The 288,358-nt window shown below is 39.2% G+C and overlaps 13 protein-coding genes and 1 pseudogene across 18 annotated transcripts in view; 8 read left to right on the forward strand and 6 right to left on the reverse strand.

Moving 5' to 3' along the window:
- Window positions 1-830: 830 nt before the first annotated feature.
- LOC110167352 (potassium voltage-gated channel subfamily KQT member 4) lies at window positions 831-31,235 on the forward strand. 2 transcript variants are annotated; one of them, XM_055156972.1, is made up of 14 exons: window positions 831-2,195; window positions 18,745-18,835; window positions 19,900-20,026; window positions 20,093-20,268; window positions 20,717-20,842; window positions 21,057-21,167; window positions 21,249-21,344; window positions 21,423-21,511; window positions 21,915-22,040; window positions 24,041-24,270; window positions 24,334-24,433; window positions 28,011-28,142; window positions 28,213-28,351; window positions 28,431-31,235. In XM_055156972.1, exons 1-14 carry the CDS (start codon window positions 1,894-1,896, stop codon window positions 28,632-28,634), a joined length of 2,049 nt encoding a protein of 682 aa, XP_055012947.1. In that variant the 5' UTR covers window positions 831-1,893; the 3' UTR covers window positions 28,635-31,235. The 2 variants fall into 2 exon arrangements, with proteins under 2 accessions (XP_055012947.1, XP_055012948.1); XM_055156973.1 differs by lacking the exon at window positions 831-2,195 and adding an exon at window positions 15,579-15,630.
- A 44-nt stretch (window positions 31,236-31,279) lies between these two features.
- Window positions 31,280-32,787, reverse strand: cfap300 (cilia and flagella associated protein 300). Its single transcript, XM_055156979.1, has 7 exons — window positions 32,678-32,787; window positions 32,502-32,583; window positions 32,367-32,436; window positions 32,104-32,261; window positions 31,860-32,032; window positions 31,681-31,747; window positions 31,280-31,490 (listed from the first exon to the last, which is right to left on the reverse strand). Exons 1-7 carry the CDS (start codon window positions 32,785-32,787, stop codon window positions 31,356-31,358), a joined length of 795 nt encoding a protein of 264 aa, XP_055012954.1. The 3' UTR covers window positions 31,280-31,355.
- Window positions 32,788-42,435: 9,648 nt separating this feature from the next.
- On the forward strand, window positions 42,436-61,336 carry tinagl1 (tubulointerstitial nephritis antigen-like 1). The gene is made up of 12 exons (XM_020932785.2): window positions 42,436-42,595; window positions 45,261-45,570; window positions 47,557-47,623; window positions 50,205-50,297; window positions 50,378-50,492; window positions 52,452-52,578; window positions 52,696-52,846; window positions 52,923-53,109; window positions 53,847-53,892; window positions 54,491-54,614; window positions 58,519-58,564; window positions 59,069-61,336. The coding sequence occupies exons 2-12, from the start codon at window positions 45,267-45,269 to the stop codon at window positions 59,231-59,233; spliced, it is 1,425 nt and encodes a 474-aa protein (XP_020788444.1). The 5' UTR covers window positions 42,436-42,595; window positions 45,261-45,266; the 3' UTR covers window positions 59,234-61,336.
- A 3,680-nt stretch (window positions 61,337-65,016) lies between these two features.
- On the reverse strand, window positions 65,017-67,443 carry LOC110167503 (lens fiber membrane intrinsic protein-like; annotated as a pseudogene).
- Window positions 67,444-67,566: 123 nt separating this feature from the next.
- On the forward strand, window positions 67,567-72,589 carry ubqln4 (ubiquilin 4). Its single transcript, XM_020932850.2, has 11 exons — window positions 67,567-67,748; window positions 68,766-68,917; window positions 68,991-69,136; window positions 69,221-69,483; window positions 69,561-69,719; window positions 69,808-70,024; window positions 70,100-70,239; window positions 70,489-70,572; window positions 70,741-70,856; window positions 70,929-71,136; window positions 71,220-72,589. The coding sequence occupies exons 1-11, from the start codon at window positions 67,605-67,607 to the stop codon at window positions 71,370-71,372; spliced, it is 1,782 nt and encodes a 593-aa protein (XP_020788509.1). The 5' UTR covers window positions 67,567-67,604; the 3' UTR covers window positions 71,373-72,589.
- A 138-nt stretch (window positions 72,590-72,727) lies between these two features.
- On the forward strand, window positions 72,728-75,927 carry LOC110167493 (ras-related protein Rab-25-like). Its single transcript, XM_020932852.2, has 5 exons — window positions 72,728-73,589; window positions 73,990-74,185; window positions 74,389-74,582; window positions 74,673-74,753; window positions 75,309-75,927. Exons 1-5 carry the CDS (start codon window positions 73,553-73,555, stop codon window positions 75,434-75,436), a joined length of 636 nt encoding a protein of 211 aa, XP_020788511.1. The 5' UTR covers window positions 72,728-73,552; the 3' UTR covers window positions 75,437-75,927.
- A 6,901-nt stretch (window positions 75,928-82,828) lies between these two features.
- Window positions 82,829-103,344, forward strand: LOC110167539 (zinc finger protein 385D-like). The gene is made up of 8 exons (XM_055157444.1): window positions 82,829-83,161; window positions 85,016-85,131; window positions 93,559-93,666; window positions 94,994-95,150; window positions 97,719-97,964; window positions 98,041-98,225; window positions 100,289-100,393; window positions 101,721-103,344. Exons 1-8 carry the CDS (start codon window positions 83,152-83,154, stop codon window positions 101,967-101,969), a joined length of 1,176 nt encoding a protein of 391 aa, XP_055013419.1. The 5' UTR covers window positions 82,829-83,151; the 3' UTR covers window positions 101,970-103,344.
- Window positions 103,345-107,623: 4,279 nt separating this feature from the next.
- sgo1 (shugoshin 1) lies at window positions 107,624-110,848 on the forward strand. 3 transcript variants are annotated; one of them, XM_020932793.2, is made up of 10 exons: window positions 107,624-107,760; window positions 107,921-108,085; window positions 108,210-108,418; window positions 108,507-108,550; window positions 108,644-108,708; window positions 108,797-109,582; window positions 109,660-109,767; window positions 109,898-110,068; window positions 110,202-110,394; window positions 110,466-110,848. In XM_020932793.2, exons 2-10 carry the CDS (start codon window positions 107,941-107,943, stop codon window positions 110,623-110,625), a joined length of 1,881 nt encoding a protein of 626 aa, XP_020788452.1. In that variant the 5' UTR covers window positions 107,624-107,760; window positions 107,921-107,940; the 3' UTR covers window positions 110,626-110,848. The 3 variants fall into 3 exon arrangements, with proteins under 3 accessions (XP_020788452.1, XP_055013313.1, XP_055013314.1); XM_055157338.1 differs by having other exon boundaries at window positions 107,630-107,760; window positions 107,931-108,085; XM_055157339.1 differs by having other exon boundaries at window positions 107,630-107,760; window positions 107,931-108,085; window positions 108,800-109,582.
- Window positions 110,849-111,493: 645 nt separating this feature from the next.
- Window positions 111,494-118,178, reverse strand: kat2b (K(lysine) acetyltransferase 2B). The gene is made up of 18 exons (XM_020932767.2): window positions 117,865-118,178; window positions 117,036-117,162; window positions 116,809-116,954; window positions 116,620-116,706; window positions 116,358-116,539; window positions 116,091-116,282; window positions 115,587-115,690; window positions 115,346-115,471; window positions 114,572-114,705; window positions 114,258-114,466; window positions 114,058-114,184; window positions 113,860-113,970; window positions 113,331-113,474; window positions 113,149-113,263; window positions 113,001-113,031; window positions 112,859-112,922; window positions 112,696-112,780; window positions 111,494-112,025 (listed from the first exon to the last, which is right to left on the reverse strand). Exons 1-18 carry the CDS (start codon window positions 118,072-118,074, stop codon window positions 111,832-111,834), a joined length of 2,388 nt encoding a protein of 795 aa, XP_020788426.1. The 5' UTR covers window positions 118,075-118,178; the 3' UTR covers window positions 111,494-111,831.
- A 320-nt stretch (window positions 118,179-118,498) lies between these two features.
- Window positions 118,499-122,612, reverse strand: rab5aa (RAB5A, member RAS oncogene family, a). 2 transcript variants are annotated; one of them, XM_055157286.1, is made up of 7 exons: window positions 122,422-122,612; window positions 122,186-122,263; window positions 121,301-121,510; window positions 121,059-121,210; window positions 120,594-120,716; window positions 120,426-120,519; window positions 118,499-120,336 (listed from the first exon to the last, which is right to left on the reverse strand). In XM_055157286.1, the coding sequence occupies exons 3-7, from the start codon at window positions 121,464-121,466 to the stop codon at window positions 120,221-120,223; spliced, it is 651 nt and encodes a 216-aa protein (XP_055013261.1). In that variant the 5' UTR covers window positions 121,467-121,510; window positions 122,186-122,263; window positions 122,422-122,612; the 3' UTR covers window positions 118,499-120,220. The 2 variants fall into 2 exon arrangements, with proteins under 2 accessions (XP_055013261.1, XP_020788120.1); XM_020932461.2 differs by lacking the exon at window positions 122,186-122,263.
- Window positions 122,613-123,047: 435 nt separating this feature from the next.
- Window positions 123,048-127,294, forward strand: otud6b (OTU deubiquitinase 6B). The gene is made up of 8 exons (XM_020932460.2): window positions 123,048-123,306; window positions 123,511-123,656; window positions 123,727-123,822; window positions 123,917-124,117; window positions 124,188-124,308; window positions 124,743-124,804; window positions 124,891-124,997; window positions 126,831-127,294. The coding sequence occupies exons 1-8, from the start codon at window positions 123,231-123,233 to the stop codon at window positions 126,907-126,909; spliced, it is 888 nt and encodes a 295-aa protein (XP_020788119.1). The 5' UTR covers window positions 123,048-123,230; the 3' UTR covers window positions 126,910-127,294.
- Window positions 127,295-127,857: 563 nt separating this feature from the next.
- lrrc69 (leucine rich repeat containing 69) lies at window positions 127,858-129,472 on the forward strand. The gene is made up of 8 exons (XM_055157620.1): window positions 127,858-128,031; window positions 128,143-128,269; window positions 128,354-128,426; window positions 128,503-128,698; window positions 128,774-128,845; window positions 128,911-129,012; window positions 129,079-129,258; window positions 129,365-129,472. The coding sequence occupies exons 1-8, from the start codon at window positions 127,858-127,860 to the stop codon at window positions 129,470-129,472; spliced, it is 1,032 nt and encodes a 343-aa protein (XP_055013595.1).
- Window positions 129,473-148,300: 18,828 nt separating this feature from the next.
- Window positions 148,301-203,742, reverse strand: runx1t1 (RUNX1 partner transcriptional co-repressor 1). Its single transcript, XM_055157293.1, is given in 12 exon segments — window positions 148,301-148,647; window positions 149,594-149,826; window positions 152,805-152,867; window positions 153,366-153,561; window positions 154,463-154,551; window positions 155,411-155,673; window positions 159,326-159,368; window positions 159,371-159,506; window positions 163,884-163,973; window positions 167,021-167,262; window positions 169,510-169,647; window positions 203,686-203,742. Coding segments are annotated over 12 exon segments (1,842 nt in total). The 5' UTR covers window positions 203,714-203,742; the 3' UTR covers window positions 148,301-148,326.
- A 79,493-nt stretch (window positions 203,743-283,235) lies between these two features.
- The window catches only part of triqk (triple QxxK/R motif containing), an 11,702-nt gene continuing 6,579 nt past the window's right edge, over window positions 283,236-288,358 (reverse strand). The window contains exon 5 of one of the 2 annotated variants that reach the window (XM_055157512.1): window positions 283,236-284,112. In XM_055157512.1, the coding sequence (XP_055013487.1) occupies window positions 284,005-284,112 (108 nt within the window). In that variant the 3' untranslated portion in view covers window positions 283,236-284,004. The other variant, XR_008632739.1, reaches the window with a different exon arrangement.

Raw genomic sequence — 288,358 nt, forward strand, 5'->3', positions numbered from 1 at the left:
TAAGAATATAGAAAATATCTTAAATTATTATACAGAGATTATTACTCTTGGACTAGTAGTGGAATTATAATAATTTCAAAATCTTAGAAAAACTAACTCACTTCCCAGCAGTATTTTGAGTATTTGTGTATTCACTTAAATTGTACCTATTATCTTCAGTAGGCACTTCTTCCACCTCATTGTATTCTCAAAAGCGTCGTGTGACCTTATCCTTTTGTTACCCTTTGGATAGCACAAGCACCTAAATAGGTCTGATTAGCCATGCTCGCCAACCACCCTGTGCATTAACACTTTGCTATAAAATGTTCAGCTGTCAACAGTCAATCTTGTCTCACTATCCACTGTGAAGTCCTTAAGCTGTTGGTGTGTGACCTGATCTGAACATGTGAAGATTGGCCAAGTGGAACAGTTTAATGGAGGAATAATGTTCAGATCTGAGAGTGTGAAAAGTCAATACTCCTGCATACCATTCCATACATTTCATTGTACCAGACCTCAACTGACACACAGTTATGAGCTTTGGACAGGTCCAGTGAGACAAAGGGAGCTCAGAGCCTAGTTGTCTTCAACAATTTTCAAAGAGGATTTCTTTTACCTGATTTGTCATCTCAACGTATTTCTATATGAATAATAGATTGCCTATACAAAAAATGTCTATTTGCATACTAATGACACATAGCGTACCAATTAAATACACTGTTAAGTCAGTTTTTTTGGTTCTGGGAGGCCTACATTATTTCCCACGCTGCAGATTGAGCTTTTGGTAAAATGACTTTGTGGCAACAGCAGAATTCGGAAAGGGGACCACGTCACTTTTCCAACACTAGTTGGATAGGCTACATTTGACGGAGGTCCCCTGCATTTGTGCTGTGACCACAACCCTGTGGTGTGTCACAGTCATTGATTTTACAAAGCGACGCCACGGTAGACTCTAAAAAGGGAAATGTGTGGATAGCGTCCCAGCACCTGCCCCGCGTGGATTTAATGACCAACTAAGTCCCTTTTCCATACTAAACAAGAATGGCATTTGTATCTGAGAACAGGGAAAGAGACGAGCATTTGAGTAACTGATTAATATAACAATGAAAAACTTTATTGTAGAAGTATTCTGCCTTTTGTGGTCCTCCTGGAAAAGCTGGACAAATTCGGAGACCGATTTCCCTCCGATCCGTCACTGTGTGCTCGTGCGCCGTTCCTCCTCCTGCGCGCGCTCCATCACAGGCGCACCTCGTCCCTCTCCATCACGCACACCGCCGGTGTAGTGGAACGCACTTGTGTGTGGTTTCTGACTACTCTTCTGAAGTCTTGGGAGTTTGGGCATCACAGTCATGTTGTTTAGTTACGGTGCGCGCGCACAGCACTCCTCTGGATCGCAGATTGGGCGCGAGGAGGAGGACGCTGTGGATGGGGCAAGTCTCAGGCTGATCTCTTTACAGTAAATTAACTAATTGTCACTGTACAAGCGATGGACCGCTAATATTCCGCGTGCGTAACTTTACCGCCATGACTTGTAGCAAACTCGCAGTTTTTACAGTGGTCTTGTCGTTTACTTGAGGTCACTTTGAACTGTCATTTCGGGAAGTGATGCCAGTTCAGTAGCGGCTCTCTTTCAGAGCTCCGCTGTGCTTTTGGATTCAGTGCATGAGATTTTTGTCGCTAATTTGGAATCAAGTTTAGTTCATAACAATGTCAGGTAAAATGCGCGTTTTAATGCAGCATAGAAAGTGTCCGAGTGTTTCAAATTTTTACTTTGGCGACTTGATTTACAGATAACTGTTAAATTGTGCTTAAGAATCAGGCCAGCTGCAGAGCACAGTGATGGTAGACTTGTAATCCTGAGCCGGCTATGACTACTTCCAAACTTCTTACGTAGTTTGAGGTGCACATTGAAAGATGTTAGGAAGCCCGTCCAACAACGGCGGCATCAGGATGCTAGCTCCTCCGGCTCCAAACGATGACAGGCGTGTGGAGTTCGTCGCTCTGACCGCTGTCCACACTGAGAGAAGCGAGCCGTCCACGCCGGAGCGAGGCCACCCGTCTCACCGCACCGGTCTGCTTGGGACTCCGTTGCCCGGACCCCCAGGACCTCGGGCCAGCACCTCCGCCTCCAGCAAGAGATACAGAAAGTTACAGAACTGCCTGTACAACGTGCTGGAAAGACCACGAGGATGGGCATTTATCTACCACGCATTCATGTGAGTACAGTTTTTAAAGTTTTTAAAATCTCCAGTTTGATTTTTTACCATTTTTTTTGGATCATATGCCATACATACATACATACATACATACATACATACATACACACCTTATTACAGCATAGGCCTGTCTGCTGTTCATTACAATAGCCTCTCTCCGATTCAGTTCAGTTTATCCAATTGACTGGGACATTTCTCAACCGAAACATCTGCTGACATTTAATAAATAGATTGATTCACTTGTGTTATTCCTGACACATCATTTGGATTTTTAAGTTGATTGTATAGGCCTATAATTTATAATAAGTAAAGTGTAAACAAAAAAGAAGCTGCAGAGACCAAAGCACGCCAACTGACTCCCACTCAAGAGTGCATTCTGTCAGGGCTTTTAAAGCTTAGTGCCATATAAGCTGTAATGTATACAACATGTAAACACTGGAAAAGTATGAGGTCATACTTGGAGGTGCTTGACCCATCAGTTAAATAGCACAGTGCAGCACTGAAACAAACCAGAGCCCAACTTTAGGCCTGTCACTAAACTTTAAGAAGTGTCTTGTAAAGTGCACAAGTGGTACATAGGAGTGTCTGTCTCCAAAAGGATTAATTCTTGTTTTACGTGAGGGATTTCTCCTTATTCTTTGCTTTTTTTGTTTAGACAAGTCCAGCTGTCCCTCTGCCAATGCCAACGTGTGTTTATTTTAGAGGGAAACCCCATGCATGGTCTCATATGTATCCTCATCGTATAGCAGCAGCAACATTATCACTATACAGTATCTAATACTTGTTTTGTTGCTTCGTTTTTCCTAGTCTCGTGAGACTTGCGTTTGTCATGTACCACATGTCATATATTTATTGTTACTCATTAGGTGTGTTTGACCTTTGCCTGTGACATTCTGGGTGACATTATAGATTGTTGTTATTTTCTTATTATAGCAGCTGGGTGCACTTGAGTTGTATGTAACAAACATTGTATATTGCATATCTGCACATTTCTATTCCTACCTGGATTCCCATGATGTAGCATTACCTGCATCTGTGTTTCCTTTTGATTAATTGTGCATGAGTTGCTTACCACACCGAGATTTGTACCATGTGACCAGGAAATTAATTATATGGCAACACTCAATTATGATGCGTTTGATCTATCGTAATTGATTTGAGCCCCAGGACTGCTTTGTAGCGACGCAGTGCAAACTCCCCCTGATCCTTTAATTGGAGCAGTGGTGTAACTGTGTTGAACAGATGCGATTGTCGTTTGCAGGTGTGTGTGTTTGCGTGTTGTGCCAAAGAGGTGAAGCTGCTCTCCACTGTAATCTCTCTCCATAGACACCTACTTTAGTCCCAGCTCTCACCTTAGAGGCACCGTGCTCCTTCTGCCCAACACAGCTGCAGATACAGTAAGATGCAAACTTGCACTAGCAGATGTACTCCCAAGATAAACATTACGTCACTCTTTAATTCAGGTTAATGCAAAACTAGATATTTTGAACCCAAAAAATAGAGCCTGAAACGTATTTTATTTTGCACAGCAGCAGTTTTTACAAGCAAGTTATTATAATGAACTGCAGAAAAAACATTTGTCAATACATAATTTTAATAGTGTCACATTTTAAATTTCAAAAGAATCTTGATTTAAATAACTTATAATTCATTTGATGCCCGCCCATACATGTACAGGACATACAAAATTTTGCCCATTGTTGGTTTGTTTTTATAGCAATAGCATAACGGTCGGCCTCCCTCTCCAAACAGCAGACCTGAGTTGAGTGTATTTTACTGGGTCCCTAACTTAAACTGAGCATTTGAAATGTTAAGTGCCACTTGTCCTCCAATGCCCCCCTCATTCATTCACTGTAAAGGTCCTCTTTGTCACTGTTAAGTCTCCTCCCTGCGTTGCCAGTCTGAGCAGCACAAAGTACACATGTTAATTTTGAGGTTTGCTTCTTAGAGACTCTAGTTTTCTGTTCATTAATTTTGATTGCACATTTATTATAATATACATAAGAGTAAAGTAGTGGAGTTAATGCAATTTTAATCAAATTTTTATTGATATTCAGTAATTTCTTATTGTCAAGGATCATCTTAGATCATTTGACTTGATATGATTAAACCCAATCATGTCTCAAAATTTTGGAGCAAAATTCAGAGTCTGGAGGAATAGTAATATTTTTGAGTCAAAAGGCAATGATTAAACACAAAGGCATTTGTATTTGCTTTTAATTAGGCAAAATAAAAACCTAATTGAAAAGAAGGGAAAAAAGTTGTGATCTTTTTTTTTTTTTCTCATATTCCTTCTCTGTGATGACATAGAGGTTAGGTTGACGCACATATGCAGGACAACACATCCTTCTCACAGGGTTCAGAATATACACAAAATAGATACATTAAACCATAAGAAAATCCTTTAAAACTACATTATTTGTTGTTTTACAATCCTTTGTTGAAGTGACAGCCAAAATGCCTCTTTTGTTTTTTGTTTGTTCATCTGTTAACGATGTGTATCCCTGTAAGTATCTTGGCATACTCTTTGAGCTTTGCACATCACCAGCAGCATTCAGACAGATGGAAGTTGTAGTGTCTTTTCCTGACCTTTGCCCTATGGCTCATTTGCACCATAGGTTGGGCCACATTTAGCCCCTCACATGCGACCGTCTGTTTAGTAGCCTCTGTAATTTATACCAATGAGGGGCTTGCCAACAGCACACACAGTAGCATATCTCTCTTCTGTAACAAGGAGTGGTATGTGTCACATCTTGAGTATTGTGGCGCAGCTGAATGTGGAATCATGGGGCTCTGGCATGGACAGGAAAAGTCTGAGTACAGTGATTGATTGGTTCTTAGGAGAGAGAAAATATACTAGCCATTTATTATTGATGTCCTGCAAAGGAAGAGCCTAAATGACCAGCAGAATTACAGACATGATATGTGGCCGAGTCATCAGCCCTAAAGTGTCTATCACAAATAATTAAATATTTTTATATTTATTATACAGACATTTGAAAGTTTTGTATTGTTTATTTTTGGGAATTAAAACATGAGCTTCTGGTCTAATTGTTAGTTGTTTAGTAACCCAAAATGGTAAATGCTTTAGCTTAGCATAGGGCTGTGTAATTAATGAATTTTAAATGCAATTTAGAACCAGGAATTTCTAATTTTTAATGATATACTTGAGCAGTGCACACCAAATCCTTAGTCACTGGAGCAATGTTTAGTCTTTGGAGGGAGAAATATGACTTTTTTCACTGAAGGTTTATTAGTTTATTATTAGGGAAAATCAAGGAATCAAGGAAAATTACAGAAATCAATGTACAATGCCATTATTAATTTGTTTTAAACAGACCAAATCAAATTTAACTGAAACTCATGATCAATCAATATGAGGAAAAAACTTTTTTTTTTTTTTTTGGCATAATGCCCAGCCCTACCTTAACATGTGTTGAAGATGTATGTGGTGTGGGAATCCCTTACGTTAACCTTTTATGGCACAAGCCGCAGCTGTGACGACGTGTGTTTATAAAAGCCTGGGCTTAGGAGCACATTATTTATAGATGTGATGGGAGATACCCCTTACAGGAGTCCCAACTCTCCATAAGCTCTGTGTTGATGGTTCAGTCCAAGCGCCTCTGAAATATGTCTGGCTGCCCACACTTAATTCTTCACACATCTTCTGCACTCACATTTGTGTACATAGTCTGTGCCTGCTAGGCGTTTCATTAAGGGTGAATTGCCTTTTTGACATTATTAAACTAATTTAGCCTAGTCATCTTGTTGATTGAGTACCTTTGTCTATCCCAGCGTTTTTAGTTTCTCCTTAGTTTAGAATTTACCTTTCCCCTTTTCCAGTCTGGCCAACTCATGTGCACATATTCAACCATGCGGCACAAAATCCACTGAAATTAGCGCCTTTGGCTGACTCCAAAACACAACTGAACTGTTAGTGGTGAGCACTTTTTATTTTGAATGATCTCAATAATTTCAGAAAATAGCGTTTTGTTTTAACGTGTGTGTGAGCTTATATAGAAGCATGTTTATTGATGATTCGGTTTGATGGAGTGAGAACTGGGTAAAACTGTGGATGTGCTACAGTGTGAGGGATTTGCCTGTTGTTCATTTACCACAAGCAGGTTTTATCTGCCCACTTCAGCGGCTTCAGTAAATTCTGCCCCATTAAGAATCCTTCACGGCTCAAATGCCTTTGCTCATTTGATCATCCACACATCCTTCTTCACTGTATTCTGAGTGAAGACTCAGACTCTTCTTTGGGTTATGACAATAACAATAAATTGTGACCTGATCCCCGTGATGATATGCTATTTTTGATATTGTCACCAAGCGCATCTGTCACTCTGGGCTCAAACACACACACTTTAATTTATTTATTAAATTAATTTAATTAATGATTTAATCAATCATAGTAAGACAATCATTGATATTTTTATTCTCATCATGAAACATAAACATAGGTTATTCCTTCTTATGATATCAGGAATATGTGTGTATCATGTTCTGGCTCTACCTTTGGCTTCTAAGGCTTTGAAGTTTGTTATCCTGCAACCTGTTAGCATCAGTGATGTGACTACATGAAGGGAAAGGGTACACTCCTGCTCCACCAAATGAAAAATAGTAATGATAATATGATCTACTATTGATCTCAGAAGGAAGTTCTCAGCTTGTCCTCATAGACAGCGGCAGTTGCCATGAGCAAAGTGAGATCCAGTGTCTCGAAAGATGCTTAAAGGTGACTCTCATAGAAAGGTAGTGTGACTTGATCCTTGACTATAAAGATAAATGAGACCTCACAGATGTAATGTAATGGAGGTGGTGTCCTTCAGTGAATACAGAGCTGTGGACAGGCCTTCTGATTTGTGTGTACATAAAGCAGAAGTATAGAGAAAAAGAACAAAGGTGAACAGGAGAGAGCCGAGGTTAGCCGCTGTATTAATTTCTCCTTTCGGAGCAAAATGCGTCTCCCCGGGGATCGGGGACTGTCTGTGCCGGGATGGACGACAGAGAATCAGGTTTCCCCTGTAATATCCAGGTTCCGCTCGTGCTCACGTTCACCCAGCACCAGGACACTACGCACATTGTGTTTCCACGTGTTTTGGGACAACCTTCAGGCAACACTTGCATACACTACCACAACCTTAAAACAACTTTAACAGCTAAATTTACATTATGAAGATGTGTGATTTGTCCTCATATAAAAGTCATCTGCATTTGACTTTGTGTACATATCCACGTCTCTTCAATTCCATAAAACCAGGCCACCCACATACACATAACATGCTATTTATTCAACTGGCTGAGCAGAACCTCTATGCTGAAATACCCTAATGCTAAACTGTATGCTCTGAACACTGGTCCAAGGTCTTCTGTGGTCTCACACAGTTCATGAATCTACATCTAATCTGTGTTGATGTTATAATCCCACTGAAGATGGACAGAAATACCACGGCCTTTAACTCAGAACGTTGGACAAAACACCAGGACTTTATTTTGACTGGTTGTGAATGCTCCAGATCTACTGTTCACAGCCAGGAAAATCCACCCGTGATGAAGGTGTTAGAGCTTTATATTTCATCTCTATCTGAGGCTCCCTCCCTGTGTCACTTTGTGCAGAGATGGCAAGTCCTCCACAGTCGACACTGTACAGAAGCTGCAAATAATGACAGATTGTCGTGTCACGTTGTTGTAGCAGTCGTTTATTTAAACCAAAAGCTGCCGTTGAGGGATGTTGTTGATTTTACAGATTTTTTTCTCGTTGCTCCTGAAGGAATACAATGTTGTTGCTGTCCAATTACACATCCATTGTTAAAACTATTTTAAAGGTGAACTGCATAACATTTCTAGTGGAAGGTCCTCTACCTGCTTGTCTCCATGTGAATGTTATTGCTTTTTCTAGAATGTTCCACTGTATGGATTAAACACTTATAGCACAATGGAGAAGAGCAGGTTGCAGCACTACACTACTTTACAATTCAGATTTGAGAGTCACCCCTATTCACATCTTTAAGCATTAGGAACACCCGTAATGAATAAATGCTAGATGTACAGTATATGTTTAAAGTCATACTGGGGAACATTCCAAGCAAAGCAATAACATCCCCATGGAGACAGGTAGAGGAACCACCACCAGAAAAGTTGCACAGTTCATCTTTAAACTGAACTACATGGGGACAAAGTAGTAAACTTTGACCTGTGGCTATACAGTGTGAAATATTATCTCCAAGTACCTCTGTCTGAGCTGCATTATAATCCTTCTTAGATTTTAATGTGCTTCTTGTGTTTTAGTTTTGATGCATGATCCTGGTTTAAATCAAAGCTGCACTCATCTCCTGACATTACTGTGGGCGGAGAAGATGGTTAACATCCTTTTACTTTTCCTAAATATTCTGGTCAGTGTAGCTCTTAAATACGTAAATGCGCTTCCTTTTGTATGCTAACACTCGCTGACAGCACATGTGTAGGAGTCCGGGTATTTCCTGCATAGACTGGCAGTTATTTACTTTGCTTTTATGACCCATATCCACAACACTTTTAGAGCAGCCTGCTTTGTGTTCATCAAGGAGTGGAGTGTCAGGGAGAGCTTTAAGAGCAGGCTCCATGCGTGGATGCTCAAGACCATAAGGCAAAGTAAATCAATATTGTTAGCCATGCCATTATCCCATAGCAGCACACTTGAGGTTTGGGCCTAATGGCTGGGTGCTCCTGCATGCCACCCATATTGGAGCACACTGAATAATGTGGAAAATAACTCCACAGCGAAAGTGCTAAAGAATTAACAAGATGCTTTATGCAATTACATGATTTAGATAAGGCACTTAGGGCTAAATTGAAATGTTAAGTTGTCTGGATTGGAAAGCCTTTGTATGGGATGTAAAGGTAAACATGTTAACTTCTAGATCTACCAGAACAAATTCAAACAAGTAGGGCTTTTACACAATGATTTTTTTTTTAATTTCAATTATAATTGTTTCATTAGTCTGCTGGCAAGATTCTTTGATTCTTATTGGCAGTATAAATAGTGTTGTGAGGTAGGACCAATGTCATTCATCTTCTATTGCATGCATCCATGTGTTGTAACTTCACTCCCTGGGCACGTATGCAGTGCTACCAGGGAGAGCCTTCTATTGGATTGATATTTCACCCGGAGCAGCCTGCATGACGTTGCAGCTCTTCATATGTGAACACACATTATTGAACCATTGACATAAGACTGGTGTTTTGGCTACATACGAGGGATCCCCCTACAGCCTTGTGTCCCTGCCTGTGCTCTCACACAGCCTACTCTAACTGTAAGATTGTTTTAATTTATCACAGAAGCCACTGTAAACATGTGAGGAAGCTGCACCATGGAGACACAACTCAAACACAATCACAATCTGGGAGAGTATATTTATAAGGCCTTCAGAAAGCGCTTATGCTGTGTATATGGCGCATGCATGGGTGTGTGGCTGACTGTGCACGCTCGCAGGAAAAGGTCCTGATTGCCCTGTGCACATTTGCTGATGTGGGTGCATCAGAGCATGTGTGGTTTATAGAGATCCTGTAATATGTGGAGGCCCAGCCAACCAGTGGCAACGTGGGCGCAACATAAACAACAATCAAATGTTAACGACTCACTCATGATTGCACTGGCTGTCAGTCCCTTGTGGTCAGAATGTCTCTTGTGTCCTGCCTCAACTCCAAACGGTCATTTCCTGTATGTGTACCACTAGTCAACTTTTTTCACTCATATTTTTTCTCCTCCAGTCTAAATGTTTGGTTTTGTTGCACTTGCTACACTAACACATTTTATTTTTCCCTCCACCCCCCAAACATTTCCCGACTATAACAGCGCATACCACATGCCAAATCTAAGACAAAATTCACCATTCATTCACTGGAATAATTCACCAATAAATAAAAAAATGAAACCACAAGGGTGTCAACATGTGTCTCTGTAAACACCTTACCAAAAAGGGCTTGCTTCCCTCTTTCTGTTCTTGTTTTCTATTTTGGGCTGGAAATATTCAGAAATGCAAATGTTCTGCTAGCTTCTCTTGAAGCCACTTTTCAGCACTCACATTTTGCACATTCTCATAATGTAAGCACTATGTAAATTTGATGATGAGGGGTCCACCACCTACTTATTGAGATGTTATTGCTTTCCCTGCAGTAGTAGTTCCACAGTGTACAGAAAACTATATCTTTCTATGTCTTTGTATATAACATTTATGTAACTTGGCCTAGTGCTGTCACCTGATTGTTTTCATGAAAATAAACAACTTTAATGCCATATTGTGAAATTCCAGAATAAGCAATAGCATCTCAATAAAGGCAAGCAGGGTGTGCACCCTCCCACCAGGAATGTTTTATAGTGCACCTTTAATTACCATAACCATGTAAAAATGTCCCAAATGTTTTAAAATTTTATCACAGACGGCTTCATTTATCAGTTTTTATCAGTTCTTGATGGCTTTTTCTAAGCCAAACCAGCAGCTTGCAGCTATCTCCCACATGAAACACAGTAAACCTGATATAACATGTAGTCAGCGTATGTCTGCGTATGAGTGTGGCCTTCTCTTTGGCCCCAGATTAAAGCTCTGTCAGCACGTGTGTGATGAGCTCTCGCAGACAACAGCCCTGTGTGCCTCACTGTCCCTCCTCTCCATCCAATTCATTATTCAAACACCTTCTCCCGTCCACTTTTTCCTCATCCTCTATCTTTCTGTCTGCCTGATATGCGCGCTGTGTGGTCACTGCTGCCTCTGCTATCGCCTGTCCCCCTCATTCTATCTTTGCACATAATGACCTGGTTTAATCCGTCATTAAGGCACCTGTTCTCCAGACAGTGGGCTCCTGCGTGTTGTCCAGTCTGTGACATCACCACACTAATAATACTGTAGACGTAGAACATTGTAAGTGTACCACAGTGGTAATAAATTATATACAAAAATATTGTGTGGCTGTATAGTATTTGTGTTTGGTCACATATGCATATCTTATTTGTTTCTGAATCAATATAAACTTTTTCAAAGGTGTTTTATTTATTTATTATTTTAATAATTAATTTATATTTTTATCAATATTGCACATTATCTCTATATATCCTGTGTACGCATGAATTCTGTGGTTCAGAAAGTTTTACTTTTACACCTAAAATAGACCAAATTTTATGTGAAGCTTTCATTAAGGTAAGGCAAGGCAAGGCAAGTTTATTTGTATAGCACAATTCGTACACAAAGTAATTCAAAGTGCTTTACAGAATAAGAAATACATTAAAATCATAATAAAAACAAATCAAAACATAAATAATCATGAAGATTAAAATTAATTAAAAAGAGAGACATAAATTGGAGAGAAGAGTGCGGAATGAAAACCTTTCAGTTATATGCACAGTTAAACAGAAATGTTTTGAGTCTGGATTTAAACAGCGTCACAGAAGAGGCCAAGCTGATGCCACACTAACTGACTAAAAGCTCTTTGTTGGACACATTTCTTCTAGTAGTTTAAAGCATGCTGTAAATATATCAATAGGGTGAAGATTAGGGGTGTGTGGGCCACCACGGTAACGGGAGGCAGGACCAGAGTCAATGAATGAATTATTCAGAGCTCGCCTCACCCGCTCCTCCCGCTCTGTCATATAATTGGTTGTAATGAGTTAAAGAGGGGAGAGTCTGCTGAAGAAGCCTTGAGGGGGCTTTGTAACACATACTCACTGGCAATATTCTGGAGGGGATACACAGAGCTCAGTGTAACAGAACAAATTCTATAAATGTACTTAAAAACATTGGTTTTGTCACATTTGCCTGGATCTTAAAGGGAAGGATGTGTGGTTAGTCTCATTATTTCCTCTGATATCCCTAAACTTGAACATCCTTGCTGCCTAATGTTTTGGCTAGGCCACATGGGAAAGAAGAAAAACAACATTCACGTGGAAAAGATATTTTGATACATTGAATGTTTTGTGTCCAAAGCAGCAACCAAAAGAGTTTTCATCATTTGTATGTGCATAATTTTTAAATAATTGAAAATGTGCCCTTTAACCCAATAAGCACTTCTTCCTCTTAGCTGTGCACCCTCTGTATTTCCGTGTTCAGGGTAGCAGAAGAAAACATTGACACGTTGAGAATCGTGTGGATGTTTCTGGACTGTGTATCTAAAAAACCCCATCAGAGAGGCAGACTAACAGCTGCTCCTGACAATGTTTGACCTTACAGTGGGATAACATGGCTCTGCTTTGTCCTTGGAGTGGGATTCACCCACCACACTGTCCCAGGACCAACTCAGATGATCAACAAACAACAGCTTCACTGAGGCTAGAGGTAGCTGTCATGGTAACTGTGTTTTCACAAGGTGCCTATGTGGACCTCTGTTGGACACATTATGAATGTAATTACATGTGGTTCTTATTTTGAACTGAGATTTAACAATAAGTTAACAGTTTTGATAACTCTGCTCACTGTTTGTTGTCCAGCAAAAATGCTGCAAATTTGCAGCTTGAATTGCACAAAATGTGTTAGGCACATTTATATATTGTATTTTCCCATTACCTCCAGTTCAAATGTTTTTGCTGGTGAGCTGCCTCTGACCCCTATGTAATCCATCATCTGAGATCCCTGCTGCCATTGTAACTGGATTATAACTGCCACAGACTAATGATGATCGGCCTTAAATTCATTGGGAGACCTGGTCAAGGGAGTATGAACATCTGCAGCTCAGCAAAACCACATGACTGGTACTAACACCAGTTTTGAAGCATTGTAGAAATATTTGAGGATTTCGTTCGTATGTGAAACCCTATAGTTCCCACGATTGTGTTGTGTAAGAGTCAAAATGTCAGCATATAGCGGGTGACAGGCTGTGCTCTTAGTACTATGAAGACCCTCTGCTAATTGGGCTAACACTACTGGAGCTAAATGTCACTGTACTCTAACTGACAAGTCAATAGGCAGCAAAGAGCACACAACATGCTGGATTCTGATTGGCTGCAGCGCTCTGTGAAGAGACGAAAATGCAAGTATGGGTCAGTGTTACTTAAGATTATAAGCTCATTCATGGTTTTTACAACCCTGAACATTTCCTCCAGTTTATTTGGCATAAGTATAAATCATATTTATACACTTCCTGCCTTATGCTAATTTTCTTTCTAACATTATTACAGTTATCCAAACCCCACATGTATTTGCATTAGTTCTTGTGAGCTCAGTTTATGTTAGTCAGCAAGAATTGTAAGTGTTATGTCAGCTCAACTTAGATATTAAGAATTACCAGTGGTTAGTAATGTGCTTAATGAATACCATTTAAAAAGAACTAATGAATGTGAATTATGACATTAATGTAGCTGTATTCTACTGCTGGCAGCCATGTTTTGTGTGAATAGATGATGAGAGTGTGAGTCGAAGTTTGTGCAACTAACCTGTCCCTATGGGTTCAAACACTCAAAGCTGGCAGTGAACTAATTGAGTAGGCAGGGTGGTTGTTCTTTTTTATTTTACATTTCCAAAAAGTTTCAGAAGGTGATAGGCTCTGCCAATATTTTTGCCTATATGTTGGACGAATTCATATTCCCTTGTAAATTTTTAAAATTGACCCAATTATATGGCCTGACCTCTAATGTAAACCCTTTAGGTGAACAGACTATGCATACTTGTTATTGGTATATGACAGTTAAGTAAATTATGACATTATTTAAGTAGAATTGTATGTTATATTATATTTAAGTTATGGTGCACTTATGCCACATTCAAAGATTATACTAACATTTTTAGTAGATTCCCTTAAGCTGTAACTGTCCTCGAGCGCCCAGATGACCTGTGTGCGGGCCGCTGGGGGATTTCACAAAGTCACATGATGTTAGAAGGAGAAAGTTACCTTTATTTAAGGGATTTTTGCTGAAAAAGCAAACAAAGCCATGTTGTGTGTCATAAGTCTATACAGCGTTAGAACACCTTTTGGAGGCTAAGTGGGCTAATGCAGCAAAAGATGACTTGATATGCAGTTTATGTTCTTTTCTTTTCAATCTAATGGCCTGATCCTCACGGTAATCCAGACTCCCTCCTCAGGTCAGAATGAACTAGTTTGGTCAAAGTCAGGCAATGGATTACTCTGTGTATAAATATAGACTTAGTGTTGTTGGTCTTTGTCTTGTCAGAATAAAGGAGAAATTTTAAGAAAACAATTGATTACAATACATTTTAGTCAGGAAAAAAGAAATTTAAATGAAACACATGTAAAAGGCTGTCTCAATTGCAGTACTTTTAAGGCTGTGGTGATTGTTCAGACACTCGCCAGCGGGGAAAATGTCAGTGTGTTTGAAATGCGTCATGTTCAGTCTGACAGTGGATGAGTTGTCTCCAGCATACTCTTTAAAGTGCTTATATTTGAACTACTCTTATAAACCACTGCACCTATTGTGACCTTTGTGACTAACACTCATTACCTAACATTCTTTCTTCATAGTGTAAATAATTGATCTGTTTGCATACATTTCTTAAGGTTGTGGCATCAGTACAAAACACACACGCACGTCACACACACTCTTTCTGGGCCCTATACTGGAGCCACTAAATGGCCCAGTCAGCTTCTTTTGCTGTGAAAAGCACTTTTCATCTGCTATTTGTTTGTGTGTTGGCTTTGAAAAGTTTGCCGTCCCGCAGCAGGAGCAGGAGGGGCGAGCAAGTGAGGGGTGTGTGTGTGTTAGCTCACGGGACAGAGGACCGGCCTGCTCTGTGCTAGCTTGCAGCCTACCTGTGCACATTTTTCCCCTGCACAGTCGCTATTTAAAGTCAAGGGAAATGCTATTAATATCTTTCACTGTTACCACCTTTTTCCCCTCTGTGCTGACGACAATTCACTCCTCCTTACTTCTACATCACCTCCAATCTTCTCCCTTATGTCTCTTCATGGGCCACATAATGAAGGTGACCCACGACATAAGTTCAAGGCAGATGTGTTTGTCAATGTGATAAATAAATACATGTCATTTTCTGATTGCTACTTGGACATGAGACCGTTTGTTTAAGGGCACAGTTATGTTTACCTGTCCTTGTGGGTGGCAGCTAGGCAGTGGTCAATAATCTTTTTGTTTGCCTGTGCAACACCGGTGAGTCAATCGCTGAGAGCTTTTGTCAGAAGACCAATGATCAATCCCATTTGTATGTGGTGTGCATCCAAACCTATCTTAACCGTGACCCCTTTCACTTTATGTTCATGCTCACCCTGACTTTTCAGACTTGCTCTCTGCTCCTTAATAACCATAAATCTTTTATCAGTCCATCATTCACCTGTACTGTACTATTTTACACTGACCCAAACAGAATTAATGATTACTGCCTAATTCTTCCAAACTTTAATACTGTGTGTACTTCACAGAACCACCAAGAAGATTCATCCAAAGAAGATAGAATAGGATTATCTTGTCAAAGCAGCTCTCAATTCACAAAAAGTGCAGGTACTAAGATAAGTGGACATGCAATCACTATAAAATAAAAAATAGCTATATTTATTTTATTGAATAATGAATTTCCAAAAAGTAAAAAAGAATATGAAAGGTTAAATTATTGACATATACATATCAAAACGATATAGATACAGCATTAGTAACAGAGGCTATGCACTTAATTTAGATCCTTGCATCAAGAAAGACTAAAAGCTTATAAAATGTCTTTCACTGTTTATTTCCTAAATATATACAAAAAACATTTAAAACAATTCCTATTCAGATCCTGCAAAAAGTCAAATTTATTCCTCCTACTGTCAAATGATTTGCTATACCTCTGAATTGAAAAGACCCTGATTTAATCTCAATCACTATTAACATTTGATTAATTGCACAGCCCTAACAACATCCAAAAATTTGAATTGATGACGGGGTGAAGAATTTGAGGAAATGCTGTGTGATGTACATTTCACAAAGCAGTGGTGATGGTGCCATCTAGATCAGTGTATATCTTCATTATCCACCATTTTATCTCATAATATTTTCACAGCTGTGTCAAAGTAATGCGAGATGTTTTCACTTATACTATCTGCTTACAGGAACAGAGCCATAAAAGCAGCCTCCATTAAAAGCAATCTGGTTCCCTGTATCCTGCCGAACATTTCTCTGCATCTGCCCTAGGAGCTCCCCCATTGGGCCTCAGGAGTTTTATCAGCCCACAACCAAATGCATGCACTTTCCCTGGACCTGATCAGTTAGAGTTTCACTGGGAGATAAACCGTATAAAACAAGGGACTTAAATGAATGAGGATAGTTTAGCAGAACACACAATGAGATCTTTCCTCTGCTCCTCTCTTTCTTCTTCTTCTTTCGTTCCTTTTATGTCTTGTACTGCGCTTGCATTTTTCTCGATTCTCCACAGTGTCCACGAGACAAATTACACTCAGTTGGCTTTTGTGGAAAAGTCAGATATTCTGTGTATACAGCAAAGCGTGCACTTCTCTTCCAAAAAGTTCTGAAGCAATTAGTAAAGGAGACAAGCTAATGTTAAGTCCACCTTTGCAGCTGATTTTTATCACTTCAGCACTCAATTGATACAAATAGGAAGTTACTTAAATTGCGTAGTTGTGAGAGATGCTGTTTAAATTCTCAAATATTTGGCCTGATTAGGATTTCTTAACCCTGATTAGTGTTGACCAAACCTAAAGACTAAATTGTTAAATACATGTTTTCTCCCATGATTGGAACTAATTTACATGTGATTACTTTGCACATTCACTAGAGGTCATTATTGAAAACAAGACTCATTCCTCATCATTGAGTTAAATATGTTTGAAACTTCTTATTTCCTATTCTCTTCCATTCTCTTCTCCATGTCTTTAAATTGTGATAAGTCCCAATGATGTCTTCATAATAGTCCAATAATATTCGAGGCAGGACATTACGTGAAGCACTCAGAGCAGTTTTCTGCCTGTGCCCCATGAGAGCGGCTCTGCTGATTTGGTGGATTTGGACGGATGCTTTGCTCTTAATTGACATTTCCCTGTGAAGGAGCAAAGCCAGAGGATAGTGGTACTCCACTAAAGTGTGCCCTCAGCAGAAATGTGACTCCTTCACTGTACATCCATGGCCTCAATGTCTCCTGACTTTTTAATGTATTTACTTATTGACAGCATTGTTAATATACCATAAACAGTGTGTCTATGTGGGGCAGACATGACAGCAGGCCTGGTTGTTATGTTGGGTTACTGCCAATCATGAGCACAATGTTGAATACAGTGGTGGTCCAAATAATAACTAGTTATACCACATAAATTATTAATGTGCTTAAACAATTATAGTCAGTTATACAGACAATCAAGTTATAGATGTTTTGTGATGTAATTAGTTTTCTACTCAGCACTAATCATCCCTTGATTTAAATACACACTACACCCTGAGTTAATTAGGAAGGAGGGTTTAATCAGCACTGTTAATAACTTGTTTTTGCACACACAGTGATTGTGTGAGTGTGTGGCAACAACATAGTGGGTTAGGAATTCATCTATGAACTGGAAGGTGGCTGGTTCAGTCCCCCAGAGCACATACTTTATTGATTGTTTATGCAATGACCTACCTAGTGCTACTGTTGAAATGTATTCCCAATTTGTTGTCTCAAATTAGGCCGACTGAGAATGGCTGATCGCATTACTAATCGCTGTGAAAGGGCACCATTGTGTGAGTCCATGAGAATTGGTTTAGTGTCAACAAGTGTTCTCTGACTTTGGTGTGTGGCATGTGGGGCAGCTGGACCGGCAGCTGCCTCCTGGATAATCCTGCCCTAGCCTCACTGTTCACATGGCAGCCACCAACCAGAGGGTCCCCGGCACATTGATACAGTCATACACCAGATATCAAGGGTGTAAAAATAACTTGGCTATGTGAGGCTACTGGTACACGGTGCACCGGTGGCGGAGTCATTTTAAATGCATGAATTTTTAACAGCTCATCTGTCATTAGTCAAACGAAGTGACTGTCACATCATCTTCTTCTGCATTTTCTGAGTACTCCTTCCTTCCACTGTACGATACTGATAAAATTTCAAAATTGATTTCAATACTCAGGAAAGTCTTGATGGACAAATAGCTTTTCTAATATTATGCTAATTCTGATATAGATTTAGACCAATCCAAAACTGTTCAGAAAATGTTCTGTCTTGAGTATATTATTTCTAGTTTCAGTACTAGTTTTCACATTGATTTAGTATCTGGGTGTCAAGCACTTTAAGTTACCGTGTCATTTTCATCCTGTGTAGTGCTACCAGTTATTCTCATCCTTTTTCACACTGTCTCCAAAACAACCAATCAAACCATCAAGTTTTCTTTCCTGCTGAGCAAAACGATAGATTTACTTGAGATTAGATTTACTTGAATGAATTGTATTATGTTTCTTTGCTTGTGTAGTGTTATGGATCAACAATTCTTTCTGTGTTTTTTGTAGCTGTGCCTCTGTTAGCTAATCACTCGTAGTGTGCACAAAGCGTATTAAAATATTTCTCTAAGTCCTTTTGTTTTGAGCTAAATGTAACCCATCAACAGTTTCCTTCAGCCTGACGTGTTTATTGACCTGTGATGTTTTTCTTTACAGTTTCTTGCTGGTGTTCAGCTGCCTGGTACTGTCTGTCTTCTCCACCATCCCAGACCATCAGAAAATGGCCAACCAGGGTCTCTTCATCCTCGTAAGACCTCCTCCTCTGCATCCATGTATTCCTCTTAAACAAGGCCAACACTTAGATACACTGAATGGTGTGTATGGGTTGTTTTGTTAGAGGTTGGAGACAGCAATGTAAGCAGGTCGAAGGATTCAGGTGTTGTTGACAGTGCAAGAAATCACAGACACGATCCTCTAAAAGCCATCCCATAATACTACCCCCCCTCCTCTTCCTGTGTGGACTCTGGATACTCCATTTTAACCTGGACATCGTCAATCCTCAACCGTTAGTGGATGATCAGCTGTTAGGGGATGTTACTTAAACTTACGTCTCCCCTAATGACTCGTGTGCCCAGACCACCTTAAACTAAACAGTGAGAGGAAATGATGTCTGTCATTGTTTCAGAAATTTACATTTGACTTAAAATGTATTATTGAATGTAACATTTAACATATTCATGCACATTTTAAAGACCTTTTTAGAAATTACAGCAGCTCTGATGGTTTAACTTAAACAGGGGATATTTCATTTCAGTTGTGCATTAACTGCTAACACATAACGTATTTAGACCAACAAGTTACCATTTATTGTTTTGAAAATGTTATATTAGCAGAAACAATGTATGTTTTATAACTTTCACTTTCAGTTTTGGTGCTGAGTCTCCTCTCCCTTTACTCCCTGCTTTAAATCACTCCTCCTTCAGTGAGCTATCACAACACAATCAACGTGCATCACGCTAATGAAACTACTGCATTAAAAATTGTTAAGCTGCTGTGCACAGTTTTGTATCATGTTTTTATATATTATGGAGTCGTGTCAGAATCTTACATTTAAATGTAAGGACGTTGAAAGCCTAAAATACTCAAATGTGCATGGATATGTAAAACCTCTTGGCATGTTTTTGAGTAACATTATAATGCTTAATAATTCAATGCAGGCTGTACACGATGGGCTGATTTTATCACAATGTGCTACTTTTATAATGTACTCTATGGGTGAAAATAACTTACATTTAGCCTAATTTGTAACAATAAACACATTTTTCCTTTCTGTAAGTGGAGCTGACTTGTATTGGGTTTCTTGTGTTACAGGAGTTTGTGATGATCGTGGTATTTGGTCTGGAGTACTTTATCAGAATCTGGGCGGCCGGCTGCTGCTGCAGATACAGAGGATGGCAGGGTCGTCTAAGATTTGCCAGGAAACCCTTCTGTGTTATAGGTCAGTTCAAAGGGTCTGACTTCACATAAGTGTGTGCTTTATATCAAACTCTTTCTTCTTTTCCAGATTTCATTGTATTTGTGGCATCATTGGCAGTGATAGCAGCTGGGACACAGGGTAACATTTTTGCCACCTCAGCACTGCGAAGTATGCGTTTCCTGCAGATCTTGCGTATGGTTCGTATGGACAGACGAGGAGGCACCTGGAAACTACTGGGCTCAGTGGTGTATGCTCACAGCAAGGTGGGAACAAACTGTCATGTGCGGCTCTCAACTTTGATAAGCTCTGCCTGAAGAGTTAGATGTTTGAAATGTGCCTCACACATGGAGCTATGGTTATGCTGTATTGTAACTGGCCTTCCTTATGAGCCTAATGTTGGCTTAATGTACTGAGGACTTTGCTGGTAATTGATTGTAGCTCATAGCTTCATTAGTTTTCCTGATATGCTGACCTCAACAGCTGACACCCGTTGCTTTGAGAACATACTTGGACAGACACAATGATGATGAATTGAGGCCCATCTAAGTCTGCTGCCAAGGCAGTGCAAGTTAAAAGTGATGATAAGGAGACTTTATCCAGTAATGATGATAGCAAAGTGGTAACCAAAGCAGGGATTATGATGGCAAAGATGCTGCCGCTGTTGACACCTGTGATTGATGGCTCCCTTGTATTGTGTTTCCCTCCTCTCAGGAGTTAATAACGGCCTGGTACATAGGATTCCTGGTCCTGATCTTTGCCTCGTTCCTGGTCTACTTGGCAGAGAAAGACAATAACTCAGACTTCAACACCTATGCAGACTCCCTCTGGTGGGGGACTGTGAGTACTGTAGCTTTCACATGACAGGCTCAGTATTATCCTACATTTCCCTTTAAAATGTTAGATCAGCAACAAACAAAAAAAAAAAAAAAGTATATATATACATATATATATATATATATATATATATATATATATATATATAATTATTATTATTATGATCAAAAATTGAAAATTTCACAGTAATTATCATGCACTGAATGCATGTTTGTAGATTACTCTGACCACTATTGGCTACGGTGACAAGACCCCTCGGACGTGGCAGGGACGTCTCCTGGCAGCGGGCTTTGCTCTTCTCGGGGTCTCCTTCTTCGCCCTGCCTGCTGTAATGCTCTCTTCATCCCAAAGATATTTAATAATACATTGTTTCTTTGTCAGTTTAAAACTCATGACCTTTGACCTTCAGGGGATTCTAGGGTCAGGATTTGCTCTGAAAGTCCAAGAGCAGCACCGACAGAAGCACTTTGAGAAAAGGAGGATGCCTGCTGCTAACCTTATACAGGTAGTTTACCATTAGAGTAATCATTATTAATCAGTAATTATTATGAAACAGTCCATATCATTCTACTTTCTACTGTAGGCGGCATGGCGACTCTACTCTACAGATGCCAAGCACTCATATCTAACAGCCACATGGTACTTCTATGACAGCATGTTACCCTCATTCAGGTAAGTATAATGTTTCTCTGATAGATAATTGGCTGAACTCAAGTTCATTAAGAAAACATGCAGTTGTTTTAGGAAGGTTTGGTTAATTGTAAATTGATGCAGAGTATCCGGAGGATCCGGCTTCCTCTGCCAAATTCAGTACATTTTTAGTTTTTTAGTTTTTGTTTGTTTTTTTATATTTTTCCCATACACATTGCAGATACTTTATTAATTTTACAAATTTTCTTTTCTCAAAAGGAGAGTAACATGAGAGCCAAAACTGTTACTTGGATGAGGTTCCTCTCTCATGTTCCTCTTCTTCTGAGCATATAGATGATTTTTGTGGCCATTTTGGTTTTTCATATTTTTCTTTTTGATCATGTGTTGTTTTTTGTTCTGACTTATTTATGCATGTTGGTGTCAGAGAACTGACGCTACTGTTCAGTCATCTTCAGCGGCAGCGTAACAACAAGAAGGTTCTTCACAACTCCTACCACACGCTGCTGTCTGGGCTCCGGCCCTACAGCTCCCCCTACCTGTCGGGGGACAGGTATGAGCTGCTGCCTCTGACATTCATCACAAAGTGTTTGTGAAGAGAGCTCTAAACAGTAGAGTTCACCTGATGCTGTCTGTGTGGATGTGTCTAACCGACCGGGCTGCGTGTTTCTGCCCTCCTACTCACTTCATCTTTACCTGCATCAGCCACTCACCATCCTGTCTTTATAATGTCCTCTTCTGTCTTTTCCTTTGCTGTCATTACACCATGGTATCCATCCTTCACCTTCCATGTGTTCTCAGGAAGGCAGATGATCCGTGCAGGTTTGTGCTTCCTGTCATAAAATCTTGCTTATTTTTTACTGTTAAGATGTACTATTGTACTTTGCTGAAAGTCAAAAGTGAGACATATGTATGGAGTCCATGGAAGTGTTTATGCAAAATGTACAGCTATGAGACAGGCTTCTCTTGATGAATATACTCAGGTGGAGCGATCACCTTTGCATGACCAGTCCTCACTCCACACTGTCTCCATAATCCAAAGCAGCAGCTTTCTGTTGTTTCTGTGACGTACAAAGACCAGGGCTATTTGGACTATAGAGATGCCCCCTCCCTGTACCTCAGTACAGTGTTCATCCTTGATGTAACGGATCACCTCTCACTCAGTGTCCCTGGACTCATCCTCCCCGCCTCCCCATAGTTTCCCCCTCACCCTTTCTCCCTCTGCCTTGTGTGTTTCCCCAGTCAACTTCTTTCTAAAAAGCGAGGTCTCTTCCGGATACACGCTGGCCGCAAGCAGAGGTATCCACGGCAACCAGCCTGTGCACGGGGCACGCTCAAACTGATATCTGCCCTTGCAACATGCATTTTCCTTACCCTGCCTGATTCAAACAACATGTAGTGGACCAGAGAGCAGCTCTCTGTATGCCCATATTTGAACCAGTACCTCAAAGAAACGTTTATAAGATTATTACAAGTTCATCACAAATACTTACACTACATGTGGAAGTTAGATGCTAAACTCTGGTCCACAACTGCTCATGTGACCATCAGGACATGCTGTTCTTCAGGAAGCATTGGATCCCTAAATGCTAAAAGTTTAGAGTGATCCTAAACCTACCTTTCATTCTAGCCAAAATAAACCATGTGTAAAAAACACAAATCTGATATGGTTTACAGAGACTGTATATGAAAAAAAAGCTGACATGAAATTTAATTGGCTTGCTTGTTTTTACAAAATTATTATTTTGTGTATTAAGCATTGTACATGTTTATTTTGTCCCTTTTTGAAATAACATGGGTCTTAAGTGCATGATGTTCTGTCCAGGACAGGAACATGTGAATGTGCTGCATGCACCTCTTTCATTCTGAATTCCTCCAGCCTGTACCTAAAGCATTTCAGCTCACCTATGTGAAATGCACCTTTTTGCTTAAAACTGAACTATTTAAAATTTAATTTAAATGGCTTGCTACAACACACGCACAACGAGTATATCATCATAAACATGTGAAGTATACGGCCTGGGCTAGAATTGCTCTGTGGTGCATGACGTTTGCATTGCCTATGGATCCGTGACTGAGTGTTACATGTGAGTGGCTCCACAGAGGGAGCAGTCTCAGGACTGTGAACTGCTACATTAGGGTTCTGTTGGTTGTTGTGGCATAGTTCTATAAATGAGAACAAAAGGTGTTTCTTTATGATGTTTGACGTTACATATTCTGCTGCTCCTCTTGAATCAGGTTTCATTTGACTGTGCTGTATCAGTGACAGTGATATATTACATTAAAACAGTGCTGAGGGACCCTGTGGTCAAGCTTCTTCCCAAAACAGTTGTCTGTTGTTATTGTCCTTTTCTTGTTTGTTGGTGAGTCCTCAAACTTTACTTTTACTAACAAATGATTTTATCAGTACTTTCATCTACTGCTTTCCTGTTCCCAAAAGTTAACACAGCTTATTTCAATGTACTCTGAGTGGCTGTACATTTGTAAAATCATTTATACCTGACAAATGTTAAAATAAAACCTGTTGTTTGGCTGTTATGTTGTTCTCATTAGTGGGAAAATGGGTTTCCGGGATCGTATCAGGATGAACAATTCGCGATCCTCTCAGGCTCTTCGGAATAAAGCCTCACCGCTGCCTCCGAGCTCTGGGGTGCGGCGCTCGCCCAGTCAGGAGAACGTTCCAGAGGCCACCAGCCCAGGGAAGGTCCAGAAAAGCTGGAGCTTCAATGATCGCACACGGTTTCGTACTTCACTACGACTCAAGCCACGCCCACCTGCTGATGGTAATCTAATATATCTCATCTGTGTTTGTAGTGTCTGATAACTGTGTCCTCTTTATGTGGCAGTGGAGGGGGTTGGTGAGGACAATGTGGAAGACAAGTCGTATTGTGATGTGGCCATGGATGAGGTCATTCCTGCAGTGAAGACTCTCATACGAGCAGTCAGGTGAGGTCCACAGTCTGAATCACATACCTGTAATTATGTGTTTAAACAACCTGTATGCTTGTTTTCCATAGTGTTTTTCTACAGAAGATAAGGCAGCATTTTCCAGCTTTTAACTTTGTTTGTTTCTCCTCATAGATCATGTCACTATCATGTACAGCCTACATTTTTCACAGTCTCCTGTGTGCTCATGTTTTAATGTAAAGTACATCTACAGTCTCAGCAGCAGCTTGTACTTAGTCCACCTGCAACTACCTCACACAAACAGATGTGAGCTCCAGCTGCTGCCGGTAGCCACTGATAGAATAGGGCCACACTGGTCCAGTTTACATGGACTGGTCCTGTCATCTTCATTAACAGAATTTATCCCTCTAATTCCCATAGAGTGTATTTGCCACTGACTGTAACCGAGCCTGGCTGCTCAAAGGTGATTTTACTGTGACCTTGTGGGAGAGACAGCACAGAGCATCAAGGCTGCCTCTGTGTGGAGTGGAGTACACACCTCATATGGATCATAGTATCATTGCACAGCATCAGCCTCTGCTCTGTGTTGGACTGGAAAACTGAAATGTTAAACCATCTGTATTTGCAAAATATTACTGGCATCTTATACATGCTGAGACAGACAGGTTATTGTTCGATGTAATGCACTACTTTATAACTTTTAGTATCCCATAGACTACTCCACATAGCATACTGTGGAGTGTATGGAGCTGCTGTTAGGGTTTCATCTGTAAAGGCTACTTAACTTAGAAACCACATCATTTTTTTCCATAACCATTTAAGCAGTACCACTAACCCTTACCCGCATAATGTTAGGAGTTTTATGCAAATGGAAACAAAGCACATCTCGGTTTGTGCAAACTACATGTCTTTTCTTCATAAAAAAATAGACACCACATACTATTAATCATGTAATGAATTCATATATTGTTAAATACTTTATATTCCTAGGGGTGTCTTAGATTTTTATGCACATGTTCAAATATTACACATTTTGACCTACAGAGAGGTTTTCACTGATGAAGGCAAAAAAACTACAATTCCCTCTAAACATCTGGTATTGGGGCCATGGTGGTCTCCAGAGCCCTTTATCCGACTGAGCAGCATGTTTCCTGCTGCAGTGGCGCTGTAGGTGCTTTGTGAGGCTCATATGTGCGGATAATTGATATCATTACATTAGGGAAGCAGAAAATAATGTGATGATGCTAAACAGGTCCAACTAAGCATTATTTTAGTTTATTAATATAATACTTAGAATACATATTGCCTTTAGATTTAGTTTCCATCTATTTTGATTTACTATAGCTGGAATATAAGCAGAAAAATGTATGACACAAATGCTTTATAAGCAAAGGGCATTGTCATTTGCCAAAACATTTTAGCAAGAGAGCCACAGTATTATTATTTGATCCCTGGATGCATGAGATAGGGCGTATTTGATACCACCTCGTGGCTGCACTTGACTCAGCAGATCGCGGTGACCTAGGCTGCTCTGTGCTGCAGACAATGGAGGGAGGGAGTTCCTATAGATAGTGCAGGTGTGTAAACAGCAGGTGCTCCGTGGACTTGCTCACGCACACACATACGCATGCACAGCATCATGATTGATGTTTGTTAAAGTGAGATTTTGCACCAAGCCTTAGTGCTGAGGTTTCACTTTACACAGATACATTTGGATTGTTGAAGTGCTTTGTTTTGAAAATAAAGACAGAAGGCCAGATATATTTATGAGCCCTCCTCTATGTTTTTGTGTGCAAATCCAATACTGCATAAACTACAGTTTTAGAAGTGTTTGCTGAAGCGCACACTTTGTTAAAGAGTATTTGTGGTATTTATACAGATTTGATCCTCAATCATCATCCTGTGTTGTTTTGGCTTCTCAGCCGTAGTGTTAACGCAGTGCTTTTCCTGACTGGTTGAATGCTTCTAGCTTCTGTGCTATATTTCGTTCATGAAGCAGCACAATTAATTTGGGGTATACTCTGACTTGTCCCTGAAGTGGCTCACCCTCTTGGCCCACCTAGGAAAAGTGTCAGCATAACAGTCATTTTTAAAGTTGCACATGCACATGAAACTTGCGCTATTGAAAAGTATGAGGATTGTACATTTGCTGGGTTGCAGGATTTTCGGACTCAGTTTTGCGAGTATTTGGGGCACAGATGACAGTTCCTGTCCCTCCCATCTTTCTTTTGCATCTCATCTTCCATACAATTGGGAAACATTATGTCTTTTAGAGAGGTGCACCAACCTCTGGCAGTGCCTGTTTAAGTTTTAAGGCAGCATACTCACATCTGACTACAGTTTATGAAAAACGTTTTATCAACTAAAAAAGAGAGTCAGCATTTTAAACTAAACCCTCAGAGGATCTAAATCAAAAGTCCCAGCTCTCCTGTTTCCCCAACCTTTTCTTTTGCCCGCACCTGAGACCCACCCTGGCAAAAAAATCTGCATCTACCTGCAAAATAAGAAAAGAGTGGCTGCAAAAATAGCCGGCGAGTCATCAAGAAACAGTGCTGCATGAGGAGGGAGCGCGCTGACTGCTTCTCCGGCTGCACCAGCTGTGGACCACCACCCCTCCTCCACGTTGTGCTCCTCTTCCTCCTGTCCTCTGAGCACCCACCTCTTTGTTACCAACTGCCTCTAATGCAAACGCTGCTGACCTCATCAAAGGTTACGCTGGTTATTTCAGAGACTGACCCCATGTCACTGCCCGGTCCACGTATGCACTTATGTCACTGTTACATTTCACTTCAGGGCTCCTTGTAAATGTTTGCAGTCATCCACTTTTAGACCTTTGATGTGATTTATTTCCTTCGTACCGTTTCCTCTCTTAAAGGCATCTCAGAGTATTATAGTGGAGTTAAGCATCTGGGTGTGAAAGATAGGATTTCCTGGTGAACAAAGCCTCCCTCTGCTGTCCACCCTCTCAGCGTTCCCTACCTCACTCGCGGTGCAATCCATCACAGGGGCCAGATGACGGCTTGAGTGAGGGTGTTATGTCTCACTTATATTTGGGAGATCCAACCTTTCCGCAAAGCCAGCATCTATGTGCTGTCTATGCTCCCAGTGATAAAAAGGCAATTGAACGACCATCTTATACAAAAAGTCTGGCCACAAAGCACACAGTGATATCTGGTTAATACTTTGTTACCTGTGCAACAAGAGTGGCCAACGGGTCCTGATTTCATCCTGGGATGTGGTAGTGTGTTGCATATGTTATCTGCTTGGGCCCTTTGGCAGTAAGAGGATGAATGTTCCTACAGCTGTGACTATGGACTAATTGCTGAAACAGCAAGTTGCGATAAGCAGATGTCTTCTGAAGATGTTGTCATCATTACAATATATCCGCTTGGTTTACTGTGTGGGTGAAGGCGGCCTCATTATGGAGCTGTTTGTCACTGATAAGGTCAAGCCGACTGTAATTAATCTAGTTATATTTGGTGTGGCCTATACAGCATTTGATAGCTGTCTTTAGCTGCGTTGCATTTTTCAAAAGGTTTACAGTACATTTGGATAGGTACAGCATATGGACAATGATAACGGAGGTCAACTTCAGTGTATGCCTGTTTATGTACAGGATTTTAAAGTTTCTGGTGGCCAAGAGGAAGTTCAAGGAGACTCTACGTCCGTACGATGTAAAGGACGTTATAGAGCAATATTCAGCTGGACACCTGGACATGCTTGGACGCATCAAGAGCCTGCAAACACGGTAACGTCACACTATATGACCTGTATTGCTATTACAAATGTACACTATAATAATGTTTTGTTTTAAAAAGGGTGGATCAAATAATAGGACGAGGGGCTGTGCCAACAGACAAGAAGGCTCGCTCTGAAAAGGGAGAAAAGACACCTCCAGAGCTGGACCCCCTAGATGAACTAAGCATGATGGGACGTGTAGTGAAAGTAGAGAAACAGGTAAATGCTTCTATCAAAACAATCACTGTGAAATATGCTGGATATGATTAACACTATTATATTTCTGTTTGTTGTTCAGGTGCAGTCCATAGAGAACAAACTAGATGCTCTGCTGAATTTTTACTCACAGTGCCTGAAGAAAGGCTCCTCCCACTTCACTCTGTCCTCATTGCTCGATCCGGACCTCACCTCGGACTACCACAGCCCCACAGACCAAAAGGACCTGTTCCCCTCCGCCAATACCCTCAACATATCCCAGTCCCAGAGTGGCAACCTGGAATGACAGCGGCCTGCACAGAGTCTGTCGGGGCTCAACAAACAGACAGGACACAAACTGGGCACTGTCTGCTCCTCATTTACAACACTCTGCAGTGAATGGTGCTTCTGGTCTCCTCTATATCTTTACCTGATCATTTTCAGATGAGATGTGTTTCCATCAGAGGCCACTAGATGGAGCCTCAGCCAAAGCTCACTGCATATCCCTCTCTAAGAGACAAACGTGCACTAGGAGACATATAACTACTGACTCCCCACATACTCCTCATCACACTGCGCTCATGTCCAGCTTCGACTGTAGATAGGTAGACTGTATCTTTTTTGTAAATGTTTAGAGAATATATGTCTTTTATCACTGCTTTCTTGGCTGCTTAAATCTATGGACTCCTGAGAGTTTGCAAGTGCCATGACAGTGTTATTTTTTCTTCAGTATTTTTGCCACTTACTTGAATGGCATTAAAACTTTAATACTGTGATGAATGTAGTCATATCTTGAACAAAATCACCCATTATATAATATAATGAAGCCGCAGGAGTTCTGTGGGACCTTGCCAAAGCGCTCCACCTCTGCGGCTCACTGCTCTACAGCCACACGAGGGCAGCAATTTAATATTTTACATAAAAAGAATGAAAGGAATGTCTTGTGGCTGCCTGTATAATTTACTTTTGTACGAACAAATTTCAGCAAGCCCTAGTGCAAAAAAACAAAAACAAAAAACAAAACAAAACGTTATTATAATCTTTGTCAACACTTAATTAATCCTCTGTACCTTTAAAAACATTCTTGACAATGTCTTTACATCTGTCAGTGTTTTAAAGATGTCTTCTAAACCTCTGTGTCTTGCAGCCCACCTCTGACATGCATGTTCCCCACTTACAATCTGCTTTCATTTCAGTTTGTTCTTCTGTGCTCTTCTCGAACGCAGCCTCAGGTCTACTTCACCAGCTGGTTCAGTCGACAATAATAACCTCTCCATGACCTTTTCATGACCTTGGAAATGACTTTGAAACTTGTCTGACCTGAGCTGTACAGTTTTCAAAAATAATGAAAAACTTGAGGCATTCAGGTAGCGCATGAAGTCCTTGTAAATGCACGTGTCTTAGGAAGTGGTCCACTCTGAAGCTGTTACTGATGTCAGGCCTGTTTAATCTGTTGCTGCTATTGCTCTGTTACTTTCTGTTTGTGGGCAAAACTGGAGATTACAAACAGCCATACAACAAGACTCCTTTTCTTGAACAGCTTTGTTACTCAAAAAGTACAATGGTTTGTTATATATTTTAATGTCATTACTGTAACAGTGTTAGACTTAATGAAATATACATACATTTATATGTTTTTCATGATTACTGTAGGATTTAGGACAATATTCAGATTTGTTCAATATAAATGTAGCATAATGTCAAGTTAGCCCAATGAACCTTTATTTAACCAGGAATGGCCAACTGAGATCTCATTTGCAAGCATTACCTGACCAAGAGGTCAGTGGTCACTGATACCAGGTTTCCATTGTTACAATGAACATCATTTTTTTAAATCAAATGCTGCCAGCTTTAATAAAAGAAAAAAATAGGTTACTACACAGTATTTGGCCATCTGGTCCTGTCAAGAAACTTGACTCAGGTACTGCATTTCCATTCAAGCCAAGCCTGAACCTTTTGAACAGTGAATGTACTTTATTTCTCCACCTGTATGCTTTGTGGCAGTTTCTTTCACTTCTGTCCCATTGAAAAACATTATTGAACAAAATTAGAGGTATCTACCTTAACTAGAGGCATTATTATGATAGATTGCTAAAATGTCAAAGAATGTCACATTTTGTAAAGATGTAAGTGAGAGTTCAGTATTGCATGTGATGAGGAAAAAGAAAAAGACTGATGTCCAATTCCCAACATGAAACGAGATAACCTGTGCCTTTATTTACTCTTTACTTTTATAAAATCAGTGCTTCCTTAATATAACTTCCTATACACTGTCCCACACATTTGACTGGTTTGTAAGGTTGCAGCCTTTGAAATCTTCTGAAATATTGTATATTTGTATATCATATGCGCAATAATGGGACACCCTAATGCGTATGTTGGATTCAAAATTGGAGGCATGGACAAGTCTGCAGGCATGTGTGTCCTTTCATAAGCATGCCACCTTGAATTAGAACGGCTTCCACACAACTACCTCTGAGGCCACTAGTGGGCGCTAGTTTAGGGATTTGAGAAACAGTGATTGTCTAACTGACTGAATGCTATCTATGCATGACTCAATCTGCACGTGCTCTTTGTCACTCTGTTGTCCAGAAGTCCACCATCAAAACAATGATCAATGACTTGCTGCCATTCGACATTCCAGCTCGTTGCCCTTTAACTGTCCAAGTGAAAGTCATTTAAAAGCAATAAACAAAACGCTAAATGGAAGTCTTCCAATTCCTGTTTATGTAGCTACAGGTTGATAATAATAGTGATGATGGCGCTTACTGAAGTTCTTATGTTTTTGATTTATTGCACACGTCAATTTGATCTTCGAGACAAACAAAGAATTGTATCTGCTGAGAGAAAATTAGCTCACTTGTCTAACTTATTAATTTATTTGTTCAATAAAGCTCTTTGGACTGTATGCTTACTTGCATTTGTCCTGTGTTACCAATTAAATTTAATTATAATAGCCTATATTACAGAATATGTACATCAAATGTAAGCAAACATGTCATCATATATTGACACATAAAGATACAAATTAAAATGAAAAATCTCCAATTCCATAAATATGGTACATCAATATCACATGCCTTTTAAACGGGTCCACAATCAAGTAGGCAAAGGTTTGCTCCTCCTCTTCAGGTCGTCCAGGGAAATATGGTTCTGACTCATCCTAGACAAAATAAACATTAGTTTTGATTTAATTCACATTTAATCATGTTCCATGTAGTGACAACAGTTAACGTCCACATGAATTAATAAAGTTAATTAAATGTTCTTTATGTGTTTTCACACCATTGAAAAATGACCAGGAAATAATGAATAGTTGAAGAATATTACATAATCATACATATAGCACTTACAAAAGCAGAAACTTTGAGAACTGTTGTCACAACACTGATCTTTTTTGTTTCTCGATCTTTCTGGACACTGGAACAAAAAATAAAGGAATGTAAAACAAAACATAAATTTTATGTTAATCACTATAAATTAAATTTCTAGTTCATAGTTCATTTTATAATCTTATAATGAAACTATCCACCTGATTAGATCTTTGTAGATTTGCTTTGTGGTATGGATGTAAGGTTCAATAGTTTCCTCATACTGACACAGCTCTCCCCCAAGACACAGGTGCTTAAAAAGTCGGAACAGAAATTCCTGCCGTTCTTCTGGAGTGATCACAGGGTAATGCTCCGACTCCTCATCAAGCAACATCTGAAGAAACACAAGGTTAGGTCATGCACTGGCGAATGGACAGGTGCACGAGTTTAAAGCCAGACACTGACTTGTCTTAGTTCATCATAGTCGGGATAGACTTCATGGAAACATTTGACAATTTGTCCACTGGGCCTCAAAATGCCACAAGAGTAAATTGGGTCAAACAAATCCACTGAGACCTTTGAGCAAGACACCACTTCCACTTTAACAGACTTTACAGTTTTCCCTGCACAAACACACAATACACACATCAAAAACATTCCACAACTACGACAGGGTACTACAATTTCCTACTATCAATACTGAAGGATTTCGAGAGTATGTAGCATACCAAAAGGCACCCAGGCTTTGGTCTCTACCTTCTTCAGAATGGACACCACATTGGAGTCAGTGAAAAAACACTAAAAGTACAGTAAAAGATTAGGTGTGATGAACTGTTAATACAAATGTGTTATTATAGACTCACATGGGCAAAGTTTTCACTGTTGTAGGGAAAGAAGCTCTGGTCAAAGCTAAATGCCTGAGCTGACAATCTTCCCAGCATAGACCTGAACGTTACATATTTCACAAGTTACAAGGCGACATTCATGCACATGGTTAGCTTAGCCAACATCACGATCATGGCAAATAATAAAACTTTACCATTTCATCAAAAATGATAACGTCTCTCGGTCTTGAAGAAATGTAAACTTCCTAGATGGAAGAGAGGTGAAAGTGAAAGTTTTCTCAAACCCGCATCCTTCTGCTGCCATTCTGAGTCTACCTTCGTTACCGGCAATTAACAGATAACTTACACTAGCTACCTTTTTAAGTTAATTATTCTGGCATTGAATGACTATTACTACTGGCAGAGGAAACTGTAAATAATTTGTACATAGATTTTTAGAAAGGTAATCTAAAAGAGCAGACCCATGTGTAAATGCAGGACCTTTGGCTTGAATGTACTTTTCTGTGTATACCAGTTGCTATGACAACACCAAAGTCTCGCGTTTTTCTGGACTTTGTCACGATATATGCGCGTTACCCCGTAGATATAGAATGGTAGATCTCGGATGGACTGCCGCTGTCTATTGGAACTAATGCGTCAACAAAGCTGCCATCTTAGTACAGGGGTAACCGTTCTATATCTATACGTGTTACCCTACCAGTTAAGTTAGCGTTAGCTAGTTAGTACTCTATGTGCACAATACATTAGGATTCGACATTATAATTAATTTACAGTATTTTTAATAGTAAGTAGGTGTATATGAATGTGTTAACAATTTATTTATTGACTTATTTATGTATTTTTTTTGCCACTTGAGGGCGACCACATACTTCAAGGAGAATACCTTCTGACTGAAAGAAACCTAAAGCAAGGTGGGTAAGTAGTTGTGCAAATAATAAAGCCTTATTTCGGTGTTTATTTGCAACTGTATAAAGACTGAATATGTCTACAAAGATCAAACTATTGCTACACCTAGATTTCTGTCCATTATCCATCCCTGAATTTATTGAATCAAGTTATCCTTTGAAACACTGCAGCTCATGTCATCAACACTCCCTGAAGTGTGATGCTAACTAGAGGCTCTGCTCTGTCTGAAGCTCTATTACTCAAGTTAGACTTTAATCTGAACATAAAGTTGCATTGTGTAACTTTCTGATGGAGGGTCCTTTAAATGCTATTCACCATTTTGCTTCATCTGGAATATTTCACAGTATGGTATTAAAACTCTATCTTCATGGAGACCAAACCAGTCCAAGTTACAGGTGAGATATGTGAAGAGGCAACTCTGCTGACAGTCAGAATACCTGTTCCTGAGGAATAAAATATCCTGTAATTGAATAAATATAAGTTAGAGCTGTTTATTGTCATATTGTGAAACATTTCAGACGAGGCAATATCTCCATGAGCACAAGGGAAAGCATTTGACGGACCCTCTTCCAGAAAAGTTACACAATGCACACTTAAATTTGACAATAAAGGAGTAGTCACACAAATCAGCTAACACCTACACATGTTAGCTGATTTGTACAGTTAAACAAGTCCCTTATAAATTACAGTCAATTAAAAGTAATTAAAAACAATTCAAAGTCATTTAAAAGCAATGAACAAAACACTAAATGGAAGTCTTCTGATTCTTGTTTTCTCGCTTACTGAAGTTCTTATGTTTTTGATTTATTCCACACCTCAGTTTGATCTTTGAGACTAACAAAGAATTGTGTCTTCTGAGAGAAAATTAGCTCACATGACTAACTTATTAGATTAATGTATTTGTTCAGTAAAGCTCTTTGGGCTGTATGTTGCTAGCGTTAGACCTTGAACAATCATTTTTTTGATCAGAGACTCTTGAAAATGCGTTCTTTCAGATGACCTTAAAACATTTTTGGCTTTATATACCAATGTTTGCACTGTGTCACCGTTGTAACAGCTGAACATTCCACCACAGATTTGTATACAGAACCACCCCAGCATGATGTCATATAATATCAAAATATAATAAGCAAATTATCAGTACCTTCATTCTTCCAAGTGAGTTAATTATTTTTCAGCTTTTACATCAGATTTGATTATTTTGCCCCTCCTCTTGTCTGTTTTTCATTTATATTTTTCTGTAATGGATCAAATAGTCTGAGAAACCACTTATCTTTCTTTAAAATAATTATTTTTTTCATTTAGTAGGGACTATGAGCAAACACATTATTCTCATAAAAGATTAAAAGTTTCCATCTGGAAACGACAAAGATGGAGTCTAGATGGTGACCATGGGCAGCGATATACAATAAAAATACCACATTTTCTACAACTTCCACCTGTGGTGCACAGAATCTCAACTCAGCTCCCATGAGACATTATGGAACTTAATTTTTTGTTTTGATTAACATGACATAATAGGTTCAGATCATTAAAGTGAGGTGTTTGCATTGTGTGTTGATTGGCGCCTGGTAAATTGCTCTAAATTCCGCCCTATTACACTGCTTTCAAAACTGAAACCTGGTGAGCTCAGAGGTGTGGCAGGTGAGAAGATGTAAGAGGGGAGGAATTTCTGGGCGTAGATGGTTTGATTTTAATATCTTTCCATGACACATTTATTACCAAACACTATAGATTTTCCAAACAATTTCTCGTACATACACCTTTTATGACCTCCAAAGATCCATATTTTCTTTGTAGAAAGTGGAAACTGAATAATAACATATGAAATTCCTTTTCATTAGTATGCTGTCCCAAGTAAAACATGGCACATTGAATGAAAAACAATGACAACTTACTTCAACAAACATGTTTCTTTCTTAGCTCTACACTGAAGCACCATAAGCCTGAGCGTCTTGTAAGATCAACAGTTATGCAGCTGGTATGTATTATTTCCTGTTTAATGCTGCTATGCCAATATATATTTGTTCAACTATACATTTAATTTTAAAGTGAAATATGTGAAATGTTCCACAGCATAGCATTAAACTTAATCCATTTTACATTAAATTAATTACAGGCATTTCTGTAGCTAAAAATACCTTGGAAAGCATACCTTATGCATTCATAATGAGAGCGGGGCCTACAGATATGACCTGCAACTTCACCTACTTGCCTCCACTGAGGTAAATTTAATGTCATACTGTGGAACTTTTCAAAGGAAGACGATGGAGTCTAGATGGTGACCAGAAAAGTACCTTTAAGAAGTAAAAGAACAATACCCAATGTAAACCTGGAAAACTTGGAAAAAATGTAGTATTTTAGATAGTGAATGAATCAATTCCTGAGCAGTTGCCCAATGATGTAATGACTTCCTGTACAAGTCTGCTCAGGTTTGACCCAGTATGAACTTACTGTGCTTAAAAAGGGCTTAAAACATACTTATTTTGAGCTGTCTAATTCAAATCTGCATGGATTAGCCAAAGGCAAACATTATTTCAATACCATAAATTTATTGTACTTTTTGTATTTTTCATTTACATGATTTGACAACAAGCAAAACACCACCTCTCTGATAACATTAATCTACCGTTTTGTCTCCATCAACTCATCCAGCCTTCCTGCTCTCCTTGTTTTGCTGCTCTTGTTTAATTTAATCCTTGCACACTGTGATAGTGTATCTGAAACATTCTGGGAATCCAGGTGGAACCTTGGAGTCACACAGCAAAGGAGGCGGAAGGTTAGTAGGATGAGGTGGACCAGGATTATGTACATGCGAATGACCTCTGCCTCTCAGATGTGACCAACACTGTTAACTGTCAGACGTAATCAGTATTGATGATGGTAATGTCATCATAATGTATTTTGAGAGGTTAAAGGTCATGACCATAATTGAACATTTATTGAAAATATTAATGGCTATTTGTGTTGTTAACTAGGTTCCATTGACGAGTCAGGTGTCATGAAAGCTAAAGACTTCAAAATTGCAGACCTTTATTTATAATATGAGGACAGTGATTGCCAGATGCAGCAATGTTGCAAGGACTTTTATTCTCCTCATACCTCAACGAGAAGGAATTTGTCCTTCAGTAAGAAAGAATCCCCATAATTAAATCTTTAACAGTGCCTTTATTGAAATAGCATGTTTGTAGCAGGTAGAATGTGCACATTTATTTAAACTTCCTCATAAAATCCTAGTTCCACAGAGCGAAATGGCCTGACAACAAATCAAAAGTAAACTCCTTTTTCAAAGTCCATATGGTTTATCAGATTCTGTCTAACGTTTGCCTACCTCCCACCCACGACCTTTTTAGACTATAATAATCTCTTCGTCTTCAATGCCTCATCCTCACTCTGAGACTCCTCTGTTTGGCGTGGTTTGGTCTCGTCTCTGTGGTAACGCTGTGTACACTACAGTGACATGGCGCTGGATGTTCCACAGGGGAAAGGAGAATGTGACTGTCACCCTCTGCCAACCTCCTGCAACACTGATAGACAAAACAGTGCTCTGATAGTGAAGGAAGCTCCACCATGCACATTAAAAGGAGGGTATGAGGCCTGTGCTCTTACTGTTTTAAAACAGGAAGTACAATCACAACAGGTGCCTTAATTTGCAGAGACAGCGCAAATACAAAATTTGTTTTGCTCATTCTCTGAATATGGAAAGGCCATGACAATTGAGCTGATTGATGATATAGTTCAGTTCTAAGAAATATTTAAGAACAATCCTCTTTCTTTAAAATACAGACCCCTCCATACTCTTTTAAAAAAGATAAAGACATAACTTCCCAACTTCTCTGTGTAAAACTGAGATATTGCAGAGCACTAGTACATTTGAACCCAAACCACAAGGATCACACGTTCAGCAGTTAACTTCTTAAAAGCTCACACTACATCAGATTTCATCTTAGCAAAATACACAGCCTGCCCATTAAAGATGTAATCTTGTAGTTTAAACAAATAGATTTTTTTGGTCCTCAGCCCTTGTGGAGATCTGCATGGAAGTGTGTCTAACCAATGATAAACAAAGCGTAGGTGAGGAGAGTGCTGATGCTGCCGCCCCCCTAGTTTCAATGGAGGGTCTCAAAGCTGCTCTGTGCTCCAAAGGAAACAAACCTTTTCCTTCAGGATAAACTTCCAATATATTTATGAAAAGGATGTACAAAGGAAATAATTCAGCTTTTTTAAAACACTACTGAGAAAAATAAATAACTTGTCTTTTTTAAATGTTTTTATATGTAATTTCAAGTTCAGATCAGTGTAAAAGTACTCTGTTGCATTATCATGTGGTAAATGGATATGGAAGTGTGCAGAGTGGGTTGACAGGTATTGAGTAATGACTGGATCCTTTGGGAATAGATTTAGAGTGCAGAGGATGAGACCACCTGAGACCGTTCATATGTTGTTAAGTAAACAGTGGGGGTCGGTCTGGAGGAATATTACAGAAAACGCCTAACCCTGTCCCACAAGACTAGCTCTTTAATATTTCTGTCAGATACAAAGCATACAAGGAGGAGAGTTGTTGTTTTCTTTAAAAAATAGAAAAATTCAAATGTGAGGTTTACATTGGTGTTGCATAAAAACTTTGGTTGTTGCTACACATATTTCAACAGAGCAGTGTAGCATGGGACATGCATCACAAAAACCCTAAACAGCTACAAGCCTCTACACGCCACACCCTCCACCCGTAGTGCTATGCAACCAGATCTGCGTCCTAATTACAGCTGAGTACTGCAATAATACAGTGTTCCATGTTGAGTTGAACAATATTGTATCCGTTAGATAAATCGGTTATTTCCGTATATTGATAACATTTACTTACTGACTAGAGGTAATTGCAGTGGTATATACATTTTGAGTTTTTCTGTATTTTATAAAGATTAGCTGGTCTCGCTAGTCAGTTGTTATCAATCAGTGCACTTCTCTGTAAGATATCCATGTTAAACGCCACTGACCGAAAGTTGTCTGGAAATAAAACAAGAATGACTAACCTTATATTCCAATGTAGTCTGATACAAAATTTAACTGCTGAGTTTGAGTTTCCACAACAACTTTGCGCAAATTCCGTGCTGACCTCAACGATCATTTTGAACATTTCTCATTTTTGTCTGACAAATTAGTGATTCAGAATTTTTCACTGACTCAGCAATCATTCCTCTGGTGTCAGTGGTTTCACACACATTATATCTGTGTTGGCAAGAAAATTGGCATTAAGATTGAACTTTGACATTTTATATGAATGGACCCATATTACGGTATTTTCTGATCAATATTATAATGTTGTTTCCTCATCAAAAACGTACATGGAGTTGTGTTTTGTTTCATTCACACATGTTTAACACACAAATCCTACATATCTATATTGATTTCGGAAGACACTCAGTTCCACCTTGTGATGTCATATGGTAATACAGGAAGTGCTCCACTGTGTTTTTAAAGTCCATACAATTTCACTAGAATTATTTGGATAATTTAAGATCTGGAATTGCCAATCTCTACTGAACAAAAGGGAAAAGGAGCTGGTTGAAAATTACCGCTTCATGACATCATGAGGTGCAACAGAGCATTTTGAGCTTTGGAGATGTAGACAGACTAATAATAAAGGATTACTCACATGGGAATGAAGCAAAATACAATTCCAAGTATGTTTCTGAGGAGGTAATAAGACTATAACATGGCTTAAAACTCATAAGAGCCAATATAGGACCAATATATAGGAACAATATAGGAATTTTAATGAATTTTTAGATTGAAAATTTTTGAATTTCTAATATGGTGTGCAATAAAAAAGAAAGATTAAAAGATCTGCATCTTGTTAATATAATGAGGACAGAACAGACATCTTATCATAACGTAGCTGATGTTTAATGTGAAACAGCATGTGTTGTTTTTCTGCAATATATTATCATTACTGGTCATTTTGCATTAGTGCGTTTGCATACTACTTGTTTTACAATCAAACTAGCAGACAGATATATTTTCTGTAAACTAGTAATTTTTCCTCAATGTGAGTTTATGAGATATCTGTATAGGAGGTTTGCATATAGATCCATAAAGTGGCTTAGGAAAGGGTCCCATTAAAGAAATTTGAGCTTGACACTGATCCAAGGAGGATTACTCAGAGAAAGACTGTTGTATAGATGCATCTCACATTCCTCCTGGCTGTCTCTGTGGAGATTATGGGTGTCCTGGACAGAAACAAAATTGTGTTCTCAAAAACAAGAGCAGAGTGCCATTTTTCCAGCTGCAAAAGGAGAAAACAAGTAGAACATTGACGGGAATGTGTCCCAATTGCCTCAAATCTTGAACCAAAAACATGTGGGTGATTTTCCACACACTGTAATGATACTGCACTGTGCAACATGTCAGCACACTTGCTCTTATTTACTATTGAGCGTGTTTTCCAGGAAATGGCAGTGTCACAAAGGAGAGTGGATCTGTGCTGTCCACTCCTTCAGAGGGTCACTCCAAAAGACCATTCCCTCCCGCCTGACTGCTACATCTGAAGAGCATCATGGGAGTGTGTGATATCATGGACTGAAGACAGAGCTAGATTGTGTATGTACAGCCCACACAGTGACACTGCCAATCTATTAAACATTTCCGGATTAATCCCACTGTTAATACGTGCAGGCAATGTTATGTTATTTTCTCAATACAGCAACAGTGTCTTAGGCAAGGAACATTCAGATTACTTTTTTGTGTCAATAATAATCTCTTTTCATACTAAACACACATGCCTGCATCAAAAATTTACATTAGAGTTCAGGGTAAAATAATTAAAAGTATATATAAGTAAAGTAATTTTAATGTAAAAAAAATATTTAACAAAAAATAAATAAATGTTGACCCTATGCAGCTGGAGCATCTCTGACCACTTTGTCACATACTCACCAAAAACAATTATAACATACAGTATTTCACTAAGCACATAGGGTGTTGTTATACATGGCTAGGCTTTATTATAGACATTTAAATATATTTACATGTACGTAGAGAAATATTTGGTGCTCCCTTTGGTTTGACAGATCTGCTCTTGATCTAATTTGTCTATATGGTTTCTATTGTTTCCATGTGTGCTGTTGGCCCCCAGCCCTGGGTCTATTTTCGGGAAGTGATCCCCCAAAACAGAAGCAGCACTGCGTATCTGGTTCCTTTTTCTGTTCTTCGTCACCATCGTCACTCTTAAACATCTGGGGGGCTTGTTAAGGCCTGAGTCACTGGGTAGGACCTATGTAATGTACAACCAAAGTCTGTGGATTACAAAACATTACTTTGAAATTTAACATAAGTGACTCACTTTTTGGATTACTCATAAATTGCAGTAATCATATGACTTCTTCTGAGTCAAGGGGTCTTTAACAAAGAGGTCCTCAGATATAAACACCTACATACATGTGGCTACAATCAGTTATGCATTTACTGTCAGCAAACTCTGTTTATGGCTTAGTCAAGCCAGTGATCGTAATTGGGTAAAAACTGCAATACTGTATCTTGTATTGATAAATATTATTTTAGAAATTTCTCACTTCTGTGTACAGTGACAGTGCAAATAATACCCCTGGTCATACATGACCATGTATGACCAGGGGTCATACATGAATGAATGTATGAATGTATTGGATTCAGGATGTTTGTTTTGAAGAAGTGATCCCCCTTTACCACTATTCAAAATAGCATTCTTTACATGTCAGTACAACAGAGTGGGTCTTTGCTGGTAAGTAAACAACACATATATAGTAATGACTGAGAAGGTGGTGACAATAAAACAGTAAACACAGCTTGGAGTGCTGGTGTTCAGGTGGTTGTGCAAGACAAGGGAAGGCCATAATTATACCTTCATTGCAAAAAAGTGAACAAGTTACTCAAAAAACACCTTAACTTTACTCACTGAAAGAATCATGTCAGATGTTGAAACATAGTTAATGGTTCAAAAATGCCAACCAAAAAATAAGATAATTTGTATAATGTGCTGCCACAAACTAAACTGTCACAAAGCTAAAGTTTTTACCTCAGATAGAAGGATTTCGGTTTGCTGTTTGTTAGTGTGTTTACAGACTCAAATGTAATGGTTCAATTTCCCAATATCTCACAACTGATGTTAGGCAATTCCATCTTTTTCCCTTATCAACAGCTACCCACTATGTTGACAGAAGTTTCACTTATCTTTTCTTTTTCACTTATTGTACATTCCATGCATACTTAGCTGCTTTAAAATATTTCCAGGGTCTAAAGTTGTCAGTATAATGAGTCACTTAGACTTTAAAATTATGCTAATTTTAAACTGGTAAATCATCAGCTATTTAGCACTAAAATGGTAAATTATTAAACAAGGCCTATTGTCAAAATGTCTGCTTCTATTCATATATTTATTATCCAAATAATGGGAACAGGCATTGGACTTATTATTAATTGTTCTGACAGGTTTTTGGGCGCCCAGCCTGTCCAGCTCCCACTGTGTTAGAATTATAGATTCAGCCATCATCTTATTGATCGTCTCAGCGGGGTGTCTTTTATAAAAGCAGCTGTTATATTACCGGAATACCATGCCTGACAAAAAAAAAAAAAAAAGTAAAATTTAAAAAAAATTATAATTGTACAAGCAAATAAGGTCCCTGTCTGTTAGATAGGAAAACTGAGACTGCAAAAACAATCTCTCAACATATCCAAACAAGTGGCTGGGGATTGAAGCAGTCATAAAATGTCAAATATTTGCCCCACGTGCTTGCCAAAACCTTATCTCTAGAACCTTCTTCAGGATTCTAGTGATTGGAAACCTCTCCTTATTGCAGTCCCTCTCTTTCTCAAGGTGAAGTTATGCAATCAGTGGCCACTAGAGGGTAGGTCAGGAACGGAGGTACTTATTACCTAGGAAAGAAAAGTTAAAGTTTGTGAAGAGGGAATTGTTGTGTTACTGCTCTGAGAATAACAGTAGATTGAATAGTTAAAGAAAGTCTGAATGTATTTGTGTAACAGGCTGGCATTGTAGCAGCCAGGGACCGGACAGCAGGGGTGTGAGTGGGAGTGGTTTGTGTGCACTATATAGAGAGAGTGACAGAGCAGATTGGAGGACACTCTGAGAAAGACCTTTTACCCAAAGATTCACCTGACTGTGGCTTCTGAAGCAACACACAAGGATTATAAAAGATAGTTTACTTCAATTCAAGGTAAGCATTCACTTATTCCTGCTTTCTTTTTTCAGCTAGTTTTTCGGCAGGTGCATTCACTATTCTCATGTTACCTCAATTATATTTCTTTAGCCTCGTGCATTCTTGTCCTACTTAGATTATTCTTTGTTCTAATCTCTGTAAAGCTTTCACATTTGCAACATATTTACTTTGTGGGTGTAAAATTGTAAAATGTATAAAATGTTTGGTCTACACTCAATGGCAGACAGATTTGAAGGTTACTGAGTTCAGACAGTTCAGCTTGTGTAGTTAGAAGAGCCGACTGATAATGCCCACCCTTCACTTACCTGTCATTGGACTGGTCCTGTTGTTGGTCACACCTGCATTGGTATTATTATACATGGGTTAAAGGTACACTGTTCAATGGTGGTTCTACCATCTACTTGTTTCCATTGAGGTGTTATTTCTAGAATGTTGTACACTATGGCATTAAACAGAGTTTTTTCCATGGAGACAAGCAGGTGACACTACCAGGACAATTTACAGGTGTGTTTAGAAGTGACCCCAGTCACAATAAGAATGTTTTTAAAGGTATTTTTTAGCAACAACAAAACCGGTTGTTGAATAAATTAAACATGAATGAATTTCATGCAATATTATGGAACATTCCAGGCAAAGCAATAATAACCATGCAAACAGGTGGCATAAACCCCTCCTAGAAAAGCTACATAGTGATTAAGATCGAAACTGTAGCTGAAATTAAATGATAAATGCGAAAACAAAATGAACAGCCTTTCCATGAATATGTTTTGAAATAATCTTGCACCTTACACACCTTAAAGGTGTTCTACTTGGGCACTTTTGTTTGCACTGAGATCACTTGCTATGCTTGGACTTGCTAAGACTTAAATCAAAACATTGCGATATTAAATTGTACTGGAAAGAGCCTAAGAAATGTTTTGTTGATTCTTGCCATTCTAAGGAACCATTTAGTTTTACATGTTGTCACTTGTTTGAGCTGGACTTTTCTTTTTCTCTCTCTCTCTCTCTCTCTTGCTGTTTCATAACACTTGTCCCTCTGAATGGGACCACTAATATGACTACAGCTGCCCCTGCATTGATGGGCCATATGGTGGTCTGGCTTTGGAACACAGGAGGAGAAACTGAGATAAATGATTAAAGTATCATCTTCAAAAAAGGCTCTCTTGTGCAGCTTTAAGATGATGTGCTTTTACTATTATGTTGTTGATTGGTCAGTTTGTAAAATGCTCAGTAGAGATTTTTTGTACTATTAGCCACATGATTACTGCATTAATTTTGCATTTATTTATCAGTTTTATTTTGTACCAGTTGTTTTTAAAAGTGTTCAGGATTTGACTTTATTAACATTGCCAGATAGACTGATCGCACAAGAGACACAACAGCAGCAAGATAGGGCTAATGCCACCATGGTGAGGGTCTGTGGGTTGTATATCTAGTTTTTATTATTTAAACCTTGTCTGTAATACAGTGAGCATGTACTAACTTAACCTTTAGGCAACAGTGTTTTGAGCAACACGTGGGTACATTTTGACCCAAAGGCCACAGCATCTCATTTAGTAACAGACTGGTGGGTGTTTTATTGCACGGCTGCTACAACAAAACACTTGTTGTAAAAGGAAGAGACTTGCTCATCCCAATGGCCATATGCCTGCTTGTGCATCACTGTGAACCCATGTGTGTGTGTGTTTCTTTGGACTAAAGGCACAGTCATGCAGAAAACAGTCCAGCAAAGATCCTTTTTGAGGAGCACTGCTTTATGTGCACGGTACCTATTACGCTCTGGAATCTGATTGGATAATTAATGATTTGATTTATGTAAGCAGAGGCCAACCCCTTTTCATCATTTGACCCTGTCCATAGGATCTGTACTTAGTGGCAGTCCAGCACACACACAAACACACGTGACCTTTGTTGAGGCTAAGTGGACAGAAATGGGTCCTGGCATGTGCATTGGACAAACACAAAACAGACATACAGGAAAACATGCTATGCTCAAACAGACAAAATAGGTGACGCCAGTGGCAATCCCAAACACACTAAGAATGCATGTTATTCAATGTATTTTTGAACATGTATGCAAGTTAGATAAATTAATGCCATACAGGGGGACATTCACCTTTGATATATTGATAAATAAATATAACTGTTTATTATTAATGACTCATTTCCCCCAATAGGACAGCTTCTTGCCATTGTCTATTATTTCTCTGACTTCCTGCTACAAAGAAGCACAACGTCTTTACTGTTCAAATCTTTAATAATATCTTGTTAGTTATTTTGGACATCCTTTGACTGGCTATGAACAGCATGAGGCAGAATGATTTATGGGGACAGAGTAATGGTCAAGTCGACATTTTCTTCTTACAAAGCTACTGTTTGTTTTGGCTTGTTTTAAGGAAAGTTGGGGGGGAGAAATCCCAGTCGATTATTTAGTCTCAGTGCTGCAAGCTTATTTTAGCCTTATCTTTAGTTTCTGTATGTGTGCAACCAGTCTACCATTTGAGTTGATGTTTATGAAAACCACACAGAGTAAACTTGATGGTTTGCTGGCAAAAGTCACATGTGAATGCACCTACACGATGCACCTTCCATGGGAAAAACATTTCTGCAGCCATACAGACAGCCATTTAAAAATATAAAAAAATTTTTGTGTGTTTTACAGCTCACAATGAAAGTCATCCTGTTGACTGTGGTTGCCCTGCTGATAGTGGCTGGTGAAGGTACTGCAGATAGGATTTTGTCGAGAAGGACCAAGAGGGAGCTGGCCAGCCCACTGCACATGGGAGGCATCAGGGACCCTCATGGCTCTTACTGCCAGAGGAGAGGAGGCTGCTGTCCGGGCAGAGACGACACGTGCACTGTCCCATATCTGGACACCATCTGCTACTGTGACCTCTTCTGTAACCGCACAGTGTCTGACTGCTGTCCTGACTTCTGGGGGCATTGTCTGGGGGTGCAGGCTCCTTTTATCGGTAAGAAGTGGCAATAATAAATCAAATATTTTTGGTGCTGGAAGAAATACTACTTTTAAGATATAATACTCAAAGATGCATTTGAATTTGCTACCACTCATATAAAGACGTAAATGATGGAATAGACTGGCCTAAGCCTAGAAGAGGTCTGTCTCACAAAGGCAAACACTGTGAAGACCTGGATCCTTTGTTCAGTGGCAAATACTTAATTAAAATGACTGATCTCACAAAATACAGCAGTTACTGACACTGACCCTAAAACTTCAGTGCCAGCCAATGCTAATGAATATAAAGGATCTGTGTCCTTTGGCAGATGTAATAAAAGCAGCTTTGAAACAATGTCCAGGTGCATGTCTCAAAGTTGATTTATGAAACACCTCCACACTTTGTGTCGATTAAACCTGCTGCAAAGTAGTAACTGTGACAAGCACATCACTGCTGTTTTAGAAACATATATTTGGCGTAAAGGCATAAAAACTGACATCAACAGGAAAAACATGAATTTGAAATTAGATGAAATTTTACATTTTATTACATTGTACAAGCTTTCACTGTCACTGGTTAACATGCAAAGGTGCAAAATGTGCCAGTGAGCACTACCTGAGGAGGGAAGAAGGAACAGTGAGCTTCTTATTAACCCAGGAGGAGGGGAGGGGTATACAGAGGGATGAATGGAGGTCAGGCCAAAGAATGTGGGCTATGTGGAGGCAGAGACACCAAGCCTGGGATGGGTGACACTGAGGTCTCAGCAGGTATGTGCTCCTATATGCGACAAAGCGGTTCAAAAGGTGACACTTTCAATTTAAAGGACCCATACTATGCTACTTTCTGATTCATGAACCATCCATTTTTAATTCTTCTCAAACTGAAAGCACTGTTCTACCTTGTGATGTCATGTGGTAATAGAGGAAGTGGTCCTCTGTGTTTTTAAACCCCTTACACCTTCACTACAATAATTTGGATAATTTCAGCCCTGGGATTGCCAATCTACTGAACAAAAAGTAATAAGATAGCTGTTAACTTGAAAACTACATGACCCAAGGCGGAGATGGAGATGTAGACAGACTAATAATAAAGGGTTACTCAAACATGTGTTGATGAAACAAAACACAGCTTCAGGTGTGTTTTTGTAGAAGTAACAACATTATAACATGACTTAAAACTTATAAGCAGAAAAAAACTGATGGATGGAAGAGTCACCTACACAACAGGTTGTTCTTTTAAAGACTGACCACATATTATTCCTCACCAATGTTATTCATAGTCTGATTCAACTGCTTATTACCATTGTGAGAAATTAAATAGTTATCATATCAAATCACCTGTTGAGTACTGGAGAATTATATGTCTACAGGCTGTATCTGGCACTCTAGTATTTTACAGTGAGTTGTGATTGCCCATGACAGCTGTATACCATAAATCCCACTTTGCTAGACCTCACGTTAATCATTTACTTTGTCAGTAAATTCACACTGTAACATCATGCCATGAATTCTTTAATAAATCTACACAGGCTGCTGCCTGGGCTATAAGTGATTTTATAGATAAAAGTCTGTCACCAAGTCTCTGCTGTTTACACAACTTCTCTGTGAATCAGATGGTGAGTGTTTCGGGTCAAATTCCCTCCAAAGGAATGTCTAAAGCTGAGTCACTGTCGCCACGTCATGTTTTGAATAAAAAATGAACTTTATCAACAGGAACTGAACATTTCCCAGTTTAATTATTGATGCATTGAGTGGGCTACATTCTTGCTCTTCTCATTAGATAAAGGTGAACATAAGCTGTTTAAAGCATGGAGGAAGCCTGGGAAGGCAGGAAAGACTCAACGCCACATTCCTACTGTGGATTATGGAGCTCAGAGCTTCTTAGAGCTCACATATTTTGTGTGTACACTTGCACCCAGACCAACACATTCACACACACACGAAGAGCCATTAGTAATGCCACACATCAAATAAATTAAGCTGCTATTTTCTGTCTCCTCAGGCACCTGTGAACGAAATGGAAACAAGTTCTTAACGGGGCAAACCTACAAAGAGAACTGCAATTTATGGTAGGTAAACACACCTTTCTCCTGCATGTCTCCTAATGCACATAAAATCTAAATGTTCCCACAGGTGAATAAAGAGTCAGACAAACTCAAAGCAACCTACATCTGCATTTTGCATTTTCTTGCAGGCATCTATAATGTGACTATTGCTTTTCTCTGAAAAAGTCATTATCTCCTCCCCTATGTTAGTAACTACACAACACAAAAATGAATGAATGAATCTGCTGCTAAATAAAGGTGCTATTCATATAAACATACATTCATAAAACATGTAGTCTAAAAATGTGCAGTTCATAAATGTGTTATCTAAAGTGCATGTTAAGGTATAAAATATTTGAACTATTGAGGCAATTCTGCTATTGAAAAATGTAAAGCATTCTACGGTTACCATATAATTGATACCTATGGAAAGCCTTAACAACATACCATAATTGTCTGATAGGTTGTCTAAGCAAGTTAGGAGAAGCTTGTAAAACATTCCTTATGTCTGTAAGATATACATGTCCTAAAGGAGGGCTAAATCTGTTCCTGTAGTGGGCGTTCAAACGGAGGAGAGGAAGTTAAGAGTTAAGACAGATGAATTACATTCCTCACCTGTTCTCGACTGTGGTTTTCTCACTACAGTGTCACAAAGTCTCTGTCTTATGTTTAAATAGTAATTTGTTGTTGGTTTAGTATATATTTGTACACTATATTCAAACTGAAGAACACTGACACTGTTTGCCAGGGCATGTCATGTCCAAACTTAACATTGTTGACCCTTAGCTCTTCAGCTCCTGGCATGGAACAGCTGTTTAACTGCAGTAACTGCCCTCTGTCAAAAGGAAGTCCTAAGTCGTATTGAGACAGCTCTATTACATTTGACTGAAAGGTCCTGATGGTTATGCAGATAAGAGACAGTCTGGAAATGGCTCTCATTGAGATTTGATGGACTGCAGGCCACAGGCTGAAGTGCACAAGGACTGACTTGTCAAGATATTTTCAGATTAGAATTGATTTGCTGACAAAGAAGTCCCATACCCACCCACGTTCAAACAGACTTACTAAAGCACTACACATAGATACTTGAAAATTTGCCCCCTGTTACTGGTACGAAAGAAGATAGCTACACTTATAATTTACCAAAAGGCCATCCTCCCAGTCTGACATGGCTTCCGCTTCAGTACACACACCACTCTCCCTTTTTCTCTCATTAACGGCACAGAAACCCCCACACTTCTATCTGCACTTCCGACACAAACCGCCTGGCCAACAGATAGTGCTGCGAAATAGTGATATCTTGTCAGCAAAATATTGCTGATAGAGGTAAAGTGCTTAAATAGCAGGATGGCTGTTGATTGCTTTATGAGCTAGGAACATTTCACCATTCCATAGTTATTGAGCGTGACCTATTTGGGTTTATAACACATATTTGGGAAAATATTGCAATCACAGATGGATTTGTGATATCAATCACCTTGAACAAAAATGTGATGGGACATGACCAGATCATATTCCCAGAGATGACATAAACAGTGGATTCATTATAAAACAAGATTATTTTTTCCCGTCTACTAGAACATTCCTACTGCTGTTTCCCTCATAATATTGATAGTATGTGTTCTTAAACTCAAACATCTGTTGCCATGTGAGCTGATACACCTTGCGTGGGTTCTGTGTGTTATATAAGTGACATCCCCATGTTATCCCCATGTTATCCCCATGTCCCAGAGGTGAAGTCATTGGGATTATCAAGTGTGACCTGGAATGTAAAATATGGTCTCTCGTTGTCCACATAGGCCTCATTACTCAAAAGTGCAACCACGCTCTGTCCGTGTGCCTCTGTGGCTCTGTCATTATACCTGCGCTTGTGTTAATTTATTATGCTTCATGACCCAGTGGCGCTTTGCTGTGTGCATTCCTGCGATCTTCTGATGGGAGGGAGGGGTCAAGAGTCACTATCTGTACTCCTGCACTTGTGTCCCACTGTGGGATGATGTTGCGGGAGTCACAGGGAGGTATTGTGTGCGAAGTGTGAACATAGAGGAGGTACACATAATGGTATCCAGTGTGTCTGAAAAGGACATTAGATCTGAGTGTGTGAGATGATAAAATATGTCTGGGCTCAGTTCAATAATTTAACAGGTGTAACAACAGTGTACTCTAATTGTCAGCAAACGTGCACAAATGTCGAACTTTTCAACTGAAGTTATGCATTCAAAATAAATGTCAGCTGTTGAGGCGCAGGTCACTTTTTGCTATTTTTAAACATACCCAAAAAACAAGTAAATGTCATTGTTAATATCCTGCTCTCTTATCCACTTTGTCATCGCCCCGTCCTCTGTATTCAGGGATCTTTCTCTTGGCTAAAAATGGAGCTGTGTGCTGCTGCCTTAAAAGGCTCCACGTGGCCTTTATCCTCCTCATCTCCATCTCATTCTGTCTCCATCTGTCCATTATTTTCAGAGGCTAACTTGGCTCATATAACCCTAACCCTAACTTTATATATGAATATCCCCTGGGTGTCTGTAATGCTGCATAAACTTTACAATTATTATTGTCAAACCAGTCTCTTAACTGTGTTATTTTTGTGTATCTTTTCTAGTACATGCGGTTCTACTGGGCGCTGGGAGTGTGAGCAGAACTCCTGTTTGATGGAGGCGGACATGATTCAAGCAGTAAACAGAGGAAACTATGGGTATGGGCTATACAGGACTAACCCTGATGATAAGATCCATAGTACATGTAGTTCGTGACTTCAGTGTCCTGCTCTTTCAGGTGGAGGGCTGCTAACTACAGTCAGTTTTATGGCATGACCCTGGATGAGGGCATTCGCTACAGACTGGGCACACACAGACCCTCCAGGACAATCCTTAACATGAATGAGATACAGGTATTTCTCATTTCATTTTATATATTTTAATAAATCCCAGATATTTGCTATTTTGAACCCCCTAAGAACAGCATCACCGTCCAACCTTAAGTATCAAGAAACACCTAGGGAATTTGTCTCAACAAAATGAAGTGCATTCCATAAAGATAGAAAATGACATTCACTTTGGGGGTTGGTTGGAACATAAAATAATATTGGTACAGCCAGGAGGCTTTGCTTGCTTGAGACAAGGAAGACAATATCCTTCCCTCCTTAGGAAATCTCAGTTAAAGAATTTCCCCTGACTACATTTCTCCATTGGAAACACCCTGTACATCCCAAACACACCCATTTCTTCAATACACTTCTCTCAGGATTATTTATAGCAATTTGTAACATGTGAACCTCTGGAATATGAACATTATAGATACATTGGTCAGAAATAAAAATGTATAGATTATTAGCACCATATGTCATATGGTGCCAGCATATGTCAGCATATTAGTATTAACGGCAATAATGTAGGTTAGACACTGAACAGTCAGACCTGTAACTTGTCTTCATATATTAGTAACTTGAGCACTGTTGTTGTTGTCCTAATTCTGTAGTAAATGGTAAATTGTCATATTTTTATATAGCACACCTTCAAAGCACTCAAAGCGCTGTACATCAAAGAACCACTCATCCATTCACACACACCAATGTACAGACACTGGAGGCGAGATGGGTTAAATGTCTTGCCCAAGGACACAATGGCATTATTATTCTATGAGAGCTGGGATTGCTATGCCAACTTGTGGATCAGTGAATCTGACCGCTCAACCAGTTATGTTTTTTTTTTTAATATCAAAAGCAGGATATGAACCGCCAACCATCAGATCACAAGACAAAAGCTCTACCAACTTATCTACTGTCGCCCCATACTGAGCTACTGTTGCCCCATTCTATAAGACAGAAACATTTTCCCTTAATTATGGTGGCTCTTGAGCAGGTGACTCCCTCTGCGTCTGGGCCCTCAGTCCACTGTGATCCATGGCGTCTCTGTTTACATTGCGCCCAGACAGATTACATAAGACAGACCCAGAGCAGCAGACAGAAGATAGAGGGGATGGTGGCAGGCATAAAGAGCAGCCTCCTCCTCTGTCTGCACCTCCATCTCTCCATCACACGTACTCCCGACTCTCATGATACGCCGTGTCCCAAAACTACCCCTTTTCAGTTTCCGATGGCTACAAGTTCCTGCTTGCGCCACTACATCTCATCTCATCATAAACCCTCATTTCTGCACACTTTGTTTGAAATGGCCCCAAATTAGACAATTTCATTACAAATCTTCCATAAACTTCATGCTATATCATCGTTAGCTTTTCAATGCCTTGAGGATGTGTCGTAAGCCAGAGTCCTCGACCTTTCACCTTTGGGATAGTGGCACATTCCTCTGTCATGTATCAGCTGTCCGTCTGGCTCTGCATACTTCAAGAGGGGGGCGTCCGTTTAACAGAAGCGTGCGCTCTGTTATCACACATAACTGAGAGATTAGGAGTTCACCCAACCTTAAACAGAGATTAATGAGCAGAGTATGTTTGGCATTTCCAGAGTCATGTGAGCCATAACATAATGAGGATTTATCTTCACTGCAGTATTTCTTATTGAAAACATATAACACACACATTCTTCCCATCTTCCAAGAGAGTGTCCAAAAATGGTAGTGACTATGGGAATCAAAGGTTGCTGTCAATTCCACTGTCTTACAGATTGACAGGAGGCTGAGTGCTCCTAATTGCATGTGAATAAGTCCTTTCTGCACAATGCTTGATTAACACGCTTATGCAATCAGCCCATGATCCAACCACTGTGGTGCAAAGACAAGAGCTGAATAGTTTGTTGTAATCCCAAATTTCCACTGCAATCTTTCAAAACATAATTTATCTTCAATTCTAACAGAAAAAATAACAAAAGATGCTGTGGTGTTTCTGTTAGATGAACATGGATCCTCAGAGCGAGCAGCTTCCTCTTTATTTCAACTCAGTTGAGAAGTGGCCTGGGAAGATCCATGAGCCTCTGGACCAAGGGAACTGTGCAGCATCCTGGGCCTTCTCCACAGCAGGTTGGTTATAAAACAGTGTCTTTAAAATAAAATAAACTGAACTTAAGTACTTCCTACATGAATTGTCTGTAAACCTCAAGAAATAGTTAATTAAAAAACTTTGTTGCTCTTCCTTAGCTGTGGCTTCAGACCGAATCTCCATCCAGTCCATGGGTCACATGACACCACAACTGTCCCCCCAGAACCTGATTTCCTGTGACACTCGTAATCAGGGGGGCTGTGCAGGAGGGCGCATCGATGGGGCCTGGTGGTACCTCCGGCGCAGAGGGTACACTCCACTATTAGGCCTCTTAATCTGTGCTTATTTCACAGACAGTTTTCTGACTTTTGCTCATGTTTTACAGAGTTGTCACTGAGGACTGCTACCCCTATAGACCCCCCCAGCAGACCCCTGCTGAGGTAGCCCGCTGCATGATGCAGAGCCGCTCAGTGGGACGGGGGAAGAGGCAGGCCACACAACGCTGTCCCAACACACACAACTACCACAATGATATCTACCAGTCTACTCCTCCGTACAGGCTCTCCTCTAATGTAAGTAATGCATCCACCACCTGCTCTGCCACTTCCTGTAAACACTGTGGTGTAACAGCATTCATACAACATTGTGCTCAGATATAATGTAATTCCCCTCACATGTTTCTCCAGTGTGGACATTAGTCATGCATTTTTGTTCTCTATAAATGAATATGGGAAAATTTTAAGCTATGACACAGCTCCAAAGGGCTCTGAAAGGCAGAAAATTTATTATACAGCATATTGAGCTCCTACAACAGGATACTCTGTAAATGTTACAATTCTTGCCAGTTGTTTTCTAAATTTGTTTATTGCTGAGTGCATTTAGCCTGTTTACCGGTCACAATTTTAGGCCATATGTTTATTCCTGTATCAAATGACTTGTAAAATTGAATTTTGCTGTTTGTTGTTATTGATAGACTCTATTACTGACAGTGAAATAATTATATCAAGCACTAAATTGAGAAAAACATTATTTCAGTCATACTTTACCAAAAATATCTATCTCGAATACATCAATATTCTATTACTGCTCTTTTATCAGGCTGAATCGATCAAAGTTAACTGATGCTAATGCTAATGCTTCTTACAATCATTACTGCATAATATCTGTGTCTCCCACAGGTCTGTGGAGTCAATATGCTAGATATTAAAAGAGGAGGCCCAATCTATTTCACTTTTAACATTTACAGAGGCTGTTTCACTCCTCCACATCTAACTGACATATAATGAGTTTTATCTGTCTCATCTCATAGGAGAAGGAGATCATGAAGGAGATTATGGATAATGGCCCCGTGCAAGGTAACATGATCTGTTCAAGTTTTTGCCTCCTTAAATATAACATTATCTTAGCGTAAACAGTGCTCCCTCGTGTGTTAGTGTCCACACAGTGGACTCACAACTCAACAACTTGAAATGCTTGCAACTTTGAGGGCTGGGTGGCACGTCTGACCCTTAACCTTTGACTTTCTAATAGTTCAGAACACATTTTAAACTTTAACTCTTAACACCTGGTCAGAAACTGTAGGCCATCGTGTGTGCAGGGTCAATCTGACTTCGCTTCATGGCCCGCCTCATTGTCTGCTGCCCATCTGGACTATGGTCAAGTCCACTTAAGACACAGCGTGTGTATGTGAAAACGTGGGTGTGTGTGTGCTCCGTGGGCCCATGCCAGGTCTTTGGGTTATTGTTAAGCCTTCCAAAAAGACTTTTGGCTTCAAGTCAAGTTCCTTTTTTACAAAGCTAAAGACGTGTGTGTAAGACTATTGTGTTGCATTGTTTCGTCCTGGTTTAGTGGAAAGTTCAAATGAGGTTAGGTACATAGTGTTTCAGTGTGTTCTGCAATCAGTCAGAATTTGTACAGAATTTTCACATTAACATTACCATTTTGCTTTTGTAGCCATTATGGAGGTGCATGAGGACTTCTTTGTTTACAAGAGTGGAATCTACAAGCACACAGACGTCAGCTTCACAAAGCCTCCTCACTATCGCAAACATGGGACACACTCAGTCAGAATCATTGGGTAAGTTTGTTAAATTTAAATTTACATCCATTTGATTGGATTACTGAGCTGAGCAATATAACAAAAAATATAAACATTTATTCCCCCTCCTATTAAGTGATCACAAATTAGAAAATGTCTTTCAATATTTGTTTATATTATTTATTTGTTTATAAACATTTTTAAATGCTGAGTTTAAATGATATCAGCGATAAAATGATATATGAGTTTAAATAAGAAGCTTATGTTTGAGCATTGAGGTCCACTGTGAGATAGAGCTCCAATGGCATCATCATGATTAATCAAACACTTACCTCTGAAATGGCGCATGTTTAACTTGTTTTAGCGCAGCATTGTTGTGGTCTTTCAAAGTATTTATTATTACTGGAGCAATTTCTGTGTTTCTTCTTTGCAACTATGTTTATTATGAATCAGGCGGTAATTGTGTTAACTTAACTTCTTACACTGTCATGACCAAGTAGATAAATATGCATCCCTCCCCTCCAATTGTTTTTGGAGACACACCTTGTCTCTGCTCCTCTATGGGTCCAGACAAACCCCTCTTCCTCCTGTTCTCCTCCTACAAAAACCACAACAACCACAAATATGCAGGCAAGCAGACGGCTGACACACCTGGAGACCCTGGCCCCTCCTATTCACTCCTTTTCATCTCACCTGTAGCTGTTTGGGCAGGCTTCCACTTTTTGAAGCAAAAATAATGTAACAAAATTGATGACTTATTTATCTATAAATCTAAGAAGAAATAACATCAGAATAGTGCAGCTTCTTGTGTCAGAAAGAAAACCAATTAGCCCTCTGTTTGCATACTCTCTAACTGCTTGTCTTCTTGTGATCTTCAGTAGAAAATTGAACAGTAATAATAATAATATTACAATGCTTTTGCTTGTCCTGACAAAATGTGAGTTACTTAGAAATTCCCCATTGCTATGACTAAGGGCTTTTATCTGATTTATCATTTATCAAGACAAAACACTGCTGCTGCTGTCTGTGTGATGTATATGTTTGATGGCATTCATTTGATGATAACAACTCATGTACAGGCTTGTTCAACATAAACACCCAACTTTTATCCACAGACCTGTACTTACCTTGTTCAAATAACATGCCTCACAGCTCACAGTGGTCTGAAAAATGTTTTCATGTAAAACTGTTTGTACCGACGTCTCTTGTGTTCCCATAAAAATTTTACGTAAGGTTTCAAATAGAGATGATCACAACAAAGCAATATCTAGCAATATACATTTAGTATTTATTATTGTGTTTAGTCATCTTGATTTGACAGACAACTAGTCTTTAGTCTTCCAAAATAACTGTAAAATCTTCAAAGCTGTTAGAGTTTTAGGTAAAATCAGTTTTAAAAGAAAAACAACTTCTATACAATTCTCACATGCATTTCAGAACGCAATGTATTTCATAGGGTCTAATCTGCAAGATTAGCATTATTAGTTTTGACCACATGAAGATATTTTGTTGAATGGACTTCCACAACGTAAATAACAACAACCTGTGCCAACCAACCAAATTTTGGTTTTGATTGTGACAGACAGAACATTGAGCTCTCCTCTCTCCTGTTTATGTGCAGGCAGGTGCTACTATTTGGGACACTACTAATGCCACCTCAACCACTACTGCAACCAACATAGAACATGCGCAACACAACATAATTTATTCACCACTTAATTTGATACATTCCAACATTTATTATTGTATTCATTTATTAAGTATGTAATTTTTGGTCCTCTATGCTATGCCTCTTCTCCTTTGGGGCAGTTGGATGGAGGACAGCTTTTTGAGCCTCGACCTGCCTGCACGAGCATGAGTGTGTTTGCTCAATGTAAAGCCCACAGCGGTGCATTGGCTTAAGCCTGGACCCTGGGAAAGTTTGTTAAAACTGTATTGAAGCGCAGTGTTCTGGAAAGAGTATTGTCTGCTGTGTTGATCCTGAACGCACCGGACAGAGATGGGATCAGTGCCCCCGGAGGAGAGGTCAGGGGCACACAGGCTCGCAGAGGGCATGTGCCGTGATTAGAGTCTGATTCTGTCTGACCCTACCCACTGCAGGTATCTCTGAAACTAAAAGTGGCATTGGATGGAAACAAAAAGCTCCTGATTGGTTGACATCAGTTGTTTACACAACTGTGTATCTGTTTTATGATGTCAGACCCTAATAAAGTCACTTGCTGATAGAAGCATGGCTCATGTGGTGTGGCTGCGGCCTTTGGACTTGGCACGGACCAAAACCAGGATCACAATTTTCCCAGCATTCCTTGCTCTTATAAAAGATAACAAATGATTGGGCACCACAAGCCTCTTGGGAAAGTGAAGACTCCAAGTGAAAAACAGGATGACTTTGGGAGTCTGTTTTGACAAAATTAGGCGTCTAAAGGTCAACAACAGTTGACAAGAGCTGGAACTTGAGAGCAAGGTATGATGGGAAATTGACTTTTTTAAGCTGACTTGAGGAGACACAGATAGTGCGTCTGCTTTTACACAGTCCATGTTTGGTGGCTGGACGTTGACAAGATTGAATTAACTTCCCTGAGACCTCCTCTTTGCTTCCTGTTTCATGCCGGAGTGAGGAAACGGCACAGGAAAAGGGGAATTCCATGTTCTTTGGAGTGGAATGATGTACAAGTGCAGCTAGGTGTTGTCCAGCCATAAATACCATGTTTTCAGGATGTTGATGAAGCATTTTTCCAATCTTGAGCATATCTGACACGCCTTCCTGCTTTTATCTGTCAGTAATGCCAGTGTCCAAGGTGAACACATTCCTAGAGTGTCAACTCTCCCTGAAGTTTAAAATAGAGGCCTAACTATGTGGTCCTAGTTAATTTTATTGAGTTTGTTTATTGATTGCTTTTTAATTGTTTATCTTGTTTGATTTGACTGGTTTTATTATTTTAGAACGAGTTAGATTAAGCATTTGAGCATTTAATAATTTTTGTTTCTTAAGGATTCATTCGATTTTTAAACATACTATAAAAAGCACACCATAGACACAAGGCGAATTGTATGAGATTTTAAATCTCATACAATCTCAAATCACGAATACTGCAGCGGGACATGTCTGCGGACCACAAGCTGCAAAGTTGTGAGCGCACGTCGTGTCAGCTGTTTCCTGTCTACTGTAAAACCACTCGCTTTGAGCCTCTTAAGTGTTCAAGAGGTCAGAGCACTGCACTTCTAGTTTAGAGGCAAGTCAAAATTGTGTCATTATTATTTGTGAAGTGTGGTGCAATACTTCAGATATATGATATTAATGCACAGAAGGCTGACAATAAAGTACACAGGAAGTAGAGCCACTATCGCTAATCTGCAGCTTTACCCCGATCCGTGCGCTGTGTGGATGTGGACAGACACAGACACACAGACTGGGTGTCATTATTTGCAGAGTACAGATTGTATAGATAATATGGATGCGATTTACATTTACAACTTTACAAGAGGTGAGTAATAATTATTTTAGCTATTTCCTGAGTTTGTATCTTGCGCCTCAGTTTCCGTCACTCTGTCTGAAGCTTTATCGGCTGTTGCCATAGCACTGTTGATGTTTGGAGGTTACGATCTGACAGAGCAGCTCAGAGTCACAGTGACACCATACACTTGAGGAGCACAGTTGCTTCAAAACTGCATACGAAGACACAAAGTCGGGTCATGCCGCCCCGAACTCAGGGAAACAAATCGCCATCTAAATCAGGCAAATTTTATTGTAGTGTGTGGTGGCTTTTATTCATATTGTTTTTACCTGTCTCTCTGCAGCACTTTGGAAACTGCCTGTTTATAAAATGCTAACATATAGAGGATTGGGTTAGGGTTAGTGGATTGGAGACACCTTTTTGATGTAATTTTTAACATTTCTTTACTGTTTGTTCTGTACATTTAATTGAACTTGTTTAATTTTCAGGTGGGGAGAGGAGAGAAAAGTTGACGAAAGAATACAAAAATACTGGGTATGGTTTGAATTATTATTTTTGTTAACATGTTTTTTTTAGCTTTTTTATAGAAAATAAATTGCTATATTGTGTTATTTTTTACATATTGGTTGAGATTCCAGTATTGCTCAAAACTGTAAAATTACACACACATTTGGGTTCATGATGTGACGACCATTGTTGTCACTTTCTAAATAATATTTTTCTACTTTAAAAATTCAACTCAACTGTGTACAAATATGTATTTTATAAATTACATGTAGTTTTTTTTTTTAATTGTCAAATTTTTTGGTATTTCAACAAAAACACTAAAATGCTCACCACCACGCAACAGAAAAGGTGTTACACCCCCAAACAAGTACCCATTTGCAGAAATATTACCTTCCATCTTGTAAATTTTGATAGCTGTCTTGTTATAAACAACATACTTCATATTCCAATTTTTGTTATTTTCAAAAGAACAACTTTGATACTGTAGATAATAATTTGTCACCGCTAATCCTGTATCCATTATCCTTTCAGATTGCCGCCAACTCCTGGGGAAAGAACTGGGGTGAAAATGGCTACTTCCGAATTGCCCGGGGTGAAAATGAGTGTGAAATTGAGGCTTTTGTGATTGGCGTTTGGGGCAGAATTACAATGGAGGACATGCACAACCACCATCACCACCATCGCAAACGCAAATAAAGACATTTTAAATCCTCATGGGACATTTACCTTACACCGCACTGACTGACGTGAACTTTACCAGTGGACCCACCATGTTTCCTGGGATACAAGATCAATCCTCTTCACACCCATTTACAGTGTGGGTCGCTAAAACTCCCCTTAACATGTCAACCTTCACGGCTTCCTCTGTTTTTATTGCTCCACAAACAACTCTTTTTCATCCTCCCCAGGAACAACCATCTTTAAACACCAGAGTTTTAAACCACCAGAGTATTAAAAAGTAAAAAAAAAAAAAAAAAAAAAAAACAGCCTTACCTGACAAAAAAGATTATTTAAAAAGGTCTATTATCGGCCCAAAGCTTTCAGGCTAAATCTATAAACCAGACAGAGGGGGCCAAGGGGACAGCTCAAAGAGGAGGAAATTTGAGAAGCAGATTGTTAGAGGTGAGACATAAAGCTATTAGGCACACCCAGGTCTAGTGAGTAACATGATATAATGTCTGATATGACCTTTGTGGCATGGGGCTGTCATTCAAACACAAGCACAGTTGTCTCTTTCGCTCAATTTAACACTCTCATTGAGTTAACAGTAGCTCCAGGCAGCGGTTTCTCACACTCACTGTCACAGAGAAACCTCAGTGCCTTTGAGGGTGAGATTTTCACTTTGACCAAGAATCAAACAGGAAGTCTTAAATATTTAAACTCAAATCAGTTTAATTTCTATTATATGACCCTGTTTTAACTGTTTGACTGATATTTTGGCAAAGGATTTTAAAATAAAATAATGACAATCCTCACTGTTAACAAAACGACAACAAAACATGTTCAGTCTCGTCCTCAGCCCGGTCTTATTCCAAATCAAACATTCTACTGTATTTAAGACCAATACGAGATATTCATGTTAAGCTTACAGGTGCATTATGTAACTTTTCTAACTGAGGGTCTGCACCTACTTGATGTTACTGAGATGTTATTGCTTTACCTGGATTTTTTTTTTTTTTCACCAGTATGGTATTAAACTTTTTCAGTCTCCACAGAGACAAGCAGGGGACCCCACATGGCCAAGTTACAGGTCAGATCTGTGAAGGTGCAAATCAACTCACAGTGAGCAATACAACTGTAATTGAAGAAATATTAAGTTGCCATATTGTGGAACATTCTAGATAAAGTAATAGCAGTTTCATAGAAATGAGCAGGTGTCAGACCTGGAACAATCAGTTTTCTGTGCAACTTTAAAATAACATTACAATAGTTACTGTTTGCTTGTTTAAAGAATTGTATTTTATTTTTGTATATATTGTTGTAGCTATCACAGAACAGCATTTTGTACCTTGATTGACCACTGCTTCTAAAGCCAGTCTATCTTCACTTGTCACAATATTTCAAGCTAGCAGTTGCCAGGTCACATTAAAGTGTACAGCCGATCTATATGTTGTTTACAAGCACCCACACCCACTGTAATTGTTATGGCTGCAAACATTTTCTTCTCTTCACTTCACTTATGAAGTTTTTATTGGAGGCTAATTGAAGTCTCAACTGGTATATTATTACCACTCACTGTAAATTACATATTTGCTCCAACTTCAAAACACCTTTTCATTTCTGTCAAATTCTGGCTCTGATCAAATTAATTTTGGAGATAATGTGTACAATTGTTATTCACATTTTGTAAAATATGGGTTTGTGTGTGATCATTTCGAATGTTTTAGCTTCAGCTGTCAAAACCATTTCTTGTCACTACTGTTATTGTCATAAAATACAGCTCTTTGGTGCTTATTTATACATAAACGTAACTGTATGGTATGACCTAATGCAGAAGTCGTCACAGACTCAGACCAAAGGTGCATCCTCCATCTTTACATCGTCTTTTCCTTGGACCAAACTTAATGTAACACATTTCCATTATATTTTGTTATATTGTGACAGAAACTGTTCATCCACTGCAGAGCTCTCTCACTTCAACTGTATTTTCCATAAAGTATAATGTGAAAAAAACACTTCATATCCACTGACTTATTTATAAAAGGTGTAAATGATATGCTTTTGTCCTATTTCTGTTGTGCATATTTGTCAATGATTGAGATACACATAAAATAAACTGCCTCAAAAAATACTTGAAAAGTATGTACTTTAGTTATTTTTGTGTCGTGAATGTGAGTGTGAGTTTTGCTAATATTTGGGGTCAGTGAGCCAAAATGAGCGATCTGCTGAGGGGTAAACAAATCTGATGTGGCAGGCCGGACACAGTTTGTGCAAGAGTCTGCGGTGTCAGCGTTTACACTGAGAGCGATAGTGTGGATGTATATCACAGGTTTGGTGCATCAGAGAGGGTTCGGTTAATATACTGTTGGTTTTCTGAGTTTAGAATGTGATACATGCGAGATATTAGTTACTAATAACTACAACTACTAAACTACAAAAAATATAAATTAAAGGTACACTATGTAACTATTTGGTTAGGTGTTCATCATGTACTTGTTTCTATAGAGATGTAATTGCTTTGCCTGGAATGTTCCATGGTATGACATTGAACAGCTCTGCCTTGCATTTATTCAATTACAGATGGTTTTATTGCTAAAAAAATACCTAGAAAAACAAACATTCTGACAGTGAGCTAGGCTGCCTCTCCACAGATCTGACCTGTAACTTGGTCCGGTTTGGTCTCCACGAAGATAGAAAGGTTTAATGCCAAACTGTGAAACATTCCAGACAAAACATTAACATCTCGATGGAGACAAGCGTTTGATGGATCCTCCTCCAGAAAAGTTTCACAATGCACCATTAATTTTCCCTTCTTCCATAAATTAATTATAGTCCAAGAATGTTGTGATGTGAATTAAAATCCAGCAAAAGTGAACAACAGAAAAATTAAGACTAGAATTAACACTATCAGTGCTACATGCTTGGTTACATCCACTGTTGTAAGTTTTAATCCCTAATTTCAAATAATAATATAACAATTCAGATGAACACAGAATAATCATAGTTTGCCATATTCAAATAATGAATAAATAAATAAATAAATAAATACAATAATAAAGAATATACAGTTCAACTTGATATTGACTCTCACTCACAACCATTTAAGAGCTCCAGTTTGAGTTTTTATGGACTAATTGTGTTGTGGGTTTGTTCAGTTCCACACCTGGATGCACATCTGTCCTGAAAGTGAGAGTGAACTGAAGACTCCCTGTGCCTGTTTGAAGCCAGACCAAAAGCAGGTTACTTTAATAGGTCTTATTAAGAGGTGGGTGAAAACTACCAGGTCCGGTGCAGAGCTGCTCCTCCCCAGGGGACTGACCTTCACCTTGCATTCTTGCATCTGGTAAACGTTTAATGAGCACTGGGCATGTACTCTCCAAACAATGGGGCATACTTGTAAAAATATTTTCCACTGTGAATCTGAAAGGCTGTGACGTAGACTCTATAGTTAAAGCAGCTATGAGCACACTTCCCTCCATTCAAAAGGCAGGTAAATCCCAGACTCGGGTGGAAAAAGCTCTTTGGAGTTTGACATCTGACCAAAAAAGGATTTCCTTTTTATTAATTAACAAATGAGTGTGTTAGAGGATTTGTGTGACATGAAGCTGAGATACAATCTGCTTTGCTATCTGTTACTGTAACTACTAGAAAAATAACTGACAAAGCTACTGCACAAATATAGGGTAGCACCTTATAATAACATCAGCTTAATTAAAGTGTGTAGAAAGACAAAACAAATACTTTATTGAGAATGTTTCAGGTTTAATTACTTAATGAATACCCAGAGTCTAACTCCTAACCCCTTAATTAGGCAGGCCTTCAGCTACTAGGCCTGAATCATTATTTATAAACCATTTGTCCATTATGAATAAAAACTATGTTTTATTAAGACTCTATAGTGTAAAGTGTTACTAACAAGGTAGTCTACTAACAGTAAATGCAACAAAAGTAAAAACAGTTATTTCTCTTGCAAACAAACTCTATTGGTTTACATAACTTTGCATGCATTTATGTAGTTTTACCCTGGATATCTGACTTTATGTGATAGAAATATTAGACCTGTCAGGATAATTTTTTATAGCAACTTATTGTTCAATATATGAAAGCTGGAACAATATATTTTAGGGCTCAATATTTATTGTGTAAACAAGCTGTATTCAATAGTGTGGAGATTTTTGCCATTTTTAAGTAATAAGGTCAAATGTGAGCTGTAGAGAGTAAAGCACTTCTATGGCTCATTATCGTTTTCTTCTGCTATATATTTGTTGCAGCTCTTTCAATGATACTGGAATTGTTCTGCTTTGTGTCAGTGGTATAAAGTACTTTCAATATTATAGTCTATTATAACATTCGTTTGTAGCAATATACCATGCTTCAAAATGTATTAATGTGACAGGCTTAAGAAATGTGTAATAATATAGATTCTAGCTCAGTAAAGGTTCAGCTGCTTCACCAAAGAATCCAGAGAACAACGATCACTATGGTGGCTTATCTCACACACAGCAGCAGTCTGTTGGATGTACTTTATTATACACTAGGAGCAGGGAGACAGCCAGTGTTCTGTTCTGTTTACATTTCGCTCATTGTTTTTGCGTCATGCACGAAGCCGCTCATTTATTTCCACCGTCACTGCCTCCTTAGTCCGTTCCTCTCAGCTGATCACCCAAAGGAAGTGCTTATTAAAGTGAAACAATCATTGTCCAAAACTCCACCCAGGAAGTACCCCGGTCCAACAAATGCTTTACCGACACTCTGCTTTTTCTCAGGGGAACTTCAACAAATATGATGTGAAAAAGAGGTGGAAGTTATAGGTTAATAAATATGAGAAGTGAAAGTAAACGTAGAACTGTTTTCTTAGGTTATAGAGAAAATAAGTAAAAATTGTCCTGAATAAGGAAGTGTCGATTTGGTAGACCTATAGTATTAAAGGTGCATTGTCTAACTTTTCTAATACCTGCAGTGTTTCAACATATGTCATTAAACTTTTCAAACTCCATAGAAACAAGCAGGCCAATTTACAGGGGATATCTGTGAAGAGGTGACCCCACTCACAGTACAAATAAAGGTATTTTTAAGCAATAAAAAACACCCTTAGTTGAATAACTGCACCTTATATAAGTTTAACCATATTGTGTAACATTACAGGCAAAGCAGTAGCATTTCCGTGGTAGTGGACCCCCAAGCTGAAAAGTTACGGAGTGCACCTTTAAATAAAGATTTATCACATTATTATTACGTGACCTCAATAACTGGGCTACTTTTACTGCCACTCCTTTTCCTTTGACCCCTACTAAAATAAAAAGCTTTTTCTTATCCAGCAATTTCTTCTATTGGAACATCAAACCAACATACAATACTACAGTCTTTTAAGAATATTTATTTACTCTTTTACTCCTCCATGTTTCTGGAGGTAACGGCCTTTTCAGCATCTTGTATAGCCTAATAAAAATATATAGTGACAGTAACAGCGCATTACCTTTGATCTGTTCTCCCAACTGTGTAAACAATGCTCCAACTCTCACGAGACTTCCTGCATTGTATTTTTCATAACACGATAAAACCCACTCCTCAGGGAAAATTGTGTTTGCAGTGAGTAAAATGACTTTTCCTGTTTATAAAGAAATATATATATATATATATATATATATATATATATATATATATATATATATATATATATATATATATATATATATATATATATAATAAAACTCTGATTATAATTGAAAACAGGTTCCATATCTAATCTCTTTATTCATATACAATCGTGTTATTTAAAGCAAAATATTAAACAACTTTTCAGTGAATGCACGTTTTGTACATTTGCAAGTGCTGCCATCTACTGGTGACCTCTTAAAATAACACACAGGGACCTCTACCTTTATTAAACTGAATTGCCAAATAAATAATAGAAAATAAATAAATAAATAAATAAATGAATAAAAATAAATAGATAAAAACAAAGCAGAAGATTTTAAGGAATTTAAATTCTTCATTGGTCATCAAGAGTAAACACACACGTCATCTCTTATTTTCTGTCGATCAGTGCATGTTTTTGTGGTTGCTCATTCTTTTGGGATTGTCCAGTTTTAAATGTTAATTATGCACTTAATCTTCAATCAGCGTGGGCCATTTCCTCTTCTGCACTCACACATTCTGTAGGCACAAATGTAAAAAATACCTGCAAAGAAAAACAGCAAACTACATTCAAATCTCCTGGCCATAACACAATTACAGTGTGGGTGGTATGGATCTATATCACCATTGAAATCCAATGAGGAGTGTTGAAGAAGCTTACTAGAGGCTTGGCAACAGACTAAACTGACTAAAATACGCACAAGTCATCATTTACCTTTGAATAAGATGATACAAGTCTATGTCAGAATTTAAGCTTATCCCTACCAAAAATTCTCCTAGTTTTTATAATTTCTTCTTTGTTTGATATTTAGTGAAATGAGATTCTGATAGCTGGAATGCTTGTCTATGACTTTTGTATAGTATTGTTGTTCTTACCTGCAAAAAAGGTCATGAGCATGGCCACCCAGCCCAATATGTATGACCAGGAGAAACGCCAGTCACCAAAACGCCTTCCCAGGAAGTTCACTGTCACTCCAGTGTAGATGGCCATACCCAGCAGAACAAAGAAAGCTGAAAACAAAACAGGAAAGAGTGATGTCAGTTTAACTACATGTGTATATTGATGAAAATACTACAAGCTGACTTACATGAGACAAAAAACATGATTCCTGCAGCAAAGGAACGGTTGAATCTCTCAAAGGAAGAGAAGTGTGAGAAGGACATGATGCCAGCAATGATCCCGGCGAAACAGGTCATCCCTGACAGGATCATGAAGGCCCTGGTGGCATTCCAGTAGGCTGCCAGAGCAATAGAAAGGTTTGGTGCAATTATAACAAGAACCGATCCTGATATTTTAACAGTTTTTTATGATTATCTTAACATCATACACTCAAAGGCTTGTTGGAGCTAGTGACCCTAAGTAATTGTCATAATAAGCGCATCTCCATGTGGTGCTGTCTAGACCATAAACAGAGTCTTACCTATGCTGTCCGTTTGCATGTAGCACTTGTTGGCCATGCAGTACCTCCACAGCCCCTGGTGGGCGTAGTTCCCTGAGAGACGATACTGCATCCAGTAGTCGGTGGCGGTGCACACCACCAGCAGAATGTTCCCCACTATGGCACAGAACAGGCCCCCTCCCATAAAGCTGTACATCTTGAGCTGAGACAACGGGCCCACCGCAGAGCAACTGTTCAATGCATAGGTGTAGATAGCAGTTAGTCGTTTTTTTCTATTTCAGTTAATAATATAGAACAACTGACATATACAGTGTATATATGTACCTTTTCCCTGACTGGTGCATTATATAAAGTCAAACAACAAAAGCTTTTTGTTCAGTAGTCCAGTTGCAAAACTATTCTTAAATTTTTCACCAGAGAACCGAAAAACACAGTGATTTGTTGTGCCTTACCTTGAATCTGGAGCGCACCTCTCTGCTGCCCACCTTTCTGAGGCAAACACACACAGTGGAGTGTCAAGAGAGCAGTTTCTCACTTGGACACAGACAATACTATGACCATAAGTTGTCCCCCGAGCGTTTCTGTTGATCACAGCAAAATCCTTTGGGGTGTGAGCTGTGCCTGAATGAAGCGACCCGGGGCCCAGCACATGTGATCTATGGGAACACAGAGCAGGGCTGGTCTATGTGACTTTATGCTCTGTTTTGTTTGTTTGTTAACAGTGTGCTCCAGAATTGGGGATGTGCAGAGGTTTGCAGGACATTGAGTTTCAATGCATCATGCTGAAACAGACAATATGCATTCAGTGCTCACACTCTGCGCAGGGGCTCAATGCTGTCCCCTTCCTTTACTCTTATAATTTAAGCCTTTTTAAATACAAGACACAGTTAATAACAATATCAGGACAGACAAATATCCACTGGAATATATGTGCCCAGAGTAGAATAATAAATAATTAATACAGGAAAAATGTCTCAAGCGTTGTCTTTTAAGTAGGTTAGACTACATAGATTTAGGCCTGTATTGGCTTAATTACCATTTTACAGGAATATTTTAGTCTGGCTTCTTCTGGCTCTTGAGCAATAAAGATGCACAAGTGGGCAAGAAGAACTTATGCAATAACTGGGCTGAGCTGTCTACTTTTTTCAAGATGTTCCAAGTAAGAGCCATGTAAACAGGATTGTAATAGCTACCCCTATTAACCCCTTTTTAATATAACTTTAAGACAGTTGGTTGTCTTTAAAATAAGCTAATGCATGTTTGTCAGTTGTTAGAAAGAATAAACGTTTGACATATGTTCTGGAAAGGCGGGTGACCTTTTCTGACCCGGAAGCTGACGCAGACTGAGCTGTTCCATCGGCGGAGTAAAGATGGCTGACCAAAGCGCCGCAGATCCTGGAAATAACAACAATAATAAACCTGAAGCTTCAGAAGGAACTATTATTAAGGTCACAGTTAAAACCCCGAAAGATAAAGAAGAAATCGCCATCGCCGAAGATGCCTCTGTCACACAGGTTTGTTTGTTTCGCCGCTGCGCCTTCGCAACGTTCTCAACGTCATGCTGCTGCCCACAACTTCAGAGCTTTGCTAGTTAGCCGTGTTAGCATATTTCATCACCATAGCCGGCTTACTAGAACTAGTTGAGGTTACGGGGGTCGCTTCTTGTGAACGTATTATTACGTGTCTTATCAATCTCTGGTACTCTGTAACACTGATTGTATCAAATTCAGAGTTTCAAAGGTGAGTATATTTTAGTAGCTAGCTAAGTGGCTACATTGCTAGCTAGTGCTAACCATGGATACTTCCATGGTGCTAACATTAGCTTTTTACGAGACCGAATGCGAAAGCAGCCAGAGCCAGTAGGCTACAAGCTAACGCGTAGCTAAACAAGTGTCAGCTGATGAGCTGCATATTTGCGGCTTGTGTTTTGAAAGATCGTCAGAACTGAATGGGGAAACAGTGGGCATGGCGGTTCTACTTGATTTGTCTGATCAGTATTGGGCAAAAGCAGCGCAACAGCGTGACCAGTCTAGAACATTCTGTCTGCTGTTACTGAGTCATTCAGTTTTCAGTAGGGAATAAAATCCCCTGGGTCACTGTTAGTATGACAACGAAGTAGTATGAATAAATGTATTGTAGTCTGCCGTGCACTAGATGCTTGCGTGAGGTCTCTAACGCTTTAGTTGGTACAATAGTCGAAGAGTGCAGTTGTAAAATGTTCACATATGTCACACACACGTGCCATAATCCCGATGTTCAGAAACCAGGCCTGTGTTTATTGTCATAAAGGAGGCCTCATGTTAGCCCCCGTAGAGTCCTTCAGGACGTCTTGTTGTGAGTGCTGTAAAAAATACACAAAACTGTTCTGGCCAGGCCCAAGGAGTAAGCATTTCATCAAGAACATAAAATAAGTTCTAGACGAAGAAAACAGTGTGGATAAATGATTTACATACATCTTCGTATTGTGATGCAATATTTGACAACATTTTGAGTATATTCTTTCCTTAATACAAACAAATCTGTTTTTGTAGTTCAAAGAAGAGATCTCAAAGCGGTTCAAAGCTAAACAGGACCAGTTGGTGCTGATTTTTGCCGGGAAGATCTTGAAGGATGGTGACACTCTTAGCCAACATGGTATCAAGGATGGCTTGACAGTTCATCTAGTTATAAAAACAGCCCACAAGTAAGTTTAATACATATTTGCTGGGACCTCCATATTTTAGCAAAATGTTAATTATTAATTTGTTTCTAACCAGGGCTGGAGAAAGTAGTACATCAGCTTCAAGCTCTTCTACCACCGCAGCAGGCAGCACCTCCACCTCCAGTCCAGGAACAAATCCCTCTCCCACAACAGGATCTTCAGGCTCTGCTCCTCCACCAACACAGACTCCCAACATACTGAGTGAGTCCTGCTCAATGTCATAATGGCGCCACTGGACTTTCGTAAGAAGTACATTGAAGTGATTCTCTATTGCCTCTTTTGTAGCTGGCTTTGGAGACCTTTCTAATTTAGCTGGGCTGGGAATGGGTTCAGCTAATTTCATGGAGCTGCAGCAGCAAATGCAGAGGCAGCTGATGTCCAACCCAGAAATGCTGTCCCAGATCATGGAAAACCCCCTGGTCCAAAACATGATGTCCAACCCAGACCTAATGAGACAGATGATTATGGCTAATCCACAGATGCAACAGCTCATGGAGCGAAACCCAGAGATTTCACACATGCTCAACAATCCTGAGCTCATGAGACAGGTACTAAATACCACCCGACTTTGAGACTTTGTGCTATAATCAGTTATGTTTATATATTAATTTTGCTGTCATTTTAGACTATGGAGTTGGCCAGAAATCCAGCTATGATGCAGGAAATGATGCGAAACCAGGATCGAGCTCTTAGTAATTTAGAGAGCATCCCCGGTGGCTACAACGCACTCCGCAGGATGTATACTGACATTCAGGAGCCCATGTTCAGTGCTGCCAGGGAACAGGTACACAAGATATTGTATTTCTGTTAATTGTAAGCAGAATATAAAGAATATTGTCATCAATAATATTTCATCATTATTTCTCTTTTAGTTTGGAAATAACCCATTTTCAGCTCTAAGTGGAGGTTCTGAATCTGGAGCCCAGCCATCAAGAACGGAGAACCGTGAGCCTCTGCCTAACCCTTGGGGACCGCCAAACACATCAACCACCACTGAAAGTGGTACTTCCACAGGAAGTACAAGTTCGACTGGCACCAACCCCTCTGTGTCCAACCCTCTGGGCATCAATGCTTCAAGTCTCGGCAATGGTTCGTCAGAGGGATTAAGAGGCTTGTTGTTTTGATTTTTGTTTGGGTCATTAAATTGTTGTTTGTATTTTACAGGAATGTTTAACAGCCCAGGGATGCAGAGCTTACTGCAGCAGATCTCTGAAAATCCACAACTCATGCAAAACATGATGTCTGCCCCATACATGCGTTCCCTGATGCAGTCACTGTCTCAAAACCCAGAGGTGGCCTCTCAGGTGGGAACAAAATATACAAATGAGTTTAAACAGTATTTTACTAAATGCACTCTCCTAGAGTCCGTGTTGTGTAACGTCACAAGGGGCCACCAAACAAACAGGGCCATTGTGTTTTAAGCTTTTCTATGAATCAAACTCCTCCCCCCAGTATTCAACAATACACATAATAGCTTAAACTGTGTAATGTGCCACACTTGAGCATTTTGTTACAAGCAAAGTAACTTTTTTTTTTTTTTTTTGAACATTCAGGTATTGATGAATAACCCGTTGTTTGCTGGAAACCCACAGCTGCAGGAACAGCTGAGAGCTCAGCTGCCCATCTTTCTTCAGCAGGTACTTCAGAGTCAACTAAAGCATAAACAAAGCTAGGTTAAATTTCTGACATAACCACAATGCTGCTGATGTAGGAAGAATATTTCACTTTCATTATTCACTGTTAGTGGAGTCACAGTTGTTATTGTTGTGACATGTGATTGAGTAAAGGTTGCATATTTATTTCAGATGCAGAATCCTGAGGCCCTGTCAGTGATGACTAACCCTCGGGCCATGCAGGCCTTAATGCAGATCCAGCAGGGCCTACAGACACTGCAGACAGAGGCCCCTGGACTTATGCCCAGGTAAGGGCTGAGGCTCAAATGTTAAACAAGAAGATGGAGTATAAAGTCCCACACATTGTTGTTTTGGTTCAGTTTAATGACAGGTGGGATTCCTGGTGTCCCTTCTGGTGTCCCTTCTGGCGTCCCGCCAGGTGTCCCACCAGCCTCATCAGGAGGTGGCATGGCCACAGAAAACCCCGCCTCTTCTCCCAGCAGTGCAGGAACGAACAGTGCCCAGCAGCAGCTGATGCAACAGATGCTCCAGATGTTTGCTGGAGGTGGTGGAGGCGCAAACTCAATGGTATATGCCCTTACAAATACATCAGTCGTGCACAGAGTGCTTTAATGAGTCACTTTAATCTTGTTTGTAATTTGTCTGTGTAGAGCATGACCCCGGAGGTTCGGTTTCAGTCCCAACTGGACCAGTTAAGTGCAATGGGTTTCATCAACCGTGAGGCCAACCTGCAGGCCCTTATTGCTACTGGTGGAGACATCAATGCCGCTATTGAGAGACTGCTGGGCTCACAGCCTTCATAAAGATTCACAGCCCATACTGACATGCACATGCATATACACAACACACTCAGCATCTACAGAGAAATCGAGAGAAAAATCAGTCCATCCCCAAAACACCACAGAAGAATCGGGCAGGATCTTCACCATCCTCATTCTGGTCTCTTTACATCATTCTTCTTTTTTCTTTGGAATCATCCAGAAACTGTCCCAGAGAGGTGTAGAGTCGGACTGAACCACTCTCACACCGAGAGGTGGGAATGGAGCCAACCCATCTCCTATCTTTGGACTACAACCATTTCTTCCTTTACTTTGTTCCCATTTCCAAACAGAGTGGAGTGTTGTATAAGCGCTGAGCTGATAGAGATTAGGCAGAAGATGTGATTGTGACTGTGTTAATTACTGCAGCTAGCCACTGTTAGGCAGTATTTAGCATAGATGCAGATACTGTAGCAAGCTGCAGTGTGGAGATCTGCTTGTTTGAAAGGATAAATAAAACACACAGAGATGTCATTTTGAGACATTTTCAGACTTTACTGATCTAACTCCTTCATTTATGAGATAATTTTCCCTCTTCTCTTGAAATTCTACAAACTGTTCACTATTTATTATACATGCTTCGGAAATGACACCCCACACTTTCTTTGAGTTGTAATCTGTCATTCCATATAATGTGCCCCCAAGAGGGCACCCAGTGTCTTTCTCTTCTGAGGCACTTTGGCTGTGCCTTTTGTTCTCCCTGCCCATAGACAAGCTCCATGATTGGCATTCCCTACTTCACTGTTTTCAAAAACATAACATATTCCTAAAGAGTTCACAACTTATTTAGGACATCCAAAATTATAAATGTTTTGAGAATGACCTCAGAAAAAAAGAAAGAATCTTTCTTTTAATTTTAATCTGATTCTTTATTTTATTTTTGTGAGGTGCAGTTAGTACCTATTACCTAGCAATTATTTACAAATTGTCTCACTTAAAATAAACATTGAAATCAAGTAAGTATAATAATGAAAAATGTAAAGGTTTAAAAACAATTCTGGTTTTCAAAATCAACTTCTAGTTTGGTTTTACTTTTTTTTTTTTTTTCCTCAGCAGTGTAGTTGTGGTAACCTTGGCAACTGCTTCTATAGCTTTGCTTTGTCTGTTGACCTCAGCTGATGAGTCCATCTCCCAATTGAACATGTTGAAACTAACTTTTAACAGTACTGTACTAAAAATAAAACATGCTCAAAAATGGCAAATGTTTCTATTTTTTGGCCAGTGATTGTGGTTAAAATATCTCACCATTAACAATGTCTAAATGCCTACTTTGTGAGATTCACAGCTGCGAAGTTGCATAGGTACATTTCAGTAGTACCTATATGCAAGTAAATTACAATGTGTGCAAATTAGTTTAATTTAACTGCCAGTTATGGTTTATGACATTTACTATTAATTAACTATAACTATGTACAACCATTGATTCTAAGTTTTTGTTTCACCCTTGTGACCTGCGCCCCTACTATGATGCCTGTTTTTTGAACGGATTATCATCAAAGTGCCCAAAGGTAAACAGTATGTTTTTTTATGAGGGTTCGTTAATATTTAACTCATTGTTACTTTTATAAAAAAGCATGGCCAAAGGCATTCACTGGTGCAAATGTGTCACTAAACCAGGAAGCTAAACTATTTATTCAACCGTCACTTCTCATCACTTTCAAATTCTTAAAATCCATTTAACCTTCAAACAGTCATGTTTTTATTCATGTTGTTGTAAGGTCAAAATGGCTGCACAGCACTCCATTGCACCTGCTTGGTGAGCTCTATTGTCATACAAATGAATAGAGCTGTAAGCAGAGTGCAGAGGGTGGAGTCCCAGATCTGGATCACTGTGGTTCTACCTGTTGTACCTGCTCTTTCTCTCTGCCCCCCTTCTTTCTCTCCTGCAGGTATCAGCTGATGAGGGCTCGGCCGGCCACAGCTCCCTGCCTTTACCTGCCCGTACACTTTCCTGCCCTGAATCCACGCATAAGGAAGCGAGGAGCGGCGCTGGTGGTAGATGCAGCTCAACCTGTTTTTACTACTACATTTTCACCTTCTCTCTCTCTCCGTCCAGACCGCAGGGGGACAGAGGGGGCATTTGGAGGAGCCACCTGTGCTATTTTTAGTTTGGGATAACAACTCAAAAGTGGACACATTCTTCGATCTTCTTCTAGGAATACAGCATGAGTTCAGATGAGTCTTACAACTTTGTCTTCAAAGGTAAGATTACTGACACAAAGACCTTCTTAAACATATATGTTGTCTGTAATAGTTAATGCTGTGGTTTGACAAAAGTATAGTGGTGGCCTATATAAGGAAGTAGTCACTGTGTGTTCCTTTAAGTGAAATTCTACCTGTAGCTGCAGGCATTTTTAAATAAAACATCTCTTTTTGAATAGCTAAACCTGTTCTCATGATAACAATTGTCATTCCTATCATACCAAAGTTGTGTCAATGCAGGCGATGTGTGCCACGTGAATCTGATGTCTAGTTTGTTAGAAGCACTCTTAAACCCCACCTCCATTGCAACATCTTCTCATTCATTCCTACATGTTAAGTGTAATGGTGTAATCGTCTGGACACGCCAGCCTAATACTTAAAGCATTGTGTTTTCTGTCAGTGGTGTTGATAGGAGAGTCAGGTGTGGGCAAAAGCAACCTCCTGTCTCGCTTCACCAAGAATGAATTCAATCACGACAGCCGCACAACCATCGGAGTGGAATTCAGCACACGCACTGTTCAACTGGACAACTTCACCATCAAGGCACAGATATGGGACACAGCAGGCCTAGAGCGGTACCGTGCCATCACTTCCGCGTGGGTATTTACCAGAACACACCCATTAACCTTTATACATGGATTTAAGAGAGATGAGAAATAAGGGCGGTTGCCATAATTATTAACGATTCAAAACTAAATGCTATATCTTTGGAATGGGATGGGTGTTGCATACAACATGAAGCTGAAACTGATGAATGAATACAACACAATGTTGTAAATCTTGATGTGTCTCTATCCAGGTATTACCGAGGAGCAGTGGGTGCCCTTTTAGTCTATGATATAAGCAAGCATTTGACCTATGAAAGTGCAGAGAGATGGCTGAAGGAGCTGTACGACCACGCAGACCCACACATTGTGGTGATGTTGGTGGGGAACAAGAGAGATTTGGAAACACTCAGAACCGTCCCGACTGAAGAGGCACGGGACTTTGCAGGTCAGTGGAGCTGCCTTTGAAGAGTTAAGATAGGGATCTCTTAGTGCACTGCAGTATTTGCTCAAACACTCCTTGTTTTAACCACTGCAGAGAAAAAAGGCCTCATGTTTATGGAGACCTCAGCGCTGGACTCCACAAATGTTGAAGATGCATTTCATGAAGTTCTTACAGGTACAAGTCTTCCCTCTAAAACTATAATAAATCTAAAGTGTATATAACAGGTTAGACTACTCACTAAACATAATTAACATAATTATATTTAAGAATTTTTATTATTATTATTTTTTTTTTTTAACTTTTTTATAATTTTACTTCCTGGTTGGATATGGGCAGCAGATAATACATACTAATATGTGGAGGTAATTAACACAAGTATTCCATTACCAAGCAGCCATTATGTAACCAAGGGCCAAAACCTCTAAATTGCACAATAGTTATGATTGACTAATACAAAGAAAGATGACACCTTTATTTTATTAAATTAATGTTTAAATTGCCAGACAAAGGCCTTCCTTGCATGTAAATTTTCCCTAGATCTTGATAACATAGAGCTTTTCATTTTGAGAACTCACCTCTGTTTCCTACATTTCTGTATTTCTCAACTTACTTCTCAAAGTATGATAAACCTTTACCACAGATATTATCCTACCAAACCAAGTGATAATTAGAAGAACATGAAACCCTGTCAGATGTACTTTAAATTAACTGTATTTTTTTAATCTGTAGCCATCCATAAGAAGGTAGCCAGCAGAGAAGTGACCCGTGGTTCCATCAGTGCAGTAACCCTCTCCAATCCGATTGGATCATCAAACCAAGGTCAAGAGGAGAGGAAGCCATGCTGCAAGAGCTCCTGACGGACTGAACAACGGCCAAATGTATCATAGTGATGCTTGAGATTCACCAGTTCAATGTGTCTTCACCTGTAAAGTATCAAACGTGACAGTATGCTTTGTGTAAGGGAGATGACGAGAGGCCAGATGGAGAACATGCATTTGAAAGTACATTAGAATAGTAGTGGGCACAGTTAGTCAGATATTGATTTATATGGTTTTATATTTTTAAGAACAATTTGTGGATTTATAAAAGCATGCACTGGGATTTACTTGCAATAAATTATTTATAATATGTTTTAGTACTTGATTCATTGTAAAGATGCAGCTATTTGTCTTTGTAAAATGGTGCAGCCACAACAAATTGGTGTGGTGTAAAGTTGAAAACACACTGTTTTCATTTTGTATTTGAGAACTAAACCAAAAATGTGTCAAATTGGATTGACATACATGTCATAATCAGCTTTAACTTGTTGTTTTTAAGGAGTTTTCATTAAAATAATATAGTGACTATATTTAGCATCTGATTAAATGTGATTGTGGGTGGTGGGTGTGCTGAGAAACTATTTCAAAAAACAATTTCTTGGACATGTTGATGTGCTTATATGAAGGTTACATTAAAATCTGTTTAATATTATGTACAAGGAACTTAATCGGTCAGTTGGTCCTATTTAATACTTAGGCTATTCACTTGATTAAAAATAGAAAACATCTTAACAATAGTATGTAGTAGTAGTAAAAGTTAATTACACTAGCCTCCTAATCCTGAACCTGTTTGTGAACTCACTGAATTATTTCACTGTTTGCCCTGTAGATGGCAGTGTGGCCTATGCTTGCTTTTAACGTTACCAGTCTACAATTTTGTGCATGTTTTATGCTTTAAAACCTGCTTAGACCGAGTTGTTTTTATTTCTCACATCTTATTTTTTATTCTCATGTTAACATAAAATGCCGTAGTCTTCATTACAGCCCACACAAAGTGCGTTCATGTTACCGTGCTTTCGCGGATCATTGTGTAATTGGACATGAGGCACTGCAGACAGGATAAATCTGAAACACAGAGGTTAATACCAGTCTGAGTGTGAACAGTTACCGCTCCACACCTCTGCTCCACAGATGTGCGCGCAGACATCTGCTGGAGAGCATTGCGCTACATTAAAATAGCCACAGAAGCTTTTATTAAGTTTCCCCACTATGATATTATAGAAACCCAAGAACAGGCTTTGCTCTGGCTAATAAATGTTTAATTATTTCACACCAGTGAGAATGTTATGAGCCTAGCAGCGCATCTGGCTCCATCATCTGCCCAAACTAGCACACGGGTAGACAATACGGTTTCCATGTCCTTCACTTACATCTTAAATTACTATTTAATACAGTAAAGTGTCTCCAAAAATACTTCAAAATCTTATATGACATAAAACAGATTCATGTGAACTTGCATGTTAAAATGCTGTTACCTTTTTAAAAACATAGCTGGAGTTGTTTTGTTTTATTCACACATGTTTGAGTAATCCTGGAAAAATTAGGCCGCATGCTCTGTTTCACCCTGTGATGTCATCAGTTGGTCAATAGAAAGTCTCTAATAGACCTAACTGCTCGTGCACTGAGGAGTGAAGCAGTTTCAATGACTCTAAAACAATAGCTGGAAATTTAAAGTTAGGCAAATCCAGGGCTGAAACATAGTGAAGGTGTATGAAGTTTAAAAACACAGTGAAGCACTTCTAGTATGACCACTTAATGACATCACAAGGAGGAATGGTGTTTTCAGTTTAAGAATAGAACCTGGTTTAAATATGCAGGGATTGTGTGTGTTAAACATGTGTGAATTAAATAAAATACCATGTATGTTTGTGATGAAGAAACAATATTATAATATAGATAAAAAAAAAAAAAAAAAAAAAATAAAAATATAATATATATATATATATATAATATATATATATATATATATATATATATATATATATATATATATACTTTTAGCAATGACAAAATTATGTAATATTGAAATTCAATTTGGCAGGCCAATATTTTGTGTTGATGATCATTGCATAAAACAAGTGACCTCTTCTTCAATTTAATTAGCAATTAATAGCTGATCATTCAAAATTAGCTTACAGACAACCTACAAGATGACAACTACATGGAATGAAGGTAATTTGTTTCCAGAATTCGTAAGAGATACTAACCAACACTGTAGTCCAACATCTTTTACTTTTAAAAGTAAAACTAAGTGGATTTTGTATGTTTTTTGTGAGATATCTTAAACCTCTGTGGGGCTCTGTGTATTTGTCCAGCAAATAAAAGAACAACTTCTTGGGAGCCAGAACCAGATCATCACATTTTTGGGCAGATATATATAATTTTGAGTTGAACAGTGTGTGTTTGTGTGCACAATCTGTCTATAACTTTTCATTTAGGAGAATTCACCAAGTCCTTATGAAATTGTGTAGTTCTTGTTTTGACCCTGGTTTTAGTATCCATGTGGAGACCATTACTTCTTGTGTGCCGACATGTGCAGCCTGTAAAGTGTGTCTAAAACCCTGAATACTCTTAAATGCCATGACACCTTTGCCCCTGCACCGCAAAGGTGTTTATGATTCCTCGTCTTTCTTCTCTTGTGTCTCTGAGGGGTGTCTTGTCTTCTAAAAGTTTACATTTACATAACATCTGTTTGTTTTATCGCTGTTGAGTTTTTGTGACCTTGACCTCCAGAGAACCTAAGTCTATCTCTATAAATTCCTTTTCAACAACACATTTGCATGCTGGGTGATATCTCTGCTGGATTACTGCTCACAGACTTTTTCCAACTTTCCAATTTTCTGATGTGGTTTTGGAGCTTTGGGTGCTTGTTTTTGGTGTTGATCTTCACTTCCTCAGTTTGTTTGTGACGTTGTGTACAGCATATGTGATCATCAAAGACATGCCAGGCCTGCACAAAGCTGTTTCCTGCCAATATCAAGGATGGCACACATCAGTATGTAACACATGCAATGCATTTATAATTATTCAACTCAAAAATTAAGGGTTTCTTCCATGATTCAACAATATGAAAAGCAAAGCATAATTTTTCTCCAGGACAACTTCACATCCTGCCCTCTACCTATAGACTGAAGGCCAGAGGAAATGCATGTGCTTGATAGGGATGTTTGATTTATTTTCTATTTGTATTTTAATATTTGTTATATTTCGGTTTAATTTTGAGTTCATCTTTAAGTTTGATGCATTTATTGTGCCCAAGGGAAGGAGACTGGCAGGTGGGTTTGTCAGACAGAGTACACATGGTGGCCCATCCATTATAATACATTTCTTTAAAATATTTTAAATATACTTGTTGAGAGAATCACTGCATCCCCACTTGCCTACAGTTACAGATTAATTTCAGTGCTGTGGTTTGGTTAAAAATGATAATAATAATAAAAAACATTTAAATTCATAACTGTCTTTACAGACAGCTAACATAGTTCAGCCTTTACTGCCCAGTTAAGCTGGCAACCTTAAGTTTATCTACAAGTAAATCTACAGCTAGCATTTCTAACTCTTTCTTTGATTGAGGGGCTATTGTTCCCAAACACAAATGCACAGATTTACTTGATAAAATGTTCTTCAAAAACATGATTTATGTCACATTTCACATTTGGCATCATATTCATCTCGCACTGAGGAAACCAAATTTGATATTTCCATGTGAACTGGCATCATTACATAAATAGACTGAAGTCAATGCACGCTGATTACCATGGTGATGTTGTTATGGTGACCAATCAAAGAAAAGAGGTGAGCCATCAGTGAATCGACAATCTGGACTCCCTAAAATGTGAAGTGGAGCTGGAAGGTGCTTTTGTCAATCTATTTTAGCTTCAGATCAGGGACTAAATCTGTACTTGTGTCTATGTGCAATCTTGCGTTCAACAATGCATCTCTTAGAAAAAGTCAATTACTCCTCTTCATTTGAGAGGAGGTCCTGTGGTGCTGGCTGTTGGCGCTCTGTTGGGGTCACTAGATTTCCTTCCCGCTGAAGTAATTAAACAGGTAGAGGCCAGAGTCACGTACCCAAGAGTCTCAGCGTAGGCCCACCTAACATAACATTACATATCACAGTTTCCATGGCAGCACTCTGTTTGTCTGTCCATCCGTGCAGCTCCACTCCACAGGTGTAAAGTGACGCAGTCGACCATTGTTTAAGTGCTGCAACTGGAGAACTGAGAAGTGTAATGAAGACCGTCATTAGTACGTTATGGGATCCACACAGTAGGATCAAGTTTGGAAACAATGCATTAGGATGATTTGAAGCACTTTGAATATTAGAATATTAACATGAACCAAGAAACATTTTTGAGAGTTGAGTCAATATTTGAGATGCAATGTGTGGAGTTTCTTTCGAAGTTACTTCTCTATGTTACCTGTCAGATAGTTTTAGTAAGTCGATCTTGGAATGAGGTTTTGAAAGGTGTTTTTGTTGTCAATTAATTAAATAAAAGTGCACTAATGATAATAATAGTGCCTTACAGATGTCAACGGGCTTGTCGAAATTTCTCGAAGTACTACACTGTAATCATTTTTCATTATTAAATTGTAGCCATAACTTCCCTTGGCGAGACTGATGGAAGCAAAGCTGTTCTTTATTTCATTAAAGAAAGATAGAACATATGATCTTGAAGTAGAGATTTGTTTAACCTCTTAAATGTGCCTCCTGCTACTGCACATATAGTGGGTTTTAGAGCTCTTTTTCGATCTCTGCTCGTTGACCCGTTCTTGCAAAATTGACCTTAAATTTCACCTTTGAGACAATTTTCTCCCCTGTGACATTTGCTTTGGCAGAGCGATTAGTCTTTCGGATGTAACGCACCTGAGTGTGTATCTCAGAGCTCAGGAATTCAAACAAAGTCTCCTCTGTGGCACTGGAGACGTGTCAATGCTGATAGAAGAAAAGAGAAGAAAAGCCCAATAATAATACCACCCAGCCCTCCAAAGTGCTCTGCTTATTCTCACTGAGACTCGATGTGTCTGGCAATACAGAAAGTGACAAAAGTGGCATTAAATTGGGTTTATGAGTCGGTCTTTCCATGTGTGCTACAGACATTGGTTCTCCATGATAGAGGATAGAGGATCGGATCGTGTGAAATCTAACTCCACACAAATACAGTAGATGCTCTCCTCATGTTGAATTGCTTCATTGGACCAACTCATCACCCCCTTCCTACCGACTGGACCTCACTCTGCAACCAATTTCCCTCCCAAATTACTCTAAATTACCGGCAGCTCCACTGGCCTTCATTATACCATATTGAACCTCTGCAATGTATATTAACAGAGAATGTTATTACAGCATAAACTGGTTGTCATATTATGTCAGTTGTAGACTATTAAAAGCACATATTTGGAACTGGGAACTGAGATGCTTTTCAAATGGTGAGTGGAATCCCAGTGGTGGGTTTGTGAGAGGTGATCAGCTTGTTTTGGCCTGAATATTGTTTTCACTAGCCTGCATAATGAACTGATTTTATTTTAGATATGTTAGACGAGTACAAAGTGAATGACAGAGATTTTTACACTTCTAAACTGACAATGTTTGGTCTCAAGCTGCTTTATACTGTATATGTTCTGCTGACTTTGTAACTCCCCTAAACCAGAGCAGACCAACATAAAAGACCAATATAACAAGATATGTAAAAAAGGCAACACAGAGTGCATCGTGTATTACTTTATTCCAGTCTGAAGCTTGGAAAACCTACAGGATTCAGTAAAAGTGGTATCCAGTGTTAAGTCAAACCATCATGCAAATCACTGCATGCTTGCTTTGGAAAATGTGACTACAAAATTGTCTATAATAACTTGGACTGGTTGAGGACCACTGCTTCATCTACTTTATTTTGTTGTCATCATGCCACAAGATGTACATAATGTCTCCCTGCCTTACATAAAAACTTCTTCCTACAAGTTTGAGTTAAAATTATTTTTATTTTTACTGCACATCAAAAATATTTAAGAAAGAAGTCACATGTTTGGAGACAGGTGCACAAAGGAGAGGGAGAAAATGAGAGCTGGTGTGAAGCCTCTGCACTTCGTCTTTGGCAAACATAACCTTGGCAGTGTCTGACCACAAGCATGTTTCCACTACGGCGTGGTCTGGAGAATTTGGCTGAATTAGAACTTTGCGTAATGCAGGTTTTAGGTTGCACTGCTGCATACAGTGGCTGACTGTTAAATGACAACAGTTTTACACCCAAGCCAATATGTAGTCATCACAGAGCAGTTTCCCAGGCAATTATGTCACTGGGGTTTTGAAGAATGCACATGATTGGCTGACGCTTTGTACTTTTGCAGCTGTTGCAAAACTGAAGAGCTTTGGTAAAATATGTGCTGTTGTAGTAGTTTGTAAAGAGCATTCAACTTTTTGTAGTAAACTTGAATCTATCATCATTTACTTTACACATCTTTTTTCACATAATATAATTTAATTATAACATGAAAAAGCATCATTACGAACAACTGGCAAAAGAAGCCAGTAGGAAATCTCATGTTACAAGTGTAACTGGAATCTGATCCCTGACACTTGCCTCGTGGATCAGGAACATCATTAAAATACAATGCGACACAAATAAGTTAAGTTATCTTGTCCTTTAGAGGAAATTACACAGCTCTCTGCATTTGACCCACAAACAAACGCTCTGAACCAGTGCAAACAGACCTTTTTCCAAAACATCAGGATTCTGGTCAGAGCTGAAAGATTGGCAGTGGCACTTGGAGATAACACGTGTGCAGGCAAAACAACCCCAGGAATAAAACTATCCACTATTGTGAGTATTTGGTGAATTTCTAGATTTTTCATAAATTATTTTTGTTCCATCTTGGGAGTTAAATCTTGAAATGCTTTTCAGTAGAGTACTGTCCTAACTAGTATAAACTAAAGTAACACTGAACTTACTTTTCAGACAAGATAACTAAGATAACTTAGAATGAAGATGTAGAACAAGACGCTGTTGAATTGATGCATGTCTGTCCTGACTCCCTCAGGAGCTCTGGCTTGTGGGAAAATGTTTGTGTCCAGTTCCTGACACGAAGGTCTGGGACAGCATGCAGAAGTAGAGGCAAGGGCACGCTGCTTAGATATGAACTCCGAGGGTGTGAAAATGGGCTCATGACAAGGGCGCGTGAGAACTACTTTCAAGTGTAAATACGCACACGCCTATTAAATAAAGCTGTGCTCAAGTGTGCCTGACTGTGTTTTTGTAGATGGATTTTGGATCTAAAAATACAGAGGACCCAAGAGGAAAGGAGAGACGATGGTAGAGGCTTTAAGAACACATTTGCTCTCAGGGCATACTGCTCATCTGTGAAGCATTGGCTGCTTGAGGAGTCGCTTTGATACTGAAAAAGCTAACAGCGGTGCACACGGCGTGCGCGCTGATCTATGGCGGTATACGGTACCGTCTTCTCATTAAGACAGTTTCCGTCTATTTAGTGAATTAAAGTCACGTTAAACTTCAGGCGGAATAACGGGAAAGTGAGCAAGAGGAGGCAGTGGTTGGGTTTGGAGAGAGTGTCGGTTGTGGGGTGGGGGGTCCAGATGTGAACGAGCCGCAGCGCACCGCCAGAAGAAGCGGAGAGGAGGAGAGAGACACGAGTCTGACTGTGGGGGCAGCAAGACGCACAGCACCAGCCTCGTCTCCCGCGGCTGAGAACGAGACGCACTTTCATGGCACATCAGTCGGCTTTTTACAGCAGGTGTCGAGATGTATTTTGGTACGTAAGACATTTTAATCGCGTTGATAAGCTTTGGTGTGAATGTTTGCTATGGTAACCTAGTACCGCAGTAGAGTCACTTGTTGATATGTTGGGCTTTTTAAGTCACCTGCTCCTCTCTCCGGGTGATCTCCCACGACTGCATCTTTCCACACAACGCCCACACCGTTTATTTTCATGCTGGGTGAGAAATACTGTTCTTTGTTGTAGTTTATCAACTGCAAAAGGAACGATAAATAAACTATGGTAGTCTGTTTGTTGCTCTCAAGCTTTGTGGAGGGTGTTTCGGGACGTGCTGATTAAATAACCTGCATCAAAATTACCTCTCAAGTTTCAGTTTGAAGTTTGTGCAAGTTTGATTTTCAAGTTTGGCCTCACGTCAATCTGTATAGTTTGTCACGTGATGCATTCACCGATTTTGCGTCCTAACTTCGTTCTTTTGCAGAACTAAACATTGCTCGGTCAAACAATGCAATGGGCAATCAGCGTAATGGCGTTGCGGATGGGTGTGTAGAGTCTGATTAGGCTGATTACACTCGCGCACGGCACACGCACGCGGGCACGCGCACTGGTCCCGAATCAAACTGTAATCAAGTTTTTTTCCGCCGCAAACTAACAAGCCTCTGCAATCACAACATGAGTCATGACCAAGGAAATACAGCGCTAATCGCATGTGTGTTAGTAATGGACTGTCTTTGGCAATTAAGTATTTTGCATTGAGTCTTAATCCTATAGTCCAGTGTAGCAGTCCTCTAACTAACACTCAAATGTTTTGGAGCTTGCATTGATCAATTTGTTTTTCCTAATAAAGATTTTTTTCCCCCTTTTTTTTTTTTTTTAAAAAGAAAGAAAAAAAGAAAAAGAAGAGATAAAGAGTTTAATGTCATGCCCAATAGCACCACCTTTTTATAGACTGTGGAAACTTTAATTGTGTTTAGTAGGTCTATTATAAATTGTTTATCACTGTGGAATAATCAAGAATGAGCTGCAATAATCAACGGGCCTAATAAAAAAGCACAATACTCAACAACTGACAAATGAGGTTTCCTATAGAACAAATAAATGAGGCATTTCCTGCAAGTGTTTTTATGTAATGTAATGGTAACTTGATGAATGTCTCCTGACCTTTAGTTACACTGGGTATGTTTCATGTTTGAACAGCACTGCAGCTCTGAGGCACGATTTAAGTCTTTGAGCCCTTACACACACTCGGCAAATATTAGAGAGGGTTTGTGAATTATGAATCATGTATTAAATCTTACACAATGCTGAAATAATGAAAAACCCATCATGCTTAGGACAAAAGACCTGTGGGAGGTTCAGGCCTATAATGGAAATATTTCACATTTGCTTGAGTAGAGTAGTAGTATTATTGAAGCAAGCCCAGGTGCAGACCAAACTGGAGGGTGCATTTGAGTTTCAAAGGGATGCAAACATAATGCGCTTCCATTATTTTAGGTGGCTGAAATGAGGGTACATTTTTTACTGAGGTTGCAATGCACCTTTTTGCACCCCTGTAGACCCAGGCCTGGACTGAAGAATAAAATATATATATATATATATATATATATATATATATACCAGGCATGATTAGGATTGGACTAGCAAATACACTTAAACCTCAGTTTCAGTATAGACAGTTAATAACATCATACATCTTGTATGTTTGCATTTGAATCTGAAGATGGATGCACTTTTAACCTAAACATACATTTTCTCCTTATACAATCTGCTTCTTAATGAGTCACGTCAACAGACTTGGGTTTATTTCTGTCTTGTGGTTCATTAGCACATTGTGCATCTTCGTTCACCATCTGTTCCTGTCTCTTTACCTGTGCTCTTGTCTCTCTCCAGGTAGCGTGTGCCACAGCGCTCTGCCCCAGCTGCTGCGTCCCACGGCGGGCAGGACCCAGGCTCCCGACCCTCTCAGACACCTCCTCCCCTTCCACCTGCTGCCATCCTTCACCGACGTGAGTCCATGATGTGATGACACAAACTCACACGTTGTTTTCACATCCAAGCATCATCTAATCATTATTTTCAGTGCACAGATGTCTAGGCTCTGCCCACACCTTTTGCTATAATGCAAATGGTTATAGTAATGTGACATTTCAGTGCACAGTGGGGTGGGTCCTTAATATTCTGGGCACAGAGGTTTTTTTGGGAGCTGTCTGCCTCTGTGTTTGTGAAGGGTTGAAGGTGCAGACAACTAAAAGCCCAAAGGAGAGTTAATATGTCAGACATGGCTGAGGGGCTACTGCCTGTTTGAGAAAACTACAGAAATGTAAAGAAGTGGAAAAAAATTGCACTTTTGCTGTCAAATATGGGGTCTCTTAGTGGAATGGGGAACACAAATACTAAACAAAGCTGACCTGTGTTGTTAGTGAGTTGTACATTTATTTATAAATGATGCTAGGAGTTTACCCATTTGTCCACTCCATTGGTTACAACTTTGAAAGCTTAATATGAACAAAACAAATCAAAACCCTCATGCACTTTTGTCTCAAGCCACTTTTGTTGGCACCTATCAGTCACAGGTCTAGGCCACGCCCCTGCTGAATTTTGACCTGTTTTTCCCCCACTCTTCTTTGTCTTTAACTATGTTTTCTGCCAGCGAGGTCTAGGGGACGTTTGACTAGACTTGGGTTAATTTTTATTATTATACAAAAAATGTCATTTGAGTTTTGCAAAAATAACAGCTTTGTGGCAAAGAATGCTCCAGTTCCATTGTACTATATGAATTCACATTTCCATGTTTTGTTTGATGACAGCCTCGTATTAGTGTTCTTACAAAGATGGACTCTGCAGCACTCAGACGCTATTAGATGGACAAAAGTCTTAAAACCTATTGTTCCTTACTTATATTCAATAGGACCTTTCACAGTGGTTTTCCAATTACATGATCCAACAAATGCCTTAAGTGTATAATTTCAACTAGACTACATCTTTGTCTATAATAAAACCTTCTCCTGTCATGATAAAGTAGTCTTTGAGAGTCACTCACTCAAACTCTTAAGAACTGAAACTGAGATTTGTTCTGCCCTTCGCTTTACTTTCTTCTCATCTATAAACCATGACATGCACAATTTTAGAAGAAAAACATCAAGATACAAATTGCTGGTTTCAAAAAAAGGATAAAGATTGAGTGTATATGGGTTAGCATTTTTTTCTTGATGTGAACTTTCGATCCTTGTCAAAAGCCTCTCTCACCTGAAAGCCTGTTGTGGGTCTTGGACTCTGTGCCCCCCCCACCCCATCTCCTCTCCTCTCAGTCCATCCATCTTTTCCACCTTGGTGCTCCACAGTTCGCTCCTCCTTTGCCTTTGTCATCTCCTCCATCTTTTTTCCAACAACATATTTCTTATACTCCCTTTTTCTCCCCTTACCATAAATGGTCCAAACAAGAAAGACTACCATATTTGATCAGAAAAAACATAGCAAAACATAAATTACGACAATAACAAAATAATATTCTGATATGTGCAAGTCTGCCCATGCAATTTTTGTGCTTGTGTTTTATTTATAACCACAGTCTCCCACATATTTCTTGTTTCGTTTCTTTTTTCATTCATGCACTATAGCTGTAATATAGATCTTTGCAGGCATTTGGGTGCGAACATACATTTTAAGCTGTAAGAAAAACTGTTGGGTTTTGATTAATTTTACTATCTTTGGCATTGCGAAAAGACTTTTTAAATAATGCATGTTTCTGAATGTATTTATCCAGTGGTCAGCCAATGTGATGAAATAGAGAGTGTTGAATCAGGAAGGTCATCTTAAAAATCTATGCCAGACCAATAATGTATTATGTGTTAATACTGGAGAAAGTACTGTAGCCTAGCTGTTTTATAGTGGATACATGTTTCAATTCCAGAGTAGTTTCACATCTGAACTCTGGCCCTGTCCTCTCTCTAAGAATACAGTCTCTTCTTGTGTGATTGCTGTTGTGCACGCACCCAACCCCTGTAAAAAAGGACTTTGTTTGGTGCCCACATTTAAGGTTACTATGGTTACAGATTTGAACCAGGGGGCACTGCTGTAATCCGGACTGAACTGTTCATGGTGCGTGTGCTTTGTCAGTTCTTATTCAAGTTCACTATAGAACTTTATATGTCTTTACAATTGTTGACATATTTGGAGGCTCCCCACGTGGAAATCAGCTTTGGTCACTTAATCTCATCAAAGACAACACTTACTCTTGGAAAATACTCAGGTAGGCTGTTTATAGGCTTAATTATGTTCAGTTACTATACACATGTTAATTGATAAGTTGACTCCACTTGATCAGTTCCAAAGCAGCAAAATAATTTTACTTTGTGGAAAAAATTACATATTTTTTCAGGCAATTGACTGGTTAGAAACAATGATAGCATCTGCAGATTAGAAGCAGTAGGAATAGTCATATTTTTATTAATTTTATTAGCTCCCTATAGTATAATTTTTCTGTATTGGGAATTCTAAATATGCAATCAAGCTGTTTCTGTAACAGTGTAGTTTGCAGCAGTGAAAATAGCAGCTGCCAAATGATTTCGTCTAGGAATGCTCATGTTCATTCTTGGTGTTTTCTTTCTGTTTCAAAAACTGTTGAAGAAATCCAGTCTCTTTCTACAGTGTTATTTCAACTGTCACATGTAGAGAGCTGGTAGAGTGGGAATAATTCTGCAGGTTGACTTAAATTGGGTCAGACTTATTTTGCCCCAGTCCGTCCCACAGAAGCAGGGTGCCATGGTCATGGGGTGCTGCGTCTACAGGGGGCGCTGGAGGTGACTTTGATGAGTGAGAGGCAGACTGTGAGTTCAGAGCAGCAGATGGAGAGGTGAGCTGAGCTGTCTCTAAAGGGAGAAGTGTGGGCACTGCTTGGACCAGAGGAATGTTTACAAAAGCCCTTTAGAAGTCTGTATATGGAAATAGTAAAGCATATTTATATTGCCAACATACAGTGCATACAAACACTCACTGTGGCCTCTCCTTTGTAATGCTGTGAATTTTTGACAATTAACCACTACTGTCATTTATGGAAGATAATTTGTTCCATTAGATTTATAATTTTAAATACCACTGAATCGCTCATTTTGAATTTTTAAACTAAAAAAAAAATATATATTTTAAATTGTTGAAATTTTAAGTTTTTTTTTTAGTATGTTTTAAATTCAGAATAAAAATGTCACCTTTTAAATACTGAGAACAAATATTTTCAAACCCTCAAATTCAACAATTCAGAGTGTAAAATTGTCAAGATGCCAAGACAAAAGCAATTGATTATGTGTGAATGAGGAGGACAAAGACTGTTTTCTATTGACTGTTCTCATCTGTGGGCGGGGTTTACACTTAAGAAATAAAATAGATGAGGTTTTGAAGAGGCAAATTCTGACCAATCAGATTGGTTCACTGCACCATTTCCTGCTTGTTGCCAAGTTAGATTGGATCACTTTGGATTGAATCTGTCTTGGCATCTTTGATCTTTGCTATGAATTTCACACAGAATTTTGGCTGATGAACTTGAAAATATTTGTGCTGAATATAAAAGTGTTTTGTTTTTTTTTTTGTTGTTGTTGTTTTTTTTTACACTTATGTACTTATGTACTCTACACAATGTCAGCAAACTAAAATTCAGACTAAAAATAATTCAAACATGTTTTTTCAGAGTTAAAAAAGTGAGATATTCAGTGGTATTTAAAATTCAAAATCTGATTAAACAAACGATTTTCCATAATTATTGTTATTTCTACAACTTAGATCCAATCAGTTGTGTTAATGGATTTCAGCTTCCTAGAAAACATTTTAAAGATATTTAGTTTTAAATTATTAATTGCTAGGGCGATGGTCCAAGATTTTCATCATTCTGAAATGCATGGACAGAATGTCAAAGAGGTGCAATGTTCATAAGTCCAATTAAATGAGCAACAGCAGCATGGAGCATTCTCACTGGAGATAGATGAGTCTTATGCCATTCTGGGAAATGTTCCATGGACACAAAAAGGTTGTATCCCCTTTACCAAAAGAAATTACAAGTTGACTCTGTGGAGTAATAAGCCAGGGTGCATGTTTTTTCATGTTTTTAGTGCAATACGTTTTGTGTGACGCAAACTGCAGTGTAACACCGAGGGTACACAGCGCCCTCTGTAGCTTGAGTTTTTGTTTAATTTTAAGAACAATTTGTTAATAATTTTTCTTTGCGTAAATCACTATTTAGAAATACTTTGTCCATGATTTAGTTCCATTGTTTGCCAATGTTTAGTAATAACTGAGGCCTGATGAAGTCCAGGTGTATCTGGTAGTACTTGGAAAGTCAAATATTATCTTAGGTTCTACTTAGTGTGAAAAATCTGAGAACCAGTTACTCTCTCAAAACTCACAAGGCATCAAAACTCAAAGCTATGTTTTTCTGTAGTAGTTTTCAATACCAATTTCTTGTGGTACCAGTAGTTCCTAAACATTTTGTTGTACTGGTACTTCTAACAGGACCCAACCCTACTTCTGATACTCCACTTCTGAGCTACATTCTCGAGCAAAATCTACAGTTTTCTGGTGCTAGGGTGACATGATGCGACCTTCCATACAACAGCACTGACAATGAGTAAAAATAGAAACGCGTAGGCACGACTCTGATTTGAAAAGTTATAACAATAATGAAAATGTCTTATTCTTCATGAGGTGTTCTATAGTGTTATATATAATTAAGTCATAGTATAGTGTCATTAAAAAGTACTACTTTGTCTTAGAAATAGAAAATGGTAGAATTAACACGTTATTAGCGTTTGTACTTTTCCAGCTGTTTTTTCATCTGCTGCTACTGTAACAAGCCATTAGGAAAAATGGAAATGGCATTAAGTCTGTAGTTACTGTAATATAATGACTTAATGTGAATTACTGATACTGTATGTGTAACTAGGGGTGGGCGATATCATGATAAAAGTATTTGAGAGTTTAAGTTGCACCAGTGTAATTGTAATCATCACAAATATGCATAAATATAACTTTACACATTGTATGCTTATTTTCATTTTTTATTTTTATTTTTTCAAATTTATTCAGAGATTTGTGGCATTTATTTAAATTCTAAACTATGCTCAAATATTCTAATTTTGCCTATTTCCAAAACAACTGTTTCAACCTTATGATGTATTGCCTATCTCTACTTCTAACAAAAATATTTGGACTTGACCTGTGTCTGCTCTGCATTATAAGGCCAGTTTCTCTTCCAAGTCAAATATTGTTCCTTCTAAACTAGTCACAGAAGTACTTTGAAAACATCATAGTGCAATAATTATCATGTACATGGCACTGCTTTGAAGTGTGCTTTGAACAACTGTACCTTGGTAATTGTCTTTCTCTCACTAAGGCCATGCTTAATCGTTTTCTTTCATTTACCTTTGGCTTGTGTGCTCAGCTCCAGAACATGATGCAAGTGTGATGTAGTCTTTCCAAACACTTGGCTCCTCAAGCCACTCTCCATGTTTCTTTAAAGCTCACAAGACTAGTGCAAAGAAAGACATTATTGCCCCACACAATCCTGTCTGATTCAGGCTCCGAGCACTCGCAGACTAACCCATAATTGCACATACATTTATACATCAGCAGCTGCTGCATTTCAGTACAGCCTCAGTGTGAGTCTGATTATATGGAGCCCTACATTTATGCTTATTTTCTTTTACTGAGCCAATCCACTTTTATTGGTTGAGCGTACATACATGCTTATTAGTATTAAAGACTGCAGGCCATGATGTCCGGTTGAACATGAAACAGAGCTGATTAACCGCAATTGACACAACACTTCAATTACTGAAGTTATATAATTTTCTCCAGATAAACAACAATTATCTGGTTTCATAAAACATATAGAAAATGTTTTAAAATGCATTCTTGCATTAGTTTAGCACTTAAAATCTAAACGAGTCTAAATGTCAGTGCTCCTTAAAGGGGGCATATTATGTGAAATTTACTTTTATGATGATATTTCCTCAACATGAGTTAGCTAGGTGTTCTATTTCGATTGATTCATGTTTGAGTAATCTTGTACTGTTCTGCATTCAAGGTGTAAGTGCTCTGAAATGCTCTGTTTGCACCTATCCCCTATCCCCATCCACTACTTGTGATTATAAAAAAATTAAATAAAAATTGACTCCTGGTCATACATATAATGTTAAAAAACTGTCATCAGTCCAGGTCTCTACAGTACTGTGAAGAGATACTATGAGTTCTGCACTTTTGAAGTGCGAAGTCAAAGGTTTCTATTACTGAGCTGTTTTCGATCAGTGTTGTGGTTCACAGTGAACAAAATGTAAATTGATGAACTACGTTTTATTTTAATTTTAAAAACCTGAACAAAGCATACTACAACTTTGTGACTATGTTTAAAGTATGTTTGTGTAGTGGTTGCATGGCTCTCCCTTTACCCTGCCTTTCATTACTGACTGGAAACACCATTAGAAGAATTAGTGTCATGGCGACTTACTGGAACAACTGTAAATGTTAGTTGTGGGTGATAGGTAACAGGGGCTGCAGACACACCCCGGCGGGCTCAGACCACAGGAAACGTTTTGGGCAAAATACCTGCATTCAGTCTCCTCCCGGCACTGTACTTTTCCATTTCTGCTGGTGTAAACTGTACAGTACAAGAAAACAACTTTAGAATAGAAAATATTATGCCCATGGGGTTTTTGAGTCATTCAGCTACACCCACATCAAACTAGCACTATCACAGTAATAATTTGGGTTTTAGTATAACTATATTAACTCCAACTAAAATACTGTCACAATGTACACTTAGGATTATTAAGAAAGACAGTGGTTTTCCTTCATAGACAAACAGGCCTAGGGCAATGCGCTGCAGCTGCTTTGTGGTATGAATTAAATTATTCTTGTGTGAATATTTAAATGAGTTCTTCACGCTTTGTTCACATATTGTTCATGTTCTCACTATTTTTTAACTCAGTTCCCATGGATTTAATGGTTCTTTGTGAAGTTAAGAAACTTCTAATGTGAATACAAAATATATTTATATTGGGGGAAAAAATGCACATAAATGAAAATATTATATAAATATTATAATATTTGTTGTGTTTATGTTAGCCACTGTAGAATTTTTTATTTATTTATTTATTTTTTCATAAATTTAATTGTAAAATTGAGTTTTACAGTCTAGTTACCAGTAGAAATGAGCTGCTCCCTATGTCTGTGCATTTAAGTTCTGGATATTTCACAGGAAAGTACAATGTTATTGAAAAATCTTACTTGCCTCCTATTTGGGAGTATAACATCATCGTAAAAAGAATATGAAAACTAGTGTGTGTTTTGGGTTAGACTTAGACAAACTTTATTGAACCACAAGGGGAAATATTAGGACACAGTAACTCACTCAAATATATTATAATGACAAAAAGAAAAAAAATGGAAATGGTAATAATAAATAAAAAAATAAGTAGCTAAAATAACAAGAGACTGATTTCAAATTGAAATCAGTATTTGAACCAGTGTGTGCCTTGTTTGAGTTTACCTGGGAACTTGCTGTGAGATGTGTGAGCACCTGGTTAGATATCTTCTTGAGAGTCTTCTTTTGGATACTATACCTGAAATTTTGCGTATCTTGGGAATTTCAGGCTTATTACCGATAACTTCTTGCTTCTAAAAGTTCAAATCAGAGAGTGCAGATTCATAGACAGAAGCTTACACTGAAATAGCTGCCTTTGTATGGACTGTGTTATCAGTGGCAGACTCTAGCTGTCAGCAGAAGAGTTTTGGCTGTGAGTGTTCAGTACACAGAGACACTGGAGGGTGGAGGCAACCTCTGGGGTCAGTCCAGGTCGAGCGGCAGTGTTCTCCACACAAGTGTTTGCTGTGACATGTGGGGACTTGATCACAGCGCAGCAAGTCACACCTCTCACCTCCATCTCCATAAATCTGAGCTTTTCAGTTCAGCTTTTAGTTTAGCTCATCACTTAGAATAACTGCTCTCCTCTCTCCTTTGGTATTTACTTGTTCTTTGTTTTGCTTTGTTTGACCTGTTTTTTGATTGAATTTTTTATAGACAAAATTTATTTTTAAAGGAAACCATTTCAGGTACAAACTGTGTAAATAAACTGAGTCCATTATTGGAGTAACAATAACTTGGCATGTTGATTTGTTGTACATTAGAACTTTCCATTTGTATTATTTAGGAGACTACTGTTTAACATAATACATTTGTATGGCATTGTTTTTGTTCATCCACAACATTACATTCTTTTACAATCAAGTTTGTAGCAAAAACAATGCTCATTTAATGTACACAGAAAAAAGTAACATTTAAGGATATGTATATGTTATTAGCTAGTCTACTTAGCGCACTTAACACCATACATAATTTATTCAACTGGTAAAACTGTGACAAGAGTTTTAATTGTTTGTTTTGTATTCAGATGGAGCCCATGCACAAAGCCCTGGTGGGTCCCAGCTTGGCCCTGAGCTCGCCCCTGAAGAGGAGGCACAGCTCGTGCGGAGTGTGCCGACTGAAGTTCAACTCCGAGGTGGGCGGGGCTTCACTTAGACGTAGACTTAAAGGCCTTAGACAAACTTTATTGATCCACAAGGGAAATTATTTGGACACAGTAGCTCACACATCACAATATAATATAAAAATAAACAGAAAAAAAAATTAATGGTAGTAATAAATTCTTAAGAAGTAGCAAAAAAGTAGCAAGAGACAGGTGTCAAATAAGACATAAATATGTAAATATATATGTACAAGTCAAGATAAAAATAGAAAAATAAGTAATAAAATATATAAATAAATATAACATCTCAGCTATATACAAGAGGTCATATGAAGACAACAATGATCTGATTATTGACAGAACATAGGGTTATCCGTTACATAAGGGTGAGTTGTTGTATAATCTCACACTCACACTCTCAAATGCACCCTTAAACATGATTAAAGAGAAATAAGCTTGTGGTGCTTAGTTGTTTTACTGGTCCTGTAAACTTAAAGCAGGCCTATGTAATGATTTGCTAGCACAATGTAATCATCATATTACCTTCTACTACAGCCTCACCCAAATATTGAAAGACATTGCAGCAGCATGTCTGTTGTTTATCTCTCCAGGTGTGTCCCATATTTTATATTAGGTGAATTGTACTTAATTGTGGTAAAGTTCACCTCTAAAGTTACGCAGTTTATCTTGATTTTGATATTAAATTCCTTATATTTACCCAATAAGATCAGAACAGAGGCTTAATGGTTGTCCACTGTAAAGAGGTTTTTCAGTTCTTTTATAAAATGCACAGAAACCTCTATGAATGATATTCCCATGGATATATCTGCCATTATTATTCAGACAGTTTGGTGTTTTGAAGATGGACTTTTGAGCTACTTTGTCCATGTATTTTCCCTTGCAGAACTTTTGCCTATGCTTAAGGCTGCCAATGGTGCTTGGTGTTCCTTTTAACAAAATCCTTTAGGTTATAGGCCTTTTGAATAAGATGCCTCAGTTGTTTAGTCATTACTTAGTCACCAATCACACACCCCAGGCCAGATTTGAAATTCATAACGATGTATAAATCTCTCCATTGTTTTTACCAGTGTCAAGTTGGGACAGTCTTCATTGTTGATAATGTACATACCAAAACTTTTATTTCCAAATATTAACATTTGAATTAAACAATTATACAAAACTGTGGGTTAGTTCAGGGCAATAATTCAGTAACAGAATTGTCTGTGTTTATTCTGATATTATGTAAGAAGCCTTTGGGACAGCACTGCAGTCTTCATATTGTTACAATGCAGTCTTCAAAAGTGTGTCAACTTGTCTTCATCCAATACCTCCGTGTGTATTCCCTGTTGTTTGCTCACAGGCACAGGCGTCTTCTCATTACAGTGGCACCAGACATGCAAAGCGGATAAAAGCACTGGATACCCCTGACTCTAAGATTGGGACCTCTGAACCCGTCGCCAAGGAAACCGCATCCCAAATCTTGCCGTCACCCTCCAGCTCCGACGCAGCATCAGGAGGTATGTGTATGTGACAAGGCATCACGGCGTACATAGCTCAAACCTGCTTTTTCCAAGTCACGACTTTTAACTCTTTGAAGTGGTAAATCACCCGCTGCGCTACGTTTCACCGTGCAGAGATTAAAGGAAAGAGCATTATCTTCTCTCCTGCTCATGTCTTTATTTACTGACCCCATTCATAGCCTTCTCAGGATCAAACACTTAGAATATATTCGGCTCTTGAGCACGCCGATGTTTGAGCGGTATGTTGTATTTAAGTTACTCGAGTACGCGGAAGGCAAATAATAATGTTCCTGGGGTTCACTTATTAAAACATCTGAAACCTGTGCCACTACAATCAACAATTCAAATAAAAAGAAGGAAACTGGAAAAAGGCTAAAGGAAAAAAAAGTCTCATATTATTGGTTTGTCTAGAATGTTGCACAGTATAGCTTAAACCTATCTGTCACGAGAGAGACGAGCGGGTTATAGCATTGCTCTACATTACAGTTCAGAAGTAATGATTGCAGTTTTGAGCAAAAAAACAACAGAAAGACCTGTAATGAATAAACTGTAGATATATATGTTTAATGTCATACCAAAGAACGTTCTAGGCAAAGTTAACATCTCCATTGGGACAAGTAAGTAGCAGACCCTCTGCCAGAAAAGGTGCGCAGTGCTAATGGCTAGAAAAGTGTGATGTCTTCTTTGGGGCTGTCAGTTATTCTGCAGGTTTAGCCTTGTTTTATTTAGAGTCGAAGTTATTCTTCTTCATGGCCACCGTTGATTGTCCTCATTTAGAATTGTTTAGGCCACATCTTACTTTTCATAGTTTGGTCCTGGTTTTAGTCCAGTTTCAGTTTAATCCTGATGTAGATTTGGTTTGGTCCTGTTATAGTCCTGGTTTAGTCCCAGTTTAGTCCCAATTTTGATGTGGTCTGTATACACATGTGATCTCACATTTAGTCTTTTTAAGATGTACTTTTGTCTTATTGTAGACCTGGTTTAAATTCTGGTTGCAAATATTTTGGGTGAAAAGTGTAAAGCCATTGGGCTAGAAGTAGGGATGTCTGTATTGGGTTTTGATTTCATGAAAACTGTTCAGCAGATATCCAGGTTGGGCCTTTAATCAGAAGTAATAAGACTATTTACAGGGTGATTTTGGCCTAGAACATCTCATAATTTTTAAACTCTTCTTCATATGAAGGGGTTCAGTCATGATGTGAAGGATAAAGAACAATTGCATGACATAATTGGACCTCTTGTTTAATAAGATAACTGTGTTTTAAAGAAAAGGTAACACTTTCCGTCTCTACACAGGTATGTGAATATTGGGTAGTCATAGTATTGATATTCGTATAAGAACTGAAAAAATTGGATCAGTGCCTCCCTATAGCTAGAGAACTGGGTAATAATATTTTTTAAAACTGTAGCTCAGTTTTCTGGTATTTAGTTATTCCCAATTCTTCTGATAGAAAAAAGCCAGGATAGATCACAGTTTGTTTTGACTACAAATTGGGATAGTGGCAAAACATTTGACAGGGTTGCCGAATGTTTTGCCTGGTTCAAGTTGAACATTGAGAGCTTTCCAATCTGCTTTTTCTCTGAATGTGTGGGTGTTAGGCAATGCAAGTAATACATATACAGCTTTTATAACAAGAGACTGACAAATTGCAATTGACACGTCTCAATATTCCCACTCTTTCTGAGAAGGAAGAAGTGAGTTATCGTTTTCAGTCCAAAGCTGTAGTTCAATAAGTGAACAAGTCTTAGCGAGTGCTCTCAGAGATAACGTCAGCGAACAGCTCTCATCGTTAGGAGCCGAGGAATCAATGGTAACAAACAGATGCCCACTCACACAGACAGAGATAAGCACTGTTATTAGACACAAGAATCTTTAAATCAGCAGGCGGCTTTCCTAAAAACACTCACAAAAGATAATGCACTAGACTAGAGTATAGAAACTGGCTTTAAGTGCAGAAAAGGCAAAATTATGAAGTGATTCAACCAAGAAAACTGTGTTCCCTTCTGCTTTTTTCATTCTGCTTTACAAATGTTGCACCAGCAATCTGCAACAACAAGCTGCCCAAGGCTCTTTTGTGTGTTGTGCAAGCAAATACAAGAGATATATTTTAGAAAACAATGGTCTCTGTAGCCTAAACTTACTGTTAAGTGTTTTCTCTAAGTATGAAAGCAACAATCAAGGAAAATATGTGGCCTTCTTGACTTTTTTTTAAATCAGTGTATTTTAAATGATCCTAAAATTTAGAAGTTTACAAGAACACAAGAAAATAAAGTGTGCCTGCTCTTGTTAGGTTTTATCACTTTTCCAGGTCATAGTTTGGAGTTCGGAGAATCTTTGCATTCATAACACAATGACGGGTGCTTGTGCATACATGTGACTGTAAATTTGATTGATTAAACTCTTGGTACAAATGTCACATCTCCAACAATGAATTATTAGTAAAGATATTTTATGTACAGTATATTTATGTAACTAAATTATATAAAATGCGATTTTTTAAAATTTATTTTATTTATTTTTTTAATCTATTCACAATTTAGCATCTTTCCTATGTCTCTTCCCAGAACCCACATCCCCAGCCCCCTCCTCAGATGCAGCCCCCTCCAGCTGTGGCTCCTCGGACATTTTAACCTCTGAACCCACACAATCACCTTGTCCTGGAGCAAAAGACAAGGAAGGTCAGAGAAATGAAGAACTGGACGCAGCCCTGGAGGATGAGACAGAGGAGGAGAAGGCCATACGTCTCCTTTACTGCTCGCTGTGTAAAGTGGCTGTCAACTCTGCCTCCCAGCTTCAGGCTCACAACAGTGGTACAAGATTTACAAACATTTATAATTCACAAAGAAATGTTAACTGCGTGTCTTATGACTTGTGGTTTTGCTTAAGGCACAAAGCACAAGACAATGTTGGAGGCCAGGAGTGGTGATGGAGCCATCAAGTCCTTCCCGAGGTCAGGGGTCAAGGCAAAGCTGGCCACTGCATCCACAGAAGCTTCGACGGGACTGCAGAACAAAACTTTTCACTGTGAGATCTGCGACGTGCACGTCAACTCTGAAACTCAGCTCAAACAGGTGAGGAAGTAGGGCCTTTTTAATAATGCAAAAGAGAATTCAGCAAAGACTATTTCTTTGTTCAAATGTCAAGCAAGAATGAAGAGACTCATTTCAGCTATCAATCATATTTCAGGGTTTTTTTTGCCTAAAAAATTGGATGTTGTCGGTAATGTTGTTCTGTGTTTGGTTTGACTATTCATTATCATTAACCCAATGAAAAGGGTAGCGCATAATGATGAAATTATTCGCCATTATGAAATAATTCCAAAAAATTACTCCAGCTGTTTTCATTGTTAGCGTTAAGTATTTAAAAGTGTAAGTAACTGTCTGAGGTGAACTGTACCGTGTGTCTGAAGTGGGTGAGTGGAGGGCACTAGCTCCCAGAGGTCGTACAGCATATTTCCAGTGATGTGACTTATTTGTTGCGCTGATATGATTCACAAAACAAAGCTAGAGTACTGGCAATAGCTATTTCATGTGTATTGATGTAAAGCACTTGTGTAAAGATTGGAAATCTGATATTTCCAGGGCATAATGCATCTAAAGAAAAGCTGACGATCAACCTGAAGTAGTTTTGTGTTGGAACTGGAATTACTTAAGTATTTTTGTGATTCACTGAAATAGGCCTTGTAATTAAAAGTATAATTTAGGTACTATTTAGATTTTATTTATTACTAAATTATATATATATATGATGTCAGTGTCTCATGGAGCAGAGATCTGCCCCTGGATCTGGAGCCAGGCCAGTGGCATAAAAAATGCAGATCTGCTCAGAGGTGGCCCCAAGCAAAATAATCGATATAGAACAGAGGTCTTCAACCTTTTTTCACTGGTAGACTATCTTTACAAAACAAAAATGCCAAAGAGCTACCGGTTTTAGCAATCACAAGAAACTGAGTCAATATAAGAAAGAGGACAAACTTTAAATTTAATTAATCAAATTGCAGTTACTAGCACAATACGTATAATTCAGAAATTCCTTGGTGAGCTTCTTGGAAGGGAATGGAGAGCTACAGGTACCTCCTGAGCTATAGGTTGAATCAGATCGCTGATATAGAAGCTATAGATATGTTTGTGTAATCCCTCAGTCATCCAGGTAGAATCCATAGCAAAGGAGAAATTCATTTCTGTCAACTGGACAAAAGGTTTTTGAGAGCCATACTGTGCAACATTCAAGGCAAATCAATAACATCTCCAAGGAGACCGCTAGGTGACGGACCCTCCACCACAATAGTTACATGCACTTTTTAAGAAAACAGAAAGTCTTCTCAAAGTGCTTTTGATATTTTTATACTTGGCTATACATTGCCACCAGTCACACAGTTATTGACTTACAGAGGATTCCCTGCCTGATGCAACCAACCACATATTATGAAGCAATGTTAGGTAAAGTGTCTTGCTCATTGACACCCACTCCATCATCATTATATAAGTATAACAACATCATCTCAAGGTGATAATCACATTCTCAGGACTGTTGCTATTTCTGATCCTGTTTATGGAACATGTTATATGGCACAGTTTGACACACGACATGAGAGCAACAAAATAAAAATGACATGGGCTGATTCACTCACAGTCTGGGGACTCAAAAGCATTAATATACCCATAGTTTCTTTATCCGCCAGGCATCAGCATTTGCAAATCAGACCCACGATTTTATGCCAAATTACACCGCAAAGATCTCGCACCTGTCGCTGTAACGACAGAGTTCAACCTGCACATCCCTCAAGATAATGAGCTCAAAGCCACTGTAAGCCGGGCCTCTTTCTGAATATGGTGTTCCTGCTCGTGACGGGAATGCATACATCCCTCCATGTTTAAAAGTTAACTTTGACCAGGTGCTCATGAATATTTACAAGTTTGCTATCACCTCATGTGCACGCCACCATCTGCTTGTGCCAGTCAATCAAATCAGAAAACATCTCCTAAACACGCCCACATGCATTTTTGCAACCCTACAGAAAGATGCGTATTACAGCAAATATAAACTGTGATTTAACTTGTCTAATTTTGTCTTGTGATTATGCACATTTGATGTTGTGAATTTCAATGTTTTCGTCTTCTCGCCCACTCACCAGCACATCAGCAGCAGGAGGCATAAAGACAGGGCGGCGGGTAAACCAGGCAAACCCAAATTCACCCCATATCCTCCTAACCACAGGAACCAGCACAACTTTCAGACTGTGAGTAACCTGCGATCGCTCACCAAACACATACTTGGAAAGACAGATTCAGTTCTCAATGGTCCAATCCATGATTTGTTAAGATATACTGTTTGGATTTTCATTTTGGCAGTGGGACAATAAACATGATTATTTTTTGCTAGACTTTGTTTTAGATCAAAACATTTTTAATATTTAATACATATGTGGGGTAACTAAAATCAATATTAAAATGTTAAAATGCAGATTTTTGTTATGATACATTGAGTTCTTAAAAAGCCCATATTATGCAGTCTTCTGATCTATGTTATAATGTCCTCATCACAAACAAACCTGGAGCTGTGTTTTCACACATGTTTAACATGCAAATCCTGCATATTTAGGAGTTCTTCTCTCAAACTGAAAACACTTCACCATGTTCCACCGTGTAATGTCATGTGGTGATACAAGAAATGCTCCACTATGTTTTTTCCATACACCTTCACTAGAATCATTTGAATAATTTCAGACCTGGAATTAACAATCTCTGTGGAACAAAAGATGGCTGTTAATTTGAAAACTACCACTGCATGACATCACAAGGTGGAACAGAGCATTTTGAGCTTTGGAGTTGCAGACAGACTAATAACTCAGGATTACTCAAACGTGTGAATGAAACAAAACACAACTCTGGTATGTTTTTGAGGAGAAATCAGTATTATAAAATGGCTTAAAGCTCAAAAGAATACATTTGTGTAACATGGGATATTTAGTAGAAATTATCAAGTTAAATATTTGTGAATTTACCTTTGGATATTTCATAGAAAAGTACAATGTGTCTATGGGATGTGATTTTTCATCTGGTAAAGTCACACCCCATTCTAGAAACTGAAAAACACAAACAAAAGCCTGTTGTGTGTTTTGTATTCAGCTCTCTATAACTATGTTATGTTCTGGTCATTGCGAGACAAGTCCAGTGCCTACACAGATGTCAGGCTGTTCTGTCTGTTATACACTTTCACACATCATTTTTCAGGGAGCTAGAAACAGAACCAAGATTCCTGTCACATATTTGCTGAGACAGATGCAATCCCCAAAGGTCTATTCCAACAGTGGATTAAAATACTTGGGCCAAATGGTTTTCAGTGCTTTATCTTCACTGTCCTCCACTGAACACTAAACATAAGGCAGACTCTGTTGTAAAACATATTTTGCTGTACTGTGCTAAACAAAAACCCAAGTAGTACCAAATATAGACTTTTGGTGTATTAAATGTGGCTGTAAGACCACTTTCCACTCAGTATAATTAAATATGTTCAAATGATTTATATCCAACACTAATATAATAAATTTGTTATTTTTCCATTAGATTCAATTGGCTCTGAGAAAGAACCAGGACTTGACCAAGCCCCTTACGTCCTGTCTTCTCCAGCGGCAGATCTCTGTCGCGGCTGCCATGGCAACCACGATGCACCCCTTCCCTCTCCGTCCCACTACAAACTCTACCCCTGCATTGTTCCAGACCCCGGCCATGCCCCACCAGGCTGTCCTGCACCCTCCTCCGCCACCTGGGCCCATGTGCTCTACACACGGGCCCGTCCTCTTCACTCCGTTCTGACATAAGCCATAGACCCTTGTATCACTGGACTGGGCTCTCCCCCTGAGTGGACACATGTGGCCCAAGAGAGAACAGGCCACAAGGATGTAACAAGGACATGGTTTGATGAAAAAAAAAAAATACACAGGTCTAGTCATCATATACACTAGATTCTATACATCAATGGTGCAGCTAACTGAGAGTATGCAAGAATAAGAACACTTGAGCTATGAATTCCATAAATCCCTAAAATGAATTGGAAATGTGTGAAGTAGGTAAAGTGCTATAGTACAAACATAGACTATATATAGAAATGGACATAAGCTGCTCGCCTCCACCTTCCAAGTAAGAAGTGAACATGGGGGTGCTTCCGGCTCAAACGACTCCTAAAATGCTTGTATTAACTCGCTCTACATGATCCATTTTTATTATTTTTTTCCCTCAGTTTTGCTTTGTTTGTAAATAATTTGTTTGTAAAATGCAATTTAGCTCCAAACTCACCCCGATAACTGCTAGTCTCATGAGCTTATTCTGACAGGAGCTGAACTACTGGTGATGTCACACTCCCTTCGTCCTCTTCTTTATACAGTCTATGGGTACTACAGACAAAGAGGAGCAAGCAAACTAGAGGAGGTTAAAGTTTTAGTGTCAACATTTCAGTTTCAGTGTTATTTATTTCAATGCTGAATTTTTTTTCAATAAAAATAAATTTACTTGTGAAAGAATTTTAGCGACATGAGTAGTTACAGTACTGATGTTAGGATTTCTGGGTTTGTCTGTTACACAAAAAGAGATGATCCTGTGCTTTAGGTTTCCCATTAACATTTTCTATGGATTCTTAAAAAGTCATAGTCAAATCATTAGACAGGATTGGCTGTTTTCTTTGGTGGAGCTACTAAAGTTTCTTTTGTTGCTTGCGGTGAGTCATTCTGCCACTTAATGAAAATGTAGACCAGAGTTCAGGTGGGTGTCTTAAAAATATTGTAAGTTCAGCATGTGTGATTAGAATTGATTTCTTTATGAATATATTACCTGTTGTTTAGTTGGCCATTTCTGATTTCATAAAAGTGTGTAGGCTCCACTAAACTAAAGCAACTTCTGTTTTCGCTGAAAATGAGCCAAGGTCACTGAAGTGCAGCCCAAAACATATTTGATTGTTTCCTCATATGAAATTCATAAAAGAGCTACAGTTCGGTAAGATGGGTTCCAGGTGTCTATCATTTCATAAGTTAAGTTTAAGTGCTGATGATGTCTTTACCTGTGTATTTTATACACACTTCTCTGCATATGATTATCAACAGAGCATGACTGATTAAAGATGTTTATTTTACAATAAAATGCTGTGTTAAAAGTATATATATTCTATAAACATTTAAATAAATATGCAATACAATGAGGTGGGTCCCATTTTAATCATGGTTCATCTTATTTAGAGTTCATAAGTTTGATTGTTGAACCTTTTCTACGGCTCAGCCAAAAGACATCAGCATCTGTCTGGGTTAATCCTATTTCCATACTCCCTCTGAAAGAGCGCACAGATAATGTAGTGTATTTTCCCTTAGAAACCAAACCATGTCTGGGTATTGCTTGATGCTTTTACTATTTATGACTTTCAGGGATTATTTGTTACCTGCATCTTTTCCTGACAGAAACTAGAACAAGATGTACAACATGTATTTTTCTTATACACCAAAGATAGTTTGTTAAAGGTGCACTATAGCTTTTCTCATCTGCTATATTTTTATTGAAATGTTATCTAATCTATTGTGCATTAAGTAAATTACAGATGTTTTATTGAAAAAAATAAAATAAAAAATCCTTAAAAACATACATTCTTACCAAGGGCGGGATTGCCTCTCCACAGGTCTGACCTGTAACGTACCTTGGCCACTGTGGACCATCCAGGCAAAACGGTAACCTCTCTGTGGAGATAAGCAGGCGGTGTAACGTCAACTAGAGTTACATAGTGAACCTTTAAAGACATACTTTACATGACACCATTCTTTGAGCATGTTTGAATAAAACAAATGTACGCATGTACATATTTGTTGAGAGTTTCTACGCCTACATTGATTGAAGTTTTGATCTTTCCATGACCTCTTCATCTCTACTGCTCCCTCATCAATGCTGTGACACTAAACTGGATTCATTAGTTGGATTTTTTGGTCCTCATGCCACTGCTCCAGAGTAAATATTTCCAGTAACCAATAGACTAACCTATTACTAATCAATCTCTGCACGCTGATTCTCCCCTTGTCACAGCTGTCTTTATTCTTAGTATTATGAATGAGGCGTTGATTGTGAACATCTGTGTGGGACGTCCTGTCTTATACAGTGTGTCAGGGTCCAGGCCTCCCTCTGAGGGGCTTTTTCCACAGTTACATTGACACAGATAAATAGACACTATCTTTCAAAACTCTTTCCACCAAGAATGTAGTGTTCTCTTCTTCTGGACAGGGAGTAAAACCAATGCAGTGTGTTCACAAAGGCAGGACACTGTAATGATAATTATTCTTTATTTATTTCAAAGTCCCACTGATTAAATCGGAACATGAAACAAAAGGTTGGCTTGGAAAAAGCCCAGATCAAACCCATTAGCACCCTTGACTTGTCAGTGTTCAATCAAATGTGAAAATAACCTTGTCACTGAAGTGCAATGTATTCTGTGTTTTCAAAGGCCTTTGAGCAATGCCCACAAGAGGCTTTTACAACTTGACAATGTGGATTCAAAATAACTTTAAATTTAGCAGCCTTAATGGTTTATTAATGTTGATTTTGGATGTAAGGAGTCATTTTATAAAGTACACTCTGTACGATAAACATTGCTTTCATAACTTTTATTATTTATTTTGGATATTTCATAAGATTTTGATTTTGTTTTCACCCTTTAAGGCACTTTGGTGTAATGACCATTAGAGTCCTATTAGTTGTTTTTTTTTTTTTAACTCAAATAAAGGTGCATTGTGTAACTTTTCTGGTAGAGGGTCTGTCAAATGCTTTGTCTGAAATGTTTTATAGTAGCGCATTAAACCTTTGTATCTTCAAAACCAAAAAGGACCAAGTTATAGGTCAGAGCTGTGGATAGGCAACTCCGCTTACAATCACAATGCCTGTTTTTCTAGGTATTTTTGAGTTATAAAACCACCTGTAATAGAATAAATATAAGGTGGATCTGTTTAATGTCATACTGTGGAACATTTCAGGTCACCAAACCCCAAACAAAAAGTTACACAATGCACCTTTAAGTACAGAGTGGGTGTGGACCTGAATTGCTGCCACAGACTATGCAGGTTCTATGGAAAGAGCATTTACCCCTGATCTGGAAGCTGTGTGGCCCTAATTTTGCATCCAAATGGCGTCTATATCCACAGCATGTTTTGGTTTCCCTCCCACAGACAGGGCTTGTTGTTAGAGAGTGCAGTGGTTCAGTGAAGACAAAGATGGGTGGGCACAGCAAGCGGCACAGTGCTATAAACAACAGCTGTGCCGGAAGCCCAAGTTAAAAGTTCAAATTGTGGTCCATCATTTCTAGCTCCCCCCTTGCTCTGCTCAAAAAGCTGTGGAGATTTTGTCTGTTCTGTAAAAGGCTCAATGGGGCGTTCAAGTGCAGCACGTAAAGCACAAAGAAGAACTACAAGCCCCACCGAGAGGCAATTTCAGAGGCAACTGTAGCGCTGCTGTCATCCCTGCTAAAGTGTGAAGCCTGGTGCTTTCTAATGACTTGTATCCGGACTAGCTTTAACTTCAACCCTGCTATATTTACATGCACATCAGAAATCTGATCATTATCTAATTTCTAGAGTTATCAGATTATTGAAGTATTAATGTAAACATTTGCATGGGATGTGAGTAATTCAGATTTATTGGTTGTTCATGTCTGTGCAGCATAAGGATGCCTTCCAAATATGAAACAGATGTTCTAAAAATCCACTGATTATGCTTTTGATGATCATCTTTCTATTGTGCCTATAAACACAGCACAACTCAGATCTAATTATTGGATTATCTGTATTATTCTAGTTATCACATTTTTACCAGTGACCATGTAATGTACCTACTGTATCCTCCTTGAATCAACTCATTCATTTTTATGCTTCTAACATCACTTTTGAGAACCTGTCTTAGGCTCATGCTTATAATATTTTGGTGGATTGGTTCAGACATTTCAATATGTTACTCTGATTGGTCAGAAATCGTTTTCCTGTTTTGCTGCTGCAGTTACACCAATCAAGGGAGTGGAAATTAAGTCTAAATATAGCTTTCTTTAATTAGACGATTTGCATTTGGATAATGAAGGTCAGTGAGGGCACCAGAGACATTTTCTCACACTACTAAATCAGACAAGACATTTCTGATTATAAGAAGAATGTCCCACTGTACGTCTACACAGAATAGGAACTGCTCTCTCATTCTCTTTCAATGAGATTTTGGATGGTTACTCTGCCAGTGTTATGATTTCATTAAGATACATTATGGCACCAAACACATACGATTTTCCAAATTGAAAAGTGGAGCCAAAGACAAATCAGACCTAACACTTTTCATCTGGAAGGGAAGACAAATGATCCGGTGTGGATGTCTGAGATAGAGATGGGTTAGAGAAATTATTAATATTACATTTGATGAAAACTGCAATAGTGAAAAACTTTTTCACTACATATTAAAATATGTATTACATATTACATATTCATCTTTATGTAAGCCCTTCAATACATTTTAACACAACGCGGGAAGTGACAGAGATATTAAAAATTAGTCTATTTAGCAGCACCAGATGGTGAGCTTAATATGAAAGCATTTATTCCCAAAATGTCAGCCCAGCGTGAGGCAAAACACACAATTGCTGTTATGTATCAAATTCAAAAATACTTTCAATTCTGGGCAATACTGGGCACATTTAGACATGGTGAAGACAAAAGAGATGTATCATTTAGACCTCTGCCAAGGCACTGGACCTGTCTCGCAACACGCAGCAGTGGTCAGTTGTGTTGTGCTGTCAGATCTCTCAGCTGATGAATATCAGTATCTTTTAGACACATTATAATGCAACAGTATGTAGAACTGAACTTAAAAGTATTTTGAATTATTATTTTATATACATAACTGCAAACCGAACTCCCAATATAATGCCAGTTGCTTGATTGGCTCTTATTTTGCTATACAGGTGCTCCACATGTGGTACTCCTTACATTTTCTTTGCCATTTGCTTGATTTGGAGATAATCTATGTCCCCTGTTTAATGGCAGTTCACATTACTAGTGTAATACTGGTTAGCACACATCTTCACCTGTGTTTTAAAATGGGTCTTTCCTCTGTAATGCATGACATGACTAATATGTTTCTCCTGACCTATTCTTCGGAGTGCATGTCTGTTGTGTGGACAAAAAAATATATATATATATAAAAATAGAATATTGCTTTGGGTCTAATTTCAGCACTGGCTCTATGCTGGCTATTCCTATTACCAAACTGAGACCGTTTTGTAGTTTTGTATATAATATGTACTGTTGCCGTAGTTAATACTGGTGAGCAATAAACACTTTTATTTTCAATGTAACTCGTATTAGTTCTTCCGTTTAGAAAATAAGTTGTTTACTACTGCCCTCTAGCGAAATTTACGAGTAATGTATGCGGAAATGACGCACTTCTATTTGCACCAATCAGCGGCCGCGTCCCACTATTCGAACGTCAACTGACTGCGGGAGGCGGATGAGTGCCACTAAATACTTTTGTTTTGGTCTTTAAAAAGGCGCAGCGACATATTTCCTCCGACACATTTAATATCTTTACCATCGGACTTGTAACAACGCAAGTGAGTGGCATTAGGAATTCAATAATAAGATCTATAAACTGTTTAATTTCGGGGTCCGTTTTAAATATTGTTCAGCTCTGAGCATGCAGCGGTTAGGTGTACATGATACTTCAGCATGGTGCTATTAAGAGCAGATTGTGGTTATATTTGATGATTTTAGTCTGTCACAGATTCTGAGACATGGCAAAAGAACGGGCGAAGAAAAAGTCGTTCCAGGAAAGTCTGGAAGAAATAAAAGATAAAATGAAGGAGAAGAGGACCAAACGCTTGGCCAGCGTCTCAGCCCCAAACCGAGGACGATCACGGATGATTACCAAATGCAATGGTGAGGCCAAACACCGCATCTTTAGGCTTATACACAAAGATGTCCTTGTATGGTATGAAAGTACTATTGCAGAATTGTGCCTATGCGACAGAAAGGTGGACTCGACATGTCTGCTTTTCCACAGGTACCAGCTCTACAAACACAATTCTGATAGGAGTCCAACAGAACAACAAAGCGCTGGCGGTCGCGCTGCAGGCTGAGAAAGAGAAGGTGAGGCAGGCCACTGCTGTGATTCTGCAGCTGAAGAGGGAACAGCAAGCTCTGTTTCTTCACTTGCTTCTGCTCAAGAAGAAACTCAAGGATCAGGAGGCTCTGGCTGCAAACTCCTTAGGGGTACTGTATAACTCAAAGATTAACTGATTATTACGTAATGATGTCAAATGAATTAATTAGGTCACACAACTTTTTTTATTCTTCATAGAACTCTTTGAACAACATTGTTTCAGCCACAACAGAATCACAAAGGTGACTTCTTTAGATATAATTTTAATAACGAATAATTTTCTTCATAACCTACTTTATTGTGACAATCTGAATTTTGATCCCTTTAACTAACAGGAAGAAACATAATGATAACAGCGTTGTTGAGACTCCTCCACAAAAAAGTTCCCCTCTGTGTGCAGGTACACCTATTTACAAAGTTATACTCTTGCTTTTAAAAAGTGTTTTTTAACACTATACATTATTTTTATCTTCTCTTAAAAAAACAAGAAGGTAAACCAGCCAAGCTGCCCTCGACTGTGGGTGTCAGACGTCGTCAGATGGACAGAAGCAGCAGCAGGAGACGTTCTGACCGCCTGCAGGAACACAACATGAGAGAGGACCCCAGGGCTTGTTTAGAGACTCTAACAGCCAGTCCCATTTGCAGTGATGATACAAACCACAAACAAACGCATCAGTCTGAAGAGCCAGTGATAGAAGAACCTGATGAAGAGTTTCAGCACTCAACACCTGAACCTGCTCCAGCCAAAAGCACCAAGCAACCACAACCTGGCAGGAAACAGCAGACCAGAACCAAAACAGAGTTGAAGAAACTAGATCGGGGGCGTAAAGTGGAGCGAGGTCCTTTGAAGAAGCCGTGGGAAAATCCAAAACCAAGAGCCCGGTCCAAGAGTCGGGACCGTTCTGCCACACGCTCCAAAACTGCACCTGTACCACAAAACAAGCTCAATACTTCGCTGGGATTCAATGACACATTTGACTTTGACTGTGAGGAAGCTGTCCATGTTACCCCCTTTAAAGCGAAAGCAGAAGATGAAGAGCCAGAAACAACTGTTTGTAAAGAACCACCTGAAGAGCCACCTGTTGAGTCCAGAGGGAAGGATTCACTATCATCGCCTTCTTCTGAATCTGAGGACAGTCTGTATGTCCCACAGAAAAGCAGGAAAAAACAGGCATCACCTGAAAACACCAAGGTCATGAACACACGCAGAGGCAGACGATCTAGAAGAGTTGCAGTGTACAATGAAAATGTCCCTCCACATAAAGAGTTTAGTGGTGAGATTTGGTTTTCTCTGAAAAGAGGCTTTGTACAGCAGTTGAGATAACCAATTCTCAATACTTTACTTTTGTAGTTTTCAGAGATGAGGACTCAAGCCCCAAGGTTGAGAGGTCTAATAAAGAGGAAATCCCGGAATGGAAATCTCCTGAACAAGAAACAGTTTATGAAGGAAATCAAATGGGTAAATTGGATTCAATTATTGTATATTATTTAAAAGAAAAACAACATAAAAAAAACATAAATGGCATTTCAACTACGCACAACATTAAATGGACTGTGCTTCACATGGTTCCACTTTTTTTACTCTTTAGATTCCCATGAAGCTGACATTGAGGAGCGGTGCCTGGCCCCAGTCAGCCCATTGGTTGAAGCTGAAATTAAGAGAATTGACGACGTGCTTTCAACTTTTGGAGAATCTTCTAATGACAATTCTCCACTCCTACCTGACCAGACGCCACAGAGAGCAAAGTCATGCAAGAAACGTGAGTCCCTTTTAAATCTTTCACCTTTACAGGCTCTTCTTGTTTTCTCATTCATCCACTAATCTGCATGCTGTTCACTTTCTTATTCACTTTTGTCGTAAATGTACTGCACGTATTCTTCACATCTCCACAGGTGGGCTTGTTGTGAGGCCTGCGGGGCGAGGCTTGAGTCTGTGTGATGTGACCAATCTGTCCCCTGCAGCCTGGAAGTTTCAGCGTGGGGGGTCCCGCCTCTCAGAAGTCCGCTGCTCCACTCCAGCTCAGGGCCCAGCTCGCAAACGCCGCTGCACCATGACTGTGGACTACAAGGAGCCCTCCCTCAGCGCGTGAGTCCAACTTTTGTGCTAATACTGTTTCAACAACCATGAAAAACATCAACTCGTGTCTCTGTTTTCAGGAAACTACGGCGAGGAGACAAGTTCACAGATGTGGAGTTCCTACGTTCACCTATTTTTAAGCAGAAGTCTGGAAGAAGATCCATTCAAAAATCAAGAAGCTCCATTAAAATGCAGCAGCCTTTTGAAAAATATAATGAGTCATTTGTTGGCTGTCGATAAAAGCAGCTGCTACCTCCATGGAGGTTTTAGCATCACCTGTTTTAATATTTTAATTTCAATCTTTAATGTGACAACTCTTTTAAAAAGTGTATCATTACATGTATTTGATGGTGTGCATTTGTCGTTGTTTTTCAATGCAGTTATTATGATCTCCTGTTGGTCTGAGAGGACATGTAAAATAAATGAAGTTTTGATAAACAATAAATAAGTGCTTTTAAGTGTACTGGTGAATCTATCATATATAGTCATTTGAACAATTTCTCATTCATAAAAGCTATTTTCATTTCTATAAAAAGGGCACACATAGCTGCACTTGTGTTTTATTCAGTCTACAAAATAGGCTAACACTATGCCAGTAAAACCAGTTGTACAAAGAGGATGAAATATTTTTCCCCGACAAAAACATTCTAAATGTCTTTCAAAAGTACAAACAGATTTTGTCCTTATTATAAAACAGCAAAACTACATTGTATTGCACAATGTATAAAGTTATCAATCTCCTTCTGCAGAACAAAATACAGAAAAATAAATTAAGACCTTGTCTTAAGCATAGTTAAATTACAGCACATAAATAATAAACTCTAGTTTATTAAATTAGCATTTAGTCAATACTGATTAGTTTGAATAACAAATTTTGCTAAAAAAAAAGATTTACATTAACTAATACTTGAAAAAATAAAAGTGCTTTAATATGCAAACTGCATGCTGTTTACTGAGAAGAGTAACTTTAAAATCTGAAACTAAAAATATATTATATACACCTTTCAAATATACAAGGGAATATTCTTTTCTGTTGATAAAATTTGTACAAATTTAAAATATGTATCTCTTCTTTTTGGCAGGATGAACTCACCATACATAAACATGATCTTTTTGCCACTTTTACATACATAAACAAGACATCCCAACCAGGCCAGGTGTGTTTGAACACAGAGACAGTTCTAGATGGGCTCATGACATTTATCCTGAGTCAACTGAGACTTCTATAAAGGGCTGGAGACTGAACTACTCGAGCAAAATTATTTTACCAGTGTTTCCAATCCTGTAAAAATGAGTTTAATATGAAACTAGAAACATCTTCATTGACATCTACAGTCTGCTGGTCATCTGGGAGGCCTTATCTTTATAGGCCGTTTAAACAGTTATTCAACCACTCCATTTTCCTAAGACTTGATTTCAAGCTATAATGTTCCATTATAAAACATGCTACTTCTCAATGAGTCCTGCCTCTTTGATCTTAGTGTAGAAGAATTTCTCTAGTAAGTTGGCGCACTTGTAGTACTCGCTCTCTGGAGGGTTGTATTCTCGACAGTTGGTGAAGATCCGCTGCATGTCTGCCATGAACAACTTGCGCGTAGTGTAGTATCTGCTTTTTAAACGCTCACTCATAGTTTTGAGATCTGTGAGAAGAGGTGGAAGAGGTTAGGTTCATAAGGCATCACAACACTCTGAACTGCCGGAAAAGACTACTTGAGTTGGAGGGCATGATGAAGGAATTTGCCTTCAAATTGTCACTTTTAACATGATCTGGCCTGCTTTATTACTAATATCTCTGTAATTAACAGGCCTACTTTTATGAAACAAAAACTTAATGAAGAAAAGCCAACTATGATGATTTTTGATCAAACACACACTAGGACACACATGTTGGGTTTGCATACTTCTTGGGACATTATATTCTTCACACAATCACCTTATCAAAAATGGGACTAAACTAGGACTAAAACCAGAACTGAACCTGAACTTGACCAGGACTAACACACAGCTAAAACAGGACACTGGAAAACCTGAATCATAGTTATTTGCCTTACCTTAACCTATTTTTATTTTAACCCATATCATTTTTGTCCCCATAAGAGACAGGTCCCCATGAATCGACTATATGTACAAATTTTTAGCTCTCACCATATGATAAATACCCACACACCCTTGCACATTTCTTACATTTATGCAAACATGTTGCCATTATGCTGGGGTCTGTGTACAAAAGTCTGTTAAAACCTAAAATTAACTTCATAACAGTATCATTCAGTTCTCTTTCAGGAGAAGGGCTTCAGCACTCTCACATACCCATAGGAAAGCGTATGACTTGATAATACCCCGGTGCCTCTGTTTTCTTCACAGGCTCCATGAAAGGCCAGGCATTTTGGTGACTCTGGGGAGGTAAAACAAACATGTAAGAACTAAAGTCAAATACTTAATGAACAGTTGAAAATCTCCTGTAATATCAGACCTTTACATGCTGGAGGATAGTCTTTAGTGTGCTGTACAGTTGATCGGGATCCTTCAGTTCCTTCCTAAGTCAAACAAGAACATTTGTAAATCTTGTCTGGGGAGTTGCTTAATAAACAGATTACGACAAAAGTAAAACTGACCCTTTTCCAAGTGACTTCCATCCAGTGTCACCTGTTCAACAAAAGCCAAAATAGAAATTATATTATATTATATTATATTATATTATTTTATATATAAATGTCTTCAACTATTTTCTAGAGAAATATAGAATTGAATAATGATTCTTACGTATGCCAGGAATGCTTTCAATGGGAATTTGTCGTACTCCTTCCTTAAAACAGGAAAGTCCTGGGTACACTTTTCTGATCTGAGCCTGTTTCCTTTCAATCAGCTTCTTGATTATCTGAGGACAGAGAAGTTTGATATTTATACAATGGCATTTATATGTATATTGTTAATAGAAATCATACCTCTTTTTGCTTTTTAATAATGACAGAGAACTCTGTGTAAGGGATACTGGGGTTGAGCTCACAACCCATTAAAGTGGCGCCCTCATAGTCTTTGATATAGCCCACGTACTTGGCCTTAGGGACCTTTATGTCTTTTGAGAAACCCTAAAGAAATGAGAGACAGAGAAAAACTAAAATTGTAATAGAACGAACATTTATGTGATTCTATCGTCTGCTTTTTGTTTTGTTTTGATCCATATAGGAGATGTTTGATTAGTAATTTGAAAGTCATTTTCAGTCATATTTACTAATTTTTTGTCAGTTATATAGAACACTTTGCATTTTTGCCCTAAAACAATTCTTGACTGGTCTTAGCCACAAACTTCAATAGAGGAAATAACTGGCTCACTGAGTAGATTTTCTGCATGACACAAGTGACACAACTAACCACTACAGCAACACCCTGTGGCAGCAAGAAACATTTAACTATTGCATGATTGGAATGACTGGAAAACAAGGTGGTTCAGGAAATCAATGAATTCTAATATACCTGTTTTTTGAAATAGCCAATGGCATATTCATCAGCATAGGTGAGAAAGTTGAGGATTTCGTGCTTGATGTGGTATTCTTTTAAATGGTTCATCAAATGGGTCCCGTATCCCTAAAAGACCAACAGTAACCATTCATGGAACCATTTCATTAAAGTAACTATTAAAAAACATCACCTGAACCAGAACTAATCTCTTACTTTGACTTGCTCATTGGATGTGACGGCACAGAAGACAATTTCTGTAAAACCTTGTGAGGGAAACATCCGGAAGCAGATCCCACCGATGACCCGGCCATCTTTAATTAAGGACAGCGTTTTGTGCTTTCTGTCCAAACACAAATGAGTAAACCATCACGATGAGATAAAACTCCTGAGTGTGTGCCAAAACCTCCACTCACGGGTCAAAGACAAGCCGTGTGATGTACTCCTTGGGCATTCGAGGCAGCTGGTGGGAGAAAACGTTCTGCAAACCCACCAGCCACATCAGAATCCTCTTGTTGGGTTTTTGGTTCAGTGAGTTCCCAATCACATGGAACTCAATCACGCCGCGCCGCTCCTCCAGACGGGCCGCCTCATCTCGTGCTGAATGAGCAGATAGTAAAGTGGTCTGCAATAAAGAACACACACTTTCAGCACTTCACCTGTTGCCGATACATTTGAAGGCACCATTGATATTCTGAATGCTAAATAAGACTGTCTGTCTCTTGGCTACCTCAGGAACAGCAGCAGGGTCAGTGATGGTTGCCATGACTTCACTGATTAGCTCCGTGGGGATGTCTCCCATCACTCTCGGTCTTTTGTTTTCCTCAAACATCAGTGGCTCTGATGCTTTGCGCTTTTCCCCAACTGTAAAAAGTAACACATGAAAATGCATAGGTGATTTTCCTTATCAATATTATGGTAATTTTTTGATACATGGTCATTAAATAGCATTTTATGGCTAACAGTGGTGGTTTTTAGGGATGCAACTATTTATTACAACAATTATTTTGCAAACCAATTAATTTAGCAATTATTCTTTTGATTAACTAGTTGTCTATTTTGTGAAAGATTTAAATATGAGGAATATGGCCCAAATAAGGTTTAAGTGATGACGCTTGAGCGCATCCTGATGGAGTATATTACAGACAAAGTAAGTTTTTCATTAAAAACACACAATTGACATGTTTCCTATGTAATTTTCTCTCACTACAGCATTTTTGGAGTCTGTGTGAAGACCAAATAACAATTCTTTGGTTACTAATACAATTGATGATCTCAGTAATCAATCAGTGATTAATGAACACACTGAATTAGTTTAAGACAAACACAAATAACAAAACAACATACACAAACAGGCAACAATAATTAAAAGTACTAACTGGACGAATATTCAGGTTACACCATGAACAAATGCCAGTCACACCTGCCTTTATGGACACTGTATGCTTTGTGTTACTCTGTTACCTTCATTACATTCTTTGAAATTAAAGGCTTAAATTGATACCTGGGTTTGGCTCCAGAGCAGATGCTGGCTTTCTGGCAGGACTCACACTGCCCCCGGTGGATGGATCTACTGAGACAGGGCTGGTGCTGTAGTACAGTGATCTAGTGACTGGAGGCGCACTAATCACTATACAAATACCAGATACACATAACACCTATTACACAATTTTAGGGACTGCATCAAGTTTAGAAACGGGTGTGTGTCTATGATTGTGTTTCAAAAAAGCTTGTGTGTGTAGCACCTGTGTGAACCGGTATCTGCCCTCCTGAAGCTCCAGCCAAGAAATCGTGGCTCCAGATTGGAGAATTGTGACTGTACACCTCCTCTTCCAGCATTGACAAGAACCTGAAAACACACAGATAATTCATTTAGGACTACATTCACGTCATAGATATGAGGCAATTCTGACAAATGTCAATTTTTCACAAAGCTTGTTACTTTATTATGTCTGCCCACACAGATTATATAAATATATCTAAATATATATCTATATCTATATACTGCACTTAAAGAGGGATTAAAGATTAAATCTACTTTTTTGCTACTGTGTACATGGTGTTTTAATAACACTTCTACTGTCATGACTGATAATTTTCATTTGAAAATTTGAGTCCAAATGAAATTAATTTGCTGCATTGTGGTCTAAAACTGCTTGCTGCCGTCATTGGTCAGTCAATTAGAATTCAAACTGGAATAATGTAATTTTGATGAATTACACAGTACTAGTGGGTGCTGCTGTTCTTACTTGGGGAAGTGTGTAAGAATAAGAGTGCGTTTTTCTGGAGGGAGCTTGTCTTTTTCCTGCCGTGCCTGCTCCAGTAGTTGCTTCCTCATCACAGTGAACACCGAGCGCAACAGTGTCCGGCCAAAAATCTGTGTCGTCTCGTACCGAGGCAGACTGTCACAGAACTGAGGCACGTTGCAGTAGCATAGCCATCTGAGCAGACATACAGAAATTATAACTGTGAAACTCCAGATAAAGCAGTCACATGGTTTTAGAAAGTGGATGTACCTGGTGTAGTTTGCCTTGTATCCAGCTGCGTCATCATTGGGGACCCGCTGACGCCTTTGGGATGGGGTCTCCAGCTGCCAGTAGTTGATTTGATTCAGGAACATCTTTGCCAGCTCCATGATAGTCTGACGCTCCTTGGAGGGAAGATGGCTGAATTTGTATTGGACAAAATTGTTAACTCCCTACAACATGAGAAGAAAGGAGATGTCAAACGTTAAACCCTCACCACTGAGATGTAGCTTCAGTTTAGTGTTTCTATTACCTGCTCTATACTAGGCCTTTCAAATGGAGGACTCTCCTGTGCTTCCAACATAGGCTTTCCCATCAACAGGATGGATTTTCTAAGCAACTGAAATATCAAAAAATGAAAGTAATCAATCATATGATGATATCATGATGCATCACATATACACAGTGTATGACATTATTTATAGTGAAGGTCAAAACTTACTTTGAAAAGCGAAAAGTAGACCTGCTTAGTGTCAGCATCCTCTTCTTTGTGTACACATGTGTAAAGATACTCCACATCCATAACAATACCCAACAGTCTATTCATCTCCTCCTCAGAAACATTTTCTAGATGAGTGACATGGTCACCTAAGCACAAGAGATAACACACCATATTGAAACCCAATGAGAACTCAATGGGCCCATTAACAGTGTGTATCAGGGATGTACCCAAGGTGTGTGAGCAGCTCCGACAGGGCTCCTGGAGGTTGACAGCGCTGGATTGTTGATCTGTGCGAGGGGGTGTGGGTGGGGGATTCTGGCTTTTCCAACCATTACACTTACAGGCTCCTTCAGCCTGAAGCACATTAGAAATGAAAAGACAAAGAGAGAGAAAGAAATAAGATAAATTGATGCATTTCCACATTTTGAATTAATTTACTTTATCATTAAACTCTTTGTATTGATTTTAATTCGCGTGACGCCAAATGACAGGAGGCTGTCACCGTCAGCTGAGGGCGCCTCCTTGCGCATGTGCCACGAAGAACAACAAACTCCGCCCCTCGCCGCAGCTGTCACCATTGTGCTGTCCCCTGTCAAAACAAAGGGCCTGTGGCGCATACGCTGCAAGCAGCCCCAGAAATGTGCTTGCGCGTGCACTCACTGTGCACTGACAGTGGCAGAGGCGCTAAAGCCCCACGGGGAGGACGTAACGCCCTCTCTCTCACGCACAGCTCTGCACAGTGCCAAATACCCCCGAGAACAGGCAGCGGTGAGCCAATGTTTACGTTCACCAACCCCCCACCGTGACACGAACAGAAACATGTCAACAGGGACGGTCTGCAGCCAACAGGCCCCCACCCAGAAGTGTCGCGTAAATACACTGTTATTGACTTGTTCGAGTATAGTAACACTTGCGTTTCCAAAATACAAAAATATAAGCGCCAGTGGCTTCCACTGCTATGCTTGCGTTATGAAGTCCTGCAGCCAGAGCCCCACTCAAAGCACACTTGTTTAAACAGTGAAGTAAAAACTGCACAACGGGGACGCCACTGCCTACTTTGCAGGATGAATAAACTCCGAGTTTTTCCAGTTTCTTGGGCCGCGGCGACGAGCGGAGTTGCGCCTTCTTTACAGCTATACGAGCGGATCCTCCAGCGGCGCCGGGGCCCTCGGTGCTCCCTGTTCCACCGGCCCCCGGAGCAGCCGGCGCTGAGCCCGCGGCCCCTATGGCCGGAGAGCCCTGCTGAAAGCCCGCACCGTCGGCCATGGTTTCCCCAGTGCAGACTGAGGGACCGGCCCGGGTAGATCCGATTTGCAGCCCGCTCTAGTCCAACATTGGAGGATCAGACATGGCGCTCATGCTCATCCTTATTTTCAGTTTCTCGTTGTAGGCCCATTTTCGTCCACTAGGGGACTAAGTAGGACCACTGGAAATCACCAATGCATTTCAGAGGAGGTCAAATACTATCAAGACCATTAGGAGCAAACTGTCAAGGTCAATGTGAAAAACGCAGGAAATCTATCAGAACAAATTGTGAATACTAAATTACACACACACTCATCATATTTTACCCTGTAAAAATGCTTAGATATAGAGGACATATTTCCAGAATGAATTTAGTAATAACCACAATATTTTAAAAATCTTGAAAATAAAGGATCCACACACTCCACACAAAGTAAAACATGTCTTTATAATGTGTTAATAAATTTATTTATGAATCATAGTTGTGCCTGCTCACAGCTGTTCTACAGTTTCTACAAGAGTCACAAAGATAAAGGAACACTGGAGATCTTACAAGCAGTGTTCAGGTCCACAAGAGGGACGAAGTGCTGGGCACCAGAATACCACTAGAAAAAATTGTGAGATGCAAGACAGAGATTGGGTTAAAAAAAAAAAAAAAAAAAAAAAAAAAAAAGAAAACCGGACTTTTTTTTTCTTTTGAGAAAAGTGCAATTACAGACCACTAAATAAATGCTATTTCATTTTTGTTATATCACTACATACATTTATAATACAGACCACCACTGTTTATAATTGAACCATTTGTGGAAAAAAACAACAACAACAAAACGCAACAGAAATCAAATCTGTCTAGCCATTTTCCATTCACTGTACATTTTTTTTTGTTTTTTTTTTTTGATTTGGACATTTTCATAGCAAGCATTAGTTCTGTCACAGGTAAATCAAAAAGCAGAATACACTGCAAGACCCTATTTACAGTAGATTATTTATATATTTATATTTATTTATATATATACTTATATCACACTGGCTGTAAATATGACAAGATATATTCATGAGCATTGTTAGTGCAAGGCATGAGTAAGACAGACCTGTAAAGACACATGACCCACAAGTATAGTGTGAATACATGTAAGCCTTTTGTGACGGTGCAAAAATATGTTATGATAAAAGTACAGGAGAATGGGCCCAACAGATGAATGATGCTGTAACAGACATTTCTGCAGCAATGCAAAGATTTCAATTGGTTCAATGAGGCTTGATAATGTGCAAATGTTTGGGTCATAAATTCTATCTAACAACAGCCAGAGCCATTTAAAATACCTGGACAACCTGCCACTAAAGGTTTCTGCTACAGGACAGGACATTGAGCCTTTTGAATCAATGAATATTGCAACTCCCCAACTGTCTCTAGCTCTATTATCTTTTCGCCATAAAGCAACACACTATTTTGTCCACTGAGAGTTTTAAAAGTGAACAAGGAATGGATTTGTATTGAGACAGCTAGTTTGACCTCTGCACCTCGTCATGTGCCAGAAGAGTCCAGGGGGCTGCATTGGTCCAGAAGAGTGTCAGAGATAATAAATACTGTAAGGAATTGCACAATGCCATAATGAGGAAAATTAAACTCTGTCCATGGAGGGCCGGGATGATTAGAGTGAAAACAGGTCCTACTGAGGATCAATTTAGATTAAATCTTCATATTTCAGTAAAAAAAAAAAAAAAAAAGTTTAACTTATGTTAGTAGGTAAATTTATAATATCAGCAGATATTAGTATGTAATAACTGTCAAATCAAACAGTATAAGAATGCAGTAGTAAACAGTAATTTTCTCTAAAAAGACATATCTACACAGGGCAGATGTTGAAAAGCAGGGGGTCAAAATGTCTCTGTCCATGTACAGCTAAACAGAGTGGATGAAAGGCCGGTGAAGTGACTCACCACGTAGCAGCAAAATCAGAATGGAGCAAAGGAGGCAGAGCCAGACATCAGGCTAAGGACTGACCTAGCAACTATATATTAGGGGTACTGAGCTTTTTTCCTCTTTTGAACATTAAAGAATTGGAGATAAGACTAACAAGACTTTGAAACAGTAACTGCCGTGGCACTGGTGCTTGGGCTGCATCAGTTACTGTTGTAAAGGTTGTTTGGGAAGGCATCCTTTGTGTTAGTTACTGCAGCATGGAGCCTTGGCGGGCTGTGCAGCCTCTGTTAGGTCCACGCCCCGGTTACGGCCAGTGTTAGTTCCAGCAGCCTGAGGTTCACTCTTCGGTAATCTCTTTGCTGCAAAATAAAACAAATAAAATAAAAATTAATCTTTGCCTTTTTCACATATACAGAAATTGTGTGCATTTCATTTAGCAGACACCCACCAATAGCCATAAATATCTCATTCACATTCATAGATGTCTTGGCTGATGTCTCCATAAAAAGTAAGCTGTTGTCATCTGCATACGACTGTGCATCCTGTCAGAATATATTTTTGCATATTATGCATCTGTTATAACAATGCATTGTCAAAAGTAAGGAATTTCTCTGACCTGGAAGTCCACAGCTCGTTTATTGGCCAGGTCTGCCTTGTTGCCAGACAAGGCAATGACGATATTAGGACTAGCTTGTCTTTGTAGCTCTTTTACCCAATTTTTTGCTCGAGCAAAAGATTCCTGAAGAATAAAAGGAATTACACAATAATCATATATTTTGTATAAACTCAAAGTTGCTTTAGATTTTGATGCATTATTCTGTCACTTAACATTCTGTCACACTTAACACTGGTGCTGATGGACAGAAGATGCCCATGCCCATCTGCCCTCTAAACACCATTTCCGCAATCACATTCATTAAATGCTGTGCATAAGGTCTGAATAGTCAACCTTCATGTTATCTGACAAAAATGTATTAAGGGACAAAGGAATGCTCGAGTTGTGTTGTTTACTGAATTTGGACAATAAATAAAGACAGAAAAAGATTAAAGACACATTAGTGTCAAGTCAACATGAGCATACCTCATTTGTGATGTCATAGACAACTATGGCTGCTTGTGCACCTCTGTAATACATAGGTGCCAGACTGTGGTAACGCTCTTGTCCTGCAGTATCCCAAATCTCAAACTTTACAGTTGTGTCATCTAGACATACTGTCTGGGTGAGAAAGGCAGCTAAACAAAGAAAAAAAAGAAAGAAAAGGACTTATTATCATAAACACTGTCAATCTTATACTAAAATGTAATTATATTTTGGGCGCTCACCTCCTATTGTGCTCTCTTGGAATTCATGAAACTGTCCCTTGACAAAGCGCAGCACCAGGCTTGACTTTCCGACGGCTGACTCACCCAGAAGCACCAGCTTAAACTGACAGATTTTGTTCCCTGCATTGGGTCCGTTAGGTCTTGTCGCTCCTCCTCGATTGGCCATGACCTTCACAGATCACCTGGAATCCTCAAACTTCACTTTTCAGACTGCATGAATGTGTCAAAAAGAAAAGCAGACAGCAATAATATATTGAATTCACTTCTTTTCATATTAAACTCAGCAACATCACTTTTTGTCATATTAAATTTAGCAACACCAAATGGGAATACAAGTATCTTAGTAAACTCTGTTGACCAACTAGACAGAAATATATCTGCTGAACACATTTGTACTTGCACAGCATACTTGCATTACATTCTAACTAGGGATTCCGTTTAGACCTAATTGGTAAGAACAGATGACTGTTGTTATTACACAGTACCACTTTGTGCCCCACAGTACACAAGATTCTTGAAGGAATTCTCAAGAAATCTGGGCAGTGGATATAATGATCAAGAGATATGCATAGTTGTTAGATGAGGCAACACCTAAGGACTATTTATGACACAAGCCTCAAACACTGGAATAAAGCACACTTGACAATGAATGCAAGTCAACATAGAATCTGTTTTGGTTTTAGTGACAGGACGCCATATTGCACTGTGTTTTGTTGTCCTAATAAGATTATAATACAAAACTAGAGATGGCTGAAGACCGTCCATCTCAGGATTGACAGTCACCTAGAGCCAAATATCCAACACCAGACGGAAATACTTGTATTCTTGCGTATTGTGTTGTTTTCTCTTGCTCACTACAGATGAGATGCTAGTCCACTCACTAACCTGATTGCAGACTTTTATCATCACAAATGATTGACATGATCTGATTTTGCGATCCCTACCACAAGGACACTTGGCAACCTGACAGAGGAAAAAGTAACACATATTTCTTCCTTAACACACAAAGCACAACTAGCCCAGAGCCAGCTAGCCGCTAACCTCTCTCCGAAACTGACTGGCCGAGGCGTTAGCTTTAGCGGTGAAGCAGCTAGCCTTCCAATTGGTGTCAAGTGCGCTACCTGTGAGCCAGACGACGATCTCAACTTCTACCACTGCCGCTGGAGCATATATAAAAGCAAGCCAGAGTATTTTGACGCCACAGTGTTGAAAAAGTCAGAAAATTATCTCAACAATCCCGTCACGTCTTCTCCTTTCTTTCTTGTCGCAACTTCCCTTTAGAACCAAAACACAAGAACTTCCGCCCCTGTGCCACGTCACACGGCGTCTGACCGTAGATCTCCGTGCGTCTCCTGCTGGTCCAGTCTAGTCCAGACCCTATATATGTATATATATATATATATATATATATATATATATATATATATATATATATATATATATATATATATATATATATATATATATATATATATATATATATATACACACACACACATATATATGTATATATGCAAGAATTATGGTTTTACATTTAGCCTAAGTACTGGACATACCTTCAGTTAAATGTAATTAACTGTACGCCAAATATTGACCAGTATATTTAAATGTTTTAGTGTCTCAGAGGGTAACAAAGTAAAACTAAGTTATATTACAATTTGCTTTTGAAGAATATATTTTATATATTAGACACAGTTGTTGTTATTGCCGAGAGGTGGCAGTATAGCATACAGACTTTGAACTTGCAATCGAAAAGAAAAGAAAAAGTCCCGTTTCCGCTGAGCATTTCCGGGTGTGATCATCTCTACACGTTTTTTGAAGAAAATATAAGTTTTATCCACTGTAGGATGTATTAAACAATGAACATTTACTCTTTGCATCCGTCGCCGCTCCAAATTAAAGTTTAGTATCTTTAGAAGCCGTAATAATCATGGCGGAGGAGATAGTGGATTCTCCAGAGGAGCTGATTGCAAAACAACATCGCAAGGAAAAGAAAGAATTACAAGGTTTGTTGGCACAAAAGTTTGATAGCCACATGCTTTATTGCATTTATGTGAAGAAGATGCATTTGCAGTGCACCAGTGAATCATGATCTAGCCATTTTTATTATATTGTTCAGGATATAATAAAAGTAGTTCATGTTTTAAATAGTATAACTTTTAAGTTCTATATGCCCTTATTTAGTAAACTACTGCCATCTTGCCTTTTAGCAAAAATACAGAGCATGAAAAATGCCGTCCCTAAAAATGACAAGAAACGGAGAAAACAGATGACTGAAGAGATTGCAAAATTGGAAGCTGATCTGAACCAGAAACAGGAAGAAGAACTCAAGAATCTTAAGTCTTCTGACATAAAAGTAATTATTCTGGTTCTGACACTTCCATATTTTGAATGTTTTATGAACTAAGAGAACAACTGTTGATTAGGTGGAGCAGATTACTAATGAAGTTGAGACTTTGACAGTGGACAGTGAACAACAAGAAGAATCCAAACACCGCGTAACCAAGGCCCAGAAGAGACGGGTAGGTTTTTTGTCATAACTGTCAATCAAACTGTGGGTGAAATACGGAATTGTAAATATTCTCCAGGATAGTTGACTAAACTCAATTGATTTAGGACAAGAAGGCTGCCCAAGAGAAAGAAAGAGAGAGCAGAATAGCAGAAGCCGAGGTAGAAAACCTTCTGGGAGAGAGGCACCAGGAGGGCTTGAAGCTCGCTCAGAAACTGGCTCAGCAGCAGCTACAGATCAAAGAGATTTCCTCTGATGGTCACTGCATGTACCGAGCCATTGAAGATCAACTGACACAGAAATCACTGGTATGTATGAGCAAGCCATCTTTTAAAATGACCATTTAATCATTATTATTTAACTGTTATTTTTATGCAGTCTGGGGGAGCCATGAATGTAAAGGAACTGCGATGTCGTACTGCTGAACACATGAGAAGTAACATGGATGACTTCTGGCCGTTCCTCACAAACCCCAACACTGGTGATTTGTTAACAACAGGTATTATGAGCATTCCTCACAAATCCCATCTCAAGTATCCAGAAGCCCCCTAATCCCACCACATAACTGCCATTTGTAGTCCACTGACTGAGTATAAAATAAACAATAACATAATTCAAAACTCTACTGCACAAATGAAAGGCTATTTGCTGTTTCATTTTATTCATCTTTCAGATGCTCAGGAACTCTCTCTGTCTAACACAGTAAACACCCCTTACCCTTTTTTCAGTTTCAAACTCAGTACCCAAGATGGCTTCATTGTCCCATCTGCACAGTGTCTCTGAATTTGATTCTGTCACCTCCTAATGCAAAAAAACAAAGCATAACATTATTATGATATTACAACACACATTACAACACATGAAAGTGCCAATTTCTCAGTAGTAGATGTACTAGTTTGGAAGTAAAATATATTTAATATATATATTTTTTAGAGGAATTTGAAAAATACTGCAGTGATGTGGAGCATACATCTGCTTGGGGAGGTCAACTAGAGGTACTTTTGTATTTTCTTTTATCTTAAGTAACTGTCACAGGACTCGCTTTGTTTGGATAATCTGAATAATATGCGTATGTTTGCAGCTGCGGGCTCTGACCCATATTCTTCAGTTACCAATAGAAGTTGTACAGGCAGACTCTACAACTATAAAAATCGGAGAGGAATACAGTGGTGAACCTATAACCCTTGTGTAAGATATTAATTTGTATTTATTTATTCAACCATGTGAATTATAGTTGAATATGTGTGTACAGTCCCTGACAAAAGTCTTGTCGCTTATCCATTTTGTAGAAACAAAAACTTATAACCTGACTTTAAATTAATCGATTGGTTTTAGAAAACCCTCCCAAATTATCCTCAATATCCTAAAATAAATTTGCTTCACTGAAGAAAGATTGATCATTTAATGAACACAGAAAGGTCAGATTTTGGCAAGACAAAAGTCTTGTCGCCTTGTCGTATGATGCACCCAATCCTAGATTACAGCCTCACCTGTGATCAGTTACTGAACAATCAATTAGTGGGTGTGTATAAAAAGAACCCCAGCACACCAGACCTTCACATCAACTGCAACTTGACCTCTGACAACATGCCTAAGATCCACCCTGAGACCAAAGTGTTAATTATCAAGAGGCTGAAGACCAGATCCGCTGCTGAGGTGGCTGACACCTTCAATGTGTCTCAGCATCAAGTACAAAGAATAAGAAAAAGATCTGAAATGACTGGAGATGCTTTTGACAAGCCCAGGTCCAGCAGACCCCGCAAGACAACTGCTCGGGACGACTGTTTGTTGATTCGAAAATCCAAGGCCAGCCCCTTTTCCATTGCAGCAGAGCTCCACCAGGCCTGGTTACCTCAAGTCCCTGTGTTAACCTGAACAGTTTGTAGAATTCTGTCTCGGAATGGCCTCCATGATCGAATCAGTGCACAGAAACCAGCACTAAACAAAAGGCAATTAAAAAACCGTGTGGCATTTGCCAAGGCCCACAGCCTGCTAAAAGGATGGACACTGGAAAAGTGGCAGAAGGTGGATTTCTCAGATGAATCCTCGGTTGAATTACATCACAGCCGCCACACAAATATTGCAGGAGACCTACTGGAGCCCGCATGGATCCAAGATTCACCCAGAAAACAGTTAAGTTTGGTGGCGGAAAAATCATGGTCTGGGGTTCCATCCAGTATGGGGGTGTGCGAGACATTTGCAGGGTGGAAGGCAATATCAATAGCCTAAAATATCAAGAAGTATTAGCTACCTCTTACATTCCCAACCATAAAAGGGGTCAAATTTTGCAGCAGGATTGTGCTCCATCGCATACTTCTATCTCTACATCAAAGTTTCTCAAGGCGAAGAAGATCGAGGTGCTCCAGGACTGGCCAGCCCAGTCACCAGACATGAACATCATTGAGCATGTCTGGGGTAGAATGAAAGAGGAAGCATGGAAGGCAAAACCAAAGAATCTTGATAAACTCTGGGAGGCATGTAAGACGCTTTCTTTGCTATTCCTGATGACTTCATCAACAAATTGTATGAATCATTGTTGAACCGCATGGATGCGTCCTTCAAGCTCATGGAAGTCATACAAGATATTAAATATGGATCTCACAGCACCACTACTTCATTCACTGATGTTATGCAACATATTTTTGTATTTGAAGTAAATTATGTGTTCAATTTTCTGTAGGCGACAAAACTTTTGTCTTGCCAAAATCTGACCTTTCTGTGTTCATTAAATGATCAATCTTTCTTCAGTGAAGTAAATTTATTTTAGTATGTTGAGCATAATTTGGGAGGGTTTTAGCTTTCATATGAGACATTTCTAAAACCAATCGATTAATTTAAAGTCAGGTTATAAGCTTTTGTTTCTACAAAATGGATAAGCGACACGACTTTTGTCAGGGACTGTATATATAGCATGCCAGACTCAGCTTTGTACTGAAGAGATGCTTTTATGGTTTATGATGGTTTATGACATTTTGTGACTCACTGAGCGAGTAGATTATTCACTGTGTTGTACTTTTCCAGCTACATGCGCCATGCCTATGGACTGGGTGAACACTATAATTCTGTGGAGAAGCTGAAGGAACCGGTTGAGGACACCTGAAACGTGCAATGTGACAGACACGATTTCTCCAGCAAAAGACAGCCACTGTAAATCTAATAGTGTCTGGGATTTGGCACGTTGGCATGTTGCAGAGAAGACACTGGTGCTGCTTCCAATTAGTGTTGTCATTTGTTACTGAAATCTCCTATTGTTGGAGGAGAGCACATTTCACTAGCATTATGGAGAAGTATTGCCTCCTTCACTTTGACTTGATGAGACCCACAGTGAATTGAAGACTAAATCTACTTACACATCACTATCTAAAACCAGACATTAATGACATGTCCATGATAAAACTGTTGTTGCTGTGTAATCGTGATTGTACTGAACTACTTAATTAGAAATTGTAATTAATGATGGTAACATAAACACTTACAATACTCAAGCGTTTCATTTTATTGATGTAGTGTTAAGGTTCACAGACTAGGCAAATTACTTTTAGGCTTCCTAATGTCAGTGTAGTATAACCTGTTCCTGTCATTGCACTTATTGGAATTATAATGCTGGTCACTTGTGAAATGCTCTATGGCAATGCACTTTTTTACTGTGCACAAACTAAATCCTAGTATATACAAAGTTCTATAAAACGCCATGAATGATATGGTTATTACTCACACAAATAGCAGAAAAAAAATCTGTTTACTTAAATGCTTTAAAACAGGTTTTTGATCGTGATCCCCCATAGTACTCACTTGTCATTAAAATAATAATCCGATTTTAGTGTCCATGTGAATAGCCAGTGTCTGTCACACGTTAACAAAACCGCTTAATTGTGCACGAATTTCCTTGTATTATTTTGTTAGTGATGGTTACAAATAACGAGTTCAATCGACTTAAACTCATATCTGTTAATGCTCACGTTCTATCAATGGAGGTCGCTGTTGGATTACGTAAATCTCAAGGCGTCCGTTGTCATAGAAACGCGAACGCGCCGTGCCCAGGTTTGTGATGGCCGAGTGTGTGGTCAGGGCGTGTTATGCCAGAGCAACTTCTTTAAAAATGAGCTCCAGAAACCTAAAGGAGGTGCCTTCGGATATTTGTATGTTGCCACAGCTTTCTGTTTTGCTGCTGAATAATAACCACATCTGTACTTTGCCTGTGGAGATGCTCCGGCTGCCACACGTGCGTGTCACTACCTGGAACCTGGAGGATTGCCAAAATAGTCTATTTTGCATGTTTTACACGGCGCCCAGGTTTGTGATTAAATATCTCTCACTTTGCTCCTCCTGTTAGCTGACTGAGCTGAATTTGGGAAATAATACCTTTAAGGAGATCCCTGCTGTTGTGGGCCATCTGGAACGATTGAAAAAGCTCTATCTGTACAGCAACCACATCAGCGCAGTGTCATCTGAGGTGATAGGTGAGTTCGGTTGCAGGCAGCTGTAGCGCCACATAGATGTGTGTATTTTTCAAGACATAATATTGTGTATCTGCATTATTAAAGGTTCATTGAAAAACCTCTGTGTGCTCAATTTAAACCACAACCACATTCAAAGGCTTCCGTCAGAAATCAATAGGTGGATAATGTATTATAGGCTGTATTGCATAAGCTAAGTTGCTAAATAAAAGTGTTCTTTGTCTTTGTTGTCTTAGTCTAACAAAGCTCCAGTGCCTCAGTCTGGCCCACAACAGACTGGAGGACATCCCTTCAGAGCTTGGTCATCTCACTGAACTCACTGAGGTCAACTTCACAGACAACTGTTTGTCTCAACTACCACATGAGATCTACCACTGTAAACTACTAACCAAGATATATTTAGCCAAGAACCAACTCAACAGACTCCCCGAGGTAAGTGGTGATAACACACTCTTACTTTTAGTCTGTGTTTGTGTTTCTCATATTCATTTGGGGACTTTAAACCAGGGAATTCGAGTACTGACCAAGCTCCAAGTCTTAGATGTGGCTGGAAATAAGTTGGCCATGTTTCCTGCAGAGGTACATGCAGTTTTATAACATGGCATCATACAAATAGCATGACACTGACTCTTTACTTTCTTTAGTTTCACCATTTGCACCTAACTGAGCTCTACTTTGAAGGAAATAAGTTAGTTCAATGCAACCCAATACCTTCAGTGCTGGGACAAGAAATGCTCTCCTTAAAGGTTGTGTTTCTTAACCATCTAACCAAACAAACATAGCCAGTTACAAATGCCTATTGTGGTCCACAGGAGTTAGTTGCCAGGTTTGTTCTACATGAGGACAGAAATAAGTCCTCTCTGGTCCATAAGACACTTCCTTACTACCCAAACCTCATCACCTTACTGGCCAAAGGCAGTTATTGCTCGCTGTGTTTGAAACCCATCCTCACGACATGGCTGGAGTGTGTGCATTTTGTCAACCTCCGGAAGGTTAGTGTTCTGTGCCCCTTCCGCTTGTGTTTGTGGCTGTACTGCTGCTGCTGTGAAACTGCAGTAACAATGTCTGATGTTTGACCTTGCTGTGTTTCTGTTATAGGTGATGAAGATGAAGAAGTCACTGACTGTTCCAGTGAGGGCCCTTCTCTGCTCCTACAGGTGCTTCAGCACTGGAGGTCACACTTACTATAGTGTGGTTTCAACATGAAGAACCAAAAAGAACATTTATTATACCTTAACAAGATGTTTTACTGAGCTTTATTTAATGTGGGAAAGTGCTTGATTAAATTTTACTAATGATTATTGATTAATATTATAAAAACACTAGGTGGCAGCAACTCAGCACATATAATAAACCCGTAGAACAAGCTCAAGTATGTAGCATTTCTACTTAAATTTCATAAACATAATATTGTGTCCGCAGATATCAGGTAGACTTGTTCAATTTAAATGTAGCTCTTGCTGATAACAATTACAATGCTGATTTATTCTTTATTACAAAACATTGACATAATGACCAAGTTGTTTATGTTTTTATTTTGTGTTTTGGTTCTTAGAGCTGAACCAGAAATCACATGGATCTCTCATTTGGGTGGCCAGTTGTAATGCTAAAATCCAGTTGGTGTAAACTTAATGGGATTCTCTCTGGTTTGAATCCTCCATTCCAGTCAATCATTAATCAGTAGTAGTACATCCTCTCCAGCTGAATGAGTGAATTTTGGAGACTATAATAATGAAAAAACCTGACATGACAACATGAGTGCAGACTACACATGTATTATATTTTGATACAAAAAGAGCCATAGTTTGTTATATAATGAGCAGTTTGTGCATCTAGACTATTTGATGCTAAAATCTGATGGGGCTGTTGTTGTGAAGGTACATTGGTTCTATACCTGTCTCATCTCCATCACCAGCTCCTCCTTATCTTCTCAGGCATCTGTTCAGCCTGTCACAGCTCAGAGAAGGAGAGGAGAGAGAGAACTTCATTTTGACCAAATTAATTTCCCGTCCATGCCTCTGGAGCTGGTTGAGATCTGCAGCGGCCGCGGCTGCTGTGCGTGTCTACTGAGTCGAAGCCTCATGCATAATGCATCAGCTTTAATTGCAAACCCAGAAACTAATGACTTTGGACTGGTTAACAGCAGGGGAGCCATACATCTCCAGCAAACTGAATGAAAAATCAGCTTGGAGCAGAGAAAAAAAATGGCCCGGTCCCTAATTGATGAATAATTGAAGCGGCGAGCTACAGGGCATAATTGTGACATTTTGTTTCAATCAATTTCCAAGTGGTGTGGGCGAAAGTGCACTTAAAGGGAAAGGCAATGACAATGAATGAGAAGGAGTGCGTTAGTGAGAGCAGCGCTGATGGAAATGGACGGTGGGTCTTCAGTCTTCACAATGACATTTCTGAGGCACAAGACCTTTGTCTACAGACCACATCCTGTCTAGATCACCATTCGTAAGAGGATATTTATAGTCATGTTTTCTATTGAAAGTTTTACTTACTTGTATTCTCACAGAAAACAACTTATTACTCTTCATTCAATACAATCAACATATTCCATGGAAAAATTACCAGTGTAAACTGACTTTCATTATTGACATATTACTAACATGACCCAATTACATAATGCAGCAATGTCTTGCATTATTTGAAGATTTAGGAATCTTGTTATCTATGTCCTGCTCTTTTCTGTAGTGGCATTAAGACATAATGCATACACTAGTGTTTTTTCTGCACTATACTCAAAACATCACAACGCTGTGATATTGTGGCATTGATGTCCTATACGCTCAGGACGTATAGGACATCAATGCCACAATATCACGGCCCTTATGTGCATTTCTAATCAAACCTGTAGTCACGTCCCGGACTTGTGCTCACAGACTTTTTCATCTCATTAAACTGTCCCTTATGATTGCCTTTCCACAGAGCAACACAAAAATCCTCCTTAAAACCGTTTTTGATTGACAGCCATTGAGATGAGGAGACAGCACCCTCAGAGGAGATAGGAGACACATGCAACAGCACATGATGCTCTGTGTGTGTAAAGGCGCTTGTATTCCTGACATGCCACGCGTATGCTAATGAGCTATCTCTTGCTCTGATATAATTACTGCGAGCGGATATTGCCTTTGGTGGAAGTGTGCGTCTCGGATGGCAGTGGCTACCTCGTGGGGTGGAAAAGAGGACAGGGATGATAAGAAGCAAGAGCATAAATCCTCATTTAGCGTGCTCTGTGGTAAAGAGAGTGATGTTGGCAAATTTACTCCACATGATGTATGGGGGAGAGCCACCTCAGGTTCATTACAACAGCGCTTTGTCACAGAACGCACAGTCTTGCTCCATTTGTTAGAGCCCATTTAGCTCATCTTGTCATTTGAAGAACGGCTTACAATGTAGTCAAGGATTATTTAAATAAGTTCACACACGACACATACAACAATGTGATTTACTACATTTTTATAAAGAAGATAATGGAATATCTTATAGTTCTGGGGCATAGTATTTCTCCATTTAGTCACCCCATCTCACAATGATAATAAAAAATAAGTAAAATAAATAAAATAAATAAAATTCTGTAATTCTGTTTTGAGTGGAAATCTTAAACAATCCCTTTAACAAGTCACCTGGATCCACTCTAAGTGTTGGCCTTTCTCCTCAAATTACCACCTTTCACTGCCCTTTTACAGAAGGCAATATTTTATTTACGAAATCATAAAATTATAATGTATGTCTGTATATGATTGCTTAAAGAGGTACCGTGTAACTTTTTTTGTGGAGGGTATACCATGAGATGCCACTGTGCTGCATGGAATGAACATATCAGGCATTTACATACATTTTATTGCTAAAATGACTTGCAGTATTATTGTGAGTGGAGTTGCTGTGGATCTGACTTATAAGTCTGATGGAGTCAGAGTCACCTGCTTGACTCCAGAAGATAGACAGGTGTAATGCCATACTGGGGAACATTCCAGGCAAGGCAATGGCATATACATAGAGCCTAGCAGATGACCTTAGTGAGCCTTTAAATAAACATTTTCATTTGAATTAAACATTTCAGCATTGCAATATCAGTTCTGCTGATTGTATCACAAAATCATTAAACAGAAACATATATTGTTAGTGTTAGTACAAATTTCAAACCATTGAACAAACTGATTCTTGCAGTTGGCTTGCTTGACAACTTGGCTGTGGTTTGGAGACTTCACCTCTGTTTGACTCTCACTAACCTCTTTCCACAAGGTGCTATTAAAATGATCTGCATTGATCGGTGAATTAAGGAGCCTCGACCATTGAAGAGGGTGAGAAGTAGCCAGGAGTACACAACTCTCCAACCTGCATAGTATCTATTGTTGTACATGACAGATCTTGGTATTGAGCCACTGGCAGAGAGCCAAGGCACATAGTCAGTGTTGGTGTGTAGCAATTTACCACAAGGGGGCAGTGTGATTCTCTGCTGAAGGACTGCACTGTGGCCAGGAGATGTAGTGAAGCAAAGCACACTGAGATATGCCTGATGAGAGACACAGATAGAGGACCTCATAAAAAAACAAGAACAATGAAATGTTATTGGAATTCAAGACATAATTGAAATCTTCGCATCAGATCAAGTCCTGAAATGCATCTATGACTGTTACATCAGATAAAAGTCAGCGTGGGGAAAGGTGAGTCTTTATGGCAATGCATATTAATAGGGAGAATAATGACAAAGCCAGCAGGTGTGCTATCACCTAATCACAATGTACAGGAATGAGATAAGACAAAAATAATGAAGATATGAAAATGTATAGATAAAAACATGACATACAATAGAATAAAGACAGTATTTGGTTTCAGAATACAACATTTCCATTATAGAGTTCTCATTAGAAGACTTTTCTATAAGCTTGACATTACCATCATTACCACACACGCTGAAAGATAAAACAGCTAGGATTTCAAAAGAGCTAATTAATCTTATATCATATATGTCTAATTTACAGTCATTTTTGAATCAAGAAAATCTTCCTCCTTTACGTAAAAATATTGTTGTGGATATGTCTAGACAGTGCAGCCTTAAGCATACTGTATTTACCAGTGCCAAGCCATGATAAATGCAGATTGTCGAAGGGCATATGGTGAAGAAGAAACTGTGCCAAATCAATCCAATTCACCTTTTCACTTGGAGACATTACTAAAAGAAGAAAATGAAGATGACTATACTGTATACAATAGTTTTGTAATAATAATGACCTGAGTTAGTGAATCTCATCTGCTAATATCTGACAAAAGTGCTGAGATGAGTCGGCTCTTCCTCTAAGCCTGTTTAATGGTCACATAATAGACCTGCAGCCTGCAGGAGGGGACACAGCGGGCATTGAGGGCAGCACCAGGCAGCACCAAGCAGCAGCTGCTCTGGGCTTTCTGGAGCACACAGAGCCTGTGGCACTGCAGGCTCGGCTGGACAAACATCTGTCTGTGATGTGGTCCAACCAGCAGCGGCCCATTGTCCTTCAGGAATATAGGCTAATATCTATGTCCCATTCAGCACTGCTCTTGCAGTTAGAAAGCAGATATAATTTACAGCCGTTTATTTTCAAATGTATACTGATAACTGATTTTCATACGCAGAAAACCACCTTTTTGGCAAATGCCACTGAATGAGCACTTGCTTTTAACTTCATTTGATTAACTGTTCTTAAGCAGACACCAGAATTTCCTCCCATGTGTGTCTAGACATAGCTTACAAGGTGTGGGGTGAATGAATAATGACTGTAGCTTTCAGAGCCTTGTCAAGCTTGTGCAATACAGTAAGGTAGGCTATTATTATATTTGCCATTAAAATATAAACAGCAATCGTAAAATGACATTAAAACCACATTATATAATAATCACAGCATTTAAATAGGATGTAAATAGTTTTAATTGTCTAATCAGGTTTTATATACTAAATACACTTGGTATAAAATTGTGCACTGTGGGTAGATAAGACCTTAGTTTTGTGTTGAGAGTGACACAGACGTGCTGCGACGCATAAGGCAGCGATTGTAACCTTGCCAAGATAATTGAGGAAACTTTACTAGCGCTGCCATGTCAATCAAGCCTGTCTTTCCGGGAACAGGGGTAAACATTTCCAGTGTAACGAGCTAAAAGTTCATATCTGATAAAAGACAGCTGTTTGTGTGTTGTTCACAGAGATCCAAAAATACTGTTTATTTGTATCATTTGTTCTGAAATGTCTTTGAGGGGCTGTCATCCTTTTTAAAGGAGAGCAAGGATCTACAAATCTCATAAAACAAAATCTGTCTTAGCTTAAAACATCAATAACAGTGCAGGTAATAGAAGTGAGACTTTTTTTGTCCATTTCATAAAATATCATGCTAAAATGCGAGCAACACCTCCAAAGCTGAAGAAGAATGCTTCATACTTTTGTGTGATATTTTGGTTGTCATGACATTCGAAAGTTGCCATCTTTTAACGGTCATGGTGCAGTCGTTAAGATTCTTACCTCATAACAAGCATAACAAGATCCTGGGTTTGAATGCCGGATTAGGCCTTCCATGTGGACCTTGTATATTTTTCTTGTGCTGCTGTCCTTCAGATACTCTGCTTTTCTCTCCAAAAACATGCAGATGAGGTGGGCCTAATTAATGTGATTTTTTGTACATCTTTTAATGACAAATAAAACACTGCACCTTTATTGTTACTAGTTTTGCATATACTCCAGTTGTGGTGCTCTTATTGAAATCACTCAAATCCACTAATGCACATTTTTCTTGTTTCTAAAGGTGCACTTTACTTTAACTTTTCAGGTAGAGGGTCTGCCATTTGCTTGTCTCCATGAAGATGTTTTTGTGTTGGTTGAAAGCTGTCGGTATGGCATTAAACATATCAGTCTTGCATTTACTCGATAACATGGGTTTTTATTGACCTAAAAACTTGCATTCTTACTGTGAATGTGTTTGCCTCCACAGATCTGACATGTAATTTTGCTCTGTGCTGTCACCTGCCATCTCCATAGAGATAAATAAATGTAATACTATACTATGAAACATTCCAGGTAATCTCCATAGAGAGAAGCAGACGGACCTACAGTGCACCTTTAAACTAGCAAAAAATGGGACCCTACCTACCCTACGACTGGATCACACAGACAATACTTCAACTAAACAAACTGTCCTCTTGTTTCCATGGAATCCCACTACAAAACACATGCTGGTTTAAAGGACTCATATTAGGCAATTTTCTGTTCTATGTTGTAATGTTTCTTTATCACAGACATACCAGGAGTTGTGCTTTGTTTCATTCACACACATTTAACACCCTGCATATTTAAGAGTTCTTCTCTCAAACAGAAAAAAAAAAACTGATGTCATGTGGTACAGGAAGATCTCCACTGTGTTTTTAAACTCCTTTACTAGAATCTTTTGGATCATTTTAGCCCTTAATTGCCAGTCTCTTCTGAATATTAAAAGGAGCTGTTTACTTGAAAACTATGGCTTCATGACATCACAAGGTGGAAGAGAGCATTTTGAGCTTTGGAGATGTAAACAGACAGACAACTTCAAGTATGTTTTTGATGAGGTAACAACATTCTAAGATGGCTTAAAGCTCACAAGAGTCCATTTTGTGTAATATAGTGTTAATAAGCTTAGTGAACTCAAATGATGTCATCCAGTTATATACAAAGTGCAGCAGTCTCTGAAACTAAAGAGACAGTAGAAACCCCACCAGCTCAGACTGAACAGAAAAGAGCAGCATGTAGCTCTGTGCCCACTCTCCCCCTTCATACCCGGCAGCAGATGGCCGTCTCTCCCACAATGCCGTGCGGTCGCAGATGCCAACAGACGAGGTGACAAACACTCTGCAGGTGCCTGTCCCTCTGTGGGCCGGCCTGTGTGTTTGTGTGTGGACACTGGTGGGCACAAAGAGCATCCTCCTCGCTGAGAGAGGACAGTGTAATTGATAGCCCAGGACAAGCAGAGGAAGGAAGCGCCCTCATATGTTAAATGGATAGGCTGGCACAGATTGGTGGAGACAGATGCACAAAACTCAGAGATGCTCATTATTGGAGGGGAACAAGTATCAGCCTGGTGTTGCTGAGTTTAAGACTATTTATTTAGGGAACAGTCTAATGGTGGCTCAGTACATTACAAATAATGTTTCTAGTAATATAGATTCAGAGTTCTACTAGCCACACTTTAATTTCAGCTTTGATTTACTTGCTTTAAATAATTAATACCATAGATTATGATACCCCAATATTGTTATCATGGCTAGTATTTTTGAACATTCTGTATGATTTCAGTACAGGCCATTATACAAAGAGTAATGTACTATAACCCAACTATTTTCATCAGTAACCAACATATCCTCTCTATGAGTATGATATTTTCACATATTCTGAGCATGTTACCTAATAATAATTTGAAAACTAAATATATTGTTATAGTGCAATATAATAATGTTCCAAATTGTAATTCACCACCCCAGTCTGAAAACAGTCAGAAGCTATAAAGTAGAAACTTATAATCACTGCCCCATACAGGAGTTTTAATTCAGAAGCTGTACGACAATCTAAATATTCCACAAAAACAACAAAAACCCAAAGTCCATAGTTTAAGATGCCTGTGCCTAAAGTCCGTGGTGCCCGTGTTGGAGCAGGTGTGGAAGTTGGCACAGAGCAGCAGAGCCAGGTGAGCGGCTGCTGGCCAGCTGCCCTCCAGAGGCCCCACGCTGACCACAGTCCAGATGGCAGAGGCAGCAGACACACATGCACACACTTAGTTCTGAGGAATAAAAATCATACAGCATTAGGAAACATTGTGGGCCTCCAGTGAGTTTGAAGTGAACGCTTAATGTGTTTTTAGTGTATAGCTTGGTCCCAGAGGCTGAGGAGCTCATGCAAAACACAGCTGTATACCTCCTGTCTGCACCTCTCTGCCGCACATAAATGTTTCTCACTTCCTTGGGCGATTATAATCCTTTCAAGCATTAACATATTGGCCTGTATAATCCACTACATAAGAAGTTAGTTTAATGCACTTTTCTTTTTCACACAGTTTAAAACCTTTGTTACAACACACATCTCAAATTTATTTGAGGATTAGATGAAAAATCCTTAAATGTATGCAAAGGGTTACATGTGTCTAGGGTAATCTTATCCAAGGAGATGTTATTGCTTGCCAGAATTTTTTATTATTCCACAATATGGCTTTAATTTGATCTAACTCCACAGAAACAAGCAGGTGACACCACCGGGCCATTCAGTTTTCATTAATTCCATTCAGTACAACAACAAGACAATCTCCACTAGAAAAGTTCCATAGAGCACCTTTACTCACAAAACAACAATCGGATATTCTGCTCAGCCAATATACACACTGACAGCCATTCGTTTCACATTAACATTAAGAGATACTTCATAAATCACAGTCTCACTGGTCTGGCCAGTATGAGACACATCGCCCATCTGTAAATATTTATTCAGCATCTCTATAATTAAACACAGACAATACATCATGTCAGAAAGAGACGCCTGCACCACAAATGCAGTGTGGAACAGCTTGGTCAAACATTTGCTGTAGATTTGGGCAAAACACAGAGCTACATACAAGCAGTGATGGAGGATGGATAGATTCAACATGTTAGCTTAGAGAGACAACATAAAGAATGGACTTATGAAAGCAAGATGTCATCTGTCAGACTGACGGAGAAGCGGAGAACTGCAGACAAACTGATGAATCCAAGATGGTGCAGGACAAAAAAGAACAGCTTGATCAGGAATAGTTGACAGATGAACGGGACCCAAGCTGCAGGAAATATGTAGAACATGAAAACAAGGGAAGATGTGATACAATGGGGGTTGATTTATGATGTGCAATGTCAGTCCAGCACCATAAAGTGAATCTTACAAAATGGTCTGATCTTTGGATTTATTTACAGCAAGGTGTTTTCTTATTAAATTCTATGTTTAAGTTATAATTTTAGTTTGTTACCTTAGAGTTTGTGTTTGTTAATCTTTATCAGCTATGGCCTCCATAAATGTAGAAATAGGCAAGCCACAAAAGGGCTTCGATGAAATGCTAGATTGAGTAAATCAGGCTTTATAGACCAAAAATAGAAGGTTGCCAGGCATTATTAAAACCTACTTTTCTTTCCTGACCAGCAAGATGAATTCTCATGATATTTGTTCTACAATCTGGCGTGAGATGCAGCCTGCTTATAATAATTGATGCCTCAATATGATAGTGGTATTGGATAATGGAAATGGAAAATGTAGATATCGGTTCAGTTGATATCGATTCAGTCGATATCCTATGTTAGTATGTATGTTAAATTGATGTAAGACCACAATGTTGCCAACACACCTTGTAATATTTTTCAAAGTTGGTCTGTAGTTTTCTACCATGGCCTGTTAAAATGAAATAAATTATAGTTTTGCTATATTTAGTCTCTGCCTAAGCAGATACTTAAAGCCAAAGTATTGGCATCATTATCAGAACAGAAAAAGCTGGATTGGTGCATCCCTACTTGTAATATTGTTTTCTGATACTTTTTTCATTTTTATCCAAAATGTCCTAATCACTCTGTAACTTTGTTTGCTTTCTGTCCTCATTGTTTTGTTCAAGTTTATTTACTGAATCCTTATTTTTTGTATCTTAATGTGACATTTTATTTCCATACTGTTTTCCATATGATTTCCTCTATTGCATTAACATACTGCTCATGCCCTTGCCGTCTCTGTGTATTTATTAGCATGCAGCTTGTGTCTGGATTCAGATCCTTCAGGGAGCTGCCATTTTCGATCTGAGACATTTTACCTAGATATACAACAACATCGCAAACCTCTGTGGGTCCCCAGACAACTAACCCTGCACAGTCTTCATCCATCTTCTTTCCGCTCTCACACCATTCAAATTCATGTGCCACGGGAGATCGCTCAAATCCCATGTATATTTCAGCAAAATATCTCAGCCAATTTGCATCACACCAGAAAGCCTGGCCCGGAAAATAGAATGTTTTTCTCTGTACACAACTCGATAAACTCCTTTTAATGATGGCTTGACATTTTATTAAATTAAATATAATAAATGAATCCTGTGAAAAGCTGGGAATGCACAATATCACATTTACTTTGGCCCATCAAACTATGACATTCTAATACAGAACATAGAAACACAACTCTAAAAACAATATTTGTTGATGAATGTAGCTAGATTTAATGTAATTCAAAACCATAAAGGATTTGCGAATGCTTTAAAGGCCCATATTATACTGTTTTCCGATCTATGTTATAATGTTCTTTCATAATCAAAAACATACCTGGAGTTTTGTTTCCTTCACACATATTTAACACATGAACCCGTTTAAGCTATGTTCTTTTCTTAGACAGAAAACAGTCTGTTCCACTTTGTGATGTCATGTGGTAATACCAGAAGTACTCCACTGTGTTTTTATACTCCATACACCTTCACTGGAATCATTTTGATCATTTTAGACCTGGAATTGCCCATCTCTAATCTCTCTGAACAAAAGGTAAAAAGTAACTCTTAACTTGAAAACTACCACTACATGACATCACAAAGTGGAACAGAGCATGTTGAGCTTTAGAGATGTAAGCAAACTAATTATAAAACATTATTCAAACATGTGTGAATGAAACAAAAAAACAAAAAACTCAAGGTATGTTTCTGAGGAGGTAACAACATTATGACATGGCTTAAATCTCACAATTTTGCATAATGTAAAACCTTCAACAGAACTACTTAGGTTACAACTATAGAAAATTAGAAATGTATATGTCTCTTGCATGCTGTGAAAAGTTAACTAAAGTAAGAACAAAAATGAGCTAGCATTGTGCAGTATGATATAACTCCCATTGTTTTGTATTTGTGGCACAGTTTTGGGCACCACTCAAGTACCAAATCATTCTGAGGAGCGCACCATCCCCCATCTCCTCTCTCTGATTCATGCCTCATATGTCCTCCTGGAGATGGATGGTTCACCGCTCCCGGGCCAGCAGCAGCATCCAGGTGCACAACAGCTGGGCAGGCGAGGGGCGAGTGTGGAGAGGGGGGGGCAGTGTACGTGTGTGTATGGGGGTGTAGGGGGTCCTAGGACGGGCCAACGATGGTGAGTCTGTGGGGAAAACTGATGTTGGAGAACATACTATTAATTTTCTCTGCAATGCTTCAGGTGTGTTTTTGTCACTTTAGACAGTATAGTATTACTAATCGACAGTATTTGGAAATAACTGAGTACATACTGTGTCATTTTGAGTAACTGTATTCTGGTACAGCTACTTTTTCATATGGTAGTGTTCAGAATACATTACCTGTCTAAAATCAAATACATCACAGTATTTGATCATGTAATTTGGGACTCAAACTGCACAAAATTAGTGATACCCCCCCCATCTCCAGGCTATTTTGAATATAATAATTTAATTGCAACACGATGTAAAAGTATTCTAAGTATTCAGAAACAGTACTCTTATTGGCCCATGAAAACATTACAAAGTACATTTTAATGCAGGTATTCACTATTCTGTGATTAAGTACATTTTCAAAGTATTCATCCCATCACTGCTAATAGAAGGCTCTGCTGTTATGATTTTGCATTTGCTTTTTCTTTGATGCACAAATGAAGTGAATGAATATGTACTCAGTATACTATATAATTATAGATACATACAATTCTGAAGTAAAATGCAGTGGTCTGTCTCACATTAACATCTTTTGAAATGGTTTGCATTGTTACTCCCACACATTGCTGAGTGTGCAGACTATAGAAAACAACTTTCAAGACAGACAAACACATTATATCAAGAGAGCTTTATAAACACAGACTTAATGAATCACTGATTTGATTAGTTTAATATAATCATGTATCCCACTTCTGTTTAACCTCAGTTCAATTTACAACAATAAAGATGTTGTAGACAAGTTTAAACAAGCCTGTTAGACTTACTGTTAAAGCATTTTTCATTCTCTTAAATCTCAGTTTGACCTATGAGCAGGCAGATTTTTTTCCTAACTGCCCATATGCTGCTATAGGAGACAGTGCAGTGTGGATGGGCAGAACTGGTGTGTGGGAGCCTCAGTGACTGATGGAGTGTGATGTCCCGCAGTGTGCCAGGGTAAACTGTGGTTGGACTCAGTTTGGCTGAGGGGAAGTGTAGTCTCACTCAACAACCTGTGAGAAAATACAAAGGCCTGAGTTTTACATCAAATTTGTCTTTTTACAGTGTATTTTGAGATTCTTTTTATAACAATTAAAGGGCCTTGATAATGTCATTTTCTAAACTATGATATGTTCTTTCCTAATCAAAATGTACCTGGAGTTGCGTTTTGTTTCATTCACACGTTTATATTTAGGCTGAGTTCTTTCTGCAAACAGAAAACACTCTGCTCCACCTTGTTATGTCATCTGGTAATACAGTGAGTGCTCCACTTTGTTTTTACCTAAAGGTGAATAGAGCTGTTAACTTCAAAAACTACAGCTTCATGACATCACAAAGTGGAAAGGAGCAGTTTGAGTTTAGAAGAAGGAGACAGACCAATAAACTAGGATTATTAGGATATTGCATCCTAACATCATATAATAATGCTTAAAGCTCACAAGAGTTATTTTTTTGGTGATGTAAGACAGTAACCTCGGGTAAGCTAAGGGGTCCCCACAATAAATTCATTTAGAAAATACAAGCAAGTCTGGCAATACCAAAGGACAAAGGCAGTATATAATGGAGTTGTACAGTCTTTATTTAAACAGTCATTTAAAAAAAGGGTTTCTTTTATGGCACAACATGTGCAAAATACAGTATAAAGTGCTGAAGTTGGTTTTTCGTGTGTAAAGTGCTTAAGTGTATGAGGTTAAGATTAAGGTGCTTTGAGTTTTAGATGTGTAAAGTGCAAGGTGCTAGCAGCATACAGGCTCTAAAGTACCCTGTACTACCCCTGACCCTAAAGCAGCCTAACTCGCATTACACAACTATTCCGACCAATAAATGAACCAGCACAACTACAGTCAACAGCTACAGTGACAAAAGGCAATTTGAGATGAGAATGTGAGAGCAAAATTTGAGAGCAAAATTACTAGCAGCAGTGGCTATCTGTTACTTACAAGAATGCCATTAGCCACACCAAACCAAATACACAACCTAAAGTGCATTTATAGCACTTCAAAACTGCCTTGATGCATGATCACAGGAAACTCTTCTCTTCCTTCAGGAGAAGAAGAGTAGTCCACCCTCAACCACCCTCCAGTGGCAACTATTTGACAGGTATACTCTTTGGCCCACTACTGCCATAGAAACAGCAAAGACAGACCTAGTTTATACTGAAACTCACTAAGACATTGCTCAACCCTGTCAGGCTGCATATCGTATGCGACCTTCTTTACATCCCTGTCTTTTATTGGGTCACTTCCTCCCTACTAGTGGCCTTTGTCATTTGTCTTTCCGAGCCATAAATCATTTTGAACTTTGATATTTGTGGGGCATTTTACTGCTGATAAAAAAGCAAGTATTTCGGCCTCATATCCTTTGCTTTCTATCCTCAAAATTCCTATCTCGTTGTTGTGGTATTTTCCTCATGTGTGCTAGTGTGAGTGAGAGATAGAGCCCTGACACACACAGGCCCAGTCCCTTAATAATGTCATTGGGTGTGAACGCTATTAGCAGATTACCCTTGGCCTGGGGCAGCCTTAGCCATGTGCAGGCTCCAGATAACCTTGTGTTCGGTAATTTAATATCAACACTTCCCCTCTTTTCTTACCACGCTTTACAACACACAAATACCCCGCTTGCCCCCTCTGGTGATGGTGAGAGAGAGAGGGAGAGAAAGAGCGGGAGATGGAGATGGAGAGAGAGAGAGGGAGAGAGAGAGAGAGAGAGAGAGAGAGAGAGAGAGGGGTATATGGATTACAAGATAGTGACTTCTTCATGATTTATTTCCAATGCTGAGAAGAGTGTGTCAATTCAGCCGTTGTCCAGATATGTGAGAAAATGCGTAAACAGGCTTATAGTGAAAATTCCATCAGATTTTATGCAGGAACTTAGCTTTGAGGCACATCAAAGAGGAGCCACCCCTCTCCAAAATTCCTTGATGGGGTAAAGTCAGTTCCCCCTCCTTGTTCCTCCTTGGGCATCACAGGCATCACTTATCACATATCAAAGCTTTTATGGACTCAAGAAAATAAGATGTCCCATATTAGAAATTTAGAAGTAGTAGAAGTACACAAAAAGAGAATCTCTCTCTCTCTCTCTCTCTCTCCTCTCTCTCTCTCTCTCTCTCCAGGAAAAACAACAATCTCAGTCCAGAAAAGTACAGTACTAGGAACAGCAAAGATGCTGCACAGAACTCTCAGGCTCCCAGGCCTCTGGTAGAGGACCCGAGCTGGATGAGGGTGAGAGAGACCAATCACCGTGGAAGGTGAGAAACCTGTTCTGTCTTTGAGCAAGACACTTTTTCACTGTAGAGTGGGGCTGACTACACAAAGCAACTTATTCTCAGTAGTGATAACTTGTCTTATATCAAATATATGGAAACTGGAAAAGCCACTGCACACTGCCTTTTTAAAGATGATCAAAATATTAATGGCTAAAATATTCAGATTCACAATAAAGTATTCTACATGATAACTTGATTCTATATCTGACTAATATATTGAATATCTTTTGATTAGTTGTCTTCACCAATCTGGTAAGTATAGTTTCTCTTTAAATCCAACACTGAGTTGAATCACAGTGCTGCATTACCCGCTGTCTCTCCTGTTGCAACACACACACACACGCACACACACACACACACACACACACACACATACACACACACAGATAGAGAGAGAGTCCTATCGCCCCTCTGCACCCTCTCACTGTGGCATTACCACACCTTTATCTCATGGTTTGCAGCTCGCTGCGGCCGTCCTACCTCGTGCTCCTCTGGGCTACTTTACTAATAACCTCTTCCTTATCAGTCACACCGCACCTCTGCCTGTGATCAAAGAGCCAATTAATGCAGCGGGGAAAGGTGAAGCATTCAAATAATGGAGACAGCTGTTTTTCTCTGTTTGAGGAAAATCCATTTTGTATTGTTATCGGTCCGGAGCAGCACCCCCTCCAACCCGCTTAATTCAAGTCTCTGTCTGCGTCTGCCCGCCATGTGATAAGACGCGATGAGCAGGAGACAGGGGCGACAGAAAAGGGACTTCGGTCACAATGAACTTTATGCACAAGAATGTGGCAGGAATATCTCAGCAGTCCAACTCATCCCCAGGCCTTATCCGCTCCAAAGCTGAGATAAAGAGACAGGAGAGCAGGCGGAGAAAGAAAGAAAAAAAAAATCTCTCCCGTCCACTGTCCCCTGCTGTGCGACTTCACTGTCCCTCATTCTCAAAGGAACCGGCTGATCCTGGAGCTTTGAGCTTCTATGGACTCTATCACACAGACCTGGGGTTAGAGAGGAGGTTAATTGTAAGAGTGTCTGTAGACTTCACTTTCTTTAGAGTGCAAAGTCTGTCAAAATAGATTACAATATTGAAAATACCATTTGTGTTACTGAATATTAAATATTGTGATGCATTAGTTCCTCCCAGAGTATATAGTTAGTAATAAATTTAAATAAATAGTGTAAGATTGGCAACAATATAATATTTGAAATTTCTGAGATTTTAATTCATCGTGTGCATTCAGTTATGTCCAGATAGAAGTATGTGCACATACATCTTCATCCATCTCTTAAAATAAGGTGATGTTTATGCTGATGCTGAATCTGCTGTGAAAATGACATATACACTTAAATGCTTGTATTAACATATTTATTACACTGTAAAGAGAACAACAATACCAGAATTATACTGCAAAATTTCACAGACTGACAGACCATAGTTTACAGCCCAAAAAAACAAAAAACAAAACAAGAGAAATCAAGTCAACAGGAAACCACAGTTCTGACATAGTAGACTGAAAGCTCTGGAGCACACTGACACAAGGCGATGACAGACCGCCTGGTGTCAGCCTACCACTAACCTGTGGATCCACTTCTCAATATATTGCACAACAACTTCAAATGATGTGAGCATTTCACAATAAATTCTTAACAGAATGCAAAACCCCTCCCACCCCAAGATCAACTCACTTTCCCCGAATGCTACGGCCTTTTGAAGTTCACCTGTGGCCCCAGACTTTTCCAAACTGAAATCAAACAATCCCTGTTGTGAAAAAGCATGCCTCAAATACCTCTGGTTTGTACAAGCTTCACTGTCTCTTTTCAGTTCACAACAGAGAGGAGAGAGGAACGGGGACCAGGAGAAAAAACAGAGAAACTACATTTGTGGTCTTTACTATCGTCGCAGTATGAATCAACAAACACCTCTTAAATTTTGCACAATTTTAAAATCTGTTATAACAACATCATTGATCTCTATAAATGCCATAGGCATTAAGGAACATAACAAAAGTGAATCCTTTTCATTGATTTCGTATTCATTTACGCGTCATATTCTTGAGGTCTGCAAGTATGATATGGTTTTGCAGCTGTATGAGCTTAAACTTTGGGTTTATTTCCTGTTCTCTTGTGCCCATTTGGTTTTGACTCAACCAGGATCAGTGCTGCCACTGATGCTCTATCGGCTGTAGAGGTAGAGTGAGCTGTTTGCCACCGAGGAATTTGTAGCAAAACACACAAAGAGGAGGGAAGAAATGAAAGTCGAGCTTTAGAAGAGTTACAGACAATGTACATTTGAGTTTTTCTCTTTTAGCTCAGGTCTGCCCCTGATTATGACGAGTACACATGTGAATCATTGTTTACTTCACTGTTACAACAGCTTGGCTGTTTGTTCACAGCTTCTGAGGAGTCCCTAGGGTGTCACACACCTTTTTGGATGGTTTGTCCCTTCAGTTAAATGCAGATGGACATTGGAGTTGGGAGAGAAGGGAGTGTTCCAGGACAAACTACCAGGACCTTTCGGGCCTCCATGTTTCTGAGGTCAGAATTATAACACGTTTGTATGTAGCACCAAGGAGTTTGGCTGAGTGCTCTGTGCAGTGTGGTCTAAGTGCGTCTTCTGCTGCTTTCAGAGGTTTGCTTCACCTATTCAATGTTTACAACATAAAAACCCCTTTTTCACCCAACGGGAAAATGACATACTCTGACATAAATAAATATACAGTAACTGCAGATGGCACTCACATTCATGTCCAATAGAATATAAACAGAACTGCTTAAAGCTGCAATGGGCACTGGTCTGCACGTGCTGATGAGGAAATCCATCTACAGGGCTGGAGAGCACCCCTCTGCCCCTTTGGTTATTATTGCTCTGGGACACTGCTGCAGAAGCACTTTCTCTTTTCACTGTGTCAGCCCAGTGCCACTCTCTACAGAGAGGATCAAAATAAACTGCCATTAAACATTACAAATAAATAGCCTTGTTTGAGTGAACAAACCTCTTTTGAACTTGTTTGAAATCTGGATTTTGGTCCTTGGTGTCAGTCTTTGGCTGTTCAGGTGTTTCTTGTTTGATAATACTGTGTGTACCTGGTGCTTTGCAGTGTTAAAGCTGTTAATTGGAGTCTACACCTCTGCATTTGGAAAATATGTTTGTTGCATTTTTTTCTTTTGTTATTTTTTTGTTTTTTTCAGATTATTTTTCTAAAAAATAACAAACATTTATCAAATGATTGGTAATGTGCATGCACTGTTTGTAACAAACAAATGATGGACACCTTGGTAATGTACAGAAAATAATACGGATAAGTGTTGGGCCGTGTACATTATCCAGCTTCTCGACCCAGAACTTACCTACAATGAGTTATGGCTTAATACAACACAACTGAGGAGGAGCATGCTGATGTCTTTGTGACAGTGCAAATACGTGAGATGGCCCCAACACAAACAATTAATGTTCCCCTCAACATGCTATCTCTCAGACAAGATCACTTAGCAGCTCTGAGACACAGCTCTCCCCAAGTCCGATGCAAAGCCTATGACCAATCTACCACTATCACGTGGGTTGAATTATAAACAAAATTTAAAAAAATGTGAATCTTTTCTTGCACAGGTCAAAGTAAGCATTGTGAGAAAAGAGAAAAAGTATTATGCATTGTCACAACTGCCCAACATATAGGCTACAATAAATAACCATTGGTGACACCACAAGACATAATCTGAAACACTGACAGAAAAGTGAGTTAGATGAGACTGGGCTGAAGTTTGTATGTTCACTGTTTGTGAGTTTGGTCCAGTCCCACCGGCTGCTGTCTCTGTGACCCCACAGTCTAAGGAGCTCAGTGGTGGGACAATGACTTCACTTCCTGTTTCCTTCTGAGTTCCTGGTCCTTCAGAGGTGCACTGGTCTGCACTGGTTTGTCTCCTGTCCAAAAATCCTTCCTTTGACATCATTCAGGGAGAGCATTTGTATTTCCCAGCCCACTGACCTGGATATTATTACAAGTGAGAGGGAAATAACAGCTGGCTCAGGCTGCAATCTGCTGCACATCTGCCTCACTATAACAGTCTGTGGGCCGCAGAGCCAGACCAGCCTCTATCCAGGCACCCCTCCTTTAGGTGTACTCGCATTTTACTAAAGTGGATGTTGGTATACAGCTAAGCAATAAGTCCATTGGTTTGCTTCGTGAGGTTGGCTCTTCCCATGTCCAGCAGGTAGAATTATAGTCTTAGGAATGGCAAATAGAAATTGCTTAAAACAGGGGTAGATCCAATATACATACATGTTGGCTGTCTGTGTTTAAACTCTTTATATTTACAGAAGAAAGAAGGATAAACTACAATGACATTAATGTTAACAACGACGAGTACAACAGACAACAAGAGCAAGTGTAACAATAAAAGAGTGACAATAATTCATTCATTTAAAACAAAGAATATCTTTCTGTTTCTTTAGAGTCAATGGCAAGTCAATATGACCTGAATATGGACATTATCCTACTTTTAGTAGCCTACTAGATAGGCTCCGTCTGTTAGCCGCATTAGCGTAGCATCCCTGCAGAGCTTTATAGACAGTCATGCTGTGTGTGGTGGTGTTGCCATGGGCCTTTCTGCTCTGTTAGCCTGTTAGCGCGGTGTGGTGTCCAGGGCAGAGGAGGATGGAGTGCTGGGGGTGGTGGAGCGTGGGGTGGGTGCTGGAGGGGTGGTGGCTGGGCTGCCTGTCCCACTGCTGGGGGTGCAGGCGGAGGAGCTGATGGGTGCAGGGGTGTCAGCGCCCGGGACCCCTGCCTGCTGCTGCTGCTGCTGTGCTTGCTGCTGCTGCAGGGTCTGTCCACACACATGATGGTGCTTCTCCCAGTCTTTGTGCTGACAGAACGAGCCACAGTACCGCGCAGTGTTACAACCACTGCACGTCTCACTGGCCTTGCGCCCGCAGTTCCAGCAGCTCTGAAAGAAAACAATAGACCATGTGAAAAAGTGCATCAAACACAGAGACTCACAGCACAGTTAGAAGTGGGTTCTGTTGATGCTACACCTCCACATAAAAGAGCACAGATCTCACTCTGATGACTCCTTTGTGTCTCATTAAGAGCAGTGGGACAATGCAGGACAGCTATCTGTCCACAGGGATGAGTGGTTTTAAAGTTTACTTCTGAAACATTTCCCCCTGGGTGCATCCCTTTTAAAGCCTCAACATGTCAGAGGCACAAGCCATAACTCCTTCACACTTCACTGATTAAACGTCAAGGTCTATGTCAGAGATTATCAAATGAAATGGCTCTGCTTTATCTCCTCACAGCTGAATACACAGCACTTTGCCAAACGTGTAAACTACTCTGTCGGAAGAACAGAGGAGGTGTGAGCCACTGATGCTTGATTGAGCTAGCTTTGCGCTTTATTTGCTCTATTAAAGCTTGATGTTTTCATCTCTGAATGGTATGCACAGCTTCGTAAGAATACATTTGACAGTAAACAAACTGTGCTACAGTTCTGGGGCATGTTTGAATTAGAGTCAGTTTTATCCACATTTCTGTTCTCTTTTAGGTTGGTTCTAGTTATAACTACTGTGGCAAAGGTATCCTTCTGTTTTTGTCCTTGTAGTACTTGGAATGCCAACTTTTTTCTTCTGTGGTACTTTGTGTGAAAGTCTGTGATTCGCTATATTAGAACACAGATTATTGTAGTATTGGCATTTCAACTGGCAGACAAAGCTATGCAATAACTGAAAACTTTTCAAGAAGAATAACATAAAAATATTTGAGTATCCTGTAGTGCTGTCACGATACTAAAATGCAAACTAAATTCTGCTACAAAGAAACAAATTTGATACCAGTTTTATTTAATTGTCCTACTCTGATAACAGACTTTGAGGAGCATTGTAGAGAACTTGTACCTCACTGGAGTCCTCCTGCTGGTTGATGATGGACAGTGCGTCTTCAGCAGCTTGTCTCTTGGCCTCTGCGACCGTGCGCTCCATCTTGGCTCTCTCACTGCTGATCATCTCGTGGGCTTTACGCTCTGCCTCTGACACAGCCTTCTGCAGCTCCGACATGGCCTGTCTCTTCACCTCATTCACCGCTTCCTCTGGAAACATGGATGACACAGAAGAGGTCAGTCCACCCGCACCTGCAATTTAAAGTTCACCATCAACCTGCTGTATGAGAATTACGAACAGAGTGACATTGTTTGAAATGCTTTAAACAGGTAAACATATTTCTAAATTAAAGACAGAGGCAAGAGCATCAACCACTCTGCTATGTACCTTGTAACCCCTAGAAACTATGAAATATCTACAACTATTCTGTACAGAGTAACACCTGTCCCTGTCTTGTCCTTCTCTTGAGAATGTCCCACTTTGTTATTGATGCTAAATAGATCATAAAAGTGAATTTTAAATAGAAAACATGCTAGTATATATTTTTTCTCCCATAGAAATCCAGACTTTTTGGGGGTACTGGCATTCAAGTTTGTAATGTTATCACCACTGTTCCAAATCTCTGTGTGTTACAATGTCCCACCTTATTCAGCAACTTGTTTCTCTTTTTCTACAGTCTGAGGTGGTCATCCTTATTGTGGATCCTAATCTAATTCTGATCATGAAATTTAGGTGCACTATGTAACTTTTTGGTTAGGAGTCCGTCACTGCTTGTATGGATATGGATATTGCTCTGCTTGGAATGTTCCACCGTATGACATTAAACAGCTCTACCGTACATTTATTAACTTACAGGTGGTTGTGTAGCTCAAAAATACCTAGAAATACAGGTATTTTTACAGACAATGAGGGGGGTTCACTCTCCACAGATCTGAGCTGTAACTAGGCCTGGGAAACATTCCAGACAAAGCAATAGCATCTCCATGGAGAAAAGCATTTGACGTCCTTCCACCAGAAGATGTTACACACCTTTAAGTCCTCCTCACTAGAACAAGAATGATCAAAAATAAACTTGTTTTTTCTCTTTCAACTTAAAAATATCCCCGAGACAACAGCACAAGCCAATTAATTCCAGGTAATGACTCAGAAAATGTGCTTTTAAGCAGGAGCAGCGTGTTATTTTATACTTGTTTAGTGGAATAAATAACCTTGCTGCGCGGGTGTTAAGCACTGGAATTCTATCTGAACGTCAAAGCGAAAGGAAAGCTTTTTTTGTTTGCTCCCATCAAGCTGGTAACTTGACTAATTGTGTATGCAAATCAGGCAATTTATATTTAAATTATGCATTTCCATTGTGATCCCAGAGGCCCACGCGGCGAGGGGAAGTGGAAAACCGGTAGGACACTGTGCAAGGTGCTTGAATATTTATCACCAACTGTAAACATTTTGCCCATTTCAAACAGATGTATTCACCACCGCGCTTCATTGTGTTAAAAAAAATCCTATTTTACAATCCTCACGGGCTGCACTTAAATCACTCTCACCACAGACAGGACTGGTGTAGCTTCAGTGATAAAGAATGAAAAAAAAAAAACTGAGGGAAAGTACAGCTTAAAGCCAGACAAATTACTTTCATTTAACTTAATTGTGTGTTTAGTATGATGCATGTTTAAGCAGATCAAGTAAATTTAATCCATTGTGAAAAGGCAGAGCTAGAATGGATTTTTAGGTTGATGGTTGATGCACTGTGTTGCCAAACAAGTATGTTTAACCTCCATAATATTACAAGTACCAATGTCCTTATTACTCTTTGTACAGGTATTATAGTAGCACTGTGTATTAAGCTGACTATTGAAATATTTGAGTCAATATTAGTAACAAAAGCAGCAGCCATTGTAGTATAATGGATATTTTAATATAGGCTACAAATATCAGAAGTGGTGGTGGGACAAAATAAATGACTAATGCTATTATTTATTGTAAAAAAAATAATATAGCTCAAAGCAAACGCTACATTTTGATGTGAGACAGACTAATTGTATTTAAGTTAGTTTGTCAAATCCTTAAGTAGATTTTCCCATAACATTCTTTCCGATGTGAGGGAACTACATTTCTAACAGCAGTGGTTTTGTCTTTAACCTACTGTACTGCCTGAAGTCATGGAAATTGCCCAGCGTCTTGTGATATATGCCTGGTGCATGGGATTGTGATTACACACCAAATGCCTTAGATGGAAGATCGATCAAAGTGGGCGAGAGGAGAGAGCAGGAGAGTGGGTAAGTCCCGGTGGTGACGCTCAATTCAATTTAAATGCATATTACTTGTTCGGAGTATCTCTCACATCATGCTTGGTCAAGCAGGGGACAATTTCTTTTCTCTGAGGGGTTTAAAAGCAGATATACTGTATCACTGATGGGAATACAAAGTGGATTCTTCAAGCACTGAATAAGCCCTGATCCAAATTACTTTGAATTACTAAATGTCAAACTATATGTGTTTCCTTTTATTATTTAGATGATGCAGCCTCCTCCTGGCATTTTATAAAAACAACTTAATCAATCTTAATAAAGCATGAACAAACACTTAATTCATTATGAGCAAATATTTTATTAAGAATGATTCAGGCTTAGTAACTACTTAGTTTATACCCTAACCCTAAACCTTCAATAAGTAGTTGGGAAGTCTAAGTTATTCTAAATAAACTATTTGTTCTTTGTTTTTTATTCCCTTTTGTAAAAAAATAAAAATATGTGTAACAGCAGCAGTAATAGTACTACCAATTGTAGTAGTAGTATCTGAGTAGTTTATTATCTGATGTAACTCAACTTTCTGCTTACGATGTCTTTTTCTTTTATTAGGTCTTGGTTGAGTAGAAGAGCGTCTGCAGTAAAGGCATTAACCACAGCGCCAAGAGCAAGAAGATCTGTTTCTGGCTACTGTACTTTGAACTTTGTGAAGACTGCACCAGCTGTTAAACCCATGCACTTTCACTGGTGCAGTAAAAACGTGTTACAATCTGACATCATATTTGAATCCAAAGAGTGGTAAAACTTTGTAGATCGTAAACAATATTCTTTCAGAAGCCTGTGTCATTATTTGAAGTGTCAGATGGGGGTTTAAGTCTTTCATCTTCTTCCAAAGCTTAAGAAGCATTTTATTTTTACACCAAATTTGACAAATGACAAATACAGTATAGTGACAGATAACAAAGCAGAGGAATTATGCTTACCAGCTTTTTTCCAGATTTCTTCAGGGACATAACCACCAGACACAGGCCGATGCAAAAGGATTTCTAAGAGAGATAATTAAAATTAAAATTAGAAAATTGTAATAAATAATCATGTACTTTTAATCATAGTAAAGAACAAGTTAAGTCTTAATTAAAACATGATAAAGATCTGGTTTCCAATAGTTGAATTAATCTTGTAAGGCCTATAGTCCCTTCTCCACTTTAAAGGTGCATTGCGCAACTTTTCTAGTGGAGAGTCTGTCATCTGCTTGCTTCCATGGAGATGTTATTACTTTGCCTAGAATGTTCCATGGTATGACATTAAACGCATCTGACTAGCATTTATTCATTATGAGTATTTCTATTGCTTAAAAATACAATAATTCTCTCTGTGAAAAGGGTTGCCTCTCCACAGATCTGACCAATAAACTAGCCTACAGTTGTCTCTTTTAAGATAGGTTTAATCTCTACCATAGAAGACAAGCAGGTAGCAGACCCTCCACTAGAAAAGTTACGCAATGTACCTTTAATTAAAAGTTCAGCTTGTCCACCGTCTCAAACCTGTTGTGGTGCTGTCTTGTGAGGCTGGACTCTGCTGCCTGGACTGTCCACTCGGGGCACCCTTCTTGAGCTCCTCTGCGTCACTGTAGCGTCTGATCCAGTAGTTGAGCTCCTCGCGGTCGGCCTCCTGACACCTGCGCAGGACGGTCAGCGAACGCCTCGTCTTCTCCACCATGTCCATGATGCAGTTGAGCAGCTGTTGGCGACACAGGGGGTCAGAGCTGAGATCACACATCGACACTGCAGGTTTGCTCAAGTTCTGGATTGGGGTAAAGGGAGGAGACAGGGTGCTAACTCAAATATTACAACGGTAAACTTTAAAGGTCCTGTATTACGCAAAACTGACTCTTGTGAGCTTTTAGTCATGTTAGAATGTTGTTATCTCCTCAAAAACATACCTGGAGTTGTGTTTTGATGTTTGAGTAATCCTTTGTTATTAGTCTGTCTACATTAGTCTGTCTACCAAACCTGAAAATGCCCTGTTCCACCTTGTGAAATCATGAAGCTGTAGTTACCAACTACCTTTTACCTTTAGTCCAGTAGAGATTGGCAATTCTAGAGCACTTCCTATATTACCACATGACATCACAAGATTGAACAGAGTGTTTCCAATTTGAGAGAAGAACTCAGCCACATATTTAACACAGCAGGGTTTGCGTTAAACATGTGTGAATGAAACAAAACACAATTCTTAGTATATTTGTGATGAGGAAACAAAATTATTAGATAGATCAGAAAATGGTGTAATATGGGCCCTTTAACCAGTGATCTGCGATGTCACTGAAATATTTATATCAACAGACATTAATAACAGTACATTTTACAATGCTATGCTTTGTAAATCAAAATACAAAATATAAATGTTTTAATTATTAATTGCTTTGTTCTTGTTTGAGGTTCATTACCAGTAAAACATGCATCCAACAATAACTAAGTCTACTACTACATTCCACTATTGAACAAATGTAACATACAGTGTGAGACTAAACCCATGCAAAACTCTCTGAATGTATTGCAATATAAACAATAAAATAATGTTATAAATATAATGATGTTGTAGTGTAGTAAAGTAATAAAAATGTTATTACTTTTCTTACATGGTCAAGGTGCTTCCACTCCTCTGCCCACTCTCGGTCCGTCAGCCTGTGGTCGATCACTTCCTCCTGTCTGGAGCCTGAATGCATTCCTGCACACATTTACAGAACACATCATGTACTGTCATTCTTCTGTTTCTGCATCTTTCTTTGGATCTATCTATTTTTCCTCAAGCTTCATTCTGTTAAATAAACTGCTATATCCTCCTGAAGGATCATGGTCCATTTAGGCAGCTTTAGACGCTGTAGCCTATATAATATTCTGGGCCTGATTGAATCCAAATGTGCAGAGCATTTTTACAGCATATGGGTTAGCCTTTCAGAGTGCTAATATTATGCTTGGTGAAAATTTGTATCAAATATTTTTTTATTTCCAATACTCACCTTTTACATATTAAATGTGAGAACAAATAAGATGAAATCAGGCTATGAATGTAAATGTGATCACTGTATAAGGATGTCAAGATAATTACTGTATCGACTTATTGTTCAATACACAAACTGGAACATTATATTTTGGTGCTCAATATTTATAGTGCCCATATTTTTCTTGCAAGAGTGGGGAATTTTATTTATATGGTAAGATTTGAGCTGTAGAGGGATGAAAAAGTAGCTACCAGGACTAATAACTTGTCTAATAATGTTATTTATTTGTTGTAGCTCGTGCTTTTTGTAATATTAATGATGCTGTATTTTAAAAAATAGTTTACTGGGATTATCCTGCTTTATTTTTTATGGTGGCTATAGCAAAATGTAGTTTAAATTCTATAGCGCTTCTTTACAATCAAAGGTGCTTCACACAGTTCAAACAGACAAAGCACAAATGAAAAAATAAAAAACAAAAAAACAAAAATAAGAAACCCAGATAAAAATGAGACGCAGTTATTTGAAGGCAGTTTTGAACTGGTGAGTTTTCAGCATTATTGAGACCGCTTGAATAGTTTAGCTCACCGATAGGCCGAGCTCTCTCACGGATCTCCCTGTGGTTGGAAGCTGGGTGTCGGTACGTGTCCCGGTAGTGGTGGGCGATAGCCATGTCATCCAGTCTGTAGTGCTGTGGTGGGAGGGGCCCGGGGTGGGGAAGCCCATTGGGCTGGTACGACAAGCCATTGGAGGGGCTGAAGCGCTGGGCGGGGCTGATGGTGCACGGCCGCTTGCTGGGGTGAACATCTGGGTGAAGAGTGCTGTCCCTCTCAAAACCATTCTCTTTAGTTCTGTTGAGAAGGACAAAACACAAAATGTTTATGCGAATAACTCATTGAAATGTTCTTATTTTCTTATTTATATATTTTCTTATTTAGGAAAAACAAGCATGGTAACTGACTGTAAAATCAAGAAGATGGCTTGCAGCTAGCAGCCGAAACATGTCAACAAGGTAAATACACTTTACTGCATTGTCTTTAAAAAGAACCTAAGAAGTTAAAGTATATAAGAAGACAAAATGAACATCTTTTGCTTAGATTGTAAAAATGATCTGAAATGGCATTATTATTAGTGAATTACTTCGCAATCCTTTTAAGGTGTAGCCTGACTTGTGAATCCCTATATACAGTATGTATTATGTATCAAAGTAAAGCTGAGACACTGTACCATTACAATTTCTCTACCAAGAATATAAGGATATAAGAATATAATACTGTACAAGGATATTAATTACAATGAATGGCAGTAGTATCATGTACAAGACTTTACCTGTCCTCCAAAAAAATAAGTCATAAATAAATTTGACAACACACTCTTTGCTTTGAGCAGCTCTGGTTGTTTTCATCCTTGCATGTTCCTGCACAGCCCCTCACACCTCTCTCTCTCACAGGCTGTTCCTGGGATCAGGTGGATTTTTGTGTCTGCTACTGAAGATGAATGTCTCCAGGTGTGTCTGCGTGTGCGTCTTTGTGTGCATCTACATGTGTGTCGTTGTGTGTGTTCCCCGCTCCGTCAGTTCACACTTAAATCTCATGCCTTCCCCCACTGTCTGCAGCACACCCGGCCCTCCTCTGTCTCCTCGTCCTCCAGTCTTTCTCTGAACAGATTGAACTTCTTAATGAGCTGGTTTTATGGGCTCCTAACGCTCCTCCACAGCTCTCCATATGCTCCATCCCTCTCTCTTCTCTTCTTTCTCTGCCTCCTTCTGCTCATCCATTTTTCCTCAGCATCCTGCGACAACAATGTGTCTATAGACATGGCCTTTACAATAATTGGATAAGACATATGCATAAATAAGGTCATATGAATAAATGTATACAGTTATACAGACATGCATGCATTTTGGCAATCACTTTAGGGGTCACCACTTTCCATACCATTTTTCATATTGTTTACTATTGTATATTTAATCTGCATATTGAAGTCTGCATGTCTGTCTACATGCATGTATTTATGTATTCATTCGTCATTTCATTCATTCATTCACACTTGAGCAGAAAGCCAAACACCTTCTATAAACAAATTTTTAAGACGTGGCCACTGATTTACATTTTTACCACATACATGCAGGCTAAAAAGCTTTGTATGGTTTTCATAACTTCTAAGAAATGACTGGACACATGAAGTATCATATGGAGGTAAAAAATTGCCTTTTGAACACAATGCAAACCTCAACGCAATCTTGGCTGTCCGCAGCTGGAGTCATGTTGACCAATATTGATGCTGTACACAATCTGTGAGTAGACACCTGCTACCCTTTACTAGCATGACTAACATGTCCTCTTCCACTAGACCCATAAATCTCATCTTTGCTATTAGACTCTTGCCTTTAAGCGCTCACTCAAACAGTGTGGTCAGAATCACATTTGACCTCTTTGACTTTTACACCATGATATCAAACATTACATCATTATATCCTCCTGTAACTCTTCACTCATAAACACAATCTGTCTTCTAGTTCAGCCTCTAGTTTTTTGCTTTGTTTTGTTTTATCACTTTCCATGCAGAGAACAGTTTAGTAACCAGAAAGTACAATTACAACAAAATGGGACATAAAAAAACAGGGAAAAAAAGAAAAATGACAAAAACTTCACTAACATATCTGGATATATATCTACAATGTTGAAATTGCAATGGTGAAACAAAACATTTAAATTCTGAGATTCTTGTAGAAATTTACCTCTTGCCTGTATTGTCTTCCACAAGCCACAAAGCTCATTTTTATTTCACAGTTATCTACATCCCAGACGCTCACTCATATCTTAGTTTCCCTCTTGTGCCTACTTGAAAACACATTGCTTAGGTATTAATCAGTAGCCAATCGACAGTAGACTCTTGCATGTAATTACAGATTCCCATTCCGATTCCGATATTCCAACGCACAGCCTCCAATAAGTGGGACTGTTGAGCCGAGCTAAGCAGAAAGCCAGAGGTGCTTAGCCAGCCATATTGGTGCTGGAGACTCATCTATATGTGTTATCAGCCCATCTCCCGAGACACCCCTGCCTGCACCGCCAATGAGCTGGGTTTCTTCTATCTGTCTACACACGTGCACAGTAGTTGAAATACAGATGCGCGCTTACTTTTTCTTCCTGTCTATAGATTTGCGGCCCTTTCCCCTCAGCTCGCTCCCCCATGCACAGGGCGGCTCACAAATATGCAGGCCGTACAGAAAAAGTCACAGTTGGGGGAGAGGAGAGGTGAAAATTATTAATATGGTGTTCGGCATTTTTGTCCCTCAGCAAATATAAAAAGTACATTTTCCTATCCCGCTGCTTATATTAAAAAATGAGATCGCCCAGGGGAATCACTCTTTATTTCAACGGGCCACATAATGCTTGCAGTACAACAATACAGTGCAAATACACAAACAAAGCACAAAAACATCTGGCTTATAAGTTGCTTAAAACTTTCAAATGAACGATATCAGCATGTATCAGCGCATTTGTAGTTTTCCGTATTAAAAATCATAAATAACTCCATATGCGGGGTGTCAACAGGCTTAAAAATATGATGTAAGCTTTTGGTTGCGTTGCAGCTCGAGAGTAGAAATATTACCTCATGGAGAAGCGGGTACAGACTTCAACTTTCAAAACCTATTCTGCTGCTATGGAGAATATTATTGCAAGTTTAACATAACATATTTCACCATATTTTTTATTCTGCAATAGTCCACACAAGTAGGACATTTATTGACCCAAACATGACAACTATCCATGGTCTGATTGTAAGACATAAACACATTTTACACACTTGTGTCCTAGGCCATAATAGGGTTAAACTAAGAATTCTCTCTCCATGTACTCCATAAACCAACTCCTAATGCAAAACAGCATAAGTGATAAAAAAGAAACCAGGGTGCTACCATTGGTCCATTAAAATGTATGGCCAAATAGAAAGTATAAACTTTGAACAAGATAAATAACCAGAATGGGTAATGTATTTTTCAATCCTAAATCAAAACAAAGAAAGCAACAGTGAAAGCCTGTATGCTCAAAGGTGTTAAAACACCCAGCAGGGGCTTGAATGATTATAGTAATATGACTCAGGCACAGTTCCCACATACTGCAGTTCAATAGACCTAGCTAACCTACAACTCTACGCAAGTAGGTGTTTTAGTTTCAGAGTAGTTTCAGTGTAGTTAGCCCCTCCCTTCAGGCAGATATAAGGCACTGTCCACCAGCAATCTCATCAGACCTAACGTAGCAGCTTGGATAAAATGTAGTAGATAAAAAATCTTTTGTCCAACTACCAATTTTTTCTTTTCTTCTTTCCCATAGAATGGGAAATATTTGCAAAAATTTTTCCAGTAGTTAAACGTATAAGTTATAAGTTGAGAAAGCTAAAAGCTTCTCTTTGTTTAACTGTATGTATACATTTATATCCACATAGTGCTCACACAGTGTGATTCTTGCGGTTGATGCAAGTGATCCCTGTGCTCACCTGTCAGGTGTCCTCCTCTTGCCGTTCTCGTTGACGTCCAGCGGAGCTCCGAGGAGTCGACAGGAGACGTGGTGCTGGTGTCCAACAGCAGCTGCTCGTGCTGGGCCAGGTACTGGGCGGGGTTCTGCTTGGCCAGGCGTGCACAGTGGAGCAGCTCCCTCTGCAGCAATGGCAGGTTGGCCTGAGGAGCACAGCACTTCATTAACAACAAACAAAATGCAACATATTTAAGATCTGACTATGGCCATGTTATTGTCTCAAAAGAATTAACCCTTAGGATGAGGCCGAGGGGTAGCTTTCTTCATACTGATTAATCTTGATATTAACTTTGACATTATAAAACAAAACAATTGATTTCTTGAGCATAAAGAACTCCCCGATGCACATGCTTTGAACTGGCTTTTGACGTCTCTACTCTCCGACCACTGCCAACTAGACATGACTGAATCTTGATTTTTAAAATTTCTGTTAATTGCCCAGCCCTGTTACAAGGTCTTCAACTTTGAAACCTTTCTCTGGCACACTGTTGAAGGGTGGAGCTTCTAATTATGATCAAAAACATTTGAAAGCTCAAGATTCACAACACAGTTTGAAAACCTACAATGCACAACAGATCAAAAACACACAACCTCATTTTGTCCTTCCTCTAATTCTCACACAGTTACTCACACTTCAGAGTGTGACCCAGGCTACATCAGCACCCAAACAGCCTCTCGCTCCACCACATTGCTATCTTTCTTACTTATTTTTCCACATGTAACGAGGGGCCTGCTTTCTTGTGTAGCCTTAGCAGGTCATGCAGGTATGGCAGCATCCACATCAAAGACATCTGATGGGGCACATTTTCAAGCAACAAGATGAAAGTGTTGCGTCAGTTCGGATCAGAAAGAAAAAAAGTGCCAGCTATTTTGGCATCACAAGAGCCTCCCAAGAGTCCATCTTCAAACTTTACTAATCTTTGTTTTGTCCTCAATAACGTAACGTTTCCAAGTCTTGCTTTATAGTAATTTCCCTGTCCAAATTGCTTCTGTGTTTTGTCCTACATTAGCGGTTCAAATTGGCTCCATTCTTTGACCATTTTGTGTTGTCGTTGCCAACAGTGAACGCGCAACACGGCTACGCACTTGTGTCATAATCATACAGTGTGCTAATTAGCCATAGTAAAGGAAATGCCAAGTGCCGGCCTTTGCTTTACCTGCCAGAGTTAATGGCGCGTTAACGGTTTATGATCATAATTACCCTCAGCGAAAAAGGAACATCAAATAGATTGCTTTGACCCGTGTGAACTCATCTTTTCCTTAATTAGAGGTCACCCTAATTGTTGGAGATATGGGATGCATTAACAAAAAAAAGGTTCTAGAAATACAGAAGAAGAGGAGGTCATTTTTCATAAGATAAACTGTGCCAATTTGCCCCTGTCCGCTTACAGTATCCAACATCTGTAGCGAAGAAAGGAAAAAATGCAAACAGTGCTTAGAAGCTGCAAGTGCTCAAATGAACTCCTGCATGATATTGTGAAAAAACCTGATTTGTCAGTTTGTCAAAGAGCACCCAAACAAAATTCAGGCCAATCTATGAGAATATGCTGAAGTAAATTTCAGTTCAGTTTTGGTGTGATCATGTTAGACCTGTCACAATAACACATTTGAAGCACAATATATTGCTACAGAGAAATATTGTGATAAACAATGACAATGAAAAAACCTGACACAAAGCAAAATAATGCCAGTAAACCAATTTTTACATAGACAGCATCATTAAAAAGCCTACTGGACAGTTTTATTGATTTAGAAGAAAAGAAAACTTTCCCTACCAAATATGAAAGCTGTTTGAATTTTTGGAATTGCACTGTATGATTACAGATTTGTTCCTACTTTAGTCCACAACAACAAGCATACAGTGTTCATGCTTACACATTCACCACATCATAATCAAGACTAGAACAGACCAAATAGTCCACGTCATAATTAAAGGGCCCATATTATGCTATTTTCTGAGCTATGTTATAATGTTTTCCTCATCAAAAACAAGGTTTGGGTTCTCCACTGTGTTTTTAAACTCCATACACCTTCACAAGAATCATGCGGATAATTACAGCCCTGTAATTACCAATGTGCTTAACTAAACAAAGGGTAAAAGGTAGCTGTTAACTTGAAAACTACTGCTTCTTGACATCACAAAGTTAAACAGAGCATTTTAGGCTTTGGGGATATAGACAGACTAATAAAAAAAGGATAACTCAAGCATGTGAATGAAACAAAACACAAGTCCAGGCATGCTAACATGACTTACAGCTCAGAAGAATCATTTTTGTATAATATAGGACCTTTAAATAAGACTCAGAACAGTACCAAACATGAAACACATCCATGTATGCACTAGCTTTACTAAGTATTTTACTAATACCATTATATTTTACATAACCAACATACCAAGATACACAAAATTGTCTAGAAATTAACAATCTAAAAACACTGATTCCAGTTCAGCCCCACCACATTTCTATATTAACCCCCTTCATTTGAAAACGCTGTAATCTCAAGAGGCGTCGTCCAGTATCACGTCACTGGCGCTGTGTGGTTTATGATTGCCTGTTTTCCAGTAAAGAGTCCCGTCCAATTATTGGTTTTGAATTGAGAGCGAGGGAAAGTGGTGTGCTACATTAGTGCAATGAAAAAAACTCTATGGCCACATGTGCATTGTCGCAGCTGCTCTCCGCTGCACCTACATCCAATTGTGCACCCACCACCATCTCCTCCCTATCTCCGACCATATGGTAGCTGGCATTAAAAGGCCCCACAGTGGGAAGACACTAAAATTAGACTGGGGAGTGAGAGAGAGAGAGGGAAAAGAGTTGCATCTTTGATTCTCTCGTCATCCCAGTGATACAGCGACCATCTGGCAAAGAGTGGAGAGGCAACCACAGCACAGACGATGGATGGCTAGAGCGAGAACAGTAGATAAACACAGACAGGAAGAAGGAATGAGTAGGTGAAGTGTGCAAGGACTTAGGAAAGGAGACAGAGAGGACACTGGTGCTGTTTGCAGTCAGTAATAATGGTTCTAGTGGGACCAATTTGAGCTGCCCACATCCAGCCAAGACCTGAGCACAAAGTAGAGGCTTGTGAAAGTCATGCATCTCGAAATACACACACACGACAGAGCAGGCTGATCTGAGCCGAGCAGACGGTTGTTTTGGTAAATAAAATCTGCCTCGCACCTGTCACTCTCGCACAAACAAAGAGGCACACTTCAAATGTGTGCTCAACTACAAATGATGATGCTTCAGAGGTATTACTACTCCAAGAAAATGTTCACCATTGTATGTCAACACAGGAAGCATGGTGACTCAAGTGTATTGCTCAAGGACACATTGGCAGCATCCACTGATTAACCAAGGATTGAACTGCTTTTTCTGGGTAATCTGCTCTACCTCCCTACTGCTGCCAGCACACATACAGTAGACTTAATGCACTGTATGTCTCTACTGCAAGTCACCAACACCATCAAAAACTTTACTGTACCAATATATGGAGATAATATATAGACTGATATTATTCATAAGGTGAAATTATTTTATTCTACACCTTGATAAAAAAATCCATATATTGAAACATTACCACCATTAAAATAAAGAATACATTCATAATAAAATTATACATTAAATATAGATTGTTTAATTTTGCTCATTATAGTAATATGTTCACCTCAGAGCGTAGTTTTGCCACTTGTTCATTTGCTACCAAGGCATCTGGAATGTCTTTCAACACTTTATCAACTTTATTGCATAGCCTAAGTAGAAGCAGCTTTGCCAATCCTCATTTTGACTCCTGCTCTGAAGGAAAACGCAGTGCAGTCAAATACATATATCTAAAAGCAGTGCATTTCTCTTTTGCATCAGTTATCCAGGTCCTGTGTGTATGTTCGTGTGTTTAATTTGTAGGAACACAGAACAAACAACTCCAAAAACAAGTGAAAACATGATATAATGATGTAATACAAACATAACAGTATCTTAGCATCTTGTGCAACTGCCGAAACAGTGATGCAAGAACGCATCAGACTACACACATTCATATGAGGCAGGATAAAAACACAAACTCATCCAGAGTCAATGGCTAAGAAGTACCTAAGAGAAAGTATTAAAAAGCCTGTATTATACTATTTTCTCATCTGTGTTACAATGTTGTTTCCTCATCAAAAACATACCTGGAGTTGTGTATAGTTTCATTCACACATCTTATTGAACGGTACTATAGGATGCTCCACTGTTTTTAAACTTCATACACCTTAACTAGAATTATTTGGATGATTTCACCCTGGAATTGCCAATTTCTAAAGTAAAAGGTAATGACATCAAAAGATGGTACAGAGCATTTGGATCTTGGGAGATGCAGACAACCCAATAATGCAAGATTACTCAAACATGTGTGAATGAAATAAAACACAACTCACAAGCTCACAAGAGTCAATTTAGTCTAATATAGGACCTTTAACATATGCTGAGCAAAGCTACATGTTTTCTAGATCTAGGGTGAATGTAGATTTGAGTGTGTACCTTCAGAAAGGGGATGACAAACGGTCGTAGAGGGAAGTTGGTGGCTTCTTGGAGTTTGGAGTGGAATTCTTCGATGGTTAGCGTGGAATTCTGGAGGGAGACGGAGCACACATGAGTCCACATGGAAAGCATTAGACTATGATATTACTTATTGGAGGCTAAGTTTTATTCTGGCCCATAAGTTAGACATTTGGGCGTGTGTAATTTAAAGCACATGTACAGGCCAGGCAAAGAAACACCAAAACAAAGATTCTTTTCAGCTATCAAAACAAATATCTGTAAGGGTCACATCTTCAGAAAGTGTGTGCGTGTAATGGAAAATAATATTTACCATATGAGATTTTACACTAGAAAAGAATGGCTGCCCCTGCTGTGGTTTCTCTGCTTATTTACTTATGGGTTTTGGCTTTCACTAAGTGCAAAATTAGACCTTCATAAAACTACAAAAACATCAATTTGTCAGAAATGTGCACACACTATATTTTAATAAATGAACACTGGTCTTTCAATTTAGAAGAACTTTCCTTTTTACAGCCAAATTGTTTTTGGGCATGTGCTGAGGCCACCGTTAATGTCCTTTTTATGACAGCCTAACCTGAATTATAGCATTTGGAGAACGTTTTCCTACAGATCTATGATATTAGGTTCTTTTTCAGCTCTACACACTAAGTTACAAACAACAAAAACTTTTACAGGTTCTACAGTAGCAGCAAAGTTTAAACCAGTACAGCCTACAGATCCCAAGTCTGTAAGCATCTTATCATTTGGGATGAATTTTACGTTGGATGCCTTCCCAGAGGAACCCTATTCATTTCGCCATACACATTCATAACAGACCTGTATACTAGGCCTGTCACGATAACAAATTTCAATGTGCTACTGTACTGATGAAGAAAATATAATAATAGTAATCAGTGGCAGAGTTAGCAATTTGGGGGCCCTAGGTGAACTTGAGTTTGGGGCCCACACCATAATGCACCTATTTATATATATATATATATATATATATATATATATATATATATATATATATATATATATATATATATATATATATATATATATATATATATATATATATATATATATATATATATATATATATATATATGTATGTATGTATTTGTTGTCTGTTTTTCCCCATTGCTCTTGAGACATGCACATCTTTATTTATTTGAATTATGGTGGATTGGAAACTTATTTTATTATAATTTTTTGCTAATACAATTGCATTTTTTTTTTTTACATTTATTACATATGATTTTTATTATTTTTCTTATGATTATTGTTTAAAAGTAAACTACTCTCATTTAATGTCATACTGAGAGAAAATCAAATTGCTCTGAGGCCTCGGCCATTAGTGGCACTAAGGGCAATTGACTGGGGGCCCCTCCAGGTTTGGGGGCCCTCCGCAGCCGCCTACTTTTGGCTGGCAGTGCTGCCAATAGTAACTATCATAACAGGCCTACAGTATACTGAATACAGAACTTAATTTTCATTGTGCTAATCATTATCTATTTATATCAATCAATCAATCAATCAATCAATCAATCAATCAATGATTGATTGATTGATTGATTATCTATTTATACAATTGTTGTGTAGGGTTACCGTGTTACAAAAGCAATAACATCAATAGCATTTAGGGGCCCAAAGTAGGTTGCACGTTTTCAAATACTAATCTCTGTTCCTTTGAATGTTTGACAAGGCAAAGCTGATTTTGAACATGCAATTTCCCATAATGCATTGAAGGAAAACACGATGAAAAGGGCTTGTATACAAATGGGACTAAACCAAGTAAAAAACAGCAGTGGATATTATTTCCCCTCCAATTTGCCTTATTTCCCAGACCTGAGTTTTGTTCCGTTCAGCTTTACATCTGTTGGTCCAGATTGCACAGCACTGTTTCTTGACAGCTAGTGAAACCTCCGGAGTCTCCTCTATGCGCCGCTCCCCAGTACACAAACCAGCTAATTAACAGTGTCACTCTCCACTCTGAGGCAGGAGGGGGCACCGGAGAGAGGAGGAAGGGAGGAGAGGGGAGGGATTGTTAGGGAGTGTGCGAGCCAAAAGGACACAGGAGAGATGAGCACGAGAAAAATAAACATATGAATCCAAAAGCAGGCTATGCTCTTTGTGGCTAATTAAAAAAAAATCCTCCTATGCCTCCTTTCCTTTGTAACGTTCAGTCACTATTTCTGTATCCTCCAGCCTGACATGCTCACCTGCTCTCACATCATAGCAAGTTTACTATAGTATTAGCCCAGATATATCAGTGTGGATTTGGTTTCATGTCACTCTATGTATAATATGGAGCTTTTTCTAGAGGCTTGTTTATGTTTTTCTTCAGACAAATCAAATCAAATATACACCTATTTTTTTTTACAGAAAGACAAAGATTTGATTCAAGAGCAAAGTTCATTTCAAAAATGAAATCATAAAGCAAAGCAAAACAAATATTTGGAGAATATTTTAAAATAAGCACAAACCAAAAAAATATATAAATAAATAAAAGCACCACAGTAAGCTGAAATTACCCTCTAATTCTTTTCATGCATTCCTCTTTATGTTTTTTAAGTGCTGAGACTGGTGCAAAAAACACCAAGTGCTCTCTGACTTTCTAGAAATGACAGCATACCAGCATCGTAAGGCTACTAAATACTACAGTAGCTTTATACCTGGTTCTAGGGATGCACCAATACAAACACTGGTATCGAATATCAACACTGATACTAAAAAAAATGCTATATCAGCTTCCAGATACCGGTTCAGTATTCTGTTTGGGCATTTATTTGGATTTAATAAGGCTATTTACAGGTTGATTTTGGCCTAAAACATCTCATAGTGTTGGAACTTTTATTATTATATTTTATTATAAGTAGTTATTTACATGATAAATAAGAATTACACAACACAACTAAATCTCTTGTGCAAAAGCTATTTGTGTTTTAAGGAAACAAGTTTTATTTTCAGTCCCTTCACTAGTATGGGTTAATACTGGATATCAGCACATGCTTAAACTCAAAGTATTGGTATTGGTATTGGAACTGAAAAGGATGGATTGGTGCATCACTTGGTTCTAGCAATTAACTCAAAACTCATTTCACATTTTTTTCTCAGACAGTGCAGGTACTCACCACTAGTCCCAGCACCAGTGTCCGCACCCGCTCTCCGATCTCAGGTGAGATGTCGTTACCAAACTGCTGCAGGGTGGTGAGGAAGCGCTTGAGCTTACTGAGCTGCCGGGCGCCACAGGCTGGAGGCAGCTGCTGATTAGCCAGTGAGGAGGAAGAGGAGGAGCTTGGACCGTTACTGTAGCCATTCGGGGGCGAGGGTGCACCGTTGAGGGCTGTAGGTGAGTGACTGCTTCCATTGGTTACTGTGGACACAAGAAAGAAGCAAAAATGTCAAAAGAAAAAAACATATGTGTTTCTTTATTTTATTCAAAAGGTTAAAGGTGCACTATGCAAGTTTTTGGTTGGGGTCCTTCACCTGGTTATTTCTATGGATTTGTCATTGCTCTGCCTGAAATGTTCTAAAGTATGACAGTAAACAGTGCTACCTTACATTTTTACATAAATTACACATGGTTTCATAGCTCAAAAATACCTAGAAAAACAGACACTCTGACTGTGATGGGGGTCACCTCTCCGCAGATCTGACCTGTAACTTGACCTGGTTTGGTCTCCTTGATGGTAGAAAGGTTTAATACCATACTGTGAAGCATCCTAGACAAAGCAATAACATCTCCACATAGAAAAGCATTTGACTGACCCTCCATCAGAAAAGTTACACAATGCACCTTTAAACTAGTAATTGGCAATGAATTTAAAAGTTTGAAAGTTGGTTGTGATACTATGTGATCATAAAACATACTGTTGTTAAGGGTGTATCTCAACTATGGCCCATCATAACTGCACAACACTTGAATAGACATCAAAATGAACAAAAGGGCAACATTTTCGAGTTTCACAAAGTGTATTTTTGGAACCAATCAAAACGTACTGCGGACAAGTCAGCTATTTTAAATGAATCACAGTCTACAACATTAGTATGCCTCCACACTCGTCGCCTATTAATGCCTGTCTCATCCTTTTAAAACAAGCACATTTGCTAACTCCAGCCATGTCGACCCTCTCCACCTCCCTCATTCACTAACCCAGCCAGGACTCCCCGCTACGTCTCGCTGCTACCACCACGTACAAAGACATACAAGGTGGCATAAAGCTCTCTCCTTAATGAGATTAGCTTTTCACTAGCGCTCCGCTCACTCCCCCTCTGGCTCACGTCCAAAGTCTGCCACTGTACGAGCGCGGAGAGAGAAGAGATACTCCACTATACAGCATCTGCTAACAATTACGCTGGGCTAGAAAAATCAAAGCAAAAACTGCATTGTTAAACCCATAGTAATGAGAAAGAGCTTTGACTTTTCCCTCCCTCCAATCCCAGAAGCTGCCCCTGTTAATTGCGGAGTGTTGTAAGCGGCGCACATTGAAACAGAAGAAGAAAGTATAAGGAAGTGGAGGGGAAAGCGTGGCCCTTGTTGCCAACATCCAACGCTGCTAAAGTAGGAGCTGAGTGGCCTTTGATTCTTTGATTCTAGTGCTCTTCACGCGAGTGGTTAAGCTGCACTTCTTGCTCAATACCAGGCTGTAATTTGCTCGTCAGTGGCTACGTGAGCGGCATGGCACTGCTCCAAGGGTTTGTGTGAGCTTTAATGAACTTGTTGGGATAGGAGAGAGAGAGGGAGGGAGCTGCAATTTGGAGAAAGCTGAATGCAACTTGGCCTCGTTACCAGTGGTATTGTAGAGCAGGCCCTGGTAGCGAATGTTCAGATTTTTATGTATGGCTGGATTTTGGCTGGATGTAAAGGAATGTAAAGATGTATAATTTTAACTCCCATATAGCTTTTGAACTGAGTATCTCATAGCACTAAAATGTTATTTGAGTTCTTAAAGGAAACAGGATAAAACATTTATGTTATGTGAGTACCCACGTTATCTGTAAGATGCTCGTGTACTCTTTCAATCACAGCTTAAAGTTAAAGTTTAAAAAGTGAAAGTTTTAAATAAAAAAATGAATTATGTTTTGAGTTTGTGAGGTCCAAAGCAAAGAAGTTAGCACAGAACTAGGCTTGTCATGGTAACACTTTTTGAAGCATGATATATTGCTAAAAAGAAATATTGACATAAACGATGATGTAAATACTTTATGCCACTGACACAAAGCAAGATAATTCAAGTAAATGTATTTTTAAATAGACACCATCATTAAAAGGCATAAGCTGCAACAAAGAAACAGCAGACTAAACTGATTAGCCAGAGAAGTTACTTATTCTACCCTCTACAACTCAAATCTTGACGTTATTACGTAAAAATGGGGCAAAAATCTCCTGTATTATTTCAGCTTTCATATATTGAACAATAACTTGATATAGTAATTCAGTTTGTGCTTGATTCTAACATGATGTGGGAGTGACACTAGCAGCAATGACCTGGGAGGGGTGTAACCTCTTTTCAGCCTTTGGAGATTGGAATATGCTCTCTCCAAAACTCCTTACAATCTGTTTTCCTCAAATGTTATTTCTCCAGATGATTCAAATTAAACATACTGTAGGTGTACTCACGTGTTGTTGGTGTGTAGGAGCTGTTCCGTGGGGCTCCCTGTGTGCTGGGTGGTGGAGGCATAGTGGGAGGGGTTAACCTGGACTGTGTTTTGACGTCCGCAGGAGAGTCGGGCATGGTGGAGCGCTTCCCTGGGCGATCTACAACATACAAGCACAACCGTTAGTTACTAAAACACATTCAGTCAAGAAAAAAAAAAAGTGATACCGACTGACGCAAATACACACACTGCAAAATGAAGGAGAGGGGAGATTCACAAGCAGACACAACGACAGCAGACGCAGCGTAAATATGCACCAAGTTGAGCTTCAATCTAGCACCATCTGTGGCAACGGTCTCACCATAACACCAATGTACATTTCTCTGCATACAACATTCACATCTGTTCACAACAAAGCAACATAAACAAGCACAAATAGGCGGGTCCTATGTTCTAAAAGATACTAAATCAAAACTTTCAAATGTCGCCTACTGTGTTAGTATGTTTGTTTTGTTTCTAAATGTGGTTTACAACATAACTTAATTGATTTAACTTCTAACTATACTCATGTTTTATATCGAAGGGCCCATATATTCTGATCTTCGTTATAATGTTGTTTCCTCATGAAAAACATACCAGGAGTTGTGCTTTGTTTCATTCAGACATGTTTAACACAAACCCTGCATATTTAGGTTCTTCTCTGTTTGTTCCACCTTGTGATGTCAAATAGTAATAATTATTTATTTATTTATTTATTTTGCACATATAACATGACAATAAAAAGAAACACACTAGATAAAAAGTAGGTGCTGGAAGAGGCAAAAAAACCAATAGGGCTTATATTAAAGCCTCCACCTTATGAATACATTAAAACTTTTACATTATCGTTGTGCATACAAACTTACATATATATATATATATATATATATATATATACATATATACACACACACACACACACACACACACACACACACACACACACACACACACACACACATATATATATATGTATGTGTATATACATATATATATATAAATTACATTTAAACACCATGCATTAAATTATTTTGATTCAAACATGGATTAAAACACAATAAAAAATCCACAATTGAAAGATTATCAAACATTAGTATGAAATATCAAACATTTCCTCAAACTCTTTTTAAACAATGCCTCTGATCTGCCGTCACTAACCAGATGTGAAAACTAACTCCAGAATTTACAGCCTCTGTATCGTAGGCAAAACTGAGCTCTTGATGTGACAAATTTTGGAACATGAAAATTATGCATTATTGCAGTTTTGTATCTATGAATCTCTTAATTAGTTTTAAAATAAAATGTGAAATGTTTGGGGATCGTTGTTGAATTGTAAAGAATTTTATACATAAAAATACAAATTTGATAAATATTAATCTCATAAATATTAAGAATGTTAAGTTTAGTAAATAAATGAGCAGACGATGTTAGTGGCATAGAATGAGTTGCAATTCGAACAAAATGTTTTTGCACCAATAATATTTTGTTAAGAGTAGTAGAGAAAGTGCTTGCCCAGACTATATTACAATATGACAGATAGGGATAAATGAAACTATAATATAATGTAAGTATAGAATTTGAGTCCATACAATACAGGAAGTGCTCCACTGTGTTTTTAAACTCCATGCACCTGCACTAGAATAATTTGGATAACTTCAGCCCTGGAATTTCCAATGTCTACAAAACAAAAGCTAAATGGTAGCTCTTTGAAACTGAAACAGAAAACTACTGCATCATGACATCACAAGGTGGATCAGAACATTTTAAGCATGGGAGATATGGACAGACTAATAATGCAAGATTTCTCAGACATGTGTGAATGCAACAAAACAAAACTCCAAGTACGTTTTTGATGAGGTAACAACATTCTAACTTGGCTAAAAGCTCAAATGAATGAAGGGTGAATTTCGTGTAATATAGGACTTTTAAGTATCGACTTCCAGCTCTGATGACACACACATCGCTTTACACCTGAGCAACAGCTATGCCATCTAAATTAAATCAAACTGCCTCCCAGATAAGAGCATTAATCATGAGGAAAACATTTTAGGACATGGGTATTTTCACTTAATTCAGTTGCTTTGTGCTGGTGAGATAAGTGAGCTTATCAAATATACGGGAACAGCAGACGCTATCGCCCTCCTGCACTGGTGTTGGAGCAGAGTCACAAAAAGAGATAGACGACAGCAGTTACAAGCCTATCAGCCACTGGACACACTGTTATCAAGGCTCTCAATGGCACATGCTGAAGAGATGAGAAAGAGAGAGACACATACTGAGGGAAAAAAAAGGAGGAGCTGGAAAAATAACACTCCTAAAATAAACATATGGGGAATGTGAGGTAGTTCCAGTGGACAGCGTTTTTTAATAAGAAAAAGAGGGATACAGAGGTGGATTATAGATTTCATGTTTGAGAAATAATATTAGTCATTTCTATAGATAGGCCTGATCACTAATCAGTCAGTTGTTATTTATTTGAGATTCCAACTGACACAAGGAAAACTACGACTTGTAAATCCGGACGTTGGCTAAGAATAAACTTTAACTGTTGTGGTTGGAGGGACCACCACTTCCTTGTTTCCAGAGTATGGTACCATTTATCTATAGTTTTTCTAATACAAATAAATTTTTTGGTATTAGCATGTATTATTATTGAGAGTGCGCTCACGTTTCCACAAATCTGATCAATAACTTTTCGTGGTGGTGTCACCCGCTTGTCTCCATGGAAACAGATATAACAGATGTCATACTGTTGAATATTTTAGGCAGAGTAATAACATCTCCAGAAAATTGATACAATGCAACTTTAAATACTATAGAAATTCAAATTTAATTATTATTATTATTATTATTATTATTTTTTTTTTTGTCTTTGTTTGAGTTTTATGAAGTATTATTTTTGTCCTGTTTCTCTGTCTCTTGTTTGCAAAGAAAACAAAACAAAAATCTAAAATAAAAAAAATAATAAATGTGACTTTTCTTGACATAATTGTGTGTATTATTATAATTGTACTATATTTTACAAAATTATGTGAATTTTGTCAACCTTGGTTATAATTTCTGTCAGGTTAAAACGAAAGAGAAAAATGATGTGCTAAATAGACAAGCTAACCTAAGCCTGTTTGAAAGGCCCAGTCACTTTAAGCAGTGAGGCTGTGGTGCATTGTGACTAAGTATTTTAGTCACGCTAGCTTAGCTTTAGCATGACAGACAAGGGAGAGATGAAAATGTCACTGTAATGCTAAACGGTTGGCTTCTTCTTCTCCAAAAAACATGAGCCTACAGCATTTTTTTCTGCACATCTGCAAAAAAACTATTTTTAAGATGCGTAAAATAATGTATATAGATGCAAATAGCTGGACGTGTTATAACAAAACTCTGCCCGCTGAAGACTTTTTATCACAGAATTCTTTGCCCCCTGAAAATGACCTCATGTATTATTTTTAGACGCTGAGGCTTTCCAGTCGTTGGGAAGATTGGGTTGTCTGGACCAAAGAATTACTTGGCTCAGCGTCAAATGTAGTTCAAACAGTAAAAAAGAAACCTGGTTACAATTAAGAATAGATAGACAGTATATTTTAAAACATGCTTGATTCTTCCCTACAGACTTAAGGACCACTTCTTTCACTTTGAGCTTTAACTTTGGAAATCACTGGAATGATTTCAGCTTCATTGTGATTCGAAAAGCAGAAATGTGGGTGAGCTGAAGTCATTTGCTGAAGAAAGAGAACTATTTAAAGCTTGTGCTGCCTTTGTGACGGTCTACATTTTGAGAAACTAAACGTGGGTATTTCCCTTCCTCACACTTCATAGCCCCTCTGTAACCTCCCAACACAGCCACAACATCAACGCTTCACTGCTTTAATTTCACCACAGTACAAATGTAGATCTCACTATTTGTTTTATAAACTTTAGGATAGTGAGTCTTACTTTTAGCTGCCAGATACCATATCCTGACAGCAGCCTAAAATATGATCTATGAAAATACCAGATCATTAAAGGAGACGGTGGGTGATGGTAGCGAAGGTAATTCATCATCCTATAGTCATACACACACAGTTACATATGTGTACTTAACAGGCCCAATCTAAATACAGAGACGTCATCCTGTCACACATGGTTGCACTTAGCCAGCGTCAGAGAATCTACCTTTCTGCTTTCTATAAAATTGTATATTGGCTTTTGTAATTGTGTGGTCATTTTCTTGGCTTGCTTAACATAACCCACATTGTTTTAGATATAGGATACTAACTCAAATGTAGTTTTGTATGCTATGGCAGAAAAGGGGCATACAGCTGGTTCACATATGGGTAAAGATGGGATTAAATAAAATCTGAGCCATTAACATGCAAAGTAGTACTGAAGTAACAGCATCAGCAACATAAACTGTATATAAAAGAAGAAAGTGTCTTGTCAAAGTGATGAAATGTATTTTTAAAGACTCTTCATACTTACAAACAATGGAAAAATAAGTAAAATCAAAATGAAAGATGATAATTACTTTTTAGAACTATATGGTATAAGGCACTGTTTCTCAAAGACTGGGTCACAACCCTCAGGTAGGTCACAAGAGATTTTTTTTTAGGTCGCCTTGACACAATCTGCATGTAGGTCTGCAATATACACTTCTGACACATGTTGAAATGTTAAGACATGTTTTCTATCATTTCTAATCTTTTTGTAATTATTTTATTTACTATTTTGTTCCAATATTGCTGGTTCAATTGAATGTTGAAAAGAAAAAGAAATGGGCTACATTTAATGTACAAATACTAGGCGATTTATGGATCCCTTTTATTGTTGGTTTAATTACTGTTTTTAATTGTTTAAAAGTTGAATATATACTAATTGTTCAGAGAGACACGATCACTCACTCAACAATAAAACAACCTCATTCATGTTCAACAATGGTCAAATCCACGTTTTTATTTTGTGATTTACAAATAATGTCTATTGACTTGGGTCACGAAGGTCTGTGACTTTTAAAATATGGGTCCCCAGAAAAAAAGTTTGGAAAACACTGGTATAAGGTATGCAAAGAAATATGCAAATGAACAGGATGAGCGGTTCAAAGTTGCTTCTTTGACTAACGGAACAGAATATAGTGTTTTTAAAGTTGTTCTTATTATAACTTTATTATACATCCAATGTTATATTCAAATCAAAAGGCTATTGAGTTTTTATTGGGATGTGCTGATCCGTCTTTTTCAGTTCTGATACTGATATCAATACTATGGCTTTAAGTATCTGCGGATCCGTGCAGAGACTGAAAGCATTTATTTCCTTTAAACAAAACTAAAATAAGACAAAACTGATCAAAAATGTTTACGTAGCTGTTGTTTATCACTCAAGTAACTACAGAAATACAAACCCTCTTGGTCCTAGAAACAATATTTAGAAGCTGATACATGATCCCAACATTGTATCGGTTCATCCTACGTTTTATGATGGATTTATTACGCCACATATGTAGATAGACAGAGAAGTTCAGGTGAACAAATGCATTACCCAGTGGGCCCTACAGTGTAATGAGAAGTTTGGTTACCAGATTATAATTGGGGATTAGCTCTAGCGTCAATATAAGAAGTCCCTCAGGAAAAAAGATAAAATCTGTAAACCCACGAAAAAGCAATAGCAAAACAGAACCAAATACAATTATTTATTGTTCTTCTATTTTGTGCATGGGTCTCAAATTAAATGAAAACAGCATCTTTCTCTTTGGATCTGTCTCAAACGCAGCATATAAGCAGAGTAAAATCAATACCTTCATTCTAACCAACAAGAGCCCACCATTCACTCAAGCAATTACTATTCTGCCTGAATCGATAGCAATACTCTTTTCTCCACACAGTCATTTACACCAGTGTTAGCAAAACAACATACAAAATACACTTTTCACCTCAAAACAAGCACATGAACGTCAACATGAAAAATACATGGTGGGACAGGCCTTCACTTTATAATAGCCATGGAGCGAGACAGAACAATATAGGCAAGTGCTGCAAGTCTCATGCATTATTCAGCTTAAAAGGGCCTACCTGAACATGCACCCTTAAACAACCTTGAAAACAAAGTCAGACGCCCTGCCACATCTGTTAAAAGTTAATGGGCGAAAGTTAATGCACATCTATTGTCTGTTTATTAGGCTGCTCTGTTACTGCTCTGACAGGTTCATGTTGTGTAAGCAGAAGGGGCTGTGGTTAGATGTTGTTATGCTAAGACAGGACATGTATTGATGGCTTCTAATGGAAAAGAGTGCTTGACTTTGGCTAACTGGTCATGTGATTTCTCCGAAGTGCTGAAGTAATGGTCTGGAGGGTCTGGATGGACATGTGAAGAGGGGGAAGTGAAGAGACTCTTCACTGTCACTTGGGTGGTACCACACAGACCTGGCGCCAACAGCTACTGAGCTAATAGCAAATGTGATGAACTGAAGCATCTATGTTTGTATGTAGTGCCATATGTTGTGTGTCAATATCTGAGTAGAAAGAGGCTAGAGGGTCCAAATATTAAAGGTCCTATATTAAACATCCCCCGAGTTGTGTTTTGTTCATTCACACGTATGAGTAATCCTGCATTATTAATCTGTCTACATCTCCAAAGCTCAAAATGCTCTGTTCCACCTTGTGATGTCATGCAGTAGTTACCAACTACAGCAACCTTTTACCTGAAATCATCCAAATTATTCTAGTAAAGATCTTTGGAGTTTAAAAATGAAGTGGAGCACGTCCTGTATTACCAAATGACATGTGCATTGATGAATGTTTTTAGTGTGAGAGAAGAAATCAGCCTCAATATGCAGGATTTGTGTTAAACATGAAACAGAACACAACTCCAGGTTTGTTTTTGATGATGCAACATTATAACATAGATCAGAAAATAATGTTATATGAGTCCTTTATGTGGAGAATAATTAAGATCATTTTGAATATTTCTTGGGTCAAATGACAGTGATTAAAAAAACATATCACCCAGCCCCAATTACATCTCAAAAGAAAATGTTAATCATTACTAGCAACAGGGTAAACTCAAAACTAAAAGTAAGAAAATAAGGGAGCAGGTAGAATGATATGTAATAAAAGCATTGTGTAAAAGTGAGTTATTCTTGGCATTTATCTGTAGTGAAGTGCACTGACTCTCTGCCAAGACATTGACGCGATTTGGCAGTGTTTATATACAAGTATATTTTCCAGACCTGCAGAGCTGATGTTGCACCAAATTGCTCATACCTCATCATTTAAAAGAATAAAAACCTTGGTAATTGGATTCATAACTAAAATTATAGCTTGTTATTAACCCTGCATGTTTCCAGGTTAATTATTATGATTTTTTTTTGACAATTTAAACCATTGCATCAAATTTGGTGAATGTTTTATGTTTTTGAATACCTGAATTCTCTAAAACAAGTGCACATATGCCAGGGCGAGTTTGAAATTGCCAGTCCCGGAGCTTCCTGTTGAAATAACAAAGCAAACGAACTTGACTGGTGCATGTTTGTAATCCCTTTTATTTCATTGCAACGTTTGCCTCAGACTTGATCCTCGAAATGAGACAGAACCCTGGACAACTACCTGCCACTCACGCCGATGTCTTCACGCTTACATCATCCGCGCGCATCGGCCGTGATTACGTTAGCCTCAGTGTTTGCGAAAAAAATGTTTTATCCGTCTCTCTCTCTCTCTCCCCCTCCCTCGTTCACTCTCTCTCTCTCAGCCAAGCTCAAAGAAAGGAGATTTTATCCCCCCACTGACTTGTGATATACGCCTTTTCTAAGGTTACATACAAGTTACATCACTCGCCTAAAACAAGGTTGTTGCAATGAACGATATCTAGGAGGAGCGCGGCCCATGAGAAACAGTTCAATATGTTGGAGAAAAGACTTAGCTAACCCGCAACTCAAGGCAAAAACACAATGTTGTATCAAACCCGCCTGCATTTCATCATCGCTCGAGCCGCTATGAGGTCATTTTGCATTCAAATCACCTCACGAAATGGGGACAGCATTGCCTCACCTTGATATACTAGATTATGCATTGAGGCAAGACTTACTTCAAAGTCTATCACTGGGAGATAGAGTCAAACAATCTCCATTACGCACTTTATAAGCTACAATTGGCTCTTGTTGTAGCGCTAGCATGTGCGCCGGTACAGTTGGAGACCTACAAAATGATGTGATAACAGTGGCAGTAATACGCCTCTTCAGAGCACTTCGGCACAGGCAAATCACATTCTTCAAAAACGACAATGGATTTCAATCAAGCTGGGGGAATTTTTGCCACTCTGCTCTGGCGACATAAACAGTTTACAGAGCGCCTGCTGCCTGAGTGTGAGATTGCGTTAGTCAGTTGTAACATATTATCATTATGGAGTTAAATAGGAAAACATCTATAGCGTGACCCATGGCACATACAAGCTAGTGTGCATAATCTTGACGTTCATTATGTCTTCTTCATGGGCAGGTGCTGGAGAGAAAAGACATACGCGCTGCAGGAAGCTATGAGAATGGTGGTGCAAAATGGTGCCTCTGGGCCTTTCAGAGCACAATAACGTGGCAATAGAAAGACCAGAACAGAAAGGTAATAGAATAGATAGGGAGAGATAGCGACTGCCCGGTGACTGCTGCATCTAGCTGCTGCAGATGAGAAGTCAAACTCAAAGAAGTAAAAAAACAACAACACACAAGTATAACCTAGAAATAGGGATTTAGTATCCATGAGTTTTAGAATGATGAAAAGTTAAAGGTACACTGTGCGGCTTTTCTGGTGGAGGGTTCACTATTTACTTTTCGCCATGGAGATGTTATTGCTTTGCCTGGAATGTTCCACGGTATGACATTAAACATATTCCATCTATAATTTATTCATTAGTGTTTCTATTGGTCAAAAATATTCTTTCTGTGAATAGGGGCGATTCTCCACAGATCTGAACTGTAATATAACGTAGTGCTGTAACCTGCTTGTCTTCCTTGTGACAGAGATTTAATCTATACTCATGGCTATAGCATTTTCATGGAGATAAGCAGGTTGCGGACCCTCTACAAAAAATGTTACGTAACCATAACAATTAAGAGATCAAAGCAAAATATTATTTGTTCTGAATGGTCAACTGTTCTCAAAAGATCACTATATAACAGAACTCTGAAACCCAGGAATTAGAAATCTGTGTAGTTGTACATTTTTAACTAAAATTGTAAATTTTATAGTTCTGGGATAAATGCTCTGAAATAAACACATTTTGCCAAACAACTGATTTGCCTTGCTGACCTCTTGTGGCTGGAGTCAGTAATGACTGTATCTCCAACATTATAAATAAACTGATTGAATGATATTTCCAATTAGTTGTTGTAAATCATAAGAATTAATAAAGTTATTACATTTCAAAAATATCAACACAAAGGAACAGCAAAAAGATCTGCATTGTATAATAGGACAAGGATTGATAAAATGGGGGTGAGTTGAGGGACAGGTAGAGTATTTGAATTCCAGGCAGAGTTTGAAGAAAAACAATAAGCCTTATCAGTATGCACAAGCAGCAGCATCTCCCCTGGCTCTCCGTCACTCTCCTCTCTCCTGGACAACGCTCTTATAACAGTGGCCATATGGAGCCGTATGCAGAACATGTACCGTCAAAATCCACCCGCTTGTCAGGAAGATGCATGGATGCTACGCCCTACCGCAGGCCAGTACACACACACACACACACACGACACACACACACACACACACACACACACACACACACACTAATACACAGGCAACCAAACGCAGGCAAATTGCAGATTTTATTTCCCCTGCTACCAAATGCAATAATACAACTGCGACCATCTTTTTCTAATCTTCTCCTTCTTTAAAAATGTTTGTTCCATACAAAAGGATATAGTCCAGTATTCCACTTGCATTCATTCCATATGCATGCTACGTTTGTATTCAACTTTCCTCAAAATGATGCTCAAACTTTATATTGGCAAAAATCTCCAGACTTGGCTCCTTCTAATTGTCAACATATGCAATAATAATTTATGTAGAAATGTTATTGTGTGAGAATTGGGGCTGTGTGATGGACAGGAGCTTTTAAATTTGCCCACTGCTTTGGCACGCCACACAATGTGAAGAGTGGCAGAGCGAAGCAGGGTATGTTATTATTGCATTTGCCTTTAGAATAATGAAGTGTCAAAAATAATGAGATTGATGAGCAGCTTGACAATAAACACAAATGTGCTTTATACATTAATATATATCAGGTACTATAATTAACTGGAAACGCATTTAAAACATGTAGTTATTTTAAACGTTGATTGGTTGGTGAGTTAATAAGGACTAAATCATTTGAAAGTGATGGAAAAAGTATACACAAAGTATGCAAAGAATATTGTAACATTGTTAAATAGGTCAACTATGCCAAATGAGATACTGTTTAAGTATTACAACCCACACAGTGATTGAAGAGAACTATGCATTATTATTTGTGTAAAGATTTTTGGTTTGCCGCTAGTGCCTTGGAGAAGGTCTGTCCTGCATTTTTGTTTAGATTCAACATTTAAGTCCAATATTCTTAAATACCAACAGATGTTTCTTGTTCGTTCCCAAATCTGGCAGAATGAGCCCTTTGCTACACTGTGAGTGAATTAGAATAGCAAAACATAACAAATCTTATACAATTTTCTATTTTATCAGTATTTTGCTGTTGGTGTGTTTACAGTTTGTCAAGCCAGCAAAGACATAAGGCGATTTCTCAATAGCATACAAAGGTCTGAGGCACCATCTGTTCCATCGCACCAACCATATTCACAAATATGAGGTAAAAACAAATACACAAAAACACCTCTGATTACACTGCGGCTTCGCCAACTCAATGGAAACAACATATGCAGCGTATAACATTAGTCTTTGCCATTAAAAAAAGAGATTTATAGTAATGTCTGTTTTATCCATCTGCTGAAAGCTGCCTGTCTGTTTCCCAAAGTGTGGCTGAGAGGAAGCAAGTGTTAAGGCACAATAAAAGTGATTCAGAGCAGTAGGTGTCCTCATGCCTCAGCTTGTTGCCAGGCAAAAGGAAACAACAGAGTCAGGGGAGAGAGAGTGAAGGTAGGAGAGAGGAGGGTCGAGGAGAGGTAAAGAAAACACTAAAGGATGAAGTCTCCTACAGCACCGACTGAACAAGACCCTTTGACATACAGAGAGCAAACACAAGGTGTTAGGCGTCACTGTAAAGGTGTGCCCAGACCAAGGATCTAGGTAATGGGCAGAAGATCCATTAGGAAATGTTTCTTGAACATAAACCTTGTTTGATTTTCATTTTGATCTAGATTAGGTGCCTTTGTGACTGATGATACATACCTTCCTCAGATATTATAACTAGGAAGTGTACATAGAAAACTTATAGTAACGGTTGAAAAAAGAATACAGCAGAATTACTATGCACAGATAACAACATATAATAGTCATACAAGACGTGACAGCATTAAATCTTCTTTTTATTCACAAATAAACACATATCTGAAGCCAAAATTGTGCAGTAAATTATGTGTGAACACTTTAACCCACACTTGCTTTTTAAACTTACGCATCTTTGTTGTCAGTAACCACCCCAGCATGCACTGGGGTGAGAATCTGTTTCCTGCAATCTAAGCAAAGTATCCATGTTAAAAGCCCCCATAAAATGATGATGATGATATTTGATGATATTTTTGGCAACTAACAGCAAAAAAAATATAGTCTTGTTGCTAGATCCAAGATAATTCTGGATTAGTGCAATGAATTTCAGCATTAGTGGTTCTGACAAATCAATAAACCAAGGAAGAAACTTGAAAATGCATGAGAACTATTGTCATTTGTTATACTGTGTAACCAAATTGTTGAAATAAAAAAATAAATGAAAGGAAATGAAGCATTGCTATTTAATTTATAAATAGCACTTGAACTTGAACTCTTGATGAAGTGCACTATATATCTTTACAACAACAAGATTTCTTTCTAAGTTGCATTTTCACTCCTGAATGTAAGTCTAATAAATCACCTCGTGAGAGACACAAAAGGAAATCAAACCTGAGAAGTAAAAGGCTGGACAATGCACACACAAATGTCTGGGGGCTGAGGTTTGCAAAGTATCATGACGGCTACCATGTGTTAGAAATTACAGCCAGTTAACTATCTTCTACAGAAAAAAAAACTTCAGAAAAATATGTCTGCAATTTATGAAATGTGTTCCAGAGCAGGCTAAGTAGAAACAGATTTGAAAAACAGAAAAAAAACTCCCTTTCACTTCTCACCGACTAACCATGGCCCTCCTCTCTCCCCTGTCCCTCTATGCCCTGCAGGAGAATATGTTTAAAGAGCGCTTAGTCGCATCTGGAGGGCTGAGCTGTGTGACCTTGTATAAGGCCACTTCCAGGTCTGACTGTGTCCACTGCAGAGGACCAGGGCTTTTCTAATGGAGGAGAGGGGAGTATGTCTGCAGGCAACAACACCAGACCCAGGGCACACATCAGGGACGCATCAAGTCAACTTTACTCCGTTTGGATGTTTAGTCAGTGACAACAGCAGCACAACAGGGCTATTGGTGAAGCTATCATAAGAGAACGCTTTTGTAATTAGAAAACCACTACAGTAAACAAACAAAACAATACATTTTATGCAATCTTGCAATAAATTGAAGCAGGTATGACTTCAAACATACATAAACATATGCAGTTGTTTGTACTAAATGCCAAAACCCCATGGCTCTACAAAAGTCTGTGTTTTATTTAAAATATTTACGGTGTGGTTTTCCAAACAATAATCAGGTAGGAAGATGAAATGTGTTTCTCAAAGTGAACTTTTTGCCCCTGGACATAGGTAAAGGATTTAGGTTTCCTCTCTTTGTGAAAGTACTTCTAACAAGAATGTAGTAACATGATTTGATTGTAAGGTTCTACATACTCAATATGTTTTATTTTATGGGGATCACTGAATCCAGTGTATCTAGACTGCAATGACATGCACATAACATGAATGCAGTACTGTACCTGTGGTATAATATAAATGTAGTACTGTGTGCTTGTACTATAATGTGTGTGTAGTACTGTGTCCCTGCACTATAACATAAGTGTAGTGTATATGTGTCCCTGCACAGACCGTCTCTTCTGCAGCATAGACTCAGAGCTCTGGCTGCTACAGATGGATGCCACCACTCTCTCTGGAGCTGTGCCAGCACCAGCTCGTGAACAGCTTGCCTGGCACAGCGCTGTGTGTCTGTGTGCCTGCAGAAACAGTAGCAAAATAGCCCAGCACAGATGGGTGGCCAAAATCCCCTTCCCTCCCTCGCTCCCTCGCTCCCCCGCTCACACACTAACACACACATATGCTGCTGAATAGAGACACAAACAGCGTGTGTTGCCTGGTCTTAAGTGTTGTGGGCCTGGCACACGTCGCAGTCACAGCTGCTTCCTCACGGCACACTTCCACACACATCTGTGTTAACCCCTGTAGGAGCCACTGCACGTCCATCCTGCACCCACAGGCCCAGAGCACCAACAGACCCAGAGCACCCACAGTCCCACTGCACATACATATTGTACCCACAAACTCAGGGCACTCAGACCCAGAGCACTCCACCCAAACACCCAGAGCACTGCACTCACAGACCCAGTACCCACAAATCCACTGCACAGACACACTGCACCCACAAAGTCAGAGCACTCACAGACCCAGAGCACCCACAAACACAGACCCAGAGAACCCACAGACTCAGAGCACCCACAAACACAGACCCAGAGAACCCACAGACTCAGAGCACCCACAGGCTCAGAGCACTGACGACGCCACAGCGCTCCTTTCCCTGTGCCACTCAGCCTTGTGTTTCACACTGAGAGAAAACATCAAGGCATTCGCCTGGAAAGCCTCCAGTGTTGGCAACCTGCCAGCAGAGGCCTATAGATCAGCATGATCATAGCAGTGTGTTAAGACACATTGTTGTTTAATGATTTGACAATGAAATTAAGACATGAAAGCTCCGAGTGGAACAATGAGACTAACAGAATGTAATTACCACACAGCTGTGTTCTGTGGAAGTGTTGCAGAGCTGAAGGACTGATGTGAGTTCTAGTGACAGCAGCCTCTGCGTTTGAGCTCAACACAACAGTTTGGAGCTACGGCTACTCTAAAAGGACACTCTTTGCCTCAAACTTTCCCAAGTGAAAGAGGCAGGTGGCTGAGCGGCTGCCAGTCAGTCAATGAGCTGGTGCACTGGCAGCAGGTACCCTCGCCCTGGTGCATAGGGGAGAGCATGGTGCTGCTGCTGCCAACTGTGCACCGCGTCACTGTGCCAACTCTGCCAGGCCTGAGTGTGTGTGCCAGGGCCATCTGGGAGAACAGCCCCTGCCGTGAGCAGAGGGCATCCACACGCACACATACGCACACACACACACACACTCATACGCATGGCTGCACACATGACAGCAAGGGCACACACAAACATGCAGCAGAAGCATGCTTTAAAAGACACGCACATGCTCACATATGGACACAGCCGGCCACTGACAGCTCGCCATCTGCCCCTAACTCTCTCCACTTCTCCTGCCCTTGTTCTCTGTTCTACAATACTCCACTTCCCCATCACACTTTCACATACACACTTGATCTTACTCAATACATTTTCATTTCACCTAAGTTATTCAATATGTGCCCTAGTTCACAAACTGCTCGCAAAACTAGCCAGATCTGCTGCAGAAACCTTCTATTTATTTTTTCAGATGAAGACTAAAGTCTGGTATTAGTTGAAAGGTCTTTTTGAGGTTACCTGGCAGCAAACAAGACAGATGGTCCCAATCTACTTTGTTCATTTCTCCACATCAGATGTAGGCAGGGAATACAGGTACACTCATATTCTGCAGCATGCACGCAGATATCAATATGGAGGGTGCATGAGCTTGTACTTCAAACACAGAAGGAATAAACCTGAGGAGTGGATCAGGAGGAGAGGAGGGAACATGGAGAAAAGCAAATAAAAAGGATGAAGGAAGCAAGATGAGGAAAGGTAATAAGGGTTCAGAGCGTGGAATTCACTTCAAAGCCGAGTCGGGGCAGGTCAGTGTCTTTACAGAGGAGCCTCTGGTGAAGCTCTGTCTCATCTGCTCCTCATTTGGACCAAAGAGGGAGGCACCGCGCTGTCCTTGACCAGAAGCAACTTTCAAATGTTATTTTCTTGTTTTGTACAGATATGTTTGTTGTGCACTGAAATATTTTTGTCTGTTATGAATGGTTAAAGAAGCAATTTGACACTTTAAAGCTGGGGCACCTGATTTTCACACTGCAGAAGGAGAAATTAGGTATGTATATCTGTTTAACTCACCATAAACCCTTTAGTCAGGCCCATTGACAAAAATTTCATGTAAATTAATAGGAAGAGGGTCCAACTGTGGGCCCATAAGTTTATTAATATCCACATGCATAAATTTTCACGCATGTGAGAATGAAAATAATAAAAATAAACACATAAATAAATATAGGTATAAATATATGTTGTTTAATTTACTTGTCAAATTCTGTCAAGCCAAAACCAAAACAGCACTTTTGGTTAATCTCTTTTTCGATAATATAATATAATGACATCTGCCAATATTGTAATATTGATAATCCATTACCATATATAGTGTGGGTCTCAATGCAACACACTCTTTATGCTAGTTTCAATATAAGGGTAGTTTCAATATAAGTGTAATATATGTAGAGTAACATTTCTTCTTCCCTCCATCTTGTTGAATAAAAACCTGCCTGTGAGCTGTAAACCTCGTGTTACTGTGGTTTCTCTCTCTCTTTAGTGGACCTCCTCTGGTGAGTTCTGCTCCTGGCTCCCTGTCACTCTAGTTCTCTCTCTCCACCACTCCACTCCTCTTTACTACTCTCCACTCTCTTCATCCTTTACCTCCACTATCTCTCCACAGACCCCCGCCACACGCTCTGGCAGCGGCCGCACCAAGACGACTCCCATCACAAACAAGGAAAATCCATTTGGTGCAGTCGTCTGGCGCTTTGCTGGCCTCCTGTGAACCCTCTCCAGCCCAACTGTCCCACATTTCTACACTCGGTGCTTCTCTCTCATTGCTACTTCCACATCTCAGCTTTTATAGACTCTTTGTTCACGTTTAGCTACATAGTGGTCATTTTACAGTGAAGTTTTGCTTTGCCACAGTTATGTTTGCTGAGATCATAGACTGTATAAAGAAGTGGACTAAGGGTGTTTGACATTACTCATAGCGTTCAGCTCCACGACACTAGCAGTTATGGGAGTGAATTTAAAGCCAGGTCCATACAAAATAGCAAAATAAAAACATGATTGAGACTGAAATTAAGTTGGTCAGAGAATTTAGCAAATAAATCTAAGATCATTTTTAAATACATAATTACATAATTATTTAAGTCGCAATACAATCATACAATTATAATGGCAACAATTTTAGATGCAGAAAGGATCAATCTCTTTTCAATCTATACAAGGTGTAAAAAGTAAACCTAAATATACTTCTTTTGAACTGATTTCAGAAAGTTTGATTTTTTAATAGATACTAGAAGTGCAGTGATATAGAGGCTCTAAGATCTATTGGGTCACGGAGTCAGTAAATGTGAATAATCATAAAATCGTGATGTTTCTTGTCATATTATCCATAACACAAATTTTATATCATAACATCATATTTTTGGTCTTTAAGTTCTTTCAAATGCATTAGAAAAGTGGACCACTCCCTACAATGCACAATAGTATATTATGCAATAGTTTCACACACCTATACAATGTTCTATATGCGTACAAAAATCACATTGTATGAACTGCTTGTACGTCATGTCTTATATGAAAAATGTATCTTTCTGCTCAGTGACCTCACAGTAATAGCAGGTCTATTCAGTTAAACTAATGGACTGGATCCATTCTCAGCAGTGGATTTCACATTTCCCACAATGCATCACTGCCTGACAATTCTCATCTATTCCTCATACACCTCATACGCCTTTGCTTTGTGTATCTATCTTTCAAATCTATTCCTCTATTTTCACCTCTCTGCTGCTCTCTTCCTCTCTCCTTCTGCTCCGCCATCATCGCAACATCTGATTAACATATGTCTCAGCTTTAGCTCCTTGTCAGCTCCCAGGCATCCACACACACGCATGCATGCGCACATAGACACACGCACACGCACATGACACACACACACACACACACACACACACACACACACACACAGTGCAATAAAGAAAACACAACCAAAATCCACTCACAAACTGTAATTTACCATTGTTTGTCTGTGAGGGGAGAGGAGACAAAAGCATGTACGGTGTAGTGTTCCCTGGTGAGCCACTTAAAATGCCAGTAATGGAGGACAGAGCGAAACACAGGGCTGAGATGGAGACAAATGAGGCTGGATGGAGGTGTGTGCGGATAAACAACAGTAGAAGCACCACCAGAGGCTCCCCAGCGACGCACAAGAGCTCCACTTTTACTGTGGTTCAAATGCATGCAATCTACAGAGCACTTAAAATACTGGGCCAACAACACACTGCAATGGGTTAAAGGTGTTGGGAAAGAAAACGAAATGTGCAGTATAATGTCACAAGTTGTTTCAGAGATATGCAAAATTTGAATGGTGATTGTAGTCTATAACATTGGTTGTCAAAACTACAAGAATTCCTCAGTACTTCAAATACTTACATACATTTATAGTGAATTTAATCCACAATGTTGACCTTCTTTTGGGATAGTCCTTGTTTAGTACTAATATACAGTGTAGTTCCAATGTAGACCTAATTTCATCCTAATATATTCCTGTTTTAGACCTGGTTCTTGGAAGGCCAACTATTTTCAAATGTTTGGGAACCATTGGTCTATAATAAAATTCAAAAGAGTTGGTTGAAAATAAAAATAGAAATGTTCAGTGTTATCTTTACTGCTCAAAATATGAAAGTTATCTTTCTCTACTTTTGTGGTTAATCTTACAATCATGGTCATTTAAATATGAAGAAAATGTATTTCTATCAGTATCAACCACCACTACAACAGATACACGAGTCAAGGACTATTTATTATGCTTAAATGCTAGAAACATATGTCAACATCAACATATTGAGCCTAAAAATACCAGTTTAGAGCATTTAATGGAAACTGTGATGAGCAGTAAGTTAAATAATGAGAATAACAAATATGTGTCAATTTTCTTTACTTCTCATCTATGAAATCTACATCTTTATTTCTAGTTTTCACTGATCTTAAAATACATAGCAACAGTTTTTTTTGTGTCATTTTTTACTTATGTTTTGGTCCTTTATCTGTTGTTGCCGGATGCTACAGCCTCTTTTCAACTCATTTGTTCCCACTCCTCTGTCCCAAACTGCCTGGATCTAGTCCCACTTTTGGAGATTTTATTTCTCAACAAAATAAGACATGTAATAGCCGCCACATCCAAACAGATACTTAAGTGTATGAGTTGCAAAAACACATAATCTGCCAACAAAAGGCTTGCGAAACTCTGCTGCAAATAGTGATGATTGTTCCGAGCGGTCGATGTTTTGTAATAGCTATAATTTCACTGGTTGGTTATAATAGGATTGCATGTTATTTCAAGTCTTTTGTTAAAACTAGAGACAAACTCACACCAACATTTTCAACTGTATTAGGAGTCGTGCTGTGTAAAATTACTCGCTCGATACCTGCTTGGGAATCTTTTTCGGTTTTAAACAAGTCAGCTTGTCAACACTGAAGTCCACTGTCTTCCAAACTTGCCCTTGCCTCCTATTCTCACCATTAAAACCCTATTGTCAGTATAGAAGTTAATAAATGTGCCTGAATTCAAAACAGACAAATAAAAGCCCTGTGAATAGCCAGACAATGTTGATGAGGGGGAGATGGGCGTGGGCTTCAATGGGGCGTGAGGACGTTTTGTGTGGGTAGGACCATTGGAGGAGAGGAGGGAGCAAAGGGGAGTGGGGGGCTGCAGTAGAAAAGAATAGGGGAGACTTTTTGTGGAAGACTTGATAAACTGAATGCTGATTAAGAGGAAACTCAATGATAAGTCAATGAGGGGGTGATGAATGAGATACAGCAACATATGTTCACACAAGGGACACACCAGCCAGTGATACAGTGGTAAGTGGTATTACTATTGTTTACAGTATATATATAAGGGAAAATGTTAGATTAGTCTTCTAAAATAACTGTGTGATAAGTTCTGCTTTGGACTTAGTCACAGATTTTAAAAACAAAAACTGTCAGCTTGTAGATATATGTAAACTTGAGATAGAAACATTTTGCTGTTACTTTTCTTTGCTAGCATTGTTTCTTTGTTCATTCATTTTTCTAACAATATAATGCCACATTTATGTATAATCAATGCTTATACTTGCTAATTGCTGTTTTCTTAAAAGCCTCCGCCATCGCCTTTTGATAAAAAAAAACGAATAAGCATTTATTTTTCATTCCAGGCAGCTGATAAAATAAACAGAGAAAGAAAAATGTATTGGATAAAAAGATACTATTGAAAGAAAAAGTGTACTTATGAAGGGGTGTTATATACTCAAACACAAAATCTAAACATTAATGTCACTTCAAATGCAGCGCAAACACACACACCATTCAAACAAATTTAAACATTTTGAAGGTCGAACTGAAGATTTGCTCTGACCTTCTCAATCCCCACATCAACAACAACAGATATGAAGAAAGGATTGTTTAATTGATTAATCCAAAAATTCTTGATCTACATCTAAACTATGTCTAAAACTGCACTATTCAAGTTCTGACCAGGTCTAAAATAGAGATAGCTCTCCCTGAAATGTTCCATGGTATGACATTAAACATATTCCATGTAGCATTTATTCATTACGAGTGTTTCTATTACTCAAAAACACAATAATTTCTCTTGTGAATCGGGGTGACTCTCTACAGATCTTAAATATAATGTTGCATAGTGCTGTTACCTGCTTGCCTCCCTCATGGTAGATAGGTTTAATCTATACTGTGGAACATTCTAGACAGAGCAATAACATTTCCATGGAGACAAGCAGGTAGCAGATCCTCCACCAGAAACATTGCACAGTGCACCTTTAAAGTAACTCTAATTTCAGCAAATATCCTGCTTGGATATTTGTGTATCATCTAAACAGGATTTGAGTTTGAGAAACACTGGATGAATTGATCTTAGTCAGCCAAATAGTTATTAGTTGAATAAATATTTTGTATACATACAGTATTTGTTTTGCGTGAGCTCCTGTACACAGTTTGGGTAGGACACATGGTGGGATCACAGACATAAACATAGACTATCACACCCCCTACCAGTCAACAAATTGCTGCAGAATTTCTTTAATGGACCAAGAAATCATTTAGTCGACTACAACTCTAGACATATTTTTGTTTCGACAGTGTGGACAGAGCCCCCCTGCACAATAGAGACACAAGGCATCCCAGTATGGATCCAGGATCCAGAACAGAGGGAAAGACAGAAGTGAGTAAAGTTTGGACAAAACAGGAAGAGGGAACATAAGGGAGGGCAAGTCTTCTTTTCCAATCCTTATCCTCTGTCGTCAAAATGGTCTCATCGTCAGTGCAATCTGACGTAACCTGCCCGAAACTCAAAATCACCTCAGCATACTCCAGTGATCAAAACAGAAAAGGATCCAAATGTGTCAGATTTTAAGACGGAAATATTTTAACAAACTCAAATTCAATTGACACATTTAGAAGTGACGAAATCAGGCCGCAGCAAGAAGACAATAACAATCTTTTAAAGTCAATTCAAGTGCAAATTCAAAACATACACAATGTATATTTAACTTTAATGATGCAGTATGCAACTTTTTGTTTGGGGTCCATCACCTTCTTGTTTCTATGGATATGCCATTGCTCTGCCTGGAATGTTCTGCATTGTGACATTAAACAGTGCTACCTTACATTTATTCAATTACAGGTGGTTTTATAGCTTCAAAAATACCTAGAAAAACAAGTATTCTGACAGTGAGCGCTATTGCCTCTCCACAGATCTGATCCATAACTTGACCTGGTTTGATCTCCATGAATATAGAAATGTTCATTGCTATACTGTGAAACATTCCAGACAAATTCATAACATCTCCATGAAGAAAAGCACTTGACCTCCACCAGAAAAGTTACACAATGCACCTTTTAGATAAAGGCAGAAAAAGCCAGACTTCTTTGACTACTATAATTACTGAATTATTGCATACTCATACTCATTGTTATACATACATGGATAACACAAATTGATTTGCTCAAGAGTACAACAACAGTATGCAAAGTGATCGATGGGAATAGAACCTCCAATCAGTGGGTTGATGGATGACAGCCAGCTATTATGTCTGTAGATAATGAAAAGGTATATATCAGAATACACTTGTAAATCAGTTTTTCAAGGACATGTAGTAATGAAATGTTTGTTTGTTGCAACTATAAATTGAATAACCATAATTTGTGGAAATCTGGAGTATACTGTGTGAAAGGAAACTACATTACAGCATATACTGGCTTTAGAATGGGCACTCTTACAGTAGGTCATAAATAGCACATTGTATTTTTCCTTATAGCTGCATATGAACACAGCTCCACACAAAGGGGGTATGTACATGTGGGGCTTGTGTTGGAAGTGTGAAAAAGAAGAACGAGGCCATGGTGGAAACACTGCAATCAGAGAAAAAACAGCCTCAGCCTTTCTGTGTGTGCGGCAGGTCCCCAGCCATCTGGACCCCCCACACCCCCATACACACCCCAACACCCATGCACCCCCACCACCATCACGGCTGCGGCTGTCGACTGGTACGCTATTCATGAAAGGAAGCAATTCACCTTTTAGTGCGTTACACCCGCTCGCCACAATACATGCTAATGAGCTAGAACAAATGACTTTTTTGCTTTGGGGATGTATATGTGACGGTGTGTGTGGCTGGACTCTCCAATCGTCTCATCTGCTCATGACCACATCAGTGCTCTGCCTAAATGCTTCTGTAAGTATCATTTGTAATTATGCAGAGACATACACAACACATGTCGCTACATGTTTAGGTAAACATGGGACCAAATTGATAATAATGACATATCAGCTTATCCAATAATGTACATGATATAAGAAAAGCAGATAAGTTATTAGACATCTTCATTTCTGTGAAAACATTGGGTTTGTGTGATTATTGTGTCAAATTTAAATTTAAATTTAGATTCAATTCCTTATGTTTTTTGGAGGCAACACTACACAACATTGCCAAGTATAATACTATGTTCAAGACATTTGTTGATACTGTCCCATCCTATATATTGCAAGCATCAAAATCCACTTTATGATTCTTCAGAACTTGAGAGAGTTTAAAACTTATAGTGAGCCCCAACTATATAATTAAAACTCAGCATAGTCAAACCAGTCCACAGCCCAAACAGCTGTCAGTTGACTTGTTTAATTGAAGGTGAATTAAATATCTTCACATTCATCAACTCCGTAATGGGAGAGCTGCACTCATTTCATTTGACCATTCTCATGATTCTCATAATTCAATTTTCTTCTATTTTCTCACACAGCAACCTCTCTCCTCCCTCACACCTCCCTCCCTGTACCCAGCCCTGAGAGCCTTGGCCTGGTTCCAATCTGATGCTGTGTCCAGTGATGGAGTGGAGAGGTGGCAGTCAGCGGCCGCTCATGGCTCGAGAGCTGCTGCTGTACATTTCTCTGTAGCACTGTGACACCAGATGAATGGGGCACTTGATTTGTGGCAACACCAGACATGACAAGATGGCACTAGTGACACCAGCCGACAAGTGAAAAGGAAGAAAACAAAACAAGGAAGTGACTGAGGAAGAGCGCAGCGTTTAGAGAGAAGACAAAGAGAAATATGCTGCTGTGCTGACAGGATGACTTACACAAAGGGAGGGTATAGTGTACGTGTCACTAGGGGGCGCTAACAGTACATTTGAACACCTGCCAGCTGTCAATCCAACTATCTGACAGTGACAGTGTTTTGTCAATTGGACAGACTTGAGCACATCACAGCTATGAAAGCAAGAGAAATTACAGACTATGGGTTTCCACTAAAATTGTTTTATAATAACACACTTTAATTCGTCATATTAAAGATGATTCTGGCATGATAATAACTTTTGTAGTATTATAATCATAATTACCAAGATCCTAAATCCTAACCCTAATCCCTTATAGGCGCAGTTACTAAGCCTGAATCTTAATAAAGTATTTGTTCATTATGAATTAAGTCTTTCTTACTTATAATGAAATAGCAATGTGTCTAGATTCTCACACAGCAAAATACAGTTAATTTAAGAAGAGTCAAGTTAAATTTGAAATCACCTTTCTGTAAATCATAACATTGTAATTGTTAAGTAATTGCTATATTGACAACTGTAAATGTTAGGCCCAAATCAAAGGGCATTGTGAACTAAAAAATGGTATTTCCAAAAAAACTCTGATATGGTTAAATCAAAGCAAGACGCCCAAACATCTCACACAATATTGTCGGCTCAAAATATCTGCAGCTCTAATGGAAGCGGTGCCACAGTTCCTTTAACTCACACAGCAACAGGAACCAGGCCGTTCCTGCCTCCCCCCTCTGACCCCCCCTTCCCCCCTCTCTGACCCCTCCCGCCTGGGCTGCCCCGGGATCCACGACCAAACCCAGCGCTCCACACAATAGAGCGGCAGAATGAGAGGAACCGGCAGTGTCCAGAGATAGCCCCACTGCCTCAGGAGCCAGAGCGGAGTACCAGAAAGAGAGGAACCGGAGAGGGAGAGAGGGAAGGGGGAGAGAGAGGAGAAAGAGGAGAGAGAGGGGGAGAGAGAGGGCAGGGGGGGGGGGGGGTGGAAAGGATGGAAAGGATGGGAACCCGGGGAGGCAGGGTGTGGACGTTGGCCTGCTCAGGATGTCTGTGACGGGACACTCTGAGATAATGCAGGACTAATCAAGTACAGTACAGTATCCCACACTACAGCTATGCAGGCTGACCTAGGAATGTTAAAATATGCTTTTGTATGTGATGGTGAATAGCTGCCATGTATGTGAAAAGGAGTACCAGTAAAAGAACAGCTACTTAAATTAATTTGCGGACCAAGTTAGACACACAGGCACTGTTATCTTTGGACATGCTCAATTCACTTGGATCTCTCTCTCTATCCTTCAGGAAAGGATCAAAAAGAGCTAAAATAAATCAATAAATGTAGCAAAAAGACTGAACAAAAACAAAACACAATGTTATAAACTTTTAAATAAGGTATAAAGCTATATTTTGAGTGTAATTTGAATTAAACCTCAACTAATTTAAAGCTGTGTTTGAGCACATTTCTGTTGGATCGATGTGTTTGAATATCATTATTGGGATGTATTAGGAAATAATGACATATAATTTTTTACCAATATCACCCACCTCTACTCACAATATATCCTAATGTACTTTTCATGTTTAGAGATGTTTTAATTCATAGCACACCCAGTAGTCTTGTATAGTTTCTCACTGAAGACAGACAAACCTTGCAGCCACCTCTCAACTGACCCTCACAGAAACATACAAGACTCTGGCCATAATGTGCACAGTCCTGGAGCTCTTGTCCTCCTGACCAGCCCTGATCCCTGCTCTATTTCGGGGGGTCTCAGGTGAAACACGTACATGTACAAGTACCTGCTGTTTCCATGACGACCACTGCAGAGCTGTCAGGAAGCACGCACAATGTAGTACACAATATAAAGAAGGACTTTCCAAAACCTTACAGTAGCAATTGATATGGTACTTTGGTGGGCCAGATGGACCACTCACCAATTAAAATGCCAGTTGAAAATATATGAGGTTGAAAAAAAACAAACAAACTTGTATTTAGAGTCAAAAAAAAAAGAAGACTTTCTGGTAGTGAATATTCTGGTGAAAAGGATGCAACCCACCCACTGTAGCACTGGTATCTAGTATTTTCGTGACTATTAAAATAACCGTAATAGTATTCTGATAATGGTAAGGTCAAACTATGGTAAAAGTCCTTTTGTAACAAGCAGTATTATTACTTTTCATCAGTAATACACTTATATAATAATATTAATCTACCAGAATATTACAACATATTTGAACCTTTATTGAGATAAAGGACTATTCTATAAAAATCTCAGCAGTACAATACTTTTTTTTTGTTTTTTTAATTTATAAAATGTAAAAGACAAAGGTGTCATAACGTTAAACATACAAGAAATACATGTAAAGGAGCAGAAAGAGGAGTATATTATGTTTTCTACCCCCTTTTGCAGACAATTAACACTGATACTACTTTAAAACATGTCAAAATAATCACTTGACTAGTTGACTAATTAAAAAAAAACATGTTTAAATAATCTTTGACATTCCAAAACCAGTTGTATAAAAAAAATTTTCAATGTCACAGAGCTCGGCTGACTCAGAGCGGCAATTATGTTGAAAACAAGAAGCCCCGCACAACCAAGACTCTGGCACTTTAAGCTTTTCTCCCCCTTACATACACTAACACAGCATTTACCTCTAAACCCCAGTAACACTATAATTTCCTATTACAGTAGAGCTGCTATATATAGTGCACATGGTATAGCTGTGGTTAAGACCCACTGTACAGAAACATTCATGAGTTAAATATAGCCTTGCTCATTTGATGTGATTTTGCCACACTTCCAAAACACTCAATGTGAGAGTATACCAGGAAAACTCAGCAACTCATAAATAGTGTTTTACATCCACTCCATGTTATTTCTTTTGTCCCTCACAGGCTCCTGTCTCCTGTGGTTTCTGGCATCACTTGGTGGTGGTTAGAGCTCTTAAATATGTCCCTCTTTTTGCTTGCACAGTTTCAAGAATGCTGATGTCCAAATGGCACAGTGCAGAGCCACAAACACTCACCAGACAACCAACATGGCTCCACCAAATTACAACTCACAATTTTCCCATCCATCCATTCATGAGAACTTTCTTTCATACGGTATTTTTCCATTTTTGTCATTCCATATGACAGCATCACCTCAACAAGTACCGCCACGTATGTATTAGTAAAGTCGTATTGACAGCAGTTACAATGATCAGATGAGAAACGCTGACCTGCAGCTAACCTACATTTTACATAGCTGATACTTCTTTACTGAAGGACTTCAAACAGGCAACAACAAAGAACTCAGCATGCTTTTGTAATGCTGCTAAAGACTGTGAGAGGTATATGGAATTAAAAAAGAGTTGTGATGAATGAATGCAATGGCTATTTAATAACTGAATCACCCTGAGGACTTCAAATATTCTGTAAATGCAACACTGATTGATATGTGTGATGTGAACAATATAAGCTATTGTACAGCTACTTTCTGGTGTTTCATATTGAATGTGTTAAGAATCATTTATTTCATGTTTCCCAAAGACTGGGTCGTGACTCTCAGGTGGGTCGCAAGAGATTTTTGGGGGGTTGCCTTGTTGCCTCTGTATGTAGGTTGAAATGTTAAGACATGTTTTGTATAATTTCTAATCTTTTCATAATGATTTTATTGACTATTTTGTTCCAGTATTGCTGGTTCAATTGAATGCTGAAAAGAAAAAGAAATGGGCTACATTTAATCTCCAAATAGGCAAATTATGGATCCTTTTATTGCTGGTTGAATTACTGTTTCTTACTGTTTAAAATGTCAGTAATACTAATTGTTAAGAGAGACACGATCACTCAGTCAACAATAAAATATCCTCATTAATGTTCAGTAATGGTCAAATCCACCTTTATTTTTATGATTTATGAATAATGTCTATTGACTTGGTCGCAAAGGTTTGTGACATTTAAAATATGGGTCCCAAGAAAAACAGTTTGGTAAACACTGATATATTTGGTAATACTTAATAAAAAACTTCATTTAATTAGCCACTTAATTCACACTGAACAATTAGTTTATTAAGAAAATTCAGTCTTACTAACTTGCATACTTAATTACTATCCTAACTCCAAGTCCTTACTTTTAATTAAGTAATCACGAAGTCATCCTCAATAAATGTAGTGTTACCGTGTATATTATTTGAATTTTTTTTTTTTTTTTGTGGAAGGTATTACCGTTGATTAGGGGTTTTAGTATCGATATATCGATAGATACAATAATGTAGTATATCACAGAGTACCATGTGTAGCACATCAGTTATCATATATTGTATTGAATCGTGAAGGCCCCTTTGATTCCCTGCCCTGCAGCTGATACTATCTGGACAGAGAACAACAATGAATGACCCCCCAACTTTGAGAAAAACAAGGCAAACAGAATCAAAATCGTTACCAAGACAACCAAATGGTCGTAACCTCTTGATCCCAGTTTACTCCTATAACTCTGAGTCATGGTGATGCGCACACACAGAGATCCGAGGGGCAAGGCAGACACTTCTCTTTTCACTAAAACACCTCCAAGCCAACAGCCCCACACTCAATTTGTCCTCTCACTGGGGAGGCACAAGAGAATCCTTATGGAAAGCGTGAACTCAGGACCAAAATAAGGCTTTATCTCAAGCTCAAATTCAAACTTATTACATTTTGAGAAGGGTATGAGTCCGTAATGGCTAGCACATGTGAATACAAAGAGGGAGCGGTAGTTAATCGCACAAGCAGAGGTCGAAGAGGGAACCCTTTGGCATATAAAGGATACTTGTTCTGCACTACGCTCAAAACCAGATGTTGATAAAGACGCATGGGGGGGAAACAGATGGGTAAGAAATTAGCAACACTCGGGCCAAATATCTCAAAACATCTGCAAAAAAATTACCTTACAAGGGAAGATGGATTTATTCTCTCCCCTGTATTTTTATTGCTTCGTGAGAGTCTGCGCTTCGAGACTTAGGAGTTTTCACCGCAATCTGGAGCTGTTTAAATCCTCTGTGAAAAAAAAAAAAACTTGGATTCTTCCACAAATGGCTTCATCGCAAACATATCCATTCACTCCAGAAGCCATAAAACTTCGGAGACATCAGGAATATCGCGAATGTTATCGGAAAAGACTGCAGCTGATACGGAGTGCTTTATAAATGTCAAGGTACATCTTCAAAAGTGTGTGTTTAGACAACCTGGACAAGTGGGGTGTGCCGCTAAAAACATAATTCATATCACATGTCTAAAAGTGGAGTCGGGTTACCATGGAGACACATCATTTACGCTACGATGAAACGCGCAGCTGAGGATGACATGTCCATATGGCGGCGGGATGATGGAGGGAGGGAGGAGGGGAACAGATGCGCCGACCGAAGTGCTGTCAATCGCGAATCCATAAGAGCAGCTGGGGTCGCAGAGGTGTGCTGGCCTCTACCTGAGCAAAACACATCTATTTACGCTATTTTCAACCTGTTAAGTGGACCAGTCAACATGCTTTTTCATAGATTATAAAATTGATGATTGTTAGAAGGAAATGTCAATGTTTTTATGTAGGCTTCTTTTGAAACTGCACTTTTATAATAGTTAAAGATTTTTTTCTTTTTTCTTGTCCCATTTTGCTTTTTTTTTTCATGGCAGACAATTTTCGGATGACAGTTTCAGCACACCATACTATAGACTTTTTATTTGTTTTCTTCTGGCCATTTTTGTTCTTTCTTTTTTTCTAAAGTTGTAATTTTCAAAATACAGTTTCAACACCTGTTCATGTTGTTTAGAAATAAATACACTTTTGAGAAATGTTCTAATTACATAATTTTAGTTGGCATGTAAAAAATCCAATGTGTAGTATATATTTCTTTATCCAGACCTCACAAATCCTACCCTTCACACCTTTATTTCTTAGTAGCCATTTCTTTATAATTGACTCCTACAATCCATGTTTTTAGACACCTGCTGACTCATGTCCCATATGACACAAGCTGGCAACAACTGGGAGCCCTCCTCAGACTACAATACCCAACATGCAATTCAAATCAGAAACAGGTTCTTCATTACTGGCAATAGACAACAGCATCTTCACGACCAAAGTGTGTTAGTCATTTTAACCACACGTTTATGAACATACACACTATTCCTCTGGCTGTAATTGACTGAACACATCGATACTGGCATGGAAAAAACACACCGTCCACTGTCTGCATCTATTGATCGTCCATCTCTCTTCCCTCCATCCTCTCTCTCTCCCACTCTGCCGCTGGATCTTAATTACACTGCTTTTTACCAGGCTGCCCTTTTCACAAAGCACACGTCCCGATCCATACATCAAAATTAATGAGAAAGAACTGAGCAGTGAGTCACATATTGAGGAGCACAAAGACTAGACTTGTTCCTTCTTTGGAGCTTTTTTGACAGACAGAGGACACCCCACCAGTGCTGCAGTTTTGGAGATGTATAACGCCACTAACAGGTGCCATGATGATGAGATAATGGTCATAATGTTATGGATGATCGGTGCAGGTTTTATTGAACCACAAAAGCATGACATGTATAGGTATAATGTGCTCACTTATGCTTTTGTCTCTATCAATTTGTCTGATTTTCTGCCTGTTGGTTCCTTTAAACCTGTCCTCTGTTCTTGGACAAAAAAAGACTTTTTTACGGTCAGGGTTTTATGGACTCCCGGCTACACCAGCCTCTCCATTCTTCAACAATTGTCCTCCAGTGAACTAAGGAGAAAGGGGCTCCTAATCGCGCCGTTTCACCGCTCGTACGCCCCATCAATCACAGCTGTGTGCAGTGCCTCTGGAATCACCAAACAAAAGCTGCTGGTCCTGACAGATCAGTGTCCACAACTTCTCATATGTTTGACAATTGAACTCTCCACACAGCGGTGTGGTGGGACTAGAATCCTGCTTTTCCACTTGGTAATATCAATACATCTTTACAGTAGACATATTATGTTCTGTTCCTGGTATTTAATATTGAACAAAAACATAATTACATCATAATTTTTTCTTCATTGTAAACCACAATATTGATCTACAATGGCCTGATAATAGAAATGGGACAATTGACTTCCTGTTCAAAACTGCAGAACTGAAAGGCCCCGCCTTTTCAGAGAGGAATTTCACCCTTTTTCCTAACTACGACATAAACTAAAGTTTCATTTTGGAACAATATCTAATTGCTATTTCTCTGAAAAACATTGTTTCATAGTTTCATAGTGCATCCTCAGATTTAATCCACCAATGATCACAGACTCCTAATGAAAATGTAAATGCAAGGGTTGTATAGTATGTAAGAATGATGTTTTATTGGCAATATTGCCCTGGTTATTAAAATGGATACAGTGAACAGAAGTGTTAATTCTATTCTTCCAACAATGCCTCAAAATGGACCAATCTACAGTACTACAAAAACAGTTTCACTTTTATGCACCACCCAAATACACATCACAGTGTAATCTTTGAATGTGAGTCACTATCTTCTTTTGCCTTTCTTATTATCACCAATGCCATCTTTAAAATCACCTTTCCAATACTTTTACCTTTCCAACAGTGAGCCCAGACTTTTCCTTATAATAAACCTGTGTGCCTGTCCCTTTGTGCTTCTGTGCAGACACCTACATGTGAACTCTCTCTCTCCCTTGGCGCATTCACAGCCCCCAATCTCATCCAAACGCCTTATCTTTTGGAATAAGAAAAGGCGGCTCGTGTGTGTTAGCGTGTGCGTGCTAATGTGTGTGTAAGCGTGTGTGTGAGTGAAACGCAATGTGCATTAGTGCGATTACAATATCAACCCAGTCCAGATGGAGGCAGGAAAATAAACATTGAGCAGGGCATTCACGTCACACGTAGGAACAGTGGAGGAGAGAGAGAGAGAGAGGGATGCTTGTCTGTCTGCGGATGGAAGATACACTGGGAGAAAGTTAATTAGTGACTCAATCCGGGTCTGTGCACACTGCAGACGATTCGAAGGCTCCTGTCTGTGTTTGCGGCTCATATGTTGAACTGTGTGATCCAATCAGCAGCCACAACTGATAACCTGCACAGATGTCTCTCTAATTAATGACATAGGCATCGTCTGCATAAGGAATGAGATGCAGGTTTTTATAGCTGTCACAATAATTACAATATCGACTTCAATATTATCTATACTTTTTTCGTTGCACCACTCGGAGATTTTTGGTGATGTTTTAGCTATACATTCAGATTTAAGCTGTAAAAGGTTAAATTAATAAATTCTGTGACTCATTACAGATGCACACTAAGTACTAAAGTGTTTCATTCTGCTATTTTATTTACAGCAGCTCATGATTTTAACAATATTGTAGATTTATAGTAGTTTTTGTAGTTTAAAGCTGTTCTTCGGTTGCTGTGTCAGTGACATACATTAGTCCCAATATTACCATTTATCATCTCCAGCAATATATCGTACTTCAAAATGAGTTATCGTGATAAGTCTGCCTTTCAATGGCAATACTGGTAATAGTGTATAAGGGAGAAGTGAATGGTGCCTGACATAATACTAAAGTGTCTTGTTCATACATGATTATTACGGCAATATAAAATCCTCTATTTTATACTTTTGATGCGTGCAGGTTTAGAATTACAATTGTTTTGAATAGCCCTACATTTCCCTCAAAACATAATGGGTGTAAATTCATGTTTGAAAAAATAAGCTCCATTATAATACAACATTTGCTACTGACTTTTAAAATTCCATAGTGACAAGTGTGGTCTTAAAATATGACCTACTCTGGTGCGTCTACTATACATTTTTACCATATAGACTACTGTGTGCTTTTAATTACTTTACAACATCTTTAGCTGGATATCCTCATATATACAATCACTTTTATTTATCCAGATATGGGACTTTGCTAATAAAACTGTTGTAGCTGTATCCCCCTTGGCTGCATTGCAACTTCTGGTTCAAATCCTTGTACCCACCAGACTGCTCCCTGCTGGCATCTGCAGTATAGCTTTCATGTTATCTGGAGTAAAAACACACCAATAAAATCAGTTTGTAGTGCTCACAGTTGACTTTGACATTAAATAAGGACCAGTAAAGGCCAGCTCACAAGCACAATAAAACAAAGAGCTGGACCCTTCCTCGCGGCGGACACTACCTGCCTGGGCTTTGTACTGCCGCTGCTGCTCTTTCATGGGTGATGAAATTCAATAAGCGCAGAAGAGAACTGCCCTCTCGCTGATAACCATCAATGGGTCGATCGATCTGAGAGGGCACACTGTGTACGGCTATGAGCGCTCACACTTCATATATTATTCACACAGGGACTTGTAACAGGCGAGAAGGAAGAACAGCTTAAAGGAGAGGTAAGCCAGCTTTTAACATGCACTATGTCAATTCGTACACATTATAGTTTTGTTATAATTCAGAAAAAATGTCTGTCTGGTAGGGAATCATTTTTATTGCTGTGAACATAAATTGCATAACAAATATTTAGGCCTGTCACGATAATTACTATATCTGCTTTCAATGTATGATAGTAGGAACAATATATTTTTCATCAATATTTATTGTGTGTACATTTTCTTTGCACTTCTGGGAATTTTTTTTGTTATTTTTAACCAATATGATCAGATTTAAGCTGTAAAGGGTTGAATTAATAACTTCTATGACTCATTACAGATTCAAACTGAGTATTAAGTATTTCAATCTGTGATTTATTTATTGCAACTCATGTTTTTTTTTAACCATATTGTACATTTTGAATATTTTTGAGGTATAAATCTACTGTATTATTTTGTGTCAGTGACCTAAACGTGTTTCAGTGTTATCATTTATCATCTATATTTTCTTCTATAAATTGTACTTCAAAATTTGTTATCGTGGTCTACAAATATTTGTAAATACTGCAATACCTCTCAAGTGCATTTTAACAAATTTATTAAGGATGTAATAGTGCTGCAAACCATATTGCATAGCTATTCAAGAGAAAGACTCAAATACTAGCATGTTGACTCTGCATCACTTACTCACTGTACAAATATGGAAACCATCCAAACATCTGTGTCATGAAGCAGTTGGCAATGGCCCACAAGCTTTATGGGAAATTACTGTTTTTCCCTTCAAGATGATTTTATTAACATTGAATCTCAAGAACAGTTAACGTAGAAATAAAAGCCAACCAATATTTTAGATTGTGTGCGTGGCATAATGCGTTTGACCCCTCTCTCTCTGGGACAGGGAGGGAACAGGTGTGAGGTAATAGGGTCCACAGATGGGCTGAGGATGCTGCAGAGCCTGGACCACAGCACAATAGCCCCACACACACATACAATGTAATGGCAATGATAACTCGCACACAGCATTTTGATTCATTCACTTCATCATCTGCCTTGTTTACCTTTCATTTAGTCCACTGTGTGTCCATGGCGCCTTTATCTCCCCAAACACACACACACCAGGTAATAGTCTTTTCACTCAACTTAAATGGAAGTCCCGGTGGCTAAGGCGAGGAAATATAAGGCATGCCACGATAAAGAATGTGGCCAATTTAAGCTCCATGACCACTGCAGTAAGGTATGGTGAAATGAAAGCAGAGGCACACCAGCGGCCAAGATAATGCAACCTCATAAGCACAAATAACAGCAATAAAAGAAGGTAACATTTTCACCTCTGAGGCACTGAGTTCTGGGACTTTCTACGGTGTAAATATGTCTCAAACTCCTAATAAAACCATGTCCAGAATCTGTTAACGACTTCGCAATCTTAATATCAAGATTTTGATTGAAACTCCACAAGACTGATAGTGACAGCTCTGAGGGATGTTTTCAAATTACCAACTGGAAAACTTAAAAATTTCAAAACTCTCTCCAGAGCTGAAATTAAGAAGAAATGAGAAGAAATAGAAGCCACGTCTGATCTGAGACATAGTGAAGACAGGTTATTTTCATTCCAAGGAGAAAAACAAACAAAAACAAAACTACAAAACTGAACTCATCTATGTAGGAATAAACTATCATTGAACTATTATATTTAATGTGATCATTAATGATTTGTTTATTTAGTGGAACACTTTTTTTGTAATTCCGTCTGATTATTTTCTGGACGGACTTAACACACTCTTTCTTTATGAGAAATGAATGTGTAATATGCGCTAGGATGCTCCAGTATCACAGATGAAAATGACAATTGAGAGCCCGCTGCTGCGTAAAACTTCTGTTGACAAAACAAGCCATACAGCCATCGTTTCACCTTTGTAACAACAATTACTTACAGGTAGCCTATGCGTAACTTAAAAAAAGATGAGAGATAAAGGCAGAGAGTACTTACACTGCAAGGAGGTAGAAATTCCCACCATGCGGCACGCTGATGTGAGGGGGCTTAATAATTTCCAGTCCGGGTGAGAGTCCACGCTCGGTCCCCTTCTCTGATTCCCGGGAGCGCGAACCAGAGTCCGAACACTGTCTCCCAGCTCTGCGCTCTTGGAACAATCAGGAAAACAAGACGTACAAGAATGCGCGCACAAATGAGTAGTGGTCAGTCACAGGGACATTCGGGATGGGAGCAAAAGAGGAGCGAAAGAGATGCAGAGGAATGATGCAGTCTAGTCTAGTCGTCTTTGTCCAACCGGTCCAGCGCAATTAAAATAGTGCTCTGTTCTGGTGAGTTTAATTCACGAAACAAACGGCGAACGAGGCGGTGGTCCGTGTCCCGTGGCTGTGGGTGCTGTGGAGAGGAGTCAGTGGGTGCTGTGCAGAGGAGTCACTGCGCTCTGCCTCCAGTCGGCGGTGCGCAGCGGAGCCAGGTGGCGGGGGGCGTGGCCTAGAGCGCGCACCCGGAGAAGGGGGCAGAGAACGCATCTGTTTGTCCTAAAACAGGTTGGAAAATGTACTACAGGGTCAAGCCAAGACCAAACGTATTTACTGTTGTGATTTGTTACTATGGCTGCACCAATGCCAAGGTCCAACATAAGCTTACACTTGTATTTGTTAAAGGAGTTGTATGGCTTTTATAAACAAACGGCTCAAAAACAAACAAAAACACAAACAAAAACATTAAAATTGAAAAATCAGTTTGAGGTTTCTGTAGGCTACAAATATTTGGTACCTTGCAGAATGAAATAAATTGATATTCTTGTTTGGATTTACACAAACTAAGACAGCATTTATTCCTGAACTAAAAGTGGTTAAATTGAATTAAAACAATATACTTTTTACAGACAATTTGTCTCCACTGATCCATTAACAGACAAATTGTAAAATGTATGCCTTAGGTCTTTTCTTTAGCTTCTTCTCTGCCCTCCACAATCAGTAGACAGAGTGCCATGGACAAGAACCAGCAGTCTGTGTGATAGTGTATGGACAGAAGTAGGCCTTTGTGATGCATGTCTCTGCCCACACCCCCACACTTCTGCCCTCTCCGTCTCTCTTCTGAACAGTGCAGTCGGCCCAGCCGCAGTCAGCTAGAGGCTGAAGATTTTCCCCTGCCATCTGGAAGTGATCTCGGAGCAGAGCCAGGGAGAGCATGAGGCAGAAGCTACACTAATAACAACTGGTCCACTCGAGCTGCTCAGCTGAACAAGTCATGCACCATCGCCTGTTCATAACATCTCATAAACATCTCACTCCAGTCCAAGGACATGGGCCGGAGTCTGCCATGTGGTGGTCATTAGGACAAGAAGCTGCTGCTTTTTCCAACATATTTTTGGGAATAAATAATTTATCCAGGAAACTCATTTCATATCTGTTGTGTTTTTCCTGTTGGTAAATTGATGATTTTTTGTTTGTTTTGTTTTTGTCATTATATATGGCACACTATTCTTGCTACACATGCACTAAGCACATTTGAAGAGCTTGACACAGATGACCACTCCTCATGTTGTTTTCATCTGTCATGTCTATCATTATTATACACAAACCAAACATGAGTAAATGCAAGGCTGTAGACAAAGGTTTATGAATCTGCAGTCTCATACACATACCTGTAGACCTTTATACAAAGGCCCAAGGACCAGTGACAAATGATAACATGAAGAATGAAGCTATCCCATATAACTGAATTATAAGTTTAAGGCATTATGCCAATAGCAGCAGGGCTTGGTCACTGGTGAACCTGTGATAAAATAGGTTTCGGAATAATCAGTGCATCACTTGTTTTTCATAGGATTGCTCAATAGCTCAATCAGTTTTGTTTCATCTATTTTTTTTTATATTTCTTGAGATTTTTCTTGACAAGCACTACCTGATTTTACCTATGATTTTTTTCGGTGTGCAATTTCAGACTGCATTTTGCTTATCTTCCCTGACCCTAATGATTACGATCATATCTACCCTGAGGAACACTTCCTTCTGTGTCTCCTGTCTAATGCTCTGAGAACAGAGAGAGCACTATCCACACAGCTGGGATAGTTCCCAGTGCGCTCTGTGGGGGAAGATGATGCCATTAACGGCAATTGTTAGTAACTTTGCCATTGTGCATTACGTTCTTTGATCTGTGCCTCTGTGCACCTCTGTCTTTTGCACGATCGTAGCTTTTGCATTGTGCTCACAGAGGGAATATGGACACACAGTCTGCTGCAGCACTCTCACCTGCACAAAATGAGGACTCCATTTGCACTCTGGTTCCCTTTATGGGACATGCACAAAGGCAGCTGGCTATGGATATATATGTGCTGAATAGATAAAGAGAGATCAAGACAAGGTGTGTGTAGCTCACATTCAGATGTGAGAGAGGTCAGAGGGAGATTTATACAAGAAAACACAGACTTTGCTGCAGTCTGTAATATACAAGAAGATTTTAAGCTGCTCTATTTCAAATATGAGTAAGTCACTTTAGTGTGGAGGTCTTTAGCTTTATTTCATAGAAAAGACATTTAAACATTTCACTGAAAGTACTAGTAGGCACTGCATCTACACTTATGGTTTTCCTACACAGCCACAGCTTGTCATTCCACCGTTAACATGCTGTGATTTGCAAGTGTATTTCAGGCATATATTAAACTATCTTTCTGGCACCACCCTTTAATTTATCTGCACTTGGGACTGGCACAAAAACCACAGTGGCCTGTCCTGAGCTGACCAACAATTACCCTGAGCCCTGCTTAATAGAAGTGAACAAGCGCACAAACTGTAAGGTTATCGGAGGTTGTCTGTCTGCGCCTATTTGTGGTCCATTCTCTGGGAGCGACTTCTCTCATGACAATCACAGTGAAACATCTTGACAGCCGGAGGCGCTGGGATCGGCTCTGAGGAAACCTGCGCGGGGCAAAGAGAATGGCCCAGTGCTGCGTGTGTGTGTGCGCTGTGATAACGGTGTGTAAAGCAGGAAGCAGAGTGAGCCTGTTGTTGCTGTGGGGGTTCCTGGAAGTCAGCCGCCCCAGTGCTTTTCGGCGACATGCAAAGGCACACACACACTCACAGGATACCTCGCCTCCAGAGGGGAAAAACATGCTGTGTCCGATACATGTGCACAAGGACCAGACGGCTTCCTGCTCCCTGCCACCTACGGGGCCGCCACCTGCGGCACACATCCACAAGAACTTCAGCAGTGAGACAAATATGAAGGAGTTGTCAATAAACACAGAAGACCTGTAATTATGTGGCCGCTGATCAACATATAGCTATAGCCCAGGGGTAGAAAGAGTGTCAACATCCTCCATCACTCCACTGAGCATGGACTAAGAAGGGGAAGTGGTCAGGTGTTGTGTAAAGAGCAACATTAAAGACACAGGTCAATAGAGGGGTGACCCGCTGGCTGAGGAGCTCTGAGGTGTAACAAGTAGGTGCTGCAAAATGGCTATACAAGACTTTAGATTTTACCACATTTACAAAAGTTGCATGCATTTTTATTCGAAGATAGATCCAAAAAAATTGCAAAGTATATCATATATGAGGGAGCGGTGTAAGAAACATGAATGATCAACTCATTTCATTTTGTCATCATAAGACAAAGAAAAACTAAGAAAACTGCTTTCAATATAGTTAGCTCCACACTTACTCAGTGTGAAGAGTAACTTTGACTCAAGTAAAAGTACTGCTACACTCAAATTACTTAAGTAAATACACATGAGTAAATGTAACTACTTAGTACCCACCTCTGCTTCTGTATGGGGTTTGCCTGTTGAAGATCATCTGAAATATTTAAATCTATAAATCAAACTAGTAAATGAATCCTGGTCTCCTTCTGTTTGAGTGTTGTCACAGGGTGAGGAGGTGGAGTCCAGGTTGATGGGTGTATTTTCAAACCCACAGTTATAGTAGAAGGCATACATTAAAAACTCTGGCACGGGACATAAATAGACGTGTAACAGAGACTTTCACAGCTCTCCAAGATCAACATCCAGAGCTGAGATTTACAGCAAAATACACCACAGTCTAAATGGACAACTCAATACTTTTTCTAAGAAGAGAAATATGTTCGGCTTCTCACTCCATTGGTTTAACATGTGACCTCCAAAACTTTCCTATTCATGCTGAAAACCCATTTATGCACAAATGTGAATGTGAGTTTTTCAAGGTATTATTCACCCAAATAAACTCAAGGTAGACACAGAAGTTAAATGCAAAAGAAGCACAAAGTAAACACATTATTTTTAAATACTCTACAAGGTTAATTAGTTGACATGCATACATAATAAGAAATATTTTGTTAACAGACTCAGTTATAATTTCTTAAAACTGTTTTCTCCTCCCTGCCTTCATTAAAATTCTATTGACATTTAAAAATTACAGCAAATGAATGACAATATTTTAAAAAAATGACAACTGTGAAAAATATAGTAGAAAATCAAGAACCAGACGAAGAGAGAGAAAAGTAACAATGCATGACAGGATATAAGCTCCATTGCACCACTTTTTTAAAGTACTGTGCATTCAGTGCAACTATAGCCATTGGAATGGGCATAAACAAATACCAATGATGATTAAATGATCCAAAATTTACCTGAGGTTTTAGTTGTTGCCTCAAAGTTGTCTTATTTGAAAACTCAAAAATGCTACATTTGCATTTTGTCCAGATAGTTGACTTTTCCTGTACAGTGTTTAACTTTATTAACCATCTCCAGACTCACCCTGCAGTCAGACTACATTTACAACACAAACTCTATTAGCATAGCATTCATGTGATGCTCCTTTTAATTCTAATTGTTCATTCCCTTCGGTGACAGTAGAGAGAGCTCTAACGCCTACAAGATGTGGATATAATATATTATGGTAGAAAATATAAAAATCTAATACCAAGTTGACCAAATACAAATTTGAAAAAGAACTAGACAAAGGCTAAAGCTAATGCAAGTGACATGTTGACAGCAGCAGAGTTGGCCTTCGAACTTGCAACCTCAGGGAACCAAGGCATGTGATGCAACCACCACAACACTACTACAGCTTACACAGGACATAACAAATTGCAAAAGCTCTTTGCTTGTAATACGTTTCTCTGCTCACACAATGAAGTTTAACTGGTGCCAGCTGAGAAGAATATGGCATGCTGGGTAATAAAAGCAGGATTCGAACCCAGATCCTCAGAAAATAAGTCCAGAATCTTACCCGCTGTGTCATCCAATGCCACTGGAGCTGTGCATACAATCAGCTGAACCAGTGTCAGTTGTGAAACTCTACATTGGTCTGAGGTGCTAAGGTAGCAGCATCTCAAAGGTTAAACAGTGAAACACTAATGGAGTTAATGAAGTTATGAAGTGTTAATTTTTTTTCTTAAGTTTTTCAAAGTTAATTTACCAGTATGGGGGGGCTCTTTACAATTGAAGTCAATGGAAAATCGAAATATCCTATTTAAATGAATAGTTAAAAATCTATAAGAGTGACATATATGAAAATGAATGGCAGGAAAGAGAAAAATCTGGAGAGAAAAATCTGGAGTAATTTTTAGTCAAAGTGTTAAGGAACTGAAACATGCAAAAAAATCACCCAGTCACTCAATTAAGCATAATATTAGATTCCCAGTTTGAGAAACACTGACATAAGGGATATGGCAAAAATAAAGGGAGCTCATTTCAGCATCTTGCACAGAGTCCACATAGCAATGGCCATGTACAAGACCAGCTCGTGTGACAACCAAAGATCAGACATGTGACTGCTGTGCTGCCTGTAGTGTACTAGACTGGGATCCACAGTACTCTGCATTTCTCCACATGCATTTGTAGTCAACACTTAAAAACACATCTTCTCACTCCACTGACACCCTCTTCCTGTTCTTTTTGGTTGAGGGTATTTTGGAAAAGTTGACAGACAGTCGAAACGCTCCCTCCGTTCTCTGCTCCGACACTATAATGTGTTTTTTATAGCCCTCATAGAGAGAACATCTGTAAGAGGAGGAGTGATTTTACACTGGGGATGATGGGGGGAATAAATTTGCAGGGACGTGACCATGTTTGAACAACTGGAAGTGCACTCAGTCAATAGGACCTCAACAATACATGTCAGCAGGGTTTTCCAATGGAGTGGACCAATGGAAAAGACAGACAATCAGAGGTTTTATAACTCTTATAATATAACATTAATTTAAAGGATGTCTGTCAATGTACACAAACACGTGTGAGACATGTCATATAAAGAACTTAACTAATGATGAAGAGAAGAAAAGAAGAAAATGTAGATTATGTATTTTTTAATTAGAAAAGTGCATTTCACTTGTAGAACCAAAACAATGGATCTCAAACCTTTCAGTTCAAGACCACCAAATAAATGATTTGGCTTTTTGAGTACAACCAGATCTGAATAAAATTTATAATAGGATTAGGCCCTAGGTCTAATCTGGCGCTTAACCAGGCCTAAAAGTGGCCTACATAATTTCTGATGGAGTTCTAGTCAAGAAATTATCCAAGGTAGGACAAAAAGTGGATGAAATGAACTCTAAATTTAGCAGACCTACCAACTGAAGAGCTGTCCACATATGACCAGAAGGAGCTTGCCAAAGGTAACCGTACCGCAATTTGCCCAAGGATACAAATAAAGACACCTTAACTTTGAAAAACACTGACCTGCCATAAAGAAATAAAATACATGGCACCCACAAACAGTTGATGACAGTAGGTCAGTTGGTAGAGTTTGTCCCTTGATCCAAAGGTTGGAGGTTTGAATCCCAAAAGTGCCATTGTGTACATGGGGAAAACACTTGCCTCACTCCCTGTGGTGTCAATGTGTGCATTATTGGTGGTTATTGATAATAAATGTTCTTATAATAATATGTTCTTGAGTAAATACTTTACATCACTGATCTCTACCTCACTCTTTGTGTATCTATACATTAAATTGGTGGTAGAAGCAATAAATCCCATGTAAGCCATGGTTCCCACTCGATAGTTGCTAATCCCTTTTTTATAATGTCACTCTTTTAATGAATCGTCTTTTGAGCATCTTGAGATTGGCTAAATCAATGTACAGTGAAATACAATCGACAAGCTTCTCTCCAGCTCAGAAAGTAATTAACCAAGAAATGCTTGAGCCTTTGTCCCATGGTTTATTCACAAGGACACTTTTAATGCCTCTACAACATGATAAAAAACCTTTCACCAGCTCTCCAGACCAGCCAAATCATTACTTTTTAAAATATGTTCATCCACAATGTGTTTTACCTGACTTCTCTTTAATATGGTCTACAAAGAAGACAGGGAAATAACAAAAGGTCTAGAACAAATGAACATACAGTGTTTGCTTAAAGCTAATGATAATACAAATATAATAGATAAAAGGTCTGCTAAAATGTGGCCATAACTGTCTTCACACTGACCGTGGACACAGAAATGTTGAGATTCAAGTTCAAGTACAAATCTAACAACAATTCCAGAACAGAACTGATTCTTTAACACAAAACTGGAAAACAGAAAATTGGAGTTTACTTGATTGGCAGAGACACTGCCTTAAACATTTACCTTGTATTACAACTCTGCGCTCATGTGATCAGGTCATGTGATACGGACAGAGCTGAGGCCCCTCTCTCTCTCTGGACACTGTGGGGAACATGCAGGGGAATGGCACAGCCTGACTGCCCTTCTGATGGATTAGTGCCAGCCAGGGGTGTCCCCTAATACAATTTACAGCAGGGCACTGGAGCATGGCACAGGTGCAGCCGAGCAGGTGGACCACACAGGGAGCAGGGGAGGTGGGACGGCACATAGAGGGAAGTATAATTAGATTTTAAATATAAAGCTATTCATTGTTCTTAATCCATAATTACTAGGAGTTTGTTTGTGTGTCTTGACCTTTTTCTTCTGATACAAAGGTAATAAATGCATTATACATTACAATATGTTTTCTGAGGGGTTATTATTATATTATGTAATAACATAATAATAGAATGTAATATTCTATTTCCATGCTAAAAACCAATGTGGATGGTATTACTCTTTTATAAAACTTGCTTTTATCGTGACTTCTTTCATGTAGCCTGGCCATAGGAAGCGTCTATAAGAAGAGACATATGCTAAAGTTGCTGAACAATGGTTAAAATTAGGTCAAAAATTACCCCTTGCTTGTTACAATGAAGCAGACACAGTATGTTCCCGAGTAAATAATGACTTTTTAAGCAGTTGGCTACAACACTTTCCTTGTTAACAATAACTCGGTGTAAGGATGATTGACAAGAAGAAATGCCTTAATGGCTTATGTTGAGCCTAATGCTGCAGTGTTTCCGCCTTTAAACACGCCGCAGCGCAGCGAGGAAGGCAGGGCCCACGAAAAGCACAAATACACACACACATGCACGCACACACACTCACACAAATACACACACACATACACACAAACACACACACAGTTGTCATTAGTGCGGTGTCAGAGCTGCAGGCAGAGGGGCCCTGTAGACGTCTGTAGCCTCACACCAGCCATTTGTCAGGAGAAAACAATTACGGGCGAATGATCCGTCCCATTGGTTTTAATGAGTACAGCCAGGTCACCGTGCCCATGCGCACAAGGTCACACCCAGTGACACTCTCTGAAGTAACATTACAAGCCATCAGTGTATAACATGTACATATTATTCTAGTCCTTAATTTAGTTTGGAAAATGTATTTTTATTTTATTTCTGTTATCGATACAGCAAGTGATCTATCTTCTCATGTACGTGATTAATTTTTTTTTTTATACATATACACATTCCAACCTATTCTTATAACAATTTCTCTCTCTCCTCTCTCCAGACTTTAAATTAGCACAAAGAATACACTTGCATCAGTATACACAATGACAAATGCAGGCCAATATTCAACACAATCTTTCTTCTACAGTTGACAAAAGAATGATCACAGCACTGAGAGACTTCTAAGAGGAGGGCATTGTACTCAAATGTAACCTTGGACAGGAGCGCAGGCTTATTGAAATGCCTAAGTATGTAACACATATGTAAAGGTCAGCCATGGGTAGCCCAATACAGTAGCTATAGTAACACATAAAAGACTCCTACACATTTATGCTCTGTCTCAAAGTAGAAGAATAACTCCCCATAAACATGTATGAAAATATGTGAAGAAAGATTTGCATGCATAGGCCAATCTTTTCCTTGTCCTGATAGATGCGAGTGGCAACCCACAAGAGGCAATGTTTTTCTGTTCAATAAGTAGGACAAAATATTCTGGAATTAACGCAGGTAATTAGCTGTTTGAAAAGCAGGAGTGTCCCTGGATTATTGCTGACTTAAAAACAACAGAGTGGAGATAGGACAGAACTGACCGGAAGCAGTAATCAGAATGCACTTTTCACCAGAATCTGTGGGTCAGAAATGTGCCAAAGAGAAACATGTTTTGACCAATATCGCAGAAAAATGGTGTGGCGTACATTATTTGAAGAATATGACACGAATACAATGCATCATGAATACAATAAACAACATTATCTTTCCATTCCTATACACAGCATTTAAAACAAAGGCATAAACAATACTAAAAATAAACAATTGAAACCATGAATAAAAAATGTGTATATTTATTTATTTCATCTAAGCAAAGGTTTTGTGTTTTAGTATTGCAAAACATATTGCCGCAAGTCTCATATGTCCTTTGCCATATAGACAGAAATAATGTAATCTCCTTATTTTCCATTCAGTACACAATATATTACAACTGCATGAAATGAAACTTTACAGTGCTTTTGGTGTATTGTAAATGTTTCCATGGCTATAGCGCACCTTCCTGTACCAGACAAATATAATATAATAATGTGTGAATAGATGTTTCACACATAACTCTCAGGGAGTGCATAAAAGATTATTTTCTAATCTATGTTATAATGTTGTGTCCTCATCAAAAACATCCATGAAGTTGTGTTTTGTTTCATTCACACAAATCTTGCATATTTAGGCTGAGTTCTTCTCTCAAATGGAAAACACTCTGTCTCACCTTGTGATGTCATGCAGTAATACAGAAAGTGCATTAAAACACAGCTTTAAGCTCACAAGAGTCAGTGTTGTGTAATAGAAGACCTTTGAGACCACCAGAGAAAGCATACCAGGGTTTACTCATGGAGACTCCTGTCCAACAAATACCACTGCACTGCATGTAATGGACACATTAAGTGCATAAAGCCCACCTGGTGAACCTCCAGCACTAGAGCCCTTCCCTCCCTGACCCGACACCAGGCCCTGTTGGAACACTGAACTAAGTGGGACCATTCTAAAGTAAAGAAATGTCAAATATAGCAGGCAAAAAACATTGTAAGACCTCTCCAATTGGCTGCATTTTAATCACTATGTGTCAATCGCAGAAACAACAGACGTCTGTCACAACCATGCATCAGTACTTTTCAAAGTTAGCAATAGATACATCTCTAATTGAATACAGACATTATAGTTTACTACCATACCATGTCATGACGAGCTATTATTTTTTATTATAGCCTATAGTTGGTTACCTTAATTTTATACAAAACATAGTTAACACGTTCTTATTTACAATGTTGACTTAAGAGCTTTAGAGCCAGATAGTTACACCTAAAATGAAGAAATGTGTGTTTTCTCTGTGCAGTCGTAGTGTGGTATGATTGAGCCATCCGTTGCTCCTGCAATTAAGGATTAAGTGTATACACCAAGTTACAAGTACCATTAGTAAAGATAGTGTTGAATACTTTAATACTTCCCCTTTTCTTGTACCCTGCTCACTGTTCATGCTCTAGTTTTCCTGCAAAGTGCATTGGCAAATGAGAGGCCATGTCACTGCAATCAGAACAATGTAATTAAGAAGTGCAGCAGAGGTGGGAAGTACTTTATGGTGATAATGTGGCAGTAATTAAGGGGAAATATCATGACCCTCGAGCTGGTGGCATTTGTCAAAAGAGCCATTTAAAGCAGGACTGTGCTCTGTCAAACTAGCCATGGAAACACACGGCAGCAGCAGAAGAACTGAGGCTGAGCTGCTTAAAATCACAGGGCTAGTTACGGAATAATGTTATACACCTGTACTGAATTATGAATTGTGATGGGGTCAGATTTTTTGTATTTTCTCTGTGTGTTCATTCAAGCTCCACAAAGCTAAGCTGACAAGGACATGACACTGGAGAGGCACACGTCATTCATCTTTCAAAGCTAATGCTGCCACTCAGCTGAAGTTCATACAAGTAAATGTATTAAATAAATAAACACAGATTATAATTCTAACTTCCTAGCTCTCACAAACCCTTTGGCACATTACTAGTTGATGCATTTTGTGGCCACTCATATTTTCATATGGAAAACTGAAGCAGAGTGGGCACAATTAAAGAGTCATCTCGTGATTCACATGGCTCCTTGTGATGTGCACAATGTTTTATTAAAAAAGTGTGCAGTGGTCCGGTTTGTCCCCAAGTTTGGTGTTTTTATAATACATGTGCTTGGGTAAAAAAAATGTTTGTGCAAATTTATAAGCAAAAAATTCAGGGGGGATATGCTAAATCAATTTAACCTACAGAAGCCCGATGTGGCCATTTCCTGCAATAGTACAACAACTATGGGTTTATTTTTTATTTATTTATTTTTTTTTAATTCAACAGACTGTGTATTTTTATACCAGCACTGATCCACTAAACAACCCCTTAATGGCGTCATGCTTTAGCTGCTGAATAACTGAAATGGCAGAGGGAGTATGGAGGGGGCAGGTTTGGAGAAAAGAATGAGGAGAAAGCCCTGGGAGACGAGTTGGTAATGACGAGCTCTCCCCGTCAGAAGCTGCCTCCCTCTGCCCACACTCCCTGACGAGATAATGCTTTCTCCAAATTGCAATCAAAGCTCGCAAAAACACTTGAGGAGCACGAGCCCTTTCAGCCATTAACTCGCCTGGTCCTGGGGTGCTGCTTTTTAAATATTACAATTCTTCCAACATGTTTCTGTGTTTTGTTTCTCACCCTGAATAATTACGCCAGTATTTCTTGCTATTGTTTCAGGGTTTGATAATGCTGCAATCACAGTGCTGCCGATAATCACCTTTCTGAGAAGTGTTCCTTTACTTTTTGACCTTGTAGAGTGTTTGGACATTTGCATAAAAGCTGCCTGTTAGGTCATCTGTCGCAGTGATGGTTTGAGAAAGGACACTGTGAACCTGCTGTAATGACATGTTCTCATTAGATTGAAAGTAAATGGGACACAGACAGTCAATGTCATCATGCACACACACCTTGAGGATACATTATTACACACCACCGCAGAACATTACTACAATTTTTATTAAAACATGTATGACAATTAACCCTAATATTTGAACTCTGGTGGGGATTTTTGTCACATTTTTTTTTTTAAATACACTCGGGTGCTTTCTTTGTTCTGTATGACCTCCTGTAAAAACAATGAGTAAGGGGCGGGCCTCTATGAGTACCTGTGATTGACAGCTGCCAGTATAATTAACCTTCTGATGGCTACAAGAAGACAATAACAAAAGTACAACACGGGCGAAGGTATATTATGGAAACATCAGGATACTGGTGTAAAAGGACCAGTCTCTATATTTTATACCCACTATTCTACTCTTTAAATTGCCTCTAATAGAAACTGACAGAAAATGTAGCTTCTTTAATACGTAATACATTGGCTTTGGTTTGTCATGACCCATTCTACTTCTAAACCTGAAAAAAATCAAATAATGAAAAATAGAAAGTGTGCACAGTAGATTTTGTGTCAAGTGGTTCTATTTGTCATAATTATGTGGTTGTAAAAGGAAAGTCTGGAAAGGTCTAATCAATCTGATTTAATTAAGTGCAGTCAGTCATTTGAAATGAGCAGAATAGAATTAATAAGCACATTGTAAATTTGCATTTAAACCCATATAATTATGCCAATTCAGTGGACTCAGGCTCATTTTTTTCTTTTCAAAGGGGTAGAAAAGTGAAAGAAATTATTTTACTAAAGATTAGGAAAGATTACATTGGCTTTACCTTAGTCAAAATGGCATTAATTTTGTGTTCTTGAAGCATTTCTGTCAATAGTAAAATTGTGTGAGTGTGAGTGTGGTGAAGTGTTTGTGTGAGGCTTGTCTGACTGACAGGAACTTTTTCTGTGTGAGCTGATGCATGCAGGAGATGCACTGAAGCGAATCGTCCAGACACAACCTGCACAAGACACACTGTTCCTCCTGACCTGCTTCATTACAATATGGCCCTGTTCTGAGGGAGGAGAGCTGTACCTGTGGGTGGGCAAACTCCATATTATGCTGTGATATTACACTGCAGCAACCTGCAAATCTGATTGGTCGGGGTCTGATTGAGTGACAGATTAAACCAATCATAGCGAGCAGGAATATATTGAAGCTATTAAGGGTATCATGACAACTCACAAGTGCTGTACATTAAACAGAGTTCTAATATGTTTAAAGGGGTCATATGTTATAATGTTGTTTCCTCATCACAAACAGACCTGGAGTTGTGTTTTGTTTCATTCACACATGTTGAACACACAAACCCTGCATTAGGCTGTGCTCTTCTTTGAAACAAAACACATTATGTTCCAAAACGTAGCCCTTAAAGGGACAGTTCAGAATTTTGGACGTAGGGCCTCATTTCCTAGTTAGCCAGAGCATTGGAGACATGTGGAGACACTTTTTAAAAAGTTCCATTCAATCCTTGTATTTGCAGAGGTCGCTGGTGCTAGGCTAGTGCATGTCAATGGCCATAGTTAGCCTGCCACGAAAAACATTCTTACTCACTCCACAAAGCACCCGAGGCAAATCTGTTTGTACAGCAGTCTATCGATGTAAATGTCTGTGTTGACAGAATAATATTTGAAATAAAAAAATAAAATTTACCTTACATGGGTAGACATAAATCCTTCAAATGCAACATTGGTTTTACTTCTAAAATTATGCTATCGACAGTCTGGCGTAATAATGGATTTGCTTCGGATGCTTTCTGGAGTGGGTAAGACAGTAAGTTTTTAGTGGCAGGCTAACTATGGCCATTGACATGCACTATCCTAGCACCAGCGACCTCTGCAAATACAAGGACTGGAAGGAGTATTTTAAAAAGTGTCTCCACATGTCTCCAACACTCTGGCTAACTAGGAAATGAGGTCCTATATCCAAAATTCTGAACTGTACCTTTAACTTGAAATCTACAGCTTCACGCATTTTGAGTTTTGGAGATGTGAATAGATTAGCATTCCAGCTTTAACACACACCCTTTCACAATAAATTCTGCTCTTTCTCTTGCTTCCTGAGTCACTTCACCTCTCCCACTGCAAACCATATGGGAACGACGCAGGCTGCTTTATAAGGCAATATTACACTTTCCGTCACAAGCAGCGCTGCACATCTGTCATTTAACAAAGAACAGCTGATGGGGCTGAGTTTTTATAACAAGCCCACTGCATGTGAGCGATAAAGCCCTTATTTCAAAGACAGACAACCACGCATCGTTGAAAAGTTGCCTACCAGGACTCCACTGTATCTTACACATCTGTTTTTCTTTCTGCACTGTTCACATTTCCCCAGCGAATCCTCTCCAAAGCCTCCATCGTGCCGCTAATCAACAAAGTTAATTTGTTTTCCCCATTTATTTTTATGAATCCTCAAGCTACTGCACTCACACAATGTATTTCTCTGGCTAATCTGGCAAAAGCTCGATTCATTTATCAGATCCAGGCTCGGCCCAGTTATTACAAGAATACTCTTATCTGTCATTTTTCCTTCCAGTAGCGCTGCAGTGGTTACAAATGGGACTGGCTGTGAGCTGGTGATGAGGGGAAATGAAATGATAGCGATTAGATCTGACCCATATGCTGGAGTGCTGGCTGGCATGGCAGAGCTAAGTGACTTCAGTGTGTTTGTGTGTAGCTCATTGGTGTGGGTGGCAAAGTATATTAAAGGGTCTATATTTCAGAGCTATTGTTATAATGTTATTTCCTCATCAAAAACCTGAGTTGGTTTCATTCACATGTTTAACACACAAATCCTGCATATTTATGCTTCAAAAATCCATACACCTTCAGTACACTAGAAAAAAACACTATCTAGGTAAGTTAAAATGACTTAAATTAAGAACATTTTACTTTATTTGAGTAGATTCTACTTGACAAGTATACCAGTGGAATAAGTGATTTTTTTTTCTTAATTCAAGCAATATTCAATTTTGTTTCTTATTTTTAAGTGTAGCAATATGTATTTTCATATTCTAAGTACAAAACATCTTATTCCACTAGCAGATAATTTTACTTGTCAAGTGAAATTTACTCAGATCATGATAAAATCTTCTTAATTCAATTCATTTAACTTGGCCAGATTCATTTTTTTGCAGTGTAGAATTATATGGATGCTTTCAATCCTACAATTTTCCCATCCTTACCGAACTAAAGGTTTTATATATATATATATATATATATATATATATATATATATATATATATATATATATATATATATATATATATATATATATATATATATAGATAGATAGATAGATAGATAGATATAGATATATAGATATATATATATAGATATAGATATATATGTTATTTATTTAGTTTGTGTGCAGGATAAGCTGGTAACAATTTTTGATGTGTTGCATAAACTGTGAAGTATGAAAAATAGGCAAGATTTAAATGAATTTGATAAAGAGTTGTAAGAAAATAGGGGGTCAGATCAACCTTTATGACAAACACCCTAGAGCAATTCATTTAATGCACAATAAACAATAGGCGAGCTGAGGTCTTCTCCTGTATTTTTGATGGTCGGCTGGACTGCCTCTTAGCAGCCTTATCTCCATTCATATTGAAAACAAACAGAGCAGGGGGGGCAGTGGTGCAAGCCAGCAGGCCCATCTCCAGAGGCTGAACAAACGCATTGAAAAGTGCTCTGCTATCTACACTCATAATGAATTTGATATAGATGAATCTTTTACATACGAACAAACAATTTATGTGAGATATAATTTATGTTTTAAAGGTACATTGTGTAACTTTTCTTGTGGAGGGTCCATCAAATGTTTTTTCTTTATGGAGATGTTATTGCTTTGTCTAGAATGTTTCACAATATGACATAAAATCTTCCTATCATCATGGAAACCAAACCAGGCCAAGTACTGGCCAGATCTGTGGAGAGGCGACCCTGCTCACAGTCAGAATGCCCATTTTTCTAGGTAGTTTTGAGCTATAAAACCACCTGTAACAGAGAAATGAGATATCTACAGAAACAAGAAGGTGATCTACCCCCAAACAAAAAGTTACACAGTACACCTTTAACGTGATTAGTACATAGCTATAAAACAAGGTTGACCATACAAACAGATACAGGCTGTTAATTTGCTGCATGTTTTCGTATTCATATAAAACTAAATCCTTTTTGAGCCCATAATCAAACCTTCTTTTTACCAGAACATGTCCCTGTCCTCTGCTTGTTACAGTGAAGCACAAACACATAAGTGGGCATTGAATTTCTGCGCCTGGTGGTTCCCGTGTTTTATTTCCCTGTAATGTCCTTAATGCAAGTGGTTCAATACTGCTGTTCCCCACTCATTTCATTAGCATCAAGTCCTTGGACCGGGCGTTCTGAGGTCTCTCCACACTGCAGCCTGTTTCTGCAGTAATGGGCTACGAGGCATGTAAGTAGTGAACAGAGGAAACATTAATATTTGAAGCCAGTTTGAAAACCATTAGGGCTCTGTGTGTGCACATGTGTGTGTTTATCAGGCACTCACTCTGACGTTAGGCTGTGCTTAAGTAAATAATATGCTCTGGTGTTTTAGTCTACCTTAATGCATAAAAATAAAAGCCATTCAGTTTTTATAGAAATATGTGAATTCTGAAATTTACATGGCAGAATTATAAATATATGGGTTAAAAAAAAAACTGTAAAAAAGATAAGTAAACATTTTACAATATAAAGTACTAGAATAAGGAACAAATAAAAATGGAAAAAGGCTACCTGAGTCAGGACTTGAACTAGCAACTAGGGGTGGGCATGATTAATCGATTACTCGATAATTGATCATTAAGAATTTTATCGATTACGTTAATTTTAATCGACAAACCGAATGTAGGTTGCTGTGCGTAGCGTGACCAAACAGGGGTCCGTACATGTGTCTCTCTGCACTCAGAAGGAGCGAGACACAAACATTCGGTCAGTCTGCAGCGTACCGAAGCACAAATGCGCATTTAACGATGTTTTGTACAAGAAATTCCACGCTTTCTGTTGCGTTTGGGACAAGTGTGGGTCCATGTGCCCAGTGTACAAAGCAAGAACATATGTTTCGGTGTCCAGTGGGAAAAAGCTTTACCAGGTGAGAGTCGCGCAATGTCGATGACGAGTCCCCACCTCCCACCTTCCGTACGGTGTCCTGGTTTGACAAACGCAAATATGGTCACACTAACCTGTATTCACCTGAGTCATGTCTTTTAATCCGACAGAAATTGATCGCATCAGCGCACAAGAGCTGTAGTTTTATCTTCGCTGAGTTTATGCAAATTAACGATGCGGTTTTAAGTTTCGTTTTTGTGAGTTGCGCAAAACTGAATTAAACACATTATAATGTCAAACGGATTGATGTGGCTCTAGAGTCGTTACGGTTTATATGTCGTAAAGTTGAATTTATTTATGCAGATTAGTAGTGCAGATAGTAATAATAATGATGATCATTTTAATATAAAAACGTTAATGATTAATCGATAATTGATCGTTAATTCTTCCGACGATCGATTAAGAAAATTTCATCGAATGCCCATCCCTACTAGCAACACTCACATTCAAAGTGTGTGTATCCTACTACACTTACACAGATGTTTCTGGACTGTTGAAGCTCTTGATTTCAAGTGTTTTTCCTGTGCACACAATCAGGTTTAACCTGTCAGCTGTGAAGAACATGGCATTCTGGGTATTACAACCTGAAAATGTCTTTAGTGTGCAAGTCCAAAGCTAAACTCATTATACCACCAGGGGTAGACTTAACACAGTAACTATAGTGACAAGTATGCTGCAGTACACTATAGGGGAGATGGTTCTGAAGTCACTGGTAACATTTTTAGTTTGTTTTGATCAAGAGTTACAAGTGTGAAAATCACTAGCTATAATTCCATAATAAGTCCTAACGTTGAGGTAATTTTCAGTTAAAGGTACTTGATACTGACAAAGTTTTGAGAGAGAAATGACAATTAGTGAGCAACTAGTGCACAATTATAATGTAAGTAGAATCTAGAAGGCTATATAAAAGTATTGCATACAATAAGGAGGAAGATAAGGAGGCTACAGTATGGACTAGTCTAACATATTTAGACTGGATTAAGAAGTTGCTTTCAAAGAGCCTCAAGAAAAAAAAAAAATCATCATAACATCCAACCATTATTGATCTGTTTGTTTGAAGTATTCCCCTTGTCTTTTTCAGTGAGAAAAGCCTTCTTGCAGTAGATGTATGTCTTGTGTTAGTTACTCTCAGAGGCAGATTAGCGACTCTTGGCCTCTAAGTGAACACATGTGCAGAGAAACCCAAACATCTGGATCTCACATTGTGTCCCTCCACCACTGCTCTGTCCTCAGCAGAGTGGAAAATAATAGCAGGACAAGCAAAGAAACTTCTCAACACAGTCTACAGACAAGATGCTTTTTACACATATTTATGATTCAGGTACATATAAATCTTGTTTTTCTTTTAGGTCAGGTCCTAAGTGATTAATGTGTTGAAAATTGCAATCCTCCACTTGGGCTGTTATCCTGCAAAGATGTCATAGAGCATACATGCTATTAAATATATGTGAGATGCAGTTAAACTTCAAGACATAGGTTTATAGAGAAAAGTACTGGACACATTATGACTATGTACTTTCCCTTTTACATTGCTCTAACTCATGATTGTAACCCTTTGCACCAGTCCCAGGCATTAACAATTATGTGCCCATGTGCATGCTGAGTTCCACTGAAATCCTACAATTTGATTATCTTCGGCAAGTTTTATTCAAGTAGAAAAGAAATAAAGTGTAATAATGTGCTCATTTTGACACCAAGCTTAAAGGTGCATTGTGTAACTTTTCTGGTAGAAGGTTGTCAGTGGCTTGTTTCTTTGGATACGTGCTTGGAATGTTCCATGGTATGACATTAAATAGTACTACCTTTCATTTACTCAATTACAGATGCCTTTATAGCTCAAAATACCTTTCCACAGATCTGACCTGTAACTTAGTCTGGTTTGGTTTCCATGAAAATAGAAAAAAACCTTTCTTTGATACTGTGAAACATTCCTGACAAAGCAGTAACATCGCAATGGAGAAAAGCAGGTGGCGGACCCTCCATCAGAAAAGTTACACAATGCACCTTTAATGTTTAGAGTTGACTGTTTTCTTACTCTGAAGGTCATAGTGTTATTGTACTTAGATCATAGTTGTTTTCTCTCACACTCTCCCCTTCAGTCCTCCCCCCTTCCATCACCTCTTACAGTAGACCAGTTCAGAGTGCGTTCAAAGCCCATCTGGGCCTGAAGTCTGTCTGGTCCTGCCTCCCAGTCATCATTTAGTGTGTGCATACGGACAGTGTGTTCATATGGACACTCCCATTCACTAACAGGAGGTCTCCCCACACTGCAGCTGACAGGGGGTGAGGAGCTAGAGCATGACCTGACAACATGCTGGTCAATTTCATCAAAGCTCCTCATGGCTAAAATTCAACGAGTATTCCTAACTTTATTTTATCGACCTTACTGGCAGATAGCAGAACTAAATGTGATGTGAGCTGAAGTTGTGAGTTGTTTTTTTCTATTTGGGTTAACAGAAATTCTGCATCTAATATAATGTGTTAGTTGAGTATTCTAGTGTTGATATGGCATTTGTTAATTAATTCATGATCTATTGATGTTCGTACTCTGCAGATTCTTGGTCTATAGTAATTAATAGACCAGTATGCAGTATATTATTATTTAGAATTAGCTGGATGAAACGCTTTTCCACCTTCAAGGCACTTAAAGCACTTTACATCAAGGAAACATTCACACACACATTCATACACCAGTGTACACAGACACTGAGGGCGAAGTAGGTTAAGTGTGTTGTTCAAGGACACAACGGCAGCATTCATTTGTAGGAGCTGGAATTATGCCGCCAACCTGTGGGTCTGTGGATCGATCTGACCGCTTAACCAATGAGAGACAGATCTGAACTACCAACCTTCAGATCAGTGAACAAACACTCTACTGAGCTACTGTTGCCAAATATAAAACATATGCCAAAAAATATTATAAAACAGCTTCTGAAGTCCGACAAATATATAGTCTGTGTGATAAAAACATGGTAAACAGACAGCTTCACAATGGGTTGTGTTTAGTGAAAACTATGTGTATATTTTTTGAGAGTACATCATGCAGCCAACATGAGTAATACTGTTATGAAATACAAATCAATCTTTTAAATTGATGGCAGAGTATCGGTTTTGACAAATTCCTTAAAAGGAAGAAAACAGCTGTGAGTCTATGAGGCATAAAAGGGCCCGGCTGGCAGCATTTCCCCCTGGACAAGTACACATCCTGAAGCCTACATGCACTCAGACATGTTTTATAGTTCATTATACTCATGCATCTCCTCAGCAGTCAAACAAACTGCTCCTATACGTATACTCCTGCACATGAGTCCACTATGCAGGGATGTTACTCAATACACTGCAGCAGCTCTCCGTGGTACAGACATTCTACCATCTGTATCACGTTACACAATATTAACTGGAAGCACATATATATGACACATCTTCTGAAATACAACCGTTTTATGACTTTGAAAGACTAGCAAGTTCCTCCCTAACCTTTTCCCAAATTGTGATAGACAACCATCTTCTTCCATACAAAAGGTAGATAGCAGATGGCTTGTTACTGCAGTTAAACCTGAGATCTTGCACAAATGGTGCTGCAGTCACTCAACAGACCATTCTCCAACACTCCAGCTCCAGTCCGTGCATACTGTTGTTGTGTCTTTGGGCAAGACATGCCACCCACTGTGTTTATGTTTGAATTCTGTTTGTGTGATTAGCAGTGATTGTATGAGCTGATGACACATGAATTGCTACCAAGGTCATAGGTTTGCATAGGGACGTTGGGGACATGTCACAACCAATTTTGGGGAAGACACAATAGTCCCTACCAATATTTGCCATTTTATTTTAATACTGTAAACAAAAACATACATTTATTCCGATATTTTTCCAAACTCAACTATTAATGTAACACGTTTTAGTTCACACTTTGTTAGATGTCCTGAGATGTATTCAGTGATATGATGACAGGGTTACCCCTGCCACTATTTCATAGGTTGCAACAGAGTGATGTCATTAATGGTGCCAGGAGCCTAAACTGGGGAAGTGGAAGGACAGTGCCAGCACTGAAAGATGACAGCTTGAGCAGGCGTGAGTGAAGACGCTGCACACCAAACTTTAAAAAACTTCTCAAAAGGAACTTACTTGGCTTCATCTTCAATTAAACTTGCCTTATAATGAGTTGCCGTAGAAAAAGAGCGACTATTGCCACAAGTGCACCTCTCAAACAGAGCTCTACTCGTGCGCTGTTAGCAGCTCAACTCTATTGACAATATTCATGGAAAAATGTACGGACATTACCTCACAAATATCTCATCACCAAAAAGCAAAGGGAAATCTGTTACAAACTTCTACATCACTGTTACCAGCTAAAGAATAATCCCAGAAGGGCAATGGACACAAACTGTACATTTTGCAAACTGAAAATGAAACTTATTTTGGACCTGCCCAGGCTCTGTGTGTTTTTGGAAAGAATTCAGAAATTATATACACAACTTCTTATCCCATTTTACCCTTTCTTTTAAAGACGTGTTGTTTGGTTTTTGCAGTGTGCATCATATGAAAAATATGAATAAATATTATATAATTAATCTGTTAATCAATTAACCTATCAGCTGGTTTCATGGAGTTTCAACCTATGCCCTTGATTGCTGCTGGCTCTTTGTGGATGAAATTGGAGTTTGGCCTTATCTTGCAATGATACCGATAAGCTTTTGATAGTGACAGAATTAAAATGCAGAATTAAAACCCACATCAAAGAAAAGATATGTCAAAATTTACCAAACTTTGCAGATGCTTCTTTCACCTTTACCTAATTCATAACATCACGAAGCAAATGACAAAACCACTTAAACGACAGCAGAGCCTGACCCTATGGTGTGGACAAGATGCCAGAATAAAAGATGTGTGCTGTGGAGAAAATAACACACACCAGCCTCTTTGCCTTGTACCTTCTCCCTTTTAAGGCAGCACCGAGGTAGCCTACACATAAATCCTAGGACCACACCTCTGCTAGGCCTGCTGCAGACCCTGGGGTTCCTGGCAGAAGTTTTAGTGATGACAATAACAGTCCTAAGTGGCTCGGAGGTGGTAGAAGTACTGAGTGTAACTGATCGTAGTCCTCTGCAGTAAGCATAGGTTAGCATGCCAGCACACATTAAAGGAGAGTAAACTGAGAATGGGGACTTAACTTAACATGAATTTCCATTGTGAGCTTGATCCAGACTTTAGGATAAACTCCATGTGAAGTGTCTGTGGTGGGATAGGTTTTCATTTGTCGTCTACTTTTCTTTTCAACTGTGTAGAGATGGAAGAGCCACAAGACAAACCTTATTGATCCACAAGGGAAATTAATTGGACTCAGTAGCTCACACATAACAGAACAACAAAGAGCAAAAATATAATAAATTCTAAATAAACGGTAATACTCACGTGGGCCCACCACCCGCAGGAGGATCCATATGGGGCCGGTGCAGAGAGATCTGGGCAGCAGTCGACGGCGGGGGCCTCGGCGACCAGATCTCCGGACATGGAGACTAGCTCTGGGAGGCCCCGGGGAAGACCCAGGACACGCTGGAGGGACTATGTCTCTCGGCTGGCCTGGGAACGCCTCGGGGTCCCCCCGGAGGAGCTGGAGGACGTGTCTGGGGTGAAGGAAGTCTGGGAGTCCCTGCTTAGGCTGCTCCCCCCGTGACCCGGCCCTGGATAAGCGGACGAAAATGGATGGATGGATGGACGGTAATAATACATTCTAAATAAGTAGCAAAAATAACAAGAGACTGGTGTCAAATAAGACATAAATATGTAAGTATATGTAGTTACAAGTAAAATATAATAAATACAAATATGGTAATACAAATTTATCTCTCAGCTACAGACAAGAAGAAAAATATGCAAAGACGAAATAGTGATTGATATGACATGAGGTTATTTGTTACATAAAGGTGAGTTGTTGTATACTTGTTGTATATGGTGTATGGTATGAATGTAGTTCTGTATCTCTCACTATGGGCCTTTCTAGTTTTTCTGAAGAGAATATCAAAATATCCCACACAGAAAACCTCATATACATTCTAAGACAAGCAAGATAAGATAAAACATGGCTGTCCATAAAACGGAAATTTGATTTAGGCTACATATCTGCAGCTATAGGCTCATAAAGCAACCAGCATATACAACTTTTATCATATATACAAAATAGTCAGTAGGGAACAAACTATTTGCTCTTTTTTGTATCCTCCTTAGGCAAGAGGACACAAGAATGTAAGAAAACAGGGAAAGCTAAATTTTCAACCTTTTGTGTTTAGACCTGTCATGTTATTTGTAAGGATACCACTTCAAATTCTTGACTTGTAGATCAGAACTAGAGGTGCACTGATCCATCGATTCTGATACTACATTTAAGCATCTGCCCATATTAACTGATACCAGAGTAGAGGCTAAAAACAGCATTCATTTGCTTTAAACTAAAATACAAGACAAAACGGATCCAGAAGTGTTATGTAGCTACAAAGGAAGAGCTTTGTATGAATGAAAGTTCAAACATTATAAAACTTTCTGGACCAACTACGATCAGCAAATAGTCTAATTTCATCATAACATCATTACAACATTACTTCATATGTTCAATCAGGATATCAGCTGAACAGATATTTGAGTCAAAGTCAATATCTGATCCAGCACATTTTTAGTATCGGCACCGATATCAGATAACAATATCAAATATGCTGGTGCATCCCTAATCAGAGCATTATAGGAGAAAATTAAGGTTACAACTCTCTCTGTGTGATACATGGTTCTGTCACAATCCTTGTGTGAGTTAAAAGAATAAACATTAGCTCATTCCTGCACTCCCTGGGCTGCTCTGGATCACTGTCCATGATCTTTTGGTTAAATGTGAACTGTCTACAGCTCGTGTCTTGTGAGAGATCACAGTGGCTCTGTGATGTGGGTGGAGCTTGTCAAATGGGACAGGTAGATAGGACGCTGACAGGCGGCGAGCTAAAGACACAGGGGAGCACAGACCTGCAATTAGAGAGGATTGATTTAGGTTGAGGAGCCACCCACGTCCGTCTTGGTGGGAGTCGAGTCAAGGCCAGCAGCTGGGAGAAGCACCAGGTTAATTAGCGGTGTGTAGACCTGCTCTGGAGTGTGTGCAGTGTGCTAATGTAGTGCTGTTAGACTTCCTGCAGTGTACATGACCAGATGTTAGCCAAATAACACATATTACCAATGCCATCCTCATGCACACACAGCCCACATTCTTAAAGCATAAACAGGATTTGGGACACTTAATTAAAACTACAGTAATCAGCAAATGGGCCAGTCAATTAATGTAGCAGTCTCTATTTCATACCACAAAACAACAGAAAAGAAAACTTAAACAAAAAAAATGTACTTGAAGACTAAGTGTACCTGAAGTGGTCCTGAACCATGATTGGTGTTCTGTCTCTGTAGCATTTCCTGGACCCAGCCTCTAGAGCAGACATGTCAAACTCAGGCCCAGGGGCCAGATTTGGCCTGCAATATAATTATATTTGGCCTGCGAGATCATATCAAATATGTATTTGAGCTGGCCTGCTGGCTACAGATAGACTATAGAGACATTATTTATTTAAAAAGTTGTTCGCCCACGACTTAGTCCCAGTTTAGAATTCTGGCCCTTTGTGAATTTGAGTTTGACACCCCTGATCTAGAGGGTATGTCCCTTACAGATAGTCCGGTATATATATATATATATATATATATATATATATATATATATATATATATATATATATATATATATATATATATATATATATATATATATATTTTTTTTTTTTTTTTTGCTGTAGGCGTGGTTGCTGTAGTAATGCTGGTAAAAGAGAAGAAAGCATTTTTTTTTTTAAAGTGATCTGCGATCTGCCTGTAATGTTTTTTGAACGTCTAATGGTGCACTTTGAGCTTTTTGCACGTGTTTTTCCATTGTTTTTTTCAAATGGCAAATAAACTAAACTAGCTGCTTGTGAAATATACTGTGGCATGTGCATGGCTGATCTTAAGAAACTGAATTTCTGAATTAAAAAAAACATGCCCCCAAAAAAAAAATCTTACACTGGGCCCCCTGAAATCTCAAAATCGCCCTAGATTGGAAGTATGCTGAAAATCTGCATTTCTACTGTCACAGGTCAAAATACACATTCTCAAGATAGAAATGAGGAAACAGCAGCTTACATTATGCAAATGCTCTGAGGCTATAATCAGCGCGTTGGTTGACTTCTCATCCCTAACAATTAAAAGGTACCAATTGTGCACATCATTAATCAGCACGTCTGCGCCGCACACTCACACCTGTCAAAGGCAATGGGCAGAAAGTAATAGGTCACCAATTATACACAGGGAGCCGTGTAAGTCGTGCATGATGGCGCCTTTAAACAGGGCACACACTGAGATCTGGGCCACAAACGCACAATTTCTACAATTTTACACAGAAACACTGGAGCATTCCTTTCGCTCTGATGGGACAGAGGTGGAGGTGAACCAGGAGGAACATTACACAGACAGGGTGCTTAGTTCAAATGCTTTAAGAACACTAAACCAAAACAAATTTAGAGCAAGATAGAAAATAGCTGAGCCAAAAGGAGATATGTCCTCGAGCACTGCGCTGAGGTGCTATCTGCTCCTGAGAAGATGAGTCAAATGCAGAGGACAAATTTACTTACAGGGACAATAATGTGTAGCCAGGTTGGTGCCACCTTGTGCCTCCGCTCAATTTTATTTCTCTCCAGCGAAATCAGGAATCGGAATACACCAGATGGTTTGCCAGAACCTCGGAAGTGTGAGTCCAGACACCAGCTAATCAGCAAAGAGCCATACATTCTCTGTTGGCAATGAGAATGATGAATTTTATCAAGGGGAAAGATGTTATCGCCCTTCTTCCTATGGGATTTGTGAGAAGCTTAATATACCAGTTCACCCCATTAGCGGCACGTTACATACATCACGACCAAATAGCAGATTAAATAAAAAAAAGTACCCATCAAAGGAATGAATCTTAATGCTGCGAGGTCAGACTATTTCCTCAAAGTGAAACCAGCTGATGAATCAGGCTAAATAATGTGTACCTTAACCATAAACTTGCACAGACACATGCTTTATTAAAGTAGGGCTATTTTTAATTGCAATTACATATTTTTATTTTTAAGTTATTATTATTATTGGTTGAAATAAAAATCAAATAAATTGAACAGGTCACCCTTCTAGCCTTGAACCCTCAGAGTGTGATTGTTGACGATAACTTTTGATAATGATAATCTTTCCTATTTTCTCTTTTTACTTCTTCCTTCTCTAGTTGCTTGTAAAAATGTTCATACTCTTCGATCAATCCCTACCATTACCAAACCCATGCTGGTGTCCGTGATTTCCTTGACACACTGGAATAGGTCTTTTGTTCAGTCTTCCTTGTAGCTTCTTTTCCTGATTTGCCAGTACATTTCATTTCTGATTAAAAGCGATGCCATGCAGAAACACACCAGACCCAGCACCACACAAACACAAAGTGATGCAACCCACATATGAGTTGAATTGAGCCTGTGGGATGGAGACCTCGATGATATAATTGCCACCAGATGTAAGGGCCTGTCGAGCTGCAAGTTTTGCTTTCTAAATAAACAGGCTTTTATGAGTCATTGCCTTATAGTGGTGACGAAGCTCTGGTTTCCCTTGTTCAAACACAAATAAATAATCAAGAAAGAGCTCCCCCTTAACGGTCCACTGTGGCCGCTGTCATCGCAGTAAGTATGGTTCAGATTACACCAGGGGCATGGAGTAAAACAGTCATCTTTTTCCACTGAGAATCTGTGCATTGTTTCATTTAGTGCCATTGTGAGTAAAGCCACACAGCAGCATGCAACAGCCTTCTGCACATAATATACTAAATGTTTTCTTTCTTTGTTTTATGCACAGTGTAATGGTGCAACAAATACATGATCAAATAAGACAGTGTTTACATACGTGCTATCTTTGTTAGCATCTTGGCATGTAGTCCATTAGCAAATATTTATGCCCTGACTTCAGATAAAAGAGGTACAACATATCTTTGATCATTATGGGACTATTTAGTTTTGGAGCAAACAAAAGATATTGACTCATTTGCATTCACAATCATAACCAACAGTTCGATGTTTGCCCACATTAGGAGAAGAAAGGGACTCTTCAGTACAGTTACTTTTGTTTGACATAGACACAGACACTACTCTTTCGGGAGCAGCACTTAGCAGAGATTTGTACCAGTTTTATACAAGAAATGCACCAGGTATCCCTAGTTTTGACCAATCTGATACCCTGCAACAGTCACAGTGTACTGTAATCTGTTTAACTAAAATACCAAAAATATGCTTGAAAATTACTATATGGCAAAAAAGTTCAGTCAATAATGGACATTGTTGCTCACTATTTTCACAATTTCATTGATACCAACCACCCCAACCTGGGTGAGTCCCAGTTTTTAATTTTGAAAATCTGGTCACACTACGCAGAGAGCATGCTGGGACATGAGGATATTGGCAATCAATCATGTGTCTGTCCTCCTTGGGCAGAAGTTCTGCAATGTTACTCCATCAAACTCTATAAATACATCTTAGGGGGTCATCATAATGCACTATTTCATTACCAAAACAATGGTGGTTATAGCTCTTAACCCTCTCCAGGCAGGCATTGCAGATTTGCAACAGCTAAATTCCAATTACCTACTTACTCCACATCCATATTTTATGAGTTTTTTTTTTACTCAGGAGCCTTTTCTCCCATCCATGCTGATAAATGTGGACGATGCAGACTGTGCAAGAATGACTACATGCAAACGGCCTGCCAGAAGTCCAAAATACTTTTTTTGTTTACAAAGTATAAAAAAGTCAGGATTGTATATTACTACCCCATATTATAATTTTTCCCAAATATCAGATTTTTCCTGATACTAAAAATTAATTTGAGCCTGAGAGGGTTAAATCATCAAGTTACCCCCTCTGAAGTAATGGCCGAAGCTCAAAAACCCCACCCATAGACTACATTAAAATACAATTTAAGACCCCTTTGACAGTCACACAACTGGTTGCCTATTCATTGCTTTTCCATTATGAGTTCATACTGTTAAGCAAACGTGGGCCCTTCCCTCTCCCCCTCCCTCTCATAACATATACAATTATCCAGTCAGAGCGCCTCACATGGTGACAGAGGGAGCACACGTCACATGTACATTAGCCCAGCGTTACCAGGCACTCCCTTTCTCCGTCTGTACAGCCCCAGGTAGGACTTTAATCACTGACATCCAAATTATAGATGAGGAGACAGGTTAATAGCCCACATAGAAGACATACAAGTGTGAGAACATGTGTCGAAGGCAGTTTGTGAAACCACCATTGATAGATACAGAACATATACTCTGACTGAACATCCAGAAGCAGACTGTAGGACTCTGCATATCAAACTGTGTGATGAAGGAGTTCAGCTTTGAACCAGGGGTTGAGATCTGGGCTCAGACTAATTATGTATGGTTATCCAGGCATTAAAGTGATGAGCGATGCAGGGAGCCCATTTATATAGCCTAATGCATTTAAAAGGGGGAGGTGTACGCCAAGCAAAGAAAACAAAACCTTTATTAAGGTATGTGGATCATATAAAATACATTGCATTGCAAATAAATCATACAAAAAATATACATTCCCACAGCAAAAGCAAAACCTTAAGTTATAAGTTCTGCTGTTTCCAAGAGAAATTATAGTAATAACAAATCTGACATTTCGAAAGAAAACAAAGGTTTAATCTCTAACTAAGGTTAGGCATAATAACAATAAAAAGGCAGATTATTAAAAAGATATATATGTATATAAACTGAAAAATAGACTTCTAGATAATTAATATAAAGTTATTCTTCAAAATAGCCACAAAAACCTTTACTCAAAATGAGCACCATTTTACAGATTCTAAAACACAGACTACTTGGTATGCATTGGCTGAAATCTGAAGACTTCTCCATATATAAATAAAAACAGGAGGACAATCTTTACTGGTGCTGCCAATGTGAAAGACACAGATACAAACTTGTTCAGAAGTTGAGAAGAAAAAAGTTAGTCAGAAAGTCAATTCAAAAACAACATTCCTGTTTCTTTCAATAACTGTGTTTAAAATGCAGTGCAAATCATTATACAGACGTACAGTATCTCCATATGTTTGATGTCTTTCAAACTGAAGTCAGTTGCCTTTGCGTACCTCTGCGATGGCTACTGGATTTTTCTCTGCTTGTAAATAGCTTCAATTTAGCCTTTTGAGGGTAAAATGAAACATCTCAAATGAATTGGTTCTTGGTGGAAAAAAGCTCTGGATTCTGACACATGCAATCACATTAAAAGTGCACTACATTCCACCTGTTCACTCCCCATTCAAGGACTGTCAATTTGGCACATTTCAAAAGACTGTTGATTTTTCAGCATAGGCAACGTTTTTCCACACCTCCAAACTAGCACTTATTTATCGGGCAAAACCTAGAAAGTGGTTAAAATGAGAAGGGCAAAACTGTGCATTTTACCTGGAAAATGACTGGATCAGTGATTGGTGAAAGAAGTAGCCACAACTACAACGACAGAAATGTGTTAAAAAAAAATCTACTGATGGAACTTCAATTTTCTTTGAGATGTATTGAAGTCAAGGCAGTCCTTTCAGCATTGTAAAATATGAAAGAGTTTTCTCTTCTTTTGTCAGTAAAAGTATGCGGATGATTATCAGCTTCAATGGTGCGCTTGTGGAGGGAAAAGCAAATCAAACATTGCTCTGTGTCTTTTCTGAAGAAACAAAAAAACAAAACAAAAAAACCCCAAAACTATAAATATGTTTACAAAGCAAGGGCCAAGAAGTAGAATAATACCTGTCAGTTTTTTATTACAGACAATAAATGTAAACTGTAAAATAAACAAAGATAAAGTGACAAGCACAAATCTAATATTTTATAAAATAAGGTGATTACATTACCTTAAAATCCAATGTATTTATTAAAGGCCCCTGTATTTTCAGCAGGTGATTTAGAAAACAGGTGGCTCTGGTGGTCCTCTCCCTGGAAAATTATCAACAAATGTATAATTTCCTGTAATTTAGATCAACACATTTTTTAGTAGTACATTTCTGTCATGTAGTCAGTAGACATTATTATTATTCTCTCCAAAATTCCAATGGAGGCCACACCTTCAGGGTTGTCCTGTGTTTTACACATGCTGCATAGCACATGTTCAAACCCTGTGGTTCCCAGTGGAGCCCCTCTGCTCTTTTCCTGACTCCACCCCTGCTCCATCACACACTCAGCACAGCCAGCCTTACAGACTATGGATGCTCCAGACAACAGTTCACCCAAAAACTTTTGTTCAGACTCATGTTTCATGTTGCTTCTAAGAATTCAACAGAAAATTTAAACGAGCAGATCTATGAATTCTGATAACTTTATTTGAGTTCAATGCATTTGAACTGAATAGGTCTTGTTTATTACTAAACAAGTGTTTGCTTTTGCCATTATAACTAGACTGCATCAGGATTTTAGAGACATTTTCTTTGCGGATGACCCAGTAACATGACCTCGCACTCGTCTGAATGCATGTGTGTAGGTACATGCTGTGTAGACACAGCTGAAGTCATGTTGGCTCAGTCCTGATAAAGCATTCTTAATACTTAAAGCAGAAGTGGAGACATCTTTTCCCATATTTCAAGTGTCCAGCCTCCTGCATGTCGTCATGGTGAGTGTGAGGGCAGCCCTCCTCCCTTCTGTCCTCAGTCTGATAAACAGCTCCAAACAGCTGGGAGAGCATCACTAGATCCAGGTCTGGCTCTGCACCAGCTCAGTCTGTTTGCTGCTCCAGCTCAGAGCTCCTTTCTCTGTTCATTTAGTCCCAATCACAACCCATGGTGTCAGGGCAGCTCCATGTTTTTCCTGCTCCTGCTGCTCTGCCTGTCGCTTTATTGGTCAAATGTAAGTGGTGGCAGACACAGATGTTAGTTTGGAGGAGGCCTCTGTGTTTTGTGTGTTTGTTGTGTGCACCTGTGTGGAGTCTGTGCCAAGCTCCTGTTGAGTCCAAATGGGAGGTCCAGACATTCCCCAAGCCTCGCAAATGTCCTGTTATTACCCATCCTATTTGAACCTGCTGCAGCCACTGGAGACGAGCCAACTGCCAAATGAAGGGGGAGCTGCTCTTCATACTAATCTACTGCAAATACAAGGGGAAAATGTGTGTGTGTACTGTACATGAACATGGAAACCCATGTCAATAATGTACTGATAATGAAACCAAGGCCACATCTCATGATAACTGTCTGTATGATTATGGTTTTGCAGACCACCTCTTACAATGAATATCTATTCTCCAATATGAATTAATCAAATCAAACCCATCAGAATCAAATAAGTACAAGAAATGTTTTAGCACAAACTTTTGATATAACTGTTCTTGCACTGTCCTCAGAGTGAATTGTAACTTTGTAAACTCTCTGAGTATTTGTAAAGGTTAGCTGCATTGTTTTAATGATATTCTGAGTGTATGATTGATGGTTGTGGTTGTCTCCTGCAGGTACATTTAGTTTCATATGTCACATTCAAAATAAATAACAGATGGAAGAGGAGAGAAAATGAAGCTCAGAGGGAAAAGGTAGGTGGGCTGGGTATAAAATGAACAAATGTAATGTGTGTGAGTGCCAGGGGAGAGGGGACAGGCAGAGGATGGGCTGAGTGTGAGTATGAGCCTGAGCAGATGGAGCGAAGCGACCAGCACTGCCTTTGTTCTCCATAAGTCTGTCTGTGCCTATGGACGTCTATGGAGGCACTCATGTGCTTAATAGTAAACAACACACACACACAAACACACACACTAAAGGCATCCTTATGTGTGTGATGGAGAGATGCTGTCCATGTGTAGTGGCTGCAGGAGGCAGTGACACAGTGAGCACAGGATCAGATTCAGGAGAGTGTCTGGTGCCTCTCCATGCATCTGTACACTGTGTAAGTGTGGACATGCACACGCTCTGATGCTATCATCATATTAACATAGATGACAATCTGGCACGAAGGTGCTGATCAAAGATAAATTTCCCTCCCTGTCTCACCTCCTGTTAATTATACCATCTGTGTAGGATCGCAGCATCCTGAGTGTGAGGGGGAGGCCGATCCGTCAAACGCCTGCTCTCCCGCGCAGACAGGAATCCACCAGAGAGAGATCGCCTCCAACCTTCACACAGGTTACACACACAGAGCTCGGGCCATGCTCTGTTATTCTACACATACACGCCAATACTATGTGCTGTCCTGTGATACATATGGCTCTAGTGTGTTTACAAATGCACATAAATCAACAATGGGAGTAAACTGGGCAAAACCAAGACAGGGGTCAGAACCTAGACCAAACCAGAACACATGTGAACTCACCAAGTATGTGTTATTCTGAGGAACAGTCACATAAGACCTTTACATAGCAGAACATAGAACATAACCCCCACCCACCTCACAACACCATTACACATGTCTCCAATCACAAAAGGCCATTTTCTAGATACATTTAATAAGATTTACTTTGGGCTATTTTTTGACACATGATCATCATATATTCTTTCCCTGCTACATGTTACAGTAATAACTCTACTGTTCACACCAGGTTAACATGGACATCAGTCATTCACTGGTAATTGACATAAATCTGCTAAGTATAACATGTAATAGATCTGCTACTGTTAAAGCTACAGTACAGGACATGCATGGAACATCACAACAAAGCACAAATTGCCTATTGTTCTGTTGTATCAGGTTCATAAACTCCCAGAGAGCTTCAGAGAGAGGGGGTGGTCCCAGTCCTGTGCCAGATGTGGGCTGTGCTTACATGGGGCAGCTCCATAAAGTGTCAAACAGGCCTGTGTCATTAGTGTAGCTCCAGTGGGACGTGTGGATGTTACTGTGCGATGGATAGAACGTGCCCCTCCTCCCTCTCCACCTTCATATATGCAGCCTGTCATCACTCCATCAACTCTCCATCTGTTACACACAACACTGACAGTACACTGCTCTTTTAACTATAGTATACTATGGTAAACTACACTATACAATACTATACTACACACAATAGTATACTATACTCAGAGAATGAAGGAATACTTTCCAAATGAGTTGAGTTACAGAATACTGAATAACTGAATTTAAATGTATCCACATGGTCCAATCAGAGAACTGTATTCTGAATACTTACAATACTATTACACTGAATTGCATTTAAATGATTGTATAGAAAAGCAACATAAATACAGCTTTATATTTATTTCACTTTTTTTTAAAAGCATTTCCTATCACTAACTGAAAATGATGATGGAAAAATCACTCTAGAGCTGTTTTCAGCTTTCATCTTTTTTGAAGTCTTAATTACATGAACAAGTACTAAAGTACTAAAGTACTATAATACTACCAAATGTAAGAAAAACTGTACCAGCATTGTTACTCAAAAATTTGTATTCTGAAAACATATTCTCAGTACATATATTTGGTTACTTCCCAGCAATGACTATACTAAACCATACTAAACTATACTAAACTATACTATACTATACTATATTGTCCAATACATGATTTGGTGTGATTGTCCATGGGACTGCCAATGGGACTGTCATTTAATCCCAGTGATATGAACACAGCTGCAGTGCTCTTTAAAGGGAGCCTCAGCGATTATACCATTACGATTATTGAGTACATTAAGGGACAGCTGCCAGGGAGGCCTCTGGTAATAAGCAAGTTACACCATTAGAAAATCCTTTGTGATAGGAACATTCCTTTAGATGCATGACATTTATTGATTAATTTAATTTTATTTTATAATTGGTTGCAGATGCCACTGACTGCCTTATGTGGGGTACATTATTATCAGATAATAGTGAAAAATATACAAAATAAGATTTTATATATATATATATATGTTATACTATATACTATATACTATATATTATACTACTCTACATGATCCTAGTGTTTTTATTTAGCTATTTGTCTGTAAATAAGTTCATATTCTTAATTTGGAACTCAGCTCCAAATTTGCCCCATAACCACAACCCGCTAGTATCATGATCTTCATTTGACTGGAGCTGAACACTGTGGGTCATATCACACTCCTTTAGTCCCCTTCTTTATATAGTCTATGCATAAAAAAATTAAAAGACAACAGTGTGTATGTAGTGTAAACTTCAAAGCTACAAAACTATTATGTCCTATCGGTGGCTATGGCAGAACAGTCCAGCATAAAAAGTAGCAGGTTGCATTGCAGTCAGCTGTTAGCTCTCGCCAGCACCATAAATATTTATCATTTATTATATCTGCAAGAATGTTTTAAAACAGGTTTCTCCTTAATATATTTTGTTGCGTTTGGTGTCCTTGATCTCGAAATTGTACCTCGCTCATCACAGCAGAATAAACAAACAGCAGGCGTAAAACACAACTTAAAACTGGATTCATCTTCTCTGTGTAATTAATAACGTCATCAGCCCCATCAGCCCCCCGCCGCAGTCCTTGGAGACGACATTGGACGGACAAATGAAAGTTGGTAAAGAGTGAGTGAGAGACATTGCTGTTCTGTTGTTCAGGCGTTTGCGGTACCTCAGTATCAAGGGCGTGATTAAAATTTCAAAGGCTTCCAAGTAATGCAGTCATAAGTGCTGCTGAAATTGACCATTAAGAGGAAAAACTGCAGTATAAAATATTCTCTTTCATGCTTTGAAGATTTCTGTGTGGAACATAAAGGGGGGGTGGATAGGTGAAAATTGAAATGCCTAACCTGGATGCTAGCAGGAAATCTAAATTACTTTTTATATTACCACCTTAATTAAAATGTTTTATGAGAAAACTCTAAAGCATTCAGAGAGGCATGGAGATCCACTGGTTCAGGGGAAAATTCACAATCAATCAACACATTATTCAGACAGTAGTGTGGCTTTGAACACCTTGAGAGTGGGTTTGATCATTATTAACCAAATTTAAATGATTATGAACAAATAAAAAGCCAAAATATAACAAATACATAACAGCATATTTTTCTTGGTCAATACTGGGTTTCAAATGACATTAAAATATTCCATAGGGATAATAATATTTAACACAGATGTCTGGCAACTAAACTTTATATTATTAAAATGTAGATTTGTTGTAAAATAGGGAGTTACTGGTTTAGTCAATAATAAAATAACAAGGCACATTTGTGCATTTACCTTTTCAGTATTTCATAACAATTTGCAACTACAATGTAATCAGTAGGAAACAATCCTCTGGGATAATAATAATAATAATAATAAGTATATATATATATATATATATATTATATATATATATATATATATATATATATATATAATATATATATATATATATATATATATATATATATATAAATAAACTTGTGTCCTGTGTCTTTTGATATGACGCTAGTTGATCCATGTTGATGGCAGCGTTTCTTTCCCATGATCCTTCTGGAGCATCCCCAGATGGCCCCTCCCGCTCACAGCACCATCAGCACCATCAGGCTGGGACTTGGCACAGGGCTCTGCCCCACGACAAAACACAAACTTTTGGAGGTCATCGTGGAGGTGTGACCAGCTGCACATTTTATTATTGGGGACTTTGGTTGAGTTTAGATGTCACTTTTAAACGTCCTATATTACTATTATCTGATGTATGTTATCCTCATCAAAAACATACATCATTCACACATGTTTCACACACAAACATTGCATATTTAGGTCCAATTCTTCTCTTAAAACAGGAAACACTCTGTTCCACCTTGTGATGTCATGTGGTAATACAGAAAGTGCTTCACTGTGTTTTTAAACTCCTTACACCTTCACTCAAATCATGTGGACAATTTTAGATCTTGAAATGCCAATCTTTACTGAACTAACGGAAAAAGGAGCTGTTAACTTGAAAACTACCACTATATGACATCACACAGTGGAATAAAGCATTTTGAGCTTTATTATTAAACAGACTAATAATAAGGCCCTTTATTAATATAAATGAGAGGCATTTTGGAAACACATTTTGATTATTATTAGAGCTTTATCAAACTTTAACCTACTCCATCTACTCCATAATGAAGTGAACAGCTCAATACTGAAGAAACCAGACGTTCCCATAGTTCTTGCTTTATTTCAGTTCAGTGCAGTTCAGAACTACAACTGTAATACTGTGAGAAAATGGGAAAAGATGAAGATAAGGAATTAAATGATATGGAAATTAAAGGGGGCGTGAATGACTAGTAAGGGTGAAGGACAGTATAAATTGGATTAGACTAATTTTGCTGCCATCTGATGAAAACCTGAACCAATACCGTATAAGACAGACAAGAAATCTGCATAAGAAAATGAACATTAAGATATTGAAAAGCTGTCATTTACTGTCAACTGTATGTCCTTCAGTTGTGAAAGAAGCCATCTTTTCCCCCAAGGCTCCTCCATCCCCAAAGAGCAAAGGCAGGAGAGATATGACAGCCAGAGCAGTTGAAAAGGAATATGAAACAGGGTGCCAAAGAAAGATAAGTGAAAAACAGTAACAAAGAGAATGGCTGAAGTGCACAGAGGTGTCCAGATCAAGAGGGTCTACTGGAGCAGTGTCCCAGGACTGTCTCAAAGGCCTGCCCGAGGGGAGGCCTGCCGTTGGGCACTGGACTGAACACAGCAGCCTCTCTGGAGCAGCCATAGAGGGTCTGTCTCAGACTAAAGAATGGCTTTGACTCAAGCAGATAAAGGCAGTCAGTGCTGATAAAGACTGTAAAATGTGTTAGGGTTAGAAGGATGAGGATGAGGGACTGGACTGTAGGTTTGGGAAGTGAAATTGTACCTGAATTTAAAGATACAAAAATACATTGCTGTTATAATGTAGGTTTTAAATATGGGTCATAAAATATTAGCAGATGTACTAGACACATGGAATATTGCTTAGTTTTGTTTGTGAATTAAAAAAGTATGAGAAATTTTGTCTCAGTTTGGGGGAGATGGGCAGTCACTCTTGAGCTCCATAGCTGCAAGAGTTTTGATTTCCAGGTGGAGAGACCTCTGATGCGTAGCCATGTTGGTTTATTTTTCTGCCCTCAATGCTCAGTACTTTTATTTTATTAGGCCAAATCTGATTTTTATGCACCAAGGCACTACTATTTCAATGTTGTATTGTCTGTGGCAAAGGGGGCAATAACTGCATGACTGCATCAAAAATCAATTAAAGTGTCGTGTCCTGGTGGGGCTCTGAATGAAGCCCAGGCACCTGACTTTTAACCTTAAGTTAACCAACAGACAATGCTCTTTGGTTTGAAGGGAAGAGCTAAAAGGTCCTAAATTATGCAAGACTGACACTTGTGATCTTTAAGCCATGTTAGAATGTTGTTACCTCATCAAGCTTTAGTGAAACTTTTATTATAAATATGTTTACATCTCCAAAACTCTGTTCCACCTTGTGATGTCATGAAGTGGTAGTTTTCAAGCTAACTTCTACCTTTTACCTTTAGTTCAGTAGAGATTGGCAAATGCATCATGTAAATGATTCTAGTGAAGGTGTATGGAGTTTAAAAACACAGTGGAGCATTTCTTGTATTATCACATGACATCACAAGGTGGAACAGAGTGTTTTCTGTTTGAGAGAAGACACTGTCAGAAATGGAATGGATTCATGACTCAGGACTTACATTTATAGCAAGGAAAAATTCAATTCTGTCAGTTGGACAAACTTTTTTTTTTTTTTTTTTTTTTTTGATCAAATACATTTCACAGCTCATCCAAGCTGTTTCTTCATTTCAGGTCAGATTGCTGGTGGACACTGCCTTATATCTGCCTGAACGGAGGAAATATCTACTACTGTAAAACCTATTCAATCAAAAAACTTTTGTTCAGTTGACAGAATTTAATTTCTCCTTTGCTATGGATACTACATGGACGACTGAGGGATTACACGAATGAGGACTTACATTGTTTATTACAGTTTCAATTTAGATCTTTGTTGGATTTTTTTTTTGTCAGATTTTTCATTTATTATGCAGTGTATGACTTGATTATATTAAATAATAGTACCAACCCCCATCACAGCATTTTGCTCACCTGTATCACACACACCAACCAGAGGTCTTAGATTTTATCTGGTACGACTGGTGGTTAGGATCCATTGTGGAGCGAGCCCAGTGCACGCTGGGTAATGACAGAGGCCTGGCTCGCTCTAGAACAGTGGCATATGGCTAAACTACACAACATTAAACAGTTTGGAAAATGTTCCTCCCTGGTGCCTCAATAGCACTGTGCTCTGGCAAATAAACCATTAGGCTCTATGAATGACTTATGGTCCTGATGCCAGCGGGGCTCTACAGCACACATACACACTCACACACACACACACACACACACCCACACACACACACAAACACACATAAAGGCACACAAACACACTAACCTCTGCAACACACAGGAGTCCACAAAACTGAGATCATGTTTTTCACAAGAGCATAGTCAGACTTAAACTCTTAGTACTTACACAGAATGACAGAAAAGCAAGATCCTCTGGTGCCTTCAAGAAATACAAGGTTCTATATAATGCAAGATAGATTACTGTAAGCTTTTAGCCATGTTAGAACGTTGTTATCACATTAAAAACATTTGGAATTGTGTTTTGTTTCATTCATACATGTTTGAATAACCCTTTATTTGTAAACTGTTTACATCTCCAAAGCTCAAAATGCTCTGTTCCACCTTGTGATCTCATGTTGTGGTAGTTATGTTAACAGCTACCTCTTTATCTTTTCTTCAGTAGAGTCTGGAGATTCCAGGTCTAAAATTTTCCAAATGAAGGTGTGTGGAGTTTAAAAACACAGTAGAGCACTTCTTCTGGAACAGAGCATTTTGAGTGAGAGAGAAGCACCCTGCCTAAATATGCAGGATTTATTTTAAATATGTGAATGGAATGAAATGAAACAAAACACAACTCACAGGTATGTTTTTGATAACATTATGAAATAGATCAGAAAATAGTGTAATACGGGCTCTTTAAAAGAAACTGTCTGAGCCCAGTCCTCTCGGTCTAAATGGGTTTAAATTGTAGGCCATTATTAGGGGCAGTTAACTTAATTGCACTATGAGACCAACAATTCCTAATAAGTAATGATGTGATAAACAGCATATATTTTTAAACCCATACCACTTTATGAGAGTAGACCAAAAACAGCATCGGGGTCTGAGTAAAGCAGAACACTGAGAAAACACAGATGAGACAAAAAGAGACCCTTATATGTGAGCAGCACCAATACAAAGCATATTTTTTTGTTAGAATAGTCATAATTCCACAAATGTGTGTGTGATACGTGCACAACATTTGGGAGCAGAGATTCATTGCTATGTGATTGATGTGAACACTTAGTCAGGTGACAGAGGTCAGACAGCCCTGATACCTGCTCCTCTCCTCTGCCCCCCCTCCCCGTCTCACTCTCTCTCCCCCCACCCTCTCTGCCCACCTGGAGCGCCCTGAACCCTCTCCACACTGCACCACCTAATTATATCCTGGACGTGTAAATGTATTCATATTCATGAAGGCACAGATGCTAAATTAACTGTGGCAGGGACACGCCGCACCAAGCCGACTGCACAATCTGCTTCCTCTGCCTCTAGTAGAACAGGGGAGTGAGGGGGGGAAAGAGGAGGAAAGAGGAGAGAGGGGGGTTAGAAAAAGAAGAGGGGGTGTAGCTGGAGGAGAGAGGGACTTAAACAAAGAAGGAAAGAAGAGGCCCAAAGATAAAAACAGAATAGGGGGAGGAGAATGGAGGACAGCGGTAGCTTCAGGAAGTAAACAAACTTGAGCAGTTTAGTCACAGAGCTATAGGTGTTCTTAAATTTGTTAAAGTACCTCAAGCTTCTCCTACACTTTTTATACAAGAACACTAAACCCTAACCATTAGCTCTTTTACAGTGTATTTGTGTCAGAAGAGCCATAAAGAGGTGCCTGCTACAGGCTCATATAGTTACACTAATAGGTTGTGTTCTCTCTATAGTTTACATTTAGCTGCAGGATGTGTCAGAATTCCAGGGTGAAATTTGCTGTTTATCTGATTTAGGTTTAGATTTATTTATCTGGTTTATGTTTAATATTTCTGTGATTGCTGGGCCTATGCACATAGAACAAAAACTGGAAAAAAGTTCAAAATAGTCTCTGTTAGCATAAATAAACAAAACGGCTTCAGAGACTGGTGCCATTATTCTACACCCTGGCAAATTGTTGCCAGTTGAAAATACGTTAAGATCAACATGTTACATTTTGTGAATCCAGTCCTTGACAAATAATGACAATAAATTTGAATATTTCTTCCAAAAACAGTGAATCCCTTATAGAAGCATAAAAACTTGATCTGAAGTTATGTCATCATCCAATTATAGAACCTGAGCACAACAAATACAAACCCAATACAAGCCCAAACCTCAGGTATCACTGGCCTTGTTCACATGCACACCAAAATCTGATCATAATCAGATTTCTGGATATTTAAGATGACTTAAATGGCATGTAAAAGACAAAATCTAATGGGAGTAATCAGAGGGGACATGATCCCAAACAAATTAGATGATTTTGCTTATGACATTTCAATTAAATTATCTTACAACTCCAAAAATATTATATTAATCTGATTTTGCATGTAACCACAGTCACTGGATGTTGCTTGGAATCATCAGTCATTGCTGGTTCCCAGTTCATGCTGCCATTGTGTCCTTGGGCAATGCATGGTTCCTCGATGTAAAAACCCATGAGGTCCTTTCGTGATTACACAGGTTTTCTTCCATTCCCCTTTAACAAAGGCCATATTTAAATTCACTGTGGCGACTGATGAGTGAAAATCCAAAAGCACAAACCCGGTGAGCGGGGCTGGCAGAGTGGAGCTTAGGGAACTCAGGGCCAGATGGAGGGAGGTGCAGCGGTGCGCACCCGACAGATGGACGCTCCCAACCTGATATATGAAATTAATAACGTTTCTCAAATAGAATTCAGAAAGAGGAATACATTACCTGAATTTTAATAACACATTTTCACTTTTTCTGAACAAAGGAGGAGGACGTGGTGTGGGGGGAAAGTGAGATGTGGATGCCAGTATGAATATGTGTGTAAACAAATGTCCTGTTCTAATGAGGGTTTTTGCTGCTACGGTGGGACACTGGACAGTAACAAACAGAAGAGGCAGGTCCAGTCTGCTCCTCCCTCCCCTGATGTTTCATCTAGACCCCATCTCTGCCAACTTTTCTGAACTTATTGCAATTATTTCATTTTAAAAAGAGCCATATGAGCAGGGATTAAAAATATCAAATTTTTCAACAATAAAAACAAAGTTAAATAAGGATCTATGCATGCTATGGTTTAAGCCTAAACACCCCAAAAGCATTTTATGTTTCCTGTCAAATGTGAGTACAAGTCCGGCCTCTTTACCATGGCAAGAAAGGATAAGTGCCTTGGCAGGTTCTCCTTGTGCTTCGTTTGGGTCTAACTAGAACATTATGCATAATAAAGTGATTAAATAAAATGTTCATGCTTTCAAAGGCTTGCACTTGCCTGCACCCCCTTCCCCTCTGCTTCCTCTGGACCTGGAGGACTTTCTGGGTTCAGCTTGAGCTCTTTCAGACTCTGCGTTCAGAACTGGACCGGCCGCTGTTCTCTGGTGCTTTTGGCTCCTTCACAGAATGTCATTCAGTGTTGGTTGGATTTGTTCCAAAAAATAGGTGAGTGCATTCACTACTGCACTGTGAGGTCCCACTGTAATTTTTTTTCTCCAAACATTTAAAGTATTTTTGACCATAGTGGCTCAGCTGGTATCTTACAATGCTGGGTTCTATTCAGATTTGGCTCATGTCTACTTGCATGTCTGCTTTTTCATTTCTCCATCCCTGATAACAGTTGTGTGGAGTAAATGAAGCACACTGTGTCTTGTGTGCTCTGAATATTGATGGTAGATTCTAATTACAATATAAGCACTAAAGTGGTAAGTGCTATGAGCTCATGTCCCACTTTTGATTGATTATGGTGTTCTGCAGACATTACATTAAACAAGTGAGGCTCTTTACCCTACTTCTCTGTCCAGTGTCTAAGACTGCACTTCACACATCAGTGGACAAATATAATTGTACTTTTTGGCTTTCAAATTTGGATTCTGTGGACACATGTATAGGATTATACATGATGGATTGTCATGAAAGCAATTTCTTGAGTCAAGCCAGTCTAAATAGTAGGCTTGTACAAGGAAGATGTTTGTATTTGTGTTTGTGTGTGTGTGCGCGTTTTTAACAGTTTTTTAAATATATTCTCCTAATAAAATGAATGCCTCATGTTGTATCCTTAAGTTATTGGTAGTTATATGTGTAACAGGGTGGTCACTGGTACTATAATTTCCCACCGTGGTGCGTCCATGAATGCGTCTACGTGCATGGCACTCCCAGAGTCACTGATTAGAAGCTAGATATTGGTGCACATGCCTCTATGTTGTTGTCGGGACTTTCTGCAGGTAGCTGTACACAGCGCATGTAAGTAGCAAAGTTATAATATTCTCTGAAGTGATTGCTGCTGTTAAAGCCTGTTCTAATGTGTTTTTTGGTAATTGCGGTAAAGATGTGTGGAGACACTTTTGAAATATTCCATCCAGTCCTTGTATTTGCAGAGGTCGTTGGTGCTAGGCTAGTGCATGTCAATGGCCATAGTTAGCCTATCATAAAAACAGTCTTACCCACTCCACAAAGCACCCGAAGCAAATCTATTATTACGCCAGGCTGTCAATGTGAATGTCTGTGTCAATAGAATAATTTCAGAAGTAAAACCAACCTTGCATTCGAAGGATTTATGTCTGAGCAGCAGCAGCAAATTGATATAATGACTGGATGGAATATTTTAAAAAGTGTCTCCACATGTCTCCAACACTCTGGCTAACTAGGAAATGAGGTTCTATGTCCAAAATTCAGGACTGTCCCTTTAAAATTGTTGTATGGAGTTGTTGGTGATGACAGTGGCTGCTCTGATCACGTCAAAAGCCCCATGCAGGGCGTAATATTCAGAATGCTAGGTAAATGCCCTTTTTGTTGTATACTTGGGTTGGTGGTGTTCAGTAGTGTTCTTGATGTTAACCAATGTTTTTTTGTGTAGCAGATTGCCACGGCTGCTTGTGGTTCTGCTCTCAGTTTCTCCTGGTAACTTTAGAATGCAGGCAAGTAGTAGTTTATTAGATGCTTATTTATTTAATGGTCAGGATTATTGATGCAATAGACATTGATGTAATATAGGCTCCTAGCTCAGTGCACTTTAAACCTCTAAAAGAGACACCTTAGTAATGTTACACTTAAGCATTTTATAGATTAAAGGCAACTACAGCATTTTATTTTATGTTTTGCACAGCACTTGCACTTTGGGTTACAGAAATTTAGGATTTAACTGGTTGTTTTGGTTTGGTTAGCATTTGGTTTTGGTCGTGATTTAGTTTAGTTATATCCTATATTTTAGTCCCAATTTGTTGTGTTGTTTGTCAAAACTGTACTTTTTAAATGCAATTAAATAAACTCTCTTTAATATGATTTAAATACATTTCATTTTCAATAATTCAATAAAAATGTATACAATTCCACTATACACTGCCTCATTTGTTTTGCCAGACATGCCTGTATTTTAAACATGTATAAGTAGGGATGCTTAGCATAGCCGAGATTACATATGATTGACACTTTATCTATCCTGAAGAAAAGTCAAATTTCAGCAGCATTAACAAGAAAACAAACATAGCAACATATAATCCATCAGTTACATAGACTCTCCCCTCTCCTTTCCTCTCTTCTCTCCTCCTCTCTCCTGAAAGTTTGCATGACTGAAAAGGAAGTGCAGAAGACGCATGTGCAGAGTGTCGTTTGTGTGTGTGTGTGGAGTTGTGTGTGTTTATGAGGTGTGTGTGCGCGCTAGAGTGTGTAGGGAAGTGTGGTGCCATGAGGAAGTTGGATGAAGTTCAGCTGAAGCAGTCTGTTCACCTTCATGCTGCACAGACAGATGGCCCGGCTGGCTCTCTGTCTCAGCCACAACACAGCGGAGAGGAGAGGAAAGAGGAGAGAGGAGGAGGGAGAAGAGGAGAGGAGAGGAGGGGGAGGACAGAAGAGAGGAGATAGGAGGGGAGAGAGGAGAAAGAAAAGAAGAGAGAAAGCGTAGAGAGTGGAGAAGAGAGAGGGGGAGAGGAGAAAGGAAAGAAGAGAGAAAAGAGAGAGGAGAAAGGAAAGAAGAGAGAAAAGAGAGGAGAAAGGAAAGAAGAAAGAAAAGAAAGGAGAGTGGAGAGGAGAAGAGAGAGGAGAAGAGAAAGGGAGAGAGGAGGATGAGATGGAAGAGAAGAGAGAAAGGAGAGAGGAGAGGGGGGAGGGAAGAGGGGAGAAAGGAAAGAAAAGAGAAAGAGAAGAGAGGAAGGGAGAGAGGAGAAAGAAAAGAAGGGAGAAAGAGAGGAGAGGGGAGAGGAGAGGAGAGAGAAAGGAGAGAGAAGATGGGGAGGGAAGATGGGAGAAAAGAGAGGAGAGGAGAAAGAAAAGAAGAAAGAGAAGAGAGGAGAGTGGTGAAGAGAGAGGAGGAGAGGAGAGGTGAGGAAAGAGGAGAGAGAGGAGAAGAGAAAGGAAAGAAGAAAGAAAAGAAAGGAGAGTGGAGAGGAGAAGAGAGAGGAGAAGAGGAAGGGAGAGAGGAGGAGAGAAAAGCATGGAGAAGAGAGAGGAGAGGAGAGGAAAGAGGAGAGAGAGGAGAGGAGCAAGGAACAAAGAAAGAGAAGAGAGGAGAGTGGAGAAAAGAGAGGCGAGGAGCAGAGAGAGGGGAGATGAGGAGAGGAAGGGAGAAAGGCGCATGAAGAAGAGAGAGGAAAGGCGAGGAAAGAGGAGGGAGAGGAGAGGAGAAAGGAAAGAAAAGAGAAAAGAGAGAGGAGAAGAATGGAGCAGGGAACATAGAGGAGGGGGGAGGAGAGGAGGAGAGAGGAGAAACGAGTAGCAGAGGGGAGAGGAGGGAGATGCAGAGAGGACATGAGATGAGAATTAGTCAGTGACTACAATCCAGAGTGTTTACATGCATCTGTCCCAAGTATGTTCATTAACACGCAATGTCTGAGCCAAGTAAAATAAACTGAAAAGGAAGAGAGGAGCACAGAGAAGAGAGGAGGAGAGGAAAGTGAAGCAGTGAGGAGCAATTGTACAGCAACAGTTTGAGTGAGTGGGAGGTTTGATAAACAATAGTCTGTGTCCATCTGTAGACAGTGCTCGTGCTTACAAAAGTAAATTATGCATTATCTAGTTATTAAATAGTAATTAAAGAGAAGTGGAAGAAATACTGTTTGAGTTTGTAAATTGTTTTGATTGGCATCTATAGCACCACAGTGTTTACCTCTAAAGAGCATGTATTCTCCAACAATAATTCTACAATTGAATGCTTGTAGCTCATTTAGCACAATGGTCAAAAGTAATAAAGTTTTCTAGAAAACACACAGTAAGCAAATCTTTAAAACAATTTTACGAGTTGAGTTGAAGTACTGTGTTCACCTCTGAATCGCCTCAGGACTCCTGACTTGTATAGGTCAGGGCGGCTGTGTGAAGGCACCTCTCGTTCCACAGGGGAAACAGAAGGCAGTAGTTGGCGGGGTGTTGTGAGCGTGGAGAGTGTTACTTACTGGTTATTGTGGTGGTCATACTGCGTCCCGTATGGCAGTGTATAAACGAACAGCATGCAAACACCTTCTGTCCAAACATCTGCGACAGGCACATTTTTAGGCTGCAGTCCAAAAACTAAAAAAAGATGGAGGTAGGAGAAAAAAGTCCCTCCCGCTGCCTGCTCGTGTCTCGCTCTGCTGGCTGATGGAGTTTCAGGGTTTATTCCAGGATAATTGGAGGAGCTGAGAAGAGATAGAGCTATAGTGATACAGATCCCACCCAAAGAGACAACAGCATTCAGCAAGCCATTGTTTTGAATTCCCAATAAAACACCATTATACTTACATCTATCAGGGGGTCCAGCAACCAATTAAACAAATCCAACAAAATAAAGAGCAGCCAAAAGAAAAATAAACATTTTCAAAGTACCCACACACTACATATGAGGCACAATTTTGCAAAACTTGGTTGTTGCACTCAGTGTTGGAGTTATTGGGGGCCCTAGGTGAACTTGAGTTTGGGGCCCTCACTATAATGCACCTTATTTTTTTTGTTTGAATATATATTTATTGTCTGTTTTTCCCCATTGTTCTTGAGACATCTCTATTTATTTGAATTATGGTGGATTGGAAACTTGTCTTATTAGTTAGGCAACCAGAACTGAAAGCAGTTTTATTTTTTGCTACTACAATTACATTTTGTTTACATCCATTACATATCATGATTATTATTTTTTATGATTATTGTTTAAAAGTAAACCACTCTCATTTAATGTCATATTGAGAGAAAATCTAATTGCTCTGAGGCCTCGGGCATTGGTGGCACTGAGGGCAATTGGTTGGGCGTCCCTCCAGGTTTGGGAGCCCTAAGCAGCTGCCTATTTTGCCTAATGGTAGTGCCACCTCTTGTTGCACTGTACCTAATCTTAGCTTCTTGGGGTCAGACACAGTTTCCTCTGACCCTGTCACCACAATCGCACACATAAATGCATAAACAAGGTACACCCAAATATAGTTTGAAAGGAGAAAGAATTTTAATGAAACCATGCTGTATCGCCTGTGTTTTAAATATAAGTATTGTCAGTTGACTAGACTGGTTTACATGACATCAGTAGTCCTGTGTTACTGTACCTCTCTGACAAAGATGTTTTTCATCCAGAGCCCCATGAGCAGGCCAACTGTGTGTACACTACTCTGGCACATGTACACAGGGCTGGCCACAGCGGCGCCTGTTCAAAAATACACACACCAAATCTCACTGGAGCCCGCTGCTTCTCTACACATCACGTCATGCATTCCTTCTGCTTTCGCTCATTTTCCACATTTTTTTCTCCTCACTACAGAAGGTTTGCCCCAGAACATGACTTATAAAAGACGTCCAGTGTCGGCCAATTATTTCAGACTTTGATGGTTATAAATCAAGGCTGACCAATAAAAATGAAGACGGCCAAGTCAAATGTTGGTGTGTGAGAGCGGCCATAAATGGGTCCAGATGGGCTGGGAGGCTGCCACTGCACAGAACTGGAGACATCACTGAATGTCTTTATGTGTATTAGTGTGTGTGTGTGTGTGTGTGTGTGTATGCACGTGTGTATGCATGCATCTGTGTGTGTGCGTGTGTGTGTGCAGATACAACAGCATCGCTTGATTCAACCGCATCCATCAAATTAGGCTGTGATACAACCTCCATCTGATGCCATCTCAACAGCCAACTCCTGCTACCATATCGACCTGTTCACTATTGATGTATGGAAGTATGAAAAAATAAACATTTCTGAATTGAGAAGACCAAAAATCTAAATATTAAGTGATGTATTATTTTTGCAAACTCACATCCAATAAAAAAATGTTAGGAAATTATGGAGAGATAAGATCAATATAACAAAATTAACTGTATATTCACATAAATAGGTTTAGTGGGTAATTCGATTATTTGATATAGAACTTGAGTGCTGTCCAATATTCCTTCCTCCTGGACCCAACTTAGAATACATTTTCTGGAAAGAAAGGGTAAAGTGAAATAAAATAAAATAAAAATGTATAAATAAGTCTTACTTGATCAAAAGTGCAAAACAAAACAAACATTTTGTACAGTGACTTGTTCAATTTTGTAGTAACAGCATTCACATGACGCATGTGGACATAAAACAGGCACAGGGAGTCTCCTCATAAGGAAACCATTGGAGGGTCATTGTGTTTGGATTCTGGTGAGTGGAACATGTCAAGAACAGAGGAGACAGGGAAGAGAGTGGGGAGATAAAGCCAGATCACAAAAGCAGTCTACGAACCCTATAATATGGGCCACTTCAAATGTCTTTTTTCACATAAAGCATAAAAACAGACTCTTCCCAAAACCTGCTCTTCTCATTCAGTGATAAGACAGGCTTCTTTCAATGCCTCCTCCATCCTACAGAAATCTACAAAGGTTATAAGATCCAGCAGCATGTGTACAGAGCTCAAATCCAGTGTGGTAAAAACAAGAGTGTAGATTTATGAAAGATTAACGGACTTTGATAGGTCATCTGAGTTCAGCCAAGCTAAACAAGATCCCTGTTTCTCAAAGCACTAGCCCACTTCATCAGGCAGTAATGAAACAACACCAGGGCTGTGACAGGAGAGATTGCTAAGCTGGTGATTTACGATTCTGGCCGCTCAAAGTTATGCTCTCTGAAAAGGAAATGCTCAGATATTGGCACCACATTTTGGATTTTGAAGCTCAAGGTTGAAAGCATGTTTTGGAAAAAAGATGGATGGAGCGCACAGTTCGTCAGCTGTCACTCAGTGGAAAAACAGATCCATAATGCGATGAGGCTTTAAGGCCCTGGGCTGTTTTCAGTTTTGATCCTACTTAACATTTTCCTCCAGGATCTGATTAGGGAATGCAGCACGGTCTACATTTTACACATTAAGTTAACAAAAATTAAAGGGACTGCACCTGATTTGCTTTTTGTACAAAAAAACCCCCACTTCCTAGCATCCTAGTTATTCACAGTAAGTTATTTTCACAACTTAGAGGGATCAGAGCAAAGTTCTGCCATCACTGTAAAGGTTAAAAACAACTAACATGCTAATGGCACACTTCCTGTTTCCCCAACAATAAAAAAGTTTTTTATATATAGTGACATCACACAGCAGCCTCATTATGACGAAAAGAGCTGCTTTTGTATGTAATGTATGTATGCATGTAATGTATCTGTACTGGGAGACAAATACATACATGCAGTGTTTAGTTTTGCTAGCTTTTACTAATCACAGTGGCGGCAACATCATTTCCAGTGTTTGTCCACTGATCTGAAGATTGGCAGTTGGAATCCTGCTCTTGACATAAAAAAAAAAAAAAAAAAAAAAAAAACATTGGTAGAGTCATCAGAGCCACTGACTCACAGGTTGGCGATATGATTCTCCTACAGATGAATGCTGCCTTTGTGCCCTTGGGCAAGACCCCTCAATCCGCCTCTAGTGTCTGCATAAACTGGTGTATGAATGTGGGTGTGAATGGGTGAATGGTTTCTTGATGCAAAGCACTTTTAGTGCCTTAAAAATGTAAAAGCGCTATATAAAAATGTGACCATGTGTGACCATTTTTTATCTATTGACAATGGCAAGCTATGGAAAGTATATGCCTGCCGTACACCCCCCTCTCTGCTGAGCCTATGGTAGACTATCTTTGAGCCATTGTATTGGTAACCCTTAAACAACCCCTGCCCCTGAGCCAACCTGCCGGGACACACTTCATCTGTTACACACTCCAGGACCTGTCCAGTGCACAGCGTTAGGCGTCAAGCTGTAGACAAGTCATACATCATATATGTGTGTCTACCTACAGAGGTACAAACAAAGAAGCCCATTGGCCGGTGTGAAGGAGGGCGGGGCTAAAGAAGAGAGGGCCTGGCTCTTATCACTCAGAGGTTTAACACTGGCCAGAGCACAAGTGGCTACATCCACACAGCAAATTAGGAGCAGGGCTGTACAGCGGAGCTGGACAGGGACGAGAAGCAGAGCAGATCATGGGCTCTGATAGGACAGGAATGCGTGAGACCAAAGAGCAACTCACAGCTTAAGATTAAGCTCTTTATTCATTATGAATTAGGTCTTCCTTCATGCTTTATTAAATGGGCCCATATTACACTTATTATGTGATCTGTTAGAATGTTGTTTCCGCATCAAAGACATACCTGGAGTTGAGTTTTTCTCCCAAACTGAAAACACTCCCTTCCCCCCTGGGGTAATACAGGAAGTGCTCCACTGTATTTTAAACTCTTTACACTTTCATTAGAATCATTTAGTGATTCAGACCTGATATTGTCAATGTCTACTAAACTAAAAGTAAAAGGTAGGTGGAAAACTACCTCCACATGACATCACAAGGTGGCTTTGAGGAGTAGACAACCTAATAATAAAGGATTTCTCATGCATTTGTGAGAACACAACTCCAGACATGTTTGTGAGGAGGTAACAGCATTAAATGTCTTAAAGCTGTTAATTTTACATAACATGGGACCTTTAAGGCTGATTAGGTGCAGTTAAAACCAGTGCATTAACAAAACTGTTACTTTATATTCATGTTAAGCTAAGTGGAGCCTTACATTAGACACAATATTGAGATGTAAAAATGTTTATATCTGCTATCTACTATGTAAATCTATATGTCAAATGTACATCTATTTAGTGATTCCCAATTGCACAATTCCAAGTTGTTATTGCATTCTCAACTGTTGTAAGTCTGCCCTGTAAATTTTAGTTTGCTTCTAATAGAAGAATTGTTATTCCATCTTGCCAAAAGGAATAAAAATGCACCAGGGATGTTTCACACTCACCAAGTGTTTGCTCTTCCAACACTTGCGTCCCTGTAGTTGTATTTTACACTGTAATGTGAGTTTGCTGTTGCTGTTTCCGCCTTGTAACAGTTTTATTTAAACAGCCCGTTCTCCAATAATCCAAATGCACCCCTTGAGATCACATGTGCAAATTCACGCACAGAAATATCCCTCATAGTTACAGCGTATACACAACTTTGTTTACAGAATAAAAAATAATTTGTTTGATTTAACTTGCACCAATAAACAAGACCCAAATTGCGAAATGGAGGTAAAATGGGCAAAGTGACAGCAGTTTTTTTCTGTGTGATGAAGATGAATGTATTTTGTATTGCGCTTCTATAAACAGCATATGGCACAGGATTGGAGGTGTACACTATATTGGCGGTATGAGTGTGCGTGCTATTGAGGTAAGTATTTTCGAAGCAGCAGAAGCTCGTGTGATCATCTGTCTCCATTTGGAATCTACAGCACTTTGTTGTCATAGCGAACTGTCAGTGTGCGAGGCTGCAGCACCTCTGGAGAGTGCATCCTGTCCTATACACAACAATAACAATAGAGGATTTGGCAAAAGTTGGAATGCTTCTTATGTCTCTCTAGTCTTATATAAACTGTCATTCTTGAAGTTTTGAGTTACAAAATCAACAATAGCAGATGCTGACCCAGTGAACCTGTCCACCCACGTGCAGTCTGCTTACTTACAACTGCATCGCAACGACCTAACAGTGTAAACCAAGTTCTCATTTGATCAAGATTTAAAGCAGTAGTATCCACATTTCAAACCACGGAAGGAGGAAACTGTTCGGTACTTTGTTAATGTTCATAGGCATGATTTTTTGAGGGGAAAGTGAAACAGCCAACACTAAGTCAATCTGCTTAAGGATCTTTCTTCCAGGTTTGCGATCAATTCAATATTTTATCATTAGATATTGTCACAAAGTGCTGCTTTTACAATATACTTCATATCAGTGTTTCCCAAACTTATTTTCTGGAGCTTAAACATTAATGAGAATATTTTATTGTTGACTGAGTGATAGTGTCTCTCTGAACAATTAGTATTACTCACGTTTTAAACAATGAAAAACAGTAATTCAATGAGCAATAAAAGGGATCCATAAGTCACCTATTTAGACATTAAACGTAGCCCTGTATATTGCAGACTGTGACAAGGCAACCCCAAAAAAATCTCATGCGACTCACCTGAAGGTCATGACCCCAACACTGCTTTATACAATATATAAAGAATGAAAAATAGTTGTGCTTTGTATTGATCAAACTAGAACAGGTTTATATATGGGTTACATTGCTATATTTGTTTTCTGTTCTGCTCATTTGTTTTTATTGATCAGTATAATCCTACATATAAATCAATAATAACAGATTATCTTAAAAACCATTTGCTAATTAGCTGTGTAGCAGATTCAATACTGGCCTTGGCTGTTTTCTTAAAATAAACAAACAAACAAACAAACATATAGACTTCCTTTCAGACAGCAATCCCCATTATCAGTCAATAAATAGGTTACTTTAGGTTAGTTTGTTTGCAATTTCTAGTTAAAAACCACACTGGAAAAACATGTGCAAAAAGCTCAAAGTGCTCCATGAGACATTAAAAACAGCCAAATAAAAAAGCAATAGACAATCATTACACTGTGAAATAAGATTCAAAGATTAAGTTGCCAAAATATTAAGGTGCTACATCAAAGTTCAAAGTGCATTGTTCAAGCTTACATCAGCTTATGGGAAGAGGCTGTCATAAATAAAGGCACTCCTCCTGTTTTTGGCATTTGGTTTTATACAGTCATAAAGAAGAAAATAATGAAATACAAACACAATCATCCTGGCTTAACTTCCTAATAAAAGAGCTCTTCCATATTGTGTGTAAGCTGTCTTGGCCTGCAGGCTGCTGTGCTGGTGACAGACATGGCAGTGCCAGTTTGGAGCACTAGTGCGGCTGATGCTAGCAGACAGAACAGTGCTATGGGGGCTGTTTACAGACTGTGAGTCGTCATGGGTCGGGATCTGACGGAGAGCTTCATATGTGTGAACAAACAAGCCTCGGGCGGGGTCAGCCATGTTTCAATCACATTAAAATATAACGCTATTGCCGCTAAAACCGCCCCGAGCGTGTGTCTGACACCGCATAAACAATGACAGAGAAGATATGTAAATGACTCAAAAGCAACATGCAGCTCTGTGGGGTATTACAAACAGCAGTGCGTCTGAAATCAACTGTTTTTACTGACAATATAATCCATCCGAGTTCTTTCCACGAGTAAATGTCTTTAAAATTCATCATCCAGAACACAAATCAGTCCATGCTTCTCCCATCACACTCATGCTGTCCATCTATTTGTCATTCTCTGTTTCAAAAATCACTAAAGAGGTCTGAGTGCTTTCACAGAGCCAGTGGAACAATGGCAGAGCTCTCGGAAAAGAGGACAGTAGCAAAGTGAAGAGTCTGTGAGTGGGATCTGTGTGTGGAGTGGTAAGATCATTTTCAGATAAATTTGAACTACACTTGTGATTATAGTTCGATCATGTGTTTTCATTCAGGATAACTCTTTAATATGTCTATAGTAACATGTAATAAAATAATAATAATAATACAGAACAGCTGTATAGTGCTCTTCATGACACTCAAAAATACTTCACACAGTTCAAAACAGACAAAAACATGTGTAGGGACTGAGGTAAACACTGATCAGGATAGTGTTATATAAATGGGAAGGCAAGAATATTATAGTCACAATCAGTATGTGTTTATTCATTTATTGTTTTTTGTTCTCACATCACAGGAGCATCAAAATGGATGTACTACACCTTAATCCATGTATCATTCATTCATTCCTTTTTTCAAAATAAAACCAAAAATAAGAAAATGAAAAAATCTCCAAAACCAAAATGTCTCCAAAACCAAAATGAAAAAACGGATAATGATTTGTTTTTTCAGTTTTGGATGTTGTGTTTAAATGAATAATGGAAAAAACTGATAAGTTTAAGTAATTTCTGTGACTTAAACTGTGATGCCGGAGTTTTGCGCTGCATACAGACTGAACTAGCTCTGAACCAGGACTAAAACAGGACTAAACCAGGACTGAACCAGGACTAAACCAGTCTCAGTTCTGGTCTCAGTCCCGGTCTGTTCCCAGTCTGGTCCCGGTCTCAGTCCTGGTCTCTGTCCCCGTCTCAGTTCTGGTATGGTCCCGGTCTCAGTCCCAGTCTGGTCCCGGTCTCAGTCCCAGTCTGGTCCCGATCTCAGTCCCAATCTCAGTCCCGGTTTCAGTCCTGGTCTGGTCTTGGTCTGGTCCTGGTCTCAGTCCTGATCACCCAGCAGTCTATGTGGGCGCACCTCTGAGCCCGTCCCGACACCCGGTTTTGTCCATATGTGGCGCAAAAATCCAGCATCACAAGTTTAAATCATGGAAACGGGAAACGGGAAATGGGAAACGGCTGTTGTCTTTTTTTCCATTATTCATTTAAACAAAAAATCTAAAACTTTTGGTTTTGGAAACATATAATGAAGAAAATTGTTGATTTTTGGTTTTCTTTTTTTTGGTTTTATTTTGAAAAACGAATGAACAAATGACACATGGATTCACATATTACACCTGTGTTACTTATGTATGAACGTAATGTGAATAAGACCATGCACTGACTGGCAGCCATGTGTTGTCAATGAGCCCCTGGGCAGCTGTGACTAAGTGTAACACCGGTAAGCATGGGGACTAATCATAGCCTGTATATATAAATGGACATAGCTACCTGCCACTGTGTCCCAATTAGGAAGTAAGCATAAGAATGTTTTGGCTCCATCGGCTCTGGTTCAGATTCACTTTCTATTGAAAAACATTGCCCCTCTCTCTATAGCTGCTGCTGTCAGGCTCATTTTTTCTGTCTTAAAATGTTCACATTAGCCTGCTCTACAGGATCCTGGTGTTTTTATTTTGCAATTTTGTTCATAAATCAAAATATGAATATTAATAACAGGAAAACAAACAAAAAACACTTTTTGAGCTCATATAAATTCCATGTTGAATCTCATATAGAAATGCATCGTCTTCCTCCACTGAATTAATCTCCCATGATGCAGTGCACACGCTCACCTCTGCAGACCAGCATGTGTCCTGGCTCCACTGTGTTGTGTAGGAGGATGTATAGATAGGTCAGAGAACAGCAGCTCAGTGTGTGGTGTGTATAGGCGTGCAGGGGGCAGTGATCCAACGTAAAACATGAGAATTACTTGTTGACAGTCACAAAACAGCAGTATTTGCACAGCTTTGGAGTTGTAGTTGAAAAGCCATTAACACCTTGGTCTGTTTTCACTCTCATATCTCTAATGGGTTTGACCTCCGCTGTGCGCAGGTCAGAGTCTCAGGCACCGTTTCCTGCATCACCTTCACCCAACACTACAGCCTCTACTGTCTGTGATGGCGATTTGTTAGGCTGCTGGCTTACAAGCTCTACAAAAGAGTATTATGTAAACATTTTGACAACTGTAAGCTGTTCCTCTGGCTGCTTTCTAGAGAGGTGATAGCAAATCATGGGCCTTTAAGCATCAATTATTCATATTATAGATCCAAAAGTCATACAGAAACTTCTATCTTAAAGTAGCAATGTGTAACTTTTTAGAGGCTGCATGTCACCTGCACCCGGCTTCATGGAAATGGAAAGTTAAAACTATACTTCAGAACATTCTCATTTTAGAGAGAGAGAGAGAGAGAGAGAGAGAGAGAGAGAGAGAGAGAGAGAGAGAGAGAGAGAGAGAGAGAGAGATTTTATTAATCCCAAGGGAAGGTCAAGTTTTGCTGCAGAAACATTTACACTGCACTTCTCAGTCACCTTTGACTGAGCCACCTTTGTGTCTCAGTCAAAGGTCTCATTGCAGTTTAACAAGAGGACTGGTCAGACAGGGTCAGCAGATTCTGTGGATCTCACCTCTGTATCCTGCAGCTTCACAGCAGTGTCCAAGTGGAACCACCTTGTAGTGGAACACTACAAGAATCTATCTTACTCTGCTGTGGTACTCATTGTATTACATTTGTACATTTTCATTCGGTGCATTGATTGAAATAACTTACTGCCCAGATCTACACATGACGTCCTGTACTCTCCTTAGATGTATTAGACAATCATAGTCCAACGCAGTTCACTTGACGGCCACAGGTGCTGTTAACAACCACACTGTCAGTAAAGATCCATCACTGAGGAGAAGGAAAACATTTAGAAGGTTCTTTAAATGGTCCCTTTCTCTTGAACACAGACTTTCTTGTCATCAATAATAGTCAATATATAACATTAACACCTACATGCTTCCTAAATGCATGCTATCCAACATTTTGTTCACTGACGGGCAATTCCAATCACTGCGTTTCTAATCATTACTGGCTCCCCAAGGTGGCCATAACGTGTACTGCTGGCTGATTGAGATCCAGGAATACGCCGCAACATCTGTGAAGCTACTCGGGCCGCTAATGCTGAGCCTCCACTGCCAGCTAAAGCAAACAAGGGGAAACATATTGGGAAGGAATTAGGGGCAGATTTGAGACAGACTGTATTGTTAAGCCTTCAACAGTGACATGTCTGTTCCAGTCAAGATCTACAGATTTGGAATGACCTGGCAACACAGCACAAACCTGGCAACCACAGAGAGAAGTAGAAAGGTTGTGGATGAAGATCTAAAGGTATATTAGAGAGGGGATGAGAAGGTGAGAATGGAGCAGATTTCTCTTTCTAAAATTAATTCTATCAGAGCACATTTGGAAAAATGGACAGGTTTGAAGGGAGCCTAATGGCCTGGCAGGTCTCTTGTATAAATGGGGGGTTGAGGGGAAAAAGGTTGCAAAATACTAGTTGAGAGAGCTATTCACCCTTACATTTTATAGAGTATATGCTTCTTCTGTCTGACTATGTTATGGGCTAAACACTAAACATATTTACAACTTGACAATTCCTTAAAGCCAGATAATGTTTGGAATTTATCATGATTCATGTTTTGTATTTCTCTATTGCCTTTAAAAGGTAAATAAAGTTTTCTGCTTCTGAAGTTTCCCATTTCAGTCATTGGTTAAAGGGCCCATATTAAGCTATTTTCTGATCTACTTTATAATGTTGTTTCCTCATCAAACATACAAGTAGTTCTGTTTTGTTTCTTTCAAACATGTTTAACTCACAAATCCTGCATATTTCGCAATATTATAACATGGCTTAAAGCTCAAAAGAATAAAATTTGATTGATATAGGACCTTTAAATCCACCTGTCACTCATTTACAGCTTTTAAGAGGTTAAACAATTAGACAAGTGGGTGAGAGTGTTAAAGCGGCACATGTTCACAGGGATGAGATCGTGATCAGATTTCTATCACCATATCGCCCAGCTTTAGTTTTGAAATACTGTTTATCATCATTGAAGATCTAACCAGCTCCAACCCCCCTGCCTGGATGCCCTGGCAGATCATTGGACAGAAGGACTCCCTCTCAGTTGTTCATTTGCGGTTGAAGAAGTGAACAGATGATGGCTTCTGCTCTGGGCACATTCATCGTTCCTTCCTGGTGGCATTCCCTCTCCATCCTGGTGGTACTGGTGGCACTCATGAAGGTGGTTGGCAGCAGAGCTCTCATCATTCCACAAACCACGGGCCAGATGTCTCCCGGCCCAGGAGGCAGGTGGGCCAGACCCCCTCTTCCAGCCCCTCCTCCACCCTCCTCTGCTGCTGTGCGGACGGGGCTGGCGCATCTTCAAACCTGCTGGGTATAACCTTTAATTCACATGCTTTCCCTGGCACCGAGGGCCAAGGGGCTGCCATCTGCCTGTGCGCGCACTGGTGGGGTAGAGATATACAGCAGAGGAGACTGGGAGGAGGAGACTGAGACTGGCCAAGGTGGATAAGGGGATCACCAATGGGCCCATGAGCAACAAAATACTGTTAGCAAATCTCACAATAGCACCAATCGATCTTATTACATCTTCAGCACTGATAGAGCCAAGAGCATAATATATTTTAGTCTGTTAATGAGGTGTAAAGGAGAAATGGGGATGACAAATCAGAGTTTATGTTTATTTAAAGGGGCTGTACTTGATTTTTTCATGCAATAAGTGACAATGCTGTGGGCTGACTGCATCTAAATACAATAGTTTTAATTACAAATTAGGAAGTATACTGTCAGCCTGCTAGTAGTTGTTAGTGTTTTACCATGAGGTCAAAATTCTGCTTTGACTTCTGAAAGTTGTTCAGCTTGAAAACTCATTGCTGTGAATAATTAGGACTGCTTTATGAAAGTGAGCAACAAGTTTGCAAATGGTTGAAAATTGACTAAAACAGTAAAAATCAAGTGTGATGCTTCTAATATTGTTAGATGTTTATTGTATTCATTGTGAATACAGAGAATTTGATGAGGTAAATTAACCCTTATATACAATACATTACGTTTTTATAGGGCAAATTTTTTTAGTGCTTCAGCTAAGTAGTTCTATTAGCATTTTCATTATGCTGCTCTGACCTGGAGGTACTAAACATGCCACATCTAAGAATGGAAAATTCAGCTGACACCAGGTTCCTCACACCTTCATATAGCAACCAATCAATCTCCTAATTAGATTTACAATGTATACACAGAAACAATATAATGTGACCATGAAGCATCAGTAAAGATTATCATCAGTTGTAACATAAAACAGGCCTATTTGATGAAGTTGAACGTTGCTTTGTGAGCTATGGGCATCCTGTGGAGTTGCTAATGGCCGCCCTCTCCGTACAGATGCTTGGCAGATGCAGCGTATCTACACAACTCGGATCATTTTACACCAAAGCTCTTTCATGTGCCTCAGAGTACAGTGTCTGAAAGAGGAGAGGAGTGCTGTTTTGTTCACAACAGATGTCATTAATAATCTCAACATCATGAAAAACAGATGACAGTGCAGTCAACAAACAGGGAATACAGGAAAGGTAGAGGAGATTCACTCATTTCATTAACAACGGTCACTATCAATCTTCTAGTTCCTAATGTGCATATGGAAATTTCAGACATATGTCAATGACTGCCATTTGTGGGACTTTGAAAATGTAAGGAATACATTTTGTTTATTTATTTAGTTTTTATTTCAAATCCTGATTTTTCCTTTGTTAGAGTAATTCTGAAATGATATGAAACCTCTTTGAAATAAAATCTGAATGAATACAAACTGAAAGGAGGCATATACAACTATGTTTGAGGTAAAACATAAAAAATAAATTATAAAATCATGGTTTGAGCTCTAAAGGTATGTGAAATAACAGTACAAAGGCAAAAAGCTGCTTTTGTAGCACAGTTAATCAAGAAAGACTTAATAAGTTAAGAGTTGTTGAATGCAGCCAATTATCAGAAGTCTTTGTGAGCAGGGCTCACATTTCTCAATCTGCGCTGACACATTGGCGGATGATTATGCAAATGACCGTCTGGGTCTGATCCTGAGCATGACAGTTTAAAGTCACTCTTGTCCCATCGCTTCTTCTTTTCAACTTCTGAGCTAACGGCACAGATTAAAGCGCTGTGCGACAGAGCGGGGAAATGCACTGAGTCAGATTCAGGGAAAGTAATGAAGAACAGAATGATAAAAGCAGAAAGATGGTGAGAAATACGGCTCTGGTGAGTGATAATGAATCGAAGGAAGTGTCCCGAAATAGACAAAAGAGAAGAGTATAAAATGGGGAGAGGAGTGGGAGAGGGAGCTGCCACAGGCCTGCTGTGCAGCGCGCCGCCGAGCCTCATCATTCAGCTAATTATGATCAGGCTTCTCCCTGCAGGCTCCAGCACCGTGCGCAAATGGAACGGCTTTGTTCTCCACGGCCCAGTGGAGGAGAGGGGGCACGGTGCCACGCTAAGATGCACACATACGCACACGCATGTGCATAAACACCTACACATGCACACTCACACACATGCACATAAGTGCATATACACACATGTGCACACACAGACATGTGCATACACAGAAATATACATGCACACACACACGCACACACGCAAACATATTTAAAACACAATAATACACACCACCTTCTATCAACCAATCAACCAAGAGCTCTGTCACTGGGCCTACAGCATTCCAACACATTCACAAGTGTGTTAAACATACAGCTTTGTGCTGTCTATGTCTCCACCCCTTTAATACACAACTGCACTATAATCAGCACAAGACCACTCCTTTATTTGCATTCAGTCTCCAATACTCTTAGTAAGTTTTATGCATGCGTGGCAAACACAGATCAAGAGGCAAGATTCCATAGTTCAAATCATGAAATACATTGTCAACTTCATGAAAACAGTGTTTTAAGTATAAAAAAACAAACATTGCTAAAACATTTGCGTACCTTGTTCACCATTTCAAACTGTATGAATAGTTTTCCACTGCTGCATAAGGACAAACAGTGAAAGATTCCAAACACTTTCCAGTGTCGTGTTGGGGTAAACAAACTGCAAATTCAAGTTATGAGCAACATTAACACATTTTATTCCCGTCTAATTCTGGTAAATAAGCAAGACTGCTCAAGGACCCTCTACATCAGCAACCTGAAAGCCTTTTACATCTCTTGTTCAGTGCATTCAGCAAACATGTTTTTATGTTTTCACCAAGCATCAAAAATAGCTTTCCTTTTAGTGATAATGCATTAATTACACTAACTGTAGTCATTAACTAAACAATGACAATTAAATAGGCTGCTTTTAAATAACTCAATAAAGCTTAAGTAGACAGGCACCGGAGAAGAGTGAATAGCTTTAGAATTATGAAATGATGTTTATGCACTAAGAGACAGGAAAAGAGACCAGAGAGGATTCATAAAACCTGAGAAACACTGAGCTTTAGTGACCTCTGTGAAAAGAACTCTATAGAACATATCAGACATTTTCTTCCACTACAAATTACATCCTGTGACTTGATCCATTCTGGCAAGAATTGTACAGTAATTACCAGCATAGCAAATTCCCCTTAAAAGTACTTTAAATGTACTTTAATTTGTGCAAATTTAGAAGGAAATTGTTTTACGTAGTATGTAGTAACTAGAGAAATGTCAATATTTGTCAAAGACCCAGCAATATGCTGACTGAGAGCACCAGTAAATACTGATACAATGAGAAATTGCAGGAGTAGAAGTACATAGCAAATTCGAGAGTGGTAATTCAACTCTTTTACCATGTCATATGGGGTCCACAATAAAATGAGTTAAAACTACACTTTCCAAAGTGCAGAAGGCTCAACACTGCTAAAGTGATGTAACCACACTCCTCATAGTTGAATTTGACACTGATTAAGATTTGATTTTTTTACACTAGTGTACAGTGAAAAATTAATAACTAATAACTTTAACATGTCAAACATAGCATTTAACACTTTATGAAGTAGCAATACTGTAGAGTGTTCTTCATGTTACACTATTCAGTAGTAACTCTTCACTAAATACAGTGTAAATACTGTGGTAATTCTAGTTCATAATCCCTTTTACAAATGTAAAATAAGGAAAACCACCACAAAATTCCAGTTCAACTTAACTTGTATTAAAACAATGCACATCATACAATCAACACAAGTCATATGACACAATACTATTTTTGCAAAATCCAACTGGCAGCGCCCTCAACAGTTGGTCATAATGATTGTCATTTATTTTTTTAAAGTTGATTTTTCAATGTATGCAGTCAATGGATAAATCAAGATCTTGTTTTGAATGAAATTCACGCATGCTCATCTCCAAAAATGAGAGGAGCATGTCTGACTGTTTGAAACAAGATCTTCTCTCCATTACATAAACATAACAATGTTCACAATAGAGGCAGTCCTGCTAATTATGAAACATTAACAGTGCAGAAACTTTTTACCTCAGTCTTTCACTCTTGGGGTTTCAACATCCGGGTTGTAGACAGTTCTTTGAATACAGGTGTAAAGTTTGTGAGAGTCTGAGGATCAAGTGCCTTGAAATGTTCACCAAATTCAGCCAGGTCAACGATGATATAAAAAACCTTTGTCCTTCCCACTTCAGTCACAGGTAGAAAGGCCGTCCAGGCTCCATACCGATCTGTAAAATAAAATATTGAATAGAATAAATATAACATATTAGTAATTAAGTAACCACCTTGCAAAACAGGCTATGCAATATTTAATGAGCCATGAATAAAAATGTAAAAGTAAATATTTAGTAAATATATTATGGTGTACATATCGTTATTTGTTAATTCCTATTAAGCAGGTTATTCTGTTGCATAAGCGGTATGTTTTTGAATACAGGAACCATTTGAATAAATAACTTGAAGGGTAATTTGAAAAAAATTTAGCCAATTTGAAAAAAAAAAAATTAAATGCAAGACCCATAAGAAACAAAACACCTAAATGCCATTAATCACGAAAATAGAATGATATTAAGGCAAAAATTACAACTACTTAGCACGTATATAAAATTAAATGAGTAAATTTCGAAATTATTGATGAGGTTACATTTCAGTTCAGTTCAGTTCAGTTGACATTTAACCATTTCATGGCATACCTGCAAATCTCTGACGAGATGGAACACACTCACCCTAAAGAAAATACAAAAAAAGAATGTGTCATTACTCTTTATGATTAAAGGTCATTAGCATGTTAAGACATTGTATTGGGTAAGACATCATACTTGAAGATATTTTAGTTTTACAGAGTACTACTAACCTTTTGATTCAAATATTTTAATAATTCTCCACTTGATACAATATCCTACCTCAACACACCACACAAAAGTGTGCACGTTTAGAGGCTACTATTAAAAGAAATGTGAATGCAGTGAATGAATGCAGCCCCAAAGTCTGAAAAACACGGTGAAAACATGGAAGAGCTAAACTAACGAATGCTAAACTGCCCTTCACTTCAGTATAGACCAGAGGTCCGTGTCGCGGCCATTAGATTTTCGTTTGGAAATGGAGAATCAGTACCGTGTGCAGACAGAGATAGGGCCGTGTGAAGGTGTTTGGATCAGCTCTGCGTGAGATGTTTGTGGTCTCCTTAAGACGGAGTAGAGGCAGAGCGGGACTCACCTGATTAGGCGTATGCGGGTGTCGGGTTAGACCTGGTCAAATGCGGGTTTAGTCCTTGTTTAGATTTAGATTCCACCTCCTCTGGTGCCCAGTCCACTCCAGGCTACGGAGCGTATACGGCGTCCCCGCTGCCCGTGTTGTACAGCCTGCAGAAACACCGGGAGTTCCGACAGCTCCCCTCAGAGTCAACTGCAGTGTAGCCGCTGAGAGCGCTCTCTAGTCCCGCTTAAAGGCAGTGCGCCGCTGCGCCGTAACCCGGTCCGGAAAGTGAAGAGCCTCACGGACACTTGTCACGGGGCTCTGAGGGCTGCTCTAAGACAAAAACACGGACAAATAGATTTTCGGCTCACAACAAAGTGTTACGATTTTGAATTTCCCATTTCAATACGAAAATCGAATGCAATGTGAATGTACACGGACCCAAGAGCCCCGCATCCACATAAATGTCTGTTGCTTTCTTTTTCTTTTTTTTTTCCAAATAGCAGAATAGCAGTGGAACATTATTCACTCTAAATACGCTATTGTGGTACATCTGATAACTTCTTAACTCAGTAAAGCATGTACAAGGCTAAGCGCGAAGTAGCAGTTAATGCTAGCACAATGTTACGGTCAGACATTTGTACACTGTTCAGTCCTGGTAAATTCTAATTATTTTGCAACTAACATTTTACAGGAATTATAAGTAGAAAGATACGGTGGTGTATTACGGGCGCTGTAAAACCATGTAAAACCCGGATAACAGGAGACAACAATGAAATAAACGGAGGAGACATTATTTTACCACCAACATTTTTGTATTTATCACTTGAAATGGCTCTTTAATATCTCATAAACAGCTCATAAATGTCCTAAATCATCGCGTTACATACACTCAGTGTAGGGCAGGCCTGTCAGAAGGATTAAAATGACCTAATGTATGTCCTAATACATTTACTTGAGTCACTATTTACAGATATTGCACTTTCTTCCCACTGTGAAAATCCCAGACATGAGTACTAACTATTTCATGTTTCATCCTCGCAATTGCATTAACTTTAAATGACAAATCATGTTTCGTCCAGTTACTTTTAACTTAAGTTACTTGAGGAGTAGTTTCCCCGAATACTTTTAGTCTTAGCTACTTAACACATTTTTTGGACTTCTATTTTTTACTTAGACTTGAGAAATATATATATATATTTTTTGAACTAACGTTACTCTTAGTTTAGTACAATTTGTGGCTTTTTACCCAATTTTCATGGACATCAGTGATGGCAACATTGACTGTCACAGCTAAGTTAGTTAGCTTTCTACTACTCAATATTACTTCTAGCATTAAACCAAATATATTCGGTACTTTTATGAATTAAATTAACTGCAGAGTGCCCTAAAAAGGTAAAGTAATCTGACCCGGGGGCATGTGAGAGCTCAGGTGGTTGGACTCGTTGAGTTCAGATTCTGCTGAAAAACAAACGCTATTAGCTGACTATGGAAGCATACAAACTTCTCTTGTGTTAGAACATGCCTCTCCTCTTCAACTCTCGCACTACTACAGTTTATCCTACAACTACTACTCACTAGTAATAGGAGTACTACTATTTTAAACAAACAGTACTTTTACTTGAGTACAGATAACCCTTCCACCTTATCCATCCAAACTGAAGAAACAGTCTTTACCCACATGCCGCCATCGGACTCCCTGCTCATTACTTATGCTCAGCAGTGTTCCACTTGTAACCTTTGTGAAAGTTGCTGCTGCTCAGACTCTCATTCTGCCTAATCAATAAGCCACAAATGGGACAGCACTGAGAGGAATCTTGATGGGCGAAATAAAGTGCCATTACCAGCCAACTGCCTTGTGGGTAATTATTACACGCTGGACGCACACCATTATATAAATGCGCCTTCAATTCCAGCATGCATATTGATGTGGCTATATGGGCATAATTATCCAGCACAGCCAAGGTGGATCCTGCAGGTGACCATACTCCTCTGCACTACTGCCTGCTTAGTATACATGCAAGCATCTGTGAATGTAAAATATGTTTTAGTCAAAGTCATTTCCAACTGTTGATTGGAACGATAATTGTAGCACCGCTATAAGACATACTTCTATCCTGAGTTCAACTAGTAAACTGTTCTACTTTCATGGTTTTAAAATCAGGTACCCCAGCTTTGAGAGAACAAGTGAGTTTTTCCAAATAACACTGCATCTAGTGAAACTTTATCCCTCTCTCCTGGCAGATGAAAGTGGATCCTGTAACCCAAAAAGCTGGTCACTGTCCACTGTCCTCTGTCCACCTGACCTCCCTCAGCCTGGTGCTGGAGCTGAGCCAGACCTTCATCCAAAACCTCCAGAAGAGGCAAACAGCACCATAGCACCTCATCCGCACAGCTTTGTTTCCTTTCAGTGCCTCGGATGTGGGATTGTTTACTGCTCTTTTTATAGTCCAGTGAATGCGCCCTTATTTTCTCCCAATCAACCCCTGCTGAGAGCGCCAGTGGGAAGTGGCCCTGGGAAGTCCTAATTATATTTGGCAACGCACGACGAGCCAGACACACACCAGCACAGAGCAGGCTTTAAACACTGTCCTGACTGGCACGCAGGCCTCTGCAGAGAGGTGTGCACAGTCAGATGGGACAACAGTGGCTCAGTGGTTAGAGCCTTGTTCCCCCAACCTAAAGGCCGGAGGATTGATTCCTTTTCTGTTGTCTTGTCCTTATGACAAGACACTTGCCCTTACCACATTGCCTTGAATGAATGTGGTTTGTGCATGAATGATTGGTGGTGGTTGGAGGGGCCACTGGTGTAATTATTATTATTATTATTATTATTATTATTATGCACAATGAAGCTCTGTGTGGCTAATATATAAACATATTCTCAAGCAGTTTAACAACATGGACACACTGGGCCAAACAGTAAACTAATGTTCCAGCCAGAAAATCTCACCACTAAAACAAGTTGCATGGTCAATCTGAATGTTGACACGAAATGCTGATTGATATTTATTGGTCAAAATATTTGTGGCATATTATTTTAATTTAGTTTTTTACAAATGTCTTGTATTGGATCATTAAAAAGTAAAGACATTATGGTGATATGAATACACTGAAGTTTGTCTCTGAGTTGAGCATGCTGCTAAATCACATGTGATTCATGTTCAGATCTCAGGTTAACACATTTAATATACATATTTCATAACTTTGTGTTATGTCGCAACAAAAGCCCAGAATGGATTATTGGACACAGTGGGCACCAGCTCTATTTAGTGGGCTCTTGGGGCTCTATCTTTATACCTGAGGTGTATGTGAATGTGTGGAGTATAAACCTTTTTTATTTACCAACACAAACAACACCAGAGCACATGAATAGTTCAGTAATTGTAGCTTACCACAGAAAAGGCAGCAAAGGAGGCGAGAGCTCAGTTTGAATTATACTGGATAAAATGATGTTTCTATTCATCTTCACTCTTTTGTGTTTTTAACAAAGAGGTCCCTGTAAAAATTTAGCCAATATGAATCAACTGCACAACTGTTAAGAGTGGACAATAATAAGAAACTGTATTCTTGTTTTTTACAAAGGATATTTGAGTGGTCACAAAAGGTAAGATGATATTTCCCCATGTAAAGCATCTATTTGAGCGTAAAGGAGCACATCAGAAGCCTATCACTCACAGTCTAACGTGCGGCTGATTTACAATGGCAACTGCAGGAGGAAAATAGCCTATAAAACGGAGAGCTGAAAAATATTTATCCATGGAAATAAATAGACATCGAGATGTCTTCCTTAGAATGTTCTCTGGTCTAGGTGAAAGGGACTGAACAAAAGCGAGGAATCTTGCGCAGAAATGTAAAAAAGTTGTATTAAAAAACTAAACGAAATGTAATTATCGAAGTCATTTCACAGTGTTGCTTTCACCATGCTTCTTTGTATAGTCTGCTGGCTACAAACGTCTCTCTTGTGCCAATTCAATCTCATCCTGGTATTGCTTTTCTGTTTTTCTAACACTTTTATTTGAATGCCACACATACAAACAATCAGGCCGTGTGCTGTGTGTTTTGATGCATAAAGTCATGTTGGCCTAATACACAAATGTAACATACCAGTGGAAAGTTTTCAGTAGAAGCCTGTCAGAGTTGTCAGTAGCAGCCTGTGATATTCAGCACCACATGTTTTCTACTATTTGACACAAAACAAGATTAAAAATATTACCTGCATTGTTCAGACTGTTTTAGCACCAGAAGACACAACACTGTTTGACATAATATTTGGTGTTTATTCTAAACATACAAACTTGTTACAATTAATTTAAAAAATGTTTTTGAATAAATCATATTCTATTTGTAAGAATTTGTAAATATTATCATTGCCCGACCCAACTACAAACCTGTGTTTTCACCAGTCCACAGTTGTTTAAAGGTACACTGTGTAACCTTTCTGGTGGAAAGGTTACACCTGAATGCTTGAATTCATGTTGTTGCTTTGGCTGGAATGTCCCAGTATGGCATTAAATGTCTTGCATGTACTCAATAACATGGGTTTTTATCGACTTAAAACTTGCATTTTTACTGTGAGGTGGCACATCTCTCCACAGAACTAACATGTAACTTGGCCCTATGGCATCACCTGCTGTCTCTGTAGAGATAAATAAGTGTAATGCCATACTGTGGAACATTTTATGGAGAGAAACTAGTGACGGACCCTCCACCAAATGCTGCAAAGTGTACCTTTTAGTAATTTTTCAGGGTTACTTACACAATTAAAATAAATCCATCCATCCATTTTCGTCCGCTTATCCGGGGCTGGGTCGCGGGGGCAGCAGCCTAAGCAGGGACTCCCAGACTTCCTTCACCCCAGACACATCCTCCAGCTCCTCCGGGGGAACCCCGAGGCGTTCCCAGGCCAGCCGAGAGACATAGTCTCTCCAGCGTGTCCTGGGTCTTCCCCGGGGCCTCCTCCCGGTGGGACATGCCCAGAACACCTCCCGAGGGAGGCGTCCAGGAGGCATCCGAAACAGATGCCTGAGCCACCTCAACTGGCTCCTCTCAACGTGGAGGAGCAGCGGCTCTACTCCGAGCTCCTCCCGTGTGACTGAGCTTCTCACCCTATCTCTAAGGGAGCGCCCAGCCACCCTGCGGAGGAAACTCATTTCAAGTGCTTGTATCCGCGATCTCGTCCTTTCGGTCACTACCCAGAGCTCATGACCATAGGTGAGAGTAGGAACGAAGACTGACCGGTAAATCGAGAGCTTCGCCTTTCGGCTCAGCTCCCTCTTCACCACAACGGTCCGATACAGCGACTGCATCACTTGTGAACAAGACCCCGAGATACTTGAACTCCTCCACTTGAGGCAAAGACTCCCCACCCACCCGGAGAGGGCAAGCCACCTTTTTCCGGTCGAGAACCATGGCCTCAGACTGAGAAGAGCTGATCTTCATCCCACCCGCTTCACACTCGGCTGCAAACCGCCCCAGTGCACATTGCAGGTCCTGGTTCGATGAAGCCAACAGGACAACATCGTCTGCAAACAGCAGGGATGAAATCCTGTGGTCCCCAAACTGGACCCCCTCCAGCCCCTGACTGCACCTAGAAATTCTGTCCATTAACACAATGAACAGAACCGGTGACAAAGGGCAGCCCTGGCGGAGTCCAACATGCACCAAGAACAGGTCTGACTTACTGCCGGCAATGCGAACACAGCTCCTGCTCCGGTCATACAGGGACCGGACAGCCCTTAGCAAAGGGCCCCGGACCCCATACTCCCAGAGCACCCCCCACAGGACACCATGAGGGACAAGGTCGAATGCCTTCTCCAGATCCACAAAACACATGTGGACTGGTTGGGCAAACTCCCATGAACCCTCGAGCACCCGATGGAGAGTGAAGAGCTGGTCCAGTGTTCCACGGCCAGGACGAAAACCACACTGCTCCTCCTGGATCCGAGGTTCTCCTCTCCAGTCCCCTGGCATAGACCTTACCGGGAAGGCTGACGAGTGTGAACCCTAACCCTAACCCTAACCCTATAGTTGGAACACACCCTCCGGTCCCCCTTCTTATACAGAGGGACCACCACCCTGGTTTGCCAGTCCAAGGGTACTGTCCCCGACCGCCACGTGACGTTGAAGAGGCGTGTCAGCCAAGACAGCCCTGCAACGTCCAGAGACTTCAGGTACACAGGACGGATTTCATCCAACCCCGGAGCCTTGCCACCAAGGAGCTTGCCAACCACCTCAGTGACTTCAGCCAGGGTGATGGATGAGTCCGCCTCCAAGTCCCCAGCCTCGGCTTCCTCCTCGGAAGACGTGACGGTGGGATTGAGGAGATCCTCAAAGTATTCCTTCCACCGCCGGACAACGTCCCCAGTCAAGGTCAACAGCTTTTTGCCTCCGCGACCACACGGGCTGCAGCACGCTTGGCCTGCCGGTACCCATCAGCTGCCTCAGGAGTCCCCTGAGCCAACAAGGCCCGATAGGACTCCTTCTTCAGCTTGACGGCATCCCTTACTTCCGGTGTCCACCACCGGGTTCGGGGATTGCCGCCGTGACAGGCACCACAGACCTTACACCCACAGCTCCGAGCAGCCGCATCGACAATAGAGGCTGAGAATGAAGCCCACTCGGACTCCATATCTCCAGCCTCCCCCGGAATCCGGGAGAAGTCCTCCCGGAGGTGCGAGTTGAAAGTCCCTCTGACAGAGAGCTCCGCCAGACTTTCCCAACAGACCCTCACTACACGCTTGGGCCTGCCAGGTCTTTCCGGCTTCCTCCTCCGCCAGCGAACCCAACTCACAACCAGGTAGTGATCAGTTGACAGCTCAGCCCCTCTCTTCACCCGAGTGTCCAAGACCGGAGGTCAGATGACATGACTACAAAGTCGATCATCGACCTCGGGCCTAGGGTGTCCTGGTGACACGTGCACTTATGGACACCCTTGTGCTCAAACGTGATGTTCGTTATGGACAAACTGTGACTAGCACAGAAGTCCAATAACAAAACACCGCTCGGGTTCAGATCAGGGAGGCCGTTCCTCCCAATCACCCCTTTCCAAGTGTCATTGTTGTTGCCCACGTGGGCGTTGAAGTCCCCCAGGAGAACAACGGAGTCCCCGATCGGTGCACTGTCCAGTACCCCTACCAGGGACTCCAAGAAGCCCGGGTACTCAGCACTGCTGTTCAGCCCATAGGCCCCGGTGACGCCAATCCAGGCGACGTCGCTGGCCTCTGAGTGGATCATCATATAGGGCTTCTGAACCGTTCTTCGTCTGACCCGTCCCCCCGGACCTGTTTGCCTTGGGTGACCCTACCAGGGGCATGAAGCCCCCGACAACATAGCTCCCGGGATCATTCGGGCACTCAAACCCCTCCACCACGATATGGTGACGGTTCAAGGAGTGGAATTAAAATAAATATTATTTATTATTTTAATTTATGTTTTAATTTATTTTATTTTTTATATATATAAAAATAATATTTATTTTATTTTATTTATTTTATTTTTTTTATTTAAAAAATAAATAATAAAAAATTAAATAAATATTATTTTTATTTTTGCTGAAAGACCAAAATTCTCTTATCTCAGCTCTAACGCCTCCTAAAGCTTGACTGCACAGCAGGTGTATCGTTCAGGTTTTATGCAAATCTCTTCAGGATGTAAGTTTAGGACACTTGTGTAAACTCTCAAATCAAATTCACCACAAATTTGAATAAATGATATTAAGTATGACATTTATCCTGTATACACTCAGTCAGCAAAGTCTATGGGTGCTGAGAGTGTGGTTCTGGCTCGTTAGACCTGGGTCATGTGATCAGTCGGGGTTAGTCTCACCCTCTCACACCTGGCACAGAGACAACAGGAGGACGTGATGGAGAGGGGAGCTGGAGATCGATGGGCGGTATGTACTCTGATGATGAATCACGTAGTCCTGCTGTTGTTGCCAAAACACTGAGACTGGCACCAGGGCCTTTCAAATGTCAGTGTTAATGATGAGGGTCAAACTGCTTATGTAACTCCTGTGTTACTGTGAACACTGCAGTGGGCAGCTCTGCTCCTCGGGCCACATAAATGGAAAACAAATACACCATTATAATATGTGTACAATGATGTCATATAATACAGAACAATAATCAAATGTTTCTTTTAATTTCTTAGTTGTCACATATTGTTTGTTTGGTATAAAATTAAATCCAGGTATCTTGATTTATTCAGGAGAAATACAATAATGGCCATACATCTAGAGATCTGACTCAAATAAAGATACAAAAACATAACCTTATTTCTATTTAAAAAAAAAAAAGAAAGAAAGAAAGGAAAGGAAAAAGAAGATGTAGATTTCTGTCTGATGGAGAACTTTGATGTTATTGCAGTATATATTTATGTTTGTTGCCATATCGGATATTGTGTTGGCCAATACGATGCTGATACCTTATTGTGTTGTATAGTGTGTGTATGTGAATATGAGAGTGTCTGAAAAGTGAAACTGCACTGTTGTAAACATGTGTTTAAGACTGTGTTTTAATTTGTTTTGAACTGTTTAGTGTAAGGAGAACCCAACCAGGGACATATATGTGTCGAATCAGCAGCATGCTGTGCCTGTGACTATGAATGACTGTATTGTTCTAAATAAATAAAAATAAATAAATACATTTGCAATATATTGTGTAGCTCTAGTCTCTAGTCTATACAATTTATTTGAATAGTATTTGCTTGTGATTGTAGGTAGTAAAAAGATGAAGCATGTTCTATGCCGACTGTATAAATATTTTACCCAAACTAAAAAAAACAACACCAGTTGGAGTGAATCCATGGCTGATCACCTGAATGATGAGCCCACTGAGCTCCATCCTCACACTCGGATGCTTGGCTGCTCTCTGTGACAGGAGCACTCACTCTGCTGCTGCCAGTGGAAACCAGAGACACCACAGAGGAACAGACACGTGGTCTGCTGCTGCTGCTGCTGCTGCTGCTGCTGCTGCTGCTGCTGCTGCTGCTGCTGCTGCTGCTGCTGCTGCTGCTGCTGCTGCTGCTGCTGCTGCTGCTGCTGCTGCTGCTGCTGCTGCTGCTGCTGCTGCTGCTGCTGCTGCTGCTGCTGCTGCTGCTGCAACAACAGGGCTCACCAATGCATGAAGTGCAAGGCATCATGAATATCCATGCATTTCCATACATACTTTTCTATCAAAACATACTGTCACCAAAAATATTTCCCCTACACTTCAAGGGAAGAGCTGGTTCTTAAACTGTTGGTGCTGTTTTTAGGAAAGATTGCATGTCAGCGTGCAAAAAATATGCCAAAAATGATTTATTGTTCAACATTTTGTGATCACACCAAAATGGTAGAGTGATATTCCTTGTGAAGTTTTATAAATAAGAGCCATATCATCTTTGACAAAGTGCAAATTTCCAGAAACACTGATCTAAACAAACAAACCACTGCCAAGTTTTATTTTTTCTTATGCCTCATGAGCTCATCATCAATGGCACTAACACAGCGCTGATGCTTCTTGTGCCTTTTGTTTTTGTGTAAACAGCATCACCAGAAGAGCAAAGCAAATGGACAACCCAATGCAATCAAGGCTGTGAGGATGTGGCAGTTATTAGCTTAATGCGCTAACAGTGTCATTTCCAGGCTTGCACAGGTGAATCTGTGGTAAGTGTGGCACAAATGGTTTACTCATGGTGTCAGGTCTCGTGGGAACTATAGGATGTCATCTGCTGCTTCCTGTTTGGAGCTGGTACAGGAACTGGCCCTGTTCCAGTGTGTGCGTCTGTGTGTGTGCTCGTTCATGTTTGTGTGTGTGCTCGTGTTTGTGTGTGTTTGTGTGAGGCGGAGGAGCGGGCAGCCGGCCCAGGTGCAGCCGGGCCCAGGTGTTCCTCAGTAGAGAGCACAATGAGCGTGTGCAAACAGGGAGGACAGGCAAATGCACGGGGATTGGTATCACAGAGCGCACCTGTTGAGCACCTGCCCTCCCCTGCCCTCCCCTGCTACTGGTACAGGCTGATTATAGACAAAATACAAAATGGTGTTATATAAGCTATTTAATTAAAAGCTTTTCATGTAGTTCTCACCATTTTCCATTGGTTATTAAAGGTTCACTTTGTAACTTTTCAGGTGGTGGGTAAGTCACCTGTTTGTTTCCATGATGATATTATTGCTTTGCCTGGAGTGCTCCACAATATGGCTAATCACCATGGAGACAAGCAGACCACGTTACAGGTCAGATCTTTGGACAGGGAAGGGAAAGGTTTAGTGGAGCATAAATCCAGCCTGGAAGACCTTACTCCATCTACCTCAACACCAGAGTCAGTCTGTAAGGTAAGGTACAGTAAGTTTTTATTTATATGGCTCTTTTCACAGACATGTCACAAAGACTCTTTTACAGATCATTATTCATTCACTCCATACCTGGTTATGGTAAGGTACTATTGTAGCCACAGCGGCCGTGGGGCAGACTGATGGAAGCACGGCTGCCAATCTGCGCCATCGGCCTCTCCAACCACCACCAACACTCACGCACACACCACTTTCATACTAGGCAAAGTGGGTGAAATGAATGGCAGTTTTTGCGACTTGATTTTCCCAGTGGTCTCCCATCCAAGTACTAACCAGGTCTGGCCCTGCTGAGCTTCTGAGATCTGACAGGATGAGGCTTTGATAAGCCGGTATGGCCACATCTGTGTCAATCCAGGGAAGCTAACTCATTCAATAAAACAAATAATACTTTCTCTTTGTGTCCTTGAGTCTCAATAAATGGAATTTAAAGTATTCTTAAAAGTTTTGCTCTAACGTCCATGTGAGGAGGGAGCCTTGTCTGTGACTCTGTGCCATTAGGCAGTGCATTGGGATTAGGATGACAGTACGACTCTCAGCACTGGCCCACTAAATCCGACATTACCACGCTCCTCACAGCACGCAGGGGTGCTTGTAATCCAGAGCACGGCCATATATCCTGCTAATGCATTCATATCAGAGGCATCGCAACAAGGTCGGACCAATTAAACACAAGGGAGAGCTGTTAGGATGGGCATGCAGGTCAGGTTTGGGTCAGAATAAGGGACTGTGTGTGTGCATGCGTGTGTGTGTGTGTGTGTGTGTCCGCTTCTACAGTGTGATGTTGTACTCTCAGGTGGGGGGCAGAGGTACTCTTTCTGGATTACACGTGTAAGAAATGTGCAAAAAAAAAAAGTATCTATCTCTGGCATTTACATTAGTGATAATAAAATCCATAATATTTTACTAATTAAATATGCAATGCCATTAAATGTTTAAAATTAGAGTTAGTATTAAAACATAAACTGGTTAAAAATGTATAAATTAGTAAAAATAATTCAATTTTTATAATGCAATATTGAAATGTGTGTATCTTCAAAACAATGCAAGAATAGATCCTACACAGTTCTGATTTAACCCTGATTATGTGCAACTGCAAACTCCCACTGTGTCCATGGGCAAGGCATTGATCTACCTTAAAGCATTACTGAGTTGAGTGTATGAATGTGAAAGAGAGCTTTTAAGTGATCGGGCGATCACTTTTCTTGATATAATGTGGTTTGAATGGCGAAATCGGTAGAGAAGCGTCACATAAATGCATCCAAGTACAATTTTACTGACCTATACTTTTCTCAGGCTGAGGGGGAAATTAAAAAGTCTAGTAGTAAAAATAGGTATAGACATGATGTGAGAGAAGCAGTAGTAGTTTGTGACATGCATCATTGGTCCTGTCTCCTCTCTCTCCTTAATGGTACCTTCAGAGTCTGCAGCAGTGTGTGTGGGTTTCCATGTGTGCTTGTGTGCTACAGAGATAGGGCCTAAATGAGCTCCTGGCGGGGCAGACCCTCCTCGCTCCTCACCGCTCCGTCACAGAAACTCTCTGCTTCACTGGAGCATGGACACAAGCGCACGCTGCATACTGATCAACATCCCATCACACCCAGTGGGGGGGGGGAGTGAATGGAAGAGAGAGAACAGAAAGAAAGAGAGAAAGACAGGGTTAAGGAGAAAGAGCGAGAGAGACAGAGATACCCAGAAATAAATAGAAAGAAAGAGAGACGGGACACCAGGGGAGAGAGAGAAAGAAAGTGATGTAAAGAAAAGAAAGACTGAGAGAAACAGAGAGAGAGTGTGATGTAAAGGAAAGAGAGAGACAGAGAGAGAGTAGGATGTAAAGGAAAGAGAGAGACAGAGAGAGACAGAGAGAGAGTAGGATGTAAAGGAAAGAGAGAGACAGAGAGAGACAGAGAGAGAGTAGGATGTAAAGGAAAGAGAGAGACAGACAGAGAGTAGGATGTAAAGGAAAGAGAGAGACAGAGAGAGACAGAGAGAGAGTAGGATGTAAAGGAAAGAGAGAGACAGACAGAGAGTGGGTTGTAAAGGAAAGAGAGAGACGGAGAGAGAGTGGTGGATAGGAAGAAAGAGAAACATGAGCAAAGAGAGAGATAGAATGGACAAAATGAGAGAAAGAAAGAGGGGGTTAAGGAGAGAGAGAGAGAGAGAGAGAGAGAGATTGACACAGAAATAAATAGAATGAAAGAGAGAGGGGGCAATGGGAGAGAAAGGGAGAGAGACAGAGAGGGTGGTGTACATTTGAAAGAGAAGGAAGAGTGTAGGATAGACAGAAAGACAGAGGTGAGCAAAGGAGAAAGAGAATGGGAGTTATAATAAAATGACTATTGCTAATATGCAGATTTTTGTTGTAGTAAAGTCAAGGATCTGGTCACATAAATGATCAGGTTCAACATTTGCAGATTTTCATTTTGGAAATTTCTCATGAAAATACTGTGGAGGAAAACTGTCTTATTTCAAATCTGGGTGTTTGCAATCAGCATATTCTATTTGAAAACTAGGCAAAACTTTACAAGTCTTACAGAATATAGCCATAAAAATGTGTTTATTTCTCTTTCTCTTATTTGGTGACAGCATCATGTTCAATGTCGTTATAAACAGCAGTGTATGAGAACCTTTCTTATCAGCCGAACTGTGGGAAAGTGCATTACGCATTACGCTCAGATATGAATATGTGTGTATGAGGCCAGGACACACAGTCAGTTTATCTTGTTGACATCCCCACATGACAAATGAAGCAGGTCTGTGTGTGTGGCGAGCAGATCGTTTGTCTTGTGGACAGTGAGTAGCTCTTCTTTCCTGGAGTAACAGGCCTATGTTGAAGTCATCTTTAAAAACAACATTTATTTTGGTTGTTATGGGCAAATATCTGCATGTAAAGGAACCTTAATACAAATCTGTAGGTCAAGTTAATCATTAATCTCTTCTAAGGGTCATTATTGTCATGACAACTGTGATGGAGTGTTCTTTTTTTTTTTTTTTTTGTATTCTAGCCCTAAATGTGTCACCTGTACTTATTTTAGCAGTATTACAGTTTTCGTATTACTTATATTATACTTCTATTGGTGTTTTATGCTATTTGATGGTTAGTATATTTTAATAATATAGTTAAAGGTGCAATGTGTAACTTTTCTGGCATTTCTGGCAACTTTTTGGGAATTTTCACTACTGTACCAAAGACATGACCAGCTCAGTCCTTATTGATATTATATTATTATCTAACCTGCATAATCAGAGGGTATAATACTCCCTACAGTAGAAGCATGGCTGTGTTAAATGCAATAGAGAGAGTTCTGACTAGAATTCTACAATCACAACGGGTTTTTAAATTTTTTTTTTATATTGTGATAATTGGACTTTTTTGTATTCTTATCTAATCTAATGCCTAAGTTCCAGAACCAAATGTGAACAAATCTTGATAAATTATTTTTCGTTTTGTAATAAATTCTTCTTTTACAGTAACAGGCATGAAGTAAAAGTACAATAGTAGAATAATTATGGTTGTGTCCATAGGGTGAATAAGCACACAAAAATAGTTTAATTCTACATAAAATATTTCATTTATTCTATATAATTTTCATTATTCAGAGGAAAAATGTCCTAACAGAGAGGTATAGTTCCCTGCATTATTAAGACCACACATATACCATTTCATGTCAATTTAAGCACTTCAGTCAATTATTTTCTGACCCTTTTACATTATTTTCAATCATAATTTTGCTCTTATTCTACTCACAAGATGGCTGCTACATTTGCCATGGCAACAGGGCCCACGTTCTATCTAGGCATGTCTAAGTCTGCATCATTACTGCACCCCCACTGGAAATTTTACATACTGTACCTTTAAGCATATTTTCATAGGCTTATTTGAGACTTGAGACTTCACAAATATTTATATTTTTACTAGTAATATAATTCATCATCAGTCTTAAAATCTTATCGGTAAAGACATCCAGTCAGTTAGATGAGACTCTCAATATCATTAAACGTTAAATACAAATAAATGCCACAAATAAAGATTAAACAAAGTATAAAACTGATTGAGAATGGTCCCTGGTCTTGTTTAACATCACAGTCAGTGGAAAAGGCCTAGACAAAAACAATTAAGGTCTTATAACAGCAGCAGACATCACGCTCATTACAGCGGCTGAAAAATGACCCTGGTAAACATTGACCTGCATTGATGCTCTTTGCGCTCAAGTCAGGGCTCCTCTTGTTGCTAATGGTGACCCTGCAGATAACAGGTGTCATATCTGGAGACCCATAATGCATTGCTGTCTATTGTTACATGGGTAGAGTTGTACTGCAGCAGAGGAGGTACTATCCTGATAATGCAGAGGTGGGCTGAGGGCACGGACCAGCCTTATCATAATGGTTTCTTTGACATGTTGGATTTTACAAGAGGTCAGAGGTCATGGGAGAAACCGAGGGGAAAAGCAGAAACTGAAAGTTTAAAATTGGTCTCACATTTCCACAGTATCTCAGACACAGAAGGGCGTTTGTTTGGGTTTGCAAATGCATGAAAATGAAACTATTTAACTAAACAACACTATGTAGAAACAATGAGGAACATCTCTGGTCACACTCTAATAGGGATGCAACAGTAACCGAAATATCGTGATAACATATCATCAAAAGTCTCACAATAATATCGTGGGCTGTTACAATATATTGAATTACAAGTTATTTTGGTTAAATGCATTGTTTTATAGTAGCAACAGCTTATAAAAATAGGGAACTACAAATCCCATTTCAGTGCAGACAACATGAAGAGATGTTTTTTACTTGAATTCTTGGGATTATGACAGAAATAATTCAAAAAAAATTTTGTCAAGGTATTTTAAAAGCAAAAAGTGTCCCATCTTTAATTATTAGCCTCTTCAAAATATCGCGATAAATATCGTACTGTGAGATGCATATCGTGACAGTATCATACTGTCAGCTTTGGATATTGTTACATTCCTAGAATAGGACAATAAATGTTGTGGTCAAAGCATTTTATAATGTCAGTCTTGCAATGATGTATAATATCATAATATTGTGAGCCTCCCCACCATATTGTGAGTTTTCCCACGATATTGCAATAAATATTGCACCATGAGGTTCATACTGTGACGACATCATATCGTGAGACTTGGATATCGTTACACCCCTACATGCTAACCATTTCACTTTTTACTATTCTGGCCATGTGAATATTATTATATACTGTATATTAAGAAAAGCTTGGTCCAACTTTTGATATTATGTGAACGTGTCAACTTGAAACTTCACTTTTATCCTGATTCACATTGATTGCGGCCGTTTAGATCCAGCAGACACTAGGAAGATTTTAGTGGCTCGCCTTGTAGAGCTCAAAGCACATACTGAAGCCCCACTTTGATTCAGTTTAACTGCTCATCCACCTCTCTGTCCTCAAAATGAAAATGTGCTATAGACTATTTTCTGATCTCTGTTAGAATGTTGTTCCTCTTTACAAACATACCTGGAGTTATGTTTTGTTTCATTTACACATTTAAAACACAAATCCTATATAGGCTGAGTTCTCTCAAACTGGAAACACTCTGCTCCACCTTGTGATGTCAAGTGGTAATACAGGAAATGCTACTCTATGTTTTTAAACTCCATACACAACAAAAAACCTTCTGAACAAAAAAGGTAAAAACCTGTTAACCTGAAAACTACCACTTCGTGACATCACAAAGTGGAACAGAGCATTTTGAGCTTTGGAGTAAACAGACTATTAATACAAATTTACTCTACTAAACATGTGTGAATGAAACAAAAGCCAACTCAAAGTATGTTTTTTGATGAGATAACAACATTCTAACATGTCTTAAACTTCACAAGAGTCAGTTTTGCATTATATAGGACTTTTACCTTTGGAAAAGTTAAAAGTATTTTTATTGAGGTATTGAGGAGCAGTGAGCAGCAGCAGTACAGCACAGCACCCATGTCCAGATATTGAACTATCTTGCCTATGGTGCATGTTTTAAGATGGAAATGACAACATCCTTATTTATACCACCAACTGCCAAATGGAATTCACATCTACGGGAATGATTTGTCTGATTATTCTATTGATCTTTGCTCCATTTAATCATGTTTCAGTGATTCATCTTACCCAGGGACCAACAAAAGAACAGAAAAACATAGCTGACGTGACAGATCCTCAGACATAAAGCCATAAGAGCACATTTCTGCAGCCTCTCACCATACTCTGGCCTTGACTTCAGCACAGACACTTCTAAATGGAACTACTTCCCTTTCTTCAAGTGCACTTTAAGATTATTGAATTGTGTAGTAGACAATTTATAAGACTTCAAATATTATGCCCAACAATCTGAAAAAGCTTAAAATAAAACATGTGTATTTTCTTGCATTTACAAAGACCAAAGCTTTATGACAAAAGGTATTGCTTAGAACTACTGTACAAAACATTGTATCAAAACAGTTGAATGTACAAAAAAGTATTGAGGTCACCTTTACAATTCAGGTTAGCCTTTCCCTGTTCTAAAAGATTAGCATGTTTGAGTTGCTAAACTGGTAAAGTATTGTTTGCAAGTAGAATAAATTGTTATGTTTTCTCCTCAAAAATGTAACTCAGAACCATGACTTGTGGGTTCTAATCTCAAATGCAATGATCAGAATAAAAGAAACAAACAAACAAACAAAAAAAGTATATTTCTTTGATACAATATTTACAATTATCCATTAATGAAAAAACAAATCAAAACAAAAAACAAAACAAAAAAACAAAACAAAACAAAAAAAAACAATGGAATGTGACTGTGCAGAATGTTTTTTATCTCCGTCAATTACAAAAAGGTTATTTTCTTTGGACTGATGGAAAACTGGGAAACAGACGTGACCAAGAGCCAAGGGTTTCCCATGATGGTTAAAAGAACATTTGGATTTGGTTCAGTCGCAAAACATCACAGTGTAAAATTCATACTATTGCTCACCCACAAAACAAAAAGTATACAGAATAAAAATATACATCAGGACAAGAAGACAAACCACTGTCCATGACTTGTCTGAAGAAATAGTTGAAAAAAAATAACAGTCACCACCATCACCATTTGTCTGTTAACTCTTGACTGATTTCTGGTTCAGGCTTCGTCAGTCCACATCCAGGTCTAAGTTAACTTCAGTGCTGAGGTTCAGGTAGAAGAAGGCGTACACACAGAGGACAAACACCAGGATCGCCACTACCACCAAGAACGCATCCTATACAGACACAGACAGAAACAAAACAATAAAATTACACTTTTTAGCAAAAACAAATCTATGCATGTATGAATGCCTTTGTAAGAAAAAATTAATCTCTCTATTTGCAATCAGAGGTGCACTATGTTTCTACTATGGTACTATGGAAACAGAATACACTAGACAGTTTGCAAGTACAACAGAAGTGTGAGTCCGGGCACCAGCCAATGAGCAAAGAGCCATACATTCTGTGTTGGCAACGATTCCCGAGATTGAGGATTTAAAGCCGGAACAAAGAGAATGTTTGGTGAATTTTATCAATGGGAAAGACGTTATTGCCCTTCTTCCTACAGAATTTGAGAAAAGCTTAATATACCAGTTAGCCCTGTTAGTGGTGCATTACATTCATCACAACCAAATAGCAGTGATTGCTTAAACAAAAAAGTACCCACCTACCGTCAACCAAACAAATTCTAAAGCTGCGAGGTCAGATGGTTTCCACAAAATGAAACTGGCTGATGCATCAGGCTACACTATGTTATTACTGTGTCTAAAATGACTCTTCCCTTTATTTAGAATTTTGAGTTTGAATTTGTTATTACCATTTATATTCTTGCTCTTTGTTATTGTAACATATTGTGATGTGTGAGCTACTATAATTTCCATTGTGGATCAAAGTCTTAAATCTAAGTCCACCCTTTCTGCTCTCCTGCAATAAAAGTTAGATAGTGCATATTTAAGTGATGCCATCATTGTGGAATATTGATTTGAGTGAGTATACCCTGGTTTAACAAAACATCTAAATATTTCATTAATTCTCATTCGCTGTTACAGGAAAAGTGACAATAAATAAAAACAAGTCATATAATATAATGAGTAATAGTATCTGTTCAGTTTTAACATCTCTACTCTGAAGTTAAACTTTCCTCAACAAATGCCCTATTTTTTGGATTGCCATTGGTTAATTGTCAAACAAATTGAGGCTTTCCAGAGGAGTGGCATTCAAGTGTAAAATGGGAATTAGGAGCGCTTGTTCATTATGTGGTGCTCACACGATTACAATCTTCATCAGCTGGAGTTTCATTAGGCCCACTCAGACTATTGAACAATGCCAGTTATTCTTTATCAAGAGAAGTCATTAGCCACAAACTTTCTAATCAACACTGGAGGGCTTGGAGGACTGTGAAAGAGCACACACTGATTGGAGGGTATTCAAAGAGAAATATTTGAGATCAGTTTTAACGTGCAAACTGGGCCACGCCACAAGAGCTGTTGTGACAGTGGGTTAAAGTGCCTATGACAGGTTAGACTTCTCATTTTACTAAAAAACAGTTAAAATCATTATATTTAAGATTTTGGCAAAGACATCCACATTTGTTTTCCAAATTTGGCCATTTTTTAGGTTTAAAATAAAATTACTTCCTGGTTGGAAACTGACATCACACTAGGAAATTTCAAAACTGTTACCTGGGCAAAACGCCTCTAATGTACACAGAAATTATTATCTCACAAATACAAATATAAGAAACCACCTTTATTTTGTTGAATTAATATTTAAAGTATCAAAAAAAAAAAAAAATCTTGAATTGAATTCTCCCCAACATGATGTCATAAGTGTGTTTAGACCTCTCTACTTCCTGTAATTTTCAACATATTTTTCAACTTTACTTCACAAATTGCTTCTTGATTAGTGTAAAATTGCAATTTATATTTACAATAGTTATAACCTCACAAAAGTCATATTTGACTTCATCACCAAGGTTTTTCTTTACTTTGCATCCTCTCCACCAGAAAGTTACAGAGTACACCTTTATTTCCAAGAAATTTACACCTGGAATTCCATACAACAGAATCCTAATGTTTAGTTCCTTATTCATTTTTCATCATTATTGTTTTTCCATTTTCCCATTATAAGTTTTCCTCCTCCACTCTTAATGACATAACCTTTCCAACACAAAACCCAAAGCCAAAGTCACTCCAGCGGATAAACCTGCGCTTATTATAAACCCTAATTAATTATAATGTACTGGTAGGAAACATCACTAAGCAGGTTACAATGGTGAAATAAAAACTGGAAAAAAAAGAAAGCTCTGTTATCTGAACCATGACAGATAGAAACAAATAGGTAATAAAAACATTGAATCGGAATAATTGGATTGTGGAATCAACCCAGAGGCCACACTGCTGCTGGTAAAGAGCAAACCAAGTGATAAGAGAGTGGTGGGGAGCTGAGAATAATAATAATAATAATTCTATGACAGGAAGGCTGGAGGTGTGTGTGTGTGTGTGTGTGTGTGTGTGGCAATTAAAAGGCATCTCTGTCTGTGTACATGTTGTAGCAGCGCCTCGTCAACAGCAGCATTGGTCTTCATTAGCCCGAGCGCCACATTTATCTCCATCCCAGCAGCCTCCAAACAGCTTTAAGTCCTGGCTTTAATTGGAAAACTTTTAAATTTCATGCACTTTAGTTTCATATATTACCCGCTAGGCTCACAATGCCTGATTTACTTTTCTATTCTGTCGAAGCTTTGGAGAAAACGAAGTGTTATCGAATCACAGAAGGCTGATTGTTTTCTTTTTCTTGTGTTCTTCAAGGCTTTGAAAAACACGACAGACACAATGGTGATTCCATGGACGACATCTCTGCCATTGTTGGTATGTAAGTGCAGTTTTGTTGAATAGAGGCTAAAACAATAAGATGAGTAGGAATGAGTTGCATATACTCCATTAAACTGACTTTTGGAATTAAATGTATTGAAATTGTATATATTTGCTTTCACAAAGAACATTAAATAAATTTGCTTTCTTGGTACTATATGCAGTGGTCTTTTCTTTCACCTGTGGCTAAATATACCTCAAGGACAATGTACCCCAGTAGCAGCAGACCACCTGTTTAAAATGTTCTCAGAGCGGCCATTTATTGCCCTCCAGAGTGAAGCTGTTCACAATGGCCCAAGAGCATCACTCTGCATAAATACATGTAGATATAGCTTTGTTTAGATTATTCTAGACTTACACTGGTGGAGCATCCGTCATCCACTTGTTCCTATAGCTCTATGATATGTCATTGCTAAGCCGTGAATGTTCCATACTATGACATTAAACAGCTCTACCTTGCATTTAATCAATTATAAGTGGCTTTATTGCTCAAAAACAAAACAAACAAAACAGGCATTCTGACAGTCGCCTCTCCACAGATCTAACCTGTAACTTGGTCTGGTTTGGTCTCCATGAAGAAAGGTTTAATGCCATACTGTGAAACATTCCAGACAAAGCAATAACATCTCCATGGAGGCAAGCATTTGACAGAACCTCCACCAGAAAAGTTACACAATGCACCTTTCAGTTTTAGCTAAAAATCTCTCATCCATTACAACATTCCTGACCTGTATTGCATGCTTGCTCTTCTGACGGCACAATGCAGTTGTGTGTTTGCTTTGGTTGTGTGAGACAGAGAGAACAGCTGGTTACAGTGGCAGTGAAAACAAACTGGAGGGGAATGGGTGAAAACACTTGAGCTGGAGAAAGCACCTGCACTTGATTGAGCTCGTGGTAACATCAAGTGGCCCGCCGCGCCGACTCCCACTCACACACATTCTGATGGAGCTCCACCATCTTCATCCCCATCATCCTCTTCATCACCGGCAGCTGCAGCACACGCTCGGCATGCTGGGAGCTGGGTCTCTGTCACCCTGGCGACGAGCCACGGCACAGCAGACAGCAGCTCATCTGGTCCAGCTTTTATTCTCCTCGTGGCGGGTTTGTTTGTGCACAATTCAGAGGTGCTGTTGGCGCTGTGTGGGCGGTGGAGACACTACGGACCACTGTCACAATAATACAGCTACTGGTGCTCAGGAACAGATGTTTGCTTACATTTCACACTGTTTTACGACGAGACTGAGTAAAAGAGGGCACTATGAATGATCAAGGAATACAGAAATCAATCAAAAGTTGTAAATATACTTCAACAACAATGCTATACCTATTTAGTATTTTTATTTTTCTTGTTCAACGTTTTGCTATACTCAGACCTTCTTTACAGCTTTCCATTGAAAGCTACAACTGTAAATAGCCTGGTCGATCAACCCCTGTTGTATTCTCACATGTCACCACTAGATGTTATCTATGTTACTACTGTGTGATCGTGTGCCCGCTGTGGCCTGACAGAAGAAGACCAGAGAGCACAGGTGAGTCTGAACAAATTCCAGGTGAGGGGAGGGGGGATAGGTTTCACATCTGCCATCTACTGGTAAAAAAAAACAAAAAA

Source organism: Boleophthalmus pectinirostris, unplaced genomic scaffold (assembly GCF_026225935.1).
Source record: "Boleophthalmus pectinirostris isolate CB_2022bp ecotype Guang Dong unplaced genomic scaffold, ASM2622593v1 HiC_scaffold_21, whole genome shotgun sequence".
NCBI classification, from domain to species: Eukaryota; Metazoa; Chordata; class Actinopteri; order Gobiiformes; family Gobiidae; genus Boleophthalmus; species Boleophthalmus pectinirostris.

Coding starts and splice junctions, on each gene's coding strand:
- LOC110167352 (XM_055156972.1), top strand. CDS start 1,894: ATGTTAGGAAGCCCGTCCAACAACGGCGGCATCAGGATGCTAGCTCCT. Junction 2,196..18,744: donor TTTATCTACCACGCATTCAT/GTGAGTACAGTT, acceptor TTTTCTTTACAG/TTTCTTGCTGGTGTTCAGCT. Junction 20,843..21,056: donor ACTCCCTCTGGTGGGGGACT/GTGAGTACTGTA, acceptor GCATGTTTGTAG/ATTACTCTGACCACTATTGG.
- cfap300 (XM_055156979.1), bottom strand. CDS start 32,787: ATGGCAGCAGAAGGATGCGGGTTTGAGAAAACTTTCACTTTCACCTCT. Junction 32,584..32,677: donor TTATCATTTTTGATGAAATG/GTAAAGTTTTAT, acceptor TGTAACGTTCAG/GTCTATGCTGGGAAGATTGT. Junction 32,437..32,501: donor ACAGTGAAAACTTTGCCCAT/GTGAGTCTATAA, acceptor CTGTACTTTTAG/TGTTTTTTCACTGACTCCAA.
- tinagl1 (XM_020932785.2), top strand. CDS start 45,267: ATGAAAGTCATCCTGTTGACTGTGGTTGCCCTGCTGATAGTGGCTGGT. Junction 50,493..52,451: donor TTAACATGAATGAGATACAG/GTATTTCTCATT, acceptor TGTTTCTGTTAG/ATGAACATGGATCCTCAGAG. Junction 54,615..58,518: donor CACTCAGTCAGAATCATTGG/GTAAGTTTGTTA, acceptor TTTAATTTTCAG/GTGGGGAGAGGAGAGAAAAG.
- ubqln4 (XM_020932850.2), top strand. CDS start 67,605: ATGGCTGACCAAAGCGCCGCAGATCCTGGAAATAACAACAATAATAAA. Junction 67,749..68,765: donor AAGATGCCTCTGTCACACAG/GTTTGTTTGTTT, acceptor CTGTTTTTGTAG/TTCAAAGAAGAGATCTCAAA. Junction 70,240..70,488: donor ACCCAGAGGTGGCCTCTCAG/GTGGGAACAAAA, acceptor TTGAACATTCAG/GTATTGATGAATAACCCGTT.
- LOC110167493 (XM_020932852.2), top strand. CDS start 73,553: ATGAGTTCAGATGAGTCTTACAACTTTGTCTTCAAAG. Junction 74,186..74,388: donor TACCGTGCCATCACTTCCGC/GTGGGTATTTAC, acceptor GTCTCTATCCAG/GTATTACCGAGGAGCAGTGG. Junction 74,754..75,308: donor ATTTCATGAAGTTCTTACAG/GTACAAGTCTTC, acceptor TTTAATCTGTAG/CCATCCATAAGAAGGTAGCC.
- LOC110167539 (XM_055157444.1), top strand. Junction 85,132..93,558: donor TGCTGCCATCCTTCACCGAC/GTGAGTCCATGA, acceptor TTTTGTATTCAG/ATGGAGCCCATGCACAAAGC. Junction 93,667..94,993: donor GACTGAAGTTCAACTCCGAG/GTGGGCGGGGCT, acceptor GTTTGCTCACAG/GCACAGGCGTCTTCTCATTA.
- sgo1 (XM_020932793.2), top strand. CDS start 107,941: ATGGCAAAAGAACGGGCGAAGAAAAAGTCGTTCCAGGAAAGTCTGGAA. Junction 108,086..108,209: donor GATGATTACCAAATGCAATG/GTGAGGCCAAAC, acceptor GCTTTTCCACAG/GTACCAGCTCTACAAACACA. Junction 108,551..108,643: donor GCCACAACAGAATCACAAAG/GTGACTTCTTTA, acceptor TTTAACTAACAG/GAAGAAACATAATGATAACA.
- kat2b (XM_020932767.2), bottom strand. CDS start 118,074: ATGGCCGACGGTGCGGGCTTTCAGCAGGGCTCTCCGGCCATAGGGGCC. Junction 116,707..116,808: donor TCTACTTTTCGCTTTTCAAA/GTAAGTTTTGAC, acceptor TTGATATTTCAG/TTGCTTAGAAAATCCATCCT. Junction 113,264..113,330: donor TTATTAAAAAGCAAAAAGAG/GTATGATTTCTA, acceptor CTCTGTCCTCAG/ATAATCAAGAAGCTGATTGA.
- rab5aa (XM_020932461.2), bottom strand. CDS start 121,466: ATGGCCAATCGAGGAGGAGCGACAAGACCTAACGGACCCAATGCAGGG. Junction 121,211..121,300: donor CCAAGAGAGCACAATAGGAG/GTGAGCGCCCAA, acceptor TTCTTTGTTTAG/CTGCCTTTCTCACCCAGACA. Junction 120,717..121,058: donor TCTATGACATCACAAATGAG/GTATGCTCATGT, acceptor TTTATTCTTCAG/GAATCTTTTGCTCGAGCAAA.
- otud6b (XM_020932460.2), top strand. CDS start 123,231: ATGGCGGAGGAGATAGTGGATTCTCCAGAGGAGCTGATTGCAAAACAA. Junction 123,823..123,916: donor CCAAGGCCCAGAAGAGACGG/GTAGGTTTTTTG, acceptor CAATTGATTTAG/GACAAGAAGGCTGCCCAAGA. Junction 124,805..124,890: donor CTTGGGGAGGTCAACTAGAG/GTACTTTTGTAT, acceptor GTATGTTTGCAG/CTGCGGGCTCTGACCCATAT.
- lrrc69 (XM_055157620.1), top strand. CDS start 127,858: ATGGCCGAGTGTGTGGTCAGGGCGTGTTATGCCAGAGCAACTTCTTTA. Junction 128,699..128,773: donor AACTCAACAGACTCCCCGAG/GTAAGTGGTGAT, acceptor ACTTTAAACCAG/GGAATTCGAGTACTGACCAA. Junction 129,259..129,364: donor ATTTTGTCAACCTCCGGAAG/GTTAGTGTTCTG, acceptor TTTCTGTTATAG/GTGATGAAGATGAAGAAGTC.